At 35.7% G+C, this 287,774-nt stretch overlaps 11 protein-coding genes, 1 long non-coding RNA gene and 7 pseudogenes across 22 annotated transcripts; 15 read left to right on the forward strand and 4 right to left on the reverse strand.

Moving 5' to 3' along the window:
• Positions 1–1,681: 1,681 nt before the first annotated feature.
• LOC126689835 (probable disease resistance protein At5g66900) lies at positions 1,682–6,929 on the reverse strand (annotated as a pseudogene).
• A 5,115-nt stretch (positions 6,930–12,044) lies between these two features.
• LOC126689836 (uncharacterized mitochondrial protein AtMg00810-like) lies at positions 12,045–13,362 on the reverse strand. The gene is made up of 3 exons (XM_050385010.1): positions 13,332–13,362; positions 13,172–13,248; positions 12,045–13,052 (listed from the first exon to the last, which is right to left on the reverse strand). The coding sequence occupies exons 1-3, from the start codon at positions 13,360–13,362 to the stop codon at positions 12,045–12,047; spliced, it is 1,116 nt and encodes a 371-aa protein (XP_050240967.1).
• Positions 13,363–15,113: 1,751 nt separating this feature from the next.
• Positions 15,114–15,488, forward strand: LOC126689837 (uncharacterized). The gene has a single exon (XM_050385011.1). It carries the CDS (start codon positions 15,114–15,116, stop codon positions 15,486–15,488), a length of 375 nt encoding a protein of 124 aa, XP_050240968.1.
• Positions 15,489–15,503: 15 nt separating this feature from the next.
• On the reverse strand, positions 15,504–17,253 carry LOC126689838 (pentatricopeptide repeat-containing protein At4g37170-like; annotated as a pseudogene).
• An 11,731-nt stretch (positions 17,254–28,984) lies between these two features.
• On the forward strand, positions 28,985–38,848 carry LOC126689839 (probable disease resistance protein At5g66890; the record flags this gene model as incomplete). Its single annotated transcript, XM_050385013.1, has 7 exons — positions 28,985–29,315; positions 33,964–34,367; positions 34,674–35,035; positions 35,396–35,607; positions 36,333–38,232; positions 38,334–38,446; positions 38,550–38,848. Coding segments are annotated over 5 exons (2,145 nt in total), but the record flags the coding sequence as incomplete, so codon positions are not given.
• Positions 38,849–43,237: 4,389 nt separating this feature from the next.
• On the forward strand, positions 43,238–68,188 carry LOC126689840 (probable disease resistance protein At5g66900; annotated as a pseudogene).
• On the forward strand, positions 44,949–46,070 carry LOC126733304 (mitogen-activated protein kinase kinase 6-like; annotated as a pseudogene).
• Positions 68,189–73,186: 4,998 nt separating the features above from the next.
• On the forward strand, positions 73,187–74,128 carry LOC126689841 (uncharacterized). The gene is made up of 2 exons (XM_050385015.1): positions 73,187–73,529; positions 73,773–74,128. Exons 1-2 carry the CDS (start codon positions 73,187–73,189, stop codon positions 74,126–74,128), a joined length of 699 nt encoding a protein of 232 aa, XP_050240972.1.
• A 9,988-nt stretch (positions 74,129–84,116) lies between these two features.
• Positions 84,117–85,857, reverse strand: LOC126689842 (pentatricopeptide repeat-containing protein At4g37170-like; annotated as a pseudogene).
• Positions 85,858–86,561: 704 nt separating this feature from the next.
• On the forward strand, positions 86,562–182,044 carry LOC126732684 (probable disease resistance protein At5g66900; annotated as a pseudogene).
• On the forward strand, positions 96,823–106,036 carry LOC126732687 (probable disease resistance protein At5g66900). Of its 2 annotated transcripts, XM_050435673.1 has the most exons (7): positions 96,823–97,927; positions 101,689–102,092; positions 102,398–102,759; positions 103,105–103,316; positions 104,041–104,962; positions 105,049–105,379; positions 105,667–106,036. In XM_050435673.1, exons 1-5 carry the CDS (start codon positions 97,327–97,329, stop codon positions 104,874–104,876), a joined length of 2,415 nt encoding a protein of 804 aa, XP_050291630.1. In that variant the 5' UTR covers positions 96,823–97,326; the 3' UTR covers positions 104,877–104,962; positions 105,049–105,379; positions 105,667–106,036. The 2 variants fall into 2 exon arrangements, with proteins under 2 accessions (XP_050291630.1, XP_050291629.1); XM_050435672.1 differs by having other exon boundaries at positions 104,041–105,379.
• LOC126732691 (probable disease resistance protein At5g66900) lies at positions 107,766–109,702 on the forward strand. The gene is made up of 3 exons (XM_050435681.1): positions 107,766–107,993; positions 108,773–109,176; positions 109,346–109,702. Exons 2-3 carry the CDS (start codon positions 109,030–109,032, stop codon positions 109,619–109,621), a joined length of 423 nt encoding a protein of 140 aa, XP_050291638.1. The 5' UTR covers positions 107,766–107,993; positions 108,773–109,029; the 3' UTR covers positions 109,622–109,702.
• Positions 158,294–164,214, forward strand: LOC126732676 (probable disease resistance protein At5g66900). 6 transcript variants are annotated; one of them, XM_050435656.1, is made up of 8 exons: positions 158,315–158,431; positions 159,034–159,093; positions 159,604–159,670; positions 159,778–160,596; positions 161,387–161,793; positions 162,063–162,424; positions 162,941–163,167; positions 163,265–164,214. In XM_050435656.1, the coding sequence occupies exons 4-8, from the start codon at positions 159,966–159,968 to the stop codon at positions 164,098–164,100; spliced, it is 2,463 nt and encodes an 820-aa protein (XP_050291613.1). In that variant the 5' UTR covers positions 158,315–158,431; positions 159,034–159,093; positions 159,604–159,670; positions 159,778–159,965; the 3' UTR covers positions 164,101–164,214. The 6 variants fall into 6 exon arrangements, with proteins under 6 accessions (XP_050291612.1, XP_050291615.1, XP_050291613.1 ...); XM_050435655.1 differs by lacking the exon at positions 159,034–159,093 and having other exon boundaries at positions 158,294–158,431; positions 159,585–159,670; XM_050435658.1 differs by lacking the exon at positions 159,034–159,093 and having other exon boundaries at positions 158,308–158,431.
• Positions 182,045–190,280: 8,236 nt separating the features above from the next.
• On the forward strand, positions 190,281–195,944 carry LOC126732678 (probable disease resistance protein At5g66900; annotated as a pseudogene).
• Positions 195,945–208,042: 12,098 nt separating this feature from the next.
• LOC126732688 (probable disease resistance protein At5g66890) lies at positions 208,043–219,861 on the forward strand. 5 transcript variants are annotated; one of them, XM_050435674.1, is made up of 6 exons: positions 208,043–208,193; positions 208,382–209,159; positions 216,354–216,757; positions 217,077–217,438; positions 217,791–218,002; positions 218,584–219,861. In XM_050435674.1, the coding sequence occupies exons 2-6, from the start codon at positions 208,595–208,597 to the stop codon at positions 219,417–219,419; spliced, it is 2,379 nt and encodes a 792-aa protein (XP_050291631.1). In that variant the 5' UTR covers positions 208,043–208,193; positions 208,382–208,594; the 3' UTR covers positions 219,420–219,861. The 5 variants fall into 5 exon arrangements, with proteins under 5 accessions (XP_050291631.1, XP_050291633.1, XP_050291632.1 ...); XM_050435676.1 differs by having other exon boundaries at positions 208,417–209,159; XM_050435675.1 differs by lacking the exon at positions 208,043–208,193 and adding an exon at positions 208,227–208,318 and having other exon boundaries at positions 208,417–209,159.
• A 17,420-nt stretch (positions 219,862–237,281) lies between these two features.
• LOC126732681 (probable disease resistance protein At5g66900) lies at positions 237,282–241,769 on the forward strand. The gene is made up of 5 exons (XM_050435668.1): positions 237,282–238,488; positions 238,920–239,326; positions 239,486–239,847; positions 240,343–240,554; positions 240,657–241,769. The coding sequence occupies exons 1-5, from the start codon at positions 237,861–237,863 to the stop codon at positions 241,490–241,492; spliced, it is 2,445 nt and encodes an 814-aa protein (XP_050291625.1). The 5' UTR covers positions 237,282–237,860; the 3' UTR covers positions 241,493–241,769.
• A 6,260-nt stretch (positions 241,770–248,029) lies between these two features.
• Positions 248,030–249,091, forward strand: LOC126689843 (uncharacterized). Its single transcript, XM_050385016.1, has one exon. The coding sequence runs from the start codon at positions 248,030–248,032 to the stop codon at positions 249,089–249,091; it is 1,062 nt and encodes a 353-aa protein (XP_050240973.1).
• A 12,853-nt stretch (positions 249,092–261,944) lies between these two features.
• On the forward strand, positions 261,945–269,327 carry LOC126732694 (uncharacterized). The gene is made up of 3 exons (XR_007659521.1): positions 261,945–262,229; positions 263,358–263,420; positions 266,254–269,327. It is a non-coding gene; the product is annotated as an uncharacterized LOC126732694 (long non-coding RNA).
• Positions 269,328–271,334: 2,007 nt separating this feature from the next.
• On the forward strand, positions 271,335–275,259 carry LOC126689844 (probable disease resistance protein At5g66890). Its single transcript, XM_050385017.1, has 6 exons — positions 271,335–271,678; positions 271,776–271,957; positions 272,669–273,075; positions 273,237–273,598; positions 274,109–274,320; positions 274,424–275,259. The coding sequence occupies exons 1-6, from the start codon at positions 271,335–271,337 to the stop codon at positions 275,257–275,259; spliced, it is 2,343 nt and encodes a 780-aa protein (XP_050240974.1).
• Positions 275,260–287,774: the final 12,515 nt, after the last annotated feature.

Consider the following 287,774-nt stretch of genomic DNA (forward strand, 5'->3'; position numbering starts at 1 on the left):
TAAGTTTTAAACCACAGGTATGCAAAGTGAAACGAATCAAACCACAGGTGGGTTTACAATAATTTTCCCATATTTTTATTAATCTAAACAATGAATGCCTTAGAGCATTCACATCAATGTAACTATTTTGATATTTCAAAAAATTTATAGATAAAGACTAAAAAAAAATTCACGCATCAGTTTCACTAAACTAGTGCAAAAAACTTAGTGAGGATTAGTGCCATGCAAGATGTGGCAAGACACTTTCCTCGCCAAAAGCCAACAAATTATTTTTCTGTTTTCAACTCTCTCTCTCTCTCTCTCTCTCTCTCTCTCTCTTACTTCAAATCAAACCATCATGGCTGAGCTCCTCCTTTATGGGTTTGGATTTTTTGGCTAGGCTTGGCGTATGAGTCAGGTGGTTGGGTTGTGTTCGTTGCTATTACACTGCCATCGTCCACTGCCTGTGATGGTACCGTTGGTGGTGATTAACAAAAAATAACTCTACTCGGGAGATTTTGAAGTTCGGGTTTATACTTTGGGAGATTTTGAAATTTGGGATGTGGGTGTGATGGTGGAGGTTGTGGCTATTCTTGGAGCTAGTCATTGACGAGAAAATTCCCGTTTCTGAACCAAATTCCATGATGTAGATGATCTTCGCAAGGGGGGATATGAACTTAGAAAGTGCATTGGAAATGCAGGTGGCTGAGTAGCTTAGGTTTTTTTTTTGTTTTGTTTTTTTTATTTTTTTATTTTAGTGATTGAAAAGAGAGATAGTGATCTGAGGGAGAAAATAGATTTTTTTGGATCAATTTGGATAATGAATTGAGGAGATTAATGTGAATGCTCTTAGAGGCTACGATATGTTTAAATAGTAAAAAAAAACCTAAGGTTGCTAGTAAAAGGCCCACAAAACCCTAATTCACACTAATTGTGTGTTTGGAAAAAATTAAAAAGCCAACTTATTTTACTATTCAGATTATTTTTGCTACTATTGAGCTTATTTTTGTTACTATTCATGGGCCCCACTGCACTTTAAGGTACTATTCATGAGTCCTATTGTACTATTTCAACTAACTTTTACCTTTATCTACAGTATTTTTAGCAAAAAGTTTTCAGTTTCAACAAAATAAGTGGATCTTAAACAGACCCTAAGTATGTGTTTGGTTTCAAATTAAAAAGCCAATTTATTTTACTATTTAGCTTATTTTTGCTACTATTCATGAGCCCCACTGCATTTTTTGGTACTATTAATGAGTTCCACTGTACTACTTCAGCTAACTTTTACATTTATCTCCAGTACTTTTAGCGAAATGTTTTCAGTTTTAACAAAATAAACGAATCTCAAACAAACCTTAATCACGAAATTAGGTAGCAAAAAAGTAAATTTGACCAAAATTGACAAAATTTAGATAATTGCGAAATTAAAAATCTACCATCTCTAAGAGACGTCCTAGCACAAACAAAATCTTATTCTGACTTTTAAATTAAATTAAAAAAAAAAAACTTTTTCTTAAAATGGCAAAAACACAGATTTCAAGGGCTAAACAAAAGAAATTGCTCGAAAAGCAGCTTTGCTCCTAGTGTAGTTTCCCTTTATGTCACTAATTTTCATGCAATTTTGTCGCTGTCACTGATGATTTATACTCTTGCTTTTCTATTTCTTGGATTTTTTGTGTGTTTACTTATGGCAATCTCTCTATTAAAGGGAAGTATGTGCTGTCTCATCTACATCAAGAAGCCAATTTAAGTTGATATCTTTTTCCGCCACCTTTACTTCAAGCTTGGTGAGGAATTCCTTAATAGGCTCCCATAACTTGGCCCTCTCATCGTCACATACCACAAGCTTTAACTGTTGAAGATTCATTATTGATTCTGAAAATGGATTATGCAATCTCAAGCACCCTTTTATGTTGAGCACTTCTAATTTACACAACTCACCAATGTGTTTTGGCAACTTGCTAATGCTTAGACAATTAGATATGTCAAGAATGGTTAACTTATGGAGGCTTTTGATTGACTCTGGCAACTCTGACAAATCAGTACAAGACCTAAACCTTAGCACTTCTAAATTTATCAGCTTTCCAAATTCTTTAGGTAATGCAAACAACTTATGACAATTGGTGATGCTAAGTTTTTCTAGGTGGACAATATCACACAACCCAACAAGCAATTCCACTAGATCATTGCAATAGTCAATGCGTATCAATATTAGACTTGGCAACACATCTGAAACTTGGATAGTACAATTCTCAAAAGCCTTGCTAATATTACACATAAACAAGGATATTTTCTTCAAACTCTTCAATGGAACAAGGGTCTTGCAAAGGGAAGAAATTGAAACTTTCTCTAATTTGATTCTCTTTAAATTGTGTAGAGACCCCAAAAGTTGAAAATTACTTAGTTCAGCATGAAAGAAACCATAATTAGTGACTATCAAAAACTTGAGTTCATCCATTTTATCCACAAACTCAAGTAAGGTGTAATTCTTTGTCTGAAAACTCAGAACTAAAACCTCAACTTTGGGAGCTTGAATGTTGCACCAACTCCAAGAGAACGATTCATTTGCAAAAAGAATTGTATAAAGTGTGACAGGCAATCAATAATTTGTAGTTTACATAGTCTATGTGTGTACGTGTCTTTGTTAGAGAGAAAATGTGCCTACTAGTTGAAATAGATATTAAGTGAGCATTAATGAGTTGATGTTTTTGTTCTCTCCACCACTTTGGTAGATCGTTTTCACTTATGTTCATAATTAGTCTTTGTCTCTGTCCTATAAGCTCCTAGCTGCTCTGATGCAAAGCAAGCTCTCTAAGAACATCATGTTGTGTGACAAAGTCATCATTGTAATATTTGTGCACCTCACTTGCATCTTTTCTGGTGAATGGGAAAAATTAGAAGCTTAGGACGTATTCAAAATTTTCAGAGTTCACTTATGAAAAATATATGTTGTATTATCATCCAGTAAAATTAAGAATAAAATGACACAACCAATGGTAATAAACACTATTTTTTGTTTACAATTATTGAAATCAAATGTCTTCCAGACAAGCAGCGAAAAGATATAGACTAAGAAAAGTTGAAATCTCCCTCTTCTCATGGGTAGAGTGGTTGGAATCTCTAGGTTGGTATAAGTTTCTTTCTTTATAGCTCTTTGTAGTAATCACCTTTTCAATTGTAAGAAAAATCCTAAGTTAGCCAAACTTGTCGAATAAACCATAATAAATAATATTAATTTCCATTAGAAGTTAATCATAAGAGCTAGAACATATTACAACTAGCAAATAGTAGTAATCACATGAAAAAATCATAGTGCAAGACAATCATATTATAGAAATGAAAATCCAGCATACCTTGCCAACACAAGACTAGCTAGATTCAGAGTGGTGAGTTCTTGCAGATTGGCAATGGCATGGATACCATCTTCATCTAGTTCATATAATTATGCCCACATATCGATGAGGGCAACAACATAGATCCTTTGGTCTTCAGGAAATAAACCTAGGTCCATGAAACAATCTTTGATGAAGAACTTGTCATTTGGAAATTCTAGGCCTTTTTATAGTTGATCAACTAGCCCAATCTCAGAATTGCGAACAAATTGACTATTAGGCCATTTCAATAGTCTACTGTGCCATTCCTCTGCACACCGCCCACGCAGTGAGCTACCAATCACTTTAAGGGCCAGTGGGAACCCCCCACAGCCTTTTACTATCTGCAATTCAAAGAACCAACTAAACATAATTATTATTTGGAGGTCATGAGGGTTTTATTGGCCAAGGTTTTAATTATCTAAACAACACTCATTGTCCGGAAGTATGAAAGCATGGTTTTAATGACAAATTTTTTTTCCCTTCTTTTCAGTAAGTATTGGAGATAGTTGGGATGTTAGAAACAAAATAAGCAAAAGTAAATGCATGTGTGAGTGTAAGTATGGAAACATCATTTTGACAAGTATGTTTGGTATTATGCACCCATCCCCAAAAAAAAAAAAGAATATATATCTTTAGTCATGTATACATACCTTACCAAAAGGTAAAAGTACAAATAAAATTAGCATATTTCATGCACGTGCGCACACACATGTATATCATAGATTGAGAAATTACCTTTTTGATATCTTTTTCTGGAATGTTAGAGCTCTCATCTTGCAGGTCTACTGAGTGACAAAACAGAGTCATTGCATCTTTCTTATTTAGCGGTTTTAAGTTATATCTAAAATTTTAAATCTTGGAAAAGCAGTTCTTGAAGTAACGATAATCTTGTTGATAGGCCAAAAACGTATTGATCCCTTGTGATGAATTAATTGATTAATTAGTCAAGTTTGTTAATTAATCAAATTAACATGCAAAGCACGTGGTAGCACAAACAAATCACCAATAACTAAAGTATGCAGCGGAAAATAAATTGACACGGTGATTTTTTTACGAATGGGAAAAACCTACACGGCAAAAACCCCACCGAATGATTTTAAGGTCATCACTTCCGAGAATCCACTATTATCAAAACAAGCGGTTACAAGTAAAGGAATCCGAGCACCTTATACTAACCTACAGTTGAACCCTTATCACAATACCCAATTGGACTTGTTCTGTAGTGACAATCTCTCCTTGTAATGCATGGCTCCTAGTACGTGACTAACCAATTACGTGGATTCCAGTACGCAACTTAATCATCAACTTGAGAAGGATGTTGGCTGCAAAGTTCTTCTGTTTATCACTCAATGAAGATCATGAACTTGCTTGGTCACAAAACCCTATGATGTACAAAACACAATAGCTTCTTGAAGAGAATGAAGAACTAGGGCAAACTAGATTTCCGGTTACACTTTTCTTCACACTTGTGCAAATTGCTCTTGTGCAACTATGCATAACCTTTTATGGCTCTTAAAATAATCCTTATATATGTTTAGGGTTGTGAGAAAAGAAAGCCCAAACATATACTCAAAGATTGGATGAAAACAGAATTGAGAAATCTATTTTTCATAAACCTCGACAGATACCTATCTGTCGAGCAGCTATCAAGCCTTGGGCTGAAACAGCTTTCTTTAAATCTCGATAAATGCTAGTTGTTGAGCTTTAATGAGTAGCACTTTCACACTTGATTCTTGGACAGACTTGCATGGCTTTAATACTTGAACTTGAAACCTTGTTTCTTGAAGCATTAAACACATCCTAGATCTACCCAATTACAAGTAAAGTGCGTTTTGTCAAAATATTAGCCAATTACATAAAATAGTGACATATGTTCCTAACAAGTGAAACACATATGTCCTAACACTTGTAATTTGGAATATTGCACACAAACTTTTTAGGAAGGGATTCCTGCCAGACATCATCCAGGATCAACAATATAGGATTAGGTCCAATGTTTTCCAGCAACTGTGGCAATTGGTCGATTGCATTTTCTTCGCTTTGAATTTCAAACTTCAGCTGCAAACCCTTATGACTAAATAGGTTTTGTACAATGACCTTCACGTTGGGAGTTTTTGAAACTTTGACAAAGAGAATATTTTCCTTAAATGTGCCTATCCAAACACAATGTAGTTAGAAAGTTGCTATGGAAGCACATTTCATATCTCATAACATTACACAAAAACACAAAATGTCCAAGTCATATTAACATAATTCCCAATCTCAATCCGAGCAAAAAGTAATTTTCTGAGAGAAACCACCAATTGTGAAGATATGAGGATTGTTTTTCTTTTTTAAGCATCTTCTAATATGATATATTAATTAAAAAGGTAACAAAAATGATGACTTTAGATATATATTAATAGGATGGTGGAAAGGAATAAATGCGGATGACCCTAAGTACTTTGTTGAAATCTATAGTCAACCCCAAAATTTTGTGTTTTAGGTTGGGTTGTTGTTGTATCTCTTTTCTTTTACTGCTTTTCTAAGATAAAATATCCAAAAGTATGAAATATGCCAAAAACACAGCTATGATGATTGAAATTGCCAAAACAAAAGAATGAACATTATTAGCCACGACGTACCACATCTTACCTAATGAGACATAGAACTATTATTATTTTTTTCCAAACAGAAGTTCAATTTCACTTGGCAGAAACTCAAATTTTCATGTGTGAATGCAATACCATTATTCCAATTCCAAATATAACCAAACATATAACATTCAATCAATCAATAGATTCATATCAGGATTCAAAAAAATGAAAAAATTCTATATGTATTTTGTTGTTGGTACTCCCTAGCGGTTTAATATGAAGAGGATTTACATACTAGCACCATAAATAACTTCAACAATATGGAGAAAATACTTGGAAGTACCTTTAATTTTCTCATCCTGACAAAGCGTTTCCACCAACTTGGTTTTTCACATCCTCTAGGAGCAGTCAATAGAAGCAGCCGCAACTTCTCCTTCAATAGCAGCCGCACCTTCTCCTTCAATAGCAGCGTCTTCAACTCCCTTATTGGCATATCCAACCCAACTGTAAACTCCGTGCATTCACGAACCGCGCACGACACGAGCCTTGGTATCTCCCTATTCAGCAATATCTCCAGCATACGAATCATATTTTGACTATTTTCCAAAGTCATTAACCCATTCCTTGTGCACTGTGCTATCAAATCAAGCCAACAGAACCTGACGATTTCGTCGTCCAACTCTTTAAGTTTGGAAGAGTATTTGAATTTGGAAACGTAGTTCCAGCATCGGACTGTCAAGTGCTTGCGAACCAACTTCACTCCATCTTCCATATGGTCCTTGAATCTCTTTGTTTCCCTTTCTGGGAGATCAAGCTTTTCGCTTAATTCTACTATTTGGTCAACCATTGGAGCCAAACGATCTAACGTGGATTCAAGGCGTTCAAGAATGGGTTTGAACTGATGGACTTTGCTTACCGCATCCTTAACTGTTTCGCGTAGTGACGTAAACACCTGTCCAAATGATGCCCCAAGAAGAGGCCCTGCAACAAACGGAGCCATAACTTTGCTTCTTCTTCTTCTTCTTTTTTCTTTAGGATGATGATGAATGAGAATTTTATCCAAACAAATGAAAAGAGGGCCAAAATGGCCGAATACCACCTTTTTTGGAAATTTTTAGCAAAAAAACATTGTTTCAGAAATAAATGGCAAACTACCACTTTTTCCAAAACTCGAGTTTCAAAAACTCGAGTTCCTCATCAATTCTGCCATCGTGGCACTGTTGAGTTGGATTTATGTGATTAAAAAAAATTATGTGGTACTCGAGCTTGGTAAACTCAAGTACCATGCAACACAATACTCGAGTATACCAAGCTCGAGTACCTTTTATAAATAAAATGCAAAAAAAAAAATTACACAGTACTCGAGTTTGGTAACTCGAGTACTGTGTAATTTTTTTTTTTTTTTTTTTTTTTTTTTTTTTTTTTTTTTTTTTTTTCATTTGGGGATAAACAACAAATAAGCATAAAATAATAATAACTCTAAGTACAGCTGCTCTAGGTTGTTTAGTGCACCTAACTCTAAAAATAATAATAAAATTTTTAGACATGGAAATTGTAAAATATATATATATATATATATATATATATATATATATATATTTATATTAATATTGTATACTATGAAATAGTTATGAAAAGATATGTGGCATGCTATATGTAAAGTTTAAATAAAAGCAATATATACAGATTTTGGTTTAACAGCTACAAATCCAAGAAAGAATTAGAAATGTCCACTTTGTTTTTATCATCAACATCATCAGTTAGACGAGTGAAAACTAAATAATTTGTCCATAGTAAAATACATTTTTCCTATTTAGGTGGAATTTTATAACAAGAATGTCAACCAATTTAAAAGTAAATGCTTCTATTACAACTTTTTACTTGTTCCTTTTTTTTTTTCTAAAATCCAAAATCTGTACAATATGGTTTTCAAAAGCATGAAACAAACTTTCAATGTCTGAAACTTCTGCTTTTGTTACTTTCATGAGAAAGTGGTAAAGTAAACATGACAGCCATTTTTCGAGTTCCATTGGTCTTCAAATATGTGCATAAACTGATTGAGTTACAAAAGATCTCTATGTTCTTTTGAAGGCTATGGAATTTTAACAAGTGATTCCAAATCATTATAACTAGAATTGCAAGAGATGCAAAATTATTAAAGAGAATAATAAAGGATTGGAAAATGTAATACGAAATTTATTTTAAATTACAAAAGAATCACGTGTTGGAATGGTTCAAATGTTAAGGAACACAAGTTTAGTTTCATTTTTTTAAAAAGAAATCTCATGAAAAATATTTATAAAAAGTTTATAATAGGTTATGGTTTTCTAAAATTATGTTGGTAATGATTATCTTACTGTGTATATAAGAGTCTGAGCATTGTATAACTTACCTTTAGTAGTATACGATCCTTCCAAATTGTTTTCTCCAGTATTTGACCAAAATGGCCAAATACCACCTTTTTTTGGAAATTTTTAGCAAAAAAACACAGTTTCGGAAATAAATGGAAAACTACCACTTGGATTTGTGTGATTAAAAAAAATTATGTGGTACTCGAGTACCATGCAACACAATACTCGAGTATACCAAGCTCGAGTACCTTTTTATAAATAAAATGTAAAAAAAAAAAAAAAAAAAAAAAAAATTCTACAGTACTAAAGTTTACCAAACTCGAGTACCGTGTAAACTTTTTTTTTTTTTTGGGGGATAATCAACAAATAAACATAAAGATAAAAATAAGAAGTTTTTTTTTTTTTTTATGTTTTTATTTATGTAAATAGAAGCATTGTAAAATATAGAGATTTTAATTTTGAAATATGAATTTAATTTCTACATTAATTAAAATTGTTCATTGTTTTCTCATAAAAATTGTTCACTGTTTTCTGTATAAACAATTTATACGATTTTGCATAAAATTATTTTTTGTTCAGCATTATTTAAGAAATTGTTCGCTCTCTTTTTTGCATAAATTATTTTCTATTCACTATTTAAAAAATTATTCATTGTTTTCTCATAAAACACCTAGTAAAATCGTGTTTTCTTTTCAAGGCATTTACCATTAGGTGATTTATACGAATCATTCATTTTTCTTTAATGGAGTTTGTCCATTATTCATATGGTTACATATTTAAAAAAAAAAACACAAAAACCAAATAAGTGCAATAACTGCGCCAATGCTAAAAACAATTTATGCAGAAAAGAGTGAACAATTTTTATGAGAAAACAGTGAATAGTTTTAATTAATGCAAAAAACAGATTTTATGAATGCGGTAAGCAGCTTCGAAAATACAGTAAACATGATGTGTAGAGAGCAAATTTTATTAACGTAGAAACATATTTTATCAATGCGAAAAAACAAATTCGATTATTGTGAAATTTAAACATGAAAAAACATTCAGATTTGGCTTTTAAATTTAGAAAACATGATTTCACTAGGTGTTTTATGAGAAAACAGCGAATAATTTTTTAAATAGTGAACAGAAAATAATATACGCATAAAAGAGTGTGAACAATTTTTTAAATAATGCTGAACATGAAATAATTTTATGCAGAATGCTAGAAATAGTTTATGCAGAAAACAGTGAACAATTTTTATGAGAAAACAGTGAACAGTTTTAATTAATGCAAAAAACAAATTTTATGAATGCAGTAAGCAGCTTTGAATATACAGTAAATATGATGTGCAGAGAGAAAATTTTATTAATGTAGAAACAGATTTTATCAATGCAGAAAAATATATTCGATTATTGTGAAATTCAAACATGAAAAGAAAACACGATTTCACTAGGTGTTTTATGAGAAAACAACGAATAATTTTTTAAATAGTGAACAGAAAATAATTTATGCAAAAAAGAGAGTGAACAATTTCTTAAATAATGCTGAACAGAAAATAATTTTATGCAAAATCATAGAAATTGTTTATACAGAAAACAGTGAACAATTTTTATGAGTAAACAATGAACAATTTTAATTTATGTAGAAATTAAATTCATATTTCGAAATTAAAATCTCTATATTTTACAATGCTTCTATTTAAATAAATAAAAACATAAAAAAAGCTACTTATTTTTATCTTTATGTTTATTTGTTGATTATCCACAAACAAAAAAAAATAAAAAATAAAAAATTTACACAATACTCGAGTTTGGTAAACAATTTGGAAGGATCGTATATTACTAAAGGTAAGTTATGCAATGCTCAGACTCTTATATACATAGTAAGATAATCATTACCAACATAATTTTAGAAAACCATAACCTATTATAAACTTTTTATAAATATTTTTCATGAGATTTCTTTTTAAAAAAATGAAACTAAACTTGTGTTCCTTAACATTTGAACCATTCTAACACATGATTCTTTTGTAATTTAAAATAAATTCCGTATTACATTTTCCAATCCTTTATTATTCTCTTTAATAATTTTGCATCTCTTGCAATTCTAGTTATAATGATTTGGAATCACTTGTTAAAATTCCATAGCCTTCAAAAGAACATAGAGATCTTTTGTAACTCAATCAGTTTATGCACATATTTGAAGACCAATGGAACTCGAAAAATGGCTGTCATGTTTACTTTACCACTTTCTCATGAAAGTAACAAAAGCAGAAGTTTCAGACATTGAAAGTTTGTTTCATGCTTTTGAAAACCATATTGTACAAATTTTGGATTTTAGAAAAATAAATTAAAAAAAAAAAAAAAAAAAGGAACAAGTAAAAAGTCGTAATAGAAGCATTTACTTTTAAATTGGTTGACATTCTTGTTATAAAATTCCACCTAAATAGGAAAAATTATTTAGTTTTCACTCGTCTAACTGATGATGTTGATGATAAAAACAAAGTGGACATTTCTAATTCTTTCTTGGATTTGTAACTGTTAAACCAAAATCTGTATATATTGCTTTTATTTAAACTTTACATATAGCATGCCACATATCTTTCCGTAACTATTTCATAGTATACAATATTAATATATATATATATATATATATATATATATATATATATATTTTTTTTTTTTTACAATTTCCATGTCTAAAAATTTTATTATTATTTTTAGAGTTAGGTGCACTAAACAACCTAGAGCAGCTGTACTTGGAGTTATTATTATTTTATGTTTATTTGTTGTTTATCCCCAAACAAAAAAAAAAAATTTAAAAATTTACACAGTACTCGAGTTTACCAAACTCGAGTACTATGTAATTTTTTTTTTTTTTTTTTGCATTTTATTTATAAAAGGTACTCGAGCTTGGTATACTCGAGTATTGTGTTGCATGGTACTCGAGTTTACCAAGCTCGAGTACCACATAATTTTTTTTAATTGCATAAGTCCAACTCAGCAGTGCCACGGTGGCAGAATTGATAAGGAACTCGAGTTTCTGAAACTCGAGTTCTGGAAAAAGTGGTAGTTTGCCATTTATTTCCGAAACAGTGTTTTTTTGCTAAAAATTTCCAAAAAAGGTGGTATTTGGCCATTTTGGCCTGAAAAGAGGGCAAAAACAGTACAAAGATGGAAACCAGCTGAGATCTCAAACTCTTCAATTTCTTCTCAGTTTCTTTGCGCTGGTAAAAGTAAACGGAGCAAAAAATACAAAATATATAAAGTAAACTACTCATCGCAGATTGACTGACTGACACCGTTGAGTTGATTGTACATGGAAGCTCCTTATTTGCATTGCATACAAAACATACCCACAGCCCACAGAGGCACAGACCTGAGCTCACAGAGGCACAGACCTAAGCCCACACTTTTTATTGGTCACAGAAGTATCTAAAAGCTCTTAAATGATTTACCAACCCTACTTCTTTATATACACGCAGTAGAGAGAGAGAGAGGGAAGAAAAACTAACAAACTAGCAAAGCTAACAAAACACAAATCAACACCTATTAGCTTTACATCAAAGCAAACCTAAAACTTGATAGCTGTACATTTAATCTAACGGCTCTGTTTCTTCAATCTAGTTCTTTTCCTTTTGATCAAAACAGTGTCGTTTTCATCTCCCTATAATTCTTGACATGTTCTGTTTCTGCTACCCGAGACTTCATCATCACCTAGTTCATTGGATGCTTCAACACTCCCCTTCAAGTCTTGAATTGTAAGTTCACAGACTTGGCTTTCAATAGGCTTGAGACAACAACCCCAAGCAATTCACCGACCTGGAAAAAGCTAGAAGCCCCAATGCCTTTGTGAAAATGTCTGCAATTTGAAATTGACTTGTAACATGGAAAGTTTTGATCACACCCTCTGTTATCTTATCTCTGACCAGATGACAATTGACTTTAATATGCTTCGTTCTCTCATGGAAAACCGGGTTAGCTGCAATATGTAGTGCAGCTTGATTATCATAGAATAACTGAGCACTCTTAGGATGATCAACCTTCAAATCCCTTAGCAACTGAAGAACCCAAACAATTTCACATGTTGTGGTAGCCATTGCTCTATATTCTGCCTCTGCTGAAGATCTAGAGACAGTGCATTGTTTTTTTGATCTCCAAGAGATTAGAGAATCACCTAGAAAGACACTATAACTTGTTAAAGATTTCCTTATATCAGGGCAGCCTGCCCAATCTGCATCACAAAATGCTTTTACCTGCAAATTTAAGTTTCTAGCAAAAAATAAACCTCTGCTAGGTGTGCCTTTTATGTACTGAAGAATTCTGTTGACTGCTTGCATGTGAGGTTCTCTTGGTTCAGCCAAAAATTGACTCAATCTATGTACAGCGTATGTGATGTCTGGTCTAGTTAAGGTCAGATATAACAATCTCCCTATTAACCTCTTGTACTGGTTTGCATCTGGCAGCAACTTTCCTTGATCCTTTGAAAGATGCAAGTTTTGCTCCATAGGTGTTTTAACTGGTCTAGATCCCAAATGACCAGTATCTTGAAGAATTTCCAAAGCATACTTTCTCTGGTTTAGACTGATTCCCTTGTCACTTCTTGCTACCTCAAGCCCCAAGAAACACTTTAGAGAACCTAAGTCTTTTAGACCAAACTTAGCATCAAGAAAAATCTTCAATTCATGAATACACTTAGGATCATTCCCTGTGAGCAAAATGTCGTCCACATAAACTAGCAAAACAGTGAATGATGAGCCTTTAGTGAGAGTGAAGAAAGAGTAATCTGCCTTTGATTGGACAAAGCCAAAATTCAGAATTGTATAACAAGTAATATAGGAGTATCCATTTCAGAAGTCCTAGCAACAACTAAAGGAGCAGTGTCCATTTCAGAAATAACAGGTAATACAGGAGTATCATGTGCATGAGAAGGTTGTGGAGCAGATGACTTCTCTACAGAAGGAGTATTTGCAGTGTGTGTGAGATCTGCAAAACCATGAGTATTTGTAGAATCACAAACACCTCTAGAAACAAGCAAAAGTTCAATATGATCTTGCAAAGGAACAGACAGTGATGGAATAGAATCTGGGAAAGTATCATGTACACAATGAGGTACAACTGTAATGACCCAAAAAGGGGGGTCTTGCATTCCATGGAATCCCACATCGCCTAGGGAAGCACATGGGAATGTGTTTATAAGGAATGACCTCCCTTCAATGTGTAGAGGCCTTTTCCCTAGCGCAACCTGGGGAAAAACAAAACCGTGAGGGGTATGGGCCCCAAAGCGAACAATATCTACACAGTTGGGACGGGGTCGTTACAGATGGTATCAGAGCCATGCCCTAGCCGGAAGTGTGGGCCCCACACGCGAGGATGCGTGTGCCCGTAAGGGGGGTGGATTGTAATGACCCAAAAAGGGGGGTCTTGCATTCCATGGAATCCCACATCGCCTAGGGAAGCACATGGGAATGTGTTTATAAGGAATGACCTCCCTTCAATGTGTAGAGGCCTTTTCCCCAGCGTAACCTGGGGAAAAACAAAACCGTGAGGGGTATGGGCCCCAAAGCGGACAATATCTACACAGTTGGGGCGGGGTCGTTACAGATGGTATCAGAATCATGCCCTAGTCGGAAGTGTGGGTCCCACACGCGAGGACGCGTGTGCCCGTAAAGGGGGTTGATTGTAGTGACCCAAAAAGGGGGGTCTTGCATTCTATGAAATCCCACATCGCCTAGGGAAGCACATGAGAATGTGTTTATAAGGAATGACCTCCCTTCAATGTGTAGAGGCCTTTTCCCTAGCGCAACCTGGGGAAAAACAAAACCGTGAGGGGTATGGGCCCCAAAGCGGACAATATCTACACAGTTGGGGCGGGGTCGTTACAAAATTATAGCGACCCAAAAAGGGGGGTCTTGCATTCTATGGAATCCCACATCGCCTAGGGAAGCACATGAGGATGTGTTTATAAGGAATGACCTTCCTTCAATGTGTAGAGGCCTTTTCCCCAGCGCAACCTGGGGAAGAACAAAACCATGAGGGGTATGGGCCCCAAAGTGGACAATATCTACACAGTTGGGGCGGGGTCGTTACAGATTGTAATGACCCAAAAAGGGGGGTCTTGCATTCCATGGAATCCCACATCGCCTAGGGAAGCACATGGGAATGTGTTTGTAAGGAATGACCTCCCTTCAATGTGTAGAGGCCTTTTCCCTAGCGTAACCTGGGGAAAAACAAAACCGTGAGGGGTATGGGCCCCAAAGCGGACAATATCTACACAGTTGAGGCGAGGTCGTTACAGATGGTATCAGAGCCAGGTTCTAGCCGGAAGTGTGGGCCCCACACGCGAGGACGCGTGTGCCCGTAAGGGGGGTGGATTGTAATGACCCAAAAAGGGGGGTCTTGCATTCCATGGAATCCCATATCGCCAAGGGAAGCACATGTGAATATGTTTATAAGGAATGACCTTCCTTCAATGTGTAGAGGCCTTTTTCCTAGCGCAACCTGGGGAAAAACAAAACCGTGAGGGGTATGGGCCCCAAAGCGGACAATATCTACACAGTTGGGGCGGGGTCGTTACATGAGATTTGGCATATTAGAAATTGTGTTTTATACCAAGAAGACCACATAGACATCCATAAGTCAGCAAAATCTATGCAATGCAGGTTCTTAGAAAGCTCCAAGCTGTTCGCTAATGTTCCTCCTAAGCCTTCTTCTGAAGCTGTCACTACCTGGACCCCACCTCCCACAAGATGGATCAAGATTAATGTTGACGCTGCTGTCTCCGGCTCTACCTTAGCTCTAGGTGTTATTGCTTGAAATCATAAAGGAGAAGTGATCAGTATTTGGGGGAGATGCCGATCCTCATGTCCCCCCTCCAAGCCGAAGCAGCAGCCTTGCTATGGGCAGTTGAGATTACCAACCAGGAAAAATGGACCCATGTGATTTTTGAGGGTGATGCTAAAGCATGTTTTGACTGCTTATCAACTGAAGACACCATACCAGACTGGTTGATTAGCACCTATATCAGCAATATCCGTAGTCTTTCTTTTAGTTTTATCTCTGTTAAGTTTAGTTGGGTTAGGAGATTAGGCAACGCAGCAGCACATGAAGCTGCCAAATTTGCTCTAACCTCATGTCAGTCCTTTTTCAATAATGGTAATCTCCCTGCTGTTTTAGAGTCTGTTTGTAGGGCAGATTACCTTCCTTGTTCTCCTTATCTGGTTTAATGTTATTGCAGATTATCAACAAAAAAAAAAAAGGGAAGTCCATGAAACTAAATCCAGTCAAGTCATTCCTTTAAATATCCTATTTGCATTCTGAATAGTTGCACACTTTGAATACATATGAACAAGAGCACTTGCTGCAAATGAAAGGGGACCAAACCTTATCCGTGTCATGTAGCCATGAACTTGCTTGCCCAGGTCCTCTTCAACATGATCAGCTCAAGTATTTAAAAACCCAGCCAACGTGAAATCATTAGGCCTAATCACTGACCTCATAAAAAACGAGAACAAAGCAAATCCCTCTTCCATGGTCCAATCCTCCAAGTATCCATCTATTACTGTTGTCCAAGAAACAACATCCCTATCCACCATCTTGTCAAAAATTTGCCTAGCCTCCTCTATACTCCCCACATTTCCCATACATGTCTGATAAACACTCCAAACTGCCTCATCTAAATCCAATCCATTCCACATTATATATCCACGAATCTGAAGTAGGAAAAGCACTAGATATAGTGAACTTACTCAATTTTGAATTCCAATGTCCTACCCTCATTCTGTAAAATTCCAAAGCCTCTTTAGGCCAGTCATGGTGAACACACCATGATATCATTGCCGTCCACGAAAAATTCTCTTTGTAGCATTTCATCAACCAACTTTCTAGCCTCTTTAAGCTTCCCCATATTTGCATATATAGCCAAATATCATTGTGTTCCAAGAACAAATCCTGGATCACCCATTTCATCAAACATTTTCTAGGCATCCGCAATACTGTCACAATTGACATAGATATTAGGTAAACGATTATAAATGAAAACCCGGGCACGAACCCGGACACTTTTGGCGTGAGCATGAACTTTCTTACCATCTTAAAGAGCTCCATTCTGGGGACGTAAAGTTGTATTGAAGCAGATGAGAGTCGGTGAATTTGGTTAAGCGAGCGAATTGGCTGTCGAAAATTGAAACTGGGTTTTGAGAAAAGACTAGCCCAACCGAACACTAACCCACTTTCTCGTCAAGGACTCAAGGGGATAGTTTGTTTGTTTGTTATCTTTTTTTGGGCCTAGCCCATTTTTGGCAACTCGCTAATCCTATTCCATGACAAAGAAAAATGAACAGACAGTGTGGTCTGTGAGTACGTTTTGTATGCATTATGCAATGCAAAGGAGCTTCCACAGCAACGGTTTCAGTCAATCTGCGATAACCTAGCCCATGCGCTAAGACTCGCAAAGTCCATGCGCTAAAGACTCGGAAACTTCCTTCGTGGTTCGTGGCAGGTTGCTTTATTTATTTTTTTATTTTTTGTTGTGTTTAATTCTTTCTTTTCCACGAAAGAAGCATAAAGAAACTGAGAAGAAATTGAGGGGTTTATTATTTTACTTTGTATTTCCTGTTCCGTTAATTTCCTTATGAGCACAAAGAAACTGGGAAGAAATTGAAGGGCTTACTTTTACGTACTCTGTATTTTCTGTTTCGTTTCCTCATGATCAGAGTAGCATGTTTATAGTTTTTGTATATAAGTGTTTATTTTCGCTTTGTAATTTTCAGGCTGAACTGCTAGTTTAGTTTACTTGTGCAGTGTTGCGCTCTTTCATTTGTTTGAATAAAATTCTAATTTATACTGAAAAAAATAAGCAAAAAAAGAAAGCGAAGTTATGCCTGTGGACGTTGCAGGGGCTGCTCTTGGGACAGCATTTGGAGAGGGCTTTGCAGTGTTACATGACACAGTTAAGAATGCGGTAAGCAAAGCCCGTATGTTCAAACCCATTCTTAAACGCCTCGAATCCACGTTAGATCGTTTGGTGCCTACGGTCAATGAAATAAGATGATTAAGCGAACAACTTGAACTCCCAGAAAGGGAAACAAAGAGATTGATGGAACAAATGGAAGAGGGAGAGAAGCTGGTTAGCATCACCAATTGTAATAACTTTGTCCACCTTAAAAAACTCAGCATCACCAATTGTCATAAATTGTCTGCATTGCCAGAAGAAATTGGAAAGTTGGTGAATTTAGAAGTGCTAAGGCTTAGGTCATATACTAATTTGTCAGAGCTACCAGATTCAATCAAAAGCCTCCATAAGTTAAGCGTTCTAGACATATCTGACCGCCTAAGCATTATGAAGTTGCCTAAACACATTGGTGAGATGTGTAATTTAAAAGAGCTCAACATGAAAGGGTGCTTGAGATTGTGTACTCAGTTTCCAAAATCAATAATGGATCTTGAGCAATTAAAGCTTGTGGTATGTGATGAAGAGAGGGCCAAGTTACGGGATCCTATCAAGGAATTCCTCTCCAATCTTGAAGTATTGGTGGCTTGAAAAAGATATCAAATTAAATTGGCTTCCCAAATGATGAATTCTGTGAATTGTTTCCTTTTGGAATATGTAGTAGGTTTGAGTAGGTTATGTCAAATGGAAATATGGAAAATCACTGTCAATGCCATTGCCAATAGTAGCTGCTAGTGAAGATAGTTCTCATCCGAAGCAATGATTATTTTTCAATAGATAACTAAGTGTGCACAAATTGTCAGGGTGTTGGAGGATGTATACAAGTCACCATTGAATAATTATTCTCAATGGCATTGAAAGGATACCGGAGTATGTTGCCATTGGCCTTTGTTTTATGCCTTAGCTTGTACTTGATCATTGTTTTGGCATATTCCTTGGGTCATTTAAATTTTTATTATTGTAATATATGTCTCTCATGAACTCTGCCTTTACCTATATATATGTGTGTAAATATGTTATTGTCTTTGGTTTTTCTTTTTTTACCCTATAAAGAGTGTAAAAGTGGCAAGTTCCCCCTCAAAAAAAAAAAAAGAAGCAAAGTTGTGGATTTGCATTTAAATATCATGTACCATGAAAAAGGATAAGTTAATGTCATAAAAGAATAGAAGCAGATTAATCGAGAAGATCCCTGAGAGTTGAGATGTTATGTGGTAAACTTCACAAGCATCGTATCACTTACTATGGAGCTCGAGTTTCAATTATGTTTTAATTTCTAAGCACAAGTTGAATCTCATTCCCTAAAATGGCAAAGTCACTCTTATTGGGTTTATATATATATATATATATATATATATATATATATATATATATATATATATATATATATAAATTCAAAAGAAAAAAAAAATGATAGCCTCTTCCAGTGTTGGATTCAACTCATCGAAAATAATATACTGGCAGTTGATCAATGATTATGCTTTATGAACATTGATTAAATTTCCACTATATACACTAAAGATCCAATAGTCATGCTACCATAAGAGATTGGATTCAATTCATCGAAAATAATATACTGGCAGTTGGTTAATGATTATGCTTCATGAACAATGATTAGATTTCCACTATATATGCCAATGATCCAATAGTCACGCTATCATAAGAGATCAAGTGATCAACTACTAAGACAATCTCTTGCATGATTTCTATTATAATTTTATCTAGACTTCACAATTACAATCCAATGTTAAGACCCCAATTCAGCTTAGTCACCAATGGGGTTGTGTCTATTGCAAGTTAGTTACTACGTTTGTCAATTTCTAGAATAGTTAGCTGGTTAAGAAGTTGTTAAGGTACTAACTGTAATTACCAGTAGAGTACCTGAGCAGACTATTAAAGAAAAATTTTAACATGTACAAAATTATGGAAGTAATAAAATGTTCTTAGCTCTATCTTTTCCCTCATCTCTGTCTCTGTCTCTGTCTCTGTCTCTGTCTCTGTCTCTCTCTCTCTCTGAGAATGGATCCCTCGAAGTCGCCAATTACCTCCCAATTCAGCCTATAACTAGAAATCCGTTAACATCCAATGTATTTAGTATCCATTAAATCTGTTTAAATTCCTTACTTTGTCTCATTGTGACTGTCTAAAGACTCTAAACGTAGCCTACATTTTTTTTTTTTTTTTGCTTCCATGTGTTTCGATGTGAGTTCTATTATCAGCTTTATAACTGGCATGTGAGTCTTTTAATTGTTGAAAGACATAGGGAAAGGAAAGTCTTTTGGAATTTCTTCATACATTTTTATGTGTAAAAAAAAGGGAAAGCTTTTCTCACATTTGCTCTAAATGAGGATCATTCCACTTGTCGTTTTGGTTTCTATTTGATGATTGCACTGTCAATCATTGGCATTATTCCAACAGATAGATAAGCATAAAGTAATATTGATTATATGCAGAGGAAAAACGGGGCAGCCACTAAGGAAGGTGGCAAAATAAATGAACAGAAGCTTCCTGATGGGGATGTGAAGAAAAGCAAGAAGAAGCACCGAGAAAATATCACTTAGAACAGTAAGGAGAATGTGTCTGGCAGTTGCCAGGGTGTTAATAATGAGTTTTTTATTGCAGAGATGGATCAAAACAGAGTGAGAAAGCGACTGTTGTTGTGGACAAACTGTCAAGCTAGAAAGGATGATGGGAACAAAGTGATGTTCTCACAACTGTTGTTGTGGTTGGAGCAATGGGAAACAGTTGCTATGGCCTATAGTTTTTATAGGAGGTCTAGGTTGAAGTATGCTCTGTATACCCTGTTCTTTTTGTAGAAATATTGGAGCAGTGGCAATAGCTGTTCAAGTTTGTTAGTGGCTCTATATACCCTGGTTTATAGAAGGAAGTGATAACATGTATAATATACTCTTCTGAACCGTGCATGTGTATATAACAAAAATTATAGGTATATGTTCTGCATAGCAGATGGGATGAATTACTAAATTTTTGCAATTCGTATCTTTCCTTTCTTATGGTTGATTCTTCTCAACTTAATTTGATGTTTCAATACAATTGTGACTGGTTATCTTAATTTGCTTAGTTGCTTCCTTATTGTACCAATGGAATTTTGAAGTAGGTGCTTGTTAGATGTATCTACTATAAACTTGTTGAATCTTTAATTTGATTGGATAATCCCTATATTAATTCAGTCACAGTTTTGAATTGGGTGTAGTGGAGTACAAATGTTCAGATGCAGCAGGTAAGAATACTCTATCTATTTACCAGTATACATACTTTTCCATGGTAAAAGTTTAGCAACGACTCCCTGTTAAGTATTACCAGTATACATGCTTTTTCCATGGAAAAAGTTTAGCAACAACTCCTCCAAATCACTAGAAGGTACATGGATGTTTCTGGCATGTGGAGAAATTTTACAATTCTCATTATGAACTACATCACTTATCCATCATTTTATTAAAAGACTTCTACTTCTTTAAAATTGTTGAGTCAACTTATGATATAAAAAAATTAGTTAACTGATATGTCTACCATAATTACCTTATAATTTTCCATGTTATGAGTGTCTAGCTTTCTTAATAGTTAGTTAACATTATAAATTGACACTTCATTTAAGATTACTTAAAACTCAAATTGACCAAGTTTAACACCGCCATTTACGTTATCTCCCTCCTCTTTCCAATTTCCTCTCGCTATCACCCACTAACCCCCATCCTATTGGCCGTTCTGTCTCTCCCATAAATAATTACATACATTTTTAATAGTAGAATGAATATGCAATGGCAGCGGACTCTTCAAAATACTTTTTGTTTTCTCAAATGGAAGAGTACAATAATCAAGAAAATGACAATTTCATATGCGCTTTTAATATTATTTATTTTTTTATATAAAAGTTTTGTTTTTAATTCATATTTTCTCTTTTAGTGTATTTGAAAGATTTAAAAAAGAAGAAGATAAAATTAGAATACAAATTTTATGTTCTACTTTAATTGTTCCATTTCATGCTTTACCAATAACAATATTCCATACTTTAATAATGAGTTTTTTGTTGCAAAGATGGATCAAAACAGAGTGAGAAAGAAATCAAAGAACATGAAAAGAAAGGGTTGGGCAAACTGTCAAGCTGGATAGGATGATGGGAACAAAGTGATGTTCTCCCAACTGTTGCTGTGGTTGGAGCAATGGCAAACAATTGCTATGGCCTATAGTTTTTATAGGAGGTCTAGGCCGAAATATGCTTTGTATACCCTGGTCTTTTTTGTAGAAATATTGGAGCAATAGCAATAGTTGTTCAAGTTTGTTAGTGGCTCTATATACCCTGGTTTATAGAAGGATGTGATAACATGTATAATATAATCTTCTGAACCGTGTATGTTTATGTAACAAAAATTATATGTATATGTTCTGCATAGCAGATTGGATGAATTACTAATTATGCCTAATTTTTGGCTAATTCTACTATACTCTCCCTCTCTCCCCCCTCAATTCAAACAAGGCATTAAGTTTTTGCAATTTGTATCTTTCCTTTCTTGTGGTTGATTCTTCTCAATTGAATTTGATGTTTTGATATAATTGTGACTGGTTATCTTAATTTGTTTAGTTGCTTCCTTAATGTTGCAATGGAATTTCAAAGTAGGTGATTGTTAGATGTATCTACTATAAAGTTTTTGATTTTTTAATTTGATTGGGTAATCCCTATACTAATTTAGTCACAGTTTTGAATTGGGTGTAGTGGAGTACAAATGTTCAGAAGCAACAAGTAAGAATATTATGTCTATTACCAATACTTTTCCATGGAAAAGGTTTGGCAACAACTCCTCCAAATCACGAGAAGATATACTGATGTTTTTGGCAAGTTATGAAGAAATTATACAATTCTCATGGTGACGTGATGCACCATTTCAATAAAATACTCCTATTTATTAATTAAGTCACAGTTTTGAATTGGGTGTAATGGAGTACAAATGTTCAGATGTAGCAGGTAAGAATACTTTGTCTATTACCAATATACATACTTTTCCATGGAATAAGTTTAGCAACAACTCCTCCAAATCACTTGAAGATATATAGATGTTTCTGGCATGTTGTGGAGAAATTATACAATTCTCATGGTGATGTGGTACACTATTTCATTAAAAAACTCCTATTTATGAATTCAGTCACAGTTTTGAATTGGGTGTAGTGGAGTACAAATGTTCAGATGTAGTAGGTAAGAATACTTTGTCTATTACCAATATACATACTTTTCCATGGAAAAAGTTTGGCAAGTTGTGGAGAAATTATACAATTCTTATGGTGATGTGGTCCACCATTTCAATAAAAGCCTCCTATCTATTAATTCAATCATAATTTTGAATTGGGTGTAATGGAGTACAAATGTTTAGATGCAGTAGGTAAGAATACACTGTCTATTACCAATATTCATACTTTTCTATGGAAAAAGTTTAGCAACAACTCCAAATTGCGAGAAGGTATACCGATGTTTTTGGCAAGTTGCGAAGAAATTATACAATTCTCATGGTGACGTGGTCCACTATTTTATTAAAAGACTTCTCTCTATTAATTCAGTCATAGTTTTGAATTGGGTCTAGTGGAGTACAAATGTTCAAATGCAGCAGGTAAGAATACTCTGACTATTACTAATATATATACTTTTCCATGGAAAAATTTTAGCAACAACTCCTCCAAACCGTGAGAAGGTATATCGATGTTTCTGGCAAGTTGCGAAGAAATTATATAATTCTCATGGTGATGTGGTCCACCATTTCATTAAAAGACTCCTATCTATTAATTCAGTCACAGTGTTGAATTGGATGTAGTGGAGTACAAATGTTCAGATGCAATAGGTAAGAATACTTTGACTATTACCAATATACATACTTTTTCATGGAAAAAGTTTAGCAACTACTCCTCCAAATCGCAAGAAGGTATACTGATATTATTGGCAAGTTGCAAAGAAATTATACAATTCTAATGGTGACGTGGTCTACCATTTTATTAAAAGATTACTATCTATTTAAAATTGCAAAAAATAAAAAATAAAAAATAAAATAACTAACAGTGGTCCACCATAAGGACTGTATAATTTCTCCATGTTGTGAGTGTCTAGTTTCATACAACCGAATAGTTAGGTGACAGCATTATAAATTGACACGTCATTTAAGATTACTTAAAACTCAAATAGACCAAGTTTAACACCACCATTTACATTAACTCCCCATCCCATAACTCGTTCTGTCTGTCTCATAAATAGTTAAATACACTTTTTTATTGTAGAATGAATACGCAATGACAACGGACTCTTCAAAATATATATTTTTCTCAAATGGAAGAGTGCAGTAATCAAGAAAAAGACAGTTTCATGTGCGCTTTTAATATTATTTATTTTTTATATAAAAGTTTTTTTTTTAATAATTTTTTTTCTCTTTTTGTGTTTTTAAAAGATTTTAAAAAGAAGAAGATAGAATTAGAATAAAAATTTTATGTTCCACTTTAATTGTTCCATTTCCTGTTTTATCAATAACAATATTCCATACAATTTTTTTTTCAAGTAACCAAAATTACTTTCTCAAAAAAAAAGTAACCAAAATTAGAAAAAAAATCAGACATAATTGATACGTTGATTGATTGATGAGTATAAAGTGAGTGGTATTTATTACACACCACTTAATGCACATAAAGTACACACAAATTATCTTTTGCACTAAAATCGTGATTTCAAATAATTTCAGTTCAAAATTTTTTGATTTCAAATTTTGGTTTAAAGTCATGATTTCAATACAAAAGTTGATTTGTGTGTACATTGTGTGCATTAAGTGAGTGTATAATAGTTATTTCCTAAAGCATAATTATAAGGGTCATATTTTTATGTATTGGCATATACGAGATCAAAATACACTTTATATGTAATTAAGTCTTAGTTTCAAGTGTTTTTAAGAAGAACATATTGTTCATTAACAAGTGGTATTATTTAAAAAACAAGACTGCTAAAAAATAGATGTTGTGCAGGTCTTGATACCTATTGACTTATCGATAATAAATGAATCTTGATACTTGCTTATCATATCGAGATACGGGAAAACTGAACTACGAATTTTGCTTTCAACCTATGATGACTTGCCTTTCTAGGAATTCCTGCACCAAGGTTTCAAAGCATATAAAATACATAATTTATAGTCGTCATCATAGAGATAGAGAGATATGCACATAATAGAGAGTTTTTGCAACGTTGAGTGTCTAGGGTTTTGTATCAAGTTGCTACTGGTTCATCCAAGCATGGATTAAAGAACTCTGCAAAGCTACATCAATTAAAATAGTTGTTGTGGAATTAGTCATGGATAGGAGATTCATGCGAATGAGAAGTCTTCTACAAGATCTAGTCCAATTAGGGATTGGAGTTGAGCTTTCTAATAGATCAATAGATTCTACTGTAGGTAGTGAAACGACCTAAGGAAAAGCACTAGCCACATCTGCGCTATACTTCAAAAGGACTAGTCACAATTGAGGCTCCTTGCAGTTGTTAATAAAGCCCAGTTCAACCCAGTAAATACCCGATATGGGACTCATCACACACCCACACACATTACATAATCAATCAAATTGGGATATCACAATCTCCCCCACTTAAATTCCTAACGTCCTCGTTAGGGCCCACTTTGTGTGGTAGTGTCTCCGAGCCCACATGGGGTTACCAACCTGGCTCTGATACCATATGAAACGACTCAAGGAAAAACGCTAGCCACATCTGCGCTATATCTCAAAAGGACTAGTCACCATTGAGGCTTCTTGCAGTTGTTAATAAAGCCCAGTTCAACCCAGTAAATACCCGTGTGGGACTCATGACACACCCACACACATCACACAATCAATCAAATTGGGGTAGTGACCCAAAAAGGGGGGTCTTGCATTCCATGGAATCCCACATCGCTTAGGGAAACACATGGGAATGTGTTTATAAGGAATGACCTCCCTTCAATGTGTAGAGGCCTTTCCCCCACTGCTGTGTGCTTTGGGGGAGAACAAAACCGTGAGGGGTATAAGGCCCCAAAGCGGACAATATCTACACAGGTAGGGTGGGGTCGTTACAGGTAGGTAGTTTGGAATTGGGTAAAATCCATTGTATTTGTAACCTCTATTTCTTGTTAATGGATTATTCAAAATTTGTGACCTAAAATTTACTTGGTGAGGTTTTGCCTGTGAGGTTTTCCTTATTATGATCAAATCGTTATGTCAAACTTATTTTCCATTGCGCTCTATTTAGTTTGGTAATTTGACCATGCCATAATTAAATTTGCACGTAATTCGGACTAATTAATAAATTTGCACGTAATTCTCACATGGCCTTACAACCCCATTGGAGAGTACACAGTCAAGTTGGGGAACCAGTTTTGGCAACTAGAGTTTCAAAATAGCCAACCGGGTTAATCCAATTCTACACAGCTGAAACCTTTGTGGCAAGCAATTTGGAGTTTAACTGTTCTATGTAAGGTAAAAAAATCTGGTTTGGAGAGCAACCAAAAATTCTTTACCTACGAAGAAGAATCTAGTTAAGCAACAGATTATCAATAGAGACAGTTGTGAACTCTGCCATGATCATCAAGAAGACGTGAGGCATGCACTATATATACCTCTATCCGAAACTAGATGAGCTTTGGAATAAAATCCCCATATGGAATCATAGCAATTTAAAGCAAGTTTCAACGTTCGTCGATTTGTTGAGGTGTATTTTTGTAGAAAATAGAGACCCGACTTTGTTCTCAATGGTGATTTAGGTGCTATGGAACTGTCGAAATAATCTTAGGCTTGGAAAATTTACTGGTACATTGGATCAATTATTAAGTTAGGCTAGAGACAGATTGCGTGAGTTTGCTCTCCATAACACCTCCACGATTGCACCAGTTGGGTGACAACCTATAAGCTGGCAACCTCTAGAAAGCTCTCAATACAAAATTACCTTAAAAATGCTTTTTATTTTTAGTCAGAAAATTGTGCTGGTATTGGGGTGATAATTAGGAATGAGTTTGGTCAGGTTATGGTCTCTCTATCCCAACGCATCCCCCTACCTTTTACAGCTATCAAAGTCAAAACTTTGGCGGCACAACGGGCTCTTGAATTGGCTATGGAAACAAGTTGTGACAGGGTTATCTTGGAAGGTGACTCACAGATCCTTATCACAGCACTCAAGGATGACTCTCACTCATTATCACACTTCGGCCATTGCAAAAGATATACAGTACCTTGCCTCTTATTTTTCAATGTTAAATTATTCCCATGTACATAAGCATTGTAATACTGTAGCTCACTCGCTTGCAAAATGAGCAATTTCCACCCCAATTCCAAGTTTAGATGGAAAACGTACCACTAGACGTCACTACTGTTTTCATTGGTTGATTTAACGGCCTCCCTTAATGAGATTTAGAGTCTATTTAGGATCCGTTTATTTTGCTGAAACTGAAAACTTTTTGCTGAAAGTACTGTAGATAAAGGTAAAAGTTAGTTAAAATAGTACAGTGAGACCCATAAATAATACCAAAAAGTGCAGTAAGGCCCATAAATAATAGCAAAAATAAGCTGAATAGTAAAATAAGCTGACTTTTTAATCTGTAGCCAAACGCACATTTAATGTTTTTCTTCTAGAAAACCTATTGTTGATCTATAACTCAACAATAATAATTTTTTATTTGTAATTGGCTAAGGTTTGTAATGACATATTTGGTAGACTGTAATAGACGTTGTAATGTAATAGTTATTCCTATGGTTTAGTTATTCTTTAGTTTTGTTATGTTTTTATTACAAGGAATAGTCATTCCTTATGAATAGCCATTCTTCAAAATGAGGAATAACTATTCCTCTTTAAAATGTGATATTAGATATTCCTTAGTAAGTGCAATAATTTCAAAACTTAATATATTTCCAAATAAATAAACTTTCCATATACATCTAACAATTATAAAAATAAAAAATCATAAAAAATAACACATATCTCTCTTAAATTTAAAAGTAACAATTTTTAAAGAGATATAATTGTATGAGTAAAATATTTCCTAAAATAAATGTTAAGTTTTATTCTAATGTTATATCTCACAACCAATTAATGAATATGTTTAGTTATTACATTATAACACACTTTATTACTAATAAAGATTACAATTCCAATCATAATTCTCATTTAATGTACCAAATGTACCTTAAGTCTTTTTTTTAATCCAACTTGCGTTTTGGGCTATAAAAAGTTTGAAACCCGGATGTGAAAGCCATGCCATGGATCTTGTTTCTTTTCCAGTTGTAATAAAGGCTAAGTTCATGCCATGTGTAATTATTATAATAATAATAACTAGCCTCATTAAATGCTCTTTGTCCATACAATAAGGCTCTTTTTTATGTAGGTTTTATTTTTATTTTTAATAGGAACTTATGGCAGTTTTTTTTTTAAGAACATGGGATAGTTTTGGTTGTATAAATGGGGTAGTGGGAAGTTTTATAAAACATGGAGTAGTTTTATAAACATTAGTAGGTTTTTTTTTTATCAATTTACGGTTTTAACTTCATTTTTATGTTTTAAGAATAAGGATAAGTTAATTAAATTATAGGTATTTTTGAAAAATAAAAGATAATAATTAACTTTTTAAATTTTCTTCTTATTAATAATAATAATAATAAAAAGAGTCTGTGCCGTGCTCTAAAAGGTAAAAGGTCTAAAAACTTGTGCAAAACTTCAAGTCACAAGATGCACAATTGCGAAAAATGACGATAACTAACTTTTGAATTTTCTTAATATAATAATAAAAAAAAGTCCGTGCCATGCTCTAAAATGTAAAAGGTCTAAAAACTTATCTGAAACTTCAGGTCACAATATGCACAATAGCAGAGAAAAAGGTATATTGATTGATTCCTGTATTAACGTGTTTTGTCGTGTCAGAGTATTTAATAATTTTTCGTCTCCTGACAATTCTATTTTGTTTACGCTCTTATCTTTGTCAGAAATTAAGCAGAAATTGAAGGCTTTACGCGTTAGCAAGTTTCGCAGTTGTATATAAACAACTGCCAAGTCCTTGCCGGGCGTAATAATAATAATAATAATAATAAAAGTCCGCCTCTGCCGTGCTCTGAAAAGTAAAGTCTACTGATTAAAAAAAAGAAGGGTAAAGTCTAAATTAGGGTCCGAAACTTCCAGTCATAAAGATGCGCAATTGCGGAGAATCGTATTTTGGTTACCTTCTTTTCTTTATCAGAAGAAACTAAGCAGAAATTGAAGGGTGCCGTGTTTACACGTTTCGCAGTTGTATATAATAAGTGTTACCTTCAGCTTCGTAATTTTCAGGTATCGCTGCTAATTTAAGTCGTACTGTGTTGCATTTTTTCATTCATTTGAAAGCAGATCTAAAACATCCTTAAACAAAATTATAATAAAGTTTCGATTTTTTGGGCGTTGTTGGGTAGAGGGAAGTCTTTTTTAGTTTGTTTCTAAATTGGGTTTCGAAATCCCTTATTGGATTTATTTGGGTTATTTGGCGATCGAAGCAAAGTTTAAGATTTATGGCAGCATCAATAGTTATTGAAGTTAAAGCATTTGGAGGCGCAGTTAAGAGAGTGTTCAATCTTAAACGCCTCGAATCCAGACTGGATACTTTATTGCGTTTGTTCAACGATGATACAAAGCGATTAGATCTCCCAAAAAAGAATACAAAGCGCTCGACAGAAGACGTGAAAAAGGGTGAGAAGCAAGTTCGCAAGTGCTCGAAAAGCCGGTGGTGGAGCTGCTGTTTTAGAGTCTGTTGCCCCATCGAACTTTGCGAGTCGGACAGGGACATCGCAAGGTCCTGTGAGGATGATCCGGAAGCAAATAGCTCAAGGAATCATGGGACCGAGATTTCGGTAAACTTGAATATTAATATTCAAGAACAAAAGGATTCGAACTGGGATAGACCAAGGGCATTTTGTGCGGTCCGTAGACCCCCGATTTTTACCGTGGGGTTTGATATGCCAATGAAGGAGTTGAAGACACTGCTGTTGAAGGATGAGGTGCATCAGCTTCTATTGACTGCTCCTGCTGGAAGTGGGAAGACCACATTGGTCCAAATGCTCTGTCAGGATGAGAAAATTAAAGGTACTACTGCTTCCATCTCTTTAATTTGTTTGGGGTCCAAGACCATAAATGAGTTATTTATTTAAAATCAAGTATAAATATAAAATATGTTCTTCCTGCTATTTGATATGTAGGATGTAGCATTATTATTAGTAAAGTTTCTATATTTAGGTCTTGCTAGCATTTACTTTTTGATTGATAATATCATTAATTCAAGATTTTCTTCTAATATAATGTATTTTAAGTAGAATATTATCAATATTAATTTTAAACATTTTCTTTTTTGTAGAAACAATTGTAACATGTTTTGTTAATAAAATTTTATAAGAGATAAAAAAAATTTAGAAATTATTTAGCCTCTTTATATAATCAAAGGACAAAACTTAGGTAAGGTACTTAGGTGTTGTTGCTTAGATTCTCCTCTAAAAATTCAGTCATGTGGCTTTTTCTTATAGGATAGAAGTGTATTTTTAGTTAAGTACAGTCACATGGCTGAATGTTAAGAGGGTGAACCTAAGGAATAACATCTAAGTATTGTACCTAAGTTTTGCCATAATCAGAATAGTTATAGTATTACATATTATAACTTCATTACGATTTTTTTCATTGTTATCTTTTCGTTATAGTATTTCATTATCTTCGAAGAATTTTTTATGAATTTCTTTATTAATATATCCTATTTGAGATTTAAGTAATTTTTTCTATTCTATTGTCCTTTTTTGTTAAGCTTTATATATATATATATATATATATATATATATATATATATATATTTCAACTAGGGTTTTTATTTAGCAATAAAAGAGGGGGATACTATGGGACTAAATCAACAACTCTGTTATTAAATTACTAGTCGCTAACTCGTGCGATGCACGGAAAAGTTATTGACTTTGAAAAAAAAAATCCAACAATGAGTAAATAGACATTTTGCTAGTTAGTATTTTGAAAAAAATGAAGAAATATTTAACTTTTATACTTTTTTATAGTTTAGAAGTGTTGTCTAACATTGAACATTATTGAATTGCAAATGCATAGTTACCAAGACCTACAAAATAATTTACAATTCTTAAATTAATAAAGTAAAACTCTCCATAGTTATATATACACACACACTCAAAACTAATATAAATTACAAATATATAAACAAAGACCATGGTATGAGGAAAACACACCAAGTTTCAAATTTGAGTAGCAATATGACTTTCTCGTAGTAATAACAATATAAACAATTCAAAACATGGAACAATATCAAAATTATAATACCTAATTCCATTAGCTTTTATGTTGAATCCAAACAAATAATTAATTGAAATTAATCCAAACAAATAATTAATCAACCAAAAATCATAGCTTTTAATAAGAAAACAAAAAATCACATGAACCTAAATAAAAAAACATTTAAGGTGAAGAATTAAGATCAACCTACTGAGATGCAAATACCAAAAACCCCAAGACTTAAAATTTCAAAATTTATAGAATCCCCAAATTCTACTTCAACCAAACAAAATTCAACAAATTTTTTATGTAACATACCAAATAAAAATTTATCGTTTCTTAGGCTGGAAGATATAGGTTGCAACTTTGATTTTTCTCCAAAAAGATAGAGATGTTTTATATAAAAAAAAATAATTAGTAGAAATTTTAACCCAAAAACCAAACCCACAATTATCAACGTGAGTCTCTTTTTTTTTTTTTTTTTTTTTTTTTTTTTTTTTTTTTTTTTTGAGTCCTATCATAATTTTTGTTTTTATATAGATTATCAATGTTTGAGTTTGAGTTTAAGTTAGATTTATTAGAGAGATAAAGTTTCACTCCTTGTTAAGTTTTGATTAAACAAAAATATTTTTATTTTAAAAAATGATAATGATGAGTTTGAGTTTAAGTTGGACTTGTTAGAGAAATGGAGTTTCACTCCTGGTTAAGTTTGAACTAAACAAAAATAATTTTATTTAAATAAAATGATAAGGATTTGTATGGGCCCATTGAGGGTGATAAAACTAAGCCAAAATATATGGATGATAAAACTTAAAAAGTTGCATCAAAAGTCCATTTGGAAACATTAGGCACTGGTTGGATGATAGTGTAATCCATCATTTTTCTAATGAAACCGATGCTCATGAGTTATGGAAGAAGTAGGGAACGTGGCTTTCTTGATTAGGAAGCTTGCTAATATGAATTTTATAGAGGATTACCACAACCCGATCACTTGAATGAATTTTAAAGTGATTGTGAATTAGTTGTCTACAATGAAGATGGTCCTTGCAGTTGCAATCTTTATTGCCTTTAAGTTCATTGCCAAATAGTTGGGACACCTTAGTTGATACGTTGAGTAACTCTGCTCCTAAAGGTGTATTGTCCATGAGTGAAGTTACTGGTAGTTTGGTCAATGAAGAAACAAGAAGGAAGTCAACTAGTACAGAAAATGCACAAGCTCTTGTTACATAGAACATGGGTTAAAGCAAGAGTAGTGAACATAAGGATAATGGAAAATCCATGGGAAGATCTCAGACTGAAGGGAAATCTGAGAAATGCAAATGATTTCGTTGCGGTAAAGAGTGCCATTTGAAAATGAATTATTGAGCATGGAAAAGATAACAAAAGGAGGTAAATAATCAAAAGAAAGATTATGACAATAATATAACGGCTACTTGCTCAGGTGTACAAGTAATGGTTCTCTCTTGGGGGAAGGATATGTGCTTGCATGTTGGGGAGGAAATTGAGTGGTTTGTTCTGCTTCTGTCCATTGTACTCCAAACAAGGAGTTCTACACTTTGTACATGGCTAGAGACTTTGGTTTTGTGAAAATGGGCAACAAAAGTTATTCGAAAATTGTGAGAAGTGGTGATGTTTGCATCTAAACTAGTGTCGGGTATACATTGACTTTGAAGGATGTGCGACATGTTCGAATTGTGTCTTCATCTATTTCCATAACCACATTGGGATTATGACAATTACTTCGGTAATGGAAGATGTAAACTGAACTAGGGGTCACTTATGGTGGCTAAAGGCAAGCTTTGTTGCACTTTTTACAAGACACATGTGAAGGTGTGTAGAGATGTATTATATGTTGTGAAAGAACAAATCAAAATTGAGGTACAAAAGGTTGACTCACATCAACGATAAAGGGTTTCAAATTTTAGCAAAGAAGTCTCTTATTCCCCTTTTCAAAGGTAAAATGCTAAACCCTTGTAATCATTGTTTTTTCGATAAACAACATAATATTTCTTTTGCCATATCCTCACAAAAGAAATCTAATTTTTTCAGATTAGTCACTCTGATGTTTGTGGTCATATTGAGGTGGAGTCTTTGGGTGGCAATAGATATTTTGTCACATTTATTGACGGTGCATCAAGGAAGATGTGGGGAATTTCTTGAACACAAAAGATCAAGTGTTTCAACCATTTCAACAATTTTATGCTATGGTTAATTAGAGAGGCAGAGAAGCAATTGAAGTGTCTCTGTACTAACGGGTGAGAGTACACATCAAAAGCATTCAAAGGCTGTTGTTTAGGACATGGCATAAGGGATGCTAAGTCAATTTATGGCATGGTTTCAAACCTGAACCGTTCAAAGCACTGAAAAAGGTGAAAGTTCAAGGTTTTTAAGCTTGGACTAAGGTTTAACCGAGGTTGAAACTTGAAGTTGTCATAATTAATTTAGTAATTAATTAAAATACAAATAAAGGTATATCAAATTTGTAAATATTAGCAAAATTGACTAAAAATATCTATAAAAAAATTGAAACAAATTTTCAAATAAATTTTCATAATATTGTAAGGTTAATAAAAAATAGTACAACATAAATAAGCATGAAAAAGAATTGTATAATTAAATCACAAGTAAATTTATAAAAAAAGAAAAAAAATTGGTAATATTTGATAAATTGAGAGGGGTGATATGATAAGTTGAAAAACTATAAATTATGTAAACCCTAGAGTGGATTGTTGGAGCTCGTTTGGATGTAGGCTTCATTTCAAACTGTGTATGCCTTTTATGTGTTTGATAATTTGTCTCTTAGAATCGATATTGCATATCTTTTTAGTTTATCATTGTTATTTGCTGTGGCTAACAGCTATTACCTTTATGTTGGTAAATACACACTTGGTTGACACCAATGAGGGAGACTTTGGTCCCACCAAGAATTGGTTAGTTTTTCCTAACAATATGTGGCCATGGCAAATCATGTTCATTCAATTATTTTGGCCCTTTCAACACTTGAAGCAGTGTTTTTGGCATATTTCATATTTTGGAATTATTTCCTTAGAAAAGTAGTAAAAGGAAAGAGGTACAACAACAATAATCAAGCCTCATTCCCAAATTTTGGTGGTTTGGCTATGAATTGTCAAGAAACTATCTATGATCGACCACTTGTATTCTTTTCGATCATTCTATTATGTCCAAAGTCATATTCTCTATCACCTCCTTAATTAATATGTCATTTTAGGAGATGATTGAAAAAAAGAAAAGCAATTCTCATGACTCTATAATTGTGGCATTTCTCAGATCTTTTTTTTTTTGTTGGCTCACTTCTCACCCTTTCCCTTGATTGGGCTTGGGAATTTTGTTCATGACTTAGCCATTATGTGAGTTTTTTTTTTAATGTAATTTTACGAGACATGAAATGTGCCTCCAAGGCTGTTTTCTAACTACATTGTTTTTGGATATACAGGCATGTTTGCGAACAATATTCTCTTTGTCAATGTTTCTAAAACTCCCGATGTGAAGGTCATTGTACAAAACCTATTTAGTTATAAGGGTTATCAGCCTAAGTATCAAATTCAAAGTGAAGAAGATGCAATCTGCCAGCTACCACAAATGTTGAGTCATATTGGACCTAATCCTATATTGTTGATCCTGGATGATGTCTGGCTTGGATCAGAATTCCTTTTTGAAAAGTTTAAGTTTAATATTCCAAACTACAAGATTTTGGTTACTTCAAGAACTGCATTTCCAAGATTTAAACATACATATAACTTGAGACAACTAAATGATGTGGATGCAATGACTCTTTTTTGTCACTCAGCATTCCTACAAGATGAGAGCTCTTATATTCCAGAAGAAGATATCAAAAAGGTACTTGGTGAATCTGTGATATATATATCAGAAGATATACGTTTTTTCATGGGTACATACATAATACCAAATGTACTTTGCCAAAATCATTATTCCTACTTATACATACTTTTAAGCTTGGTTGTTTTGTTTCCAATAACCTAACTTTCCAAAATGAGACTGCAAAAAAGGGGGAAAATTTTGTCACACACTCTGTTTTCATATTTCTGAATAATTAATGTCGTTTAGATAATTTAAATCTTGGAAAAAATTACCCTTGTTGAATTTTGAATAGTAATTGAGTTTATTTGGTTCCTTGCATTGCAGATAGTAAGAGGTTGTGGGGGGTTTCCATTGGTCCTTAAAATGATTGGTGGCTCACTGTGTGGGCAACATGCAGTTGTATGGCACAGTAGACTTTTGAAATGGTCTGATGGTCATTTTTTTTTCAATTCTGATACTGAGTTGCTTCCTCATCTTCAAAAAAGCCTAGAATTTCCAGATGACAAGATCATTATCAAAGAGTGCTTCATGGACCTTGGTTCATTTTATGCAGAGCAAAGGATCTCTGCTGCTATACTTATTGATATGTGGGAAGAATTATATGAACTAGATGAAGATGGCATCCACGCAATTGCCAATTTGCAAGAACTCACCGTTCGAAATCTGGCTAACCTTGAGATGACAAGGTACGCTAGCTATTTATGACCCTTTATGGCTTAATTAACTTTTGATGGCAATTAATAATTTGTTATTATAGTTTATTTGACCTGTCCGCGCTAAATTTGGACTTTTTATTTCATTGATGTGAAATGTGATTACAACAAAGAGCTGGAAAGAAAGAAAGAAACTTATACCAAACTAGAAACAATAAGAGATGTCAATTACTCTACCCAGGAAAAGAGAGAGATTTTAACTTTTGTTAGTCTATAACTTCCTGTAATTATATTCTTAATTTTGTTGGATATATGTGTGTGTGTGTGTGTGTGTGAAAAATGAATTTTTTTTTAAAAATATTTTTCTAAGCTTCTAATTTGCCCATTCACCAGGAAAGATGCAAGTGAGGTCAGGAGCTATTACAATGAAGACTTTGTCACACAACATAATATTCTTAGAGAGCTTGCTCTGCATCAAAGTAGCCAGGAGCCTATAGGACAAAGGAAAAGACTGATTATGAACATAAGTGGAACCAATCTACCAAAGTGGTGGATGGAGCAGAAACAACAACCCATCAATGCACGCTTATTATCCATCTCAACTGGTAGGCACATTTTCTCTCTCCCAAATACACACACATACACATTATGTAACCTACATAATATTGAGTGCTGATCACATCATATTTAATCAGAGGTAGAGGGGGGGGGGGGGGGGCATAAGCCCCTTGACTTTTGAAAAATCCATCCTCCCTCTTATATTTTTGGTAAAAAAATCCATCTTTAGATATAAATTAAATAATGCCTCCCCCCCCCCCCCCCCCCCCGGGGGATTTTTACTAAAGACATGTAACACATTTATTTAGATGACAAATACATCATTTTTGTTTCCTCTAATTACTCTTATACCATGAATAACTCATTAATTTAAAGTGTATTTAATGTATTTCATAAAAATAGAAAAAGTTCATATATTATTAATGCTCTATACTCTTATACCATAATAGTATATCCTAGAAATATATAAGTAAATCTTTTTAATAAAAACATTCTTTATTTTTATAATTTTTCATTCAGAAAATTAGAGATATGATTTTTTATTATTTTTTTTTTTCCTTTTAGAAGAAACAATAAATGTTGATTTCATGGTTAGGAGTTAAAAATCTTTTAGTTTTTATTAATGTTATACTTTGTTATATGTAAGAAAATAGCATTTGTTAAATAATATTACAAACATATTTTGTGTGTGTAGGTTTTTCTTTGGATTTATTTTATATTTAGCTTAGCCTCCCTGAAGAATTTTTTGGTGTATACAATTTATTTTTTGCAGATGAATCATTCTTGGGGAGTTGGTGCAACATTCAAGCACCTAAAGTTGAGGTTTTAGTTCTAAATTTTCAAACAAAGAATTACACCTTACCTGAATTTGTGGAGAAAGCAAATGAACTCAAGGTTTTGATAGTCAGTAATTGTGGTTTCTTTCATGCTAAAATAAAAAATTTTCAACTGCTTTGGTCTCTACCCAATTTAAAGAGAATTAGGTTGGAGAAGATTTCAATTTCTTCCCTTTGTAAGACCCTTGTACCATTGAAGAGTTTAAGAAAAATATCATTATTTATGTGCAATATTGGTGATGCTTTTGAGAATTGTACTATCCAAGGTTCATATGCATTGCCAAATCTAAAAGAGATAAACATTGACTATTGCAATGATCTAATAGAACTACCTGTTGGGTTGTGTGACATTGTCCACCTAAAAAGACTCTGCATCACCAACTGTCATAAGTTGTCTATATTGCCTAAAGGTATTGGAAAGCTGGTGAATTTAGAAGTGCTAAGGATTAGGTCTTGTACTGATTTGTCAGAGTTGCCAGAGTCAATTAGAAGCCTCCATAAGTTAAGCATTCTTGACATATCCGATTGCCTAAGTATTAGCAAGTTGCCAAAATACATTGGTGAGTTGTGTAATTTAAAAGTGCTTAACATGAAAGGGTGCTTGAGATTATGTAATCCATTGCCGGAATCAACAATAGATCTTAAGCAATTAATGATTGTGGTATGTGACGAAGAAAGGGCCAAGCTATGGGAGCCTATCAAGGACGTCCTCACCAAGCTTAACATTGAGGTGGCTAAGAAAGATATCAACTTGAATTGGCTTCTCAAGTAGCACTTTGAGAACCTTCTGTCGCGGCTGTGGAGGTTAGCAACAAGATGAGCAGTGCAGTTTACCATTGAAACGAGCTTTCACTTGTCCTCTTTCAAAGGTAATTCAGAGATTGTTATCAACTCTCTTAGGCGTGGAGACGTGTTTCACTCTTCTGTTGGTCATATTTTTAAAGACACGCTGTCTTATGTTAGCTCTTTACAAAGTTATACCCTGAAAATTTTGAATACGTCCTAAGCTTCTAATTTTTCCCATTCACCAGAAAAGATGCAAGTAAGGTGCACAAATATTGCAATGATGACTTTGTCACACAACATGATGTTCTTAGAGAGCTTGCTTTGCATCAGAGCAGCCAGGAGCTTATAGGACAGAGACAAAGACTGATTATGAACATAAGTGAAAACGATCTACCAAGGTGGTGGAGAGAAGTTTTGTTGCTGTTGTTCTTGATCCAAGGTATAGATTGAAGTATGTAAAGTTTTGGTTTAGAGAGTGGTATGGAAAGGACAAGGGGGATGCGATAAGCTCTAAGGTTCGGGATGCATTGAAGAGATTGTATGTGGAGAGAGTGGGTCAAAATGGAGTTTTGAGTTCTAGTGGTAGTGGTGCTTCATTGTCTAGGGACTCCAGGCCAAGTGTTGGTAATGCTTCATTGTCTGATCGCATTAAAAGTTATGATAATAGGTTTAAGTAATACTTGGCGGACGAGGACAGTGTGGAAAACAAATCTGAGTTGGATAGGTATTTGTTGGAATCTTTTAAGGACCTTGATGTGGAAGATTTTGACATCTTGATGTGGTGGAAAATGAATTATTCTAGATATCGAGTCATTTCCTAAATTGCCCGTGATATGTTAGTTATTCCTGTCTCTACAGTTGCATCTGAGTCTGCTTTTAGTATGGGGGGACGTATTTTGGATTCATTCCGTAGTTCACTATCTCTTAATACAGTTGAAGCCCTTATTTGTACCCAAAATTGGTTGAAGGATGCAAAGAGAAAAAGACCACTAAAGCTTCGAGAGTGCATGGATAATGTGGAGGATATGGATGGTTTTGAGATTGACAATGGTAAAAATATATATATAGGTTCATTGTGTTTGTTGTATATATCAATTGTTTATTTATTTGCTCAATGCTTATGAGTTATTTTATTTTGAATGGGATAGTAGAAATTGCATTGGTTTGCCCAATGCTTATGGAGGAGGATCCAAGCACCGTTGTGTTGGATGATGATGAGTGATGTGCTACTCTTTGTTTGAAGTTAGTTAGTAGTTAGTATTATGTAAGTATACTTGCTATTATCATTCATTTGTGTTAATTATAAATATTTTATTGTTTATAAACGTTTTATTGTTATTAACACGTGTTTATTTTGTGTTGTTTAGTATTTTGTAGGAGTTCTAGAATGATGCATAGTGCAGACTTACTGGACAAAGGACTTACAAGAATTATCATTCTTTTGCCTATATGCTAATTATATTTGTACATGTTATTGGTAGTGGACTTTTCACTAATGGTAGTTATTTAGGTATTCATGGGTGAGATTATCATTGAGGATACAAGCAATTAGCATTTTTTTGCCTAAATGCTAATTTAATTTGTATATCTTTCTTTTGGCATTTGTGGATAGTGACAAATGGTTCTGTAATATGTTATTAAGTGGATACATTAACGCTTATTATTATTGATACTGACACACACAGTGACACTAATGATATTATTATATGCTACATGATAGTATTTTGGGAGTTGAACTCTTATCGAGGCAATTTCAAAATATTTTTGCATGGTGAATGAAATGAAAAAATTTGGATAGTTTGGATCATTACTATTTGGGTGAACAAATTTTTTTTATGTGAACAGATTTTTTTATGTTGAACAAATTTTTTTTATGTGAACAGATTTTTTTTATGGGAACAGATTTGTTGAACAGTTTTTTTTATGTGAACAAATTTGTTGAACAGTTTTCTTTTTATGTTGAATAGATTTTATGTGAACAGATTTTTTGCTCAAGTTTTGCACAGATGGCTTGCTAAATAAAAAAATTGTTTGTATTTACTTGAAATCTTGAATAAGTTGATATATTGATATTGGGCTTGAAAGCCCAATTTTTTTATTATTAAAAAAAAATAGTTTTTTTTTTTAATATTTCAAACTGACCAAATCGACATCAAAAAACGGCACCACTATTGATTGGAAAACCGACCTTAGGTGGTGTGCATCGGTTCCAATTATGAAAAAATCGATCTCTATCGGTTCGGTAATAAATTTGGAAAAAAACCACCCCTACCGAATCGCACACATCCCTAGAGAGAACAGAAACATCAACTCATTAATGCTCGCCTATTATCTACTTCAATTGGTATGCACATTTTCTCTCTAACAAAGACACATACACATACACTATGTAAACAACAAAAAATTGATTGCTTGTCACATTGTATACAATTCTTTTTGCAGATGAATCATTCTCTTGGAGTTGGTGCAACATTCAAGCTCCCAAAGTTGAGGTTTTTGTTCTGAATTTTTAGACAAAGAATTACACCTTACTTGAGTTTGTGGATAAAGTGGATGAGCTCAAGGTTCTGATAGTCACTAATTATGGTTTCTTTCATGCTGAGCTAAGCAATTTTAGTTTTGTCATTTTTGGTCAAATTTACTATTTTGCTACCTGATTTCATGATTAGTGTAAATTAGGGTTATGTGGGTGTTTTACTAGCAACCTTAGGTTTTTTATTTTATTTTATTTATTTATTTATTTTTACTATTTAAACATATTATAGCCTCTAAGAGCATTTACATCAATATCCTCAATCTATTATCCAAATTTATCCAAAAAAAATCTATTTTCTCCCTCAAATCACTATCTCTCTTTTCCAGAACTAAAAGAAAGAAAGGAAAAAGAGAGGGAAAAAAAAACCCTAAGCTAAACAGCCACCTACATTTCCAGTGCACTTTCTAAGTTCATATCCCCCTTGCCAAGATCATCTGGATCATGGAATTTGGTCTAGAAAAGGGGAATTTGCTTGTCAATGACTACAATATGCTCATTGTACAATAAAAAATACACATCAAGGATTAGTATAAGATTGGAGAATTGATATTAGCTAGACAAATCTAACATGACATGTATTTGCAAATATTATTTCAGCAAACGATTTCATATTTACAAAAACAAATTGACCTTTGGTGCTTGGCTGCTTGCTGATGCCAATTTAAGGGAGAATATGGTATTGGCTGTTGGTGGTGACCCAACACATGTAAGTAATGGGACCCCATTTGGCCTTGCGTCAATTTAGATCTCGTTCAAAGATACAATATTGAGTCACCTGGCCTTAAATATGTACAACTTTATTTAAATGGAATTATGGTGAACCATATGGATTTAGAAATTCATATGATTTCTTTTTATTTTTTATTTACAAATTATTTGGAATTTGTAACAATTCACTCTTCGTCCTATGTATATCAAATGTGCAATATAAATTAATTCATTTTGTTATCTTCTATAAAGTTCCATATCACCGTATTTGGTCATTTAGTGTTCTTCCATTGTTAAACTATTTGTAATAATGATTCTGTTACAAAGGAAATGTGCAGCCATAAAAATAACTTCATATATATTATTTTGAAACATGAAGTCATGTTATGTGACACTTTATTGAAGCAATTTTGCATTTAACCTTCAATCTCATCTTTGCATGTAACTTTGAATAATTGGCCTTCAGCACCTAAAGCACGTAACTTTGAGGTATTCGATTGAGAAAGAGCTTGAAAATTATTACAACCAAAATCGAATTTTGTGCTGTTTTGTTTTCTTATGAAAATGCACCTCGTAGTCATTGAAGTGTATTTCCAAATTAAGAGGCTTCATATCAATTTAGCACCCAAAAAAAGAAAAAAAAGAAAAAGGATATGTGCATGCAACTTAAAATTCTTGCTTTGACAAACTATTTGCTTCAACTAATTTCTAATTTTTATAACAATTATGCTATAGTCTAAATTCTTTATCACCTGAATTTGTACTATTTTAATTCAACCAAAACCTTTATGTTATTGCAACAATAATTTGTTTTATTACTCTATTATATGGTCAACATTTTCCAAAAGCTTCTTGCATAGAAGCTTACAGCATTATCCACGCATCGCGCGGGTAGTCTGCTAGTTATTCTTAATGGCATTGAAAGGTTACTGAAGTGTGCTGCCATTGGGCCCTATTTTTCAAATATGATTCTCTTTGAAGCTAGTGATCCCACCCAAGCGTTGTACCCCGAAGCAAAAGAAAAAAACATCTAATTATAGGGTCAACAAGTGAACTGGGCTTCTCAGATTCAGTTGGTTTTTGTGATGCTTTCTCTGTCACTCACCATGATGCGAGGAAGGTGTTAGAATAGTTGAATGCTTTGCTAATGAAGACATCATGCAGCTGCAGAGGCCCGGAATGATGTACAATTATACTTGGTCATTCTTTTGGCATATTCCATGGGTTATTTCAATTTTTATATTTGTAACTAGTTTCCATGAATTCTACAACCACCAAGTAGGGAAGCCCAAAAGATCTTATCAGGTTTCATGGGCATTTGGTTAATAATATTCTCAGTGGTACAAGCAGAATGATCTGTTATATATACGTGTTAATCCACCCTTTTCCTTTATCAAAGTACTTTATCAAATTAATCAATCATGGGAAGTCCATGAAACTAAATCTGGTCGAGGCATTCCTTTAAATGCCCTTTTAGCATTCTGAATATTCACACACTTTGAATACATATGAGCAAGAACACTTGCTGCAAATGATAGGAAATCAAACCCTATCCTTGTCATGTAGCCATGAACTTGCTTGCCCAGGTCCTATGCAACATGATCAGCACAAGCATTTAAAAACTCAGCAAACATGAAACCATCAGTCCTAATCACCAATCTCGTCAACACCGAGAACAAAGAAAATCCCTCTTCCATAGTCCAATCCTCCAAGATCTATCAATCACCGCTGTCCAAGATACATCATCCCTATCCACCATCTTGTCAAAATTTTGCCTAGCCTCCTCTATACTCCCGCATTTCCCATACGGGTCTGATAAACACTCCAAATCGCCTCATCTAAATCCAATCCATTCCACATTATATATCCATGAATCTGAAGCAGGAAGAGCACTGGATATAGTGAACTTACTCGATTTTGAATTCCAATGTATTAACCTCATTCTATGAAATTCCAACGCCTCTTTAGGCCAGTCATGGTGAACGTAACGCGACATCATTGCCGCCCGTGAAATGTTATCTCTTTGCAGCATTCCTTCAACCAACCTTGTAGCCTCTTAAAGCTTCCCCCCACATTTGCATAGCCCAATATCATGGTGTTCCAAGAACAAATCCTTGTTCACCCATTTCATCAAACATGTTCTAGGCATCCACAATACCGTCACAATTAACATAGATATCAGGGAAACGATTATCATGTATGAGGTCCGACTTCCGAGTATATTGAAGCAGAGGGTGGTCGGTGAATTTACTTAGGCTACCGATTGTACCCAAAAAAAAAAAAAAAAAAAAGAAAGAAGGAAAACGAGCAAAAATTGAAACTGGGTTTTGAGAAAAAGAGTGGCCCAACCAAACACTATACCCACTTTCACGTCCACGGGGATAGCCAAATCTTTTTTCTTCTTCTTCTTTATTTTGGGCCCAGCCCATTTTTGGCAATTCGCTATTCACTGATGAAGAAAAAAGAAACAATGTGGTCTGTGGGTATGTTTTGTATGCAATGCAAATAATGAGCTTCCACGTGCAGTCAACTCAACGGTGTCAGTCAGTCAATCTGCGATGAGTAGTTTACTTTATATATTTTGTATTTTTTGTTCCGTTTACTTATTATCAGCACAAAGAAACTGGGAAGAAATTGAAGGGTTTGAGATCTCAACTGGTTTCCATCTTTGTAGTTATTCTTGTATCAGATTTGCTGCTAGTTTAGTTTACTTGTACTGTTTTTCACTGTTTCATTTGTTTGGATAAAATTCTCATTCATCATCCTAAAGAAAAAAGAAGAAGAAGAAGAAGAAGCAGCAGCAGCAAAGTTATGCCTCTGAGCATTGCAGGGCCTCTTCTTGGAGTAGGATTTGGACAGGTCTTAACGTCGTTACGTGAAACAGTTAAGGATGTGGTAAGAAATGCCCGTCAATTCAAACGCATTCTTAAATGCCTCGATTCCATGTTAGATCTTTTGGCACAAGCGGTCGAAGATATAGAACTATCAAACCAACAACGTGGTCGCGCAGTAGAGAATACACAGAGCTTGATTGAAGAAATGACGAAAGGTAGGGAGCTGGTTCGCAAGTGCTTGCAAATCCCGTGGTGGAACTTGGTTCTAATAGTCAAGTACTCAAGCAAGCTTTCTAAGTTGGAATAAGACATTTTGAGGTTCTGTCAGGTTGATTTGCAATTACATGGTGCAAGGACTTTGTTGGAGACTAGAGAAATTGTGAGTGGTATTCGGGAGAGTATGGATTCGACCAGGTCCATGGAGACACCAAAGGTGTCATGTGCGGTTTCTGAACCCCCGGTTTTTACAGTTGGGTTTGATATGCCAATGAAGGATTTGAAGACGCTGCTGTCGAAGGAGGAGGTGCAGTTGCTTCTATTGACTGCTCTTGGACGACGTGGGAAGACCACATTGGTCCAAATGCTTTGTCAGGATGACCAAATTAGAGGCGCTTCCATCTCTTTTGTTTGTCACTGTGTAATTTTACTTTATAATTGGCAAATGCATGTTTTAGGAACACTGCAAAAAAACTGGACAATTGCGGCGGGCCAAAACCACCGCTTAAGGACCATTTGGCCTATTGCAGCAATTCCTCTCGCCAGCCTTGCACTGCCGCAATAGTTCTATTGCGGCGGTAAACAAAAAACGCTGCAATAGATCGACCATTTAGCGGCGCTTTTGGCCTATTGTGGCAGGTAGTAAAACACCGCCGTATGAGGATACCATTCGGGTCAATTGACCTTTTAGTAGCGGGCTAAACCCGCCGCTATATGTGACAACCTTTAGTGGCGGGCAGTAAGCGCCGCTATAGGGTTTGCTATATGTGTGAGGCTTTAGCAGCGGGCCAAAAACGCCGCTATAGGCCTCCAATTATTTCATAATTTTAGTCCATTAGCGGCGGTTTTTGCTCACCACTATAGATAAAAAAAAAATTTTCCCTCCTGGGTTCTAAAACCACATTTCTATTATAAATAACCTGTAACAAATTTAGCTCCACTAAGACAATACCATAAATGTAACTAGATAACACCACAAATGTCTCCAAACTAACATTATATTAACATAGAAATATATTATCAAATACATAACTTTGTCTATAACCATCATCATAAAATTAACAAAAGAAAGATGTGGTCCTTTGTACACTTGCAAAATATTTTTCAACACTTGCAAAAAATGAGTTTAGAGTTCAAATGTGATTCTTTGTACACAAAATGCCCTCAACATAAAATTTATGAACTACCTGGTTGATGGGATGCGGCTGATGATTTTTAGAGGATAGGGATTGTCGGAGAGCTGGGGATTGTAGGATCGGAGGAACGACCTACATACAAAAAAAAAAAAAAGGAATAATTAGGACACAACATTGAAACCAATGCAATCAAAGTGATTACATAAAAAATAAAATAAAAACCAAGACAAAGAACTAGACCTGCACAAACAGTACTACAAAAGTATCAAATACAAGTGTCATGACAATGAAATGTGATAGAGCAAGTCCTTCAAATAAAAGTGAAAGAACCCAGACATGTGCAAGTGCAGTGCAGTGCAGTGTAGCCAAGAACTTGATGCCATCAACAGTTACAACCCTCTCAGTTACAATAATAAAAGAATAGTAAATGGTTTTCAAGTCAAATGACATTTTCCATTGCTTCCAACTGATGAGCAAGTGCAGTGCTTCCTTTTTAAGTTATGAAATTTTTTGAGGTCTTCTATGTATTGTGGATATACGTAAGCAGATTGTGCAGGAGCTGAAAATAAATCAAGCATCTCAATGTTCAAATGTTGTAGTTTGCTATCATTCTTTCTATCATAATGGAGCTATTCCCTTGTGTTAGATTACATGGATCGTGGATCCCTAGCAGATGTGATCAAACAAGTTAAAACGGTTCTTGAACCATATCTTGCTGTTGTCTGCAAGCAGGTCTATGAGCTAATTTCCTCTTGCTTTAAGACTAAGTTAAGATTGATAAGTCTGCAACATTTGAAGAAAGTCTTGTCATATGACTAAAGATCTACATTTATAATCCAGGTTTTACTAGGTCTTGTGTACCTGCACCATGAAAGACATGTAATACATAGGGACATCAAACCATCCAATTTGCTAGTAAACCACAAAGGGGAGGTGAAGATTACTGATTTTGGTGTGAGTGCAGTGCTAGCTAGCTCTATGGGTCAAAGGGATACATTTGTGGGAACCTATAACTACATGTCGGTAGGTGGAGTTTCTTACCTTCTATAACACCTTAATTCATTGCTCCAATTTTATTTTATTTATTATGATGCAAGCTCTTTTTTTACTGTTTAAAGCATATTGCTTTCTCATTTAAATCCCACATAAAGCATATTCTGGTGGGATGATTATCCCAAAAAAAAAAAAAAATTTTGAAGTTTTTTCTAATGCTTTTAATTTGTGTTTTAGCCAGAGAGAATCAGTGGGAGCACTTATGATTATAGCAGTGATATTTGGAGTTTGGGCATGGTAGTACTTGAGTGTGCAATAGGAAGGTTTCCTTACATGCAATCTGAAGATTAGCAAAGTAGGCCAAGCTTTTATGAGCTTTTGGAGGCAATTGTGGAAAGCCCACCACCTTCAGCTCCATCAGATCAGTTCTCCCTAGAATTCTGTTCATTTGTGTCAGCCTGGTAATGAACTATATGTGTTCATGTGATATTCTATTTTGTTACTTTGGTGTGTTGCAATTTTGACTTTGTCAGCCTTTAGGTGTAAATGTTTTCTCTTTCTGTCATGTAAACTTTTGATTTTTGGACTACCAGCCATTTCAATGTTTTTATTGTTTTAAAGCCTTTATAGGTATATTTTTTTTACCCCAAGTTGTGTACCTAGTAAGTTAAAGTTGCTGTTTGGTTCTTGAGTAGCCTAATCCCACCTTCATTCTACTTATTCAAATGTTAGAGAGGCCCTGTTGAAGCTGCATTAATTCTATTGTGGGATGACTATTCAAGAAATTGATTTTGCTTGAGAAGTATGAGGAGCTGTGTTATCATTATAGCTATAATGTTATTGTGAGAGAGAACTTATGATAGCATGAATGAAGATATCTAATGTCTTCATGGCTACCTGATAACAGCCTTCTCCTATCTAAAAATTATGTATATGTTAAGCCACAACTTTTTAATATTTTAAGCCAATTTGTATTGCATTGAATACCCTATATTGAGTTATTGAGCTTTTTAACTTTTCAAATGAAACAGCCCATACCTGCTTCTATAGGGTATCATTTCAAAAGATTAGCTTGAAGTTATTTAACTAAATAACTTTTATTCCACCAAATCACAACCCCAACAATCAAAAAAAGCCAAACCATCAACAGGATTGTACTGAAGAGTACACATTATTGTAACTGAGAGGGCTGTAAGTATTTTATTGGAAGCAAGCCAGCATCACACACTAACAAAAAGCCATCCAAAATTTTACTAAAGCATGCATCAAAGTATCAAACTATATATATATATATATATATATATATATATATATATATATATATATATATATATATATATATATATATATATTTTAAGTATAACTTATCAAATCCATCATTGTGCTATCAATTATGTTTTCAACCATGACAACCAAACTCTACAACTCATCTTCAAACACATCATGCTACAAAATTGGCTCATTATCAAGCTTGTTATTTCCTACCAAATCAAAATCAAAACAAACAACAACAATTAAAGTATGCATCAAAGTATCAAACTAGTATATTTGTTTTTAAAAGTATAACTTATCAAATCCATCATTGTGCTATCAAGCTTGTATTGGGAGTGACAGGATGTGCTGCTACTGCCTTGGGGTTCCTAATATTGATTGTTACGTTCATCCAAGGGTTGTACAATGGAGAATGAAAATTATAAAAGTAACCAATCAAAGGAATTAAACAAACATTAATGCCAACCAGACTGCATTGTGAAGTTATTTGTTGCATTTGTTGAAGCATGCGAGCCATTCTTTGCTCCATCTCTTCAAATTGGCTAAGTCTTTCCTTCATTTCGTCAAAAGCGGACAATTTCTCCTGCATCTCAGCAATGGAAGCCTTCAGTTGTGCAACTTCGTCGTCCCTTGATTGACTTGATCGTATTTGAAGGTCCGTGAGAGCACTCTTGCTACTTCGGCCACTTGGGCTTGGACCAAATCCTACCCCACGAATACGACCTTTGCGCTCCTTACCCATCACTTTGGCAAACACATCGTTTGGTGCCTATGCAATACTACCACTTGTGTCAGATGATTGCAATTGATTCAAAGGTTCAGCCAACAACTCCTTCATTTTATCCTGATATATGAATTCAATGAGCAATTTTTAAATAGCATTTAATGAGCAATCATTTATGAATAGTACAAATAAGATTTGAAATTATGGCATAGCAGTACCAACAAGATTTGAGCAATATTTGGCAAGAACCAAATGTCTAATAGATTGCTTGTTCAGAAAAAAGCCTCATAGTTCAGGTCCAAACAACCTTTGAAAAGATACAAATATGTTTAATAAATCTTGATCCTTATCATTTATTTAGTGCAGCCTTTTTCTCACATTCAAACACATCCTATAATATTATGCATCTTGAACTCAATTTGTAACAACAATAAACAATGAAATGCTTTCTAAAGAGGCCTGCTCATCCTATAATAGGTTCAATGTTCATTTTTTGTGGTGGTCAGAAGTCATATTGATCCCAACCCCCAACACCATTTCACCCTCTAACCAAAATGTAGAGAAGACAAAAAGATATAAACAAGAATAAGTATTTTATGATTGGCATAAAGTGAATGCAAAGCAAAATATATACTAGAAGATCAGAATCTAAATAATAATAAGTTCAAAGATACCACCAAAGGAAACAAAGCAACAAAAAAGAACAAAAGAATCACTTAACAAATAAAATTCATATGAATCAAATAATGGAGGCCACTGCCTCCATATTATTGTTTTGTTAACCTTCATTTCATTAAGCTCTCATTTACAAACTCAAAAGCAGGCAGTAATAAAATTTAATGTAATAAAATGGATTACTCACCATTTTTGCTTGCACTACAAGATTAACTACAGTTCCATCTTTACGAGTATGCAGTGAAACATATAATGCTGCACTCTCTACAGGACGTCCATCCTCTTTTGCCTGCAATATGAACAGCATATTTATGTAGTGATTCATATTGGTTCCACATAAACTTAAGATAAGTCAAATCAATTACATATTAGTCATAATACTTATTACCTTCTTTGCAGCACGGCAAAGCTGCATGAACCAGCAGTATATAAGTCCTCCTGTTTAGAACGACGGTCCCTATTCTTCTCTAACTCTATCTACAAAATTATGGAGTCAGAGAATACAAAACAAGCAAACAGACTTACATTTTTACACACAAACACAAGTGTTCTACTAATTTAACTATTGTGTTATATATATATATAAAAAAAAAAAAAAAAAAAAAAAAAAAAAAAAAAAAAACTTATTCGTACAGAAAAATCATAGAAAATTAACATTGTTTAGTAAAGGTGCTATTTAGAAATCGTTTCAATTGAGAAATAAGTAAACAAATAATGTACTTTTGAATTTCAGTTGTTCATTATATAGGACCTAAAATGACAAGCACTTCCAATTCACCCAGCTCCAAATATTTGGTCTGGTTGAGTTGATTTTCACAATTCACATTAACTAAAACAATAAAATTATAAAAAAGTTAATTTAAAAGTTCCTTCCTTTGTTTTTTTCTTCACAGTAATTCCCCTCGAAGCCAAATAAAATAAGTCTGATTAGAAATGCCACCTTTGGATAACCTGTTGGTTACATCTCATGCAAGGCAAGACTCTTAAACACTCATGAATCATGATAGAAGTAAAGATTAAGTCACAATTTAAATGTACATTATAGGCGAAAACCACATTTTCATCCCTACATTTTCACGCGATTTCACTTTGGTTCCTAACTTTTATTTCCACCACTTTTAATCCCTATCCTGAAAAACGTGTCTTGTTTTTGTCTCTACCGTTACAACAGAGACGAAAAATGCACACGTGGCAAATGGAATGCACTGTTGTCACACTAAAAGCTGACATGGCCATTAAAATAATAATAAAAAATGTTATTTGGCATTAAAAAATGCCACGTCAACATTTAAATTAAAAAAAATTATTAATTTTAACTAAATAAAAAAATTAAAAACCAAAAATCACATGAATTGAGATTTAAGTGTGTCTTGAACAAGAACAACAAGAACACAAACCCAGATTTAAGAACATAAACCTAGAAATTATAATTAAAAAAAAAAAAAAAAACCAAACCTTGAGATTCGGATCTCAAAAAAAAAAAACCAAACCCCTGAGCTTGAAATCGACCTCACCAACCTCTCTCCGAAGCAAGTGTGATTGCTTATTCATGTTGAAGAACATGAATAAATAAGAACTTAAACCCAGATTACAAGAACAAAGAACATAGTACTCAAAAATTTTCTTTTCCAACATTCTAACACAAATTCAACTAAATACATAGAATTTCATCCCAAACATATCTCCAAAACCAGTAAATCAAAACCCAACCAAATCAACAACAAAACATCTAAATCATCCAACATCAAAAACAAAACAAAACCCAATCATCAAACCAAAATCCATAAATTCCAGACCACAAATCCTCAACAAACCCTAGAGAAAACCCAATCATCAACACCGATTCATGCAGTGCCAGAGCCTCTGCCAGGCCGCGCAGTTCCTCCGCTAAGCCAGCAGCCGCTGTGTGATGTGCGAGTCGTCGATGATGGTTCAGGAGACCGCAGCGGAGCAGCTCGAGGAGTGCTAGAGCGACTAGGCCTACTCGAAGCCCGTGGTGATCCTCGACGTGCTTTGGAATCTCACCTTTGAGCTTTCTTTTAAAAAAAATTTGGTGGGGTTGTTTGGTGGCTGAGAAAATGGGGGAAAATTTTTGGTGATGGGGATTTGGAGCTTGGGTTCTTGGTTATTTGTGATGTGGGTAATGGAAAAGGTTAAGTTTTTGTGAGGTTGATGTGGTTATAGAGCTTAAATGACACTTTTTTCCTTTTTTTTTTCTTTTTTGTATGTGTTTTTGTTTGGTAGCTGAGAAAATGAGGTACAATTTTGAGGATTGGAATGTTAGAGCTCGGGTTTTTGGTTATTGTGATGTAGGTGCTTTTGATTTTGTTTTCTCTTCTTACTTGTGTGTTCTTCATTTAGATTTAGAAATAATTAATTAAGATCAAAGGATTCCAAAGTCCACCCAAATGTGAATTTTTCTGGTTTTGAACTTTTCTGGGCTTGAGGATGTAAGTTCTTACGGAAAAAAAAAATGAAAAGTAAGAAAAAAAATTAATTAGATTAATGTTTATTTTAAATTTTATATTTATTTTCTGGCCTAGCTTTTTATTTTCTGGGCTTTTAAATTTTTTATTAATTAAAATGCTAATGTGGTATTTAAAAATGCCAAATAATTATTTTTAATAATATTTTAATGGCCACGTCAGCTTTTAGTGTGCCAACATTGCACTTTGTTTGCCACATGTGCATTTTCCATCTCTGATGTAACAGTAGGGACAAAAACGAGACGTGTGTTTCAGGATAGGGACTAAAGGCGGTGGAAATAAAAGTTAGGGACCAAAGTAGGAATTGCGTGAAAATGTAGGGACAAAAATGTGGTTTTTGCCTATATTATATTTTGATAGTGATTATCAAAAATATAATTTGATAGCATTTGACAAAAAAACACCATAACAAGGGGAAAAAAACACTTTACCTATTGGATCAATCTACATTTGTTTTGAAGTAATCACATGAAACATTGACAAAGGAAAAATGAAAAATGAAAATCACACGGTACATTGTAAATAAAATGATAATGAATGATAGATTACAAACAAAACAAGCGCAAAGGGGGAGAATTGGCCCCAATGTGAGTCAAAAAACACAAATTCAAAAACCACATCAGAAAGCACACATACACATTTGAACTACGTAGACAGCATTAGTTCAATTCAAACCCTCCTCAATGAAATGCAGCAATTAACATTCAAAAGAACACCCTTTAATAACCAGCTAAGCACATTCTATCAAAAATTTAAAACAATTAACCTCTTCATATTGATTTCACAAAAACCCACCAAATTCTAAGACTTTACTAATACCGATCAGCCAAAAATGCATAATAGAAGACCTATACAAAACAGAAAATTGTAGTTAAAATTCTTTGTGTGGTTGCTAGTTAACCATCTTTCATTCCTATTATAGTATTATTAAAATGTCACTTTTATATGCAGCTGAAAAGGATGAAACAAAGGGCATAGGCTCAGGTTAGGAATGGTTTGAATTCAACAAAGATGCTCCACTTGATGATGAGGAGATTAAAGGTCAACAATCTATACCCATAACAATGACTTTTGAATTTGTACTATAGAATATAGATAATGTTGGCCATACATGTCTCTTGGTTTATTATTTGCATATCATTGCCATTAAACTTTGATTATACAATATTGCTTTTATCCCATCTATGGAGTCATTAAGCTGCCACCTGTTACTGGTTGCTAGTTTTCTCTTGCATTCCTATACTTTTTTGTTTGATCCAATATTGAAAGATGTTAGCTTGGGTGTCTCCTTGCAACATAATCTACGGATCTCCAAATGTCAACAGAGATTCCATTTTATATTGTGCATCACATGCAGTTCAGTGTTAGTTCTGCTTGTGTGATTGAGTGCAATTCACATGCAGCTTAATTGTAATTACTGTAAATTTTACTCTCTAGAAATACTGAGACATTTTTAAGGACTTTTCTGGTGTAAAAGATATCATTGAAAATGCACAAAGTTCTAACAAGTATGACTAATTTTTTTCCAAATTTAGTAAGAAATCTAAGCTCAGAGCCTAGTGGCACTGGCAGCTACTGTTTTTGTGATTAGGGGACTCTGTTCTCCTTATTTAAATTCATTCATTGCAGGAAAATAGGGCTCACTCTTAAGGAATTTGCTATTTCGGCTATCTTATTGCCATCTTTTGAGAAGCAAGTTAAATGATCATTTCGTTTAGCTCTACTATTCACTTAGAGATAGGGCTAGCTCCACAGGTTTGGAAGTGACACTTTCATTCTATAAATGGACTTTATTGCAGAATAGAATTATAGGTCTTCTACAAACCATAGGTCTTTGCCCCTTTACCTTCTCTCCCTGTGTCCTACCTACCCCCAAGAAATACCTCCTTTTTGCCCAACAAAAGTGCTATCAGGATATTAGCACTTGCAAGTGTAAAGTTATGATTTACAACCATTTTGTGTTGGCTTTAATTCCGTACCAAATTTGATTGTAATTTTGTTCAATCTTATGTACCCTGTATTTTATGTGGGATTTCTATTGAGGGTTGTGTGTGTGAGAGAGTGTGAAGACTTAAGGCAAGTACAAAGCAAAGAAGTTTTCGCGGGTAGCTCGCGAGAAGCCTTCCCCTGAAGTGAAGCATTTGCTCAGCACATGATTGGAATGCAAAGAGTCATGACAGATAGTGACAACTGGTTTTCGCGAGTGTCTCGCGGGTAAGGCCTTCTCGCAAGATACCCACGAAACATTCTGTTTTGCCAATTTGTCATATTTGATACACCAAGTCCTACACACACTATATATACCCACATTACCCACATATTCAAAGGAGTACTTTTCTGAGAGAAAACCCTAGCCATAACCCTTGAGAGTTAGAGATTGTTATACCCACAATCCTCTATACAATCCATTGTGGTTTTCCTCAACTCCTACTTCTCCATTTCCAAATCCTTGAGAGGTTGATAGCCCAAACACTTACCACACTCATTCTGAGTGTAAAGTGAGGTTTTGGTGCTACTGGGAAGCATTGGAAGAAGCCATATGTTTGGTGGATGCAATCAGGCTGAATTGCGTGATCCGGAGAGCTAGAAAAGACAAGGCTTGACGAAGTCAGTTGATAGTAGGAGCTTGGAGGGCTCGAGTACATGGGGTAGACTAGGCTTAGAGGGTCTTTTGTTATTCGTGTACTCCAACTTATTCTCCAGTGGATCGATATACCGCTTGGAGGGCGGCGGAGAGGTTTTACGTCGAGGTCTTCAGTTTCCTCTTCGATAACACATCGGCATGTTATCTTGTGTTTGCATTCTTCTTCCCTACTCTTTTAGCTTTCATTTTACTGCTGGGAATTGATGAATGTGGCTTAGAGTAGTCTATTGTTTATACGCTCACATTTACTCTATTCCGCACTTAGTTAAGTTAGAGTAAAATCAACCGAGCTGTAATTTTAATTTGGAGATCTAAACAACTCTTGTGCTTTCACACAATTTCGAGCTTTCAGCAAGGAATAAGCTACAGTTCAATTTGAATTTGAGGATCTTGAATCAAAAAGCACCATCAAGAAAAAATTTTGCAAATTCAATCCACATTCTTAGTGCAAGAGAAAACTTCAAAGCATCAGACTGAAAAACAAAAACTCATAAGATCAATCAAACAACAACAACTCCATACTTACTATTGTGTTATAAAAAAATATAAAAAAAAAAAAAAAAAAAAAAAAAAAAAAAAAAAAACTTATTCATATAGAAACAAAGCACAGTACCAACATGGTAGTAATGAAAACCAAAAAACACAGATTAAGCACATCTTAAAAAAAAAAATTTAAAATTAAAAAGAACATACCACCGCATCCTCAGTATACCAATGGTCAACAAGAATATCCCAATCTTTTGGTATGCATCCCTTGGGTCCGTTGCTCTTCACACGTGCTTTGTTTCTTAGATGCGGTATGTAATGAGCCATTTTCAGCCTACACTTGTGATCCCCCCAAGCTTTCCCAATTTTTTGTAAGGTAAATGTCTTCAAACCCGCATATGCAATAGGATTAGTAGGGACGGCATATTTTTGCTACAGTCAAATAGTTGAGTTAGCAAATTACAATCAAATAATTGAGTTAGAATTAGAACTGCAACAAGCATGCTAAAATGTCATAATTACAAGTATTATAAGTTCTTGGTTTACCTCTACAAGATGCCAACACTCTTCTTTAAGTTCTTCTGGCATGTCCTTCCAACTCAAATATCTAATCAGGCACATGTGGGGTTTCTGCACAATCATCCCCAAGAAACTAGTGAAAGCCCTCGCCCCCTCATTAACCAGCTGATGCATACTATTTAGCGGCAAGTCAATTACTTGGTCCTTGGGAAGATCCCAAACTTCCAAGTACTTGCTTGGCCCACAAATGGCACATACAGGTGGCTGCACATCTAAAATTTAAATCATGCATTACTAGAAAAAATTGGCACAGATTTTAACACAGGCACTCATCAAATGTTAAAATTTTAACTGTTATCACTTCCTAAACAACAAAAACAAGAAAAATGTTTACTCTTCTTTTTCCAGTTCAATCAATTCCTCATAATCACTTTATGGATAAGATAAGACCACAAACAAAGAAAAAAGTAACCATTTTCTTAATTTATAATGAGTATTTCACACACAATAAGCTAATTCCACTAACTGCAGAAAAATACCTATCTAAAAAATCAGGAACCAACAAAGATCAAAATAAAAACTAAAAATAAAAGGCACACAAATATAAAGATAAAAAGTGAAAACCCAACAAAGATTAAGTAAAAACAAACCAACCCAGAAAGACCCTCATATTTGCTATATACAGAGGATTTCTCATTAGAGATGGCTAATTTATCTAAAAACACACAAATACAAAGATAAACAATGAGAACCCAACAAAAATAAAAAACAAATTGTAAACAAAGGTCTTTTCTTTCTCTGTCTTCTTGTTTACTAGTTAGTAGATGGTGGGGCATAATATTAGAAAATTCAACTTAAGAAATTAGCATCAATTTAAATAAAGTGGAATCAAATTTTCAGTTTAAATTCAACTTAAGAATTTTTAAATAAAATTCAACTATCTAGGTGGATTAGAGAGAAGGCATGGATACGTGTTTTGCTTATTAAATTTGCAACCATGATTGATACTATTGTTGTTTGAATAACATACTTGAGCATGATTGTATTGATTAGCAATTAAACGATTAACATGAACCTAACTATAGAACTTGAGAGTTTCAACATGCATACAGGCATAACAAATAAAACTGTCACATTTTAAAAAATTTAAAAATAGACAACAACCATCGTGAGACATATAGGGCAGGGGTTGAGACATAGAGGCTGCTTCTTTATTTATTTATTTTTAATAGAATTTTTAAGCAAACTAATAGCAAATTTGATATCAAGTTGTAAGCCTATACCTTGTGTAGAAGCTTCGTGCATTTCTTGGTTCGTTTCTTCATCCACATGTTCTGTAGAAGCTCCTTCCACGGTTACGCTCTCGGAACACGTGCGCAAATTTGATTTTCTCCTTGCAATTTCAACTGTCAAAGTGTAAAATAAAAACAAGTATATAAGCACAATGACAAGTAAAAAAAAAGTTGATATGAATGAAATATAATGCTGGACACATTACATAACATAACAAAAAAGAAACAAAAACAAAAACAAAAGCAGAAAAATGTAATATGAATGAAATATAATGCTGCATGTAACTAATTATTATTAACAACAACAATACTTGAATCCAAAATGCATTTCCTCCCTTTTCTGGTAAGCCATCGATGATAAATAGAGTATAAACCCTTAAATCACACAATCCAACAGATCAAATAGAAACATAATTGGATATTTGGGCTTCACCAAGGTGGCATTTACACAACTGTCTTATTCTCTTATTTCATTATTTTTTTTCCCTTTTCTGGCAGAATCCATGAGACAATTTCAGACCAAAGGTACATTGTATCTAAATACCAATAACTAGCAAGAACTACATTCTAAAAACTTTCTATTTAATTAGTAAGCATATCAACCACACTAAATTAAAACACAGTTCAGCTTTAAAGAAACCCAGATACAATCTTGCATTTGGCAACCAAAAAAAAAAAAAAAATCAAAACACACAGACAAACAGCAACATAATAGTTATTGTTAAACTCCAAACTCCCAAATCAGCCCAACCAAACCTTAATCCAACAACATTATCTTACATGCCTAAAACCCATCATTCAAATTAATTAAAAAAATACAATAAAGCCCGATTTGTGAAAATTAACCAAGAAGGAACTGACTTTTACAGAGCAATCTAGAACCTTAAAAACTCCAAAACTGAGACATAGAGAAAAAAATCAACCCCACAAGATGAGAGTGTAGACAAATTATCTTAAACAGTGCATGCATGCAAAGAAATTTGAACCGAGCTAATTTCCCTCTAATTTTCCTTTCCTTTCTACCATTTTCTCAGCAACCAAACACAAACCAAGACCAAAAACAATGCACATTTGAAAATCACAAACCAATGCATAGATAAAAAAAAATAAAAAATAAAAAACAGAAAGAGTGTTCGAGACAACTTACAAAGAGAGCGTTTGGTTTTTGGTAGTGAAATGAGGTGGCGGCGACGAGGTGGACTAGGGTTGCTAGGTGGTGCCGACAAGGTGGATTGGGGTTCCTAGGTGGCGGCCACAGAGCGTTTGGTGGTGGTGGTGGGGTTGTTGTGAAGGCGGCGGCGGTGGTGGGATTTTGGGTTTGTTATTTAGAGATCGAGAGGGAGAGTGAAAGAAACATAGAGAGAGAGAGAGAGAGAGAGAGAGAGAGAGAGAGAGTTAAAAAGATAAATAGTGTTTGAGCTAGGTGTTTGGGTGGGATTTTGGGTCTACGAAGAGTTAGAGAGAGATACAATGAATAGTGTGTTTTGGGTCTTTGAAGAGTTAGAGAGATAGAGTGAAACGAGATAAAGAGATATAGTGTTTTTGTCAAAAATGAAAAGGCGCTAAAAATGAAAAGCCAAAAAAAACAAAGGGAAGATTTGGGGAGAAGCAAGGAGTTAGAAGGTCTATAGCGGCGGTCTTACCCGCCACTATAACTAAGGCAAAGCACCGTAAAAAGGAGTCCCTATTGCAATGGTCATACAAAACGCATCTACATCTCGCATATTGCGGTGTTTTTCTCAACCGCCACTATAGCATTTGTGCAAAATGATGTATTTATTGCGGCAGATTACAGAAGCGCCACTAGATCTACATTACCGCCGCTAAAACATATATATATGGTGGTAGTTTTATGTCCCGCCACTGTAGGACACCGCAAAAGACTATACCTATAGCAATAGTCCAAAAAAACGCCACAATAGGCGACATATAGCGGCGTTTTTTGCACCTGCTGCAATAGTCCAATTTTTTTGTAATGGAAGTATTGTTTGCATATTGTTGAAGTTATTTATGGACTATGGTGCCTTTATGCAAATCCTTATGATTTGGGAGTACCAACAACAAAACACATATAGAATTTTAGGCGGCGTTTTTTTTAGCGACGTTTTTAAATTCGCCACTATAAATAGTAAATTGTGACGTTTTTAAAAAACGCCGCTAAAGAGTGATCCTTTCGCGACGTTTTTCTTAAAATGTCGTTGTAACCCAAAACAATAGCAGCGTTTCTTAAAACGCCGCAAAAAGTACTGTTTTAGCGGCGTATTTTTTTTATAGCGACGTTTTTAGAAAACGTCGCTATAGTTTTTAAAGAACTCCCACCATGTTTTCAAAAAAATTTTGGGGAAAGAAATAGCGACGTTTTGTATAAACATATAGCGACGTTTTCAAAAACGTCACTATATGTTTCTCCAAAATTTTTATCCTCTTCCCGTTCAAAATTTCACTGAGTGGGAAAGTTCCCACTGTTTCTTCTTTTTGTTTTGGATAAACATATAGCGACGCTATATGTTTCCCTTTCAAAATTTCACTAAGTGGGAATGTTCCCCCCATTTTGTCCTTTTTTTTTTTTTTGGTCTCCTTTCCTTACACGTTTTTTCAGTCCTTTTTCTTTCTTATCACTCTTTTTCTTTCTCAAACAAACTTCCCTTCCCACTTCCATATTCTCCCCCCTCCCACCCTTATGACTTCTTCACACTTAGCTATTGCCAACCATTGCCGCCGCTGCCGTTGCCACCGCCAACCCATTCATGTACGAGTTCTTCCCTCTCTAGCCACCACCTACTGCCACTACCATTCTTTTTTCCCTCTTTTTTGGTTTTCAAGTTTCTTTAAAGTGTAAGTCTTTGTGTTTTGGCTTATGGGTTTGCTTTGATTTGATTTTTCTTTAATGGGTCATGGAGTCTTTGTATTTTGGCTTATGAATTTGCTTTGATTTAGTTTTTCTTTAATAGGTCATGGAACTTTTGTGCTAATTTTTTTTGTTTGCTTGTTTTGGTTGGAGTTTGGTACAGAAAGCTTTTATTCAAATTTGGATTTTTGAGCAAAAAGTCCTAAGCATCAAAGGCTAAATCATTGTAAGTTTATGTACAAGTTTGTAAATCTTGGTTTTTTTTTTTTTTTTTCCTACAATTTTTCTGTAGTATGTAGATTTTGAATTTTTTTTGTTATTAGTTTTGTGGTTTAGCTAGCTTAAAATTAATTTTTTTTAAAAAGCTCACTACCCACTAATGTGTAAATAATCTCAACTAAATGCTCTTTATATGTGTATATATATATATATATATATTTATATATTTATTGTTACTAAATTTTCAAGCACCTTGATTCATTAACATTGGACATTTGATGTTGTGGAATAATGATGATAGGTCTATTTGATCTATTAAAAGCTTATTGCAAGCATATGTTAGTTATTGTTGAATTTTTAGCAGTTTTATATAGCATTTTTAATATTAAAAAAAAAATAATGAGTAGGTTTTGCGACGTTTTAAAAACGTCACTAAAAAGCAAAAGGAAAATGCTTTTGTGACGTTTTTGAAACGTCGCTATTGGTGTGATTATTTGCGGCGTTTTATAAACGTCGCTAAATGTATTTTCTTATATTATGTACGAAAATGTTATATTATTTAGTGACGTTTTATAAAACGTCACTAAAAGTTTCTGAACGCCAATAAAAGTACCATATAGTGTCGTTTTTCAAAACGTCGCAATAGACCTATAGCGACTGCTCTATTGTGACGTTTTGGAACGTCACAAAAAAAAATGTCACTGTAGGCCATTTGTGTCTATAGCGACGTTTTTTGGGTTTTTAGTGACGTTTTACAAACGTCGCCTAAACCCAGATTTCTTGTAGTTTAATATGAATCTTTTAGTTGAATATTATATGTTTGGTTATAGTTGGAATTGGGATAATGGGATTGCATTCACACATGAACTTGAATTTCTACTGATGAAATTGAATTATTGTTTGAAAAAAAAAAAAAAAAAAAAACCTATCTCATTAAGTAAGATGTGGTAAGCCATGGCTAATTACGTTCATTCTTTTGCTTTGGCCCTTTCAATTGTCATTGCAGTGTTTTTGGCATATTTCATACTATAAAATTCTATCTTAGAAAAGTAACTGGCTATGGATTGTTGTATGTATAGGTATATACAAGTATAGGTTATAATAATGATATTTGAGTTTGGAGAATATTGTTTCATAAAGTTGTTAAAGTGAAAATTCAAGTTCTGGAATTTTCTAAGTGAAAATTCGAAATTCAGTATTTTCGATCGGTTGAAACTTTGGCTCAATCGATCGAAATAGTAAGAAAATAATCCTAGAGTTTCTAGATGGTTTGATCGCTATTCGATTCCTGTTTGATCGATCAAAAAGAGCATTTGATCTATTAGGACATATGTGGTTCACATGTTAAGAACATATGTCATGATTTTATGTAATTGGCTAATCTTTTGACAAAACGCACTTTACTTGTAATTGGGTAGTTCTAGGATGTGTTCAAATACTTCAAGAAACAAAGTTTCAAGATCAAGTGTTGAAGTCATCAAGTCTGTCCAAGAAACAAGCTGAGAAGTGAAAATTCATTAAAGCTCGACAGCTGCATCTATCGAGGTTTAAGGAAGCTGTTCAGCCCGTAGCTCAACACCTGCTCGATAGCTGCTCGATAGCTTATCTGTTGAGATTTAAGAAATTCAGAATTCTGATCTGATTTCTTGGAATCTGTGATTATGTGTTTAGGTCTTCTTTTCTTCTAACCCTAAACATATAAAAGGATTATTTTAAGGGCCGTCAAGTAGTTCACAAGTTGCACAAGCATTGAGCAAACTCTGTTCAAGCAAATTGTGACCGGAGACGAAGTTCTTGCCTGTAGTTCATCTCTTTCTCTTGAAGAAGTTGCTGTGTATGTGTCCCGTAGGGTTTTGTTACCAAGCATCTTCTTGATCTTCATCGTGTGGATGAACTGAAGAACTTTGCAGCCAACAACCTTCTTAGTTGGTGATTGAAGTTGCGTACTTGGATCCGCGCAATTGGTTAGTCACGTACTTGGGAGCCGTGCATCAAAAGGGGAACTGTCACTACAGAACAACTCCAATTGGGTATTAGGGTAAGGGTTCAACTGTAGGTTGGTAAGGTACTTAGGATTCCTTTACTTGTAACCGTTTGTTGTGATAATAGTGGAGTTTTGGGAGTGGTGACCTGAAAATCACCCGGTGGGATTTTTGCCGTTAAGTTTTCCCCATTTGTAAACAAATCACCGTGTCATTTATTTTCCGCTGCATATTTAGTTTATTGGTGATTTGTTTGTGCTACCACGCATTTTGCATATTAATTTGATTAATTAATAACTTGGCTAATTAATCAATTAATTCGTTTTTGGCCTATCATGATCGATTGAAAGGACCTCTCGACCGATCGAAACTCGAAAAACTGAATTTTCTAAATAATCCTGGAGTTTCTGGATGGTCCGATCGCTATTCGATTCCTGTTTGATCGATTGAAAAGAGCATTTGATCGATCGAAAGGACCTTTCGACTGATCAAAACTCGAAAAACTGAATTTTCTGCAGAATTTTTTGGTGACTGTTCAGAAAGGTTGAAGAGGTTTCAAGCCTTGTGAACGGTTTTATGAAACATTTTAACTCTCCATATGTACCTTTTTGAAGGGTTATAACCCTATGGGTATAAATAGAGGTTAATCTCCCCAAAATAGTAAGTTACAAAGAATCACAAGAAATCCTGTGGGTATTCTCCAAAATTGCTATCTGTAAAACCCAATAAATTTGGTTGTATCTTGGGGATAAGTCTGTAGAAACCCTTTAGCAACTTACGTATGGGAACAAATATTTTCTAAGGATAACATTCAATTGTGCCTCCAAGTCAATCACTAATTTCTATTTACTTGATGTGTTAGGACATATGTGATTCAATATTAGGAACATATGTCACTATTTTATTTAATTGGCTAATCCTTTGACAAAACGCACTTTACTTGTAATTAGGTAGATCTAGGATGTGTTTAATACTTCAAGAAACAAGGTTTCAAGTTCAAGTGTTAAAGCTATGCAAGTCTGTCTAAGAATCAAGTGTGAAAGTGCTGCATTTTAAAGATCGACAGCTAACATCTATCGAGGTTTAAAAAGCTGCTGAAGCTCGTGGCTCGACAACTAGGGTATTTGTCGAGGTTTATGAAGTTTACTTTTTCAGGGCTAATTTTCATCCAATCCGTGAATGTATGTTTGGGATTTCTTTTCTCACAACCCTAAACATATATAAGGATTATTTTGAGGGCCGTCAAAGGTGACACAAGTTGCACAAGTATGGAGGAAAGTTTTGTTCATGCAAATTGTGATTGGAGACAGAATTTGCCCTAGTTCATCTTTCTCTTGAAGAAGCTGCCGTGTTTGTACATCGTAAGGTTTTGTGACCAAGGAGCTTCTTAATCTTCATCATGTGATGAATTGAAGAACTTTGCAGCCAACATCCTTCTCAAGTTGGTGGTTAAGTCGCGTACTGGGATCCGCGCAATTGGTTAATCACGTACTAGGAGCCGTGCATTGAAAAGGAGAGATTGTCACTACAGAACAAGTCCAATTAGGTATTGGGGTAAGGGTTCAACTGTAGGTTGGTATAAGGTACTGAGATTCCTTTACTTGTAACCGCTTGTTTTGATAATAGTGGATTCTCGGGAGTGGTGACCTTAAAATCACCCGGTGGGGTTTTTGCCGTATTGGTTTTCCCCATTCGAAAACAAATCACCCGTGTCAAATTTAATTTCTACTGCATTTAGTTTAATTGGTGATTTGTTTGTATTGCCACGCATATTGTATGTTAATCTGATTAATTAATCAACTTGGCTAATTAATTGGTTAATCTATCACAAGGGGTCAATACATTTTTGGCCTATCATGATGTGTTCATTTATTCTCTCATTGTCACTCCTAGATTTGGTAAAATCCCCAATAATCTTAGACAATATTTGCTACAAGTCAAGGAGTAAATGATAGTACAACTTTAAACATGTTGAATCATAGTTTGGTGAAATTGGATCGCTTTGATTGAACCAATTTTACACGGTAGAAAGAGCAATTGGTAGCGTTTTCACTTCTTTCCCTTTGCTAGGATTGGGATTGGGAATTCTATTCATATGACTTGGCCATTATGCGTGTTTCTGTGTGTAATGTTATGGATATGAAATGTGCTTCCACAGCAGCTTTCTAACAACACTGTCTTTGGATAGGCATATATAAGGAAAATATTCTCTTTGTCAACATTCCAAAAACTCCCAACGTGAAGGTCATTGTACAAAACCTATTTGATTATAAGCGTTGTCGGCCTGAGTTTCTAATTCAAAGTGATGAAGAAGCAATTGAACCGCTATCGCAACTGCTGAATCATATTGGACCTAATCCTATATTGTTGATCCTGGATGACGTTTGGCTTGGATCAGAATCCCTTCCTAAAAAGTTAGTTTAATATTCCAAAATACAAGATTTTGGTTACTTCAAGAACTGCATTTCCAAGATTTGAATTTACACATCACTTAGACGTGCTAAATGATGTAGATGCAATGAATCTTTTTTGCCACTCAGCATCCCTGCAAGATGGGAGCTCTTACATTCCAGCAGAAGAAGACATCAAAAAGGTACCTTGTCAATCTGATATATGCATGAAATATGCTTAATTTTATTTGTACTTTTGCTTTTTGGTAAGGAATGTAGATGATTGCAAAAGTATGTATTTACTTTTGCCTCCTGGTGTTATGTACATATAGGTGCATAATACCATAGCTACCTGCCAAAATTATGTTTCCATACTTGCACATACATTTAAGCTTTGCTTTGCTTGTTTTGTCACTCAAAACCATGTTTTCATACTTCCGAACAATTGGTGTGTTTTAGATAATTAAACTCTTGGAAGCAAATTACCCCTATAATCCCCAAACAATAACCAACTTTATTTGGTTCCTTGAATTATAGATAGTAAGAGGCTGTGGGGGGTTCCCTTTGGTCTTTAAAGTGATTGGCGGCTCACTGCATAGGCAGAAGGAGGAGGTATGGCGCAGTATGTAAGGTTGAATTCAATCAACCATCTTGTTGGCTTTATTCCATGCCAAATTTGCTTATATTTCAGCATTTAGTAACCCTGTATTTAGGTGGGTTGTGTTGTAAGGGTAGTGAGTGAGATAGAGTGTTGATTGCTCAAGAGTGTGCAAGAAAACAGAGACTCGCGGCTTGATCTCGCGGGTGACTCGCGGTTGCAAGCCGCCAGATGCAGCACACGTGCCAAGCATGCCAGAAGGTGAACAGTCATGCTAGCTGGAGCACTACAGGACAAAACAGGACAACTGGCCATACGGTTATTTCGCGACTGGATCTCGCGACTCAGTCAAGTCGCGAGGCCAAGCCGCGAGCCACCCCTGTTTTGAAAAACCTGACGTTTCACATTCTCCTCTCACCTCAGTATAAATACCCCTTATACCCACAAATGAAAGAGAGCTTCCAGAGAGAATTTTGAGAGAGAAACCCTAGAGTAAAACAAGATTGATTCACCTACAATCTACACATTAGAGTCTCTTCAAATTCCTCAACTCTCTTCCTCTCCATTGTCAAACCCTTGAGAGGCATTTTACCAAAACCTTGTTCTCACCATATTCATTACTGTGAGAGGGCTGTTTGGTGTTCTGGGAAGCAGTTAGGAAGGAACCAATCTACATTGGTTGATGCTATGGTCAAGTAGCGGAATCCGGGAAGCTAGAAAAGAAAAAGGTTCAGCGCAACCTCGTTGGAGCAAGAAGCTTGGAGGGCTTAGGTGCACTGGGTAGACTAGGCTTGGAGGGTCTATTGCTGTCCATGTATCCCAACTACATTTTCTAGTGGATTGTTTACCGCTTGGAGGGCGGCAGAGAGGTTTTACGCCGAGGGCTTCGATTTCCTCTTCGATAACACATCGCGTGTTGTCTTTGTGTTTGCATCTTCCTTCCCTTTTATCTTTGCCTTTTATTATCTGCTGTGGGTTGTGATTTTAATTTGGTTTAGATAGTTTTTCCAATTCTACATTATAGCTTTTGTTCATTTTCCGCACACTAGTTGTTTGACATAAAGCTTGAATTGGTTAATTTGTAAATTGGGGGTCTAAACGTTCAAGGGTGTTTTTACACTATTTGAACTTTCACAGTAGACTAATGAAATGGTCTGATGGTCGATCTTTTCTCAGTTCTGATGCTGAGCTGCTTGCTTGTCTTCAAAAAAGCCTAGAATTTCAATATGACAAGGACAAAATTGAAGACTGTTTCATGGACCTAGGTTCATTTCCTAAAGACCAAAGGATCCCTGTTGTTGCCCTCATTGATATGTGGGTAGAATTATATGGGCTAGATGAAGATGGCATCCATACCATTGCCAATTTGCAAGAACACACCACTCGGAATTTGGCTAGTCTTGTGATGGCAAGGTATGCTAGCTGTTTTATTTCTATAATATAATCTTTTTTAGTGTGATTTCTTAATGTGATTCCTGCTAGTTTCTAGTTGTAATATGTTATTGTTAGGTTCTAAAGATTTAGGATTTTATGTATTTAGAACTCTAATTTGTATTGTTGGCAAACCATGATCAAAACAATGTGTTTAGAAGTGTTTTAGTCTTGCTCAAAGTTGTGCGTTTATGTAAAGTTGGAATCGAGCTTAATGCAGAAAAGATTAATGCATTTCGGCCTGGCTCGATCGATCGAAGCTTAGGCATGATCGATCGAAGCTCGGGCAGAATGTTTTTCTGCAGAATTTTCCAATTCAACCCTAGTTGTTTTAAAACGTTTTTAGGGTTTCTTATTTGTCCTAAGTATAAAAGGCAAACCCTTGCCACGTTTTAGTGTTGCTCATATTGCGGTTTGTGTAAATCTCTTGTGAGATCTAGAGGAGCTTTCCTTTACACAAACTTAGGGATTTCAAGGAGAAGATTTATCTACACCTTGATGATTAACTCAGTTGCTGCCATTGAAGCTTAAAGAAAACACAAGCGGGTGTGCTTGTATCTGGTGGTGAATCCAAGAAAGAAGGAGTCCGTGGATTCGGAGCTTGCACGTGGTCATGTCAGTAAGTTCTACTGGTTGGTAGCAATAAGAAGTCGAGCGTGGGGGCTTGTAAGTCTTATTGTATGAACTTTGATTCTTTCAAGATAGTGGATTCAAGTTTACCTTGAGAATAGCTAGGTCAAATCCTCCCCAGGTTTTTACCGGTTTGGTTTCCTGGGTGATCATATCTTGTGTTATTTATTTTCCGCTACTTTGCATGATATGATTGTTTTGATTGTGATAACCTAGTTTTTGTTAAATTGACTAAGTAACAACTTGGCTAATTACCTAGGTTAAATCAATTAGTTTTAAGGGGTCTAAAAACTATCAGTTATAACTCTACACCCGGCCATAGGCCTAGATATTTTATCATGTCTTATGGCTTAATTAACTTCTGATGGAAATTACTAAATTACTAATATGTTATTATGGTACATACCTGGCACAAGCCCAAATATCTTCTTACCATTGAAAAGTTGATTACTACAAAGATCTAGAAAGAAGGAAACTTATACCAACCCAGAGATTCCACCTACTTTGTCCATGAAAAGAGGGAGATTTCAACTTTTCTTAGTCTCTATCTTTTCGCTACTTTTCTGGCATACCCTTGATTTAAATTATTGTTTACAGAAACTGATATTGTTGATTTCCCTTAGTTGTGTCATTATATTCTCTTTTTTCTTTTTTGGGTTGATAATGGAATATATATGTTTTTCAAATGCAAAGTCTAAAAATTTTAAATATGTTCTAAGCTTCTACTTTTGCCAATTCACCAAGAAAGATGCAAGTGAGGTCAACAGCTATTACAATAATGACTTTGTAACACAGCATGACATTCTTGGAGAGCTTGCTATGCATCAGAGTAGCCAGGAATCGAAAGAACAAAGGCCGAGACTGATTATGAACATAAGTGGGAACAATCTACCAAAGTGGTGGATGGAATAGAAACAACTCCTCATCAATGCATGCTTATTATCTATCTCAACTGGTTAGTACATTTTCTCTCTCCCAAATACACACTCATACACATTATGTAACCTACATAATATTAAGTGTTGGTCACACCATATACAATTCCTTTTGTAGATGAATCATTCTTGTGCAGCTGGTGCAACATTCAAGCACCCAATATTGAGGTTTTAGTTCTAAATTTTCAAACAAAGAAATACACCTTACCTAAGTTTGTGGAGAAAATGGATGAACTCAAGGTTTTGATAGTCACTGATGGTTTCTTTCATACCGAAATAAGCAATTTTCAACTATACGGGTCTCTACCCAAATTAAAGAGAATTAGATCAGGGAGGTTTCAATTTCTTCCCTTTGTAAGACCCTTGTACCATTGAAGAGTTTGAAGAAAATATCCTTGTTTATGTGTGATGAAGCGTGACTTCGTCAGTTTAATTGAACGTGTCCAGATGGATCCAAACTCTCGCTTGGAATGACTGCTCCTTTCAAGGTGGTCACCGGTGTGGTGCCTGCCACAACGTCTCCAATGCCCAAGTCAGAACAAGAAAATGCTTTGTAAAATGAAACAGAATAGCAGGATAACAATGAGTATTTCTCAGAGTGTCTATGTACCTTGTGTTGGCAATGTGAGGGCTTTATATATGTTGCCTTGGATTCTAGCCGTTGTGGTTGATATTGTCGTGTTAATGCCTTTCTTGGTAACGTCACCTGCTTAGTAATTGGGCTTCAATATGCTCTCAACGGTCTGTACAGCTGGTTTTGTAACCGTTCGAGGCATTATTGGCGGTATTGAACGATCCTGATATCCTCGTCGGTGACGTGGGCATTGGTTTGAGCTCGTCTTAGAGAATGACCTCGTTTGTCTTATTGGGTTTGTCTGCAGTTGATTTTGTCAGTCCCATCAATGTGTAATATTGGTATGGCTTTTGAGAACTGTACTATTCAACTTTCAAATGCTTTGCCAAATCTAATAGAGATACGCATTGACTATTGCAATGATTTAGTGGAATTGCTTATGGGGCTGTGTGATATTGTCCTCCTAAAAAAACTCAGCATCACCAATTGTCATAAGTTGTTTGCATTACCTAAAGGAATTGGAAAGCTGGTGAATTTAGAAGTACTAAGGTTTAGGTCTTGTACTGATTTGTCTGAGTTGCCAGAGTCAATTAGAAGCCTTCATAAGTTAAGCATTCTTGACATATCTGACTACCTAAGCATTAGCAAGTTGCCAAAAAAACATTGGTGAGTTGTGTAATTTAAAAGTGCTCAACGTGAAATGGTGCTTAAGATTGCGTAATCCATTGCCAAAATCAACAATAAATCTTCGGCAGTTAAAGCTTGTGGTATGTGACAAAGAGAGGGCCAAGTCATGGGAGCCTATTAAGGAATTCCTCACTTAGCTTAAAGTAGAGGTGACTGAAAAAGATATCAAGTTGAATTGGCTTCCCAAGTAATGAGTTGTGAGAATTATTTCTTCTCGGAAAATGTTATAGGTTTGAGTATGTTATGTCAAATGAAAATATGTAAAATCACTATCAATGACATTATGAAATTGCCAACAGTAGTTGCTAGTCAAGATTGTCTCCGCAGAAGCGATGCACCTGTGTACACATTGTCAAGGCATTTGAGGATGCATACATGTCACCACTGAGAATTACTATTCTTAATGTCATGGATTTTGGAATGCTTTCTCTGTCACTCACCATGATGTGAAGAAGGTGCTAGAATAGCTGAATGTTTTTGCTAATGAAGACATCAAAGCAGCTGCAAAGGCCCTGGATGATGTAAGCTTATGCTTGATTATTCTTTTGGCATAATCCTTGGGTCATTTCAATTTCTACTTTTTTGTAATGTTTATGAACCTCTCATGAACTCTGCCTTTATATGTAAAAGTTCCATAGGTTTGATCCTATAAATAAGAATTATTTTTTGATCACAAGTACTATGTAAAATCTTAAGTGTTTTCCTCTTTCTTTATCCTTATCCTGTAGGTAGTGTATGAATTGATAGAGAACCCATGCTTAGAGGCTAATCCATACTACTATTTAAGGGGCTTCCCTTGTTTGGGATGGACATATATATGGACCATGAACAAAGGCCTAGCCCGAAATCACAGCCTACTCCCTAAAATCGGCCTGGCCCATCCAAAAACCGAACCAAACAATATTGAGAATAGTACCAAACAGTGAGCCATGGAATCCGCCTGTTGAACATTACCTAGCATCTGGTGCAAGTTCCAAGGGGGTCATTTTCAGGATTGTGCAGTGGGTCCTATCTAGTCAGGAATATTGTGCAGAGGGGGACCCACCTGCTTGGGCAAGACCACCTTTCATCATGACAAACCCACTAAAGGAAGGTTATAAAAGGGGGAAGGAGGGTATGAATAAAGGGTGGGAAAATTTAGGGCAGGGGGAGACACGAGGGAAATAAGGAAAAACATAGCTTCAGGGTCAAGGAGTCTTGCTAGGATGAGCTTGAACCCTCCCGGGGGTCAGGGAAAGTAGAGCGTGGGACTTAACACAAGAGGTCTCATCCATAGCAATTAGGGCCATCTTTTGGGCCTCCCACTATGGGATAATCCCTACCCAGCACACAAATAAATTGGGGGCCCAGACCCAAGAGTCAAGCGTTATTGAGCCAGGCCACCACAATATATATATACCCTGAAATAGGATTAGTTAAAAGGCTAAAAAGGATAGCAGTTTAATAGAGAAGGTCTATGAGATATAATGTGGAAAACTTCATGAGCATTGTATCATTTCCTAGTGAGCCTGAGTCACAATTATGTTTTAACATCTGAGCTCCATTTGAATCTCATTTCCTAAAATGGGACTTGATTTTACCCTGATAATAAGTTGGCCCAAGCGTAGGGTGAAGTTGCTCCTACCTCATCTACATTAAATGCTCGAAGGTTGCTTGGTGGAACTACAAGAAGTACAAGTACTCCAAGAAGCTACTCGAATTGGATGGTTCTCTTTGTAGCCTACAGATTCAAATGGATTCGCTGATTAAGAATTTTAAAATTTTTAAGTGGATTTTTATGACATAGGAGCACTGAATAGAAGATTGGATCAAATGGTACCACAACAAAGAAATTAAAGTAATGTTTTGCACGCGCTTTGCCCATGGTGTGTGTGTGAATCTTTACATATACCTTTAAGTAAACTTTATATATTCCACTTCTTTAGATGCGCATAAACTACTACTTCATAATGATAGTTGCTAATTAATTTTATCATTTTTTTAATGATCTCATTTGTAACGCTTCTTACCATTATCATATATTTATTAACCAATAATTTGTATAACAGAGACGTTAAATGAGAAGTAGCATCGTTCATTAGATTTTAAAAAATAACAGTGTATGAAAATTATATATATATATATATATATATATATATATATATATATATATACACATAAAAGGTTAAATGAAATGTCAAAAAAAGGATTTTAATATTTTATTTCTTATGCAATTTTTATTATTACTAAAGAACATTACTTTTTTAGTTATGATAGGAAATATGGTTTCCATGATTAAATTTTGGTTAGTTTTAAGTTTAAATTTGGTACATGATTGTATTTAATTGTTGACTATTGATTTAATTTTTATAGTGAATGTAACGGTTTATTTTACTATACTATAAAGTTTTTAATATTCTCTGTATGGACGTAACTATTTTATTTTTTACTTCTCCTTATAGTCTCTTTGTTTTCCAATTAACACTTACTAATGACACTTGATTATTTTTTCTTTATCTACTCTTTATTACTTTGTATTGTTTTTTTTCTTTACCATCTCTCTCTCTCTCTCTCTCTCTCTCTTCATTGGCAACCTATCATTTTCCAAAATTTGATGATGATTCTATGACATTAAATATGCATTATTAGTTTCTTTATGTTATATTTGGTTTGATATCCTCATTTATTTTATTTTTAATTAAGTATTTCTAAATTGACATTTGTTTTATATTCCATTTTTCCTTTAACATATTGGGTGTGAGAATGTGTGTTTCCCTAGTATTACTCCTGTGGGGCCAAAGAACTTAGCGACCCCGGCCCACCTCGTACTGGGCCCAAGGCCCGCGCCGAGGAGAGGAAAATGTCCGAGGACGTACAATGAAAGTCCAAACGGCCTAGAGATGTTGCCGAGGACGATTCTGTCATCGGCATTCCGAAATCCGGAGGGAAAGAACGGCACGCCCTCAAAGGCAGCCTCCCAGAGCGCTCCCCGAAGAAAGGACGAGTACAGTAGGACGCACACGGGGGTATGGTGTAGGAGCAGTTCTAGGAAAAGTTGTCACCTCCAAATTGAATGCGCCCAACTAACGTTCTGGCCGCATTAATGGGGAAAGGACCCCTGAACAGTGCGGCCTTGGTTGCCGCAACTCACAGAGGGCTTGGGAAGGTGGTTGATGGGACGAGCACTCGAGTAATGACCTGCACAATTAACAGGTGGAGGGTCAAGATCGACTGGAAAGAAGTATATAATGTGAGAGACCCTCCAAGAATGAGGGATCGCGCAAAAAAGAGGAAGAAGAGAGAAAAAGGAGAAAGCAGCGTCAATCTGCATGGTCTTGAAAACCACTGTAACCTAGTAGAAGAAGAAGAACACTAAGTTCCTTGGACGAAACGCCCGAGGACAGAAATTTCATACTTTAATCCATTTCCTTATTGCCCGGCCCGAATCTAACCGTGCCCGGTGATTGAGGTTCAGACTAGGACCTAGTTCTTAAACCCACTCTCTAAAAATTTATTGTATTGGGTCAGTTGGGCTTGAGACCTTTCGTCCAGCAGTAGGAGCACTTAAACCCGCCCCCTACAATTGGCGCCGTCTGTGGGAAGAACTTGTGTGTTAGTAAGGACCACAACCAGGCATGGTAGGATCAGGCCCTCATCAAGCAAGCGCCCATCAGCCCGAACCAGCCAAATCCCAACAACAGGGTAACTTCCCTAACCCCGAACGTGATCGAAATGAAGAGAATGGAAGGTTTCGAGAGGGAAGCGTAAACACCGCTCAAACCAGTAGGAGCCACTTTCGCGCGGGCAGCCACGTGCTTCAGAGACAAAACAACAACCGGGCCCCGCAACCAAAAGAAGTCAGGAGCCATATGTCTCAGAAGCAGAACGATAAGAGGTCCATGCAGCGAGAAATAGACAATTTGAAGAGAAAGCTGCACCATGCACAACAAAGGCAATCTTGTTCTAGGCTTGACGCGCCCTCCGACGATGAAAGTGATGACGACTATAGACAAAGATCGAGGACTCCCCCAAGTGAGACCTTCTCCCATGAAGAAGAACACTACCGGAGGCGTAGACACAGAAGCCCATCTCTTAGGGGCTTGGGAAACGATGCCATGAGCAAGGCGTTGGATCAGCTCTCCAGGTCGCCTTTTACGCATCACATAGAAGGGGCCATACTTCCTCGGCGGTTCCAGCAGCCCACATTTGCCCTTTACAACGGTAAAATAGACCCCGTAGAGCATGTGAGCCAGTTCAACCAAAGGATGGTTGTCCATTCCAGGAATGAGGCGCTGATGTGCAGGGTTTTCCCGTCCAGCTTGGAACCGGTGGCGATGAGGTGGTTTAATGGTCTTAAGACGAACTCCATAGATTCGTACAGGCAACTGACCCAAGCTTTCAGCTCCCGCTTCGTTACGAACTGTAGAGCTCCTCGACCCTTGAGCGCTTTGTTGTCGTTATCCATGCATGACGGAGAAACCTTAAAGGCCTACTTGGACAGATACTGGGAGACATACAACGAGATGGAGGATAATTTCGACGATGTCGCCACCATCACCTTTAAAAATAGTCTTCCAGCCGATCACGGCCTGAGGAAGTCTCTGACTGGCAAACCCGCCACCAGTATGCGCCAACTGATGGACCGGATCGACAAATACAAACAAGTGGAGGAAGACCAGTTGCAGGGAAAATGAAAAGAGAAGGTTATCTCTCAAGAGAGGAGGGATTTCAGGTCGGACCAGTATAGCAGCAACCGCCCGAGGAGGGACCTCGTAGGGCAACCCGGAACAAACAATGCAAAGGCTATCAACGCCGTATTCCGAGAGCCAGTACATCGGGTTTTGGAGAAGATCAAGAACGAGCCATACTTTAGGTGGCCGAATAAGATGGCAGGGGAACCCTCGAGGCGCGATCAGAATTTTTGTTGCCAGTATCACCAAGACCATGGCCATACCACAGAGAACTGAAAGAATCTCTAGAAGCACCTGGACCAGCTAGTCCGGGAAGGAAAGCTGAAGCACCTTCTGCATCATTCCAGTGGTCATCAAGGCCATCAAGAAGCCAAGAGGGATGCTGCCCTGAGGCCACCGGCAGGAACGATCAACATAATCGTGGCCGCGCCAGGGAGAACATGCACGCGCCCTGCACGAGTGTTATCGGTGGCTCAACTGCCTGCCGAGGAGTCCCAACTAGGGCCAAAGAGGGCCAGAATGAACTTTCGTCCCGTTTTGAGTTTTTCGGAGGAAAACAAGATTGGGACCATTCAGCCCCACAACAATGCGTTGCTAATCACCCTTAGGATCGGGGACTACGATGTGAAGAGAGTGATGGTAGATGGCGGCAGCGCGGCCGAGGTTATGTACCCCGACCTCTACAAAGGGCTGGGGTTAAAACTAGAGGATTTGATGCCCTACAACTCCCCTCTAATGAGCTTCGACGGGAAGCTTGTCATCCCAATGGGCATGATTAGGCTACCTATTCAGACCGGCCCAGAGATAGTGGAGGTGAACTTCATCGTGGTGGACATCTACTCCCCCTATACGGCCATCGTCGGTAGGCCCTGGCTCCACACCTTAGGAGCTATTGCTTCCTCGCTGCACTAGAAGGTGAAATTCCCGTCGAGGAACCAAGTTTTTGAAATCCGCAGTTGCCAACCCACGGCGAGGCAGTGCGTAGTAGCGGCTGTCTCACATTGGCTCGATGTAGAGTCCTCGGCCTCTGCTGAGAAGAACTTATAGCAACTATAGAGCCCGGTTTCGCCCCCTGACAATCCTGCTGAGGAGACGAAATGTGAAGATCTGGAAAAGGTGGTTATCGGCGGCGACCCAGAGAAATTCTTCCGAGTAGGGGCTCAGCTGCCCCTTCAGAAGAAGGAGGAGCTGATTGAGTTCCTTAAAAGAAATATTGATGTGTTTGCATGGGATGCCTGTGATGCCCCCGGAATCGACCCAACCTTCATCTGCCATTACCTCAATGTCAACCCAGCCATCACTCCCAAGAAGCAACCACCCCGTCGCCCGTCGAAAGAGCATGCCAATGCGATTAGGGACGAAGTGGCGAAGCTTAAGCACGCTGGGGCTATTAAAGAAGTCTTCTACCCCGAATGGTTGGCCAGCACTGTGGTGGTCAAGAAGAAAAGTGGGAAATGGTAAGTTTGCATGGACTTCACAGACCTAAATAAGGCGTGCCCTAAGGACCCGTTCCCAATGCCTCGGATAGATCAGCTGGTGGATGCGATAGCAGGCCATCCTCGGATGAGCTTTTTAGATGCCTTTCAAGGCTATCATCAAATACCACTAGCGTTGGAGGATCAGGAGAAAACGGCCTTCGTAACACCAACTGAGAATTACCACTATAAGGTAATGTTGTTCGGTTTGAAGAATGCGGGATCCACTTATCAAAGGATGATGACAAGAATGTTCGAATCACAGTTGGGCAAGATCATCGAAATCTATGTCGATGACATGGTGGTGAAGAGTAAAGTGGTGTCCGAGCATTTAAGAGACCTCGGCAGCATCTTCGGCGTCTTGAGGGAGCATAAGCTGCGCCTGAATGCTTCCAAATGCTCATTTGGCGTAGGGTCAGGCAAGTTTTTAGGCTACATGGTTACTCATAGGGGAATCGAGGTTAACCCCGACCAGATCAAGGCCATAAACGACCTGAAACCGTCACAAAACGCAAAAGAGGTCCAAAAGCTTACTGGGATGATCGCAGCTCTCAATCGATTCATTTCCAGGTTGGCGGATAGATGTAGGTCATTCTATCTCTTAATCAACAAGTGGAAGGTGTTTGAGTGGTCCAAGGACTGTGTTGTGGCCTTCCAGCAACTCAAGGAGTACCTATCCCGGCCGCCTATCATGTCCAGTCCCGAGGCCGATGAAGTTCTGTACGCATACATCTCTGTGGCCCCCCATGCCGTGAGCTTGCTAATTCGGGATGACAATGGCATCCAAAAGCCGGTCTATTACGTGAGTAAGTCACTGCATGAAGCTAAGGTCAGATACCTACCCTTGGAGAAAGCCATACTGGCTGTGGTCCATGCTACGCGAAAGCTTCCCCATTATTTCCAAGCCCACACAATGGTTGTTCTAACCCAACTACCCTTAAAGTCTGTACTTCAAACCGCCGATTACACTGGAAGGATTGCCATATGGAGCACAATTCTGGGAGCTTTTGACATCAAATACATGCCTCGGACCTCTATAAAGGGCCAGGTCCTAGCTGACTTAATAGCCGAATTTGCTGAGCTCCCAGTAAAAATAGAGGCAGAGGAGCAGAACATGGATGGAAAATCGGTTGGAGTGATCTCTACACCAGGACCCCCTTGTTGGAAGGTGTACGTTGATGACGCAGCAAATCAAAGGGGATCCGGGGTGGGGCTAGTCCTAATATCTCCCTAGCAAGCCATCATAGAGAAGTCTCTGAGACTCGGGTTCTCGGCCACGAACAACGAGGCCGAGTATGAGGCCCTGCTACAAGGAATTGCCATGGTACAAAAAATGGGAGGAAAGGCAGTGGAGATGTTCTCGGACTCGAGACTGGTAGTAGGCCAGGTAAGGGAGAACTAGAGGCCAGAGATGCAAGGATGCAAGAGTACTTAAGCCGGGTCAAACGCTTACGGCCAGGTTTCGACCTTTTCAGCTTGTTGTACGTCCCCAGAAGTGGAAACACTCATGCAGATTCGCTGGCCACGCTTACCACCTCCTCGACAGGGGATCTGCCTCGAATTATTCTTGTCGAGCACCTAGACAAAGCGAATGAAGTAATCAAAGGCATGGTCCATGTTCATGAGGTCAGAGTGGGCCCTAGCTGGATGGACCCTATCGTGAGGTTCCTTAAAGATGACATCTTGCCCGAGGAAAAGTCGGAGGCGGAGAAAATACGAAGAAAAGCTCCTCGGTTCTGGTTTTCCGAGGACCACAAATTGTACAAACGCTCATATTTCGGGCCATATTTACTGTGTGTCCACCTTGAGGCATCAGAACTACTGCTTGAAGAGCTGCACGAAGGGATCTGCGGGAGTCACACAGGAGGAAGATCTCTATCGCACCGAGCCATTACCTAGGGTTATTGGTGGTCGGAGATGCAGAAGGAAGCCTTGGAGTATGTTAAAAAGTGTGACCAGTGCCAAAGGTTCGCCCCGAATATTCATCAGCCAGGCGGGGTCCTCAACCCTCTGTCCAGTTCGTGGCTGTTCGCCCAGTGGGGTCTGGATATTGTAGGACCTTTCCCAAAGGCAGCAGGAAATAAGAGATACCTACTGGTCGGCACAGATTACTTCACCAAATGGGTCGAAGCTGAGCCTCTGGCCAACATCAGGGACGTGGATGCTAAGAAATTCATCTGGAGAAACATTGTCACACGATTCGGAGTCCCTCGCACCCTCATTTCAGACAATGGATTCCAGTTTGACAGCAAGGCCTTCAGAAGATACTGCTGCGAGTTGAGGATCACTGACAAGTACTCAACTCCAGCCTATCCTCAAGGAAACGGGCAAGCCGAGGCTGTCAACAAGGTCATAGTTAACGGACTTAAGAAGAGACTGGATGACGCCAAAGGAAGATGGGTGGAAGAGCTGCCGCACGTCCTATGGACCTATTGGACTACACCACGGCGGTCAACAGGGGAAACACCTTTTGCCATGACCTATGGGGCCGAGGCTGTTATCCCTCTATAGGCAAACTTCCCAACACTGAGGACGAGCTCGTTCACCTCGGACAATAACGATGAACTACTGGGGAAGAACCTAGATCTGATCAACGAACGAAGAGAAAAGGCAATGGTCCAGTTGGCCTATTACCATCAGAAGCTCAAACAATGATATGATGCCAACGTGAAGCTTAGACCGCTAGCACCAGGGGACTTAGTGCTGAGAAAAGTTGTGGGTGCTGCCAAAAATCCATCATGGGGAAAGCTTGGACCCAACTAGGAAGGACCATACCGAATTACTTCAGTGGCAGGAATAGGAGCATACTACTTAGAAGACTTAGACGAAAAGGCTGTACCTCGTCCATGGAATGTAAATAACCTAAGAAGGTATTATTATTAATAAAAGTGTTTATCTAGTTCAAATTTTAAGGTCCATCTTGATTACACGTCTCGCATTTTGGCAACCATCTAAGTACTAGACAGAACCAAGGTCTTGCACGGTCCTCGAACTCAAACCTATGGGGAAACTAGTCACTCCAAAAGCCTAAGTGCTAGACAGAACCAAGGTCTTGCATGGTCCTCGGACTCAAACCTATGGGGAAACTAGTCACTCCAACAGCCTAAGTGCTAGACAGAACCAAGGTCTTACATGGTCCTCGGACTTAAACCTATGGGGAAACTAGTCACTCCGAAAGCCTAAGTGCTACATAAAACCAAGGTTTTGCATGGTCCTCGAACTCAAACCTATGGGGAAACTAGTCACTCCTAACGCCTAAGTACTAGACAGAACCAAGGTCTTGCATGGTCCTCGGACTCAAACCTATGGGGAAACTAGTCACTCCAAAAGCCTAAGTACTAGACAGAACCAAGGTCTTGCATGGTCCTCGGACTCAAACTTATGGGGAAACTAGTCACTCCAACAGCCTAAGTGCTAGACAGAACCAAGGTCTTGCATAGTCCTCAGACTCAAACCTATGGGGAAACTAGTCACTTCGAAAGCCTAAGTGCTAGACAGAACCAAGGTCTTGCATGGTCCTCGGACTCAAACCTATGGGGAAACTAGTCACTTCTAAAGCCTAAGTGCTAGACAGAACCAAGGTCTTGTATGGTCCTCGGACTCAAACCTGTGGGGAAAACTAGTCACTCCTAAAGCCTATGTGCTAGACAGAACCAAGGTCTTGCATGGTCCTCGGACTCAAACCTATGGGGAAACTAGTCACTCCAAAAGCCTAAGTGCTAGACAGAACCAAGGTCTTGCATGGTCCTCAGACTCAAACCTGTGGGGAAATTAGTCACTCCAAAAACCTAAGTACTAGACAAAACCAAGGTCTTGCATGGTCCTCGGACTCAAACCTGTGGGGAAACTAGTCACTCCAAAAACCTAAGTGCTAGACAGAACCAAGGTCTTGCATGGTCCTCAGACTTAAACCTTTGGGGAAACTAGTCACTCCTAAAGCCTAAGTGCTAGACAGAACCAAGGTCTTGCATGGTCCTCGGACTCAAACCTTTGGGGAAACTAGTCACTCCAAAAGCCTAAGTGCTAGATAGAACCAAGGTCTTGCATGGTCCTCGGACTCAAACCTGTGGAGAAATTAGTCACTCCAAAAACCTAAGTGCTAAACAGAACCAAGGTCTTGCATGGTCCTCGGACTCAAACCTGTGGGGAAACTAGTCACTCCAAAAGCCTAAGTGCTAGATAGAACCAAGGTCTTGCATGGTCCTCGGACTCAAACCTTTGGGGAAACTAGTCACTCCAAAGGCCTAAGTGTTAGACAGAACCAAGGTCTTGCATGGTCCTCGGACTCAAACCTATGGGGAAACTAGTCACTCCAAAAGCCTAAGTGCTAGACAGAACCAAGGTCTTGCATGGTCCTCGGACTCAAACTTATGGGGAAACTAGTCACTCCAACAGCCTAAGTGCTAGACAGAACCAAGGTCTTGCGTGGTCCTCAGACTCAGGCCTATGGGGAAACTAGTCACTCCAAGAAAATCTAAGTGCTAGACAGAACCAAGGTCTTGCATAGTCCTCAGACTCAAGCCTATGGGGAAACTAGTCACTCCAAGAAAATCTAAGTGCTAGACAGAACCAAGGTTTTGCATAGTCCTCAGACTCAAGCCTTTGGGGAAACTAGTCACTCTAGGAAAACCTAAGTGCTAGACAAAACCAAGGTCTTGCATGGTCCTCGGACTCAAACCTATGGGGAAACTAGCTACCTCAAGATTTGTAAAAGCTGTGGATGTGACTTAAGTGCACGCTCGGCACCTCGGATTATACACTTAGCCCCCTAGAAATATGGGTGGACGCAAACCAAGCGTCCCTTTGGTGCCGATAAGTTAGCATTTAGGGATTTAACTTCAAATATATTATGTGTACAACCATTCACACCCCTTAGGATAATTGATTCACAAGCCACGAGATTTGCAGTAATAGTAATATCGGTAATGGCAATAAACGCAAGATTGGAGAGACGAGAAAACTTACAGAAATGAGGAAAAGCTCCTCAGACAGGCTTTTTATGCTGGAAAGAGACTTGAGTTTGGTTGGAAGTTTGACTGAACTCAGGATATGTGCGCAAGAACTCTTAAGTGCAAAGGTAAGGAGATGAGTCCGTTCAAATGGGTATTTATACCTCCCATTAAAAATAACTGTGCGGGTTTTTCCGCCCATAAAGGTAAGGAAGTCTCCACCGTTAGATCACCATCGCACCATTGAACGTGGGGAGCCCAGAGCCGCCAGCATTTAATGAAGACACGCTTCATATACCAAGGCGCCAGGAACATGTCTCGGGCAAACGAAAAGACTCTAGCATTGATGAAGGACAGGACTTGACAAGCCGCGACAGAGGCCTGATGTCACCAAAACCCTCCTCTCCGTCTGAGGAGCCGGACAGCAGGATTTTGAGGGGCTATTATGGGGCCAAAGAACTTAGCGACCCCAGCCCACCTCGTACTGGGCCCAAGGCCCGCGCCAAGGAGAGGAAAATGTCCGAGGATGTATAATGAAAGTCCAAACGGCCTAGAGATGTTGCCGAGGACGATTCTGTCCTTGGCATTCCGAAATCTAGAGGGAAAGAACGGCACGCCCTCAAAGGCAGCGTCCCAGAGCACTCCTCGAAGAAAGGACGAGTACAGTAGGATGCACATGGGGGTATGGTGTAGGAGGAGTTCCAGGAAAAAGCTATCACCTCCACATTGAATGCGCCTAACTAACGTTCTGACCGCATTAATGGGGAAAGGACCCCTGAACAATGCGGCCATGGTTGCCGCAACTCACAGAGGGCTTGGGAAGGTGGCTGATGGGACAAGCACTCGAGTAATGACCTGCACAATCAACAGGTGGAGGGTCAAGATCGACTGGAAAGAAGTATATAATGTGAGAGACCCTCCAAGAATGAGGGATCGCCCAAAAAAGAGGAAGAAGAGAGAAAAAGGAGAAAGCAGCATCAATCTGCATGGTCTTGAAAACCACTGTAACCTAGTAGAAGAAGAGAAACACTAAGTTCCTCGGACGAAACGCCCGAGGACAGAAATTTCATACTTTAATCCATTTCCTTATTGCCCGGCCCGAATCTAACCTTGCCTGGTGATTGAGGTTCAGACTAGGACCTAGTTCTTAAACCCACTCTCTAAAAATTTATTGTATTGGGTCAGTTGGGCTTGAGACCTTTCGTCCAGCAGTAGGAGCGCTCAAACCCGCCCCTTACAACTCCACTTTATGAGGACAAATTTATTTATTGACTTTAAGTAAAATATTATATGTTTAATTTTTTTAATATAAAAAAGGAGAGGAAATAATGAAATGGAGGATGTAGCTAAATTTAAATGCCGGATAAAATAATATGAAAAGGAAAAAATTAAAAATAAAATATATAACAATAAACACCAAATTATCAAAAGCATGTTATGCAATATAATAATATTTTTTATATACTATCTTTAACTAATTCTTTATAATGTAATATGATAACATTTAACAATTCAAGTATAAAAAATAATAATAAAAAAAATAAAAAAAATAAAAAAACTTAAAACACAAAACTAAATTCCATCAACTTAAAATAAAGTTCTAAAGAACACAAAAATTTATCAACCTAAAACAAATATGCAAGAAAAATTAAAAAAATCCACCAAAAGATTTTGAGAGAAAAATAACCTTTTTTGTGAGGAAAAATTATGCATAGAATGGAAGAGTTGATGACAAATTTATGCTAAGAGTATGATAATAAGAAGATACAAAATAAAGGAAAATAAAGGGAAAGATGAAGAGTGATATTAAGCTAAAGGGTTTGGGGAGATGAAAAGGTAAAGGAAATGTGAAAGGTTGGAGAAAGTGTAAAATATTATATTTTTAATTTTTTTTAAATAAAACAAGATGAGAAAATATAAATAATTTAATGATATAGAGGATCTCATCTTATTTCAATCTTGAATAAAATAAGATGATAAGAAAAAAAAAAGTAAAAATAAAAATATAACAATAAACACTAAATTATCCAAATCATGTTATGTAATACAATAATATTATTTTTTTATATACTATCTTTAATTCTTTATAATGCAATAGAATAATGTAGGGGATGAGGACCCAAAACAATTGACAAAGTAATTAAGGACATTTTCAAGGAGGCAAACCTAGGGAAACATCAGCAGGATGTCCTCGGAAAGATCTCAGCTACCCTATGCAAAGGCCAAATGAGCGTAGTTGATAAAGGTTTCCGAGGACACCAACTCACCCTGGGAAAGTCGAGAATCAAAGCTGAGGGGAGCACGATGCAAACCGAGGGTGAAAGAGGGTTACTTGGCACTAAGCAAAGAGGAAAGGAAAGGGGAGGGACAAAACAACCATCCCCTCCGCATTAAATACACTGCAACCACTTAGCTAGCTGCATTAATGGAAAAATTACTTATGAATAGTGTGCATATAGCTCATAGTTTAGTATGAAAACCTTCTAGTAAGGCCTTGATGGGACAAATATCAGGGAAATCCGATCCTAACCTTCCACATGTAGAGTTCAGATGCATTTTGGCTGACTATATAAAGCCAAGAAGCACTTGGATTAAGGGAGGATTTTTCTTTTGAAAAAGGAGAGACTAGTCATTTGTAACCTCATCCTCAGTCTAAACCTAAGGACATCAACTAAGCCATTTCAAGGCTTTCCCTAATTGAATATACTCATATTTCCCTTGAAATTAGTTTCACTGTCATTATCTTTCTTATAACAGGTATTTAGGGTCTGTTTGGATACCGCTTATTTACTGAAAACTGAAAACTTATTGCTGAAAACACTGTAGCAAAATATTTTTTAAAAGGCAAAACACTATTCACTTGCTATTGTTCATGCGTTTTTGTGCTTTGGCTGGTCCATGAACAGTGTCATAAGACTAGCCAAAAAACGCAAACGCAGCTTCAACGCAGACACAGTGCTAAACAAACGCACACTTAAGGTTGACCTTGCATTCCATCTTTAAAAATTAATTGTGTGAGCAAAAGTATCAAGTCAAAACCTGTCAACTTCATTGTCTACACTTTTTGCCCACCACAAATAATATCTAACAATTAAAGAAAAAAAAAAAAAACCTTAAAACACAAAAATAAATCTCATTAACCCAAATTAGAGTTCTAAAAAATACAAAAAATTATCAACCTAAAGTAGAGATGCAAGAAAAATAAATAACAAAATCCACCAAAAAATTGAGAGAGAGAGAGAGAGAGATAAGTTTATTATGAGGGAAAACTATGCAAAGAATGGAAGAGATGATGATAAATTTATAGTAAGAAAGTGTGAATAAGAAGAAACAAAAAATAAAGGAAGATAAAGAGAAAGATGAATAGTGATATTAAAGTAGAGGGTAGTGAGGAAATGAAAAGGTAAGGGAGGGATAAAGGTTAAAGAAAGTGTAAATATTAAAAAAATAAGTGAATGTTAATAAAAATTATAGGAAAATTAGAAAGAAAAAAGGATAATAACGTAGATGTTAATGTGGCTTAACTGGAGTGTAGCAACAATAAATGCTCAATTTCAGCTTTTAGATATATATAGATATAAATGGCAAAGCAAAGTAGTAATTGGAAATGATGAATGAAAATCCATGTAGAGAAGGATTATATATCATAGTAATAGAAACTATAACAGTGGGGTGTGGCAGCTGCATTTAATAGATCATGTAATATCTATGTTTTGCACGGATATTTAGATTAATGTCTTCTTATCATGTATGACAACAATGCAAAATCCAAAAGCCAAAGGATTGATGCTGTAACTTGTAATCGTATTTGATAGAAGTTAATAAAGTGCTAAGCTTGTAAACAAGCGCCTATTAAATTAATGAAGCAACATTCTGAAAGCTCATGATTCATGAGGCCGTTCATCTTTCATGATATTGCAATTTCTTAACAACAAGCCTAGCAAATGCACATACAAAATAGAAAGCTAAATCAATCTGGAATTCTGATAGAGTCACTTCTGATTGCCAGGTGCTTCCACTTTCCAGCTACATTTTAATAAGAAAATAAAAAAATTTCGCATTTAAGAAATAAATCAGGATTACTACAGGCTTCTTGTAAAGACAGGAGAACTATCTTTTAGAGGCTATAGATCAGTAGAATGTGAACTTGCTAAAATTCAAGCAATTAGTTACAGATTTGTTAAACTATGATAGAATTTAGGGCAGAAAATTATATTTGTACAAGAGAAATCATGCTAGCATGTTGCATAATGCAGTTACGATGATTCAAGGGGCTCACAAACCAGAAAATATAGAGAAGAGATAATCAAAGAGTTTAAAGAGGCTCAACTGGTTCTTATATCAACTGGCCTCACCCAAGGCCTTGATGAACATAAGGTTAGTTATCAATTATTATTACCTTCTGGAAACTGGAAAATGGAAGTCCATCAAAGCTTGACGATAGAGCGTACTTGCATAAGATGGTGTGGAGGTGCGTTTTATCCATAAAAGGAGCTGTGTTTGATTTGTAGTGTGGTCATATAGAGATGAAACGTTCATGGAAAATTTGATAAGCATTTTGACACCCAAGTTCTCGAAGTGGGTATCTTGGGATAGCGACCAAGATTTTGAAGGCACTCTTAAAATTTAGTGTAAAATCCAAGGCGGTATACATGCCAGGCTTCCATAGCTAAATAGTATGGAAGCTAAATAGTATTCAATAGAAACATGACACAACAGTTTTAACAAAAACTGTAATAATACTAAAGAAAGTGAAAACAGAAGCTACCTAATGCAAACAGGGACAATGGTGAAGAAAGTATGCTATCATATTTGCTTTAGTTCTTCAAGTACACCTCTAGCTAACTGTTGAAGCAAAAGGAAAACAACATTAGAAAAATTTGTGCTCTCCAGTAATTTGTGCAACCAAATCAATTATCAACATGAACACAAGAACAGGTAAGGTAAAGTGCAATTACTCTTCCCCCCCACCCCCCTTCTCTCTCTCTCTCTCTCTCTCTCTCTCTCTATCTCTCTCTCTCTCTCTCTCTAAGGACTTGTGGATCCACCATTGGACAACTCCCAACAGTCTCAGGAAGCACCACCAAGTCTTATAAGGGAAAAAATGAATAGTCATATATCACAAACACCCCAAGAAATGAATCCAGAAAGATTTGTAGGAAATGCACGTATCAGAGGAACATTATTCCACTCATGTTTCTGACATCATGTAGAGACGTGCCTTGGATCTTCAAGTGGCTTGAATTACCAATGGTCTCCACATGAACAACTCCCATCCTTAAAAGAATGGAACCAATTTGAATCCCTTTCTATTATGTTTCTTTGAACAGTGTATGAAATAAATTTAATGTCACTGTGGCAATGAACACAAGTTCTTAAATTGTTAAAATTAAAGCTTGATTGTTGTTCCTGGTGGAGTTGAAATGATTCCAAATGCAACTGCAAGCTTCTCACTGTGGTAGGAGAGAGAAGCCTGTATATATGAGCAGTAGCATAATTTTCGACCACAGGTATACATGCACCTCTCTCTAAATCTCAATCCAACTTAAACCTGGTTTCTTTACCACCCCTATGTCATCAATAGCCTTTCTAACCTTTGCCACTTGACCCCACATACAATCAGTAGACAGGGCATATAAGAAGCTGAATTTTCAGGTTCTATCTCAAATAATGCTTCTGCTGCATGCTTTACAAATTCAAAGTTTCCAAGAATTCTACAACCACCGAGTAGGGAAGCCCATAAGATCTTATCATGTTTCATGGGCATTTGGTTGATAATACTCTCAGCAGTACAAGCATAATGATCTGTTATGTGTGTTAATCCACCCTTTTCCTTTCATAAGTGGAAATATCCAAGTACTTTATCAAACTAATCAAGCATGAATACAAGCAGAAGGAAGAACTTAAGAGCCTCATTCGGTTGACCATTTTGAGCATTTCCAACAATCAGGGAAATCCATGAAACTAAATCTGGTCAAGGTATCCCTTTAAATACCCTTTTGCATTCTGAATAGTCGTACACTTTGAATACATATGAACAAGAGCATTTAAAAACCCTATCCGTGTCATGTGGCCATGAACTTGCTCGCCCAGGTCCTCTGCAACATGATCAGTACAAGCATTTAAAACCCAGCAAACATGAAATCATTAGGCCTAATTACCAATCTCATCAACACCGAGAACAAAGAAAATCCATCTTCCATAGTCCCATCCTTCAAGTATCTATCTGTCACTGCTGTCCAAGATACATCATCCCTTATCCACCATCTTGTCAAAATTTTGCCTAGTATCCTCTACACTCCTGCATTTCCCATACATGTCTGATAAACACTCCAAAACCGCCACATCCAAATCCAATGTCTTAATCTCATTCTGTAGAATTCCAAAGCCTCCTTAGGCCAGTCATGGTGAACGCGCCACGATATCATTGCCAACCACGAAAAATTATCTCCTTGCAGCATTTCATCAACCAACTTACTACCCTCTTTAAGCTTCCCAACATTTGCATAGCCAAATATCATTGAGTTCCAAGAACAAATCCTTGTTCACCCATATCATCAAACATGTTCTAGGCATCCACAATACTCTCACAATTGACATAGATATTAAGGAAACGATTATAAATGAAAACCCGGGCACGAACCCCGACGCTTTTGGCGTGAGCATGAACTTTCTCACCCTCTTGAAGTGCTGCTTGCCGGGACGTAAAGTTGTATGGAAGCAGAGGAGAGGATTGGTGAATTTGGTTAAGCGAGCGAATTGGCGGTCAAAAATTGAAACTGGGTTTTGAGAAAAGAGTGGCCCAACCAAATACTTAACCCACTTTCTCGTGCACGGTCTTTATTTGGGCCTAGCCCATTTTTTTGTCAACTCGTTAATTCTATTCTATGCAAAGAAATAAAGAACATACTGTGTAATGCGAAGGAGTTTCCAGTTTCCACAGTCAACGGTGTCAGTTAACGCGCTGAGACTCGGAAACTTCCTACATGGTTCGCCGGAGATTTTGATTGCTTTATTTTTATATTTTTTTTTTTTGTCTTTTACTGCCTCTTAATTCTCTTTCTTTTCCGCGAAAGAAGCATAAAGAAAATGTGAGAAGAAATTGAGGGGTTAATTTTTTTATTTTCGGTTCCGTTTCCTTATAAGCACAAAGAAACTGAGAAGAAATTGAGGGGTTTACATTTACTTTGTATTTCCTGTTCCGTTTCCTTACGAGCACAAAGAAACTGAGAAGAAATTGAAGGGCTTACTTTTACTTTTACGTACTTTTTATTTTCTGTTTCGTTTCCTCATCAGAGTTACAATGTTTTATAGTTTTTGTAGTATATAAGTGTTTATTTTGGCTTTGTAATTTTCAGGCTGCACTGCAAGTTTAGTTTACTTGTGCCGTGCTGCGCTATTTCATTTGTTTGAATAAAATTCTAATTCTTCCTAAAAAAAAAAAAAAAACAAAAAAACAAAAACAGAAAACAAAAAAAGAAAGCGAAGTTATGCCTTTGGACGTTGCAGGGGCTGCTCTTGGGGCAGCATTTGGAGAGGGCTTTGCAGTGTTACATGACACAGTTAAGGATGTGATAAGCAAAGCCCGTATGTTCAAACCCATTCTTAAACGCCTCGAATCCACGTTAGATCGTTTGGTGCCTACGGTCAATGAAATAAGACGATTAAGCGAACAACTTGAACTCCCAGAAAGGGAAACAAAGAGATTGTTGGAACAAATGGAAGAGGGAGAGAAGCTGGTTAGCAAGTGCTTGAAAATCCGGTGGTGGAACTACGTTTTCAAAGTCCAATACTCTTTCAAACTTGAAGAGTTGGACAAAGAAATCATCAGGTTCTGTCAGCTTGATTTGCAAGCACTGTGCACAAGGAATGGGTTGAGGACTTTAGAAACGGTGATCAGTATAAACAAGAAAGTGGATTCGTTCAGGGGCGTGGAGACACCAAGGGGGTTGGGCGGGGTCTCTGGACCCCAAGATTTAACAGTTGGGTTGGACATGCCAATAAAGGAGTTGAAGGCGCTGCTGTTGAAGGAGGAGGTGAAGCTGCTTCTATTGACTGCTCCTGGAGGATGTGGGAAAACCACATTGGTGAAAATGCTCTGTCAGGATGAAGAAATTAAGGGTACTTTCATTTCTTTTTTTTTTAGAAGACTTTCATTTCTTTTCTTTCGTCTTTATATGTGTGTAATTTTACTTTATTAAAAGGGAGAGTTTAAGATTTGTTTGTTTTGCTAAAATTAAAAATTTTTTTGCTACAAGTACGGAATAAATGTAAAATTTAGCTGAAATAGTATAATACAACTTATGAAAAACACTAAAAAGTGTATGTGGGATTTATGAATAGTAGTAAAAATAAGCTGAATAGTAAAATAAGTTAGAAAAAATAACCTTTGTTGAATACTAAGTATGCTTTGGGTACAGATTTTTTTTCTACGCATTTGCATTTGGCATTTCCAAACAGTGAGACCCATGCTATAGTAGCAACGCAATCAGTGGAATGGCATCAACTTTTTCACTAGAATGGCGTTATTCAGTGGGTCTCGTGCACTGTTCACTGGACCCACAAATCTCTTTATTCAGCAACTTTTTCATTAAAAATGACTCTTACGGTACTATTCACATATTTAAAAATTATTTTGCTACAATATTTTCAATTTTCAGTTTTCAGCAAAATAAACAGATCCAAACAAACCCTAAGCGTGCCTTTGCCTAGCACTAAAATTATATTTAAGTTGTGTTTTGCGTTTTTTTGGTCTCATGGCACTGTTCATGGACCACCAAACTCAACAAAACACAAATTTCTAGGTGAATTTAGGTCCCACAGTACTATTCACATATTTAAAAATTATTTTACTATAGTGTTTTCAATAATAAGTTTTCAGTTTTCAGCAAGTAAGCAGTATCCAAATAGACTCTAAGTGTTATAAAAAGTGTTATTAATTTGCATATTGTTGAAGTTATTTATAGAGCTAGCATGTGTATTTTTGTTAGGGCTGTATATGAGTTAGGCTTTGTTGAGTATTAATTGTTCAAGTTCAGTTTGACAACAATTATAAAATGTTTAAGCTTGGCTGGATCTTGAATCAAGCTTACAAACTATGTCTGAGCTTGAGCTTGAACTTGTTAAATAATCCGATAGCTTGAGCTTGAGCTTGGCTTAGCTTGATTTGTTAGTTAAGCCGAACTTGAGCCCAATATCAAGGCCAAAACCAAATTCCATAGCAAATTTTCTCAAGCTTGAGATCCAATACAAAGTACATTATCAAGCCAATATTAAGTATATTATCAAACCCATTTGGTTTAGACATGTGGTCCCAACTCTAATTAATTAAAGGCTTAGTAAAATATGAGTTTTTTTTTTTCCAAGTCCATATCATGCTTATTACCAAATCCCATAGACCAAGCTTAGGTTGGCTTGTTTTTTTATCAAGCCTTATTGATCACAAGCTTGTTCATGAAAGTTTTTTTACTTGGGCTCAGCTCGTTTATTAAACAAGCCTAAAATTACAGCTCAAACTTGGCTCATTTATAAACAAACAAACATAAACCAATTTTTATTGAGCCAAGCCCAAACTGTTTATGCTTAGCTTGGTTTAGTTACAGCCCTAATTTATGTGTGTAATGTTGTGATTGTGAACCTTGAAATGTGCCTCCGCAGTTGTTTTCTAACTACGTTGTATTTGGACAGACATGTTTGAGAACAATATTCTCTTTGTGAACGTTTCAAAAACTCCCAACGTGAAGGTCATTGTGCAGAACCTATTTAATTATAAGGATATGCAGCCTAAGTTTCAAATTCAAAGTGATGAAGATGCAATCGACCAGCTGTCACAGCTGCTGAATCATATTAGACCTAATCCTATATTGTTGATCCTAGATGATGTCTGGCTCGGATCAGAATCCATTCCTGAAAAGTTTAAGTTTGATATTCCAGATTACAAGATTTTAGTTACATCAAGAACTGCATTTCCAAGATTTGAATTTACATATCACTTAGAACCACTAAATGATGAAGATGCGATTACTCTTTTTCGTCACTCAGCATCCCTAAAAGAGGGGAGCACTTATATTCCACCAGAAGAAGATATCAAAAAGGTACTTTTGATATATATGCTTAATTTTATTTGTCTTATTTCCTTTTGCGTAAGGTATGTAGAGATGACTGAAGATATATACATTCTCTCCCTTCTTCTTCTTCTTTTACATAATACTTCGTTTAATTACATAATACCTTATGTACCAATCAAAATTATGTTGCCATACATACAAGACTACACGTACATTTAAGCTTTCCTTCATTGCTTGTTTGTTTTCCAATAACCCAACTATCTCCAGAACTAGACTAACAAGAAAGGGGAAAAAATTTGTCACCAAACAGTGTTTTCAAATTTCCAAACAATTAGCCCTAGAAATGGAATGAAATAGAAAGGAAATGAATGAAAAAAAATAATTTTAGAATATTCTTCTCTTCTCTTGTTTGGAAGTATTCTTTATGGGAGTTTAAGACTACATTTGGGAGTTCATGAGGGAATAGAATAGAATGGAATGGAATGATAATAAAGGAATGGAAAGAAATGAAATGGAATTAAGTAATATTGTTTAGATGTTTTAAAATAAAGGAATGGAAAAGAATGCAAATGAATAAAATGTAAGTAATTTTGTTTGGGAGTAACATAGAGAGAAATTAATGGAATCATTTTATAATAATATTATTATTAAACCCCTATTTTAAAATAAAATGTTGAATATATATGGTTATTTTGGGAGTTTTAGTAGAAAATTCATTAAATCTAATTTCATTCCCTCCTATTCCTCCTAATTTCAGGAGAATGAAAATTTAAGGTTTTAAGGGAATTATGAAGAATAAGTGTTCCCTCCTCCTTATTTAATTCATTCCTACTTATTTCATTCCCTCCTACTTAAACCCTCAAACAAGGGAATGGACTTTCCATTCCTTCCATTAAAACTCCCAAACAAGAGAAGGGAATGATATTATAAAATTATTTTCTTTATTCATCTTTATTACATTCCATTCCTTCCTCCCAAACGAGGGCTAAGTGGGAGAGAATTGAATGGGTAAGAAGGAACGCTTATTCCTTTCTATTCCCTTAAAACCTCAAATTTTCATTCCCTCCCCTAAATTGGGAGGAATGAGAGGGAATGAAATTAGATTTAATGATTTTTTTAATGAAACTCCCAAAAATACCTCTATATATTCAACCATTTATTTTAAAATAGCGGTCTAATAGTAATATTGTCATAAAAATAATTTTATTTCATTCCCTCTATATTATGCGCAAACAAGATTACTTAAATTCCATTAATTTTCATTCATTTTCCATTCTTTTATTTAAAAACATCCAATCAAGATTACTTAATTCCATTCCATTACTTTCTTTTTCATTCATTTCCCTTATTTAAATACATTCTATTCCATTTCATTCCCTTATGATCATGCCATTCTTTGCAAAAACTTACGCTGTAACCTCCAAACAATAACTGAGTTTATTTAGTTCCTTTAATTGCAGATAGTAAGAGGTTGTGCGGGGTTCCCACTGGTCCTTAAAGTGATTGGTGGCTCACTGTGTAGGCAGAAGGCAGAAGTATGGCATAGTAGACTAATGAATTGGTCTGATGGTCAATTTTTTTTCAATTCTGATACTGAGCTGCTTGATAAACTTCAAAATAGTTTAGAATTTCCAGATGACAAGGTCAACATCAAAAATTGTTTCATGGACCTTGGTTCATTTCTTGAAGACCAAAGGATCCCTGCTGCTGCCCTCATTGATATGTGGGTAGAATTATGTGAACTAGATGAAGATGGCATCCATGCCATTGCCATTTTGGAAGAACTCACCAATCGAAATTTGGCTAGACTTGTGATGGCAAGGTATGCGCGCTTATTATTTCAATAATATGATTTTCTTGTAGTGTGATCTCTTCATATGATTACTGTAGTTGCTAGTAGTAATATGTTATAACTTTATACCCAGCCATAGGCTGATAGGTCCAAATATTTTATCATGTCCTATGGTTTAATTAACTAATGATGGCAACTAATAATATGTAATTATGGTTTTTTTTTTTTTTTTTTTTTTTTTTTTTTTTTTTTACCATTGAAGATGTGATTGCTACAAAGAGCTAGAAATAAGGAAAGTGATGCCAAACTAGAGATTCCAACTACTTGAAAAGAGGGGGGTTTCAACTTTTATTAGTCTATACCCTTTTGTTGCTTGTTAGGCAGACACTTGAATTCATTTGTCGTAGATAGAAACTGATAGTGTAGAATTTTCTTGGTTGTCATTATTTTCTTAGTTTTGATAATGAAATATATATTTTTTATGTGTGAAGATTGAAGAATTTTAATGTGTTCTAAGCTTTTAATTTTGCCCATTAATCAGGAAAGATGCAAGTGAAGTAAGCTATTATAATGAAGACTTTGTCACACAACATGATATTCTTAGAGAGCTTGCTATGCATCAGAGCAGCCGGGAGTCTATAGGACAAAGGTCAAGACTGATTATTAACATAAGTGGAAACAATCTACCAAAGTGGTGGACGGAACAAAAACAGCAACTCCTTAGTGCTCGCCTATTATCTATCTCAACAGGTTAGCACATTTTCTCTCTATCAATGACACACACAAACACAATATGTAATTTACATATATTGATGGCTTGTCACACTGTATAACATTCTTTTCGCAGATGAATTATTCTCATCGAGTTGGTGCAACATTCAAGGATCCGAAGTTGAGGTTCTAGTTTTGAATTTTCATACAAAGAATTACACCTTACCTGATTTTGTGGAGAAAATGGATAAACTCAAGGTTTTGATAGTCAGTAATTATGGTTTCTTTCATTCCAAAATAAGCAATTTTCAATTGCTCAAGTCTCTACCCAATTTAAAGAGAATCAGATTAGAGAAGGTTTCAATTTCTTTGTTTTGCAATACCCTTGTATCGTTGAAGAGTTTGAAGAAAATATCCTTGTTTATGTGTAATATTGGTAAGGCTTTTGAGAATTGTACAATTCAAGTTTCAAATGCATTGCCAAATTTGACGGAGATAAACATTGATTATTGCAATGATCTGGAGGAATTGCCTGTTGGGCTATGTGATATTGTCCACCTCAAAAAACTCAGCATCACCAATTGTCATAAGTTGTTTGCATTGCCAAAAGAAATTGGAAAGTTGGTGAATTTAGAAGTGCTAAGGCTTAGGTCATGTACGGATTTGTCAGAGCTCCCAGATTCAATCAGAACCCTCCATAAGTTAAGCATTCTAGACATATCTAATTGCCTAAGCATTATGAAGTTGCCAAAACACATTGGTGAGATGTGCAATTTAAAAGAACTCAACATGAAAGGATGCTTGAGATTGCGTACTCAGTTTCCAGAATCAATAATGGATCTTGAGCAATTAAAGCTTGTGGTATGTGATGAAGAGAGGGCCAAGTTATGGGATCCTATCAAGGAATTCCTCTCCAATCTTGAAGTATTGGTGGCTGAAAAAGATATCAACTTGAATTGGCTTCCCAAATAATGAGTTCTGTGAATTGTTTCCTTTTGGAAAATGTAGTAGGTTTGAGTACGTTATGTCAAATGGAAACATGGAAAATCACTATCAATGCCATTGCCAATAGTAGCTACTAGTCAAGATAGTTCTCAACAAAAGCAATGATTATTTTTCAACAAAGAACTCAGTGTGCATAGTTTGTCATGGTGTTGGAGGATGTATACAAGTCACCACTGAATAATTATTCTCAATGGCATTGAAAGGATACCGGAGTATGTTGCCATTGGCCTTTGTTTTTCAAATATAATCTCTTAGAAGCTATTGATCCTGCTTAACCTCCTTCCTCCTAAGTGTAAAAAAAACTTTTGGTTATAGGGACAAGTAAAGTGGACTTCTACTATTCAATTGGTTTTTGTGATGCTTTCTCTGTCACTCACCATGATGGAAGGAAGGTGCTTGAAAAGCTGTATGTTTTTGCTAATGAAGGCATAATGATGTAAGCTTATACTTGATCATTGTTTTGACATAATCCTTTCATTTCAATTTTTATTATTGTAATATATGTCTCTCATGAACTCTGCCTTTACCTCTCTCTCTCTCTCTCTCTCTCTCTCTCTCTCTCTATATATATATATATATATAATATGTGTGTTATTGTCTTTGGTTTTTCTTTTTTTCCCCTATAAAGAGTATAAAAGTGGCAAGTCCCACCCCCCCTCCTCTCAAAAAAAGAAAAGCAAAGTTGGGGATTTGCTTTATAAATATCATGTACCCCAAGAAAAGATAAGTTAATGGCGTGAAAGAATAGAAGCAGATTAATTGAGAAGATCCTTGAGATTTGAGACATTATGTGGTAAACTTCACAAGCATCGTATCACTTACTACGGAGCTCAAGTTTCAATTATGTTTTAATTTCTGAGCACCAATTGAATCTCATTCCCTTAGTGCGATAGTCACTCCACAAGTATAAGTGCTTGTGGGGTGTGAGGGGTTAGAGTCAGGGTTCATGTCTCTAGAAGGGAGCTACACACACACACACACACACACACATATATATATATATATATATATATATATATATATATATATAAAGGTCATCAAAGCATATGAAAAGAAAACGCTTTATAAGGAAATGTATTTGACAAGGAATATTGCTATATACATTAATCCATTAAAATTCATTTAGTTAGTAGTATTTATATCAGCCAACTCATCATATGAAGGTTATGAAATTACATTAAAAACATATAAAAATTAAATCAGCAATTAATCAATATTTTTAAAAAATTATTTTATATAAATTAAAATATTCCAACAATAGCCTCACAATTGACATATATAGACATTAGGGAAACAATTATAATTGAAAATGCCAGACACTTTTGCGTGAGTGTAGACTCCCAAATAAGGGAATGAAATTTCCATTTCCTTCATTAAAACTTTCAAACAATTCATTAAAGAGCTCCACACATATACACTTTTTTTTTAAAAAAAAATAAATAAATAAATAAAACACTCATATATACTTAGATTAGGTTAGAGTGAAATTTTCATCTTGTATTAAAAAAAAAAAAAAAAAAACAATAGGGACCCGACTTTGTTCTCAACGGTGATTTGGATGCTGTGGAACTGTCAAAATAATCTCAGGCTTGGAAAAGGAAAGAGACAGATTGCGTGAGTTTGCTCTCCACAACACCTCCACGATTGCACCAATTTGGTGACAACCTACAAGCTGGCAACCTCCAGAAAACTCTCAATGCAAAATTAACTTTGACAGCACTCTTTTTCAATTAGAAAATTGTGCTGGTATTGGGATGATAATTAGAAATGAGTTTGTTGGGCTATGGTGGCATGACGGGCTCTTGAACTAGCTATGGAAATAGGTTTTGACCGGGTTATCTTGGAAGTTGACTCAAATCCTTATCACAGCACTTAAGGATGACTCTTACTCATTATCACACTTCGGCCACATTGCAAAAGATTTACAGTACCTTGCCTCTTATTTTTCAATTATAGTTATTCCCATGTACATAGGCATTGTAACATTGTAGTTCACTCGCTTGCGAGACTAGCAATTTCCACCCCCAATTCTAAGTCTGGATGGAAGGTGTACCACTAGACGTCGTTACTATTTTACATGCTAATTTTAACGACTTCCCTTAATGAAATTTAATGTCTTTCTTCTTAAAAAAAAAAAAAAAAAAAAAAAAAAAAAAAAAAAAAAAAAAAAAAAAAAAAACCTAGACTCAATCTATAAACTGAACAATAATAATTTTTTATTTTGTAACATTTCATACCTTTTCCCAAGTAACCAAAATTTAAAATAAAAAATCAAATATAAACATACGCTTGATGAGTATGAAGTGTAGTAATTTTTACTGTATTTTGTAGTTGGTTGTAGACTTGCGCAACATGCAGAAAAATTTAACGATTTTTTTTTTTTTTTTTTGTTAAGTGAAAATGAAAATAGTAGATGAAACTTATAAGTATTAGTTTTAAACCCTTCTTAAAATGATGTGATTATTTTCTAACAAATTATAATTGATAAAATATATTTGATTTTCTAAATTAAGCTATCTATACTTGTTAATTGATTTTTTTTTTTTTAATTTTGCAATTTCTTTTTTCAAAAAAACATAATGCATTTTACATTCAATTATTATATAAGACGATATATTGTGTAAATAAAATAATGTGCCGTTGAAATTTGTTTTCAATACTCCTTACAAACGATCTGTACTTTATATGTCTTGAATGACCTAAAAAATGTAGCATGTATAAGTAAATACATCACTTATATTAGAAAAAAAGAGAGTAAGATTTTAATAATATAAGAAAAATGTAATTTTTGTAAGAACCAACTAATGTTATGCTGAGAAGATGACATAATTGTAAATGAAGCATCTTTCTACACATCCTCTCTTCTCTTCCCAAAGTATCACCACAGTGGACCAAATGGATTGAAGTGAACTTAAATGTTATGCTTTAACTTTTAGATATTATACAGATTTGTTAAATGTTTGTAATGTTAGAATTATATCATTAAATGATTAAATTTATCATTTTTCAATAGCCTAATCTTTTGAGAAAATTGATAATTTAACAAGATATGAAAATAAGAGATTCTCAGTTTGCTTAGTGTGCATTTGGGTGTAGATAAAAAATTAAAATTATTTTACTATTCAGCTTATTTTTGTTACTATTCATAGACCCTATTGCACTTTTTGATACTATTCATAAACCCCATTGTATTATTTCAACTAATTTTTATATTTATCTATATTACTTTCAGTAATAATTTTTCAATTTTAGTAAAATAGACAGTATCTAACTACATCCTTAATATCTCCTCCGCCCCAGTTCCCATCTCATTTACAAAAACTTTTTTCATACACCTTCTGTATTGGGCTAAAGTTTGAAAGCCGAATGTGAAAGCTATGATCTGTCCAACTTGTGTATAGGGTTAAAGTTTGAAAACCAAATGTGAAAGCTATGATCTGTCCAACTTGTGTATAGGGCTAAAGTTTGAAAACCAAATGTGAAAGCTATGATCTGTCCAACTTGTGTATAGGGCTAAGGTTTGAAAGCCTGATGCAAAAGCTATGATCTGTCCAACTTGTGTATTGGGCTAAAGTTTGAAAGCCGAATGTGAAAGCTATGATCTGTCCAACTTGTGTATAGGGTTAAAGTTTGAAAGCCTGATGCAAAAGCTATGATCTGTCCAACTTGTGTATTGGGCTAAAGTTTGAAAACCAAATGTGAAAGCTATGATCTGTTTTGAAAGCCTGATGCAAAAGCTATGATCTGTCCAACTTGTGTATTGGGCTAAAGTTTGAAAACCAAATGTGAAAGCTATGATCTGTTTTGAAAGCCTGATGCAAAAGCTATGATCTGTCCAACTTGTGTATTGGGCTAAAGTTTGAAAACTAGATGTGAAAGCTATGATCTGTCCAACTTATGCATAGGGCTAAAGTTTGAAAGCCAGATGCAAAAGCTATATGATCTGTCCAACTTGTCTATTGGGCTAAAGCTTGAAAACCGAATGTGAAAGCTTCTGATCTGTTTATATTCAGGTTCTGAAAGGTCTGGTCTAGTCCATGTTGTGTCTTTTAAAAATAAATAAATAAATGATATAATAAAAGTCTGTGCCGCGTCGCTAGGGTCTATAACTTGGTTGGTTCCTAAAAAAATAAAAAATAAAAAATTATGTAACTTTGTCCTTATCTTGCAGCTCCATGTTCCTGATAAAGATATGCGAAATTGCGCAGAAAAGTCAAAAGCGTGTATTGGTTACTTCATCGTCGTGCTTTACCCGATTCTAAATCTTTCTTTTCCTCGAAAGAATCGTATTTTTTTTTAATGCTCTTCTCTTTTAGTACTCAACTGTCTTATTTAATTTCTTCAGCTCCATTTCCTTTTCTACACAGAGAAACTAAGAAGAAATTGAAGGGTTTGCGTCTTTATAAAGTTCTGTAGCAGTATATAAGGTGATACTTCAGCTTCGTAATTTTAAGATTTCGCAGCTAATTTAAGTTATACTGTGTTGCGGTTTTTTCATTCATTTCAAGGAAAATCTAAAACATCCTTAAACAAAATTTGTTGGGCAGAGGGAAGTCTCTGTCAGTTTGTTTCTAAATTGGGTTTCGAAATACTAGATTGGATTTACAATCTTTTGAATATTTGGGTTTGTTTGTCGATCGAAGCAAAGTTTTTAAGAGTAATGGCAGGAGCAATGAAGATCGTAGTTGAGGAAATATGTGCAGAGGTCATTGCGGCGTTACCTGACACATTTAAGAAAGGGGAAAACAAAGCCCTTCTTAAACGCCTCGGATCCGGACTAAATCGTTTATTGCTTTTGTTCAACGATGATACAAAGCGATTAGATCTCCCAAAAAAGAATACAAAGCGCTCGACAGAAGACGTGAAAAAGGGTGAGAAGCAAGTTCGCAAGCGCTCGAAAAGCCGGTGGTGGAGATTGAGCTGCTGTTTTAGAGTCTGTTGCCCCATCGAACTTTGCGAGTCGGACGAGGACATCGCAAGTTCCTGTGAGGATGATACGGAAGCAAATAGCACAAGGAATCATGGGACCGAGATTTCAGTAAACTTGAATATTAATAATATTCAAGAACAAGAGTATAGACCAAGGGCATTTTGTGCGGTTCGTAGACCCCCGGATTTTACAGTTGGGTTTGATAAGCCGATGATGGAGTTGAAGACACTGCTGTTGAAGGAGGAGGTGCATCAGCTTCTATTGACTGCTCCGCCTGGATGCGGGAAGACCACGTTAGTCCAAATGCTTTGTCAGGATAAACAAATTAAAGGTGCTCCTCTCCTCTCTCTCTCTCTCTAGGTATTAGGGCCCAAAATTTTAAGGGAAATGACTATTAATACACACCTAATCTCACGTAATTGTCTGTAAGTTTGTGTGCGATAAGTAAACACCACGGTCATTTTAATATATAAAATCAATTATAAGTATTTTATTTTAAATTTATTTCTCTTGCATTTTGTTTGTTATGTAGCATTATTAATAGGGTTTTTATATTTAGGTTTTGCTAGTATCTACTTCTCCTCGTTTGATAATATAGCTAATCCAAGATCCTCTTGTAACCTAATCTATTTTAAGTAGGGTTTTATTAATTTGAATTTGAATTTGAACATTTTATTTTTTGTAAAAGTAACTGTAATATGTTTTGTTAGTAAAATTCTATAAGAGATAAACTTATTTAGAAAGAATTTAGCTTTTTATATAATAAAAAATGTTAATAGTACATATCATAACATCCAGGGGTGGAACTATGTTGAAGCTTGTAGGGCCAAACTTCTCAAATATTAGTTTTTTACTCTTACATTTACTTAAACATTTCAAAAAATATATTGTTGACCCCCCAAACTTCATAAATATTAGATTTTTACCCTTAAATTTATTTGAAGTTTTCAAAAGATACGTAGTTAGCCTTCGGAACTCTTCTTATTTCTTGTATATGACACTTCTAAATTGGTTCAATTTACTATTATTTTGGCCCCCAATCTCAAAGTTCTAGTTCCGCCTGTCCATGAGTCAAGTTAATAGTAGTTTGGTCAATGAAGAAACAAGAAGGAAGTCAACTAGTACAAAAAATGCACAAGCTCTTGTTATATAGAACATGGGTTGAAGCAAGAGTAGTGAACATAAGGGTAATGACAAATCCATGGGAAGATCTCAGACTAAAGGGAAATCTGATGAGAAAGGCAAATGATTTCATTGTGGTAATGAATGCCATACAAAATGAACTATTGGTGCATGGAAAAGATAACAAAAGGAGGCAAATAATCAAAAGAAAGATTATGACAAGAATATAATGGCTACTTGCTCAGGTAAACAAGTAGTGGTTCTCTCTTGGGGGAAGGATGAGTGCTTGCATGTTGGGGAGGAAATTGAGTGGGTGGTTCTGCTTCCATCCATTGTACTCCTAACAAGTAGTTCTTTACTTCATACATGGTTGGAGACTTTGGTTTTGTGAAGATGGGCAACAAAAGTTATTCAAAAATTGTGAGAATTGGTGATATTTGCATCTGAAGTAATGTCGGGTGAACAATGACTTTGAAGGTTTTGTGACATGTTCCTGAATTGTGTCTTCATCTTATTTCCATATCCACATTGGATAAGGCTATGACAATTACTTCAGTAATGGAAAATGTAAACTTAACCAGGGGTCATTTATGGTGGCTAAAGGCAAGCTTTGTCACACTTTCTACAAGACACTAGTGAAGGTGTGTAGAGATGTATTATATGTTGTGAAAGATGAATCATCAAACTTGAGGTATAAATGGTTGACTCACATAAGCGATAAAGGGTTTCAAATTTTAGCAAAGAAGTATCTTATTCCTTTTCTAAGGGTAAAACACTAAACCCTTGTAATCTTTGTCTTTTCGGTAAACAACATAAAGTTTCTTTTGCTATATCCTCACAAAAGAAATCTAATCATTTGGAATTAGTCTACTTTGATGTTTGTGGTCCCATTGAGGTGGAGTTTTTGGGTGCCAATAGATATTTTGTCTCATCTACTGATGATGCATCAAGGAAGATGTGGGGAATTTGTTGGAGAGAAAAGACCCAAGTGTTTCAGCCATTTCAACAATTTCAAGCTACGGTTAATTAGAGAGACATAGAAACCATTGAAGTGTCACTGTACTAATAATGAGTGAGAGTACACATCAAAAAGCACTCCAAGGCTGTTGTTTAGGGAATAGTATAAGGCATGCTAAGACAGTTCATGGCATGATTTTCAAACTCAGATCATTCAAAGAATTGGAAAATAGAGAAATTCAAGGTTCTTAAGGTCAATTCAAGATTGAACCGTGATGAAGTCATAATTAATTTTTATATTAAATTTGTAAATATTCCTTCAAGTAGAAATATCTAAAAAAATTGTATAAATTGAAACATACTTTCAAATTTGTAAATTTGTAAAAATATCTAAATTTGTAGAAATATCTAAAACAATTGAAACATACTTTCAAATAAATTTACATGATATTATAAAGTTAATAGAAAATAGTACAACATGAATAAGCATGAAAAAAAAAATGTATAATAATCCTTCAAGTAGAAATAATTTTGATTAAATAAAAAAAATCACTTTTAATTATTGTAGTAATCACAAGTAAATTTAGCAAAGAAAACAAATTTGGTAATATTTAATTAATAGAGATAGAGGTTTTTTTTTTTTTTTTGGAGAAGGAATTGAGATAGAGGTAATATAATAAGTTGAAAAACTATAAATTATGTAAATCTAAAATAAATGTAATGATAGTCTAAATTATGTAAATCTAAGTTTTTCGTTGGTTATATTACCGGCCTTAGTTTTTAAATGGGAGGTGAGATTGGGTGAAGACAATGGCAATGGCGTTGTAATGTTTCCTACGGTTGAACAACCAAGAAACCAAAATCAAGCCCCTCACCAAATCAAACCCCAAAAACTGTATAGTGGATTGTCGGAGCTCAACTGGATGTAGGCTTCATTTAGAACCATGTAAATCTTACGAGCATTGTTTATGCCTTTTATGTGTTTGATAATTTGTCTCTTAGAATCAAATTGCGTATTTTCTAGTTTAGCGTCGGTATCTGCTGTGGCTAACATCTAGTTCCGTTTTGTTGGTAACTACACACCTGGTTGACACTACTGAGGGAGACTTTGGTCCCACTAAGAAGTGGTTAGTTTTCCCAACAAGTTGTGGCCATGGCAAATCATGTTCATTCTTTTATTTTGGCCCTTTCAACACTTGAAGCAATGTTTTTGGCATATTTTATCTTTTGGAATTATTTCCAATGTTTTAAATTCCATTCTATTCCGGCCGAAATATTCCATTTTGGTGTTCCAAACAAATTCCTGTTATTCCGGTCTCTAAATTCTTGCCTATTCTGGGATATTCCGGATTGTGTTAAGATTTTTTTAAACATTGACATCATTTGACTTATTTTATTCCCATATCATATTTTAAAATTTGTTTTGGCCAATTGAATATAATGAAATATAAAGTTATAAATATATAAATTATGTATATATGTGCGTGTATATATCCGGCGCGTAGTCCTGAAACGGCGCACCGAAACACATTGATACCGAAATATTCCGTTCCAATTGTCAATCAGTAATAGTCTTCGGAATGGAATTCAAAACTTTAATTATTTCCTTAGATAAAGAGTAAATGAAAAGAAGTATGACAACAATAACTAAGCCTTATTCCCAAATTTTGGTGGTTGTCTATGAATTGTCAAAAAACTAAGTATGATTGACCACTTGTACTCTTTTCCATCTTTCTATTCTGTCCAACGTCATATTCTCTATCACCTCCTTAATTAACATGTCATTTTAAGAGATGATAAAAAAAAAAAGAAGCAATTCTCATTATCTCATATCTTTATAATTGTGTTGATTCTCACAAAAAATTTTGGGCTCACTTCTCACCCTTTCCCGTGATTGGGATTGGGAATTTTGTTCATGATTTGGTCATTATGTGAGTTTTTTTGTGTAATGTTATGAGACATGAAATGTGCCTCCAAGGCTGTTTTCTAACTACATTGTTTTTGGATATACAGGCATGTTTGCGAACAATATTCTCTTTGTCAATGTTTCTAAAACTCCCAATGTGAAGGTCATTGTACAAAACCTATTTAGTTATAAGGGTTATCAGCCTAAGTATCAAATTCAAAGTGAAGAAGATGCAATCTGCCAGCTACCACAAATGTTGAGTCATATTGGACCTAATCCTATATTGTTGATCCTGGATGATGTCTGGCTTGGATCAGAACTCCTTTTTGAAAAGTTTAAGTTTAATATTCCAAACTACAAGATTTTGGTTACTTCAAGAACTGCATTTCCAAGATTTAAACATACGTATAACTTGAAACAACTAAATGATGTGGATGCAATGACTCTTTTTTGTCACTCAGCATTCCTACAAGATGAGAGCTCTTATATTCCAGAAGAAGATATCAAAAAGGTACTTGGTGAATCTGTGATATATATGTCAGAAGATATACATTTTTTCATGGGACATACATAATACCAAATGTACTTTGCCAAAGTCATTATTCCTACTTATACATACTTTTAAGCTTGCTTGTTTTGTTTCCAATAACCCAACTTTCCAAAATGAGACTACAAAAAAGGGGGAAAATTTTGTCACACACACTGTTTTCATATTTCTTAATAATTAATGTTGTTTAGATAATTTAAATCTTGGAAAAAATTACCCTTGTTGAATTTTGAACAGTAATTGAGTTTATTTTGTTCCTTGCATTGCAGATAGTAAGAGGTTGTGGGGGGTTTCCATTGGTCCTTAAAATGATTGGTGGCTCACTGTGTGGGCAACATGCAGTTGTATGGCACAGTAGACTTTTGAAATGGTCTGATGGTCATTTTTTTTTCAATTCTGATACTGAGTTGCTTCCTCATCTTCAAAAAAGCCTAGAATTTCCAGATGACAAGATCATTCTCAAAGAGTGCTTCATGGACCTTGGTTCATTTTATGCAGAACAAAGGATCTCTGCTGCTATCCTTATTGATATGTGGGCAGAATTATATGAACTAGATGAAGATGGCATCCACGCGATTGCCAATTTGCAAGAACTCACCATTCGAAATCTGGCTAACCTTGAGATGACAAGGTACGCTAGCTATTTATGACCCTTTATGGCTTAATTAACTTTTGATGGCAATTGATAATTTGTTATTATAGTTTATTTGACCTGTCCGTGCTGAATTTGGACTTTTTATTTCATTGATGTGAAATATGATTACAACAAAGAGCTAGAAAGAAAGAAACTTAAACCAAACTAGAAACAAGAAGAGATGTCAATTACTCTGCCCAGGAAAAGAGAGGGATTTTAACTTTTGTTAGTCTATAACTTCCTGTAATTATATTCTTAATTTTGTTGGATATATGTGTGTGTTTGTGAAAAATGAATTTTTTTTAAATATTTTTCTAAGCTTCTAATTTGCCCATTCACCAGGAAAGATGCAAGTGAGGTCAAGAGCTATTACAATGAAGACTTTGTCACACAACATAATATTCTTAGAGAGCTTGCTCTGCATCAAAGTAGCCAGGAGCCTATAGGACAAAGGAAAAGACTAATTATGAACATAAGTGGAACCAATCTACCAAAGTGGTGGATGGAACAGAAGCAACAACCCATCAATGCACGCTTATTATCCATCTCAACTGGTTGGCACATTTTCTCTCTCCCAAATACACACACATACACATTATGTAACCTACATAATATTGAGTGCTGATCACATCATATTCAATCAGGGGCAGAGAGAGGGGGGGTTAGGGGGCATAAGCCCCTTGACTTTTGAAAAATCCATCCTCCCTCTTATACGTTTGGTAAAAAAATCCATCTTTAGATATAAATTAAATAAATCCTCCCCCCCCCCCCCACCACCCCCCCCGGCGCGCGCGCTGTGCACGCAGGGATTTTTACTAAAGACATGTAACACATTTATTTAGATGACAAAAACATCATTTTTGTTTCCTCTAATTACTCTTATACCATGAATAACTCATTAATTTAAAGTGTATTTCATAAAAATAGAAGAAGTTTTATATATTATTAATGCTCTATACTCTTATACCATAATAGTATATCCTAGAAATATATAAGTAAATCTTTTTAATAAAAACATTCTTTATTTTTATTATTTTTCATTTAGAAAATTAGAGTTATGATTTTTTTTTTTTTTTTTCCTTTAGAAGCAACAATAGTATTAAAAATCTTTTAGTTTTTATTAATGTTAGATATACTTTGTTATATGTAAGAAAATAGCATTTGTTAAATAATATTAAAAACATATTTTGTGTGTGTAGGTTTTTCTTTGGGTTTATTTTATATTTAGCTTGGCCTCCTTGAAGAATTTTTTTGATGTATACAATGTATTTTTTGCAGATGAATCATTCTTGGGGAGCTGGTGCAACATTCAAGCACCTAAAGTTGAGGTTTTAGTTCTAAATTTTCAAACAAAGAATTACACCTTACCTGAATTTGTGGAGAAAGCAAATGAACTCAAGGTTTTGATAGTCAGTAATCATGGTTTCTTTCATGCTGACATAAAAAATTTTCAACTGCTCTGGTCTCTACCCAATTTAAAGAGAATTAGGCTGGAGAAGATTTCAATTTCTTCCCTTTGCAAGACCCTTGTTCCATTGAAGAGATTAAGAAAAATATCATTATTTATGTGCAATATTGGTACCGCTTTTGAGAATTGTACTATCCAGGGTTCATATGCATTGCCAAATCTAAAAGAGATAAACATTGACTATTGCAATGATCTAGTAGAACTACCTGTTGGGTTGTGTGACATTGTCCACCTAAAAAAACTCTGCATCACCAACTGTCATAAGTTGTCTATACTACCTAAAGGTATTGGAAAGCTGGTGAATTTAGAAGTGCTAAGGATTAGGTCTTGTACTGATTTGTTAGAGTTGCCAGAGTCAATTAGAAGCCTCCATAAGTTAAGTGTTCTTGACATATCTGATTGCCTAAGCATTAGCAAGTTGCCAAAATACATTGGTGAGTTGTGTAATTTAAAAGTGCTTAACATGAAAGGGTGCTTGAGATTATGTAATCCATTACCGGAATCAACAATAGATCTTAAGAAATTAATGATTGTGGTATGTGACGAAGAGAGGGCCAAGTTATGGGAGCCTATCAAGGACATCCTCACCAAGCTTAACATTGAGGTGGCTAAGAAAGATATCAACTTGAATTGGCTTCTCAAGTAGCACTTTGAGAACCTTCTATCGTGTAGCAGCAAGAAGAGCAGTGCAGTTTACCATTGAAACGAGCTTTCACCTATCCTCTTTCAAAGGTAATTCAGAGATTGTTATAAGGACATTAAGGATACGAAACAAAAATTTTTGGTGAGGGATCAACATAACGTGGACTCAATGGCAGGTGTGAATGCTTATCATTTTGATCAAGATGAATCAAGAAAAAAACTCGCACGTATGATCATCTTGCATGAGTATCCCCTTTCTATAGTTGATCACATTGGCTTTAGAAGATATTCAACTTCTCTTCAACCATTTTTCAAGGGAACACAATCAAGAAGGACATTATGAGCATCTATGATCATGAAAGGGAAAAACCAATGCATGAAATAGAAAAGAATTAAGAGTAGAATTGCTATTACCATTGATATGTGGACTTCACAAAACCAAGGGTTTATGGTTGTAACGGCACACTTCATTGATGATTTCTGGAGATTACAAAGCCGAGTTATGAGGTACATTTTTTTAAAGTATATATTCATTTTTTTTATTTAAATTTTTTTCAAATATTGTATGAACTTATTTCACTGTTAGTTATAATAATTTAAATTTCTTATTTTAGGTTTATTTGTAAACAAACACCTTTTAAATTAATGAAGCAACATTCTGAAAGCTTCATCATAATTCATGAGGCGTTCATCTTCATAATATTACAGTTTCTTACCAACAAGCCTAGCAAATAGACACAAAATAGAAAGCTAAATCAATCTGGAATTCTGATAGAGTCACTTCTGATTGCCAGGTGCTTCTATTTTCCTCTACATTTTAAGGAGAAAGTCAAAAAATTTCGCATCCAAGAGATAAATCAAGATTACAGCAAGCTTCTTGTAAAGACAGGAGAACTATCTTTTAGAGGCTATAGAGCAGTTCAATGTGAACTAGCTAAAATTCAAGCGATTTGTTACAGACCTGTTAAATTATGATAGAACTTGGGGCAGAACATTATATTTGTACAAATGAGAAATCATGTTAGCAAGTTGCATAATGCAGTCCATTCTGGGGCTCAAAAGCCAGAATACAGAGAAGAGATAATAATCAAAGAGTTTAAAGATGGTTCTATCAACTGGCCTCACCCAAGGCCTTGATGAATAAAAGATTAATTTCGTTATCAATTATTATCTCCTTGCGGAAACTGGAAAATGGAAGTCCATCAAAGCCGGATTATAGGGTGTACTTGCATACGATGGTGTGGCAGTGCGTTTTAGCCATAAAGGAGCTGTGTTATATTTGCAGTGCAGTCATAGAGATGAATGTTCATGGAAAAATTAATAAGCATTTTGACACCCAAGTTCTCGAAGTGGAAATCTTGGGATAACAACCAAGATTTTGAAGGCACCCTTAAAGTCTAGTGTAAAATCCCAGGTGGAATACATGCCAAGCTTCCATGGCTAAAAAGTATTCAATAGAAGCAAGACACAACAGTTTTAACAAAAACTGTAATAATACTAAATAAAGTGAAAACAGAAGCTACTTAATGCAAGCAAGGACAATTGTCAAGAAAGAATGCTGATGCTTGCTTGAGTTCTTCAAGCACACCTCTAGTAATTTGTGCAACCAATCAATTATCAACAGGAACACAAGAAAAGGTAGCAGCACCAAGTCTTATAAGGGAAAAAAGGAATAGTCATATATCACAAACAACCCAAGAAATTAATCCAGAAAGATTTGGAGAAACTGCACATATCATATGAACATTATTCCACTTATGTTTGAACTGGGACGCTTTGGGCGTGAGCATGAACTTTCTTACCCTCTAAAAGTGCTGCTTGCCGGGGACGTGAAGCAGTATTGAAGCAGAGAGAGGATCGGTGAATTTGGCTAAGCGAGCAAATTGGCGGTCGAAAATTGAAACTGGATTTTGAGAAAAGAGTGGCCCAACCAAACACTTAACCCACTTTCTCGTCCACGGCCTTTATTTGGGCCTAGCCCATTTTTGTCAACTCGCTAATCCTATTCCATGACAAAGAAAAAAATGAACATACTGTGTAATGCAAAGGAGTTTCCACAGTCAACGGTGTCAGTCAATGCGCTGAGACTCGGAAACTTCCAACCTGGTTCGCGGGAGATATTGGTAGCTTTATTTTTATTTTTGTCTTTTAAATTTTAATGCTTTTTAATTCTCTTTCTTTTCCGCGAAAGAAGCATAAAGAAAATGTGAGAAGAAATTGAGGGGTTAATTTTTTTTATTTCCGGTTCCGTTTCCTTATGAGCACAAAGAAACTGAGAAGAAATTGAAGGGCTTACTTATATACGTACTTTGTATTTTCTGTTTCGCTTCCTCATCAGAGTTACAATGTTTTATAGTTTTTTGTAGTATATTATTGTTTATTTTGGCTTTGTAATTTTCAGGCTGCACTGCAAGTTTAGTTTGCTTGTGCCGTGTTGCGCTCTTTCATTTGTTTGGAAAAAAAAAATAAACAAAAAAAGAAAGCGAAGTTATGCCTTTGGACGTTGCAGGGGCTGCTCTTGGGGCAGCATTTGGAGAGGGCTTTACAGTGTTACATAACACAGTTACGGATGTGGTAAGCAAAGGCCGTATGTTCAAACCCATTCTTGAACGCCTCGCATCCACGTTAGATCGTTTGGTGCCTACGGTCGATGAAATAAAAGGATTAAGCGAACAACTTGAACTCCCAGAAAGGGAAACAAAGAGATTGATGGAACAAATGGAAGAGGGAGCGAAGCTGGTTAGCAAGTGCTTGAAAATCCGGTGGTGGAACTACGTTTTCAAAGTCCAATACTCTTCCAAACTTGAAGAGTTAGACAAAGAAATCCTCAGGTTCTGTCAGGTTGATTTGAATGCACTGTGCACAAGGAATGGGTTGAGGACTTTAGAAACGGTGAACAGTATAAACAAGAAAATGGATTCGTTCAGGGGCGTGGAGACACCAAGGGGGTTGGGCGGGGTTTCTGGACCCCAAGATTTAACAGTTGGGTTGGATATGCCAATAAAGGAGTTGAAGGCGCTGCTGTTGAAGGAGGAGGTGAAGCTGCTTCTATTGACAGCTCCAGGAGGATGTGGGAAAACAACATTGGTGAAAATGCTCTGTCAGGATAAAGAAATTAAGGGTATTCCCATCTCTCTGACTCCCACTCTATTTTTGTGTTTGTGTAATTTTACTTTATAATTGTCAGTGTTTAAGGGAGAAGTATGTTTCACTTTTTGTTGAAGTTATTATGGTGCAAGTCCTTTTCATGGTAAACCGCTAGGGAGTACCAACAACAAAATACATATAGAATTTCATTTTTGAATTCTGATATGAATCTACTATATGTTTGGCTATAATTGGAATTGGAGTAATGGGCAACTGAACTTCTGTTTGATAAAAAAACAAAAAAAAAAAAAATGTCTCATTAGGTAAGATGTGGTACGCCGTGGCTAATTTTGTTCATTCTTTTGTTTTGACCCTTTCAATTGCCGTAGCAGTATTTTTGGCATATTTCATACTTCGGAGAAAAATAGTATAAGAAAAGAAATTTTACAAAAACAACCAAGCCTTAATCTCAAAATCTTAGAGTTGGCAATGGATGACAATAAAGTAACTGGGGTCAAGTCCGTGTATTCTTTTCCACTATTCTAATATATATGAAGTAATTGACATGTCATGTTAGAAGATGTTTAAAATACCAAAAAAAATAAAATAAATAATTCTCATATCTTCATAATTGGTGGCTTTTCTCACAAATTGCTTTTGTCCACTTCTTACCCTTTGCTGGGATTGGGATTGGGATTGGAATTGGAAATTCTGTTCATATGACTTGACCATTATCTGTGTTTCTGTGTGTAATGTTATGAGATATGGAATGTGTCTCCATAGCAGTTTTCTAACTTCATTGTGTTTTTATAGGCACATTTAAGGATAATATTCTCTTTGTCAACGTTTCAAAAACTCCCAACGTGAAGGTCATTGTACAAATCCTACTTAGTCATAAGGGTTTGTAGCCAAAGTTTGAAATTCAAAGTGATGAAGATGCAATCGAACAACTGCAACAACTGCGGGAACATATTGGATCTGATCCTATGTTGTTAATCCTGGATGATGTCTAGCTTGGATCAGAATCCCTTCCTGAAAAGTTTGGGTTTAAGATTCCAAATTACAAGATTATGGTTACTTCAAGAACTGCATTTCCAAGATTTAAATTTAGATACAACTTAAACCCACTAAATGACAAAGATGCAATGACTCTTTTTCCTCCCTCAGCATCCCTGCAAGATGGGTGCTCTAAAATTCCTGAAGAAGATATCAAAAAGGTACATCGTCAATATATATATATATATGAAAGGGGAAAAATTTTCTCACACAAAACATGCTTTCAAATTTCTAGATAATTAGTGCGGTTTAGATAATTAAAACCTTGGCCAATATTACCCCTATAACCTCCAAATAATAACTGAGTTTATTTGGTTCCTTGAATTGCAGATAGTAAAAGGCTGTGGGGGGCTCCCACTGGCTCTTAAAGTGATTGGAAGCTCACTGTGTGGGCGGTCTGAAGAGGAATGGCACTGTAGACTAACGAAATGGTCTGGTGGTCAATTTTTTTGCAGTTCTGATACTGAGCTGCTTGGTCAACTTCAAAAAAGCCTAGAATTTCAAGATGACAAGGTCATCAAAGACTGTTTCATGGACCTAGGTTCATTTCCTGAAGACCAAAGGATCCATGCTGCTGCCCTCATAGACGTGGGCAGAATTATATGAATTAGACGAAGATGGCATCCTTGCCATTGCCAATTTGCAAGAACTCACTACTCGGAATTTGGCTAATCTTGTCATGGCAAGGTATGCTGGCTTTTTATTTCAATAATATGATTTACTTATTGTGTGATTACTTCAGATAATTACTGCTAGTTGCTGGTTGTATTATGCCACAACTCTATACCTGGCCTAAGGCACAAAATATTTTATCATGTTTTATGACTTAATTAACTTTTGATGGCAATTGATAATATGTTATTATAGGTTCTTTGACATGTCGATGGCATATTTATGATTTTTCATACCATAGATATGACAGGTGATTACTAAAGAAGCTATAAAGAAGGAAACTTATACCAATCTAGAAACAATCAGGTGTTCCAACTACTTTACCTCAGACAAGAGGGGAATTTCAACTTTTAAAAGTCTATACCTTTTTGTTGCTTGGCTAGCAAACATTTGAATTCAATTATGGTAGATAAAAACTAATGGTGTTGTTTCCCTTGGTTGTGTCATTATATTCTTAATTTTGTTGGAAAATAATGGAAAATATATTTTTCATATGTGAAGACTGAAAAACTTGACTATATTCTAAACTTTAAATTTTGCCCATTCACCAGAAAAGATGCAAGTGAGGTCAAAAGCTATTACAATGAAGACTTCGTCACACAGCATGATATTCTTAGAGAGCTTGCTATGCATGAGAGCAGTCAGGAACCTATAGAACAAAGGGCAAGGCTGATTATGAACATAAGTGAAAACAAACTACCAAAGTGGTGGAAGGAACAGAAACAACAACTCATTAATGCTCGCTTATTATCTATATCAACTGGTTGGCACATTTTCTCTCTATCAAAGATACAAACATATAAAATATGTAACCTACATAATATTGATGGTCTGTCACACCGTATACCATTCTTTTTGCAGATGAATTGTTCTCGTCGAGTTGGTGCAACATTCAAGCATCCAAAGTCGAGGTTTTAGTTTTGAATTTTCAAACAAAGAATTACACCTTACCTAAATTTGTGGAGAAAATGGATGAACTCAAGGTTTTGATAGTTGCTAATTATGGTTTCTTTCATGCTGAAATAAGCAATTTTCAACTGCTCGGGTCTCTTCTCAATTTAAAGAGATTAAGATTAGAGAAGGTTTCAATTTCTTCCCTTTGCAAGACCCATGTACCATTGAAAAGTTTGAAGAAAATATCCTTGTTTATGTGTAATATTGGTAAGGCTTTTGAGAACTGTACTATCCAGGTTTCAAATGCATTACCAAATCTAATAGAGATTAGCATTGACTATTGCATTGATTTGGTGGAATTGCCTATTGGGCTGTGTGATATTTTCCACCTAAGAAAACTCAGCATCACTAATTGTCATAAGTTGGCAGCACTACCTAAAGGAATTGGAAAGCTAGTGAATTTAGAAGTGCTAAGGTTTAGGTCTTGTACTGATTCGTTAGAGTTGCCAGAGTCGATCAAAGGCCTCGATAAATTACGCATTCTTGACATATCTGACTGCCTAAGCATTAGCAAGTTGGCAAAACACATTGGTGAGTTGTGTAATTTAAAAGTTCTCAATATGAAAGGTTGCTTGAGTTTGCGTAATCCATTGCCAGAATCAACAATAGATCTTGAGTAGTTAATGCTTGTGGTATGTGACAAAGAGAGGGCCAAGTTATGGGAGCCGATCAAGGAATTCCTCACCGAGCTTAAAGTGGAGGTGACTGAAATAGATATAAACTTGAATTGGCTTCCCATATAGTGGTTTCTAAGAATTGTTAAAAACAGTAGCTGCTAGTCAAGATAGTCTCAACAGAAGCAATGATTGTTCCTCATGGAGAAAATATCACTTAGAACAGTAGGAGAATGTGGCCGGTTGTTGCCAGGGTGTTAATAATGAGTTTTTTGTTGCAGATGGATCAAAACAGAGTAAGAAAGAAACCATAGCACATGAAAAGAAAGGGCTGGACAAACTTTCAAGCTGGATAGGATGATGGGAATTTCTCACAACTGTTGTTGTGGTTGGAGCAATGGCAAACAGTTGCTATGACCTATAGTTTTTTATAGGACTAGGCTAAAATATGCTCTGTATACCCTCGTCTTTTTGTATAAATATTGTAGTAGTGACAATAGCTGTCCATGTTTATTAGTGGGTCTATATAACCTGGTTTATAGAAGGATGTTTCTATACGCTTGTGATTGGTTATCTTAATTTGTTTAGTTGCTTGCTTAATGTAGCAATGGAATTTCGAAGTAGGTGCTTGTTAGAACTTAGATGTATCTACCATAAACTTGTGTTGAATCTTTAATTTGATTGGGTGTAAGTGGAGTACAAATGTTCAGATGCAGCATCTTTAATTTGATTGGGTGTAAGTGGAGTACAAATGTTCAGATGCAGCAGGTAAGAATACTCTGTTCAATCACAGTTTTAGTGGGAGTTGATTGGCAACTTTGTCTTTAATAGTGTACACACTTTTCCATGGAAAAAGTTTAAAGTACCAAGTCCTCCTAACTACTAGGTGGCAACATTATAAATTGACACAACCTACTAGTCATTTGAGATGACTCAAAACTGAAATTGAGTATAACACCACCATTTACGTTATCTCTATAGTCCATACTTTTCCTCTCTCTTCAAAATATATTCTCTCAAATGGAAGGGTAGAGTAATCAACAAAAAGAAAGTTTCATCAGTTTTTTAATATTATTTACTTTTTTATAAAAGTTTTTTTTTTCAATTTTTTTCTTTTGGCTTATTTGAAAGATTGAAAGAATAAATAAAGAAAGATCAAATTAGAATAAAAAAACCTCTATCTCTCTGTAATATTTTATTTTATGTTTCACCAATAACAACATTTTATATTTTTTTTTTTCAAGTAACCAAAATTTAAAATAAAAAAATAAGACATAAAATACAGTAATTGATGAGTATAATAAAGTGTAATGATTTTTATTATCATTTTTTTTTTATACAAGATAGAAATTCTATTCTAACTTTATCGAAGTGTACATATGTGTGAAGCTTCGTTTTGGAGACTTGAACCCTGGTCTTTTCCCTTATACCCTGCAAACATTCATACTTATGGAGTAACCATCACACCAAAGGTGTGCGGTGGATTTTTATTTGTAAATTGGCTAATGTATGTAAAATTTTTTTTTTTTTTAATCCAACCTGTGTATTTGGCTTATAGTTTGACAATCGGAAGTGAAAACCACAAAAATGATAGGATCACAAATAAAGCTACAACTTGATGGTTGCTTTTATCTAAATAGAAAGTGAACTAATAATAAGAAATGATGAATGAAAATCCATGTAGAGAAGGTTTATATATCATGGTAACAGTAACTAGGTGGATCAAATAGGACTGAATGGACAGAATAGGACCGATATAGATTGAATAGGACCGAAGTGGACATACTGGACCGAAGTAGACCAAATAAGACTGAAGTGGACAGGTTGGACCAATTAGGAGCAATATGAACTGAATAGAACCGAAGTAGACAGAATGGACCGAATAGATCCAAAGTAAACAAAATGGACCGAATAGGACCAATGTGGACCAAATGGGTCAAATAGAACTAAAGTACATCAAAGTGGATAGAATGCACCGAATAGGTCCAATGCAAACTGAATAAGACTGAGTGGACTGAATTGGACCGAATAAAACTTTGGTGGACCGAATGGACTAAATAGGACTGAATAGGACCAAATTAGACTGAAGAGACAAATGGACCAAATAGAACCAATCTGGACTGAATAATACTTTTGAATATTTACCATTTTTATTGCATTTTTAGGGCTCATATTTCTAATTTTTAATGTCTATTTCAGTATTTTCTTTGCATTTTTTAACTCAAAACTAAATATTTTAGCCCAAATATAATAAAATTTCATATTTGTGGATCCAACATTGGACAACTCCCAACAGTCTCAAGGAAGCAGCACCAAGTCTTAATGTAGCACAATATTTTGTAGTTTGAGGACACAAAAATAGCATTATAGCGATATGCCTCCACCAATAACGATGCTTTTAATTATAAGGGAAAAAAGGAATAGACATATAAACAACTCCCTTTCTATTATTTTTCTTTGAACAGTGAATGAAATAAATTTAAAGTCACTGTGACAATCTACACAATTTCTTAAATTGTTAAAAGCTTGATTATTGTTTCTGGTGGAGTTGAAATGATTCCAAATGCAACTGCAAGCTTCTCACTGTGGTAGCCTAGGAGAGAGAAGCCTGCACATACGAGCATTAGCATAATTTTCAACCACAGGTCACCTCTCTCTAAATCTCAATCCAACTTAAACCTGGTTTCTTTACCATCCCTATGTCATCAATAGCCTTTCTAACCTTTGCCACCTGACCCCACATACAAGCAGTAGCCAAGGCATATAAGAAGCTGCATTTTCAGGTTCTATCTCAAATAATGCTTCTGCCGCATGCTTTACCAATTCAAAGCTTTCAAGAAGTCTACAACCACCAAGTAGAAGCCCATAAGATCTTATCAGGTTTCATGGGCATTTGGTTAATAATATTCTCAGTAGTACAAGCATAACGATCTGTTATATGTTTTAATCCACCCTTTTCCTTTATTAAGTGGAAATCTTCAATTACTTTATCAAACTAATCAAGCATGGATAAAAGCAGAAAAAACCTCAACAAAAGTAATGTGGTCGTGCTGGGAACCTGATTTGAGAGGTAACTCAAAGAAATTAAGAGCCTCATTCGGTTGACCATTTTGAGCATTTCCAACAATCAGGGAAGTCCATGAAACTATATCCAGTCAAGGCATCCCTTTAAATACCCTTTTTGCATTCTGAATAGTCGCACAATTTGAACACATATGAACAAGATCACTTGCTACAAATGAAAGGGGATCAAACCCTATCCGTGTCATGTAGCCATGAACTTGCGTGCCCCAGGTCCTCTGCAACATGATCAGCAAGCATTTAAAAACCCAGAAAACCAGAAATCATTAGGCCTAATCATTGATCTCATCAACATCGAGAACAAAGAAAATCCCTCTTACATAGTCCCATCCTCTTCCATAGTCCCATCCTCCAAGTATCTATCACTGCTATCCAAGATACATCATCCCTATCCACCATCTTGTCAAAATTTTGCCTAGTCTCCTCTACACTCCCCGCAATTCCCATACATGGCTGATAAACACTCCAAAACTGCCACATCTAAATCCAATCCATTCCACATTATATATCCACGAATCTGAAGCAGGACTCAATTTTGAATTTCAATGTCTTAATCTCATTCTATAAAATTCCGAAGCCTCTATAGGCCAAGAACGCACCATGATATCATTTCCTTCCACGAAAATAAAAATTATCTCTTTGCAGCATTTCATCAACCAACTTTCTAGCCTCTTTAAGCTTTCCCACATGCATAGCCAAATATCATTGTGTTCCAAGAACAAATCCTGGTTCAGGTTCAACCATTTTATCAAATATGTTCTAGGCATCCGCAATACCTGTTGATCCTAAGAACAATAATTGATAAATATTGAATTTCATTACATTTAACATATCATATAAATGATTAAAATTCACATAAATTCGATTTACCATAAAATTAGAGAATAGTAGAGAGATGCTACCTTGATGATACTTTAAAATAATCTCATAACAAGAAGCAATTTACCGTCAATTCATATATGTTTTCAGATGGCGGGATTGAGACGTGGACCATGTCATTGTTCTAAGACGATACACTCATCTATAGGGTTTCCGATGTAATAGACTAAAACATTGTGCGCAATGACAACTCTAGGAATTTTTTCCAGAATGTTTCTCAAAAAGCATAAATTACACAATTTAATAAAAAGAAAATTTTATATATTGATAACAACAACAAGAAGAAAAACAATAAAAAAAAAACACACACACACACACACACACAAATACATAAAATTTTACAACATAAAGCTTGTGGAGTTAAGTTGTGGTTGTTGTTAGTGTTGCTGAATAGGGATGGACGGCGATGGCTGGGGAGAGAAAATGAGTTTCTTATTTCCTTTTAGCCTTTAGTTTTGATTTAGTTTTAGTTTAAATTGTTTAATGACTTGTGAATCCGTGAGACATTGAGGATTTTTTTTTATATAATATTTGTTGAATTAAAGACATAATTATGTTGGTGTTGGAGTAGTAATAGTCTTAGTTTGAAATGAGATTGATCTTGTACTAGGCTTTTCTATTGGCATTGGGTTTGGGTCTTGTTAGTGGTTTTATTATAAATTTTTTTTTTCTTCAGATTTTTGTTCAAGGTTTTTTTTTTTTTTTGTGGGGTTTTTTTCCATGGTTTTATAAACCAATACAGTGAAAGAATCGGAAAAGGGATTGGTTACTGGTTTTTTGGTCAGATTGAGATCCAACCGATGGTCGAACCAGTGACGTCATAAATAATATAATTAATAAAATTTTAAATTATATAAATAAAAATATAATAAGTTTATTACTAATAATATGATAGAAAAATGTAAAAACATAATATTTAGTGACATTTTTCGTGTAAATTTAATCAAATTTCCTTAGAATAGACAATCACATGTTTAATTATAATCATTAAAAAAAGTTTATTTTATATAAATATATATATATATATATATATATATATATATATATATATATATAATGAATTAATTGATGTTATATAAAAATTAAGTAACTTTTTATTCACTTAATTAACTAAAAGTACTATTTTTTTCTAATCAAAATTATCAGAAAAAGAAAAAAGAAAAGTAGTTGTACAATGAAAAAAGCTAAATTTATGTGACTTTGACCAATTAGTTGTATAATATATATTATAATGTTTTTGAAAAAAAGTAGTTGTACAATGACAGTGTGCCAGGTAAAGCAAAAACTAAAAGTATAGGCTTAAAAGAATATAAAAGCATATGATTCTTTTTGCTTGAAAGACCCTAATATATTGTTAAGTTGCTCAAATTATGGACCAAAATTTAATTTTATTGTCATAAAAAAAATATAGGGTGTTCCCAAATTTTTTTTTAAAGGTAGATAAATATAAAATTTTAAATTATTATGTATAAAAAATTTTCTTTTTTTTAGGTTAGGGTGGTCCTAGGACCACCCTGACCATAAGGTGGCACCGCCCCTAATTGTGCGTGTCACCCCCAGAATACAATAATCCAATCACCTTCGTTAATAATCCTTACAAACCTAAACCACTTGTAGGATAAGAAACTTTCAATAATACTTTTCTTTTATCCAGAAATATAGTATATACGAAGGAAGTTTTCTTTTTACATGAAAATGGTGTCCATAAGAAAATTGATTTTCTTATATCAAATTCGGACATGTTGGCTGCAAATATATATGAATATATATATATATATATATATAGACTAAATAAGTCATACCCATTGAAATTGTCTTTAATGACATTTTAACGTTGGTTTGACTTCCTTGCAAAATCAAATAGTAAATAGTTATTTATACCAACAACTCCCATATTCATTCTCTTAAAAAAAAAAAAAAAAAAAAAAAAAAAAAAAAAAAAAAAAACTCCCATATTAAAACGGAGCATATGAAAAGAAAACGTTTTATAAGGAAATGTATTTGACAGGAATATTGCTATATACATTAAACCATTAACATTCATTTAGTTAATGTGCATTTGGCATGGATTATTTTTGTTAACTTATTTACTATTTAGCTTATTTTTGCTACTATTCATGGGTTCCATTGTATTTTTTAGTACTTTTCATGGGTCTCACTGTACTATTTCAATTAACTTTTACCTCTATCTATAGTACTTTCAACAAAAAGTTTTCAGTTTCAGCAAAATAAGCGAATTTCAAACGGACCTTTAGTAGTATTTATATCAACCAACTCATCATAGGCAGGTTATGAAATTATATTAAAAACGTATAAAAATTAAATCAACAATTAATCAATATTTAAAAAAAAAATTATTTTATATAAAAATATTCCAACAATACCCTCACAATTGACATAGACATTAGAGAAACGATTATAAATGAAAACCCCGGATGCTTTTACGTGAGCGTAAACTCCTAAACGAATAAATGAACTTTCCATTCCTTTCATTAAAGAGCACCATGCTAGCTAGGGACATAAAGTAGTATCGAAGCAGAGGAGAGGGTCGGTGAATTTGGTTAAGCGAGCGAATTGGCAGTCAAAAATTGAAACTGGGTTTTGAGAAAAGAGTGGCCTAACCAAAAACACTAACCCACTTTCTCATTAGGGGGATAGTTTATTTAATTAACGTTTTTTCTAAAATTACCCTACAACGACTGTAAAAGTGGCAAGTCCCCCCCCCCCCCCTAAAAAAAATAATAATAATAATAGAAGAGGAAGCGAAGTTGGGGATTTGCATTATAAATATCATGTACCATGAAAAAGGATAAGTTAATGGCATAAAAGAATAGAAGCAAATTAATTGAGAAGATCCTTGAGAGTTGAGACATTACGTGGTAAACTTCACAAGCATTGTATCTTTTACTATGGAGCTCGAGTTTCAATTACTCCTATGTTGAATCTCATTCCCAAAAATGGCAAAGTCACTTTTATTGGGTTTTTATTTATTTATTTATTTATAGAACAAGACTTAAGTACAGCACTTAGGTGCTGTTCTTTAGGTTTCCCTTTTAAGATTTTGCCATGTAAATTTTTTCTCATGAGATGGAAGTGTTTTTTTTTTTAGTTAAGTAATCACGTGACTGAATTTTAAAAGGGGAACCTAAGGAACAGCACCTAAAGTACTGTACCTAAGTTTTGTCTTTTATATATATAAATTCAAAGAAAAAAAAAATGATAGCCTCTTATAGCATTGGATTCAACTCATCGAAAATAATATACTGGCAGTTGATCAATGATTATGCTTCATGAACATTGATTTATTTTCCACTATATACGCTAAAGATCCAATAGTCATGCTACCATAAGAGATTGGATTCAATTCATCGGAAATAATATACCGGCAGTTGGTTAATGATCATGCTTCATGAACAATGATTAGATTTCCACTATATATGCCAAAGATCCAATAGTCACGCTATCATAAGAGATCAAGTGATCAACTAGTAAGACAATCTCTTGCATGATTTCTATTATAATGTTATCTAGACTTCACAATTACAATCTATCAATCATTGTTGCCTAAGAAACAACATTCCTGTCGCGTCCACCATCTTGTCAAAAATGTGCCTGGCCTCCTCTATACTCTGCATTTCCCATACATATTTGGTAAACACTCCAAACCAACTCATCAGAATCCAATCCAATCCGCGTTATAGTTGAGACAGCAAGAACACTAGATTATGTGACCTTATTCAATTTTGAATTTGAATAATATATTATACTTTATACCTAAGGTATTTTACCAATATTTTTCCCTTCCACGGGAACCCACAAAGGCACAGTACTACACTGCTATTGCAGCGATGAAAAATACAATAGTACCTACCTTTTTTTATTGTACAATATTTATTTAATTTTAACCTTTGATATAAAATAATAAGGATAAAAGAGATTGGTCAAGTAAGATAAGGCGACGGTGTATGGGTGACGGTATCTACTGGGCCGTCAGCGTTTGTTTGGTAACTGACGGCGGGATAAAGTTGAAAGCACCACAGGCCAATGGGATAATAAAGCTGAAGGTCATCCTGAAGCTAACGGTATGAAGACCGAAGGCATAATATAAACTGACGGCACTAGTCAAAGAATGCTTGCTAACCACGTTTGCGTGTATAAGTAAATGACTTGCCCTCCACGTTTTGTGAAACCTAAGAGGGATTCCTATATGGAAAGGATCCCGCAAAATACGCCCAAGGAGACTCCTATAAGGAAAAGACTCCTACTCCAAGGAAAAGGGGTAGCCCTACTACTATAAAAACCAAGTACCCTCACGAACCAAGGTACGCATAATTTACCTTCTCTAGCACTCTAAAGCAGTGAGAATAGTTCTGACTTGACTTTCGGAGGGTATTTGGCCGGTACCACACCGGTGCTCTCTACTAGGTCCTTTCTTTTTGCTGTGAAGGTGCTATTTGGAGCGCGCGAGGACCGTGTGATTTACTGGCGGTATTTTCAACATCATCAGTTGGCGCCGTCTGTGGGAAACGTGTAGTGTAAAGTCATATTACCGCTTCCCGGACAAAAGTTGCATGGTGCTCACCCGCTCAATGGCAACCACTAACGACATTCAAGAAGACGAACCACCCACGACCGCCCTCAAGAAGCAAGTTAAGACTCTCGCCGCGGCTGTGGAACGCCTCACCAGACAAAATCGCGACCTAGAAGAGCAGCTGCGCCAAAAAAACGTAGCACCGGACAACCAAGGAGCTGATCAAGAAGGAACCAGCGCTGACAGAAGAAACCAAAAGGGACCCCAAGCCAGTAACTCCCCGAGCAAACCAAAGCGATAGAATGTGAGCCTCCCTTCCCTCGCAGATACGGCTCCGCCACCTATTATCGCGGAGATGCAGGCGATGAAGGAACAAATGGAGGTTATGATGAACGCTCTCAAGGGGTGAGTGTCCAGTGATCTTGACGACCTTGTCAACCGAACTGACTCGCCATTCACCGCTTCCGTTAACTCCTTCCCCCTACCAAGTAAGTTCCGCATACCACAAATAGACAGTTATGACGGGGTCAGGGACCTTCTGGACCACCTGGAGACATTCAAGACCCTGATGCACCTTCAAGGAGTAGCAGACGTGATCATGTGTAGGGCCTTCCCTACAACGCTGAAAGGCGCGGCGAGAATTTGGTTCAGTCGACTGACACCGAACTCCATTAGCACATTCAAAGAACTTAGCGCTCAATTTACCGCGCACTTCATCGGAGGCCATCGATACAAGAAGTCTATGGCTTGTTTGATGAGTATCAAGCAGCGAAAGGATGAAACTTTAAGAGCCTACATATCCCGCTTCAATAAGGAGTCACTCTCGATCGACGAAGCCGACGATAAGATACTTGTCGCAGCGTTCACAAATGGGCTGAAGAAGGGTAAGTTTTTGTTCTCAATGTATAAAAACGACCCAAAGACCATGTCGGAAGTACTTTACCGGGCCACAAAGTATATGAACGCCGAAGACGCGCTGTTGGCGCGAGATGAGAGGCCAAAGAAAAGAGAGAGGCAGGAAGACACTCGGCAGGACCAAGGCCGAAAGAAAGCAAGGACGGGAGACTGAAGGGATGAGAGGCGCCCTAAGCCAATGGGGGGAAGATTCACGAGCTTCACTCCGTTAACAGCCCCGATAGATCAAGTCCTTATGCAAATCAAGGACGAGGAGGCCCTGACGTTCCCGGGAAAGCTGAAGAGCGATCCCAACAAATGTTCTAGGGATAAGTATTGCCGTTTCCACCGTGACCATGGTTACAATACGGCTAATTGCTATGACCTAAAGTAATAGATTGAGGCCCTTATCAGAAAAGGAGAAAATGGATCCACCCCTACAAGACCAACACCCCCGGCGAGATAATGAGTGACCGAGGCCCCCGATAGGGGACATAAGGATGATCGTAGAAGGAACGGCTATCGTTGGGTCATCCAAAAAGGCCCGCAAAACCTTCGGATGGTACAAAACGTTCAGCTGACGGGAGTTATGCCGAAGATAGCACAAAGAGAAGGCCCCATAATCAGGTCCTCAGAAGAGGATGCACGACGCCTTCACCATCCACATGACGATGCGCTCGTCGTCAACTTACGGGTAGAAGACTCCAACATGCACCGGGTGTTGGTCGACAACGGCAGTTCAGCAGATATTTTATACTACCCGGCGTTCCAGCAGATGAGGATCGACAGGAAGCGATTGATTCCAACAAATGCCCCGCTCGTAGGCTTCTGAGGGAGCTGGGTATTCCCCTTGGGCGCGGTCACATTGTCCGTAATAGTAGGCGATTACCCTTAGCAAATAACCAAGGACGTAACATTCTTGGTGGTTGATTGCTCATCTGCCTACAACGCCATCCTCGGACGACCCACGCTCAATTCATGAAAGGCGGTAACTTCAACCTACCACCTAATGATTAAGTTCCCCACTAACTACAAAGTAGGGGAGCTGCGCGGAAGTCAAATGGTCGCGCACGAATGCTACGTAGCCATGATGGAAATGGAAGATCAGGTTCAAGCTTTGAGTATAAAGGAGCACCGGACAGTAACGGAGCCGATAGAGAAGCTAGAAGAGATACCCCTTGACAGTTCCGATCCTGGCCGAACGACCAAAATTGGAACACTCGCTAACCTCGCAATCCGTCAAGAGCTCAGAACCTTCCTCAGAAGCAATCGAGACGCATTCGCCTAGAGTCATGAAGATATGCCAGGAATAGACCCTTCAGTCATGGTGCACAGGTTGAATGTATCGCCCGCCTTTCCACTTGTCCAATAGAAGAAGAGAGTGTTCGCCCCCGAATGAGATCGGGCCATAGCAGAAGAAGTCTGAAAGCTACAGGAAGCAAGCTTCATTAGGGAAGTATACTATCCCGATTGGCTAGCGAACGTAGCAATGGTCAAAAAAGCTAGCGGGAAATGGCGAATGTGTGTGGACTTCACCGACCTTAACAAAGCCCGCCCCAAAGATAGCTATCCCCTCTCAAGGGTCGACGTCCTAGTAGACTCAACGGCCCGACACCAGTTGCTGAGTTTCATGGACGCTTTCTCGGGGTACAACCAAATCCAAATGCACGAAACTGATCAGGAAAAAACTTCCTTCGTGACCAGCCAAGGCCTCTTCTGTTACAAAGTGATGCCCTTTGGCCTGAAGAATGCAGGTGCAACGTACCAAAGACTTATGAACAAAATGTTTGCGCAACAGATTGGGAGGAATGTCCAGGTCTACGTTGACGACATGCTAGTAAAAAGCTGAAGGGAGGAAGATCATCTGGAAGATCTCAAAGAAACATTCAACACCCTTCACTCCTACAACATGAAGCTCAATCTAGGAAAATGTGCCTTTGGAGTGACGGCGGGAAAATTCCTAGGATTTATGGTGTCCCAAAGGGGAATCGAGGCAAACCCGGACAAGATCCGGGCCATTATGGAGATGGTGCCACCAAGAAATGTGAAGGAGGTGCAAAGCCTCAACTGAAAAATAGCGGCACTGAATAGGTTCGTGTCAAGGGCGATGGACAAGTGTTTGCCCTTCTTTCGCACGCTGAAAAGATCATTCGAGTGGACCGCCGAATGCCAGCAAGCATTCGAGGAATTGAAGGCTTACCTCTCCTCCCTACCACTACTGAGCTCGTCACAGCCAGGAGAAGAGCTTTTTCTCTATCTAGCCGTCTCCCCCGCAGCCATCAGTGCTGCCTTAGTCAGAGAAGAAGAAAAAGTACAAAAGCCTGTATACTACGCGAGCCGAGCGCTTCGCGGTGCCGAAGAAAGATACCCGCCTATGGAAAAACTTGCCTTTGCATTAGTTACGGCAGCCCGCAAGCTCAAACCGTACTTTCAAGCCCATACGGTGAACGTCCTGACTGATAAATCCTTACGACGGGCGATGAGCAATCCTGAGGCTGCAGGTCGATTGGCGTTATGGGCTATAGAATTGAGCAAATTTGATATCCAGTACCGCCCACGGACCACCATCAAGGGACAGATCGTCACAGATTTCATAGCCGAATTCACTCATGACGAAGACAAGGGGGCAGAAGAGTCCCCTCATTGGAGCATATATACGGACGGGTCGTCCAACAGACAAGCCGGAGGGGCCGGCATCGTGCTACTATCGCCCAAAGGAGATACAATTGAATGTATGGTCCGTCTTGACTTCCCTGCTACCAATAATGAATCAGAATATGAAGCATTGATAGCAGGACTTGACCTCGCCAAAACTACAGGAGCCGCGAGGGTAGTCATCTACTGCGACTCTCAGGTCATTACTAACCAAATAAATGGAGACTACGAGTGCAAGGGCGAAAGGATGAAAAGGTACCTTGATCAAGTAAGGGCGAGAGTGGATGACCTAGAAGCCAAAATCGTCCAAATTCCCAAAGGAGAAAACGAGCGAGTCGATCACCTCACAAAGGCCGCTTCAACAGAACATATGGTCATCCCTGGTAATGTACTCTCTTTTGTTTAGCTTTCTCCACTAATAGACCCCAGCAACGTGCAGGAAATAGGCTCTGATAGTAGCTGGATCGCGCCGTTAGTTTCATACTTAAAAGACGGGGTCTTACCAGACGAAAAGGAGGCCGCAAGGAAACTGAAGGTCCAGGCGGCGAAATTCGTCCTAATAAAAGATGTCCTGTACAAAAGAGGCTTCTCCCAACCATATTTAAGATGCTTAGGTTCGGAAGAGACAGACTATGTCATGAGAGAGGTACACGAAAGAATCTGCGAAAACCATTCAGGGTCTAGATCATTGGTACACAAGCTTGTGCGAGCGGGGTACTATTGGCCCACCATGCAGAAGGACACCGAAGCTTATGTCAGGGCCTGTGACAAATGCCAAAGGTTCAGCAATATTATTAGACAACCAACCGAAGAGCTGACCCCGATGACGGCCCCATGGCCATTCACACAATGGGGGTTAGATATTATGGGACCATTCCCTACAGCAGTACAACAGCTGAAGTTCCTGGTGGTGGGCATTGACTACTTTACAAAATGGGTAGAAGCTGAAGCTTTGGCCACAATTACAGAGAAGAACGTGCGAAGCTTTGTCTGGAGATGCATCATATGCAGGTTTGGCATTCCTAGAGTCTTTGTCTTGGACAATGGGAGACAATTCGACAACGACTCCTTCCGGGATTTTTGCTCAAAGTTAGGAATAAAGAACCACTACTCCTCCCCCGCCCACCCTCAGGCTAATGGCCAGGTCGAAGTCACAAACTGATGCTTGCTCAAGATTATCAAGACTCGGCTCGATGGGGCAAAAGGTATATGGCCTAAAGAGTTGCCGAGCATACTATGGGCGTACAGGACGACGGCAAGGACACCCACAAGAGAGACACCGTTCCGACTAACGTACGGAAGCGAAGCAGTCATCCCGGCCGAAGTTGGGCTCACGAGCTACAGGGTGCACAACCATGATGAGAATAAAAACGACGAGGCAATGCGACTACAGCTCGACCTAGTGGACGAGATCAGGGCAGCGGCAGAACAAAGGCTTACTAGGTACCAGGACCGCATGGCCAAACACTACAACTCTCGGGTCCGACACAGAGACTTCTAAGTTGGAGACCTTGTTCTTAGAAAGGTCATGGGCGTCGCTAGGGACCCTACCCAAGGGAAACTCGGCCCCAATTGGGAAGGACCTTACCGAGTTACGTCGTGACAGAGGAAAGGCACTTACCACCTGGAGACGTTGGAAGGACAGAAACTGCCACATCCATGGAACACAGAGCACCTACGAAAGTATTACCAGTAGGAGCGACAGCATGAAGACCAACCTTTTTTTTTACATTTCAGCAAATTTTTGTCTTACTCCTCAGCTTTATCATTTACTTTAGTTTTTTGCAACAATACCTCTTTTTTGTTTTAAGCCCAAAAGACAGAATTTGGTTTTTGAATTACTTTTATTTACAAATGCATGGCAATAAGAGGAGTTCATTCAAAATTGCTGAAGTATTTATTTTGGAAATCTACGGTTTAAAGTCCACAGAAGTGGACAACTAAGTTCACAAAAGTGAACAACAAAAATGACTAAGTCCATAACACACGGACTAAAAAACTGACGGTCCTAATAGATGAGACTATCATCATATGGACGAGGTCCTAAAACCAACGGGCCTACAAAAGATGACAAGCTCATCAAGCCTATGACAGACCGAAACTAAAAAGCTGACGGTCCTAATAGATGAGACTATCATCATATGGACGAGGTCCTAAAACCAACGGGCCTACAAAAGATGACAAGTTCATAACAAACTAAAAGTTAAAAAGCTGACGGTCCTAATGGATGAGGCTATCATCATATGGACAAGGTTCAAAAAACCAATGGGCTTACGAAGGTGACAAGTTCATCAAGCCCATAACAAACTAAAACTGAAAAACTGACAATCTCACCAAACAGATTGGGCCATTATAGAACCAACGGACTTACATTAAGTCCATAAAGATGACTAGAAATTAGGAAATTGACGGCCATAAAAACGGTGCAACTAACGGGCGAAGCCGCAAAAGCCGACGGGCTTCAGGCGACGGAACTAGTACTTGGATAATGCAACCAAGCTGACGGACCTTGAAAAATGATGAACAAGGCCAAAAATCCAAGAGGAAACCCGTGAAACTGACGAGATAAGAAGGATATACACATTAGTCGCCAAAAAGCTATACCGACGGAGTCTTCCAACCAGTTCAAAAAACTGACGGATTTGCAAAACAGACGGGAATGTTTATCAGGACTTCGTATGGCTCAATCACTGATTAAAAGATATGAAAGCGATGGAAATAACATAAATACAGCTGTATACAAACAAAAGCCCGAGAAAACCAAACGAGCACTTAAACAATTGTTTGCAAAATAATTAAAATACAACGATTGTTTGCAAAATAATTGAAATACAAGGTTGTAGTACAAATAAAGAAAACTAAAGAGCAGGAGCGTCAGCAGGGTTCCCATCAGCTTGCTGATCTTCAACGTTTACAATCGCAGCTGGAGTATTGGAAGCAGGAGGAGAAGGGTTTGCAGCAAGTTGGGCCAGGACAACAACACCGTCAAACTCCGGAGTAGAAGTAGGCTGAGAGGAGCCGTCATCTCCATCATCCATTGTGATTCCGGATAGGTCCAGCTCTGGGAATGCTGACGCGACTTACTTAAGGCAATCGTCAAAACCAGTGCCATAATACTCAGCACAAGAATCAATAAACAATTGCGTCACTTTAAAGTCTTGAACTGCGTTCAGCCCCAGCCGTCTGTAGCCTTTGGCCTAGATCCGTCACCTCCTCCTTGAGCTTGTCATTCTGACAGCCAGCCTCCACCAGCTTCTCCCTGACTTCCTTCAGCTCTTGATTCAGCATACGGACAGCATCCTTGTACTGCCCTTGTTCATTCATCAGAGTTGCGTTATGCTTCCGGGCCCTAGTGACGACTCCCTCCTTCGCAACGCAACGGTCTTGAAGGGCCGTAACATGCACCAAGGCCTAAGAAAAGAACACAACCGTCAGTCAAAGTTCATCAAAGCAAAATGAAACCAGTTTGACCAAAAGGTAGCAAGCATACCCTACTGAGATCAAAAAAGGCTAACGCCCCTAAATCCTCCGTCCCCAACAGGTCACAAGGCTCTATGTCTGTCGGCTTTATGAAGGACTTAACCTCCCCGACAACATAGTCCTTATGGGTCAGGAGGCGACAGGAGCCCTCGCTGATGGGACCCAAGGAGGTCATTGCCCCTTTGCCCACACCATGGCTCGGCTTTGGAGGTGATTTCTCCTTTGCAGCACCGTCCCCAGGAGTGACAACGGCCTTTTTGGACGAACGGCCGTCACTCCCGTCGGGCTTCCTCTTTGCCTGCTTAGTGACGACCTTAGGGGTTGACGAGGTCTCGCCCCTCGCCTCCTTGGCCCTTTTCTCCTCCTTTTGACGGGCTGCGGCAGCTCTTATCCTCTGTTTAGCAGATTCCATCTCTACAATACAAAAAAACAGTTAGAACAAGAGACGAAGGAGTAAACTGACGAAGCCAATAAGAAATCTACTCACGTCGACGTGAAAATTCGTCCAACCTTCAAGCTTCAGCTGACGGCTCTGGACCCCCACAGTATAAATGAATAGTGTCAAGGGTGATCAAATCCCTACACTTACGTTCCTCCAAAGGGATTTCCAGAACCCGACGGATGAACTCCTCCTGTTCGTCGGTTATGTGGGGATGGGTATGGGCTGAAAAGGAAAAAGAGGTGTTAGTAGCGTCACTTCAAAAACAAAAAGAACATAGTTGACAGGATTAACCTAAATCCTTGACAAAAGCCCAAGTGTTGTCAAAATAACCACGGGGCATCGTCGTCCATTCCTCCTGACGGCAAACCCAATCCGTCCCTTCAACAAAAAAATACCTACTTTTCCAGTTCCTATTGGAATCTGGCATATCTGATACCAGCCTCAAACTTTTCTCCCGAGCATTAAAATGGTATGTCCCTTTAGACGAGGCAACGTGATGGGGCCTGTAGCAATAAAAAAATTCGTCTAAGGTAAGCTGACGGTGTCCTCCACTTAGACGGCCCCACAAGATTTCAGCTCTAATGAAAGTCCTCCAGGCGTTTAGGGCAATTTGAGTGACGGACAGGCCCAGGAAGTCAGCGAGCTGACGGTGTAGGGCCGTCAACGGTAATCTCAGGCCCGCAGCGAACATGGCATCATACATACCAACGTCAGCGGTTCTCCCTGAGTAACAACTCTCATTCTCTCTAGGGAGACGGATCGGGATATGGTCTGGGATTTGGTAACGAGTGCGCAATTCCCTAAAAACCTTATCACTCATCCTAGGCAAAAATTTGTTGACGACCCAATCCTCAGGGAGTATGAAAGGACGGTTATTTATGGAACCCTCTGAGGTCCCTCCACTGGATCCCTCATCTCCGTCACTATTATCTCCGTCAACATTTATGTCATCCCCGTCATTTCCGCCCTCTCCTCTTTTCTCTTCTACTTCATCCTTATCTCCCTCAGTGTAACTCTCATCACCGTTAGGAGATCGGGCCGACGTCTCTCTCTCTGACGATGGCGAGAAGCCCTCTGACTCATCACCAAAACCAAAGGCCTCGTCGTATCCAGCTCCTTCGCGGACTGATGACTCCTCACATGATGCGTCACTTGACATCTGACTACTTATAAGTAACGGATCCAATCTAAGTACCTAGGCTGACGTCCTCACTAATGAAATAGGCAAAAATGAAAAAGAAGAGGAGATGGAACTTACTGATAAGATGACCTTCTGGAGAAGAATTGCTTCAAGGATAGCGACGGATAAGCTGACGGAAGTAAAGGTTGCATTGACGAAAATAAGGGCAACGGTCTCTCTCTTAAAGATCAGCAAGAATGAAATAGAGAAAAATGAGGAGGAGGTGCTACTTATATATGGGATAGAAGGGCACGGAAGGCGAAGCGACGCCCTCGTCAGAAGCAAAGCCAATAAGAACATGCCACCTATCCAAAGCATTAAGTGCGCGGCGGCTCGAGGAGACCCATGTAAATAATTTTCCCGCCTTTTTAAAAATAACACAATTGACAAAAACATGAACTCCATAACCCGTCAGTATAAAAAGTGACAGAGATATGGAGTAGGGGGCAACTGATAAGGATAAAAAAGATTGGTCAAGTAAGATAAGGCGACGGTGTATGGGTGACGGTATCTACTGGGCCGTCAGCCTTTGTTTGGTAACTGATGGCGGGATAAAGTTGAAAGCACCACAGGCCGACGGGATAATAAAGCTGAATGTCATCCTGAAACTGACGGTATGAAGACCAAAGGCATAATATAGATTGACGGCACTAGTCAAAGAATGCTTGCTAACCATGTTTGGGTATATAAGTAAATGACTTGCCCTCCACGTTTTGTGAAACCTAAGAGGGATTCTATATGGAAAGGATCCCGCAAAATACGCCCAAGGAGACTCCTATAAGGAAAAAGACTTCTACTCCAAGAAAAAGGGGTCAAGCCCTACTACTATAAAAACCAAGCACCCTCATGAACCAAGGTACGCATAATTTACCCTCTCTAACACTCTAGAGCAGTGAGAATAGTTCTGACTTGACTTTCGAAGGGTATTTGGCCGGTACCACACCGGTACTCTCTGCTAGGTCCTTTCTTTTTGTTGTGCAGGTGCTATTTGGAGCACGCGAGGACCGTGTGATTTACTGGTGGTATTTTCGGCATCATCATAAAACATTCTCTTATTTAATATTTTTTTTATGTCATAAGCTTAAGATTCGGTGACCCCAACCATTTTTTTTCATTTTAAGTAGACACAATTCAAATCTCATATTTTTTTATTTGATCACAAAAAATATCATTTTTTTAAAACAAAATTTTATCCGTTGAACTAATTAAAACTCACTATCCACACCACAAGAAATGAAACTAAGTACATATTTAACATAGGTCATATCTATTACTTAATTGGCATTTCTTGTATATATAAGTAAATTGCAAACCACAAAACTAGGTAATAATAATAACAAATGATTAATTAATTATGAAATTAGAAAATTAAATAAAAATTAAATCAAAGTTACAATGAGAGAAGAGAATTTGAACCATGAATGTCAAGTCATATGCACACCAAGAGGTAAATTGTTATTGGTTCAAATTTGAACTTAACACTTTGATTATTTTTTTACCTCAACAATAATAACCAGTAATTACTTAAAATTTGTTATAAAAATATTATAAACATTTCATTTTTCTTGTAAAAAACAAACCATCTTGGCCTCGACCATCACGTCAAAGACATTATAATATAGTCAAACTGTTATAAGCACTAAAGTAGAGTGGGGCGGGTGAACAAGGACTCAGATCAGAGCAATATTACCCTTCTCTCCCTCACACACAAATTGTTAACTTCTATATTCATTAATTTTTACTTTAAAAAAAATTGATTACCAAACCAATAATAGTAATTTAGTAAAAATATCACTTATTTGTTGCTTCGCTCGTAGTTCCGAAAGGAAGCTTCCAGGTTGAACGTAAAAGAGGCAATAGCGCAGAAACAGAAAAGCGTGTATGATGATTTATTTGTGTATTTTAAAGTTTTATTTCCCTTTCAATCTTTCTTTCCTACGAAAGAAGAAGCCGTTGAGATGAGACCCTTCTGCTACTCGGCACATCTCTTTTTTCATATTTATATATTTATAATGAATTGCTACTCGGCTGGTACTAAGCGATCAATTGATATGCCTTCCACTCCGTTTCCAGAGCACCACTAAACAAAAGACAATAACAGGCTGATTTTAACGACTTCCCTTAATGAAATTTAATGTCTTTCTTCTCCAAAAAAAAAAAAAAAAAACCCTAGACTCAATCTATAAACTCAACAATAATAATTTTTTATTTGTAACATTTCGAGAGAGTTTGGATTCGGATTATAAGTGCTGCGTCTACGTCTAACGCATTTTCTCTTTTTCTTTTTGTCTTTTCAGCCGCAACTATTGACCGGTCTTCTGTGAACAGTGCACAAGTCTTGTGCACTATTTACGGACCCACAAATTCCATTTTTTAGCAATTTTTTCATTAAAAATGGGTCCCACGACACTATTCACACATTTAAAAATTATTTTGCTACAGTGTTTTCAGTTTTCAGTTTCAGTAAAATAAGTTCAATCCAAACAGACCCTTCATACTTTTTTTTCCCAAGTAACCAAAATTTAAAATAAAAAATCAAATATAAACATACGCTTGATGAGTATGAAGTGTAATAAATTTTACTGTATTTTGTAGTTGGTTGTAGAACTTGCACAACATGCAGAAAAATTTAACGATTTTTTTTTTTTGTTAAGTGAAAATGAAAATAGTAGATGAAACTTATAAGTGTTAGTTTCAAACCCTTCTTAAAATGATGTAATAATTTTCTAACAAATTATAATTGATAAAATATATTTGATTTTCTAAATTAAACTATCTATATTTGTTATTTGAAAGTGTAGGGCCCTTAGGCCCAGAAGTTCATTATTTATCCATATATTGGGCCTGTGGCCCAAGCCGAGAACAAGGATCTGCTCGAGGAGGAGAAGTTTTCGTTAGAGGAGATTACGCTGATAAATAAAAGGTGGGGTTTGGTCATAATAGCTCCAGAGAGTGTGCCGAGGATGAAAACTTCCTCGGCTGGACTTGGCCGAGGTCTTGGAAGATGGTTTGATAGCAAGGATGACAACCCTTGAAATTCAGTTGGGGTGGACAAGCATTGCAGAGATATAAGATAAGGATGAGTCCCAAAATATCTGGGGAGAAAGCTGCTACCTCTGCATTAAATGCACTGCAGTTAATCTTCTGGCCGCATTAATGTAGAAGTGATACCTGAACAGTGTATTTCAGCCTTACAGCTACTACATGAGGACTTATGGGAAGTACTGATGGGATAAGTATCAGCCCTACCATCTAGCATACAAGTGAAAGGTGGAAATGAAAATGAGAGAGAGTATAAAAGAAGAAGGAGAAAATAAGATGAGGACATCGAAAAATTGAGAAAAGAAATACTATAGCAATCCACAATCAAACTTGTAACGTTATCTAAGAGCATTATATAAGAACCATTGTCCTCGGATTTAGTCAAGGACGTTCTTTCTTCATTTTACAGTTGTCCATTTTTATCTTTTTGTCATCAAGCCTATCTAACTCGTTGTTTGACCAACTAAAGCCCAGTTTTCCAACCCATTCCTCTACAAATTCATTGTTTTGGGCTTCTTGGGCCTAAGTCCATCCACGTGTTGGGCTAGGAACTCAAATCGGGTCCTTACAATTGGTGTCGTCTGTGGGAAGGACTAGTGCGATTAGTGAGTTAGACGCTGAACAATGGTAGGATTAGGTCCAAATCCAGCAGAATCTATGGGCTCTCAACATCAAGATCATTTCCGTGAACTTGAGCGAAGGAGAGACTAGGAGGGAAGTGTACGCACTACCCATACCAGTAAGAGTCAGTCTCGAGGTAAAAATCATATCTTTCATGAGGAAAATGCCAGAAACAGGCAGAAGGAAATTGATCACCTAAAGAGAAGCTTATGCCATGAGCGCAGAAGGCGGGCTCCCTCCAATTCTGACTACTCTTCCGATGATGAGGAGGATCAAGACTATAGGCAAAGATCAAGAACTCCCCCCAACGAATTTTTCTTGTGTGACGAAGATTACCGCTATAGACGCAAAAACAATAATTCATCTTTGAGAGGCCTGGTAAATGACGCTATGAGTAAAACACTCAACCAAATTTCTAAATCATCCTTCACTCGCTGGATTGAGAAAGAAAGACTTCCTTGATGGTTCACTCAACCCACTTTCACCTTGTATAACGGCAAAACGGGCCCTGTTGAACATGTTAGCCACTTTAATCAAAAGATGGCTATACATTCCAAGAACGAAGCCTTGATGTGCAAGGTTTTTCCGTCCCGTTTAGGGCTTGTGGTGATGAGATGGTTTGATGGTCTAAGGACAGGATCCATCAGTTCCTTTAAGGAACTCACCCAAATGTTTAGGTCCCATTTTATGATGTGCAGCAGAGCTCCTCATCCTTTGGCTTCTTTGCTATCTCTGTCCATGAAAGAGGGAGAAACTCTGAAAACATACTCTGACCGATATTGGGAGATGTTCAACGAGATAGAGGGTGATTTTAAGGACGTGGCTATCAGTACTTTCAAGCTCGGCTTGCCTGCAAAGCACGGCTTAAGGAAGTCTTTGACGGGGAAACTTGTCACCAATATACGTCAACTCATGGATCGAATTGACAAGTATAAGAGGGTTGAGGAAGACCAGCTGCAAGATAAGGGGAAGAACAAGGTTATCCCTCAGGAGATGAGGGATTTTAGGTTGGAACGTTACAATAATAACAAACCCTGACGTGGTTTTGCCAGAAAATCTGGACTTGCAACTCCATAAGTGGTAAACACCGTGTTTCGAGAACTGGTGCATCAAGTTTTAGAGAAGATCAAGAACAAGCCATATTTTAAATGGCCGAACAAGATGAGTGGAGATCCTTCAAGGCGCAATCAAAGCCTCCATTGTCAATATCATCAAGATCGAGGACATACTGGTGTGCTGTCGTAGACAACCAAAAATAAAACCTATACTCCTAAAAATATATGTAGTACTGCGAGTAAAGATCGTTCCCACGGAGAGTATCTAGCCCAGTTTTATGCTACGTGAACAAGGAGAGGGGGGTGAGTATAATGAAAACAATTTTAAGAAAAAAAAAACAACTAAGGAACAATTCAAATTAAAGTATAGAAATTAATTAAAAGAACAAACCTTGGTCTAAGTCAACATCCACCATTGAAATTTTACAATTGATCATTGATGTAAGTATATATCAATTCACACATTGAATATTCACCATCGGAACAATTTTCCTATCTCTCCTTAGTCATAGTTAATTAGAAAACAAGCGATCTAATAAACCCTAACTACTAAACAACCCAAGACAAGCGCTAAAGGTTTAATCTAGTAGTAGCCTTAAGAATTAGAGAGATCGATGAAACTAAACAACACAAACACAAACGGTTGCATTTAATTTAGTCAAGCATTCTTCCTAAAATCTAATAATTTCTGATGCAGCAAATCATTAAATCTTGGTTGCTTCACAAGTTAGAGAGATCAAACAATTACGGATTTGATATCTAACCTAGCAATAGATTGCAACGAACAATAAACTAGTAAGCCTTCTAGTAATTAAACGAGAAAATCATGAAAATAGGCACAGAAGAACATCCAATATTCAAAGCATAAACTGAACAATAAAAACAAATTAGATCTCATAGTTTTATTGATTCCCAGGCTTCAGTTTCCTCCGACCAAGTATAAAAGTTTAGCCAAGTAAGGCCATGATGAAAACTCAAAGGAAAAAAATCAGAGAAGAGGGGAGAGAGAGGTGTGTGTCCAATTTTGATTTCTCCTCCCCCTTTTACACGTTAATTCCCCCTTTCCCAAGCCTACAAAATCTCCTAAAAATATTCTCAATAATAATATCCAAATATAACTAATTAAGGAAAATATTAAAAATAAAACAAAGTCCTAATATAACTAGGAAAGTGGTGTTTTTCAGCTAGAAATTTCATGCACCAGATCTGGAAGCTTCTGAAAATAAACCCCATCAGATCTGCCTATTAGAATTGCAGGCAAAGGAACATTCTAGAACGTCAGCAATGCAGGTACAACAACTTCAAGCCCGATTTCGACCTTGATGCAGCCCGTATCTCTCAAAACTCAAAACATGAAAGTTGTAGAGTTTTGTCTTGGCGTTCCATAACATTTGAATCATCTCAATCAGAGCTTGTATGAGAGAGTTATGTCCAGATTACGAAACAATGTCAAAGCTTTCCAAAATCGCCCAATTAGCTACGTTTTGCACTTAACGCCTCCATTTGCATCCTAAATCAAAATATAAGAATAATGAGTACATTTAGGCACCAAATAAATATAAAAGACTAAACATTAAAGGAGAAAAATATGACAATTTGCATTCTCATCACATACCACTGAGGATTGTCAAACATTGTGAAACCATCTGGAACAACTGGTTAAGGAGGGGAAGTTGCAACAATTTCTGTACCGACCCAACGGATAGGGAGACTAGTCAGGGTCAGAGGGTCAGGGGAATGCTTCTTCAAGGCCCCCGTTGGGCACAATCAATGTCATATTTGCTACGCCTGGAAGGACTAGCTCTCAACCTGCCAGGGTGATGTCTGTGGCCAGGTCACCAGCCGGGGACCCAAACTCCGAGCCAAAGAGAGCTAGATTAGAGATCCGATCTTCATTGAGTTTCTTGGATGAAGACAATATCAGAACTATCCAACCACATGGTGACGGTTTAGTGGTCACCCTTCGAATAGGGGGGTATGTGTGAAGAGGGTAATGGTGGATTAAGGCAATTGTGTAGAAGTCATGTATCCTGACTTGTACAAAGGACTGAACTTGAAACCTGAAGACCTAATAGCTTACGATTCACCTTTGGCTAGTTTTGATGGAAAGCTTGTTGCCTTGAAGGGTCAAATTAGGTTGCCCGTGCAGGCCGGTTCAGAAGTGGTGGAAGTGGACTTCATAGTGGTGGATGCATACTCCCCCTACACGGCCATTGTCGCCAAACCTTGGCTTCATACCTTGGGTGCCGTTTCTTTAACTCTACATCAGAAGGTTAAGTATCTTTTCAGAGACCGGGTTGAGGAACTAGTAAGGAACCAATCTATGGCTAGGCAATGCCTCATGTCTACAATTTTGCATCAACCAGCAGCTGAGTCCTTGGCCATAGTCAAAGAAGGTTTATAGCAGTCAATGTCTCTGGAATTACCATTGAGGGGGCCTGCTGAGGATGCCAAATGTGAGGATTTGGAGAAATTCCCCATTGGTGACGATCCAGAAAATTTTTTTCAGGTTGGGGCTCAGCTTCCACCTCGGGAGAAGGAGGAGTTGGTAGTCTTTCTTAAGAACAACATTGATGTATTTGCTTGGAATGCTTACGAGGCTCCAGGAGTGGATCCGAGCTTTATTTGCCATCATTTGAATGTCAATCCATCTGTCACCCCCAGGAAATAACCACCTCAATGTTCATCCAAGGAGCACTCAGATGCTCTAAAGGACGAGGTGATAAAACTTAAGCGGGCTGGGGCTATTAAAGAGGTTTTTCCCTAACTGGATGGACCCTATTGCGCTATTCCTTAAAGAAGATGTTTTGCCTAAGAATAAATCTAAGGTTGACGTGTTGCAAAGAAAACCACCTCGGTTTTGGCTGTCCAAGGACCAGAAACTGTATAAGAGATCTTTTTCTGGCCCGTATTTGTTATGCGTACACCCTGAAGCAGTGGAACTACACCTAGAAGAATTGCATGAAGGAATTTGTGGAAGCCATACGGGAGGCAGATCTCTGTCTCACAGGGCCCTCACATAAGGCTACTGGTGGCCAAACATGCAAAGGGAAGCACAAGACTATGTAAAGAAGTGTGACCAACGCCAAAAATTTGCACCAAACATCCACCAACCTAGAGGAGTCCTTAATCCCTTGACTAGTCCATGGCCTTTCACTCAGTGGGGCTTGGATATTGTGGGGCCTTTCCCTAAGGCAGCAGGGAATAAGAGGTATTCGTTAGTCGACAGAGATTACTTCACTAAATGGGTCGAAGCTGAACCCCTGTCAAACATCAGGGACGTGGACGCCAAAAAATTTATTTGGAAGAATATTGTCATTCGGTTTGGAATTCCTCATACCCTCATCTCGAACAATGGGCTTCAGTTTAATAGTAAAACCTTTAGGAAGTACTGCTGTGATTTGGGAATAAAGAATAGGTATTCCACTCCGGCCTATCCACAAGAAAATGGGCAGGCCGAGGCTGTCAACAAGGTTATAGTGAGTGGACTCAAAAGAAGACTAGACGACGCAAAAGGGAAATGGGTAGAAGAATTGCCACACGTCCTTTGGACTTACCGGACTACATCTCATAGATCTACTAGAGAGACGCCTTTCTCAATGACCTATGGTGCCGAAGCTGTCATTCCTTTAGAAACTGGGTTCCCCACACTTAGAACAAGTTCTTTCGTTCCAGGCGGCAACGATGGGATGTTGGAAAAGAGCCTAGATTTAATTGAAGAACGGAAAGAAAATGCCAGGGTCCAATTAGCTTATTATCAACACAAGCTCAAAAAAAAAATACGATGCTAACATGAAGTTAAGGCCATTGGCATCTAGAGATTTGGTTCTAAGAAAAGTTATGGGGACTACCAAGAACCCAACATAGGGGAAGTTGGGACCTAACTGGGAGGGGCCCTATCATATTACATCAGTGGCCGGGATTGGTGCATATTATTTAGAAGATCTAGAGGAAAGGGCCGTACCACGCCCCTGGAATGTATATAACCTAAGGAGGTATTATTATTAATGGAGATTCTCTTAACCCTATTTTGGGTTTGTTATATTGCTTGTCATGTGTTCTAGACATCTATCTAAGTATCAAACTGAACCTTGGCCATGCCTAGCTCCCCGAACCATATGCCTTGGGAAAATTGATAAATTTATTCGTTATTCTAAGTATTAAATAGAACCTTAGCTATGCCTGGTTCCTCGGACTATCTGCTTTGGGAAAATTAATACTCCTTGGCATCTATCTAAGTATCAAACTAAACCTTGGTCATGCCTGGCTCCTCGAACCACATGCCTTGAGAAAATTGATTACTTTATTCATTATTCTAAGTATTAAACAGAACCTTAGCTATGCTTGGTTCCTCAGACCATCTGCTTTGCGAAAAATAATACTCCTTAGCATCTATCTAAATATCAAACTAAACCTTGACCATGCCTGGCTCCTCGGACCACATGCCTTGGGAAAATTGATAACTTTATTCATTATTCTAAGTATTAAACAAAACCTTAGCTATGTCTCTTTCCTCACACCATCTGCTTTGGGAAAATTAATACTCCTTGGCATCTATCTAAGTATCAAACTGAACATTGGCCATGCCTGGCTCCTCGGACCACATGTCTTAGGAAAATTGATAATTTTATTTGTTATTCTAAGTATTAAACAGAATCTTAGCTATGTCTAGTTCCTTAGACCATCTGCTTTGGGAAAATTAATACTCCTTGGCATCTATCTAAGTATCAAACTGAATCTTGGCCATGCCTGGCTCCTCAGACCACATGCCTTGGGAAAATTGATAACTTTATTAATTATTCTATGTATTAAACAGAACATTAGCTAAGTCTGGTTCCTCGAACCATCTACTTTGGGTAAATTAATACTTAGAAATATTTTCCTGAGCACCAAACAAAACCTTAGCTAAGCTTGGTTCCTCAGACCATCTGCCTTAGGAAAGTTAACACGTCTTGACCATTACCTAAGTGTCTAAGCATGACATACTCTAGGTACAGTTACAATGGGCGGCAGTAAGTGTCATTGCAACAATGATCTCAATTAGATGTTCATGAGCATCACTTAAAGTATTTGCAGGCATGCCCATGTCTGTATGAAAGTGGTCTGCCACTCAGGTCTTATAAAGTTGTTTTTAAGTAAGGCAAATTGTAACTTTAAAACCTATACTCACGTCACAATGTTGGGTAAGTTTTTCAAAAAAGAATTAGGCATGGCCGAGGTGATTAACTGTAGATTCAATTTGTTTTAATATTGATCATATTTTTGCGTAAGGTACGTGTTGTTACTTAGACGGATTGGTCACTCAAGATATATCCCATCACAACAAGCAAAGTTTAAAGTAGGGGCAACATAAAAACCAAAATCATAAGAAGAAAATCTGCAACTTCCATTAAGTTTAGGCCTCTAACAAAGGCAGCTAGATAACAAGAAAAAGATACAACTATTTTTTCATCTTTATTACAAGTTTTTCCTTTGCATCTTTGGGAAGCTGGGTATCCGCTATTGTGGGGGATACTTGAGCCTTATCCTTTGGGTCCACTTTTGGGGGTATGGCAAGAGTTTCCAACACTAGCTCCATGCTCTGGGAAGGTTCTTTTTCTTTGAGGAGATCCCCTGGAACAGTTGGAGCTAAGTCAGCACCTTGGACTATGCTTTTGTTGGCATCCCCAGCTCTTGTAGTGTCCTTGGCTTGCTCCCCACCCTCAGAAGAAGTATTAGCTGCAGGAGGGGCTCTGGGTGGACTTCCTTGGGCTTTAGCTACTTCCGAAGGTGCTAGGTCGGCCTTAGAATCCGAAGAACTCGCAAGGCGTATGGCTGGTAGGTAGTAGACATTTTCTGTCCTCCTAAGCATGGAAGAGGCCTCAACCCCAGCTTGGTTAAGTGCTTCGTCCCATGTCAAGGCACAGTAAGTTCTGCAAACAGTAGGGACCTCGGCCCTAAGGGCGTCCTCAGTCTCGGCCACGCCTATGTCATAGCCATGCTACTCTGCTTCATCTTTGGCTTTCTCTGCCTCCTCTCGGGCCTTCTCGGTGAGAACACTGGCCTTTTCGACCTCTTCCAATTTCTTTTTTAGTGTAGCAATCTGAGTTCTGGAGGAGGCCAGGTTGTCCTCAATAGTACGCAACAGCAGCCTTTGGCTTTCAACTTGCTTTTCAACATTCTCCAGGGCTGTCGCCGCATACTTCCTTTCTTTCTCCTCCTCCTACAACTTCTTCTTAAGCTCCTGGATGCTCTTCTCAGCCACGTGAAAGACGTCCACAGTAGCGTTACGCCTCCCTTCCTTCTCTTTCATTTATCAATGGCAAGAGTTGGCCATCTCCTTAACCTGGAAAGATGCTTAAACAGCCTGCCAAGGAAAGAAAAAAAATTAGAAGAGGAAAGTAAAGAGAATAAGTTAGAAAGAAAGGAGGGGGGCGTGCCATAGCCAGATATCTTTTGAGACTGAGGAAAACCTCATGTCTCCTCATATCACATAGCTTGGCCATGTCCTCGGGGAGTAGCAAGGCTTGCACTACTGCGTCGGCCACGTAACCGACTATTCCTCCTTGAAAGTCGCGAATTGAGGCATTAGCAAGGAGAGGTTCCCCATTCAGCATTGGGGCAGGGAGCCAAGTTGGAGGCCTAACCCAGGGATCGCTCCTCTTCTCGGTACCCCTCTGCCCCGTTTTGGCTTGTTTGGATGCCCTTTGAACCTCATCCTTGCGGGGGGGGAAGGGTTTTTCCAGCCCTCATCACCTCATTCCCTTTTGACTCTCTCTTCCTCTTTAGTTCAGCTGCTTAAGAGGGCAAGACAGGTGGAGGAGTGGGAAGCTTAGTCTGGGTAGCCTTCCCAAGTGCATCCCTCCCAGGTTGAGACTTTATTAAATCACGCAAACTAGATTTTGATCTGCGCTATATCCCCATCTCGTCGATTATTGGTGAGAATGGAGGGCTGAGATCAGGATTTGAAATTTTCAAGGACAAGGCTCGATTGAAAACTTCAAACTTGTCCTCGGAATTAGCTACTTCTACCACTTCTTCTTCTTGTATGTTGGGGGGGTGAGACGAAGTGGCCGCACTGGTTGTTCGTTGTAGCGACGAGGCCTCTACTTTTGGTATACCTTCAGGAATGGGGGTTGTGATTTCTACGCTCTCTACTTTTGGACCAGGAAGAAGGAAACCTGGCACAGCTACGCTTATTCGATGTAGGCGGGAGTTTCTGGCCCTTATGACACACTTAGGAGCTTGGAAGCTTGACAAGATCGGCATGTATCCTAGGATCAAGTGAGCTGCTCGTAACTGACCGTCCGAATTTACAAACACCTCGGCCTTAAGGATTTTGTCTAGGCTATCCTTGTTTACCAGGTTGAAATTCGGTTCAGTAGCGCGTCTATCTGCAAATCCATCAGTGAAATAAAATTTTATCAGATATAAAATACAGCAAGTCAAAGAAAGGACTTATAAATGAGTACCCTAAACCTAGTACACCACCTGGTTCTCCCTCTCTTGTCGGGCAAGGGAGACCATCACTCCACTCCCCTAACAAGATTAAGAAGTCTTTGTTCAGCCCCTTGTTGGATTTGGGGTGGCATTGAATGAGTCTAACCTCGGGATACCTTGATTTCAAGTAGTATCCCTACCCCTTTAGACGGTGAAGGTTGTAAACCCAATTAACATCGTGGTGGGTTAGACCTTAACCCATTTTTTCGTTGAGGGCATCCACGGAACCTAAGATCCTAAACATATTAGGGGCACACTGAGTGGGAGCCAACCTATGAGCTCTAAGGTAGTCTCTAGTGACTCCATCCATGGGGATTTTCATCCCTCCTTCTATGAAGGCAATCATCAGGATTACTACCTCCCGGACTTGCCTATCCTCGTGCCATTGACTCTCATCACAGTACCTAATTCCTACTCCTGGAGGGATGCTATAACGAGCCTTAAAGCTTTCTATCCCCTCCTTGGAATCTACTAAACTCTTAAATCTACCCATTTCTAGAAAAGGCTGGGAAAACTAAAGAGATTGAAAAAGGAAATTAGAACCGAGGAGAAAAAGAAAGAACGTGAAGAAAAGAGGAAGGTGTAGAAAATTAAAGAGTAAAAGTTCAAGAAGACTTATGAAAAGAATAAAGGTATCCTCGGACAGGTCTTTAGTATTTGTAAGGGCTCAAGAAAGTTGAAAAAGTGTGCAGGTTCAAGGTATGAGTGCTAGAACGAAATGAATGCTAAAGTAAGGAAAAAAGTTGATTTAATAGATATTTATACCAAGGAGAGAGCAAAGAGCAGGAAAGTTCCCGCTCAATTCCCAACGAAGCCCTCAACCTTATGCTTTGCATCATGCTGTAGAACGTGGGGGACAAAGAGCCGCCATAATTTAATAAAGACGTGCCTCGAATGCTGCAATGCCAGGAGCACGTCTTGGGCAGACAAAAGGGCTTCTTCATAAGCAGAGGAAGGGCGAAATAGGCACAGAGCTAATTTAGAGACATCAAAATCCTCATTTCTTCCCAAGGAGCCAGAAAAAGGAATCTCGATGGGCTATTGTAGGGCCCTTGGGCCCAGAAGTTCATTATTTATCCATATATTGGGCTTGTGTCCCAAGTCGAGAGGGAGGATTTGCCCGAGGAGGAGAAGTCTTCGTTAGAGGAGATTACGCTAATAAATAAAAGGTGGGGTTTGGTCATAATAGCTCCAGAGAGTATGCTGAGGATGAAAACTTCCTCAGCCAGACTTGGCCAAGGTCCTAGAAGATGGTTTGACAGCAAGGATGATAACCCCTGAAATTCAGTTAGGGCGGACAAGCATTGCAGAGATATAAGATAAGGATAAGCCTCAAAATATATGGGGAGAAAGCTGCTACCTCCACATTAAATGCACTGCAGCTAATCCCCTGGCCGCATTAATGTAGAAGTGATACCTGAACAGTGTATTTCAGCCTTACAGCTACTACATGAGGACTTATGGAAAGTGTTGATAGGACAAGAATCAGCCCATCTAGCATACAAGTGGAAGGTGGAGATGAAAAGGAGAGAGAGTATAAAAGAAGAAAGAGGAAACAAGATGAGGAGATCAAAAAATTGAGAAAAGAAATACTGTAGTAATCAACAATCAAACTTGTAATGTTGTCTAAGAGCATTATATAAGAACCATTGTCCTCAGATTTCGCCAAGGACGTTCTTTCTTCATTTTACAGTTGTCCATTTTTATCTTTTTGTCATCAAGCCTATCTAACTCATTGTTTAACTAACTAAAGCTCAGTTTTCCAACTCATTTCTCTACAAATTCATTATTTTGGGCTTCTTGGGCCTAAGTCCATCCACGTGTTGGGCTAGGAACTCAAATCGGGTCCTTACATAAAGTTTTTTTTTTTATTTTACAATTTTTTTCAAGGAAACATAATACATTTTACATTCAATTATTATATAAGACGATATATTTTGTAAATAAAATAATGTGCTGTTGAAATTTGTTTTCAATACTCCTTACAAATGTTTGTCCTTTATATGTCTTGAATGACCTAAAAAATGTAGTATATATAAGTAAATCCATCACTTATATTAGAAAGAAAAAAAAAATGTAAGACTTTAATAATATAAGAAAAATGTAATTTTAGTAAAAACCTACTAATGTTATGCTGAGAAGATGACATAATTGTAAATGAAGCCTCTTTCTACACATCCTCTCTTCTCTTCCCAAAGCATCACCAAAGTGGACCAAATGGATTGAAGTAAACTAAAATGTTATGCTTTAACTTTTAGATATTATATAGATTTGCTAAATGTTTGTAATGTTAGAAGGGAAATGCTAACGAATGCCCTTAGGGTATTGGTTAATAATTCATTTAAAGAAAGTTTTTATGAAAAAAGGAAAAAAAAAATGTTATGACAACTTTTTTCATTTCCTATAAAAGCAGTGTCAAAATTTTCCTAAAATGGATTCTTAACCAATGCCCTCAGGGCACTCATTAGCATGACCCATGTTAGAATTATGTCATTAAACAATTAAAATTATCATTTTTCAATAGTTTAATCTTTTGAGAGAATTGATAATTTAACAAGATATGAAAATGAGAGATTCTCAGTTCGCTTAGTGTGCATTTGGGTGTGGATGAAAATTAAAATTATTTCCCTATTCAACTTATTTTTGTTACTATTCATAGGTCCCACTACACTTTTTAGCATTATACATGAACTCCACTAGACTATTTCAACTAACTTTTACCTTTAATAATTTTTTAATTTCAGTAAAATAAGTAATATCCAAACCCATCCTTAATGTCTCCTCTGCCCTAGTTCCCATTTCATTTACAAAAACTTTTTTCATCCAACTTGTGTATCGGGCTAAAGTTTGAAAACCAGATGTGAAAGCTATGATCTGTCCTAGGGCTAAAGTTTGAAAGCCTGATGCAAAAGCTATGATAGGGCTAAAGTTTGAAAACCTGATGCAAAAGCTATGATCTTGTCCAACTGGTCTATTGGGCTAAAGTTTGAAAACCGAATGTGAAAGCTTTTGATCTGTTTTTATTCAGGTTCTGAAAGATCTGGTCTAGTCCATGTTATGTGTCTTTTAAAAATAAATAAGTAAATGATACTAGTTGTCATCATCATGAGCAGCCATAAAGCTTTAAAGTTAACTTGAAAGCAATATCAAATTATGGAGCTTATTATAAAATTATTTTTAAATTTTATTACTTAAACATTATTTTTTATAAAAAATAAAAGTTGTAATATAAACAATATACGTAATTTGAGCTCTTAACACTTTAATTTGAAAGACAAAAATAACTTTTTATTATATGTTTTTCATCCAACTTGTGTATCGGGCTAAAGTTTGAAAACCAGATGTGAAAGCTATGATCTGTCCTAGGGCTAAAGTTTGAAAGCCTGATGCAAAAGCTATGATAGGGCTAAAGTTTGAAAACCTGATGCAAAAGCTATGATCTGTCCAACTGGTCTATTGGGCTAAAGTTTGAAAACCGAATGTGAAAGCTTTTGATCTGTTTTTATTCAGGTTCTGAAAGATCTGGTCTAGTCCATGTTATGTGTCTTTTAAAAATAAATAAGTAAATGATACTAGTTGTCATCATCATAAGCAACCATAAAGCTTTAAAGTTAACTTGAAAGCAATATCAAATTATGGAGCTTATTATAAAATTATTTTTAAATTTTATTACTTAAACATTATTTTTTATAAAAAATAAAAGTTGTAATATAAACAATATACGTAATTTGAGCTCTTAACACTTTAATTTGAAAGACAAAAATAACTTTTTATTATATGTTTTCCTTTCAATTTAAACTTTTGCTTATTTACTTTCAGTTTTTTATTATCCTATCTTTGTTTTGCTTTTATAACTTTTGAACCTTAAAAGATATTGATAAAATAGGTAAGATTATTTATTTATTTATTTCACTTAAATTTGACATATAAAAGAAATTTACTATAAGAAAATAAAAAAATGTTAAAAAAATGAAAAAGAAAAAGAAAAGTATAGAAAGAGAATGTACCTTCCCGGTGGCTTTGACCGTGATGGTCCCATCCACCATTTATTAATTTTCCGTATGTTCCACTCTGGTGGGAGTAGGTATTCACTTGGATTTTAGTGGACAGTCCAAATGGTAATATTGTTTGTTAGTGGTGGGTGAACTTTGTAAGTAGGGGCGTAGAGGGTTCGATTCGGTCGGTTTTGGAAAGACTTTTGCACCACACTTATAGGGTGTGGTTTCACCCAATGCTTAACCGCACCTCACTTTTGGAAGGTAAAAACCGGTTTGCACAAGGGGCGGTTAATCTTAGCGGTTCGGTGTGGTTCGTTCGATTATATGAGCTAGATTTTTAAAGATTCCTATTATAAGCTTTGGGCTTTTAAGCCTTTAAAAAATAGCATTTTTAGCCCATTATAACTTCTTTTTAACTAAACCTTTCTTTATCAAGTTTCAACCACAAGAAGACAACTCCAAACTTGTCACCAGACTCATAACATTCCAAATCAAATACACAATTATAGAGTATCAAGTCTTAACTATAATACAACTTAAATTCAACCTGTCAAATTAAACATGTATTTATTAAAAACATTATAACATTAATAAATCTAAACCTATCACAACATTCCAAATCAAACACAATTATAAAATATCAAGTCTCAACATTCCAACATGGCAGCAACATTAACATTAATATTTCTATTATAGTAATCACATCAAATATAAGCAGTTCTTATCAATATATATATATATATATATATAAGCAGTAACACAGCCCCAAGGAGGAGTAGTAGTGCAGCACTACAAAATAGTCAAGTAGTGCTTGAGAAGCATTATACAAATATACATAATAGATGTTGGACCAGAATATACAATTGGTACACTACACAACTACATATTTTTCACAAAAAAATGGAGGCAGTCTAGTCTACTAAGACTAATAGTGTGTTCATTTAATGCTTGTGTTGTCATGTGTGCATCTAGTAAACAAAAATAAAGCAGAAAGCAGCAAAGAAGCATCAAGCCAGCAACCAACAGCAGCCCAAGCACCCAAACACTCCTAATTTGGTCCTCTCCATGATTAAGTCAGCAATTCAACCACAAAAAATTTCTGCAATCAGCCAGCCAACAACTCCAACTCCAAGTCATCAGATACAAAAAACTTCATCCCTACAATATCAATCCCCAAAAAATAATGATAAGTAGAAACTAGAAAGCAATACAAGACAATTAACACCATTACAAATAACAACCAACGAACATAAGCAAATTACATAAAAATTTTAAGTTACCTTAGGTAGCTAAGTCCAAAAAACAACCCCACCTTCCAAATCAGTCTAAAACAGAATGTATACCCACAATGGGTTTTGGTGCAAGCTCTAAAAGGGGGGAAAAAACAAAACAAATTGTTTATAAATAATAACTCACAAATAAATAAATAACTAAAAAAAATACAAGAGAATTTATAAATAATAAAAGCAGAAAAAGATTAGAAAAGAACATAAACACATTACCTGATTCAAGTTCATAGTTTTCCACTTCATCTATCGCCTCTCTTAGGTTAATTGGTTCAGTTGAATCCTTAGACCTCAACCAATTTTGTGTACAAATCAAAGGTTCAACAGTATTGGGAGACAATGAGCTACGGGAAGGATCCAAGACACAACCCCCTGTGCTAAATGCAGATTCTGATGCAATAGTAGAGATGGAAATTGCCAAAACATCACGGGCAACTTGAGAAAGGATCTTATATCTTGAAGAATTCACCCTCCTCCAATCAAGAATATCAAAGCCTTCCATCTCCGGATCTACACTAGCTTCTAACAAGTATCAGTCCAATTCAAATTTGCATTCTACACTATCCTCATCTGCTAAGTGCTATTTGTAAATGTTATTGTACCTCTTCATCCTCTCTTCTACACTACCAAAGCCATTTAGCATGGAGGACATGGTAGCAAAATCACTACTACCAAACTCACTAGTCCCACTAGCATTGGCACTAGCACCACATGGGGTCCCCATTGCTCCACTATAGTGCTTGAACAATCTATTCAAAGCTTCCCTAACTCATCAGCCTTCTCCTTGTCATGCCATTGTTTAAACCAAAACCTCACATATTTCAATTTATATCTAGGATCAACCACAACAGCCACAAACAACATCAGATTTATCCCATCAACACTTCCCCAATACTTATCATACTTCAATTTCATTCTTTGTGCCATACCCTTTAACAAATGATCACCCCTACCATTACACAATTGATTTAACTGGTCTTAAAAACTAACAAGCTCATGGAAATACACATTAGTAGTCACAAACAAGGAACCAGAAAATCTTAAAGTTGCCTCATAGAACATACCAAGAAACTTTGTAAAAAGTCTTACATTTTCCCAATCTAAAAACCGAGAGGGACCGCTAGATGGATCCTCAAAATAACGAAGGAAATGCCCATCATTTTCCTCCATCCTTTCAAATGCAGCCACAAACTTTAGTGCACTTTATAACATCAAGTAAGTTGAATTCCACCTAGTAGACACATCAAGGCACAACAAACTTTTGCTTTGAATTTTTTCTTTTTCAATACATGCTTTAAACTTCTCAAATCTATTAGGAGAGGATTTCACATATTTCACTACATTACGAACCTTAACAATTGACTCATTAAGGTCCTTTAGCATATCTTGCACAATTAAATTCAAAATATGGGCACAACAACACATATGAAGGAACTCACAACCCAAGAGGCTACCTACCTTATCCTTTGTTTTCCTCCTAAGATATTCTATGGCCATATCATTTGAATTTGCATTATCAACAGTAATTGTAAAAATATGATCAATCCCCCATTGAAGCAAACAAGACTCAACCACCCTACCAATGGTCTCACCCTTATGATCAGGTACTAGGCAGAAATTCAAAATCTTTTTATGATAAACCCAATCAACATCAATATAATGTGCAGTCAAACAAAGGTAATTAAGGTTTTGGATTGAAGTCCAAGTACCAGTTGTCAAACACACCCTTTGACCAGCCATTAAAACCTTTCTCAAACTCTCCTTCTCCCTAATGTAAAGTCTAAGACAATCCCTTACAACAGTAACCCGAGAGGGAACTTCAAACCTAGGCTCTACCTCTGCCATAAAATCAATGAACCCGCCATGCTCAACAAACCTAAAAGGTAGTTCATCAATAATTATTATCCTAGCCAAGGCCATCCTTAATCTTTCCACACTAAACTTCCTCAACACTAGCTCATTACCCCCCTCTCCCTCCCCCCCATTTTTTTTTTTACTTTGGTAACTCAAAGTGGTTTGGCCTTTATCACGCCTATAGGGGTACTTCTTACAACCAGATTTTATATGAGACCACATGGCAGATGTTCCATTTCTTTTTGGGTGACAATTATAACTCTTTTTACAATAGTTGCACTGGGACTTAGGGTAAAGGGGGTCACATCCCTCTATTCTAAAGAAATGGTCCCATATCTTAGAAGGCTTTTTACCACCATTAATAGTAGCTTGTTGAGTTTCTGTTTGTGTTTGAGGGGGTGCAACACCTGATGGTGGAATAGGAGATTGTGTATTCGGTTGATTAGCCTCAGCACATGAACTAGGAGTAGGCTCAGTAGAAGGGGTGGAAGAAGAAGCATAAGCAGCCATGATCTAATTACATCAATATAAATAACAATCACATATACATAGTAATTAAGGAATCAACAACAAATAAATTATGCAAGCAACCTTTAACTTAAACACACAATCATACTCATACACTAATTTCAATAAAATATTAGTAAACAAAAACTATACAAGCAGCTTTCTCAGTGCTAAAATCACAACAAGATAATCAACTAAAATCACAACAAGATAATCAACTAAAATCACAACATATTAACATGAAATAATAAACTAAAATCACAACAGAATAACCAATCAATAGGATGATCAACAAATAAATTTACTATCTTTGAACCCTAGAAACAAAATCAAACAACAAACAACATGAGTGAACCTTAAAAAGAAATATTATATATAACTAAAATCAGAACAGTATGATTAATTAATAGGATGATCAAAAAATAAATTTACAGTCTTTGAACCCTAGAAACAACACCAAACAGTAAACAACATGAGTGAACCTTTAAAAAAAAAACACTAAAACTAAAAGCAAAATCAAACACAAACATGAAAGTTTGACACAACATGGTGAAATGAAAACAAAATAAAAAATAATCCTTAAAAGAAAATCAAACAAAAAAGAAAAAAAAATTGTGAACTCAAAACAAAATATAAATAGTATGAGAAAATACCCAGGAACTATCTAAGCCTTTGAGATTTATTCATTTACTAGGCTAAAGATGAATCATTTAAATTACCCTTGAAATTACAAGAAAATAACCCCCAAAAAAAAAAATTTAGAATCAACAAGAAACATTTAGTGACCATAAAATAAAACTAAAACAAAGTAGGGGTTAGGGTTACCAAAGACAGAACTACATAGTGGCAGAGCTACGATGGAGAACGGAGATGAAAAAGAGATTGATTGTCTCAGGTATTAGGAATTTCATGAGACCTTGAAAGGAAAGTCTTTCTTTGTGAGAGAGTGAGACTAAGATTCAGAGATGAGTCTTGACAGTGAGACTGAGAGCTTGTGTTCTTAAATAGGGGAAGGTTAGGTCGGAACTTAACACTAAGAATTTGAGAGGGAAAACCTACTGTTTGTTCGGCGGGATTAGGGTATGGAAAAAAAAAAACTATGTGCCTGAGTGCAAAAGAGAAGAGAAAAATGGTTGGTAGGAGCCTGAAAATCTGAGATTGAGAAGGAAACATTACTAATTTTTCGCGGGATTAGGGTTTGGAAGAAACATTATGTGGCTGACTGAGAGCAAAGAAAGAATAGAAAAATGGTTAGGTGAGAGTGAGAGCTTGAGATTGAGAGGGAAAAACTATTCTTTGTTTGGCGGGATCAGGGTTTGGAAGAGAAATGAAGGTAGCTGTCTAGCACTCTAGCTAATGAGTGATGACTGAGTTATGAGTTCTGTCTAAGAGGCAAGAGTGTGGGACTTGAGAAGTGCAAAAGTCTAAGGAGTAAATAGGAGAAATGAGAGTAGCTGAGTAGGAAAGGAGGAGAAAAGACATGTGTGGTTGAGATAAAAAAAAAAAAAAAAAAAAAAAATACAGTGACTGACTCTATCAATCACTCAAACAGTGACAGGCATTTATTTATTTATTTTAATATTTTTTTTTTCAAAAAACTGACAGTAACACATTAACCCATACGACCATAGCATTTTTTTTTTAATATTTTTTTTTTCAAAAAACTGATAGTAACACACTAACCCATACTGCCACAACATTTCTTTTTAATATATATTTTTTCAAAAAAATGCAAGTGGGAGACAGAGTTACTTAGACAAGACAAGACCACTCAAAGTCTCAGACTATTCCTCGTTCCTGGCGTTCCTTTTTTTTTTTTTTTTTTTTTTTTTTTTTTTTAAATTCTGACACTAAAACAATGCCGTTTTGGATCAAATTAAAAAAAATAAATAAATGAAACGGTGTCGTTCTAACTAACTTAACCTAAACCCTATTTTTCCTTCGTCTTCCTTTGTTTCTCTCAATTTCATGCCAAATTGGCACTCTCTCTCTCTCTCTCTCTCTCTGTCTCTCTCAATTTCTTTTATTTTAAAACTGATGAATGATTATACATATTATATATATAGATATATATATATATATATATATATATATCTTTTCAGTTCGGTTTCTCTTCAATTTCAAATCTTGTTGCTGACCACCGCACCGGCCGACTTCGATAACAGAAAAAGCCTACTGATCATCGCACCGGGAACCTTCGGTGGAGCTTTCAGGGTTTGGATCGACGCGGTTTCGGGCAGTTTTGTCGGCGCCGGTGAAGTCTTGAACAAGCCTATTTCTAAGTTCAACACATGTACTACACATAAATACCCAAAGGCATACTTTTCAAGAGCAATAATTAAAACCTGCCAATGAATACATTGTTTGTAGCATCAACAAGGACATGTCATATGAGCATCTATCAATCAGTCTATATATATATATATATATATAGACACACACTAGCCTCATCGCATGTGCTTTGCATGTGATGAGGCCTTTTTTTTACTGGTCTTATTTTGTTAAAAAAAAAAAAAACTGTGTTTTATATATATATATATATATATATATATATATATATATTTATATAATTTTTATTTTGAGAATTTAATTTAAAAGTGGATAAAGCAATTTGAAAATTAACAGGAGAATGACCCTATTTTTTAGGCCATGTTTCAGTGGGAGTTAAAGTTGTATTTTTACTGAATTTTCCTTTAGTTTTGTCTCTACTTAAACATAAGGGTGTAGGGGGGTATTTTTGAACCAAAAAAAAAAAAAAAAGAGGATCCCAGACATGTTGATGTGAACCCCGTCAAGAATAACGAGACCCAACAACGAAAGGGAACCCAAGATCGTTCTTTGGACAGATTCAAATGGGAGACCTCGACCCGTTGTTTATGACAAAAAAGAACCTCAGTATAAGGAAGATACCACAAACGGTGGTGGAAACTCCGTTTGATAAGTCGAGATGAACACCACGGGAATTCCCGATAAGTTCAAGTAGTTCTTCAAAGAACCAAAGAGAATAAACCTCACAAGTTTTATCAATCATCGAATGTCTCTGTTTTCCATTGCTTATGCACCTATTTAAAGGGCTAAACATTACTAGGAAAAAAAAAAAAAAAAAAAACCCTAACATAGAAAACCTAATTAAAGCCGAAAATGGGTAAGGAAAGAAATCCTTACCTTCCTAAAACACACAAGACATATAAGGCAATAAAGGCTGGACGCCTAGAGTCATATAGAAGGAAAAAAAAAAAAAAAAAAAAACAACAACAACATAAAAGGAAAGAAAGTGGCGCCTAGAATAGCCATGCAACTCGATCCTTCTAGAATAAACCCAAAATATTTCTTGCCAATTCTTAGCCTTGACCGGATCCTTCTAGAACTTGAATCAAGGTGACGATTTTTTGTTGCCCACGTGGATCATGCTCAATGGGCCTCCACGAATTTGCTTGAGCCCATAACTCTTGGATGAGTCCGTTGAGTACATCCTTGAACTTCTTTGCTCGTGCTCTCATAACCGGTCCAATTGGTACTTGAACGAGATCCTTCGAAGCGGTGCCTTGATCTCCATCATTCCCTTCCTCTTGAAAAGGATTTACCCTCAAATCATCACCTACATCAAAAGGACTCAAATCAGTAACATTAAAAGTGGCACTTACATCGTACTCACCAGGTAAATCTAGCTTGTAAGCGTTGTCATTGATACGCTCGAGGACTTGGAAGGGACCATCTCCTCTTGGGAGCAATTTGGAATATCTTTTCGCCGGGAATCTTTCTTTTCTCATATGCAACCAAACCCAATCTCCGGGTTCAAAAACCAGTTTGCGACGTCCCTTGTTGGCTTGTGTGGCATATTGCTCTGTTCTTCGCTCAATGTTGAGTCTTGCTTTCTCATGAATCTGCTTCATAAAGGAGATAAATCCAATGGAGTTAAAGAATTAAACCCATACACAATTTCAAATGGCGAAAATTTGGTAGCAAAATGAATAGCTCTATTATATGCAAACTCAACATGTGGTAAACATTCTTTCCATGTTTTGATGTTCTTTCTAATGATTGCCCTCAATAGAGTAGACAAAGTCCTATTTACTATTTCAGTTTGACCATCAGTTTGTGGATGACAAGTAGTGGAAAACAATAACTTAGTACCTAGCTTACACCACAAAGTCTTCCAAAAATAGCTTAAGAACTTAGCATCTCTATCCGAAAAAATTGTCCTAGGCATGCCATGTAATCTCACAATCTCTCTAAAGAACAAATCAACAACATGCGAAGCGTCATCCGTTTTGTGACATGGAATAAAATGTGCCATTTTAGAAAATCTATCCACGACCACAAAAATTGAATCTCTTCCACTTTTAGTCCTAGGCAATCCTAACACAAAATCCATTGAAATATCAATCCAAGGCTCACTAGGAATTGGTAAAGGAGTATACAAACCGTTGGGCTGCACCTTGGATTTAGCTTGCCTACATGTGACACATCTACCACAAATCCGTTCGACATCTCGTTTCATGTGAGGCCAATAGAAGTGTTCCTGTAAAATAGCTAAAGTCTTTGTAACTCCAAAATGTCCCATTAATCCCCCATCATGTGATTCCTGCACTAATAACTCCCTCATAGAACAATTAGACACGCATAGCTTATTTTCTCGAAATAGGAATCCATCAAGCTTAAAGAACTTACCAGAGGCGATTTTCTCACAAGCTCGATATTCCTCACAAAATTCGTGGTCTTCAACATATAATTCTTTAATGTGTTCAAAACCAAGAAATTTTGCATCAAGTGTGGAGAGTAAGGCATACCTGCGAGAAAGTGCATCGGCGACTACATTCTCCTTACCTTGCTTGTACCGAATGACGTATGGAAACGTCTCTATGAACTCCACCCATCGCGAATGCCTTTTGTTTAGCTTGTGTTGGCCCTTCAAGTGTTTCAAGGACTCATGATCGGTGTGAATCAAGAACTCCTTAGGCCATAGGTAGTGCTGTCATGTCTCTAAAGCCCGAACCAATGCATACAACTCCTTGTCATAAGTTGGGTAGTTTAAGGCTGCCCCGCTGAGTTTCTCGCTGAAGTAAGCAATTGGTCGTCCTTCTTGCATAAGAACGGCGCCTATGCCAATACCTAAAGCATCACATTCAATTTCAACCGTTTTAGAAAAGTTGGGTAAAGACAACAAAGGTGCACTAGTCAGCTTCTCTTTGATTAATTGAAATGCCTTCTCTTGTTCTTCTCCCCACCGAAATTCAACGTTCTTCTTGATCACTTCGGTAAGCGGTGCGGCTAAGCTATTGAAGTCCTTCACGAACCGCCGGTAGAAACTAGCAAGTCCATGAAAACTACGAACATTACCTACACTTGTGGGGCTCGGCCAATCTTGGATTGCATGTACCTTCTCTTCATCAACCTGTATACCTTGTGCACTAACAACAAATCCCAAAAATACAAGCTTATTGGTGAAAAAAGTGCACTCCTTTAAATTAGCAAACAACCTTTTTTTCCTTAGCACATCTAAAACGGATTTCAAATGTACTACATGATCGTCTATGTTTTTGCTATAAATGAGTATATCATCAAAATAGACAACAACAAATCTGCCTATAAATGCACGCAAAACATGGTTCATAAGTCTCATAAAGGTGCTCGGAGCATTAGTCAAACCAAAAAGCATAACTAACCATTCATACAAACCATATTTTGTTTTAAAGGCGGTTTTCCATTCATCTCCTTCTTTTATCCTAATTTGATGATAACCACTTTTTAAATCAATCTTGGAAAATATGCAAGAACCATGCAGCTCATCTAACATATCATCTAAGCATGGGATAGGATGACGATACTTTACCGTTATGTTGTTGATGGCTTGGCAATCAACCCACATTCTCCACGTCCCATCCTTCTTAGGTACAAGTAAGACCGGAACCGCACATGGGCTCATGCTCTCCCTCACGTGCCCTTTCTCCAACAATTCACTTACTTGCCATTGAAGCTCCTTTGTCTTCTCGGGATTGCTCCTATAAGTTGGTTGGTTTGGAATGGTTACACCGGGAACAAAATCAATTTGATGTTCAATCCCTCGGGTTGGAGGTAACCCATGTGGTGTTTCCTTGGGGAAGACATCCCCATACTCCTGCAAAAGAGAAACAATAGAACTAGGCAAAGCAAGGTCAAGTTCGTTAATGCTTAAAAATGCCTCTTTGTATAAAAGTACAATCATCGGCTGATTTGAAAACATTGCTCACTTGATCTCACTCACTTTTGCATAGAAATTCTTTTGTTTTCTCTCTGATTTTCTCTCAAGGGCCGAACTTTGATTTTCTTTTTCTCCCTCATTTTTCTCGGCCTCTCTCTGATTTTCACTCTTTTTCTTTTGCTCACTCTCTTTCTTTTGATCACTCTCATTTTGTAATCTTACTTGATCCTCGTATACTTGCTACGATGTCAATGATACAAGAGTGATTGATCGTTGATTAAGTACAAAAGAGTACTTGTTCGTAAAGCCATCATGCTTCACTTGCCTATCGAACTGCCATGGACGCCCTAGCAATAAGTGTCCCACTTACATCGGTACTACATCACACAACACTTCATCTTCGTATTTACTGATTCGAAATGCAACTAACACTTGCTTGTTCACCCTGATCTCACCACTATCATTTAGCCATTGCAACTTGTGCGGTCTAGGGTGTTTTACCATCGGCAATCCCAATTTCTCCACCATAATTGTGCTTGCAACATTAGTACAACTACCACCATCAATAATCACACTACATACCTTGTCCTTAACATAGCACCTAGTGTGAAAGATGTTCTCCCGCTTTATTTCATCAACTCCTTTTGCTTGCAAGCTCAATGCTCTCCTCGCCACCAATGTCAATGCGCCAGGGGCTAAATACTCCTCCTCGGAAACATCCTCTAATGGCGGCATGTCGTCGGTGTCGGAATCTTCATCATCGGTCACAATTTCACCATTGGCTTGCAACACCATGACTTGCTTGTTTGGACATTGACTTGCTATGTGGCCCCTGCCTTGACGTCTAAAACATTTAATATCATGATTCCTAGAGGTAAAGGCTTCGGTTTTACCTTGAGCAACGTGGCTGGTGGTCGCGGACTTGGGCTTGGGTTTGGGCGTTTGTGACTTGTCTAGTGGCTTAGCATGACTCGATTTCCAAGAGGTAGAACTAGAGTTATGGCCTGCACATGTCCCATTCCCTCTCTTGAGTTGTTGTTCCACTTTGATAGCCATATGCACCATATCTTCCAATTCCACATAATGCTGCATCTCTACCTTATCATGGATCTCCCGGTTTAAGCCAAGCAAAAATCTAGCCATTGTAGCCTCCCGATCCTCCTTTACATTAGTGCAGATCATAGCAATCTCCATCTTCTTGTAGTAATCCTCTACGCTTCGACTTCCTTGTCTAAGACCTTGTAGCTTTTTGTACAACTTTCAGTAGTAGTAATTTGGAACGAATCGCTTTCTCATCACTACTTTCATCTCCTACCATGTGTCTATTGGGCGTTCTCTATTCCGCCTCCTGTTTATCACAAGCTGATCCCACCAAGTAATAGCATATTTAGAAAATTCAATCACGGCTAATTTTACCTTCTTTGTCTCGGAGTAGTTGTGGCAATCAAACATGAACTCCATCTTCTTCTCCCACTCAAGATATGCCTCAAGATCAGACCTACCTTGAAAGGACGAAATCTTCATCTTAATACCACCCAAGTTGTTATCTTCGCGATTCCTAGCTTCTCTAAATCTTCCTCCAGGTCTCCTATTGCTAACAATGGAATTCCGATCTTCTTCTTCATCAAAACCAGACCCATAACGCCCTTCATCCTCCTCCCTCGGTGGAACTCTTTCCCTTCTATGCAAATTACGATCGTTTTGTGGTTGCTCCTCACGTCTATTCTCCATCTGATCTATCCGTTCGTGAACCTGTGCCATCTCTATCTTCATCACACGCCTCATCTCACTCATCATGGCCTCCAAAAACACTTTCGAATCAGCCAATTTTGTATCATCTTCGGCAATGCTCTTACCACTATCGTGAGACATGATTGCTGCAAAACAAAGGTTAGAAGTAAAAAAAAAAGGAACCTCACGAATCACTCCCTTACGTGTTTACACTTAAGAATGTGGATCACTCTCCACTCGTGTTTCACTCAAAATAATATGGCTTTTACCCTTTGATGTTCTCACCACTCTTGCCTTTTTCCACTCGATAATTCTCTTTCAGTTCTTTTGAAACTAAACAAACAACTCAAAATTTCCAGCAACAATTCACCAAGAACTAATCATGGAATCTCAGATTTGAACATAAGGAATATGGAAATTTTCAGATTAGAATTAGAATTAGAAGGAATATGGCAGTTTGGAATTTTGGAAGCACAGAATAGTGAATTTTTTTTTTTTTTTTTTGTTCGGACTCCTTTCTGTCTTCTTCTTCGAGTCTCTCTCTCTTTTTTTTTTTTTTTTTTTTTTTTTTTTTTTTTTAATGATCAGCAACTAGCTTTGAGAATAATGAAATAAGATTTCGAAATAACTAAGAGATGTGAGACCAGACCAATAGTTTAGACATCAACAAGACAAACAAAGATGGAATAGATAGGGTAAAGGAAATTCGGCTAAGAAGAGATAAATATGTTAAAGGATAGGCAAACCTGAACTAGAAACCTGGCTCTGATACCAAATGATGTGAACCCCGTCAAGAATAACGAGACCTAACAACGAAAGGGAACCCAAGATCGTTCTTTGGACAGATTCAAATGGGAGACCTCGACCCATTGTTTATGACAAACAAGAACCTCGGTATAAGGAAGACGCCACAAACGGTGGTGGAAACTCCGTTTGATAAGTCGAGATGAACACCACGGGAATTCCCGATAAGTTCAAGTAGTTCTTCAAAGAACCAAAGAGAATAAACCTCACAAGTTTTATCAATCATCGAATGTCTCTGTTTTCCATTGCTTATGCACCTATTTAAAGGGCTAAACATTACTAGGAAAAAAAAAAAAAAAAAAACCCTAACATAGAAAACCTAATTAAAGCCGAAAATGGGTAAGGAAAGAAATCCTTACCTTCCTAAAACACACAAGACATATAAGGCAATAAAGGTTGGTTGCCTAGAGTCATATAGAAGGAAAAAAGAAAAAAGACAACATAAAAGGAAAGAAAGTGGCGCCTAGAATAGCCATGCAACCCGATCCTTCTAGAATAGACCCAAAATATTTCTTGCCAATTCTTAGCCTTGATTGGATCCTTCTAGAACTTGAATCAAGGTGACGATTTTTTGTTGCCCACGTGGATCATGCTTAATGGGCCTCCACGAATTTGCTTGAGCCCATAACTCTTGGATGAGTCCGTTGAGTACATCCTTGAACTTCTTTGCTCGTACTTTCCTAATCGGCCCAATTGGTACTTGAACGAGATTCTTTGAAGCGGTGCCTTGATCTCCATCACATGTGAAGCCCCTTAAATAGTAGTATAGATAATTAAACTAAGAATTAAACTTTTCAAGAAGTAATATGATCATTTATTAGTTCAACCTTTAGATTAATATTTAATTTACTTTAAATAATAATATGCATAAAGAAATTAAAAGAATTACATTAAAAAATAAAAAATAAAGATAAACAATAAAGAAACGAAACTATATCCCATTTCGCACTTGCGATGAGGCTTTTTTTTTTTTTTTTTTACTTGTCCTATTTTGTAAAAAAAAAAAGAAAAAAACTTGTGTTTTTTTATTTTATAAATATATAATTTTTATTTTGAGAATTTAATTTATAAGTGGATAAAGCAATTTGAAAATCAACCTAAGAGTGGTCCTATTTTTTAGGTTATGAAAGTCAGAATTGTATTTTTATCGGATTATTTTTTAGTTTTGTCTCTACTTAAATATTGAGGCGTAGAGATAGTTTTAAACCAAAAAAAAAAAAAAAAAAAAAAAAAAACAATTCTAAACAGGTGAAATCTCTTAAATAACCGTATATATAATAAAAGTCCGTGCTGTGTCGCTTGGGTCTATAACTTGGTTGGTTCCTAACCAAAAAAAGAAATTATGTAACTATGTCCTTAACTTCAGCTCCATGTTCGTGATAAAGATATGGAGGAGAAAAGTCAAAAGCGTGTATTGGTTGCTTTATTGTCGTGCTCTACCCGATTTTAATTCTTTCTTTTCCTCGAAGGAATCAGGTATTTTTTTTTTTAATGCTCTTCTTTTTTAGCACTCAACTGCCTTATTTAGGGTATGTTTGGATAGAACTTACTTTGCTGAAATTGAAAATTGAAAACTGAAAACACTGTAGTAAAATAATTTTTAAATGTGTAAATAGTACCGTGGGACCCATTTTTAATGAAAAAGTTGATAAAAAGTGGAGTTTGTGGGATCCATGAACAGTATATAAGTCACTGTTCATGACTGAAAAGTCAACAATATGCGACTGAAAAAAAAAAAAAAAAAAAAAAAAAAAAAAGGCGAACGCAGACGTGAGACGTTGAGGGTCTGTTTGGATAGAACTTATTTTGCTGAAACTGAAAACTTAAAACTGAAAACACTGTAGCAAAATAATTTTTAAATGTGTGAATAGTGCTGTGGGACCCATTTTTAATGAAAAAATTGATAAAAGGTGGAGTTTGTGGGACCCGTAAACCGTGCATAAGTGCACTGTTCACAGAGGATCGGGTCAACAATTGCTGCTGGGGAGAATAAAAAAAAAAATAAAAAAAAAAAAAACGCAGAAAACGTGAAACGTAGACGCGCAACGCTCTTCAGCTCCGTTTCCTTTTCTACGCAGAGAAACTAAGAAAAAATTGAAGGGTTTGCGTCTTTATAAAGTTCTGTAGCAGTATATAAGGTGTTACCCCAGCTTCGTAATTAAAAGATTTCGCAGCTAATTTAAGTTATACTGTGTTGCGGTTTTTTCATTCATTTGAAGGAAAATCTAAAACATCCTTAAACAAAATTTGTTGGGCAGAGGGAGGTCTCTGTCAGTTTGTTTCTAAATTGGGTTTCGAAATACTAGATTGGATTTACAATCTTTTGAAGATTTGGGTTTGTTTGTCTATCGAAGCAAAGTTTTTAAGAGTTATTGCAGTAGCAATAATGATTTGAGTTGAGGAAATATTTGCTAGTTTGCCACTGTATTGCAATTTTCAGGTCTCACTGCTAATTTACCACTGTATTACAATTTTTATTTATTAAAAAAAAAATCTAAGTCATCCCAAAAAAAAAAAAAATTTTGCATTTTGCATAGTTGGGTAGAGTGAGTGAAGTGTTAGGTCCGTTTGGAAGTCCATTTTGAACACATTTTTCTATACACTTTTTTATACGCCACCAATAATATAGATTCCTCCTCTCCACTTAGCACCGGAGCTCCACCCCGCCGCTGCACACGTCGCCTCTGGAGCTGGCGCCGCCACACCAAACTCAAGGTTTGTTCTTTTATGATTTTCTATTTTTCCAATTTTTGGATTTCGTGATTTTGATGGGTAGTTTACTTTATATATTTTGTATTTTCTGTTCCGTTTACTTTTATCAGCACAAAGTAACTGAGAAGAAATTGAAGGGTTTGAGATCTCAACTGGTTTCCATCTTTGTGATTATTCTTGTATCAGATTCGCTGCTAGTTTAGTTTACTTGTACTGTTTTGCACGTTTTCATTTGTTTGGATAAAATTCTCATTCATCATCCTAAAGAAGAAGAAGAAGAAGAAGAAGAAGCAAAGTTATGCCTCTGAGCGTTGCAGGGCCTCTTCTTGGGGCAGGATTTGGACAGGTCTTAACGTCGTTACGCGAAACAGTTAAGGATGTGGTAAGAAACGCCCGTCAGTTCAAACGCATTCTTAAACGCCTCGATTCCACGTTAGATCTTTTGGCGCAGGCGGTCGAAGATATAGAACGATCAAACCAACAACGTGGTCGTGCAGTAGAGAATACACAGAGCTTGATCGAAGAAATGACGAAGGGTAGGGAGCTAGTTTGCAATAGCTTGCAAATCCCATGGTGGAACTTGGTTCTAATAGTCAAGTACTCAAGCAAACTTTCTAAGTTGGAAGAAGACATTTTGAGGTTCTGTCAGGTTGATTTGCAATTATATGGTGCAAGGACTGTGTTGGAGACTAGAGAAATTGTGAGTGGTATTCGGGAGAGTATGGATTCGACCAGGTCCATGGAGACAACAAGGGTGTCATGTGCGGTTCGTGAACCCCCAGATTTTACAGTTGGGTTTGATATGCCAATGAAGGAGTTAAAGACGCTGCTGTTGAAGGAGGAGGTGCAGCTGCTTCTATTGACTGCTCCTGGAGGACGTGGGAAGACCACATTGGTCCAAATGCTTTGTCAGGATGACCAAATTAGAGGTACTTCCATCTCTTTTGTTTGTCACTCTGTAATTTTACTTTATAATTGGCAACTGTTTTAGGAAGTATTGTTTGCATATTGTTGAAGTTATTTATGGACTATGGTGCCTTTATGCAAATTCTTATGATTTGGGAGTACCAACAACAAAATACATATAGAATTTCAGTTCTGAATCCTGATATGAATCTACTGATTGAATATTATATGTTTGGTTATAATTGGAATTTTAATAATGGGATTGCATTCACACATGAACTTGAATTTCTGCATATGAAACTGAAATACTGTTTGGAAAAAAAAAAACTGTCTCATTAAGTAAGATGTGGTACGCCATGGCTAATTATGTTCATTCTTTTCTTTTGGCCCTTTCAACTGTCATAGCAGCGTTTTTTGCATATTTCATACTATGAAATTCTATCTTTGAAAAGTAGTAGAAGAAAAGAAATAAACAATAACAACAACTGAGCCTTAGTCCCAATATTTTGGGGTTGGCTATGGATGTCAATAGAGTAATCATTGTCAATTGTATGTATTTTTTTCCACCAATCTATCATATCAAAAGTTATACTTTTTGTTAGCACCTTAATTAACATGTCAAATTCGGAGATGCTTTAAAAAAAATTTTCTCATATCTTCATAATTGGTAGCGTTTTCACTTCTTGCCCTTTGCTGGGATTGGGATTGGGAGTTATATTCATATGACTTCGCCATTATGTGTGTTTCTGTGTGATGTTATGGATATGAAATGAGCCTCTACTGCAGCTTTCTAACTACACTGTTTTTGGTTAGGCACATATAAGGAAAATATTCTCTTTGTCAACGTTTCACAAACTCCCAACGTGAAGGTCATTGTACAAAACCTATTTGATTATAAGTACTTTCGGCCTGAGTTTCTAATTCAAAGTGATGAAGATGCAATTGAACAGCTACCGCAACTGCTGAATCATATTGGACCTAATCCTATATTGTTGATCCTGGATGACGTCTGGCTTGGATCAGAATCCCTTCCCGAAAAGTTTAAGTTTAATATTCCAAAATACAAGATTTTGGTTACTTCAAGAACTGCATTTCCAAGATTTGAATTTACATATCGCTTAGACGTGCTAAATGATGTAGATGCAATTACGCTTTTTTGCCACTCAGCATCCCTGCAAGATGGGAGCTCTTACATTCCGACAGAAGAAGATATGAAAAAGGTACCTTTTCAATATGATATATGCATGAAATATGCTTAATTTTATTTGTACTTTTGCTTTTGGGTAAGCTATGTAGATGATTGCAAAAATTATGTAGGTACTTTTGCCTCTTGGTGTTACTTACATATAGGTACATAATACCATAGGTACCTGCCAAAATTATGTTTCCATACTCACACATACATTTAAGCTTTGCTTGTTTTGTAACTCAAACCATGTTTTCATATTTCCGAACAATAACCGAGTTTATTCGGTTCCTTGAATTACAGATAGCAAGAGGCTGTGGGGGGTTTCCTCTGGTCCTTAAAGTGATTGGCGGCTCACTGCGTAGGCAGAAGGAGGAGGTATGGCGTAGTAGACTAATGAAATGGTCTGATGGTCGATCTTTCCTCAGTTCTGATGCTGAGCTGCTTGCTTGTCTTCAAAAAAGCCTAGAATTTCAATATGACAAGGACAACATCGAAGACTGTTTCATGGACCTAGGTTCATTTCCTGAAGACCAAAGGATCCCTGTTGCTGCCCTCATTGATATGTGGGTAGAATTATATGAACTAGATGAAGATGGCATCCATGCCATTGCCAATTTGGAAGAACTCACCATTCGGAATCTGGCTAGTCTCGTGATGGCAAAGTATGTTGGCTGTGTTATTTCTATAATATAATCTTTTTAAGTGTGATTTCTTCATGTGATTACTGCTAGTTTCTAGTTGTAATATGCTATAACTCTACACCCGGCCGTAGGCCTAGATATTTTATCATGTCTTATGGCCTAATAAACTTCTGATAGCAATTAATAATATGTTATTATGCTATATTTTATTTGTCTGGCCAATTTAGGAATTTTTTTTACCATTGAAAATGTGATTGCTAGAAAGAGCTAGGAAGAAGGAAAGTGATGCCAAACTAGAGATTCCAACTACTTGAAAAGAGGGGGGTTTCTACTTTTATTAGTCTATACCCTTTTGCTGCTTGTCAGGCAGACACTTGAATTCATTTGTCGTAGATAGAAACTGATAGTGTTGATTTTCCTTGGTTGTGTCATTATATTCTTAGTTTTGTTGAATGATAATGAAATATATATATTTTTATATGTGAAGATTGAAGAATTTTATTGTGTTCTAAGCTTTTAATTTTGTCTATTAATTAGGAAAGATGCAAGTGAGGTCAAAAGCTATTATAATGAAAGCAATTATAATGACGACTTTGTCACACAACATGATATTCTTAGAGAGCTTGCTATGCATCAGAGCAGCCGGGAGCCAATAGGACAAAGGTCAAGACTGATTATCAACATAAGTAAAAACAGTCCACCAAAGTGGTGGACGGAACAAAAACAACAACTCATTAATGCTCACCTATTATCTATCTCAACAGGTTCGCATATTTTCTCTCTATCAAAGACACATACATACACAATATGTAATTTACATATATTGATGGCTTGTCACATTGTATAACATTCTTTTTGCAGATGAATTATTCTCATCAAGTTGGTGCAACATTCAAGGATCCGAAGTTGAGGTTCTAGTTCTGAATTTTCATACAAAGAATTACACCTTACCTGAGTTTGTGGAGAAAATGGATAAACTCAAGGTTTTGATAGTCAATAATTATGGTTTCTTTCATTCCAAAATAAGCAATTTTCAATTGCTCGAGTCTCTATCCAATTTAAAGAGAATCAGATTAGAGAAGGTTTCAATTTCTTCATTTTGCAAGACCCTTGTACCGTTGAAGAGTTTGAAGAAAATATCGTTGTGTATGTGTAATATTGGTAAGGCTTTTGAGAATTGTACAATTCAGGTTTCAGATGCATTGCCAAATTTGACGGAGATAAACATTAATTATTGCAATGATCTAGAGGAATTGCCTATTGGGCTATGTGATATAGTCCACCTCAAAAAACTCAGTATCGCCAATTGTCATAAATTGTTTGCATTGCCAGAAGAAATTGGAAAGCTAGTGAATTTAGAAGTGCTAAGGCTTAGGTCATGTACTGATTTGTCAGAGTTACCAGATTCAATCAGAAGCCTCCATAAGTTAAGAATTCTAGACATATCTGACTGCCTAAGCATTATGAAGTTGCCAAAACACATTGGTGAGATGTGTAGTTTAAAAGAGCTCAACATGAAAGGGTGCTTGAGTTTGCGTACTCAGTTTCCAGAATCAATAATGGATCTTGAGCAATTAAAGCTTGTGGTATGTGATGAGGAGAGGGCCAAGTTATGGGATCCTATCAAGGAATTCCTCCCCGATCTTGAAGTATTGGTGGCTGAAAAAGATATCAACTTGAATTGGCTTCCCAAATAATGAATTCTGTAAATTGTTTACTTTTGGAAAATGTAGTAGGTTTGAGTATGTTATATCAAATGGAAATATGGAAAATCACTGTTAATGCCATTGCCAACAGCAGTTGCTAGTCAAGATAGTTCTCAACAGAAACAATGATTACTTTTCAATAAAGAACTAAGTGTGCACAGATTGTCATGGTGTTGGAGGATGTATACAAGTCACCACTGAATATTTATTCTCAATGGCATTGAAAGGATACCGTAGTATGTTGCCATTGGCCTTTGTTTACTTGATCATTGTTTTGGCATATATGTCTCTCATGAACTCTGCCTTTGCCTATATATATATGTGTGTGTGTGTTATTGTCTTTGGTTTTTCTTTTTTTCCCTATAAAGATTGTAAAAGTTGCAAGTCCCTTCGCCCCCCCCCCCCCCCCCCCTCCCCCTTCTCTCCAAAAAAAAAAAAAAAAAAAGCAAAATTGGGAATTTGCATTATAAATATCATGTACCACAAAAAGGGATAAGTTAATGGCATAAAAGAATAGAAGAAGATTAATCAAGAAGATCCTTGAGAGTTGAGACATTATGTGGTAACCTTCACGAGCACTGTATCATTTACTATGGAGCTTGAGTTTCAATTATGTTTTAATTTCTGAGCATCAGTTGAATCTCAACCATATATATATTAATAACTAAAACTCAGAGAAAATCCAATTAGATTTTAATTGGATTCTCAATTTTGCGCAATGTGTCCTATTTAATTTTTAATTTTGTGCCAGGTGAATTATTGAATGTAAAAATCAAAGAGTCCAAATCCAATTAGATTCTAAATTATATTTCAATTGGTGTTCAATTTTCCGCCATGTGTTTATTTATTTATTTTTAATTTTTGTGACATGTGAATTATTTGATGAAAAAATTAAAGAGTCTAAATCCAATTAAATTCTAAATCATATATATATATATATATAATGAGAAACCATTACATATTTTTGAAATATATGGTTTAAAAAAAGTGTAAGCTAATGTTATGTATGACTAGCATGTAACCCATGCAAACACATGGATGCATTTAAAATTAAACACAATTTTTATTATAAAAATATAAATAATTAGTCAAATTATAAAAAAAAAAAAAAGCATGTAATACATGCATACGTATGAATATATTTAAAATTAAACACAATTTTTACCATAAAAATATAAATAATTAGTCAAATTATTTTTTTGAAAAAGTAAACATAATTAGTCACATGTTAATTCTTACCTAAATTTAATACTACTTATGATAATTTTTTTTTCTAATTTTTAATAATATAGAACGTGTGGTGATCTTTGTTATGTGGTGATTTTTATTGAGCATATATGATTGGTTTTTTTAAAAAATAAATTTTATAGTTCATTACTATTAGATTCTTAGTATTTGCACTCATTAATTCACTTCAAAATTTTTTTTAGAAATAGGCTACTTTTTGTCAACCCTCAAACCCTTTCCTTTACTTGACACATGGAATTGGCTATGATTTTGGTTTTGTGATTGACCTTTTATGTTTTGAACATATTGCTTTTCATATGAATATACGGGTTTATAATCAATACTTATATAATCTAGTATATCATAATAGTCATTAGGGAACCATAAATCAATTAATACATTTTTCATTCTTTGCCAAGAGCGAATTGGAAGCTTACCTCGTCTCTTTCTATCAATTTGAATATCTTCCCACCATTCCTCTGCTTCACCGTTCAATTTATTAGATGCAAGCCGCATTTTTTCTTCATCACAAATCTTCCAAAAATTAGGACACTCTTCCAAATCAAGAAGCTAGTCAATAAAATCCAATTTACACATATCTCCATCAAAGAATGGAATTTTCTTGTAATTAGGAGTGCGTCTTTGAATATATTGATCATCATTGTTGTGAGATGATTTCCTAGCTAGAAGAGTAGCAATCTTTTGCTCAATTTTGCCTATAATTTGTTGACTCTTTTAAGGAAATTGTTGATTGTCATCACGTCTCTTTATGAAACTTGAGGAACTTAGCCCTAGTGAGGACTATGTTATTGACGTTGTTGTTGTCGTTGTCATTGTGATGGTCACCATCTCGCCGATTAGCCATCAGACTAGGGTAAGTCAAGGCTCTAATACCAACTAATGTCCTGGAAGCTTGAAAAAAACATACACGATTCTCTCTTTGATGGACAAAAACTAAAATGTTAGTTTATGGGTAGTGGACCTCAAATCCACAAGGGGTTCCTTGAATCCACAAGATGATAAATTGAAATTCACTAGAGAAAGAATTTTGACAAAAGTCTGTATTTTATTAATAATAATCTATGAAAAAAACTTTTACAAACTTAGGCTTTGTTTGGGAGTTCATAAGGGAATGAAATGGAATGGAATTGAATGATCATAAGGGAATGGAAAGGAATGGAATGTATTTAAGTAAGGGAAAGGAATGGAAAAAATGGAATGAAATTAAGTAACCTTGATTGAATGTTTTAAAATAAAGGAATAGAAAGGAATGAAAATGAATGAAATGTAAGTAATCTTGTTTGGGAGTAACATGGAGGGAATGAAATGGAATCATTTTATGACAATATTACAATTAGACCTCTATTTTAAAATAAATAGTTAAATATATAGGGGTATTTTTGGAGTTTTAGTAAAAAAATCATAATGAGTGTTCTCTCCTACCCATTCCATTCCCTCCCACTTAAACTCCCAAACAAGGGAATGAACTTTCCATTCTCTCCATTAAAACTCCCAAACAAGGGAAGGGAAGAATATTATAAAATTATTCTTTTCATTTCTTTCCATTCCATTCCATTCCCTCCTCCCAAACGAGGCTTTAGAGACATATTTAAGGGCGCCTTAAAACTTGACAGACAAGAAAAATATATTTTAAAATAAGTTCTAATTACTGCTTAACTATAATAGGAACCAAATTTCACCTAAAAAGCATTAAAAGCACTTAAAAACAAGGAAATAAATAACCTAAACCTAGAATAAATAATTTTACATAAAAATACCAAAATTAATAAATTACAAAAATTAAATAGTAAATTTTGTTCTACATTAGAAGTTGAAGAGTGTGTGTAGTTTGAAGGGAAGCTTGTACGGAGGAAGAGAGCTTTTAAGTGAGTTAGGGTCTTGGCTTTCAAGTTTCATCTACTTGTGGGAGAGGAGAAAGATAGTTTGTAAGTGGGTTAGGGTCTTGGCTTTCATCTACACATGAGAAAGGATCATACTTGGTTCATAATATGTAAGAGAATAAGTGGGCTTGGGTTTTTTATAAAGTTTGGTCTAATTTTCAATAGCAATCCATCTTTTAGATAACATTAAAAAGGAGTTAATGTAATCTTTTGGGTAACAGTAAAAAAAAGTTAATGAGAAAATATTAAAGAAGCTAAATGCAAAATTAGAGCGCTATATGGTAAGACCTCATACTCTTCTACATAAGGTCTATGCTTTTATATATATATACTGATTGATTGTAACATGTACAGAATTATGGAAGTAATAAAATGTTCTTAGCTCTTTCTGTCTCTCTCTCTATCTCTGTTTCTCTAAGGAGAATGGCTCCCTCGAAGTAGCCATTTACCATAACTACCCCAATTTAGACTATAACCAGAAAACCTTTAACATTCAATGTATTCAGCAGTCTGTTAAATCTGTTTAAATTCCTTTCTTGGACTCTCATTGTGACTATCTAAACTTAGCCTACATTAGGTTCCTTGCTTCCATGTGTTTCGATTTGAGTTCTATTATCAAATTTATAACTGGCACGTGAGTCTTTTAATTGTTGAAAGACATAGGGAAATGAAAAGTCTTTTGGTTGTTTTTCATACATTTTTATGTGCTTTTAAAAAAAAACTTTGAAAGAAAAGGGTGATACAAGTTACTTTCAAAATCAAATAAAACACTCAAAAATCTTTTAGATTTGATCCACATAGGGTTGAGCACACACACACATTCAAACTCGAACAATCACACAAATGAAATAGATATTCATTGAACATTAGACTTGTGTGTTGTGTGCGAGTATCAAGTATGAATTAGTCCATAGTCTAGCATGAAACTTCAATGATCAATTCAATCAAGTCATACGCAAATAGCACAAAGTCAAGAGACCTATCTCATGAATAGAAATAAACATATATGACTTCTCACAAAAGAGTTTACATTGATTGAAAGTTTTTCATTTGGTTTCCATTTTTCATACTTTGATCTTTACAACTCAGGTTTTTGAGTAATGATGCCTTGAGATTTTTTATATTTCTTTGAAGAATAAGCCTTTGGCTTGGACATCTTGATTTTTTAATACATTTTGCTCAACCTTTTCCTAGTTTAACTAGTTTTCAAAGCAAGATTTTTGAGCTATTTTTCTTTTTAGAGACTAGGGATGGCAAAATCTACCCGACCTGCGGGTACTCGGCCCGACCCAACTTGTTTAACATTAAGGTCAGGTCTGGGTTTTCATTAAAAGACCCGAAGTAGGTTCGGGTTGGGTCTGGGTATTAGACATACCCGGCCTGTATATATAATATTTAAAAAAAAAAAAAAAAACCCAAGTATAAATCCCTAAATCCCTCAGACCAATTCTCTCACCCTCTCATTCTATCCCAAGCCACCTCCCATTCTCTCCCTCACCCTCACTCTCACTTGAGCAAGACTGCTGCTACTCACTTTGCTAGCACCGCTCCATTCCTCCACCTCACTAGTCTTTCCTCCCTGCCTCCTTTACCTTGCCGCAGCCTGCAGACGCCGCTGCTCCTCCCTCACCTCGCCAGGCCCTCCTCCACCTCACAAGGCCGTAACTCTCTCATCTCCCTCACCTTGTTGTGAACTCAAGCTTTTGCAATGAAAATTGTTCTTTTTGTTCAAAGAATCAAATTTGTAATTTCTAGTTTTAGTGCTATTTTGGTTGAATAGGATTGGCTTGGTTGATTTGATTTGATTTTGTAGGGTCTTATTGTTCAGACCTAGGGTTTGTATGTTAATTCTTGTTTTTACTTTTGATGTGGGAAAATATTGTAATGAAAAAAAAAGCGTTTCCGATCTGTTGGTTACTGAGAAAATAATGGGTTTTGTTGGTTTCCGATTGTTCAGATATGTTGGTTGTTGAGAAAATAATGGGTTTTCTTGAGTGTTCTTTTCCCCCTCCTGTTTGGTTGCTAAGAAAATCAATATTAGGCAAACATTTTTTTTAATTGGGCCACAGAATGGGCCCTGAAGTACCACGGCCCAACGGGGCCTGCGGGGCTCGGCGGGGGCGGGTTCAGGCCTTGGGAAAAAAATCTGTTTCATAAACAGGCCGGGTCCGGGCTGCAGGTCTTGGCTCACGGGTCGGGTCTGGGTATGGAAAAACCCAGTTTGAACTCGACCCGTTACCATTCCTATTAGAGACTGACATTTGAAAAGTTTTTATTTTATTTATTTAATTTTTTTTACAGAAAATTAAATGTGAGGAGATATATAAGATCAAGTCTATGAATGTGTCAAGATCAATCAAGAATATTGGCTAGACATACATGACAAGCTTAAAGATTTATTTACAACAATCAAACATAGATTTCTAGATTTCACTCATCTTCAATATATGTGCATATATAATAAGACTAAGCTCGTAAATACACTACATCATTAGTACAAAGGTACTAGGCCAAACTCTACATGTGAAATGTACTCAAACATATGCGATCAAACTTTTTGGATTTTATACTTTTTATGTGGTTTTGGATTTTTACTCACACAAAACAAATGCAATAAAGTAAGATCAAAACATACAAACTTTAAAATAAAAGCAAGTAAAAGAAACATTCTAGAGGGAAGCATGATGATCAAAATACATTTCAAGATAGAAATGCTTATAAGAGTATGCATGAAACTATGTCCCTAAACATTGAAAGAATTGATGCATGGACATATTATGGTGATCATGTATGAGTACCCTTCTTCACCCATACCGCACAGGTGTTGTGAGTGAGATCCTAGCAGAAGGGATATGAGAAGCAAAACGCTCAAACCTTAGGGCAAAGCTAGCCAAGCATGATGATATGCTAAAGAGGATCTCCACAACATGATCAATAAGAAGACTACCATCTTCTCCTTCAGCTTGCTTCCCTTTTGGTTTCACTTTACCATTCCCAAGAGTATTTTGTTGATTAGTTCTCTTGAGTGCATGAAGTTTGAAGCAATTTGGTCTAGTGTGACCATGGATACCATAATGGTGACAAAAGTGCTTCACTTGAGGTCCTCTTTTATTCTTAGGCAATGATTTTCCATTTGCCTTGGATTTTGCCACAAAAGTATTCTTCTCAACAACCAGATCCTCAAGATTAGGCTTCTCCACAACCTTAGCAACGTTAAACTAAAAGGATTGGGGCCAGAAAAGGTCTCAATCAAATAAAAATGACTTGAGGGTATTTTGTGAAAAAACTCCTTTTTGATTCACTGTTTTCTAGTGAATCTTAGGTTTTTCCCGTGGGATTTTTGTGTGTTTTGAAAATGTATCATATAAGGCTTTTTATAGTTGAAAAAATGGGGTTTGGAATGGTTCCCAGGCAATGTGAGATTTGTTCCAAATCTCAGTCATTATTGCAGAAAACTTGCATTTCTTATGCTTCTAAAACCCTAGTTGCGTACAGAGGAATGTGCCTGTATACGCATGCTTTGGCTCACGTACACAAGTTATGGCCCATGTACGCAAGCCGAAAGCCACTTTGGTCATTTTATTTCCAAAAATAGATTTTTGCTCATTTAAAAGGTTATATTTTCCATTTTAACACTCCTCAAGTCAATTTGATATCTGATTGGGATCTAAACTGGCATTGGGCCATAGAGTTCGAGCATTATTGGGGGACGAGGGCCTAAGTCGTAAGGGTACAAAATGCGGTGTCTACAATATAATGTGGGCTTATACACTCGTGAGATGCCATCACACTTAAACTCTTCAGCTTCTAGAATGTGTTCCTCATGTGACCTTTTGCGGGATGCTCCAATCGCGAGATGTTCTATTCTTCACAATTCTTCACTACTTTTTCACACTAAACCCATTAAATTGAATCCCACAAACATACAAGGAAATAATTGATGAAATACAATCAAATTTGACACGAAATTAAAACCAACAAAACATAATTGAAAATCACAACTTTACACAATCATTGGCATTATTCCAACAAATAGATGAGCATAAAGTAATATTGATTAAATGCAGAGGGCAAATGGGGCAGCCGTTGAGGAAGGTGGCAAAACAGATGAATAAATTTTTTTTTTTTCCAAATAACCTTAAATATCAAAAAATTTCGTTAGTTGTCACCTTTCAAAACAATGTGAAAAACTAGCATCTCGAGGGTCTAAAACTCGAGTTCCAAGATAAAACTCGAGTTTCTAAGTCTCGATTTGTAAGTGGTGGCATCTGATGTGGAAAAATATCTACGTGGAACTCAAGTTTTTAAGACTCAAGTTTCACCATTTTATTTTTTCCTTCTTCTTCTACGCATTCTTCTTCCTCGCGTTTTATTTTTTCCTTCTCCTTCTTCGTTCTTCGATGTTGCAGATTTGAAGACCAGATTGTCCAATCGCCCACCCAACATTCCATCGTCCAATCGACCAGATTGGTTTACCCAGCATTCAATTGTCCAATCAACCAAATCATCTCTTCGTTCTTCCTCTGTTCTTTGGAGCTCCATATCGTGCCTTTTCAAATCTGTTCTTCCTCTATTCTTCTTCAAATCGTTCTTCCTCTATTCTTCTTTAGATCTGATCTTTTTCAAGTACAAAAATTGAGTCTTAAAGACTCGGTTTTGCTTTTTAGAGCCCGAGTTTATAAGACTCGAGATCTATGTAGCATCATACTTCCAACTCACCAAGTGAGAATCGATTCTTTAACCCTCGAGTTTTAGACTGAAATTGAGTCTATGAAACTTAAGATGCTAGTTGGCAACATTCTTTCAAAAGTATGTTAACTTATGATATTCTTTCTTCTCACTATGCTAAACTTCAAATTACCTCGCTTCCTAATGGGGATGTGAAGAAAAGCAAGAAGCACAGAGAAAAGTGATGTTCTTACAATTGAAGTGATGTTCTCACAACTTTTGCTGTGGTTGGAGCAATGGTAAATAGTTGCTATGGCCTATAGTTTTTGTATGGGCCAGGGCCTTAGGCCCATTGGGCCTTGGGACCTGGCCAAGAGGCTTAACACGTCACCCTGCCCTCATTTGGACCTACAACCTCGATCCGAACACCTCAGAGGCCAATCTAGGCCCGAAAGCTAGAATGGAACAACACTACCTTGGATATCGATAGTAAGCCCCGTCCAGTCATCTTTAACCCAGTCGGGGGTAATATTGCTCAGACGCATCCCGTACTCGCCTGCCCGATAGTGTCCTCGGGAATATCTCTGCTGGTCAAGCCTTTGAAGGTGAGAATCAGTTCCAATGCCATTACCACCTTTCCCAACAGAACATCCACTTAGAGATGACGAAATTGGACCCCCATTCACACTAGTAAGAGGGAGTAATCATAACACTTACACTAATCTTAGGTTATAAATAGGAGAAGAAAATGAGGAATGGGGGTTGGCAATTCTAGAGAGAATAGTGAGGGAAAAGAACAACCACTCTGAGAAAGAGAGGGAGCAACTCTGTGAGGTAAATAGGAGTTTGAGGAAACAAGAGTGTACTTAGGTTGCCGAGCATAGGACCACCTATAGTAGGAAACTCAAAGCCCACAATACAAATAGAATGTGAGCCCAAGTAGAGGTTGAGCCCAACAGCCATATTTTGGGCACGCATAGTTTTTATAGGAGGTCTAGGCTGAAATATGCTTTGTATTCCCTGGCCTTTTTGTAGAAATATTGGAGTAGTGGCAATAGTTGTTCAAGTTTGTTAGTGGGTCTATATACCCTAGTTTATAAAAGGATGTGCTAACATGTATAGTATGACCTTCAGAACTGCGTATGTGTTTGGAAAAAAAAAATTATAGATACATTATGTTTTGCATAACAGATGGGATGAATTACTAAAATTTTTTGCAATTTGTTTCTTTCCTTTCTTATGGTTGATTCTTCTCAATTGAATTTGATCTTTTGATACAATTGTGACTGGTTGTCTTAATTTGTTTAGTTGCTTGCTTAATGTAGCAATGGAATTTCGAAGTAGGTGCTTGTTAGGTGTATCTACTTTAAACTTGTGTTGAATCTTTAATTTGATTGGATAATCCCTATATTAATTCAGTCACAGTTCTGAATCAGGTGTAAGTCAAGTATAAATGTTCAGATGTAGCAGGTAAGAATTCTCTATTCAATCACAGTTTGGTGGGAGTTTGTAGGAAAACTTTATCTTTACCGATGTACATACTTTTCCATTGAAAAAGTTTGACTACAACTCCTCCAAACCACTAAGTGGCAACAATATAAATTGACACAATCTACTAGTCATTTGATATGACTCGAAACTCAAATTGAGTTTAAGAGCATCTCCAACAGCTTCTCTATATTTTTGTATGTTTGGACAGTGAACAGTGACATTTACCTTTTACCTATTTACTTTTTCAAATACATCTTCCAACAGATTCTTTATCCTTTCTCTATCTCATTTAAATATTATTTCTTCATTCATTATTTATTCTTTTTTTAACAACTATATTTTTTAATGGGAAATGTTACTTCCACAACATTTTTAGCAATACTTTCACAACAAAATTTATGTGAAAAGTTATTACTAGTTCTAATTTGAACCCACCATTGAAATTATTTTTTTACTCACCGATATTAACTAATAACAATCTTTTACTTATTGTGAAATATTGTGAAAATATTGTGGTAACATTTATCAATTGTGATTTTTTATTCTTTTTATTATTTTTCCTTTCTTTCCTTGCATCCATACGTTTTTTTTTTCTTTCCCTCCACACACGTATCCCCATCCCATCCCCACTCATCTCATCTTGTTTTTATTTTTCTAGAACTCTTCCTCCACACAACGTGCCACTCTGCTTTTATTTTTCTTTCTTCATCTCTAGCTCTCTCTTTCTCATTCTCTTTCTCTCATACTCTCACCCTGTTACACACACATTTCTGGCGGAGAACAAAACCAGAATTTAAAGCTATGATGTTGGAAATGGAAGTGGCAGAATTTAAAGCTTGCTTCGGCCAAGAGAAGAGTTTTTGAAGAGAGGGAGCTGAGTGATGTACTCTGAAGAGAGAAAGAATTTAAAGCTAGCTTTGCCCAAAATTTAAAGCTTGCTTCCTGTTGTTTTCTGATGAGAAGCAAGGAGAGTTTTTGCTAAAAAGAAAACAAGAGAAAGAGAGAGAGTGAGCAAGGAAGAAAGTGAAATGGAGGAAAGAGAGAAAAACATTTTTTTATTCAATAGATGATTATTATAATAGCTAAAAACATTTGAAGTGTGAATAGGAAATGTTACAGTGTTCTCTACTTGTAGAGAAGCACTGTAGCAATTTAAAAAAAAAAAAGAAAAAAAAAAAGGGAGATGGAGAAGCTGTTGGAGTGGGGTTTTGGGGTGTTTTCTCTCTATGATTGGTTTTAAAGAAGCCATTGGAGATGCTCACCCTCATTTACGTTATCTCCATAGTCCGTACTCTTTCCTCTCTCTTCAAAATATATTCTCTCTCAAATGAAAGGGTACAGTAACCAAGAAAAAGAAAGTTTCATCAGCGCTTTTTAATATTATCTAATTTTTTGTAATTTTTTTTTTAACTTCAAATTTTCTTTTCTTTTGGTTTATTTGAAAGATTATAAGGGGAAAAAAAAAGATAAAATTAGAATAAAAAATTTTTGTCCCATCTTAAGTATTCTATTTTATATTTCACCAATAACAACATTTCATACTTTTCTTTTCCAAGAAACCAAAATTTAAAATAAAAAATCAGACATAACATACATTAATTGATGAGTATAATAAAGTGTAATGATTTTTATTTGTAAATTGGCTAAAGTATGTAAAACTTTTTTTTATCCAACATGTGTATTGGGCTAGAATTTGATAACTGGACGTGAAAACCATAAAAATGATAGGACCACAACTAAAGCTACAACTTGATGGTCACTTTTATCCAAATGTAAAAGTGAACTAGTAATCGGAAATGATGAATGAAAATCCATGTAGGGAAGGTTTATATATCATAGTAACAGAAACAATAGCAGTGGGGTGTGGTTTATATATCCATGTTTTGTCAAATCTTTTGATTCATGTCTTTTTATCATGTATGACAACAAAGCAAAATCCAAAAGCTAAAGGATTGATGTTGTAATCGTATTTGATACAAATTAATAAAGTCCTTGTAAACAAGCACCTTTTAAATTAATGAAGCAACATTCTGAAAGCTTCATCATAATTCATGAGGCGTTCATCTTCATAATATTACAGTTTCTTACCAACAAGCCTAGCAAATAGACACAAAATAGAAAGCTAAATCAATCTGGAATTCTGATAGAGTCACTTCTGATTTCCAGGTGCTTCTATTTTCCTCTACATTTTAACGAGAAAGTCAAAAAATTTCGCATCCAAGAGATAAATCAAGATTACAACAAGCTTCTTGTAAAGACAGGAGAACTATCTTTTAGAGGCTATAGAGCAGTTCAATGTGAACTAGCTAAAATTCAAGCGATTTGTTACAGACCTGTTAAATTATGATAACTCTTGGGGCAGAACATTATATTTGTACAAACGAGAAATCATGTTAGCATGTTGCATAATGCAGTCCAATCAGGGGCTCAAAAGCCAGAATACAGAGAAGAGATAATCAAAGAGTTTAAAGATGGTTCTATCAAGTATCAACTGGCCTCACCCAAGGCCTTGATGAATAAAAGATTAATTTCATTATCAATTATTATCTCCTTGCGGAAACTGGAAAATGGAAGTCCATCAAAGCCGGATTATAGGGTGTACTTGCATACAATGGTGTGGCAGTGCGTTTTAGCCATAAAGGAGCTGTGATACATTTGCAGTGCAGTCATAGAGATGAAATGTTCATGGAAAAATTAATAAGCATTTTGACACCCAAGTTCTCGAAGTGGAAATCTTGGGATAGCAACCAAGATTTTGAAGGCACTCTTAAAGTTTAGTGTAAAATCCCAGGCGGAATACATGCCAGGCTTCCATAGCTAAAAAGTATTCAATAGAAGCAAGACACAACAGTTTTAACAAAAACTGTAATAATACTAAATAAAGTGAAAACAGAAGCTACTTAATGCAAGCAAGGACAATTGTCAAGAAAGAATGCTGATGCTTGCTTGAGTTCTTTAAGCACACCTCTAGATAACTGTTGAGAAAACAAGAACAACATTAAAAAAATTTATACTCTCCAGTAATTTGTGCAACCAATCAATTATCAACAGGAACACAAGAAAAGGTAGCAGCACCAAGTCTTATAAGGGAAAAAACGAATAGTCATATATCACAAACAACCCAAGAAATTAATCCAGAAAGAGTTGGAGAAACTGCACACATCATAAGAACATTATTCCACTTATGTTTCTGACATCATGTAAATAAGTGCCTTGGATCTTTAGGTGGCTTGAATTACCAATGGTCTCCACATGAACAACTCCCATCCTTAAAAGAATGGAACCAATTTGAATCTCCTTCTATTATTTTTCTTTGGACAGTGTATGAAATAAATTTAATGTCACTGTGGCAATCTACACAAGTTTTTTTTAACTTATTAAAAAGCTTGATTGTTGTTCCTGGTGGAGTTGATATGACTCCAAATGCAACTGCTAGCTTCTCACAGTGGTAGGAGAGAAAAGCCTGCACATAGGAGCAGTAGCATAATTTTCGACCATAGGTATGCATGCACCTCTCTCTAAATCTCAATACAACTTAACCTAGTTTCTTCACCACCCCTATGTCATCAATAGCCTTTCTAAACTTTGCCACCTAACCCCACATATGAGCAGTAGCCAGGGCATATAAGAGGCTGGATTCTCCGGTTCTATCTCAAATAATGCTTCTGCTGCATGCTTTACCAATTCAAAGTTTCCAAGAATTTTACAACCACCAAGTAGGGAAGCCCATAAGATCTTATGAGGTTTCATGGGCATTTGGTAAATAATATTCTCTGCAGTACAAGCATAATGATCTGTTATATGTGTTAATCCACCCTTTTCCTTTATTAAGTGGAAATATTCAAGTACTTTATCAAACTAATCAAGCATGGATACAAGCAGAAAGAACCCCAACAAAAGTAATGTGGTCATGCTGGGTACCTGATTTGAGAAGTAACTCAAAGAACAGATCCTCATACGGTTGATCATTTTGAGCATTCCAACAATCAGGGAAGTCGAAAATTGAAACCGGGTTTTGAGATAAGAGTGGCCCAACCAAACACTTAACCCACTTTCTCGCCCACGGCCTTTATTTGGGCCTAGCCCATTTTTGCAGGGGCTGCTCTTGGGGCAGCATTTGGAGAGGGCTTTACAGTGTTACATAACACAGTTACGGATGTGGTAAGCAAAGGCCGTATGTTCAAACCCATTCTTGAACGCCTCGCATCCACGTTAGATCGTTTGGTGCCTACGGTCGATGAAATAAAAGGATTAAGCGAACAACTTGAACTCCCAGAAAGGGAAACAAAGAGATTGATGGAACAAATGGAAGAGGGAGCGAAGCTGGTTAGCAAGTGCTTGAAAATCCGGTGGTGGAACTACGTTTTCAAAGTCCAATACTCTTCCAAACTTGAAGAGTTAGACAAAGAAATCCTCAGGTTCTGTCAGGTTGATTTGAATGCACTGTGCACAAGGAATGGGTTGAGGACTTTAGAAACGGTGAACAGTATAAACAAGAAAATGGATTCGTTCAGGGGCGTGGAGACACCAAGGGGGTTGGGCGGGGTTTCTGGACCCCAAGATTTAACAGTTGGGTTGGATATGCCAATAAAGGAGTTGAAGGCGCTGCTGTTGAAGGAGGAGGTGAAGCTGCTTCTATTGACAGCTCCAGGAGGATGTGGGAAAACAACATTGGTGAAAATGCTCTGTCAGGATAAAGAAATTAAGGGTATTCCCATCTCTCTGACTCCCACTCTATTTTTGTGTTTGTGTAATTTTACTTTATAATTGTCAGTGTTTAAGGGAGAAGTATGTTTCACGTTTTGTTGAAGTTATTATGGTGCTAGTATGTAAGTCCTTTTCATGGCAAACCGCTAGGGAGTACCAACAACAAAATACATATAGAATTTCATTTTCGAATTCTGATATGAATCTACTATATGTTTGGCTATAATTGGAATTGGAGTAATGGGCAACTGAACTTCTGTTTGATAAAAAAACAAAAAAATATGTCTCATTAGGTAAGATGTGGTACGCCGTGGCTAATTATGTTCATTCTTTTGTTTTGACCCTTTCAATTGCCGTAGCAGTATTTTTGGCATATTTCATACTTCGGAGAAAAATAGTATAAGAAAAGAAATTTTACAAAAACAACCAAGCCTTAATCTCAAAATCTTAGGTGGCAATGGATGACAATAAAGTAACTAGGGTCAAGTCCATGTATTCTTTTCCACTATTCTAATATATATATGAAGTAATTGACATGTCATGTTAGAAGATGCTTAAAATACCAAAAAATAAAATAAAATAAATGATTCTCATATCTTCATAATTGGTGGCTTTTCTCACAAATTGCTTTTGTCCACTTCTTACCCTTTGCTGGGAATGTGATTGGGATTGGGATTGGAAATTCTGTTCATATGACTTGACCATTATCTGTGTTTCTGTGTGTAATGTTATGAGATATGGAATGTGTCTCCATAGCAGTTTTCTAACTTCATTGTGTTTGTATAGGCACATTTAAGGAAAATATTCTCTTTGTCAACGTTTCAAAAACTCCCAACGTGAAGGTCATTGTACAAATCCTACTTAGTCATAAGGGTTTGCAGCCAAAGTTTGAAATTCAAAGTGATGAAGATGCAATCGAACAACTGCAACAACTGCGGGAACATATTGGATCTGATCCTATGTTGTTAATCCTGGATGATGTCTGGCTTGGATCAGAATCCCTTCCTGAAAAGTTTGGGTTTAAGATTCCAAATTACAAGATTATGGTTACTTCAAGAACTGCATTTCCAAGATTTAAATTTAGATAAAACTTAAACCCACTAAATAACAAAGATGCAATGACTCTTTTTCGTCACTCAGCATCCCTGCAAGATGGGTGCTCTAACATTCCTGAAGAAGATATCAAAAAGGTACATCTTTAATATATATATATATGAAAGGGGAAAAAATTTCTCACGCAAAAAATGCTTTCAAATTTCTGGATAATTAGTGCGGTTTAGATAATTAAAGCCTTGGCCAATATTACCCCTATAACCTCCAAATAATAACTGAGTTTATTTGGTTCCTTGAATTGCAGATAGTAAAAGGCTGTGGGGGGCTCCCACTGGCTCTTAAAGTGATTGGAAGCTCACTGTGTGGGCGGTCTGAAGAGGAATGGCACTGTAGACTAACGAAATGGTCTGGTGGTCAATTTTTTTGCAGTTCTGATACTGAGCTGCTTGGTCAACTTCAAAAAAGCCTAGAATTTCAAGATGACAAGGTCATCAAAGACTGTTTCATGGACCTAGGTTCATTTCCTGAAGACCAAAGGATCCATGCTGCTGCCCTCATAGATATGTGGGCAGAATTATATGAATTAGACGAAGATGGCATCCTTGCCATTGCCAATTTGCAAGAACTCACTACTCGGAATTTGGCTAATCTTGTCATGGCAAGGTATGCTGGCTTTTTATTTCAATAATATGATTTACTTCTTGTGTGATTACTTCAGATAATTACTGCTAGTTGCTGGTTGTATTATGCCACAACTCTATACCTGGCCTAAGGCACAAAATATTTTATCATGTCTTATGACTTAATTAACTTTTGATGGCAACTGATAATATGTTATAATAGGTTGTTTGACATGTCGATGGCATATTTATGATTTTTCATACCATAGATATGACAGGTGATTACTAAAGAAGCTATAAAGAAGGAAACTTATACCAATCTAGAAACAATCAGGTGTTCCAACTACTCTACCTCAGACAAGAGGGGAATTTCAACTTTTATTAGTCTATACCTTTTGCTGCTTGGCTAGCAAACATTTGAATTCAATTATAGTAGATAAAAACTAATGGTGTTGTTTCCCTTGGTTGTGTCATTATATTCTTAATTTTGTTGGAAAATAATGGAACATATATTTTTCATATGTGAAGACTGAAAAGCTTGACTATATTCTAAACTTTAAATTTTGCCCATTCACCAGAAAAGATTCGAGTGAGGTCAAAAGCTATTACAATGAAGACTTCGTCACACAGCATGATATTCTTAGAGAGCTTGCTATGCATGAGAGCAGTCAGGAACCTATAGAACAAAGGGCAAGGCTGATTATGAACATAAGTGAAAACAAACTACCAAAGTGGTGGACGGAACAAAAACAACAACTCATTAATGCTCGCTTATTATCTATATCAACTGGTTGGCACATTTTCTCTCTATCAAAGATACAAACATATAAAATATGTAACCTACATAATTTTGATGGTTTGTCACACCGTATACCATTCTTTTTGCAGATGAATTGTTCTCATCGAGATGGTGCAACATTCAAGCATCCAAAGTCAAGGTTCTAGTTCTGAATTTTCAAACAAAGAATTACACCTTACCTAAATTTGTGGAGAAAATGGATGAACTCAAGGTTTTGATTGTTGCTAATTATGGTTTCTTTCATGCCGAAATAAGCAATTTTCAACTACTCGGGTCTCTTCTCAATTTAAAGAGAATAAGATTAGAGAAGGTTTCAATTTCTTCCCTTTGCAAGACCCATGTACCATTGAAGAGTTTGAAGAAAATATCCTTGTTTATGTGTAATATTGGTAAGGCTTTTGAGAACTGTACTATCCAGGTTTCAAATGCATTACCAAATCTAATAGAGATTAGCATTGACTATTGCATTGATTTGGTGGAATTGCCTGTTGGGCTGTGTGATATTTTCCACCTAAGAAAACTCAGCATCACCAATTGTCATAAGTTGGCAGCACTACCTGAAGGAATTGGAAAGCTAGTGAATTTAGAAGTGCTAAGGTTTAGGTCTTGTACTGATTTGTCAGAGTTGCCAGAGTCTATCAGAGGCCTCAGTAAATTACGCATTCTTGACATATCTGACTGCCTAAGTATTAGCAAGTTGCCAAAACACATTGGTGAGTTGTGTAATTTAAACGTTCTCAATATGAAAGGTTGCTTGAGTTTGCGTAATCCATTGCCAGAATCAACAATAGATCTTGGGCAGTTAATGCTTGTGGTATGTGACAAAGAGAGGGCCAAGTTATGGGAGCCAATCAAGGAATTCCTCACCGAGCTTAAAGTGGAGGTGGCTGAAATAGATATCAACTTGAACTGGCTTCCCATATAATGGTTTCTCAGAATTGTTAAAAACAGCAGCTGCTAGTCAAGATAGTCTCAGCAGAAGCAATGATTATTCCTCATGGAGAATATATCACTTACAATAGTAAGGAGAATGTGGCTGGCTGTTGCCAGGGTGTTAATAATGAGTTTTTTGTTGCAGATGGATCAAAACAGAGTAAGAAAGAAACCATAGCACATGAAAAGAAAGGGCTGGACAAACTTTCAAGCTGGATAGGATGATGGGAACAAAGTGATGTTCTCACAACTGTTGTTGTGGTTGGAGCAATGGCAAACAGTTGCTATGGCCTTTAGTTTTTATAGGACTAGGCTAAAATATGCTCTGTATTCCCTGGTCTTTTTGTATAAATATTGTAGCAGTGGCAATAGTTGTCCAAGTTTGTTAGTGGGTCTGTATAACCTGGTTTATAAAAGGATGTGATAACATGTATAATATAATCTTCTGAACCGCGTATGTGTATGGAACAAAATTATAGGTATATGTTCTGCATAGCAGATGGGATGAACTACTAAAAGTTTTTTCGATTTGTTTCTTTCCTTTCTTGTGGTTGATTCTTTCAACGAATTTGATGTTTCGATACGCTTGTGACTGGTTATCTTAATTTGTTTAGTTGCTTGCTTAATGTAGCAATGGAATTTCGAATTAGGTGCTCGTTAGATGTACCTACCATAAACTTGTGTTGAATCTTTAATTTGATTGGGTGTAAGTGGAGTACAAATGTTCAGATGCAGCAGGTGAGAATACTCTGTTCAATCACAGTTTTGGTGCGAGTTTGTAGGCAACTTTGTCTTTACCAGAGTACACACTTTTCCATGGAAAAAGTTTAAACTACGACTCCTGCAAACCACTAGGTTGCAACATAATAAATTGACACAAACTGCTAGTCATTTGAGATGACTCAAAACTCAAAGTGAGTTTAACACCACCATTTACGTTATCTCCATAGTCCGTGCTTTTCCTCTCTTCAAATTATACTCTCTCAAATGGGAATAAAGTTTCTCTCTAAACTACACTAGTTTAGAGTGAAACTCTACAAACTCTTTATATATCTCTATATTGAGTATGAATTTTGAAAATTTAACAGTTAGATTACATATTCTTATTATATTTATCATGTATGTAAAATTTCAATAAGAGCAAAAATTAATTACTATCTCATCAAGCAAATATTAAAATTTCAAATTTTTATGATCTAAAATTGTGTATAAAAAATAAGTTTATTGATTAAATAGTAAATAATATCCAATTTGAACGAAATTTGATATGCATATTAAGAACATAAAGAACATGAAATTTAACGGTTAGATTTTCAAAATTCACACAAAAAAAAGAGATATATGAGAAGTTTGAAAAGTTTCTCTCCAAACTAGTTTGGAGAGAAACTTTGTTCCTCAAATGGAAGGGGAGTAATAAAGAAAAAGAAAGTTTCATAAGTTTTTTAATATTATTTTAATTTTTGTAAAAGCTTTTTTTTTTTTTGTTTTTTCTTTTTCAATTTTTTTCTTTTGGTTTATTTGAAAGATTGAAAGAAGAAAAAAAAAGGAAAGAAAAAATTAGAATAAAAATCTTTTCTCCCTTTAAATTCCATTTCACGTTTCACCAATAACAACATTTCATACTTCTTTTTTTCCAAGAAACCGAAATTTAAAATAAAAATTAGACATAACATACGAGTTAATTGATGAGTATAATAAAGTGTAATGATTTTTTTTTTTTTTTTTTTTTAAATATATATACAAGATAGAAGGGAGAGGCTTCTGTCTAGTGGTTAGTTTCACTGAATACGTTAGAATACAAACACGTGTCCAAAATTGGACACACGTCCGCATTGCAACGTCTCCCGTAGAACTGGCCATTGGACACAAGCCCAACCCAAGATAGAAATTTTTCTTTGATTTAATCTAAGTGTACATGTGTGTGAAACTCCCTCTTGAAAACTTGAATCCCGGTCCTTGCTCCCACACCTTACAAACATTTATACTTGTAGAATGACCATCACATCAAAGGTGTGCAATTGATTTTTATTTGTAAATTGGCTAAAGTATGTAAAACTTTTTTTTTTTTTATCCAACTTGTATATTTGGCTTATAGTTTGACAACCAGACGTGAAAACCATAAAATAGGAACACAAATAAAGCTACAACTTGATGGTCGCTTTTATCCAAATAGAAAGTGAATTAATAATCGGATGAATGAAAATCCATGTAGAGAAGGTTTATATATCATATTAACAGTAACAAGGTGGACCGAATAGGACTGAATGGATCGAATAAGAATGAATGGACCGATGTGGACATATTGGACTGAAGTAGAACAAATAAGACCGAAGTGGACAGACTGGACTGATTAGGAGCAATGTGAACTGAATGAGACCAAAATCGATAGAATGGACCGAATAGAACAAAAGTGAGCAAAATGAACCAAATAGGACCAATGTGGACCAAATGGCTCAAATAGGACTGAAGTAAATCAAAGTGGACAGAATGCACTGAATAGGACCAATGTGGACTAAATAAGACTAAGTGGGGACCAAATTGGACCGAATAAAACTTTAGTGGACCAAATGGACTAAATAGGACCAAATTGTACCAAAGAGGACAAATGGACCGAATAGAACCAATCTGGGCAGAATAAGAACAAAAGGACCGACATGGACCAAATAGGACTGAAGTGAACATACTGGACCGAAGTGGACAGATTGGACCAATTAGGAGTAATATGGACTGAATAGGACAGAAGTGGACAGAATGGACCGAATAGAACCAAAGTGAACAAAATGGACCGAATAAGACCAATGTGGACCGAATGGCTCAAATAGGACTGAAGTAAAGCAAAGTGAACAGAATGCACCGAATAGGACCAATGTAGACTGAATAGGTCCAATGTGGACTGAATAAGTCTGAGTGGACCAAATTGGACTAAATAAAACTTTAGTGGACCGAATGAACTAAATAGGACCACATTGGACAGAAGAGGACAAATGGACTGAATAGAACCAATCTGGATTGAATAAGATTTTTGAATATTTATCACTTTTATTGCATTTTTAGGGCTCATATTTCTAATTTCTAATGACTATTTCAGTGTTTTCTTTGTATTTTTAAACTCAAAACTAAAGAATTTAGCCCAAACTTGTGGATCCACCATTGGACAACTCCCAACCCAAGTCTCAAGGAAGCAGCACCAAGTCTTAAAAGGGAAAAAAGGAATAGTCATATAAACAACTCCTTTTCTATTATTTTTCTTTGAACAGTGTATGAAATAAATTTAAAGTCACTGTGGCAATCTACACAATTTCTTAAATTGTTAAAAGCTTGATTGTTGTTTGTGGTGGAGTTGAAATGATTCCAAAAGCAACTGCAAGCTTCTCACTGTGGTAGCCTAGGAGAGAGAAGCCTGCTCATACGAGCATTAGCATAATTTTCAACCACAGGTCACCTCTTTCTAAATCTCAATCCAACTTAAACCTGGTTTCTTTACCATCCCTATGTCATCAATAGTGTTTCTAACCTTTGCCACCTGATCCCACATATAAGCAGTAGCCAAGGCATATAAGAAGCTGCATTTTCAGGTTCTATCTCAAATAATGCTTCTGCTGCATGCTTTACCAATTCAAAGCTTTCAAGAATTCTACAACCACCAAGTAGAAGCCCATAAGATCTTATCAGGTTTCATGGGCATTTGGTTAATAATATTCTCAGTAGTACAAGCATAACGATCTGTTATATGTTTTAATCCACCCTTTTCCTTTATTAAGTGGAAATCTTCAATTACTTTATCAAACTAATCAAGCATGGATACAAGCAGAAAGAACCTCAACAAATGTAATGTGGTCGTGCTGGGAACCTGATTTGAGAGGTAACTCAAAGAAATTAAGAGCTTCATTCGGTTGACCATTTTGAGCATTTCCAACAATCAGGGAAGTCCATGAAACTAAATCCAGTCAAGGCATCCCTTTAAATACCGTTTTTGCATTCTGAATAGTCGCACACTTTGAATACATGTGAACAAGATCACTTGCTGCAAATGAAAGGGGATCAAACCCTATCCGTGTCATGTAGCCATGAACTTGCTTGCCTCAGGTCCTCTGCAACATGATCAGCAAGCATTTAAAAACCCAGCAAACCTGAAATCATTAGGCCTAATCACTGATCTCTTCAACATCGAGAACAAAGAAAATCCTTCTTACATAGTCCCATCCTCTTCCATAGTCCCCATCCTCCAAGTATCTATCTATCACTGCTGTCCAAGATACATCATCCCTATCCACCATCTTGTCAAAATTTTGCCTAGTCTCCTCTACACTCCCTGCAATTCCCATACATGGCAGATAAACACTCCAAAACCACTACATCTAAACCGCCACGTTATATATCCACGAATCTGAAGCAGGACTCAATTTTGAATTCCAATGTCTTAATCTCATTCTATAAAATTCCGAAGCCTCTATAGGCCAAGATCGCACCATGATATCATTTCCGTCCACGAAAATAAAAATCATCTCTTTGCAGCATTTCATCAACCAACTTTCTAGCCTCTTTAAGCTTTCCCACATTTGCATAGCCAAATATCATTGTGTTCCAAGAACAAATCCTAGTTCAGGTTCAACCATTTTATCAAACATGTTCTAGGCATCCGCAATACCTGTTGTTCCTAAGAACAATAATTGATAAATATTGAATTTCATTACATTTAACATATCATATAAATGATTAAAATTCACATAAATTCGATTTACCATAAAATTAGAGAATAGTGAAGAGATGTTACCTTGATGATACTTTAAAGTAATCTCATAACAAGAAGCAATTTACTGTTAATTCATATATGTTTTTAGATGGCGGGATTGAGATGTGGACCATGTCATTGTTTTGAGACGATACACTTGTCTATAGGTTTCCGATGTAGTAGACTAAAACATTGTGCGCAATGACGGTTCCAAGAATTTTTCCAAGATGTTTCTCAAGAAGCATAAATTACACAATCTAATTAAAAAAAAAAAAATTATATATTGATAACAACAACAGCAACAATAAAAAAAATAAAAATAAAAAAAACAAAAAAAAACACAAATACATAAAGTTTTACAACATAAAGCTTGTGGAGTTCAGTTGTGGTTGTTGTTAGTGTTGCTGAATAGGGATGGACGGCGATGGCTGGGGAGAGTAAATGAGTTTCTTATTTCCTTTTAGCCTTTAGGTTTGATTTAGTTTTAATTTAAATTGTTTAATGACTTGTGAATCCGTGAGACATTGAGGATTTTTTTTATAATATTTGTTGAATTAAAGACATAATCATGTTGGTGTTGGAGTAGTGATAGTCTTAGTCTGGGATGAGATTGATCTTGTACTAGGATTTTCTATTGGCATTGGGTTTGGGCCTTGTTAGTGGTTTTATTATAAATTTTTTTCCCAGATTTTTGTTCAAGGTTTTTTTTTTTTTTTTTTTTTTTTTTTTTGTGTGGGGGGGGGGGGGGGTTTCCATGGTTTTATAAACTAGTACGGTGAAAGAATCGGAAAAGAGACTGGTTACTGGTTTTTTGGTCAAACCGAGATCCAACCAATTGTCGAACAAGTGATGTCATAAATAATATAATTAATAAAATTTTAAATTATATAAATAAAAATATAATAAGTTTATTACTAATAATATGATAGAAAAATGTAAAAACGTAATATTTAGTGACATTTTTCGTGTAAATTTAATCAAATTTCCTTAGAATGGACAATCACATACTTAATTATAATCATAAAAAAAAAAAAAAAATTATTTTATATATATATATATATATAATGAATTAATTGATGTTATATAAAAATTATGTAACTTTTTAAGTTTATTAACTTAATTAACTAAAACTACTATTTTTTTTCTAATCAAAATTATCTAAAAAAGAAAAAAGAAAAGTAGTTGTGGGGGTAACAGACCGGGGAGCCCATATCAATATACACGTTGGGCCAGGGGCCCAGTCCAAGGAAGAACCCCTCCTCGGCCATGGGAAGAATCCCTCCTCGACCAGGTATGGCTGAGGACAAAAGGAACGGCCTATCACTGAGAGTGGCACTCTAGGTCACTCCATGGAACAGGAAAAATATTAAAACAGAAAAGGACAACAGAGAAAATAGAAATATCTAAGGGAAAAGCTGCCATTATTGCATTCAGTGCCTTGTATTTGACATAGCCATGCTTTTCTACCCTTGCAATCACTCCCAACAACTTGGGTAAGGTCTGATAGGACAAGTATCAGCATTAGGAACACAATTCAGGAGGAAGAAAACTACTATAAAAGAGGGTGAAGGAAGGCAGTAAAGGGGGGTTGAAAACCCCTATCACTCAAGAGGCACTAGAAAAAGCTCATCGGACCGTGCCGAGGACCAACCCTCTTTGATAAACTCAGTTCATCCTTACTTGACTGTGATAAACACCATGTTAACTGTTGTCCATGCACTAAATCCTAACTCTTCGACCCACTCTCTACAAATTTATTGTACTGGGCTCACTGGTCCAAGATCTCATACATCTTGAGCTTGAGCTGCAAAACGTGACCTTACAGTAGTTGTACAATAAAAAAAGCTAAATTTATGTGACTTTGACCAATTAGTTGTATAATATATATAATAATGTTTTTGAGAAAAAGTAGTTGTACAATGACAGTGTGTCAGGTAAATCAAAAACTAAAAATATAGGCTTAAAAGAATATAAAAGCATATGATTCTTTTTGCTTGAAAGATCCTAATATATTGTTAAGTTGCTCAAATTATGGACCAAAATTTAATTTTATTGTCATAAAAAAAAATTTAGGGTGTTCCCAAAATTTTTTTTAAAGGTAGATAAATATAAAATTTTAAATTATTATGTATAAAAAATTTTCTTTTTTTAGGTCAGGGTGGTCTTGAGACCACCTTGACCATAAGGTGGCACCGTCCCTAATTATGCGTGTCACCCCCAGAATACAACAATTCAGCCACCTTCGTTGATAATCCTTACAAACCTAAACCACTTGTAGAATAAGAAACTTTCAATAGTACTTTCCTTTTATCCAGAAATATAGTATATACGAAGGAAGTTTTCCTTTTTCATGAAAATGGTGTCCATAAGAAAATTGATTTTCTTATATCAAATTCGGACATGTTGGCTGCAAATATATATATATATATATATAGACTAAATAAGTCATACCTATTGAAATTGTCTTTAATGACATTTTAACGTTGGTTTGACTTCCTTGCAAAATCAAATAAATAGTTATTTATACCAACAACTCCCATATTAAAACGGAGCATATGAAAAGAAAACGTTTTATAAGGAAATGTATTTGACAGGAATATTGCTATATACATTAAACCATTAACATTCATTTAGTTAGTGTGCGTTTGGTATGGATTATTTTTGTCAGCTTATTTTACTATTCAGCTTATTTTTGCTACTATTCATGGATCCCATTGCACTTTTTAGTATTCTTCATAGGTCTCACTATACCATTTCAGCTAACTTTTACCTCTATCTATAGTACTTTCAACAAAAAGTTTTCAGTTTCAGCAAAATAAGCGAATTCCAAACGAATCTTTAGTAGTATTTATATCAACCAACTCATCATAGGTAGGTTATGAAATTATATTAAAAACGTATAAAAATTAAATCAACAATTAATCAATATTTTAAAAAAATTATTTTATATAAAAATATTCCAACAATACCCTCACAATTGACATAGACATTAGAGAAACGATTATAAATGAAAACCCCGGACTTCTTTACGTGAGCGTAAACTCCTAAACAAAGAAATGAACTTTCCATTCCTTTCATTAAAGAGCACCATGCTAACTGGGGGCGTAAAGTAGTATTGAAGCAGAGGAGAAGGTCGGTGAATTTGGTTAAGTGAGCGAATTGGCAATCAAAAATTGAAACTGGGTTTTGAGAAAAGAGTGGCCTAACCAAAAACACTAACCCACTTTCTCGTTAGGGGGGATAGTTTATTTAATTAACGTTTTTTCTAAAATTAGAAAATAAATATAAAAAAATAAATCTAATATTGATCCATAATGAAACAGCAACAAGTTTGGTACTATGGCAAAGCTTTAATTATCCAACTGATAGAGCTCTTCCAAACATGAAACTTGGGCTAGACAGAACGCTGGTCTAAATCAAATCCTAACATCTGACGTCGAGGGTGGATTAATTTTTTTTTAATTAATGTTTTTTCTAAAATTTAAAAATAAATTAAATTTTAAATAGTAATAAAAATTAGTTAACGGTAGAAACTAATAACACATTGATAAATGACTTAATTATGCCTATAAAAAAAATGACTTAATTATAAAGAAATGAAATATAAACTACTGAAATAAAAAAGAGTGGAAGTTACCGGGTTAATTTTACATTCCGTAACACGCTATTAAGAAAAAAGAACACACTGGTCTGTGGGGATGTTTCCTTTGTATGCAATGCAAAGGCTTCCACAGTCAACGGTGTCAGTCAATCTGCGATAAGATTTGGAAACTTCCTTCCAGGTTCGCGAGAGACATTGATCGCTAAAAAAAAAAAAAAAAAAAAAAAAAAAAAAAAAAAAAAAGAGACATTGATCGCTTTATTTTAATTTATTTTTGTCTTTTACTGCCTTAGTGCAAAGAAGCATAAAAAAAAGTACTGATTAAAAAATAAAAAATAAAAAATAAAAAACATAAAGAAAGTACTGAGAAGAAATTGCAGGGTTTACTTTAACTTTGTATTTTCTGTTTCGTTTCCGTATCAGCACGGGGAAACTGAGATTCACTTTGTATATTCTGTCGGATTTCCTTATGAGCGCAAATAAACTGAGAGGAAATTGAAGGGTTTCGTTTAAGATTCACTTTGTATTTTCTATTTCGTTTCTTTACGAGTACAAAGAAACTGAGTAGAAATTTAAGGGTTCACTTTCACTTTGTATTCTGTTCCTTTTCCTTATAAGTACCTTGTTTATAATTTTTGTAGTATATAAGTGTTGATTATAGCTTTGTAATTTTCAGGTTGCACTGCTAGTTTGGTTTACTTGTACTTTGTTGCATTCTTTCATTTGTTTGAATAAAATTCTCATTCATCCTGAAACAAAAAAACAAAACAAAAAAAACAAAGCAAAGCTATGCCTTTGGACAATGCAGGGGCTGCTCTTGGGGCAGCATTTGGAGAGGGCTTTGCGGATTTCCGTGTCGTAGTTAAGTATGTGGTAGACAGAGCCCGTATGTTCAAACCCATTCTTAAACACCTCGAATCCACGTTAGATCGTCTGGCGCCAACGGTCATCGAAATAGGACGATTAAGCGAACAACTTACACTCCCAGAAGTGGAAACAAAGAGCTTGATTGAACATATGAAAAAGGGAGAGAAACTGGTTCGCAAGTGCTCGAAAATCCCTTGGTGGAACTACCTTTTCAAAGTATATTACTCCCCAAAGCTTAAAGAGTTGGAAGACGAAATCATCAGGTTCTGTCAGGTTGATTTGCAAGTACATAACACAAGGAATGGGTTGAGGACTTTAGAAACGGTGATCAGTATTAGCAAGAGAATTGGTTCGTTCAGGGTCGTGGAGACACCAACGGGGTCGAGCCATGGGGTTGCTGGACCCCGAGATTTAATAGTTGGGTTGGATATGCCAATAAAGGAGTTGAAGACGCTGCTGTTGAAGAAGGAGGTGCAGCTGCTTCTATTGACTGCTCCTGGAGGATGTGGGAAAACCACAATGGTGAAAATGCTTTGTCAGGATGAAGAAATTAAGGGTACTTCCATTTCTTTTCTTTTCTTTTCTTTTGTGTGTGTTTAATTTTACTTGGCAAGTGTTATAAAAAGTGTTGCTAATTTGCATGTTGTTGAAGTTATTTATAGTGCTAGCACGTATATTTTGAGAAATTATTAAGTAATAATGTCATTTATGCATAAGTGTGATTCAGATATCAGCACAAGAATTAAAAAAAATAACCCACTAGGTGATGTCATATTTGCATAAATGATAACATTTTATTAGTTAGAGGGACCAAGATGATCATTTCAGCAATTCTACTAGTGGACTTTATAATTTTTCTGTGTAATCAGGGGCGGCCCAACAAATTTGGAGGCCTAAGGCAATATAATTAAATGGGGTCTTTTTGTTATCACTTAAATAATATTTAACTAGTATTTAATATTATAATTTTTTTTATAACAAAAATCTATTCCTTTCATTTTGTAATATTCTTTTTTTTGGGGGGGGGGGGGAATGCTAAAACTATAACAAATTTTACTAAAAAAAACTTTCAAACGATTTAAAAATGAATGCGATTAATGACACCATAAGAAGATAATAAACAAGCATTTGAATGAATAATGTTAGGGATATTATAAATTTTATAACATGAGGCTTAAAAAAATATATCACTAATCACAAAAAATAATTCAAAAATGCATTTAATAGGTTATTGATGTCCACATGTCATATTAATTGTCACATCAATTTGTAAAGTTTTCAAGTAAAATTAATAATATTTCTAACATTTTCCTATCTGAATTATTTCTTGTGATTAGTGAAACATATATTTATAAGGGAAAATGCTAGAGATACAAATTCTTTTACAAAAACTTTTACAAACTGATGATGTGGTAAATGATTATATATAACTAAAGAAGTGATATTATCGATGGGTCTAGATAAGAACCGGTAAGAAGTTGGCTATAACAACAGTTTGTAAAAATGTTGCAAAATAGTTTGTAACTGTAGCATTACTCTATTTGTAAGACCCATGTATTTAAAGTTGTATTATTTTTAGCATTACTCAATTCTTTGGAACTTCTTAAGACTAGAGGAAAAATATAAAACTATTTTTTTGTTCTATATCTCCATTTTTTTTTTTTTTTTTAAATATATCAATTTTTCCCCCAAAATTTGGGTCTTCCTCTAGTATGGGGCCTAGGCGTTGGCCTAAGTGGCCTAGGCCTAAGGCCGACCCTGTGTGTAATGTTGTGAGCCTTGAAATGTGTCTCCATGGTAGCTTTCTAACTACGTAGTGTTTGGTTGGCTAGGCACATTTAAGGAAAATATTCTCTTCGTCACAGTTTCAAAAACTCCCAACGTGAAGCTCATTGTACAAAGCCTATTTAATTATAAGAATTTGTGGCCTGAGTTTCAATTTCAAAGTGATGAAGATGCAATTGACAATCTGCTGCAATTGCTGAATCATATTGGACCTGATCCTATATTATTGATCTTGGATGATGTCTGGCTTGGATCAGAATCCCTTCCTGAGAAGTTTAAGTTCGATATTCCAGATTACAAGATTTTGGTTACATCAAGAACTGCATTTCCAAGATTTGAATTTACATATCACTTAAAACCGCTAAATGATGGAGATGCGATGACTCTTTTTCGTCACTCAGCATCCCTGAATGAGGGGAGCTCTTATATTCCACCAGAAGAAGATATCAAAAAGGTACTTTGTCTTACATAATACCTTATGTACCAGCCAAAATTATGTTGCCATACCTACACGGCTACACGTACATTTATGCCTTGCTTGTTTGTTTTCCAATAACCTCAACTGTCTCCAAAACTAGACTAATAAGAAGGGGAAAAAATTTGTCACCAAACAATGTTTTCAAATTTCCAAACAATTAGGGTGGTTTAGATTATTAAAATCTTTGCAAAAATTACTCTGTAACCTGCAAACAATAACTAAGTTTGTTTAGTTCCTTTAATTGCAGATAGTGAAAGGTTGTGCGGGGTTCCCACTAGTCCTCAAAGTGATTGGTGGTTCACTGTGTAGGCAGAAGGTAGAAGTATGGCATAGTAGACTAATGAATTGGTCTGATGGTCAATTTTTTTTCAATTCTGATACTGAGCTGCTTGATAATCTTCAAAATAGTTTAGAATTTCCAGATGACAAGGTCATCTTCAAAAACTATTTCATGGACCTTGGTTTATTTCCTGAAGACCAAAGGATCCCTGCCGCTGCCTTCATTGATATGTGGGCAGAATTATATGAACTAGATGAAGATGGCAACCAAGCCATTGCCAATTTGCAAGAACTCAGCAATCGGAATTTGGCTAGCCTTGTGATGTCAAGGTATGCTAGCTTATTATTTCGATAATATGATTGTCTTGTAGCGTGATCTCTTCATACGATTACTGCTAGTTGCTAGTAGTAATATGTTATAACTCTATACCCAACCATAGGCCCAAATATTTTATCATGTCTTATGGTTTAATTAACTAATGATGGAAATTAATATTGAGTCGGTTTGGATTGAGGTTATTTTTGCTGAAACTGAAAAAACTATAACAAAATAATTTTTAAATGTGTGAATAGTGCCGTGGGACCCATTTTTAATGAAAAAGTTACTGAAAAGTGGAATTTGTGGGTATGTGAATAGTGCACGGGTGCACTGTTCACCGTGGAAAAGTCAACCTTTGTTACTACTGTTCATGAACAGTGCATGAATAGTAGCTGCATTACTCCCTGAAACGCGTGAAAAAAAAAAAAAAAAAAAAAAACCCAGAAAACGCAAACTTGTAAACGCAGACGCCCAATCCAAACGAATACATTATGTTATTATGGTTTTAGTTTATTTTACAAGTTTGACCAATTTAGGAATTTTTTTTTTTTTTTTTTTTTTTACCATTGAAACTGGATTGCTACAAAGAGTTAGAAAGGAGGAAAGTGATGCCAAACTAGAGATTCCAACTACTCTACCCAAGAAAAGAGGGGGGGGGGGGGTTCAACTTTTATTAGTCTATACCCTTTTGCTGCTTGTCAGGCACACTTGAATTCATTTGTCGTAGATTGAAATTGATAGTGTAGATTTCCCTTGGTTGTGGCAATATATTCTTGGTTTTGTTGGATGATAATGGAATATATATTATTTATATGTGAAGATTGAAGAATTTTAATATGTTCTAAGCTTTTAATTTTGCCCATTAATCAGGAAAGATGCAAGTGAGGTCAATAACTATTACAATGAAGACTTTGTCACACAACATGATATTCTTAAAGAGCTTGCTATGTATCAGAGCAGCCAGGGGCTTAGAGAACAAAGGCAAAGATTGATTATCAACATAAGTAAAAACAATCCACCAAAGTGGTGGATGGAACAAAAACAGCAACTCTTTAATGCTCGCTTATTATCTATCTCAACTGGTAGGCACATTTTCTCTCTATCAAAGGCACACACATACACAATAGGTAACCTACATAATATTGATAGCTTGTCACACTATATACCATTCTTTTTGCAGATGAATTATTCTTGTCAAATTGGTGCAACATTCGAGCACCCAAAGTTGAGGTTCTAGTTCTAAATTTTCAGACACAGAATTATACCTTACCTGAGTTTATGGAGAAAATGGATGAACTCAAGGTTTTGATAATCAATAATTATGGTTTCTTTCATTCTGAAATAAGCAATTTTTAACTGCTTGGGTCTTTACCCAATTTAAAGAGAATTAGATTAGAGAAGGTTTCAATTTCCTCCCTTTGCAAGGCCTGTGTACCTTTGAAGACTTTGAAAAAAATATCCTTGTTTATGTGTAATATTGGTAAGGCTTTTGAGAATTGTACTATCCAAGTTTCAGATGCATTGCCAAATTTGATAGAGATAAACATTGATTATTGCAATGATCTGGAGGAATTGCCTGTTGGGCTATGTGATATTGTCCACCTCAAAAAACTCAGCATCACCAATTGTCATAAGTTGTTTGCATTGCCAGAAGAAATTGGAAAGCTAGTGAATTTAGAAGTGCTAAGGCTTAGGTCATGTATTGATTTGTCAGAGCTACCAGATTCAATCAGAAGCCTCCATAAGTTAAGCATTCTAGACATATCTGATTGCCTAAGCATTATGAAGTTGCCTAAACACATTGGTGAGATGTGTAATTTAAAAGAGCTCAACATGAAATGGTGCTTGAGATTGCGTACTCAGTTTCCAGAATCAATAATGGATCTTAAGCAATTAAAGCTTGTGGTATGTGATGAAGAGAGGGCCAAGTTATGGGATCCTATCAAGGAATTCCTCTCTGATCTTAAAGTATTGGTGGCTGAAAAAGATATCAACTTGAATTGGCTTCCCAAATGATGAATTTTGTGAATTGTTTCCTTTTGGAAAATGTAGTAGGTTTGAGTATGTTATGTCAAATGGAAAATCACTGTCAATGCCATTGCCAACAGTAGCTGCTAGTGAAGATAGTTCTCAACCGAAGCAATGATTATTTTTCAATAGATAACTAAGTGTGCACAGATTGTCAGGGTGTTGGAGGATGTATACAAGTCACCACTGAATAATTATTCTCAATAGCATTGAAAGGATACCGGAGTATGTTGCCACTGACCTTTGTTTTATGCCTTAGCTTATACTTGATCATTGTTTTGGCATATTCCTTGGGTCATTTCAATTTTTATTATTGTAATATATGTCTCTCATGAACTTTGCCTTTACCTATATGTGTGTGTGTATATATATGTTATTGTCTTTGGTTTTTCATTTTTTTACCCTATAAAGAGTGTAAAAGTGGCAAGTCCTCCCTCAAAAAAAAAAAAAAAAAAAAAAAAGCAAAGTTGGGGATTTGCATTTAAATATCATGTACCACGAAAAAAGATAAGTTAATGTCATAAAAGAATAGAAGTAGATTAATCGAGAAGATCCTTGAGAGTTGAGACATTATGTGGTAAACTTCACAAGCATCGTATCACTTACTACAGAGCTCGAGTTTCAATTATGTTTTAATTTCTAAGCACCAGTTGAATCTCATTCCCTAAAATGGCAAAGTCACTCTTTTTGGGTTTATATATATAAATTCAAAGGAAAAAAAAAATGATAGCATGTTATAGCATTGGATTCAACTCATCGAAAATAATATACTAGCAGTTGATCAATGATTATGCTTTATGAACATTGATTAAATTTCCACTATATACGCTAAAGATCCAATAGTCATGCTACCATAAGAGATTGGATTCAATTCATCAGAAATAATAAACTGGCAATTGGTTAATGATTATGCTTCATGAACAATGATTAGATTTCCACTATATATGCCAAAGATCCAATAGTCACGCTATCATAAGAGATCAAGTGATCAACTACTAAGACAATCTCTTGCATGATTTCTATTATAATGTTATCTAGACTTCACAATTACAATCCAATGTTAAGACCCCAATTCAGCTTAGTCACCAATGGGGTTGTGTCTATTGCAAGTTAGTTACTATGTCTGTCAATTTCTAGAATAGTTAGCTGGTTAGGAAGTTGTTAAGGTACTAACTAACTGTAATTACCAGTTGAGTACCTGAGCAGACTATTAAAGAGAAATTGTAACATGGAAAGAATTATGGAAGTAATAAAATGTTCTTAGCTCTATCTTTTCCCTCATCTCTGTCTTTATCTCTCTCTATTTCTCTGAGAATGGATCCCTCGAAGTAGCCAATTACCTCCCAATTCAACCTATAACTAGAAATCCGTTAACATCCAATGTATTCAGTAGTCAGTTAAATCTGTTTAAATTCCTTACTTTGTCTCATTGTGACTGTCTAAAGACTCTAAACGTAGCCTACATTTTTTTTTTTTGCTTCCACGTGTTTCGATGTGAGTTCTATTATGAGCTTTATAACTGGCACGAGTCTTTTAATTGTTGAAAGACATAGGGAAAGGAAAGTCTTTTGGAAGTTCTTCATACATTTTTATGTGTTAAAAATAAGGGAAAGCTTTTCTCACATTTGCTCTGAATGAGGATCATTCCATTTGTCATTTTGGTTCCTACTTGATGATTTGCACTGTCAATCATTGGCATTATTACAACCGATAGATGAGCATAAAGTAATATTGATTATATGCAGAGGAAAAATGGGGCAGCCACTGAGGAAGGTGGCAAAATAAATGAACAGAAGCTTCCTAATGGGGATGTGAAGAAAAGCAAGAAGAAGCACCGAGAAAATATCACTTAGAATAGTAAGGAGAAGTTTCTCAAAAAAGAACAGTAAGGAGAATGTGTCTGGTTGTTGCCAGAGTGTTAATAATGAGTTTTTTGTTGTAGAGATGGATCAAAACAAAGTGAGAAAGAGACCATAGCACATGAAAAGAAAGGGCTGGACAAACTGTCAAGCTAGATAGGATGATTGGAACAAAGTGATGTTCTCACAACTGTTGCTGTGGTTGGAGCAATGGCAAACAATTGCTATGGCCTATAGTTTTTATAGGAGGTCTAGGCTGAAGTATGCTCTGTATACCCTTGTCTTTTTGTAGAAATATTGGAGCAATGGCAATAGCTGTTCAAGTTTGTTAGTGGCTCTATATACCTTGGTTTATAGAAGGATGTGATAACATGTATAATATACTCTTCTGAACCGTGTATGTGTATATAACAAAAATGATAGGTATATGTTCTACATAACAGATGGGATGAATTACTAAGTTTTTGCAATTTGTATCTTTCCTTTCTTATGGTTGATTCTTCTCAACTGAATTTGATGTTTCAATACAACTGTGACTGGTTATCTTAATTTGCTTAGTTTCTTTCTTATTGTTGCAATGGAATTTCGAAGTAGGTGCTTCTTAGATGTATCTACTATAAACTTGTTGAATCTTTAATTTGATTGGATAATCCCTATATTAATTCAATCACAGTTTTGAATTGGGTGTAGTGGAGTACAAATGTTCAGATGCAGTAGGTAAGAATACTCTATCTATTACCAGTATACATACTTTTCCATGGAAAAAGTATAGCAACGACTCCCTATTACGTATTACCAGTATACATGCTTTTTCCATGGAAAAAGTTTAGCAACAACTCCTCCAAATCACTAGAAGGTACATGGATGTTTTTGGTATGTGGAGAAATTTTACAATTTTTATTATGAACTACGTCACTTATCCATCATTTTATTAAACAACTTCTATTTCTTTAAAATTGCTGAGTCACTTATGATATAAAAAAATTAGTTAAACTAATGTGTCTACCATAATTACCTTATAATTTTCCATGTTATGAGTGTCTAGCTTGCTTAATAGTTAGTTAACATTATAAATTGACACCTCATTTAAGATTACTTAAAACTCAAATTGACCAAGTTTAACACCGCCATTTACATTATCTCTCTCCTTTTTCCGAGAAAGTATACCATGTTTTGGTAATACCAACTCAGCATCTGTTTTGGTATTTCCTACCTAATAAATGAGTGACATCTGTTTCAAAAAACCACATCAGACTACTCTAATAAATTAATCACAATCTTCTATACTATCGGTAAAATAAATTAATCATTTATTGGAGTAGTCTGATGTGGTTTTTTGAGACAGGTGTCACTCATTTATTGGGTTAGAAATATCAAAACAGATGTTGAGTTGGTATTACTGAAACATGGTATACTTTCTCCCTCTTTCCAGTTTCCTCTTGCTGTCACCCACTAACCCCCATCCTATCGTCCATTCTGTCTCTCTCATAAATAATTAAATACACTTTTTAATGGTAGAATGAATACGCAATGGCGGCGGACTCTTTAAAATACTTTTTTTTTTCTCAAATAGAAGAGTACAGTAATCAAGAAAATGACAGTTTCATATGCGCTTTTAATATTATTTATTTATTTATATAAAAGTTTTGTTTTTAATTCAAATTTTCTCTTTTGGTGTATTTGAAAGATTTAAAAAAGAAGAAGTTAAAATTAGAATAAAAATTTTATAATTTTATGTTCTCCTCTAATTGTTCCATTTCATGCTTTACCAATAACAATATTCCATACTTTAATAATGAGTTTTTTGTTGCAGAGATGGATAAAAAAAGAGTGACAAAGAAACCAAAGCACATGAAAAGAAAGGGTTGGACAAACTGTCAACCTGGATAGGATGATGGGAACAAAGTGATGTTCTCACAACTGTTGCTGTGGTTAGAGAAATGGAAAACAGTTGCTATGGCCTATAGTTTTAATAGGCTCCGTATACCCTGGTCTTTTTGTAGAAATATTGGAGCAGTGGCAATGGCTGTTCAAGTTTGTTAGTGGCTCTATATACCCTGGTCTATAGAAGGATGTGATAACATGTATAATATAATCTTCTGAACCATGTATGTGTATGTAACAAAAATTATAGGTACTAGTCGCACACCTACGCATTGCGTGTGATAATATTATTGTTTTAGTTATTATTTATTTACAGTTGGTTTTTCATTATCTTTTAAGATAATAAAAACCATACATATAGTTTTTCTTAAACCTTTATATGTGTGTGTGTGTGTGTGAATCTTTACATATATAAACTCTATATATTTCATTTTTTTTTATATACATAAAACCATAGATGTATATATATATATAATAAATACTACGCTTTAGTTTTTAGATGTGTGTGTGTGTGTGTGTGTGTATGTGTATTATTTACTTAATGTGAATGTTTACATATATAAACTATATGTTTTCTCAAAAAAAAAAAAAAAAAACATATATAAACTATATATATATATATATATATATATTTTTTTTTTTTATAAATGTAAAACCATAGACTACTACTAATTAGTTTTATCATTTTTTATAATGCAATATGTTGAATAAAATAATATGAGAATAAAAAAAGTAAAAATAAAATATAATAACAATAAACACCAAATTAATGATCTCTATTAATTATATCACAATTTTATTATTTATTTTAACTAAAATATTATATGTTTAATTTTTTTTTAAATAACAAAATAAGAAAACATAAATAGTTTAATTATATGAAGAATGTGGCTGAGTTTAAATATTGAATAAAAAAATGTAAAGAAAATATATAATAATAAACACCAAATTACCCAAATCATGTTATGTAATAGAATAATATATATACTATATTCATATATATTATTTTTAATTTTTTATAACGTAATGGGATAACATTTAACAATCAAAGAGAACAAAAAAAAAAAAACTTAAAATACAAAACTAAATCGCATCAACCCAAAGTAAAGTTATTACGAACACAAAAATTTATTGACTTAAAGTAGAGATGCATGAAAAATAAAAATAAAAAATACTCCAAAAAATATTGAGAGAGAGAGATATAACTTTTTTGTAAGGGAAAACTATGGAAGATGAATAGTAATATTAAGGTGGAGGGTAGTGAGGAGATGAAAAGGTAAGGGAGGGAAAGATGAAGAGATAAAATAAAGGAAGATGAATAGTGATATTAAGGTTGAGGATAGTGGGGACAGAGGAGATGCAAAGGTAAAAGAAGGAGAAAGGTTGGAGAAAGTGTAATTATTAAAAAAGAAAAAGTAAACATTAAAAAAATTATAGGAAAATTAGGAAGAAAAATGATAATGACGTGGCATATGACTCAACTGGAGCGCAGGAATAATAAATACTATACTTTAACTTTTAGATATATATAGATTTTTATAACGCAATAAGATAACATTCAACAATTAAAGAGAACAAAAAACAACTTAAAACACAAAACTAAATCGCATCAACCCAAAAAAATTTATCAACTTAAAGTAGAGATGCAGGAAAAAAAAATACTCCAAAAAATATTGAGAGAGAGAAAGAGAGAGAGATAACATTTTTGTGAGGGAAAACTATGCAAATAATGGAAAAGAGAATGAAAAATTTATAGTAAGATGATGTGAATATGAAGAGACAAAATAAAGGAAGATAAAGGGAAAGATGAATAGTGATATTAAGGTTGAAGGTAATAAGGAGATAAAAAGGTAAGGGAGGGAAAGATGAAGAGGCAAAATAAAGGAAGATGAAAGGAAATATGAATAGTGATATTAAGGTTGAGGGTAGTGGAGACTGGAGAGATGAAAAGGTAAAAGAATGAGAAAGGTAGGAGAAAGTGTAATTATTAAAAAAAAATAAGTAAACGTTAAAAAAATTATAGGAAAATTAGAAAGAAAAATGATAATGACATGGATGCTGATGTGGTTTAACTGGAGCGCAGCAATAATAAATATTATGCTTCAGCTTTTAGATATATATATATAGATATAGATGTGTTTTGCGTAGCAAATGGGATGAATTACTAATTGTGCCTAATTTTTGGCCAACTCTACTCTACTCTCCCTCATTCCACCCTCAATTCAAACAAGGCAGTAAGTTTTTGCAATTTGTATCTTTCCTTTCTTGTGGTTGATTCTTCTCAACTGAATTTGATGTTTAGATATAGTTGTGATTGGTTATCTTAATTTATTTAGTAGCTTCCTTAGTGTAACAATGGAATTTCGAAATAGGTGCTTGTTAGATGTATCTACTATAAAGTTTTTGGTTTTTTAATTTGATTGGGTAATCCTTATATTGATTTAGTCACAGTTTTGAATTGGGTGTAGTGGAGTACAAATGTTTAAATGCAACAGGTAAGAATATTTTGTCTATTACCAATACTTTTCCATGGAAAAAAGTTTAGCAACAATTCCTCCAAATCACGAGAAGGTATAGCGATGTTTTTGGCAAGTTGTGGAGAAATTATAAAATTCTCATGGTGACGTGGGGCATCATTTCAATAAAATACTCCTATTTGTTAATTTAGTCACAATTTTGAATTGGGTGTAATGGAGTACAAATGTTTAGATGTAGCAGGTAAGAATACTTTGTCTATTACCAATATACATACTTTTCCATGGAAAAGTTTAGCAACAACTCCTCCAAATCGCTAGAAGGTATACAGATGTTTCTGGCAAGTTGTGGAGAAATTATACAATTCTCATTGTAATGTGATACACCATTTCATTAAAAGGCTCCTATCTATTAATTCAGTAACAGTTTTGAATTGGGTGTAGTGGAGTACAAATGTTCAAATGCAGCAAGTAAGAATACTTTGACTATTACCATTATACATACTTTTCCATGGAAAAAGTTTGGCAAGTTGTAGAGAAATTATACAATTCTCATGGTGATGTCGCCCACTATTTCAATAAAAGACTCCTATCTATTAATTCAGTCACAGTTATGAATTGGGTGTAATGGAGTACAAATGTTTAGATGCAGTAGGTAAGAATACTCTGTCTATTACCAAAATAAGAATACTTTGTCTATTACCAATATACATACTTTTCCATGGAAAAAGTTTAGTAACAACTCCAAATTGCAAGAAGGTATACCGATGTTTTTGGCAAGTTGCAAAGAAATTATACAATTCTCATGGTAATGTGATCCACCATTTCATTAAAAGACTTCTATCTATTAATTTAGTCACAATTTTGAATTGAGTGTAATAGAGTACAAATGCTCAAATGCAACAGGTAAGAATACTCTGACTATTACCACTATACATACTTTTCCATTGAAAAAAGTTTAACAACAACTCCTCCAAACCTCGAGAAGGTATATCGATGTTTCTAGCAAGTTGTGGAGAAATTATATAATTCTTTTGGTAATGTGGTCCACCATTTCATTAATAGACTCATGTCTATTAATTTAGTCACAGTTTTGAATTGGGTGTAGTGAAGTACAAATGTTCAGATGCAACAGGGAAGAATACTTTGACTATTACCAATATACATACCTTTTCATGGAAAAAGTTTAGCAACAACTCCTCCAAATTGTGAGAAGGTATACTGATATTATTGGCAAGTTGCAGAGAAATTATACAATTCTAATGGTGACGTGGTCCATCATTTTATTATAAGACTCCTATCTATTTAAAATTGCAAAAAAAAAAAAAAAAAAATTGTTAAACTAACAATGGTCCACCATAAGGACTCTATAATTTCTCCATATTGTGAGTGTCTAGTTTCAAACGACCAAATAGTTAGGTGACAGCATTATAAATTGACACATCATTTAAGATTACTTAAAACTCAAGTAGACCAAGTTTAACACCACCATTTATGTTATCTCCCCATCCTATAACCCGTTCTATCTGTCTCATAAATAGTTAGATACAATTTTTAACTGTAGAATGAATACGCAATGGCAGTGGGCTCTTCAAAAAAAAAATTATATATATATATATATATATATATATATGTGTGTGTGTGTGTGTGTGTGTGTGTCTCAAATGGAAGAGTACAGTTTAAAAAAGATAGCTTTCTCAAAAAAAAGAAAAAGACAGTTTCATGTGCACTTTTAATATTATTTATTTTTTATATAAAAGTTTTGTTCAAAATAATTTTTTTTTCTCTTTTTAGTGTATTTAAAAGATTTTAAAAAGAAGAAGATAAAATTAGAAATAATTGTTCCATTTCATGTTTTACCAATAACAATATTCCATACATTTTTCTTTCAAGTAACCAAAATTACTTTCTCAAAAAACATAACCAAAATTAGGAGAAAAAAAAAATCAAACATAATTGATACGTTGATTGATTGATGAGTATAAAGTGAGTAGTGCTTATTACACACCACTTAGTGCACACAAAGTATACACAAATTGTATTTTGCACTAAAATCGTGACTTCAAATAATTTCAGTTCAAAATTTTTGATTTCGAATTGTGATTTGAAGTCATGATTTCAGTGCAAAAGGTGATCTGTGTGTACATTATGTGCATTAGGTGAGTATATAATAGTTATTTCCTAAAGTATAATTGTAAGGGTCATATTTTTATGTATTGGCATATACAAGATCAAAATACACTTTATATGTAACTGAGCCTTTAGTTTCAAGTGTTTTTAAGAAGAACATATAATTCATTAACAAGTGGTATTATTGAAAATACAAAACTTCTCAAGAAAAGATGTTGTGTAGGTCTTGATACCTATCGACTTATCGACAATAAATGAATCTCGATACTTGCTTGATAGATCGAGATACAAGAAAAATAAACTACAAATTTTTTTTTCCAGCCTATGATGACTTGCCTTTCTAAGGATTCTTGCACTAGGGTTCCAAAGCATATAAAATACGTATTTTATGGCCATCATCATAGAGGTAGAGAGATACACACATAATAGAGAGTTTATGCAACGTTTGAGTGTCTAAGGTTTTGTATCAAGCTACTACCGGTTCATCCAAGCATGGATTGAAGAACTCTGCAAAGCTACAACAATTAATATGGTTGCTGTGAAATTAGTCACAGATAGGAGATTCAAGCGAAGGAGAAGTCTTGTACAAGATCTAGTCCAATTAGAGATTGAAGCTCAGCTTTCTAATGGATCCGTAAATTCATTGTATTTATAACCTGTATTTCTTGTTAATGGATTATTAGGAATTGGTGACCTAAAATTTACTCGTTGAGGTTTTATTTGTGAGGTTTTCCACTTTTCCTCATTGTGATCAAATCGTTGTGAGAAACTTATTTTCCGCTACAATCTATTTTGCTTGGTGATTTGATTGTGTCATAATTAAATTTGCACGTAATTTGGACTAATTAATTAACTTAGGTAAATAGTTAATTAAATTTGCACGTAATTTGGAGTAATTAATCAATTTGCATGTAATTCTCAGATGGCCTTACAGCCCCATTGGAGAGTACATAGTCAAGTCAGGGTGCCAGTTTTTGTAGCTGGAGTTTCACAATAGCCAACTAGGTCAATTTGATATTGCACAGTTGAAACCTTTGTGGCAAGCAATTTGGAGTTTAACCGTTCCGTGTAAGGTAAAAAAAAAATGGTTTGGAGAGCAACTAAAAATTCTTTACCTATGAATAAGAATTTGGTTAAGTGACAGATTATCACTAGAGACAGTTGTGAACTCTGCCAGGATCATCAAGAAGACATGAGGCATGCACTATACCTCTGTCCAAAAATGGATGAGCTTTCGTATAAAGTCCCCATATGGAATCATAGTAGTTTAAAGCAAGTTTCAAACTTCGTTGATCTATTAGGGTTTATTTTTGCAGAAAATAGAGACCCAATTTTGCTCAATGGTGATTTGGGCGCTATGAAACCATCAAAATAATCTCAGGCTTGGAAAAGTTACCAATACACTAGATCAGTTATTAAGTCAGGCAAGAGACAAATTGCGTGAGTTTGCTCTCCACAACACCTCCATGATTACACCAATTGGACAACCGACAAGCTGGCAACTTCCATAAAACTCTTAGTACAAAATTAACTTTGACGGCACTCTTTTTCAATCATAAAATTGTGCTGGTATTGGAGTGATAATTAGGAATGAGTTTGTTAGGTTATGGTCTCTCTATCCCAACGCATCCCCCTACCTTTTACAGCTATCGAAGTTGAAGCTTTGGCAGCACGATGGGCTTTTTCTATGGAAACAAGTTTTGACTAGGTTATCTTGGAAGGTGACTCAGATCCTTATCGAGTCGAAATCTTCTATTCCATTCTTCTTGCTCCACTATATACTCCACAAATAAAAACATGCCACATGTCCATCTATTTTATCAAATGCTAAATTTATGCCTTCTATTATTTCAATTTCCTAAAATAAATAAATAACTCATCATATTTAGGTAATTGAAATAATAGAATGCATAAATTTAGCATTTGATAAAATAGATAGACATGTGACATGTTCTTATTTGTAGAGCATAGAGTGGAACAGGAAGAGTGAGATAGAAAATTTATACTCATCCTTATCATAGCACTCAAGGATGACTCTTACTCATTATTGCACTTCGGCCACATTGCAAAAGATATTCAGTACCTTGCCTCTTATTTTTCAATGTTAAATTATTCTCATGTACGTAGACATTATAACACTGTACATGAGCAATTTTCACACTCAATTTCAAGTTTGAATGAAAGATGTACCATTAGACATCACCAAAATAGGCAAATTTAGCTTGGCTCAATCTATAACTTAACAATAATAATTTTTTATTTGTAATTGGCTAAGGTTTGTAAGTGGGCTATCGCATACTACTTTTTTGGTCTGCGTTTGTGTATCCTTGGGTCCGTGAACTATTTATGGGACCTGCAAGTATAAAATCTAACAAATTTTACTTTAAAATAGGATCTCATGGTATTATTTACGCATTTAAAATTTATTTTACAATAATATTTTTAATAATAAATTTTTAATTTTTAATAATAAACAATATCCAAACAGATTTTAAATATTTTCTTTTTTAATCCAACTTACGTATTGGGCTATAAAGTTTGAAAACCGGATGTGAAAGCAATGCCATGAATTCTGATTCCTGTTTCTTTTCCGGCTCTAATAAAGAGGTCAAGTCCATGCCGTGCGTAATAATAATAATAATAATAAAAGTCTGTCCCTGCCGTGTTCTAAAGAGTAAAGTCTACTGATAAAAAAAAAAAAAAAAAAAGGAAAAAAAGAGTAAAGTCTAAATTAGGAGCTAGTATATGGTATACCCGGCAGATATATGCCGGGTCACTCACACACTCGCGGATCCGAAACTTCCAGTCATAAATATGCGCAATTGCGGAGAAAAGGTGTATGTTGATTCTTTTATTATCGTGTTTTACCCTCCCCCGAGAGAATTGTATTTTGGTTACCGTCTTTTCTTTATCAGAAGAAACTAAGCAGAAATTCAAGGGTTCCATGTTTACACGTTTCTTTCGATTCCGTGTTACTTCAGCTTCGTAATTTTCAGGTATCGCTGCTAATAAAGTTTCGATTTTTTGGGCGTTGTTGGGTAGAGGGAAGTCTTTTTTAGTTTGTTTCTAAATTGGGTCCTATATTTGATTTATTTGGGTTATTTGGCAATCGAAATAGTAGATGTAATTAATTAAGTGAATAAACTTAAGAAGCTACTTAATTTTTATATAACATAAATTAATTCATTATATATATAAAATAAACTTTTTCTTTTCATGATTATAATTAAATATATGATTATCCATTCTAAGAAAATTTGATTAAATTTACATGAAAAATGTCATTAAATATTATGTTTTTACTTTTTGCTATCATATTATTAGTAATAAACATATTATATTTTTATTTATATAATTTAAAATTTTATTTATTATATTATTTATAACGTTACCGATTTGACCATCGGTCGGATCTCGACCGACCAAAAAATCAATAATTAATTTCTTCTCCGGTTTTTTTACCGTATTGGTTTATAAAACCATGAAAAAAACTCAAAAAAAAAAAAAAAAAAAACGAAAAACTAAAAAAAAAATTATAATGAAACCACTAACAAGGTCTAAACCAAATGCTAATAGAAAAGCCTAGTACAAGATCAATTTCATCTCAAACTAAGACTATCACTATTCTAACACCAACACGATTACATTTTTAATTCAACAAATATTAAAAAAAAAAAATCCTCATTGCCTTAGTGTCTTGCAGATTCACAAGTAATTAAATAATTTAAACTAAAACTAAATTAAACTTAAAGGCTAAAAGGAAATAAGAAACTCACTTACTCTCCACAGTCATCGCCGTCCATCCTTGTTCAGCAACACTAACAATAACCACAATTAAACTCCACAAACTTTATCCTGTAAAACTTTATATATTTGCGTATTTTTTGATTGTTATTGTTATTGTTGTAGTCAATATATAAAATTTTCTTTTTATTAAATTGTATAATTTATGCTTCTTGAGAAATAATGTAGAAAAAATTTCCTAGAAATACCACTGGCCGAAACCTTTGTGGCAAAGCAATTTGGAGTTTTTTATTTTATTTTATTTTTTTTTGAGAAAGAAGCAATTTGGAGTTTAATTGTTCTGTGTAAGGCAAAAAAATCTGGTTTGGAGAGCAGCCAAAAATTCTTTACCTAGAAGAATCTAATAATAAAAATAATAAAAGTCCGTGCGATGCTCTAAAAAGTAAAAGGTCTAAAAACTTGTCCGAAACTTCAAGTCACAAGATGCGCAATTGCGGAGAAAAAGGTATATTGATTGATTTCTGTATCAACGTGTTTTACCCTCTCTGACTATTCAATAATTTCCCCTCCCCAGAAAATTCTATTTTGTTTACGCTCTTATCTTTATCAGAAATTAAGCAGAAATTGAAGGTTTGACGTGTTTGCAAGTTTCGCAGTTGTATATAAGTGTTAATTCAGCTTCGTAATTTTCAGGTATCGCTGCTAATTTAAGTCGTATTGTGTTGCAGTCATTCATTTGAAAGCAGATCCACAACATATCCTTAAACAAAATTATAATAAAGTTTCGATTTTTTGGGCGTTGTTGGGTAGAGGGAAGTCTTTTTTAGTTTGTTTCTAAATTGGGTTTCGAAATCCTATATTGGATTTATTTGGGTTATTCGGCGATCGAAGCAAAGTTTAAGATTTATGGCAGTAGAAATAATTTTTGAAGTTGAAGCATTTGGAGGCGCAGTTAAGAAAGTGGTCAATCTTAAACGCCTCGGATCCAGATTAAATCATATATTGCTTTTGTTCAACGATGATACAAAGCGATTAGATCTCCCAAAAAAGAATACAAAGCGCTCGAAAGAAGACGTGAAAAAGCGTGAGAAGCAAGTTCGCAAGTGCTCGAAAAGCCGGTGGTGCCGCTGTTTTAGAGCCTGTTGCCCCCCCGAACTTTGCGAGTCGGACGAGGACATCGCAAGGTCCTGTGAGGATGATACGGAAGCAAATAGCTCAAGGAATCATGGGACCGAGATTTCGGTAAACTTGAATATTATTGAAGAAGAAAAGGATTCGAACTGGGATAGACCAAGGGCATTTTGTGCGGTTCGTAGACCCCCGATTTTTACGGTGGGGTTTGATATGCCAATGAAGGAGTTGAAGGCACTGCTGTTGAAGGAGGAGGTGCATCAGCTTCTATTGACTGCTCCTGCTGGATGTGGGAAGACCACATTGGTCCAAATGCTCTGTCAGGATGAGAAAATTAAAGGTACTACTTCCATCTCTTTAATTTGTTTGGGGTCCAAGACCATAAATGAGTTATTTATTTATTTATTTAAATCAATTATAAATATAAAATAGGTTCTTCCTGCTATTTGATATGTAGGATGTCGCATTATTATTAGTAAAGTTTCTATATTTAGGTCTTGCTAACATTTACTTTTTGATTGATAATATCACTAATTCAAGATTTTCTTCTAATATAATGTATTTTAAGTAGGATATTATCAATTTAATTTTAAACAATTTTTTTTTTTTTTGTAGAAACAATTGTAACATGTTTTGTTAATAAAATTTTATAACAGATAAATGTATTTAGAAATTATTTAGCCTTTTTATATAATTAGAAGGACAAAACTTAAGTACAGTATTGAGGTATTGTTACTTAGGTTTTCTTCTAAAGATTCAGCCATATAACTTTTTTCTTTTGGGATAGAAGTGTATTTTTAGTTAATTATAGTCGTATGGCTAAATCTTAAGAGGGGAACCTAAGGAATAATCAGTGGCGGCTCCAGGATATATTTTTAGGGGGGTCAATAAGAAGATGCATTTTGGGTAAAAAATGAATTTTGCAATCTATGTGATTTCTTTATTACAAAGTGCTATATTTACAAAGTTTTCATAACACTTTTCTAACAATTTTAGGTTATAATTTGTTATTAGTTTTAATTTAAACTCACTACTGAAATTACTTTTTTTCTATCAGTAACAACCAGTAACATCTGTTACTTCAAATTTGTTGTGAAAGTATTATGAACATAGCGTTTCTCATATAAGATAAACTATAAGTTTAATGTATATTGTTTATTGTTTATTAATACGATTTTTTATAATAGTTTATTAATATAATAAAGATACTAATTATTGTTGCTAAGATTAAATCTTGAAAATCATTTATTGTTTTTAAATACTATAAACATATGAATTATTGTTGTTAAGTAAACTTCAAGCGAGATCTAAATACAATAAACTTTTATGTATTAGTTTATTTCAAATTTTTAAGATCTAAATGATTTTAAAAAAAAATTAAGAAGAATAAATTTATACTTTTGTTGTTAGACTTACTGTTTCTCCCATATTTTAGGAAAAATTGGTTTGATAGAGTTTTTTTTTTTTTAGACCAAAATATTGTCAAAATAATTGTAATCAAGTTCATTTCAACTAGGCTTTAAAAAAATTTAGGTCTAGGGGGTTCAAAATTTTATTTTAAGAGGGTTAAAAAATAAATTAAAAAATTATATATAAAATTTTTTCTTTTTTTGGCCAGCTCAGGGGGTTCATTTGAACCCCCTGAACTGTTCCTAGAGCCGCCCATGGGAATAACCCTAATCAGAATAATTATAGTATTACATATTATAACATCATTATGATTGTTTTCATTGTTATCTTTTTGATATGGTATTTCATTATCTTCTAAGAAATTTTTATGAATTTCTTTATTAATATATCCTACTTGAGATTTAAGTATATTTTTTTTTCTATTCTATTGTCCTTTTTTGTTAAGTTTTATATATATATATATATATATATATATGTAAGCACACGATTTGCGTGGAATCGCAGTTGGGTTGGGTTCGCACGTAAATGGGCCCATACAATATCATTTGTAGAGAGTGGGATCGAAAGGCTAATTCATGTTTGCCCGGCTGTGGATTTGTTAAGATATTTATGCATGGTTCCAATATCTTTGCCTCTGAAGCCTTTTCTCCTTTCAGTGGGACTGGAGCTGCCCCCCTTTAGGTTACATATTTTTTCTTTTATACTCGCATGTGTTCAATTTCCTTCGTCCACGTGTAGGGTCGACCCTTTCAAGACTGATACTTGTCCCATCAGTTTTAGACCCGAGTTGTTGGGGAGTGGTTGAGTAGGCTAAAGTAACACGACTCTGTGAGAGGCAAAACTCTGTCTAGGGCAGGTAGTATGGGCAGCCTTTCCTAGATATTTCAGATTTCTTACAAGATTATCCCTATGCCACTTTTGCCCCTTTCCTTAGTGTAGTTCTGGGCCAGCCGAGGGCTGTACCCTCCTCGGCAGCTTCTCTGGCACGTTGATGCTTTGCGTTATTGGGCTTGGACTACTATCTTCTTCGGCTTGGGCCTTAAGTCTTCCTGTGAACAGGTGGATCTGGTCCATCTGTTGTCGGGCCCCACAATATATATTTCAATTTTTAAATTATTTACAAATAAAAAAAATATTACCTATGATAAAAAAAATTATAATATAGCAAGAATAAAATAAATTTTAAATCATTAAAAAATAAAATCTAATTTTTTAATGTTACTATTGGCTTCACTTATTAATAAGATCACCCAATATTGTCTCCCTTGAGATAAGGGGATGCATAATATAAATTTCAATTTGGATTTTAGAGGAGAAAGAGGGATTATTTGGTGTGTGACATTATGGAAGGCTAGTGTGTAGTCCCGAGCATATGCACGAATATAATTAAAAACAATTATAATTATACAAATCAAATTATAATTTTTTATAAGAAGTTCAAATTATACATGGTATCAGATTACACTTTTTTTAAACCACACATTTCTAAAGTATATAATGATTTCTCATTATATACACTAGCTTGTAACCCCATGCATATATACATAAATACACTTAAAGATATACAATAAGATGCATAATATAATTTTTATATATATAATCTAAATACTATTGATAGTCATTTTTATATTTTATTATCTCTTTAAAAAAATTTGTAAGGATATTATTAAGTATAAAATATAAATTGTCCATATATTTTTTTAAATTATTGTAAAGCACTTTTTTTTTTTTACAATTCATTTATTCTAGACTCATTGGTTTTTGTACTTAATAACTCATTTGGATGAATATTTATGATGTGGTCCTACATTTGATTTTAAAATTAAGAAATAAAACTCTTTAAGAATAAATAATTTAGGACACATTGCGCAAAATTGGAATTCTAATTTGAATTTCTCTCAACTTCACTTATTATTATTACTAACTTGTAACCTCTTGCATATGCATAGATATACTTAAAAGATATACATTAAAATGCATAGTATAAATCTTACATATATAATTTAAATATTATTGATAGTCATTCTTATATTTTCTTTTTTAACTCTTTAAAAAGTCTTATAAGAATGTTATTAGGTAGAAAATGTAAATTGTCCATTTTTTAAATATTTTTATGTTCATTAATTCTAAACTCTTTAATTTTTGTATGCAATAACTCACTTAAATGGAGATTTATGATATGGTTTTACATTTGATTCCAAAATTAAGAAATAAAACCCTCTAAAAATAAATAATTTAGGACACATGACACAAAATTGAACTTAAATTGTAAAATCTAATTAGATTTTCTCTAAACTTTACCTATTAATATATATATATATATATATATATATATATAGATGACTTATAAATTTAAATTGTTTTTAGATATACAAAAAAAAAAAAAGGCTCATAAATATAAAATCATTCAAAATCTCTCTTTCTCTAATTTTATATATAGTGTTAGATATATGATTATGTTTTTATTTATTTATATTGGATTCCTTGATTTCTACACTAAATTAATTCATTTGGCACAAAAATTAATTTTTTTTGATTAGATGGGACATATATATATATATATATATAAATGACTTATAAACTTGAATTTTTTTTAGTTTTATAAAAAATAGGCTCATAAATGTAAAATCATTAAAATTACGTTCTTTTTATGGTTTACTTATATTGGACTCTTCTTTTTTTTACATTAAATTAATTCATTTGGCACAAAAATTTAAAAAAAAAACTTAGATTAAATGGGACACATGTCGCGAAATTAAACTCTAAACTAAATTCAATTTTTACATTAAATTAACTCACTTGGCACAAAAATTTAAAAACTTAGATTAGATGGGACACATGGCACAAAATTAGACTCTAATTGAATTTCAATTTGAATTTTCTCTTTGCTTTACTTATATATAGATTATTATTATTATTATTATAAAAATTTTGTGCCAAATGAATTGTTTTTAGTTATTAAAAAAAGGTTCATAAATATAAAATCATTCAAATTCTCTCTTCCTCTAATTTTATATATAGTGTTAGATATATGATTATGTTTTTTATGATTTATTTATATTGGACTTGTCGTTTTCTACTCTAAATTAACTCATTTGGCATAAAAATTTAAAACCTTCTATTAGATGGCACATGTGACGTAAAATTAAACTTTAATTGAAATCCAATTTAAAATCTAATTAGATTTCCTCTCACCTTTACTTATTAATATATATATATATATATATATACACATATAGATGACTTATAAACTTGAATTGTTTTTAGTTCTACAAAAATAAAAGACTCATAAATATAAAATCTTTAAAAAATTATGTTTCTTATGGTTTATATTGGACTCCTCTTTTTACTAAATTAACTCATTTGATATAAAAATTAAAAAAACTTAGATTAAATGGGACACATATCGTAAAGTTAAACTCTAATTGAAGTCTAATATTTACATTGAATTAACTCACTTGGCACACAAATTTAAAAACTTAGATTAGATGAGACACGTGGCGCAAAATTGGATTATAATTGAATTCCAATTTGAAATCTAATTGGATTTTCTCTCAGCTTTACCTATTATTATATATATAGATATGATTTAGAATTTAATTGGTTTTAAACTGTTATGTTTTTGTACCCAATAATTCACTTGTTACAAAAATTAAAAACTTAAAAAAACACGTGGTGTAAAATTGAGAATTCAATTAAAATCTAATTGAATTTTCTCTGAGATCTTCTATGGGAAGATCTCAAACTAAAGGGAAATCTGAGAAATGCAAATGATTTCATTGTGGGAAGATCTCAAACTAAAGGGAAATCTTAGAAATGCAAATGATTTCATTGTGGTAAAGAATGCCATTTGAAAATGAATTATTGAGCATGGAAAAGATAACAAAAGGAGGTAAATAATCAAAAGAAAGATTATGACAATAATATAATGGCTACTTGCTCAGGTGAACAAGTAATGGCTCTCTCTTGGGGGAAGGATGAGTGCTTGCATGTTGGGGAGGAAATTGAGTGGTTTGTTCTGCTTCTGTCCATTGTACTCCTAATTCTTCACTTCGTACATGGATAGAGACTTTGGTTTTGTGAAGATGGGCAACAAAAGGTATTCGAAGATTGTGAGAAGTGGTGATGTTTGCATCTAAACTAGTGTCAGGTATACATTGACTTTGAAAGATGTGTGACATGTTCCTGAATTGTGTCTTCATCTATGTCCATAACTTCATTGGGATTATGACAAGTACTTCGGTAATGGAAGATGTAAACTGAACTAGGACTTATGGTGGCTAAAGGCAAGCCTTGTTGCACTTTCTACAAGACATGTGTGAAGGTGTTTAGAGATGTATTTTATGTTGCGAAAGAACAAATCAAAATTGAGGTACAAAAGGTTGACTCACATCAACGACAAGGGGTTTCAAATTTTAGCAAAGAAGTCTCTTATTCCCTTTTCCAAAGGTAGAATGCTAAACCTTTGTAATCATTGTTTTTTCAATAAACAACATAATATTTCTTTTGCCATATCCTCACAAAAGAAATCTAATCCTTTTGGATTAGTCACTCTGATGTTTGTGGTCCTTTTGAGGTGGAGTCTTTGGGTGGCAATAGATATTGTCACATTTATTGATGATGCATCATGGAAGATGTGGGGAATGCGTTGAACACAAAAGATCAAGTGTTTCAACCATTTCAACAATTTCATGCTATGGTTAATTAGAGAGGCAGAGAAGCAATTGAAGTGTCTCTGTACTAACGGATGAGAGTACACATCAAAAGCATTCAAAGGTTGTTGTTTAGGACATGGCATAAGGGATGCTAAGACAATTTATGGCATGGTTTCAAACCTGAACCATTCAAAGAACTGAAAAAGGGGAAAGTTCAAAGTTTTTAAGTTTGGACTAAGATTTAACCGAGGTCGAAACTTGAAGTTGTCATAATTAATTTAGTAATTAATTAAAATACAAATAAAGGTATATTAAATTTGTATATATTAGCAAAATTGACTAAAAATATCTATAAAAAAAATGAAACAAACTTTCAAATAAATTTTCATAATATTGTAAGGTTAATAGAAAATAGCACAACATAAATAAGCATGAAAAAGAATTGTATAATTAAATCACAAGTAAATTTATAAAAATAAATAAATAAAAAACAAACAAATTTGGTAATATTTAATAAATTGAGAGAGGGGTGATATAATAAGTCGAAAAACTGTAAATTATTTAAATCTAAAATAAATATAATAATATTTTATAGTTGATCACTAGATGCCTTAGTCCACTGTTTATACCTTGGTTCCTAAATGGGAGGTGGGGTTGGGCTAAGACAATAACAGTGGCGCTGTAATGTTTCCTACGGTTGAACAACCTAGAAATAAAATCAAACCCCAAAAACCCTATAGTGGATTGTTGGAGCTCGTCTGGATGTAGGCTTCATTTCAAACCATGTATGCCTTTTATGCATTTGATAATTTGTCTCTTAGAATCGATATTGCATATCTTTCTAGTTTAGCGTTGTTATTTGCTATGGCTAATAGCTATTACCTTTATATTGGTAAATACACACTTGGTTGACACCATTGAGGGAGACTTTGGTCCCATCAAGAGGTGGTTAGTTTTTCCTAACAATATGTGGCCATGGCAAATCATGTTCATTCATTTATTTTGGCCCTTTCAACACTTGAAGCGGTGCTTTTGGCATATTTCATATTTTGGAATTATTTCCTTATAAAAGTAGAAAAAGAAAAGAGGTACAACAACAATAATCAAGCCTTATTCCCAAATTTTGGTGGTTTGGCTATGAATTGTCAACAAACTATCTATGATCAACCACTTGTATTCTTTTCCATCATTCTATTGTTTTCAAAGTCATATTCTCTATCACATCCTTAATTAACATGTCATTTTAGGAGATGATTGAAAAAAAGAAAAGCAATTCTCATGACTCTAATTGTGGCGTTTCTCACATCTTTTTTTTTTTGTTGGCTCACTTCTTACCCTTTCCCTTGATTGGGCTTGGGAAATTTTTTCATGACCTAGCCATTATGTGAGTTTTTTTTTTATATAATTTTATGAGACATGAAATGTGCCTCCAAGGCTGTTTTCTAACTACATTGTTTTTGGATATACAGGCATGTTTGCAAACAATATTCTCTTTGTCAGCGTTTCTAAAACTCCCAATGTGAAGGTCATTGTACAAAACCTATTTAGTTATAAGGGTATTAAGCCTACGTATCAAATTCAAAGTGATGAAGATGCAATCTACCAGCTACCACAAATGTTGAGTCATATTGGACCTAGTCCTATATTGTTGATCCTGGATGATGTCTGGCTTGGATCAGAATTCCTTCTTGAAAAGTTTAATTTTAATATTCCAAACTACAAGATTTTGGTTACTTCAAGAATTGCATTTCCAAGATTTAAACATACATATAACTTGAAACAACTAAATGATGTGGATGCAATGACTCTTTTTTGTCACTCAGCATTCCTACAAGATGAGAGCTCTTATATTCCAGAAGAAGATGTCAAAAAGGTACTTGGTGAATCTGTGATATATATATATATATATATATCAGAAGATATACATTTTTTTTATGGGTACATACATAATACCAAATGTACTTTGCCAAAATCATTATTCCTACTTATACATACTTTTAAGCTTGCTTGTTTTGTTTCCAATAATCCAACTTTCCAAAACGAGACTACAGAAAAGGGGGAAAATTTTGTCACACACTCTGTTTTCATATTTCTGAATAATTAATGTCATTTAGATAATTTAAATCTTGGAAAAAATTGACCTTGTTGAATTTTGAACAGTAATTGAGTTTATTTGGTTCCTTGCATTGCAGATAGTAAGAGGTTGTGGGGGGTTTCCATTGGTCCTTAAAATGATTGGTGGTTCACTGTGTGGGCAACATGCAGTGGTATGGCACAGTAGACTTTTGAAATGGTCTGATGGTCATTTTTTTTTCAATTCTGATACTGAGTTGCTTCCTCATCTTCTAAAAAGCCTAGAATTTCCAGATGACAAGATCATTATCAAAGAGTGCTTCATGGACCTAGGTTCATTTTATGCAGAACAAAGGATCTCTGCTGTTATCCTTATTGATATGTGGGTAGAATTATATGAACTAGATGAAGATGGCATCCACGCAATTGCCAATTTGCAAGAACTCTCCATTCGAAATCTGGCTAACCTTGAGATGACAAGGTAGGCTAGCTATTTATGACCCTTTACGGCTTAATTAACTTTCAATGGCAATTGATAATTTGTGATTATAGTTGATTTGACCTGTCAGCGCTAAATTTGGACTTTTTATTTCATTGATGTGGAATGTGATTGCAACAAAGAGCTGGAAAGAAAGAAAAAAACTTATACCAAACTAGAAACAATAAGACATGTCAATTACTCTGCCTAGGAAAAAATAGGGATTTTAACTTTTATTAGTCTATAACTTCCTGTAATTATATTCTTAATTTTGTTGGATATATTATATATATGTTTGTGTGAAATGAAATTTTTAAAAATATTTTTCTAAGCTTCTAATTTGCCCATTCACCAGGAAAGATGCAAGTGAGGTCAAGAGCTATTACAATGAAGACTTTGTCACACAACATCATATTCTTAGAGAGCTTGCTTTGCATCAAAGTAGCCGGGAGCCTATAGGGCAAAGGAAAAGACTTATTATGAACATAAGTGGAACCAATCTACCAAAGTGGTGGATGGAACAGAAACAACAACCCATCAATGCACGCTTATTATCCATCTCAACTGGTCGGTGCATTTTCTCTCTCCCAAATACACACATGTACACATTATGTAACCTACATAATATTGAGTGCTGATCACAGCATATACAATTAGGGGCAGAGGGAGGGGGGGTTGGGGGGGCCATAAGCCCCTTGACTTTTGAAAAATCCATCCTCCTCTTATATTTTTGGTAAAAATGACAAAACTTAGGTACAGTACCTTAAGTTTCCCTTTTAAGATTCAGCCATGTGTTTACTTTATTAAAAAATACACTTCCATCTCATGAGAAAAAATCCACATGACAGAATCTTAAAAGGGGAACCTAAGGAACAGCACTTAAGTAATGTACCTAAATCTTACTCTAAAGATATGAATTTTTTTTTCCCCTTTTAAAAGAAACAATAAATGTTGATTTCATGGTTAGGAGTTAAAAATCTTTTAGTTTTTATTAATGTTAGATATACTTTGTTATATGTAAGAAAATAGCATTTGTTAAATAATATTACAAACATATTTTGTGTGTGTAGGTTTTTCTTTGGATTTGTTTTATATTTAGTTTGGCCTACTTAAAGAATTTTTTGGTGTATACAATATATTTTTTGCAGATGAATCATTCTTGGGGACTTGGTGCAACATTCAAGCACCTAAAGTTGAGGTTTTAGTTCTAAATTTTCAAACAAAGAATTACACCTTACCTGAATTTGTGGAGAAAGCAAATGAACTCAAGGTTTTGATAGTCAGTAATTGTGGTTTCTTTCATGCTGAAATAAAAAACTTTCAACTACTTTGTTCTCTACCCAATTTAAAGAGAATTAGGTTGGAGAAGATTTCAATTTCTTCCCTTTGCAAGACCCTTGTACCATTGAAGAGTTTAAGAAAAATATCATTATTTATGTGCAATATTGGTACTGCTTTTGAGAATTGTACCATTCAGGGTTCATATGCATTGCCAAATCTAAAAGAGATAAACATTGACTATTGCAATGATCTGGTAGAACTACCTGTTGGGTTGTGTGACATTGTCCACCTAAAAAAACTCTGCATCACCAACTGTCATAAGTTGTCTATACTGCCTAAAGGTATTGGAAAGCTGGTGAATTTAGAAGTGCTAAGGATTAGGTCTTGTACTGATTTGTCAGAGTTGCCAGATTCAATTAGAAGCCTCCATAAGTTAAGCATTTTTGACATATCTGATTGCCTATGCATTAGCAAGTTGCCAATATACATTGGTGAGTTGTGTAATTTAAAAGTGCTTAACATGAAAGGGTGCTTGAGATTGTGTAATCCATTGCCAGAATCAACAATAGATCTTAAGCAATTAATGATTGTGGTATGTGACGAAGAGAGGGCCAAGTTATGGGAGCCTATCAAGGACGTCCTCACCAAGCTTAAGATTGAGGTGGCTAGGAAAGATATCAACTTGAATTGGCTTCTCAAGTAGCATTTTGAGAACCGTCTGTTGTGGTTGTGGAGGCTTTAGCAACAAAAAGAGCAGTGCAGTTTACCATTGAAACGGGCTTTCACTAGTCCTCTTTCGAAGGTGATTCAGAGATTGTTATCAACTCTCTTAGGCGTGGAGATGTGTTTCACTCTTTTGTTGGTCATATTTTAAAAGACACGTTGTCTTATGTAATCTCTTTACAAAGTTATACTCTTCATGTTGTTTGACAGGGTAATGTTGTTGCATATGCCTTAGCTCAGAGAGCAAGACTTTCTCTCTTGCAATCTGGATAGAGTCTGTTCCTCCAGATTTAGATTCATTTGTATTGTTTGATTTACCGACTCTTGATTAATAAACAATATTGTCTTTTTTCACAAAAAAAGAAAAGAATAATTGACCGTTGTAAGCACAACTTAATTAAGGGAAGCTCTTTGATTAGAAATTTATGTTATTTTGTCAGTTTTATGTGTATAGAGTTTGGACTTTGGAGGTCGATCTCCTCCAAGAAACTCATAAAACATCATTTTCACTCTCTGTTTTTTCTTAAGAAATCCAAAATAGGGAATTAAAGTGTATATACCAAAGCACCCCAAAGAAATGAATCCACAAATACATGGAAAACGCATAGTTCATAGGAGCACTATTCCGCTATATGCCTAACATCATGTAGTAATGAGCAAAGGATCTCAATCTTGAGGTGCTAATAGTCTCTGTATGAACAATTCCCATGCTCAAAAGAATGGAACTCAATAAAATCCCCTTCTATTACTCTTTTTTAACAGTCTTTGAAATAAATTTAATGGCAATGTGGCAATCTATACAATTTCTTAAATTGTTAAAAAGCCTGTTGTCATTCTTGGTGGAGTTTAAATGATTCCAAATGCAGCTGCAAGCTTCTCATTGGGTAGGAAAGATTTTTCTGTTTATGCTCCTTAAGCTTCATAGGCGTTTTGTTAATCCCCATATGATACAAGCATAATGATTTGTTATATGCGTTAAGCCATCTTTTCCTTATCAAGTAGAAATATTCAAGTCCTTTATCAACTAATCCAACATGAATACAAGTAGAAAGAACCCCAAAAAGTAACGTGGTCACTGGTTAGGCTACATACTTGCTTGAGAAGCAACTCAGAGAACTTAAGAGCCTCATTCGGTTGACCATTTTAAGCATTTCTAACAACTGGGGAAGTCCATGAAACTAAATCTGATCGAAGAATCCGTTTAAATCCTTTTTGCATTCTCAATAATCCCATACTTTGAATCCATATGAACAATATTACTTGCTGTAAATGATAAGGGATCAAGCCTTATCCGTGTTATGTAGCCATGAACTGGCTTGCCCAGGGCCTCTACAACATGATCAGCACAAGCATTTAAAATCCCCGCAAACTTGGATTATTATGTCTGATCAATCCCTAATCTCAAAATCCCATCAATGCTAAGAACATAGAAAATCATTGTTGTCCAAGAAACATCCTGGTCCACCATCTTGTCAGGAATGCGCCTAGCCTCCTCTGTACTTGTGCATTTCCCATGCATATTTGATAAGACATTCCAAACCAACTCATCAGAATCCAATCCAATCCGCGTTATATATCCGTAGGTAATTTTGGAATTGTAGTTGAGGCAGCAAGAGCACTAGATTATGTGACCTTACTCAATTTTGAATCTGAATAATATATTATACCTAAGGTAGTTCTTCCCTTCCACGTGAACCCACAAAGACGCTACTAATCTAGTACTACTCCCAGTGATGAAAAATTCTCTCTCTCTCTCTCTCTCTCTCTCTCTCCCTATACACACACAAACACACACACACACACACACACACACACACATATATATATATATATATATATATATATATTATGTAAATAATTTTGACCATTGATATAAACTATTCTCTTATTTAATAGTATATTTTATTATACCGTAAGCTTAAGATTTGGTGACCCCAACTATTTTTTTAAGTAACACAATTCAATTTCATATTTTTTATTTGATTTGATCACAGTTCACAAGAAATATCATTTTTTTTTCCATAAACAAATATTTTAGCTATTGAACTAACTAAAATTCACCATCCCGACCATCACAGGAAATGACACCAAGTACGTATGTAACGTAGGTCATATCTATTACTAATGGAAAAAGTTAATGGATGTTCTAAAAGAATTAGTTTAGTCAATAAATTAAAATAATTTATATAGGAAAATAAAAAAGTAATTAATTTTTTTTATAGCTTTTTATATTTCTCATAAAATTGATATCAAAACTTTTTTAAAATAGTCTATTTACAAATGTCCTAAGGGCACCTATTAATTAGACCCTTACTTAAAAGAATTTCCATTAGCTCGTGCAAAAATTTTCGACTATTTTAGTATAAAAACCTACTTTTTCTATTTTACATACTCACTTTTTAAAACACCTTACATTAAATTATCTATTTTACATTACATTTCATTAGAATATCATTTTATCATTTTTTTATTATTTTTCTTTCTTCACACACAACAACCATTATCTACTCTCTTCTTTCTTCATCTAAATATGTAAAGAAAGAATAAAAAAACTAATGCAAAATGAATAGTGTTAATGTAAATTTACATGGTTACTTTAACAACCATGCATTTTTACACAACTTTGCATGGCCTAATGTGAGTAAATTTTGGGTTTAATTGGCTAAAATGTGGTACTTTTTCTATTGTACAAGCATTGACGTGAGTGCTGTCATTTCTTGTATAATAGGTTATGGACTTTTTTTTTTTTTTTTTTTAATTTGGCTCACTTCATATAAATAAATTGCAAACCATAAAGGATTTATAACTAAGTATTTATTAATATTTAACATGGTCTTTTAATAGGACCCTAATAATAATAATAATAATAATAACAATAATAATAATAATAATTTATGAAATTATTAAAAAAAAATCAAATTAAAGTTACAGTGAGAGGAGAATTTGAACCATGAATGTTATACATACTAAGTAGTGCCAACCACTTGAGTTGGCATATTTTTGATCTATAACTTTATGATTTAATTTATTAGATAGGATTCCATTCAAATGACATGGTCCAAGGATTCAGTAGTTAGGATCAAAACCTTATAAAACATCATGGCCATGACCTTCCACTATCAACAACGTTAGTCAAACAATAATATTATATATATATATATATATATATATTTATATGTAGGGCTTTTTTTGCGTATTGTGCGTTGGGCTGGGCTACCTCCTGCGGTAATGGGCCCGAATATTTCTGAGTAAGGGAGTTGGGGCCGGTCCAATTGTAACTCAACTTTGGCCGATTTGTGCACAAACTATACCTTGCCTGCCAGGAGTAGGCTTATGGCAAGCAGAACTGTTTCAGGTGAGTTACGGCAGGCAGATATAATAATAATAACCAAAACAGAGTACTCTGACTATTTAAATAAAATGGCCAAGTAATCTCTACTTATAAAACATGATTACAGTCGTGATAATGTCATTTACAGAGAAAGTAAAGGAGAAAGAAAACAATATGAACTAATCAAAAATGGGCATAAATCAAGTTTTAAGTTTGGTCTGCCGAAGCAAAGCCAAAGAGGGGAGAACACCTCCTCTCAATGCAAATAATCTCCTAGGAAAAGATCCTGCCGTGGGGATTAATGGCTTTGAGGGAGTCAGATGTGAATGGTTATTGCCCAAATGGAATCCTTGTTACATTTTGGAAGAGAGCAAGATTTGAAGGAGGAGAGAGGGAAACCGACCTACTGGTGCATGCCCATTGTATTATCTCTCTTTTTTCCTCAATTTCCTCTCTTTTTTTCTCTGTTTTCTTTCTTATCTTTTTTCTTTTCTTTTACTCTGTTTTCTTTTTACTCCGTGAATACTCTCTTTTTCGATCTATTTTCAGGGCACGGCAATGGTCCTTTTATAGTGCCTGTCGTGGCCAGTTTTTACCACTTTGCCCCTTAACCGCCTTTGTCCAGTCTGAGCGTACTTGCTGACCACCAAAGGTGTGTGACACTCACCCTTGCCAGACAAAGGCAGGTTTGTTTCATTCCTCAGTCCACCGTAGCACTCTTTCCTACCACGGCATAAATGCTTTCTCTCTCTTTCCCTCAAGGCATGCACCTAACGGTTCCCCCCTCAACCTTGCCTCGTTTGGGTGGTCTGTCATCCCAGCAAGATGTACCTCCCAAAAGGGCTTGGGCAAGAGCCGCAAAATAGGTCTTTTCCCCTCTCCCCACCACCAAACCATACCCCCTTTACCTCTTACCTCTGGCCCATGGCCCCACCACGTCCTATATTGCCTGGGTACAAGCTGGTGGTGCCTGGGCCTTGCGCGTGCTTTCCTTTTAGATATATCCAAAAGTCTGTCTGCTACTCATGCGTTTGTCGTGATCTGGAGACTCTCCGTCTGTGTTTTCTAACCTTTTATATGGGTTTTTCTTTGGTTTCCCGCTCCATTCAAGAGCTGGACTTTGTCTAATGATGGGCCTTACTTTTCTTTGGCCCACTCTCGATTTTCTTTATTTCTTGCAACGTTGTACTGTTATTCCTGCCGTAATAACTTAATCCTGTTGGACCTCTTTTGGGCCAGCCGTTTATTCCTTCTCTCAGTGGCTTGTCATGACCACTGTTTTGCTTTTACTTATGGGCTCTTATGTCCCTTTGGGCTTTCCTTTGGGCACCCATGGCCCGTTTGCTTTCTTTGAGTTTCCTCAGCCCATTTGCTAATTCTACACTCCCATGGGCTTTTTACTAATTTCATTGGGCTTTCCTGGCCTAATAACCTTATTCTTATCCTTGGGATTCATGGGTCTGCCATAAACCCCTTACTCTCTTAGTTTGCATTGCCTTGGGCCTGCGGTGGCCCTTTCTCACCTTTTTACCTCATACGCTGCCCATGGGATGCTATTTCTTTCCTTCCGGGCTTCTTTGAGCCCACTTGCCTCTTCAAGACCTATTTGTTTATTTGTTGGGCCTGTGATCCATTATTCCTGCCGCTTGGGTTTAATGGTTTTTTGCTATCTATTTTGTCAATTCCTTGTTGCCCTTATTATTGGGCTTTCTTTCTGTCTGCCTGGACTTTCACAAATGGCCCTCAACAATATATATATATATATATATATATATATATATATATATATATATATATATATATATATATATATATATATATATATATAAGTTGAAGTGCAACATTTAATGTAGTTACACTCATGTTGATCCATATCATCGATCATGTCACCATTTTTTTTTTTTTAAGATTTTGGTCTAGTTAGGTCTACTTTGATCTTTTTTAGTCCACTTCAATCTATTTCATTCACTTTGGTCCAATTAGTCAATTTCAATCAATTCAATCCACTTCCGTCCAATTAGATCTATTTCGGTGAACCTACTTAAAAATGGGAAAATACAGAACTGAGTTGAAAATACCTATTATAATCCGAATTTATTAAAAAATATAGATGACAAAAAGAAATATTATTATTATTTTAATTATTTAATTTAATGATTTGTGGTTTATTATCTGTTTACATTCTTTTTTCCCCTTAGCTGATATTAGTATTTTATTTTTTGAGTGAATTACACAATTTTAGAGTTTTGATAGGATATAATTTGAATTTGAAGACCAATTGAGTTTTAATATATATATATATATATATATATATATATATATATATATATATATATATAATGAATATGAAAATATGGAATAGATAATCTAATTCTCATTTATAGAAGAGATTATTTTCTCTCCTTAAACATTTTTGGTAAAAAAAATTAATAATGAATATGGAAAGTCTCAAAATTTCCATAAACCTATATTGTAGCCCAAAACTCCTCTATTAAGGTTTCGTTTGGGAATTCATAAAGGGAATGGAATGATCATAAAGGAATGAAAAAGAATGAAATGTGTTTAAGTAAGGGAAAAAAATGGAAATAAAAGAAATGAAATGAAATGGAACAAGTAACTTTATTTGGGAGTAACATAGAGGGAAAAGAATGAAATTATTTTATGACAATATTACTATTAGACGTCTATTTTAAAATAAATGGCTAAATATATAGGGGTATTTTGGAAACTTTTATAAAAAATTCATTAAATAGAATTTCATTCCCTCAAATTCCTCCCAAATTTTGGAGAATGAAAATTTTAGATTTTGAGAAAATAGAGATGTCACAACCCAAATCCATGGAACATGAATTTAGATGCATGACTAACTTGCTGAACTTATATAACATAACTAATCCGAAATAAATTAAAACTCCAAAGAAACAATATTCTTAAATAAAACCTCTTACAAAAATCTAAACTCCATAAATAGGAAATAATCTCCACTATAGAAGACATAAATTACAAAATAAAGGTAACTAAAATTTCAATAAGCCTTCAAGTAATACTGAAATTTCCTACAACTTCCATGCTCTACCTTGCACCTTATAAAGCGATCCAGATATTTTATATTCCCAACAACACTTTAATCTGAAAAATAGTAATTGATGGGGTGAGCCACACATCCAGTAAGTAATTTTACAGAATATACAACGGAATAGAGTCAAGCAAAGCACAAGTATTTTGATTTTTTTCACAAACTCATTCAATGGTATCAAAAATAATTATTCCAAAACATATAATGAATCACTTAATACATATATAATCACATTTCAAAATCATTAGAAAACACATAAATATAATTGATCAGAGTACAATGTCACATATACACATCACATATTCTCACATACAATCCTATGAGTGGATACTAACATCTAACCCTTGCTGGTGAGGGATCAACACATATTCTCACATACAATCCTGTGAGCGGATTTACACATTTATCTGATCAATTCTAAAAACATTCATTTTGAGTCACATATCACAAAACAAAATATATACAAAATTGAATAATTTTCTTAATATTATCAATTATTCCAAATATAAAGGCATAGCGAATATCACAATATTGAATTGAACATAAATCAAAGGATGCTTAACTTTCTTAGGGAATGAATAAGAACTGAAGAGTTTATATAAATATTTTTACAATTCTTGAGTAAGTTTGAAAGCCCAATTTGCTAAAGGAAATGTCTTAAATACCCTTTGAAAAATAAGAATATGACTTTGAAATCACCTGGTTTTAAACAAACTTAAAGAACAAGAACCTTTTTAGAAAACTTATTTTGAAACTCAATTATTTTCGGAAAATAGTTTAGTGTAGAAATCATCTTTTAAATGAGATTTGGAAATTCAAAACATTATTTCAAATTCGAAGTCTCTCTTTAAAACATTGCCTAAATGTCAAAGTTTCTCTTTCAATGATGTAAAAATAACGCTTTCGATAAACTTTAGAAAACATAAGCTTTAAAAACATAACTTTTGAAAACCTTTAACTTCTAAGAACCTAAAGAATAAAACTTGTGCATATTATGCATAATTACTTACAGCACTTGAACCCTTTGAAAGTCCAGCCGAAACAACCTCCAAAAAGCCTCAAAACACTCTTAAATAAGACCTATATTCAATCATAGAAATTACTTACTATCCACCACAAAATATAAAACTTATTGAATTATATAAACTGACTCACTAGGAAAAAATACTTTGCTGAACTGATAACACTTTAACACTAAATTAAAGTTTCTCTAACCAATAATATTCCCTTGCATTAATCGAAACTCATATTTCCATGAGGAAGGCAATAGCCAAAATATCATTGACCTAGGATTTAATATAAAACCCTAATGAAAATGTAAGAGTCATATACCTGAATAGATATTTGTAATCCATGGCTTGTTCACACAGTGGGCAACCTAAAATTTTATTATATAACTTTGATTAACACGTAAAGGCCATCTCCATGAATAATATTTTGATCCATGACTAGTTCATGGATTACACACGGTGGCCCAAAACTAGAATTATTTATATATATATATATATATATATATATATATATATATATATATATATATATATATATATATATATATATATATCCCAATGAAACAACGTTAAAGCCATCCTCTTTTTTTCTTTTTCTTTTTCTCTTTTTTTATTTTTTATTTTTTTATTTTTTCCAAATTGGAACTATCTCTAAAGATTCAGCAGCTTTTGGATTAACCTTATCGAGGTCTTTAAAGCCATCCTCTAATATATATATATATATATATATATATATATATATATATAACCCAAGAAAAACGATAAAGCTACCTAATATATATAACCCCAAACGTTAAAACCATATTCATAATTAAGATTTGAAATTCCATGATCAAAATTCTAACTCCTTAATTCTTTGTTTCTAACGGTGAGAAATCATACCTTGAACAATCTAATTGCCTCTTCAAGAAGCACATAAAACATCTTCATCTTTTATTTATTTATTTATTATTTTAATTGCTGCACCAAATTGTATGCATTAAAACTTTAATTTTCTGACCTATTTGTAGCACCACAAAATTGTCTACTCTCATCTTACTGTGCACACACATATAGTACATCAACTCTATATTAAAATGATAAGGTACAGTGATAATCATAAAAACAAAATTAGGGTATTACAAGAGAGGAATGAGTAGTCCCTTCTACCCATTCAATTTCTTTCCACTTAAATTTCTAAGCAAAAGAATGGACTTTCCATTCCCTCTATTAAAAGTCTCAAATAAGAGATGGAAGAATACTCTAAAACTATTCTTTCCGTTCATTTCCATTCCATTCCGTTCATTTCTTACCTCCCAAACGAGGGCTAAGACTCCACTATTATGCTACCACATTGGATTCAATGATTTTTTTTTTCAAAAAAAAATATATATAATAATCTCATCACATTAACTATGCAACTTGCTAGTTACAAATACATTTTTCAGTTACCAAAGCATACAAGACCTATTTCTCTTCCCCATCCTTTCCCCTCCCTCAACACCTCTATATCATAAATACATTTTTTTCTTCCTCTATATATTTTCATATTTATATATGTTCTCTTTTTATCTCTCTTATAATGAACAAGTTTAGTATCTCTCTCTCTCTCTCTCTCTCTATACTTCGTTATAATCTTGTTCTTCAACTTGTTTTAATACTTTGTGTTTCATAGATCGCTTTCTTTGTATATGGAGACTGAGGCTTTTTACTATTCACAATGATTGCTATTATTTCAAGTTTAATGTCAATGTTTTTAAACTTTGGTGTTTTGATTATTATTATACTTTAGATTAATCCTTTTGGGGAAGGTGCAAGTGTGCAACCACCTTGATCTGCATGTTACAGGGAGCAAGAACCATAATTTTCTTGATCTTCATGCTTAATGATTGACCCACGACTAAGCATAATGATAATGGCTTGAAGTTCACACTTGAGAAATATGAAAGGATTTTGAAACTGAGAAACTTTTCTCTTTCCTCTTTAAATTTATTTGTTTTAAGATTCATCAATTTGCATTTGGATTAATATAAAGTATGCGATGATAATGTGGGAGGTTCTGGTACTTGTAGGTACACTAATTGATCTGAGGAATACTATGTCTTTGGCCTAGCTCCTTCTTTTCCTCAATGATTCTAATCTTATGTTGACATAAATTGTTTTTAATTAAGGTGTTGCTATTATCATGGAGGTACCAGAAAATGAGAGGAAAACAAAAGTCTTTCATGATTGAATTATTAATATATGTTTTACACCATCCAATAAGAGATTGCCACATCAACATTTTACTTAAAATTCAATACATCCTACCACATCTAATAATATCTCAATAAAATCCTAATTTGGTTGGATTTATATATGGGTGTTAGAATTGATTGGGTGTGGTTGTACTTATTCTTAAATATGTAATAAGATGACATGGCATATTAAGATTGGAGGGGTAAAACATGAGTTTTACACCACATCCTTAATTACAGAATTTAATCTCTTTCCTTAAACAATATTTGGTCATCATTTTTTGTCCCAAACTTTTCCTTTTAGAATTTGTTTGTGATAGGTTATTATCATTATTGTTCTCCATTAAATATATCCAAGATAGTAAACTTTTCAAATGATAAGTACCATATAACTTAGATTTAAGTTGAGAATCCAAAACCTTACTTTTAATAAAGGGTTTGGTTTAGTTCTAGTATTTTTTTAATTGGAAATATCCTGTTGTTTTAAATATATAATGGCAAGTGGTAGTTGGTTTTTAATCTCTACTTTTTATTTAGTTAGTAGTTAATGTGACAGTTTTTCATTAAAACAAAAAAAAGATTCCAATTAAAAAAGTATTAAAGTTAAGCCAAACCCTTTAATAAGTATTATTTTTCTTTAATTTTTATATAATTATATCTCATAATTAGACAACAATTAATGAAGATAATTAGTTTATTACAATATACGTTATTGGTAGTGCAAGTATATGTGTGTGTATGGAAATGTTTTAAAAAAAATACAATGAATATGTTTCTTAAGAAAACAATTATTATGGAAATATAAAATATAACTATATATTCCAATGCTAAAGGAAATTATTTTCTCATGTCAAATTTCTTTTTGATAGTCTAAGTAGGAAAATAAAAGAAAGTAACAAATTAATGGATATAGAAATATATGTTCTTTCATAAAATGAAATATTTTCTTTTGTCAATTTTTTCTTAGACAATTTTGGTAGTCCAAGTTAAAGAAAAAAAAATCAAAATCAACATAAAAATATGTAGCATAAAATATAACTATATATCCCATATATTTAAATGCAAAAATGTCTTCCCAAATCCTCTTAATTTGCTAAATGGAAGAGAGTGGGCATATACTAATATACTTCTTTTTAGTTTTTATTTTATCTTGGTTCATATTTATGTGAAAATTCAAATGAAATATAAATATAGACTACTATTAAACAAGACATAATAGATTTATTTATATAATTGTTATAAATAATAATAATAATAAATTCCTTTTAAAAATTACGTAAATAATATAGTCATTAATTATCTAAGTACTCATAATTACAAATTTAGAAATAAAATAAAAACTCTTGCGAACTGACCAGCAATTAATTTTTCTAATATTAATATCTCTGACTTGGCTTCTAGTTCCAGAAGGACAAAAGTTCCAGGTTCGTGGTAAAGATGCGCACCTGCCGAGAAAAATGTAGTCTGAATGTTTTATTTTTGTCTTTTGCTCTCATTTCACCCTCTGTTTTCCTTCTTTTTTTTTAATTATTTTTTAAATTTTTTTGGAGAATCTTGTTTTCCACGAAATTAAAGAAGCATTTGACTGACACTCGATATACTTTTCTCTTTTGCGACTCGGTACTCAATCGCTTTATTACTTTCCGATCTGTTTCCTTATCAGCACAATGAAACCGAGAAGAATTCGATGTTTATAAGTATTGTAGTATATAAGTGTGGATTTAGCTTTGCCAGTTTCGGGTTTCACTGCTTGTTTAGTTTACCACAGTATTGCAGTTTTTCATTTATTCGAATAAAAATCTAATTCGTCTTTAGAAAGGAAAAAAAAAAAAAAAGTTTCCATTTTGTATAGTTGGGTAGATTAAAGTATGTTTCTTGAATCCACGTTGAATAATTTGGCGCCAATGGTCGACGAAATAAGACAATTAAGCTGAAAGTTCAATAAGTGTATAAAACACTTTGAACGTTTAGACCCCCAATTTACAAATTATCAATTCAAGCTTAATATTAAACAATTAATGTGCGGAAAATGAACATAAGCTTAATACAGAATTGATAAACAATCTAAACTAAATAAAATCACATCCACAGCAGAAATTAAATGGAAAAGATTAAGGGAAGAGAAATGCAAACACAAGGACAACACTCGATGTGTTATCGAAGAGGAAACCAAAACCCTTGGCGTAAAACCTTTCCACCACCCTCCAAGCTGTAGACAATCCACTAAAGAATGTAGTTGGGATACATGAACATCAGAAGATCCTCCAAGCCTAATCTACCTAATGTACCTAAGCCCTCCAAGCTCCTACTCCATCGAGATTAAACCAAACCTATTTCTTCTTTAACTTACCGGATTCCGCTACTTGACCATAGCATCAACCAATATGAAATTGGTCTCTTCTTAATTGCTTCCCAAACACCAAATGGCCTTCTCACAGATATAGGTATGGTGAGAAAAAGTTTTGGTAATGTACCTCTCAAAGATTTGACAATGGAGAGGAAGAGAGTAGAGGAATTTGAAGAGTCTCTATGTGAAGATTGTAGATGAATCAATCTTGTTTTTCTCTAGGGTTTCTCTCTCAAAATTCTCTCTGAAAGCTCTCTGAATATTGTGGGTATAGGGGTATATATATAGTAGGGTGAGAAGGAATGTGAAAAGTTAGTTTTCCCAAACAGGGTGTTTTGGCGACTTGGCCTCGCGACTGGGTTTAGTTGTGACTTCAAGCCGCGAGCTAACGGCCTGGCTAGCCTAGGACTTTTGTCCTATAGTGCAACAGATGGCGTGGCTCTTCAGCTTCTGGCATACTTGGCACATGTGCAACTTCCCATGAGATCCAATCGCGAGTCCCTGCTTCTTTGCAGAATCTTGAGTATTTCTTCACACTCTCTCACACACTACCCTTACATGATTCCCACCTAAATACAAGGTTACTAATTACTAAAATATAAGCAAATTTGATACAGAATAAAACCAACAAGATAGTTGATAAAATTCAACCTTACATAAGCGAACAACTTGATCTTCCAGAATTGCAAACAAAGAGATTGATGTAGCATATGGAAGAAGGAGAGAAGCTGGTTCGCAAGTGCTTGAAAATTCGGTGGTGAAATAGCTGTTTCAAAGTAGGTTACTCCACCTAACTTAAAGAGTTGGGCGACGAAATCCTCAGGTTCTGTCAAGTTGATTTGCAAGTACATAACACGAGGAATGTTTTGAAGACTTTGGAACAGGTATACCATATTGTTAAGAGAGTTGATTCATTAAGGGCGAGGGATGAGCCACTAGGGACAAAGACCAAGGCCCTAGTGAACGGCGGCTGTAACTATAAGGGTCCCAAGCCCCTTGCCCCACACAAAACTCCCCCTGCTTCTTCTAGTAGGTCGATATTTGCTGCACTATTCTCCTATTTCGGTTGCACTACTTACTAATAGAAGCGAACCAAGCACTCCATAATCTTGTTCATCACGCCGGGATGGTTGATGACGAGGTGGTATAAATGGAGGAGGCTCCACCGTGTATTGCTGCTATCATCCTACGTGAATGTGAAATTTCAAGTAAAGCCCAGACTTAGTCATCTGGGGCTTTAGTTCAGAATCACTTAGATACTCCTTCATGGTTAGAAGAAGGTTGTTTTATTTATTTTTTATTTTTGGGTAATAGGTAAGACTTAGGTAAATGTATTTTTCAAATAAATATTTCCATGGTTAAATCTTAAAAGATGAATTTAATAAAGAACAGTACCTAAGATATTATACCTAAACTTTATCCTTCTCTATTACACATTTACTTTTTTGCACGGAACTTGTAATTTGAAGTGGCAATTTTCAAGTACAAAAAAGTGAGTATGTGTACTTTGTGTGCAATAGTGTGTGTGAAATAAAAACTATTCTTTATATTTTACTCTTTGGTTTGGTGATGCGCGTTGTTCCTAGTTGGAAGACTTCTATATTTAAATAAAGTTGATGATATTTCCACTAAAAAAAATTCTCATTGAAAAATATATAGAAACTATTCACATTGAAAAAAAAAAAAAAAAAAAAAAAAAAAAAAGTCAGGCTGCGTACTTGGTTTGAGAAGCAACTCAAAGAACTTAAGAGCCTCATTCTATTGACCATTTTAAGCATTTCTAACAATTAGGAAAGTCCATGAAACTAAATCTGATCGAGGCATCCCTTTAAATACCTATTTTGCATTCTCAATACTACCACACTTCGAATGCATTTGAACAAGAGCAGTTGCTGTAAATGAAAAGGCATTAAACCTTGTGTGTGTCATGTAGCCATGAACTTGCTGCCCAAGTCCTCTACATCATGATCAGCACAAAGCACTTGCCAAGATCATTAAGTCTCATCCCTGATCTCATCAATGCCAAGAACATAGAAAATCATGCTTCCCATCTTCCCTATACATTACTGATCTATCAATCATTGTTGTCTAAGAAACAACATCCCTGTCCACCATCTTGTCAAAAATGCACCTAGCCTCCTCTGTACTCTGCATTTCCCATACATATTTAGTAAACACTTCAAACCAACTCTTCAGAATCCAATCCAATCCGCGTTATATATCCTTGAATCTCCCTGCCCGTATGTAAATTTGGAATTATAGTTGAGACAGCAAGAACACTAGATTATGTGACCTTATTATTTATTTTTATTTTTTTGGATGGGATTATGTGACCTTATTCAATTTTGAATTTGAATAATATATTATACTTTATACCTAAGTTATTTTACCAATATGTTTCCCTTCCACGGGAACCCACAAAGGCACTAGTACTACACTGCTACTTCTGATGAAAAATACAATAGTACCTACCTTTTTTTTTTTTTATTGTACGATATTTATTTAGTTTTAACCATTGATATAAAACATTCTCTTATTTAATATTTTTTTTATGTCGTAAGCTTAAGATTTGGTGACCCCAACCATTTTTTTCTTTTAAGTAGACACAATTCAAATCTCATATTTTTTATTTGATCACAAAAAATATCATTTTTTTAAAACAAAATTTTATCCGCTGAACTAATTAAAACTCACTATCCCCACCACAAGAAATGACACTAAGTACATATTTAACATAGGTCATATCTATTACTTAATTGGCATTTCTTGTATATATAAGTAAATTGCAGACCACAAAACTGGGTAATAATAATATCAAATGATTAATTAAATTATGAAATTATAAAAATAAAATAAAAATTATATTAAAGTTACAATGAGAGAAGAGAATTTGAACCATAAATGTCAAGTCATATGCACACCAAGAGGTGCCAACCACTTTTTTTTTTTTTAGGAACAAACTGGTCATGCTTTTTATTGAATGTGCTAGTAAATCAACTTGAAGGATAGAAGCAATATCTGGTAGAACAAATTCCATCCAAACAAAAAAGGAAAAAACAAACATGCTCTCCTGGCTAAGGTATATGCAATTGCATTACCTTGCCTATAAGTGTGAGAGAAAGAAAAACTCTAAAAAGAGTTAACTAGAGATAATGTATCTCGTGCAAGGTGACCAAACACTGAACAAAGCATATCACCCTTACGAAGAGAATTAACAACAACTGAGAATCACCCTAAAAAATAGAATGATTAATCCCAATTTCCTTTGCAAACAAAACAGCTCTTCTAGCTACTAGCATCTCTGGGACAATATTTTAATTTTCTAAATTTTAGATAGGATTACATTTAAATGACATGGTCCAACAATTAAGTAGTTAGGATCAAAACTTTATAAAACATATTGGCCTCAACCTTCTGCAGTTAATGACATTAGTCAAATTGTAATTTATATTTATATAATATCTAAAAGTTGAAACATTGCATTTATTATTGATACGCTTCTGTTGAGCCACATCGGAATAGCATTTCAATCCACTTTGGTTCATTACGATTCATTTGTCTACTTCGGTCCATTTGGTCCACTTCAGTCCACTTTAGTCTATTTCGATCTAATTCGACCACTTTGGTCTGGTTCGGTCTACTTCAACCACTTTGGTCTAGTTTGGTTCATTCAGTCCACGTTAGTGATGCTTTGGATTGAGAGGTTTATTATGTTATTAAAGTCTTGTATTTTTATTTTCCTCCATTTGTAAGTAATATTAGAGACAAATTTCAACCATACATTACATTATTTACAATATATTTTGTTTTATATAATAATTGAACTTAAAATGGAAAAAAATTTAAAATTTAAAATACTTTCAAATAACGAAATATAGCTTAATTTAGAAAATCTAATATATTGTATCAACTATACTTTATTAGAAAATAATCATATAATTTTAAGAAGAGTTCGAGACTAACACTTGTCTCTTTTTTTTCTTTTTTTTTTCACATATATCACAGGTCTGCCACTAATAAGTACTAATAACTAGATGGATAGGTGAGCAAAACCAAACCATTAATATAAGGTTCCTAATAATGGGTGTCCTTAATTAGGACAATCGTTAACATACTATTTTAGGAAAATTTGAAACCACTTTTATGAAAAATATAAAAAATAGTAAAAAAATTAGTTATTTTTTTCTTTTTCATAAAATTTTTTAAAAATATTTCTTAAACTAATATTGATGATGTTCTAAGAATTAGTAGACTGGATGCTCCGAATCTTGATGGTTTTGAAGACCTGAAAGATAAAAACAAGGAATCAAAGGAGACCGGGGTTAACCGATCACGAACCCTCTGATGATAAAGTCAGTTTCTCTCTTTTAGAATATAGAATTCCAAAATTCTGGGAGTTGTGTAAAGGAAAAACTTGCCTTTATTTTGTCGGGGATGAGTGTATATATAGTGTTGTGGAGGCAGTTACTTGTCTGGAACTATGGAGGCAGTTACTTGTCTGGTAACTTCCCTCACATTTGTGGAGATCAGAGGATAACTGCCATTGGAAGTTAAATATTCAATAAGAAGTTACAATGATACATCAAGATCTCGTCACGTGGTTCGATTATCTGTTCATGTAGACAGAACCTATATTGAGGGTCGTCCATGTCTGGACGACCTCAAAAGGTCTAGACGACCTCACCAAGTTTGGACGAGGCTCTCTCAAGGATTCACGTCTAAGGGTGAGGGAGCGACATGATTATCATGGTATTCCACGTCCCATGAACCACTATTCCAGGACGAGTTCACATTCTATGGACGACTATTCAAGGACGAGCTATACTTAAAAAGTCTTACCCATCAAATACTTTTAAGGTTTATTTGGTTTGATAGATTTTAAGGAGGATGAAAAAAAAAGGGAGAGAAAACAAATTTTGTGAATGTTTGATTGGAGGGAGGAGAGAAAAAAAAAAATTAGTGGGACCTAAATATTTTCTCCCTGAACCCACCAAAATGCCATCTTCCCAACTTAAAGAGAAAGTATGAAGAAGAAGAGTCGTTACAATCAAATTACTAAACTACCCCTCTTTGATGTTTTGGTTGTTTCTTTCTTTTTTGTTTCTTTTTTTATTTTTCCTTTCCAGCGTGTGATAGTGATACACATACAGCTTCCTTTTCTTGTTTTTAGCTTCTTTCGGTTTGGTTTTTATTTTTTTCCTTTTTTGGGTTTTACTGGAACGTGACTTTTTTTTTTTTTTTTTTTTTTTTTTTTTTTTTTTTTTTTTTTTTTTTAAGAACCGGGCACTCTTTCATTTTGTAACAAACTTAGGCGATTGTCTTTTTTTTTGGTTTTTTTTAATAATTGGGCATCAATTTTTAATAATAGTACTTGAGTAAATTAATACAAATTCTCCTACTCTTTTCCATCCTCCTGCCCTTTCATCCTCGAATAAACTCTCTCCAAACTAATTTGAAGAGAATCCCTACAAACTTATCATATATATTTATATTGAGTGTGAATTTTGAAAATTTAACCGTTAGATTACATGTTCTTATTACATCCTTAATGCTTACAAAATTTCAAGAAAATCAAAAATCAATTGCTATATCATCAAATAAATGCTATGATTTCAAGTTTTTGTAATCTAAAGTTGTATATAAAAAATAAGTTAATTGATCAAATAGTAAATAATATCCAATTTGAACGAAATTTGATATGTATGTTAAGAACATAAGAAACATAAAATCCAACGGTTAGATTTTCAAAATTCACATCAAAAAAGAAATATATAGAAAGTTAGAAGAATTTCTCTCCAAACCCTCTAACTTTCTTTGTATCCACAAGTCGGAACCAAACAAACCTTAGTACATAGTTAACTTTTGCCACAAAGTCAATGTATCCCTTCCTTCAGACGAAACTCCGTCAACTAAAGTCTAAAACTCCGATCTTGGACATTTCTGAATACGCGCTAGCGCGTAGATGCTGAACTAAAGTCTAAAACTCCGATCTCCGACATTTTTGAATACGCGCTAGCGCGCAGATACTGAATGGTAAATATCTTTATTTTTGTCTTTTCTTTTCCACGAAAGAAGCCTCTCTACTTCCGATCCGTTTCCTTGTGCTGAGATGAACTCGTTTGTAAATTTTCTACTATATAAGGGAACGTTTAGCTTTTAATTTTCAGGTTTCACTGATAGTTTATTTTACTTGTACTGTGCTGCAACTTTTCATTTATTAGAATAAAAATCTAATTCGCCCTAAAATTTTAAATTTGAAAAAAAAAAAAAAAAAAAAAGAGTTTGTCCTTTGCATAGTCGGGTATATCGAAGTCTTATTATAGTTTCTTGTTTCAAAAAAAAAAAAAAAATCTTACTGTTCAAAGGAAAAAAAAAAGTCTTAGTTTCTCAATTGGGCTTCCCAATACTATATTGGACATAAAATCTTTGAAATAAAAAGTTATGGCAGCAGCAATTGTGGGTGGGGCTGCTCTTGGGGCAGCATTTGGAGAGGGCTTTGCAGTGTTACATGTCACAGTTAAGGATGTGGTAAGCAAAGCCCGTATGTTCAAGCCCATTCTTAAACACCTCGAATCCACGTTAGATCGTTTGGCGCCAACAGTCAACGAAATAACACAATCAAGCGAACAGCTTGATCTCCCAGAAATGGAAACAAAGAGCTTGATCGAACATATGGAGGAGGGAGAGAAGCTGGTTCTCAACTGCTTGAAAATCCGGTGGTGGAACTATTGTTTCAAACTATACTACTCCCCTAAACTTAAAGAGTTGGTCGAAGAAATCGTCAGGTTCTGTCAGCTTGATATGCAAGTGCATAGCACTAGGAATGGGTTGAGGACTTTGGTAAATGTGAATATTAATATGCAGAAAGTGGATTCGGTTGTGGATAGACAAAGGGTGCTGTGCACGGTTCGTGATCCCCCGGATTTTACAGTCGGGTTGGATATGCCAATGAAGGAGTTGAAGACGCTGCTGTTGAAGGAGGAGGTGCAGCTGCTTCTACTGACTGCTCCCGGAGGATGTGGGAAGACCACATTGGTGCAAATGCTTTGTCAGGATGACGAAATTAGAGGTACTTCCAGCTCTTTTGTGTGTCAGTGTGTAATTTTTTACTTCCTAATTTGTTAGTGTTTTAGGAAATATAGTTTGCATATTCTTGAAGTTATTTATAGTGCTAGTATGTGGATCCTTAATAGTAAAGTATACCGTTAAGCAGTAGCAAAAACAAAATACATTGAACTTCCTTGTTGAATTACTTGAATCCTAAAATGATATAATGCAGTAAAAGAAAGAAGATGATTAAAAAAGAAAAAATTTAAAAGGCAATTCTCATATTTTCATAATTTGTGGTGTTTCTCATAATTTTTTTTTTCTCACATCTCACTGTTTGCTACGATTGGGATTGGGTAATCTGTTCATATGACTGGGCCATTATGTGTGTAATATTATGCGGTATGAAATGTGCGTCTGTAGCAGTTTTCTAACTGCATTGTGTTTGGACAGGAATGTTTGAGGGCAATATTCTCTTTGTGAACGTTTCAAAAACTCCCAATGTGAAGGTCATTGTGCAGAACCTACTAAATTATAAGAATATGCAGCCTAATTTTCAAATCCAAAGTGATGAAGATGCAATCAACCAGCTGTCACAACTGCTGAATCATCTTACACCTAATCCTATATTGTTGATCCTAGATGATGTCTGGCTCGGGTCAGAATCCCTTCCTGAAAAATTTAAGTTTGATCTTCCCAATTACAAGATTTTGGTTACTTCAAGAACTGCATTTCCAAGATTGAAATTTACATATCACTTAAAACCACTAGATGATGTTGATGCAATGACTCTTTTTCATCGCTCAGCATCCCTACATGATGAGAACTCTTATATTCCAGCAGAAGAAGATGCCAAAAAGGTACTTTGTCAATCTGTGAGAGATATATATAGCTTATCAATATATATACACACACACACCTGCGAAAATTATGTTTTCATACATAGCTTTGCTTGGGCCAAAAATTACCCCTGTAACCTCCAAACAATAACTGAGTTTATTTGTTTCCTTGAATTCCAGATAGTAAGAGGCTGTGGGGGATTCCCACTAGTCATTAAAGTGATTGGTGGCTCACTGCGTAGGCAGCATGAAGTAGTATGGCACAGTAGACTAATGAAATGGTCTGATGGTCAATTTTATTTTAGTTCTGATACGGAGCTGCTTGCTCATCTTCAAAAAAGCCTAGAATTTTCTGATGACAACGTCATCATCAAAGAGTGTTTCATGGACCTAGGTTCATTTCCCGAGGACCAAAGGATCCCTGCTGCTGCCCTCATTGATATGTGGGCGGAATTGTATAAACTGGATGATGATGGCATCCATGCCATTGCCAATTTACAAGAACTCGACATTCGAAATCTGGCTAGTCTTGTGATGGCAAGGTATGCTGGCTTTTTATCTCTATACTACAGTTTTCTTGTTATGTGATTTCTTCACGTGATTACTGCTAGTTGTATTATGCCGTAAAGGCCCAAAATATTTTTTTATGGCTTAATTAACTTCTGATGGCATTTGATAATATGTTATTATAGTTTATTTGACATGTCAATGGCCAATTTAGGATTTTTCATACCATTGATTTGAAAGGTGATTACTAACAAGAGCTATAAAAAAGGAAACTTATGCCAATCAAGAAACAAGATATTCCAAGTTTCCAACTACCGTGCCCTGGCAAAGAGGGGTGTTTCAAATTTTAATAGTTAACACCTGTTTGCATCTTGTCTGGCATACACATGAATATAATTATTGTAGATAGAAACTGATAGTAGTATCTATTTCCCTTTGTTGTGTCATTATATTCTTAATTTTATATATTTTTCATATGTGAAGCTGAAAATTTTGAATATGTTCTAAGCTTAAATTTTTCCCATTCACAGGAAAGATGCAAGTGAGGTCAAAAGCTATTACAATGAAGACTTTGTCACACAACATGATATTCTTAGAGAGCTTGCTATGCATCAGAGCAGCCAGGAGTCTATAGGACAAAGGTCAAGACTGATTATTAACATAAGTGGAAACAATCTACCAAAGTGGTGGACAGAACAAACACAGCAACTCATTAATGCTCGCCTATTATCCATCTCAACAGGTTGGCACATTTTCTTTCTATCAAAGACACACACAAACATACACAATATGTAATTTACATAATATTGATAGCTTATCACATTGTATAAAATTATTTTTGCAGATGAATTATTCTCGTCCAGTTGGTGCAACATTCAAGGATCCAAAGTTGAGGTTTTAGTTTTGAATTTTCATACAAAGAATTATACATTACCTGAGTTTGTGGAGAAAATGGATAAACTCAAGGTTTTGATAATCAATAATTATGGTTTCTTTCATTCCAAAATAAGCAATTTTCAATTGCTTGGGTCTCTACCCAATTTAAAAAGATTCAGATTAGAGAAGGTTTCAATTCCTTCGCTTTGCAAGGTCCTTGTACCATTGAAGAGTTTGAATAAAATATCCTTGTTTATGTGTAATATTGGTAAGGCTTTTGAGAATTGTACAATTCAGGTTTCAGATGCATTTCCAAATTTGACAGAGATAAACATTGACTATTGCAATGATCTGGAGGAATTGCCTGCTGGGCTGTGTGATATCATCCACCTCAAAAAAATTAGCATAACCAACTGTCATAAGTTGTTTGCATTGCCAGAAGAAATTGGAAAGCTGGTGAATTTAGAAGTGCTAAGGCTTAGATCATGTACTGATTTGTTAGAGCTACCAGATTCAATCAGAAGCCTCCATAAGTTAAGCATTCTAGACATATCTGACTGCCTAAGCATTATGAAGTTGCCAAAACACATTGGTGAGTTGTGTAATTTAAAAGAGCTCAACATGAAAGGGTGCTTGAGATTGCGTACTCAGTTTCCAGAATCAATAATGGATCTTGAGCAGTTAAAGGTTGTGGTATGTGATGAAGAGAGGGCCAGGTTATGGGAGCCTATCAAGGAATTCCTCACCGAGCTTAAGGTAGAGGTGGCTGAAAAAGATATCAACCTGAATTGGCTTCCCAAATGATTTCTGAGAACTGTTCTCCTTCAAAAATACTATGGGTTCAATATGTTATGTCAAATGGAAATATGCTAAATCACAATCAATGCCAACAGTAGCTAATAAGAAAATAATTGGGGGGAGCTTACAAAATAAAGGATTTTTTCAATAATCATTCAATTAATTGGTGGATAGGAATATAATCCAATGTTGTATTGATTAGCTTAGTCTATTCTTTGCTCTTTACTGTCTGAAGATTTTGATTCTGTTATTACCCATGTAATGGATAAATTATTTGAATTTAGTTTTGTGATAGAATAAGATAGATTAATATTGTGATTTATTTGTATTCAATTTAATTCTTATGTCTTAGGATAGGATTAGTTCAAATGTTTTAGGATTTGTTGATAAGGCTATCTCATCCTTGGCTATTTATGTACGTTGAAGGTATTAATGAGAATTAAGCAGAAAACTAATCAAAAATGTCTGTTTCTTCTCTCAAGTTCAAAAGGCTAGTCACCTCAAATTGATTAATCTATCTTTCAATTATCCTAGTTCACAACATTTGGTATCAAAGCCAAAAAACAACACTACTACACACTATCCTCCCATCTGCAACCTACTTCAATCCACATTCACCATATACTTCCAAGCATCTACTGCAATACCTAACCAAAAAAAAGAAAAAAATTCAAGCAACAACCGGATCTACGAGCACTGGAGCACCCATTCATCAAAGTCTAGATTACCAAACCTCCATCATATATAGCCCAACCTGTGACCTTCCAAAAAATATTTGAAGACCCATTTGTTAGCAAGCCTTTTTTCCCCAATCCAGACCAATTCGATTTTGATATTAAAAAAAAAAAAAAAAAAAAAAGTACATCTACATATCAAGACTCAAGAGCGTCAATCCCAACAAATAAAGAATAGAGAGCATGTCGGAGAATGTCAACCAAATGTTAAATATTACCAAGGACATGTCCAAAAGCATAGCAAGGATGCAAGATTCGTGGGATCAAATGACAGAGGTCTTAGATAAACAATCCAATATAATTTTGGAAATCAAAGAACAATCAAAAGTTCAAGGATCCCATGAAATTTCGGAGAATCAAAATGATGTAGTCCAAGCATCACCAATAATTCTAGAGAGTAATATGTTGGAGGATGTAAGGAATAATGAAGTGGAAAAAATTGATCAAAGGGATCTTCTTGTGATTTCAAAGAAGTCTAGTCTAATTTCACACATTGAATTTGTCATTCCTGATGAGTTCAAGGATGAGAAAATCAAGGTTTTTCTTTCCACAAAAATGATTAAAGAATCAATGCAAGTATCCATGATTCGAATTCTTATCCTTCAACTCTTTAAGATTCGAGGTCAAGTTTTCTCTAATTGGGGGAGAGGATATGGTGTGAGCAAGCATCTATTTCCATGTTTCGGAATCTTGCATCTTGAAGGGGAAGGGACTGTTATGACCCTTGTGATGGATAAATTATTTGAATTTAGTTTTGTAATAGAATAAGATATATTAGTATTGTGATTTATTTGTATTAAATTTAATTACTATGTCTTAGGATACGATTAGTTCAAATGTTTTAGGATTTGTTGATGAGGCTATCTCATCCTTGACTATTTATGTACGTTGAAGGTATAAATGAGAATTAAGCAAAAATTTCTATTTCTTCTCTCAAGTTTAGGAGGCTAGCCATCTCAAATTGACTAATCTATCTTTCAATTATCCTAGTTCACAACAGATTCATTCTGAGATTTAGGTTCAATTTAGTCTATTCACTGAAAATTTCAAAAATATATTTGGTCTATATTTTGACATTGTTTTCAATTTGGTTCTTTAAGTTTTTACAACTTTCAATTTGGTCATTATATTTTTAAATTTGTTGTCTTTTTAGTCCTTGCCAACTTGCTTATGAAAAACGCACTACTAACAGCAAGTTTAAAATCATCTGAATCTGCAATAATTGTTTTGTCATGAGATTTAGAACTCTCCCAAGATAGCTATTCAATAATTCACCTTAACTAAGTGATCCCCCCACCCCCTTTCTGTCTCCCCTAAACTGACAGCAGATAGAATAAGAAAGAGAAACACAACTAGTACCTTTGAATATCCAAAGTCACATATCTTCAAATGAGGAGCCGGGCTTCCATTCAACATAGTGTTTTCTAGCTTCTAGTCACGATGGCATATTTGCTTCACCAAGAAACAAAATAACAAGGAAGCGGATATATAAAGTTTCCCTAGCAGGGGTAGGAAAGAACAAATTTTCATTATTATAAAATAATAAAAAAGGAAAAATGCTTCGATACCATAGCATGGCAGTAGCTGACTCCAGATATAAGTAGTTGAAAAGCTTGTTGTCATTCCTGGTGGAGTTTAAATGATTCCAAATGCAACTGCAAGCTTCACATTTTGGTAGGAAAGATTTTGCTGTTTATGCTCCTTAAATCATGTAGCACAAGTATAAAGGGTGAATTCTATTGGCTACAGCCACCAAGTATAGAAGCCCAAATTACTTTATCAAGCTTCTTAGGCATTTTGTTAATCCCCATATGATACTAACATAATGATTTGTTATACTTGTTAAGCTATCTTTTCTTTTATCAAATAGAAACATTCAAGTCCTTTATCAACTAATCCAGCATGAATAAAAGCGGAAAGAACCCCAACAGAAGTAACATGGTGAGGCTGCGTACTTGGTTTCAGAAGAAACTCAAAGAACTTTAGATAGCCTTATTCGGTTGACCATTTTGAGCATTTCTAACAATTAGGAAAGTCCATGAAACTAAATCTGATAGGCATCCCTTTAAATACCTTTGTTGCATTCTTAATAGTCCCATACTTTGAATCCATATGAACAATAGTACTTGCTGTAAATGAAAAGGGGTGAAACCTTTATCCGTGTTATGTAGCCATGAACTTGCTTGCCTAGGTCCTTTACAACATAGACACAAACGTTGATTTATGTCTTATTAATCCCTGATGTCTTCAATGCCAAGAACAAAGAAGATCAGTCTTCCCGTCTTCCCTATCCATTACTAAGAGAAGAGGCATCAATTGCACTAAACACGTTAGGATGCACATACGTGTGCAATTTTGAACATGTGTCCATATCCCAATGTGTTCAGTGCACTAATGCATAGAACACAAGTCAAGTCCCATTACTAATTCATCAATCAATATTGTCCAAGAAACAACATCCCTATCCATCATCTTTTCAAAAATGTGCCTAGATTGTATATCCCTGCCCGTATGTAAGTTTGGACTTGTAGATAGCAAGAGCACTAGATTTGGTGACCTTATTCGATATTCAATTTTCATGTCTTTAGGCCAGTCATGATTTAGGCACCACAATATTGTTGCCATCCACGAAAAATTATTCTTTCGTGTATTTCATCAAACAAATTTCTAGTCTCTTTAAGCTTCTTTGTTGGCATAGCCAAATATCATTGTGTTCCAAGACCAGCAATTCCTTTCACCCATTTCATCCAACATTTTCTAGGAATCCAATACATCCTCATTTCACATTCATATCAAGGAAATGATTGCAAATGAAAACCCTGGGCACAAGGGTGTTCTTCACCTGAGCCTGCAAAATTTTCTCTCCCAAAATCGAGAAAAATAATGGGAAGCAAAACTGGCATCAAATAGAAAATGACATTTTACGTCATTATATAATGTTGCACAAGTAGCCACCTTTCTTTCTAAAATTGCAATATTAGCTTTTACTAATTAAAAATTTTATTTTATTTATTTTAACATTATACTTTTTAATACACCTAACATCAAATGTTCTATTCTTTTACCCGTTCATTTAAATATTCTTTCTTTTACCTCTCAAGTCTCCCTCAATTTCTCAAAATTAAGAAGAAGAAAAAAAAAAGTCTCCCTCTCTAACTTTCATTTAAATAATATTTTTTTGTTTGTTTTTACAATAGTTTGTTGTAGCTTAGTGTTAAAAAATTATAAGTTTAGCATCTTTGATGTAGTGGGTTTTTTTTTAGTGTTTTGAGTTTTTAAAATATTTTGGCACATTTTAATGTGAATGCTCTTTCAACTTTATCCTATTCAAAGTTATAATAATAATAATAATAATAAATTCATCCTATCTAAAGCTGCCAGGTAACCACCCATCAACAAGTCTTTTTTTTTTTTTTTTTCCTTCTTTTTTTAATATTTCATTTTAACTAATTTAGTTAATGGCATTATTTTTTTATGTATAAAGGATTTTTTAATATTTCATTTTAAATAATTTAGTTAATGGATTTATTTTTAATGTATAAAGGAATTGATAGATAAAAAATAAAAAATAAAAAAAGACATATTAACATAATAAGTGATGTGTCACTTTTATAATGTGTCAAATTATTTATTATATACGATGTAGTACTAGTAGGGGTATATGTATATGAGTAAATTTATATAAATTACAATTTTTATCCTCTCACTTTTTTTCTCAATCAAACAAATGAAATTTATATTAGTTTTCCATCATTCCAACCAAACAAACATGATGGAAAACTAAATTATTTTCTTTCTTCCCACCATTTTCCATCATTCCCACCAAACAAAGCCAAAGTGACCTATTAATTTTTATTATATCAAAAGCTTAGAAATAAGTTGGAAGAATAAGTGTAGTTTGGTAAGGTAGGTAAAAATGTGTTATTAATGCATGAATTGCTGACTAGGTTTTTACAAGTTAGGGGCATGCCTAATTTCCTAAGGATCAGAGCTTTTGGTTGCTAGATTTTTAGATGAATGGCAATATTGAGTTTTGCTATTGTTTGGACATTAGGACTGTAGGGGTGAAATTTACAAGTCAACAGTGGGCTTTGGGCCCCGCGCGGAGTCTAGCCATGACAAGAAGGGAAAACGGGGCCAGAAGATTTCCAGCCCAATCCTGTTGGGCCGGACTTATTTAAGGGGCGTCCGAGGAGGAGTGCCTCCTCGGACACACCAAATGGGAGTCCAACGTACACCCTGCACATAGTGAGGAACCATCCCAAGTAAGAGGAAAATGTTAGACATCTAGGAGGCAACCACAGCTACCGCATTAAATGCAAGGAAGCTACTTTTCCAGCCGCATTAATGTAGAGAAGACAGGTGAATAGTGTTATCTTGGCCAGTGCAACTCACAGAAAGATAAGGTAGATGTCCGATGGGACAGGCACTCAAGTGAAAGTTCAGATGGTTAACAAGTGTAAGGCCCTTATCAATTTGAGGGTGCTATATAAGAGAAGGAAATCCCCATGAAGAGGGGATGGCAGGATTGAGAAAAAAAGAGGGAGAGAGGTGAAAGAATTTTGTAGTCTGTAACCAGAGCATGAGGTACACTTATACGCCTCCTCGGATCGATATCCTGTGAACTCAAATGGAATATTCCCACGTTCAGTCTGTTGCATGGCATACATCTAACTGACGTTCACTTCGTCCAGCCCTAGTTCTATAACCCGCTCTCTACAAATTCATTGTCTAGGGACTTTTGGGCCAGATCCACTTACTTGCTGGGCCTGGGCCCCAAAAACCGCCCCTACAATTGGCGCCGTCTGTGGGAAGAACTTGCATCTCGACAAGTGAAACAGTAAGAAATGGAAGGATCAGGTCCGCGCCAAATCGGACGTGCAGATTCCCAACGGCAGGACAATTTTTTGAATCTCGAATGAGAGAAGGACCAAGATAATCAACGAGAGGGCAGTGTGAACACCTCTCACATGAGTAGAAGCTGCTCAAAGGGGAAAGATCATGTATCCCATAAGCAAAACAAACGAAAGGCTCTACAGCAAGAGATTGATGATTTGAAGAAGAAGTTGCGCCGAGCGCAGCGAAAACGTCCTTCACCCGGCTCCGACACTAGCAGTGATGAGGACAACGAATATAGGCGAAGATCAAGAACCCCTCCGAACAATACTTTTTCCTATGAGGAAGAGCGGCCTCGCAAACACAGCCACAAGAGCCCATCCTACCAAGGCCTGGCCAACGATGCCATGAGCAAGGCCCTGGATCACATCTCCCAGTCGCCGTTCACGCGTCGAATAGAGAGGGCAGTGCTTCCTCGACGGTTCCATCAACCAACGTTTGCCATATACAATGGTCGAACCGACCCAGTGGAGCATGTAAGCCAATTCAATCAGAGGATGGCCGTCCACTCCAAGGATGAGGCGTTAATGTGTAAGGTGTTTCCGTCTAGCTTGGGACCCATGGCGATGAGATGGTTTGATGCCCTTCTGCCGAATTCTATAGATTCCATTAAACAGCTGACACAGGCTTTTGGTTCCCGCTTCATCACCAGCACTAGGGTCCCTCGGCCCCTCAATTCCCTCCTATCCTTGTCCATGCGGAAGGAGAGACGCTAAAGGCTTACTCGGACAGGTACTGGGAAATGTATAATGAGATAGAGGGAAATTACGACAACGTCGCCATTAGTACGTTCAAAAGGGGCTTGCCGACAGAACATGGCTTAAGAAAGTCCCTCACTGGGAAGCCAGTCACCAGCGTGCGCCAACTCATGGACAGAATTGACAAGTACAAAAGGGTCGAGGAGGAGCAGCAGATGGGGAAGGGTAAAGCGAAGGTTGTCCCTCAGGAGAGGAGGGAATTTAGGTCAGACCGCTTTGACAGCAGTAACAGGCCGAGAAGAGACTACGCGGAACAGTCCGGACCTACTAGGGCTCAGGCAGTCCATGTTGTGTTCCGAGAACCATTGCACAAGATCCTAGAGAAGGTGAAGTGCGAACCTTTCTTTCAGTGGCCGAACAGGATGGCGGGTGACCCCTCAAAACGTAATCAGAATCTGTACTGCGCGTACCACCAGGAATCAGGTCACACCATCGACGATTGCAGGAATCTGAAAAACCACTTGGATCGGCTTGTCCGAGACGGAAAGTTGAGGCATCTGTTGCACCGCCCTGAAGGATGGCAGGAACAATCAAATATCGAAACCAGACAAGGCACATTGAGGCCAACCATTAGCACGATAAATGTCATTCTTGCTGCACCTAGGAGGACTGGTTCTAGCCCTTTCAGAGTAATGTCAGTGGGCAGGTTCCCGACTGAGCCGGATGAAAGGGAATCCAAGAGAGCCAGAGTGAGTGTCACGCCATTAATCGAGTTCTCGGAGGAGGACAAGCAAGGAACCCTTCAACCCCACGATGATGCCCTAGTCGTCACACTCAGAATTGGAGGTTATGACGTGAAAAGGGTGTTAGTTGATCAAGGCAGTGTCGTGGAGGTAGTGTACCCTGATTTGTACAAGGGGTTGAACTTGAAGCCAGAAGACCTGACGCCATACGACTCCCCTCTGGTCAGCTTTGAAGGAAAACTCGTCACCCCGAAAGGCATGATAAGGCTGCCTGTGCAAACAGATTCAGACGTGGTAGAGGTGAACTTCATTGTCGTAGATGTGTACTCCCCCTACACAGCTATTGTGGCCCGGCCGTGGCTTCATGCACTGGGGGCTGTGCCATCAACCTTGCACCAAAAAGTGAAGTATCCGTCAGGAGGTCAAGTCAAAGAAATAAGGGGGAACCAAGGAATAGCTAGGCAATGCATGGTGTCGGCAATCTCACGAAGACCAAATAGTGAACCTTCCACTTCGGCCGAGAACGGCTTATAGCAATCAATGACCTCGGTCCCAACTGCGGGTGGTGGAGGACCAGCCACGGAGGTGAGCTGTGAGGAGCTGGAGAAATTATTCGACGGATCAGACCCTGAGAGGTTTTTTCAAATCGGCTCGGAATTACCACCACAAGAGAAGTCAACACTAATTGATTTTCTTCAACGGAATGCGAACGTATTCGCCTGGGATCCTATGAGGCCCCTGGGGTTGACTCAGATCTTATATGCCATCACCTTAATGTTAACCCGGCTATAACGCCTAAGAAGCAACCTCCTCAACGGCCTTCAAAAGAACATGCAAACGCTGTGAGAAAAGAGGTCGCAAAATTGAAGAAAGCTGGGGCTATCAAGGAAGTATTCTACCCCGAATGGTTAGCCAACACCGTCGTGGTAAAAAAGAAGAGCGGGAAATGGCGGGTCTACGCAGACTTCACGGACCTAAACAAGGCCTGCCCGAAGGATCCTTTCCCAATGCCGCGAATAGACCGATTGGTAGATGCGACTGTCGAGCACCCCCGAATGAGTTTTTTGGATGCCTTCCAGGGCTACCATCAGATATCCCTAGCTGCCAAAGACCAAGAAAAAACCGCTTTTGTCACCCCAATTGGAAATTATCATTATAAGGTGATGCCCTTCGGCTTGAAGAATTCCGGGTCGACCTATCAAAGGATGATGACTAGGATGTTCGAATAGCAGATGGGTAAGAACGTTGAAGTGTATATAAATGACATGGTGGTAAAGAGAAAATTGGTGGCCGACCACATCAGAGACCTCGGCGAAGTCTTTCAAATTATGAGGAAGTACAAGCTACGACTGAACGCATCTAAATGTTCATTTGGGGTGGGATCAAGAAAATTCTTGGGCTATATAGTGACCCACAGAGGAATTGAAGTTAACCCCAACCAAATAAGAGCAATTCATAGCTTGCAGCCTCCTCGGAATCCCAAGGAGGTCCAAAAGCTTACCGACATGATAGCTGCTTTAAACCGTTTCATCTCCCGCTTAGCGGACAGATGCAGACCTTTCTTCCTCCTATTGCACAAGTGGAAGGGCTTTGAGTGGACTGAGGAGTGTGCTTTAGCTTTCCAACAGCTCAAGGAATACCTCGCCCGACCATCGATTATGTCCAGTCCCGATGCCAACGAGGTGCTGTTCGCATACATCGCAGTAGCCTCTCATGCGGTGAGCATAGTGCTAATCCGAGAAGACAACAGCACGCAGCAACCTGTATATTACGTGAGTAAATCGCTGCAGCAGGCAGAGACCCGGTATCTCCCCCTCGAAAAAGCTATCTTGGCCGTCGTACAAGCCACGCGGAAGCTCCCCCACTATTTTCAGGCACATACAGTAGTTGTGCTAACTCAACTTCTGTTGAAATCCGTCTTCCGCAGCGCTAACTACACAGGCAAAATTACTAAGTGGGGAACGATCCTGGGCGCCTTCGACATTAGATACATGCCTCGCACCGCCATAAAAGGTCAGGTCCTCGCCGATCTAGTAGCTAAATTTGCGGAGCCCACCCTAGAAGGAATGGAAGTGTCGGGATCACCAAGTGTTGGTGAGAAACTGATCAGCATAGTCTCTCAGCATGAACACAATTGGTGGAAAGCACACATCGACGATGCAGCGAACCAGAGGGGCTCAGAAGTGGGGCTCGTTCTAGTCTCTCCCGAATGGATAACTATAGAAAAGTCGTTGAGGCTCGGATTCTCAACCACGAATAACGAAGCTGAGTATGAGGCGCTATTGGAGGGGATGTTAATGATCCAGAAATTGGGTGGAAAATACGTAAATATATTCTCGGATTCGAGACTCATCGTGGGACAAGTAAACGGGGAATTGGAGGCGAAAGATGAGAGAATGCAAGAGTACCTAGCCCGAGCTAAGCACCTGAAGACCCATTTCTACCTTTTCCATTTAACGCATGTACCCAGGAGTGGGAACACCCATGCCGACTCTCTCCCAACGCTGGCCACCTCCTCGGCTCAGCCCCTTCCGCGGGTCATTTTAGTTGAAGATCTCTGCCACCCAACAACAGAGAAGGCCAACAGAATTCGGGTTCACAGCGTCGGGGCAGGACCTAGTTGGATGGACCCTCTGGTGCTGTTCTTGAAGCACGACACCTTGCCAGACGATAAGGTTGAAGCCGACAAAGTCAGGAGGAAAGCTTCCCGATTCTGGTTGTCCGAGGATTCCAAACTTTACCGACGCTCATTCTCGGGGCCGTACCTGCGGTGTGTGCACCCAGAGGCTACTGAACTCATCCTAGAGGAGTTACATGAAGGGATTTGTGGAAGCCATATGGGGGGTAGGTCCCTGTCCCACAGGGCCATGACGTTGGGGTACTGGTGGCCGAGCATGCATAAAGAGGCTCTAGAATATGTGAAGAAGTGCGACCAGTGCCAAAGGTTCACCCCGAACATACATTAGCCAGGCGGGGAACTTAACCCGCTGTCCAGCCCTTGGCCATTCGCATAATGGGGCCTAGACATACTAGGACCATTCCCCAAAGCGGCTGGGAATAAGAAATTTCTTCTCGTCAGTACCGATTACTTCACAAAGTGGGTCGAAGCTGAGGCGCTGGCAAACATTAGGGACGTCGATGTCAAGAAGTTTGTTTGGAAAAATATTATCACTAGGTTCAAGACCCCGCACACCCTGATCTTGGACAACGGCCTCCAGTTTGACAGCAAAGCCTTCAGAGAATACTGTAATGAGTTGGGAATTATCAATCGATACTCTACACCGGCCTACCCACAGGGTAATGGACAGGCGGAAGCCATCAATAAAACCATTGTGAATGGACTGAAAAAGAGGTTGGACGATGCGAAAGGGAGGTGGGTTGAAGAGTTAGCCCACGTCTTGTGGACATACCGCACCACGCCTCGCAGGTCCACGGGACAGACCCCCTTTTCATTGACCTACGGAGCCAAGGCTGTCATCCCCCTGGAGATAAACTTCCCAACACAGAGGACTACTGCCTTCGACCCCATTGCTAATGACAGCCTCCTGGAAAAAAGCTTGGACCTCCTCGAAGAAAAAAGGGAAAATGCAATGGTCCACCTAGCATACTATCAGCAAAAGCTCAAACAGGGCTACGACGCCAAGGTGAAGTCAAGGCCATTGGCGCCCAGGGATCTAGTGCTGAGGAAGGTCCTGGGCACCGCGAGAAACCCTGCATGGGGAAAGCTTGGACCAAACTGGGAAGGCCCATACCGTATCAGTTCCGTAGCCGGCATAGGCGCATACTTTTTGGAAGATTTGGATGAACATGTAGTGCCACGCCCATGGAATGTAAATAACCTGAAAAGGTACTGTTATTAATGAAAGATATCATTCTTGACGCCGTATTACTATACAGCTACTTGGGGTAAGTGTTAAACAGAACCCAAATCCTGCCTAGCTCCTCGAACCATAGACTTGGGGGAAATTAACCTCGAAGCAATTTTCACTAAGTGTTAAACAGAACTCAAGTCCTGTCTGGCTCCTCGGGCCACAGACTTGGGGGAAATTAACCTCGCAGCAATTTTTACGAAGTGTTAAATAGAACCCAAGTCCTGCCTAGACTTGGGGGAAATTAACCTCGCAGCAATTTTTACGAAGTGTTAAACAGAACCCAAGTCCTGCTTGGCTCCTCGGACCACAGACTTGGGGGAAATTAATCTCGCAGCAATTTTTACGAAGTGTGTGAGAGTGTCTTTTTCGGGATACTTTGGCCTAAGGATCCCGAGCCTGAATGAAAAAGAAAGAGGGGATTTGATGGACTGGGCCTTGACTCACCGCAGCTAAATGGCTGTTTAAGAATCAAGTGAATACAGAGAAATGCTCCTGACAAAAAAGATGACAAACAGGGATATCGAGGAGTGCCAGAAATTAACAACGTAAACTCAAAAAAAAAAAAAAAAAGCAGGATTAACAAGACGATAAAAGAGAAGTACTGTGGGGATCCCGGGAACAATATTTAATTAAAGCATTATCTATTCGATCACAACAAGCTTACTAGGATGTGATACAAGGTCCAATCAAGCTCAAAAATTGCAGCCTTGAATGGCTATTTCAGCCTTCAAAACTTGCGAAGTTTGATTCTCGTTGGATCCGAGTATGTGCCATAGTTGCTTTTACAGGATATCGGGAAGCAGTATTTGTTTTCCCTTGATATTTTCTTTCTGCCTAAACTTTCTGATAATTTTCTAGAGAATCTTTTCTTTCTATTGTGTTTCTTTTCCCTTTTTTTCTTGCTGCCTTCTTCACAACCCATCCTCTCCTTTTATAGTGGAGTTTTCTGGGCGTCTTGGGGAACCGTTGGTTCCCCTGTTTTGGTCTTTTGCAAACAGAGTTCGTTCTGTCTTCATCATCTCGGTAAGTCCCCTTTTCTGTTTTCACTCATTCTTTCCTTCTCTTGGTTCTGGTTCCTTTGAAAGCTTCTGGTTGGCCATCCTCTTTGGGGCGTGCTGAGGTATGCCCTTCTCGGCATCCTCACTTCTGGTGTCTTTTACTTTTCCGTTTCTTTCCTATTTGGGCGGAATCCTGTTCTGCTCTTTTGAAATCGCTTTTGTTAGCATTCTTCTTCCTTGTTTTGGTTCCCCGACGCCTTTTCTGTCTGTGCCATGAAGGGTCGCTTGCGTCCTTTTGTTTTTTTCTTTGTTTTTCTTTCTATCGATCTGTCCTGGTCTTCTTTTTTCTTCGCGCTTGTTGATGGTGCCCGAGGATCCTTGCGCCTTGTATTTTGCTGTGATGTTCTCTCTTTTTCTTCTTTGGTTGCTTTTCCTTTTCTGGGCTTCGGGATCCTCAGGGCCTTTTGTATAATCCTTTTGGACTTGGTCTCTTCTTTTTTTTTTTTTCTTCTGGGCTTAACTTACTCGTTCTTGGGCTTAGCTTATTCTTTCTTGGGCTTATTTTACTATGAATTTTTTAGACCTCAACAAAGTGTTAAACAGAACTCAAGTCCTACCTGGCTCCTCGGACCACAGACTTGGGGGAAATTAACCTCGCAGCAATTTTTACGAAGTGTTAAACAGAACTCAAGTCCTGCCTGACTCCTCGGACCACAGACTTGGGGGAAATTAACCTCGCAGCAATTTTTACGAAGTGTTAAACAAAACTCAAGTCCTGCCTGGCTCCTCAGACCATAGACTTGGGGGAAATTAACCTCACAGCAATTTTTACGAAGTGTTAAACAGAACTCAAGTCCTGCCTGGCTCCTCGGACCACAGACTTGGGGGAAATTAACCTCGCAGCAATTTTCACTGAGTGTTAAACAGAACCCAAGTCCTGTCTGGCTCCTCGGGCCACAGACTTGGGGGAAATTTACCTCGCAGCAATTTTTACGAAGTGTTAAACAGAACTGAAGTCCTGCCTGGCTCCTTGGATCATAGACTTGGGGGAAATTAACCTCACAACAATTTTCCCTAAGTGTTAAACAGAACCTAAGTCCTGCCTGGCTCCTCAGACCACAGACTTGGGGGAAATTAACCTCGTAGCACTTTTCGCTAAGTGTTAAACAGAACCTAAGTCCTGCTTGACTCCTCGGACCACAGACTTGGGTGAAATTAACCTCGCAGCACTTTTCGCTAAGTGTTAAACAGAACCCAAGACCTGCCTGGCTCCTCGGACCACAGACTTGGAGGAAATTAACCTCGCAGCACTTTTCGCTAAGTGTTAAACAGAACCCAAGGCCTGCCTAGCTCCTCGGACCACAGACTTGGGGGAAATTAGCATCGCTGCCATTTTGTCTAATTATCAACTATCATTTTTTACACATTCATTCACTCATGCTTGGTTTTCAACAGTTAATGGCAGAATAAACATCCATTCATGATGAAAACAAAAGAGAAAGTAAAACAACAAGAATAAAAGGAAACGACACCTTTCATTAAAATCCCCAAAAGTGATTCTTTTACAACCATTAAACAGAACAAAATATGAAGGGTCTAACAAGTGAAATCCTACACTATTTTCCTAAATTTGATCCTTGAGCAAGCCCGGGTTGGTCGTCTGCTGGTTGGGGCCCCGGAACAGTCTCCTTAGCCTGTGCAACAACCTCCCTGATTGAAAGACTGTCCTTGGGCAACTTGTCTTTTATGGCCGGCTGCGCATCCTCAGCTTCAGGCATAGCAGAGTCCGAGGTTAAAGCCTTCGTTGGGAGAGGCTCTTCAGGCGCAACCACGTCAGGGATCTCGCGAATGTCCTCAGGAAAAAAGACATTCTCAGCTTTCCTGAGATTGAAATCTGCTGGGACTGCCGCCCGGTCCAAGGCTACACCCCAAGACAGGGTAATGTATTTCCTACATACAGCAGCCACCTCCTCGACCAGCCTGACCTCAGTGTCCTTGACCCCGCGATCATAAGAGGCTGCTACTACTTTCTCGGCCACCTCCCTAACCAGACGGGCCTCCCCTTAACCTTCGCAAGCTTGGCCTTGAGATCTGAAACCGCCTGCTTCTCTGTCACGAGATTTTCCTCGGACTGATGGAGCTGTAGGCGTAGATCCTCAGCCTGCTTAGTAGCGTTTTTAAGGCCGGCCTCCGCGCTCGCCCGGCCCTTCTTTGCCTCATTTACTTCATGGCTCAGGCTATCGTTTTCCTTCTTGAGGTTGCCAGCAGTCCTCTCAGCAGCGTAGCGAGACTGAGCCTCATTATGAAGGTCCTCACGTGCCTTTTTGGCCCATTCCTCAGCAACGAAGATTTGCTGAGTGACCTGCGCCAGAAAAGTAAAGGCTTAATTAAAGAGAATGATGAATAAATGGATGTGTAACAAGAGAACGAGATAGTAAAAGTTTTCACTTACCATTGCCATGTCCCTCTTCAGCAACATGAAGAGTTCTGGTTGCCGAGTATCCCGGAGCCCCTTCATGTCGCGAGGCAAAAGAAGAGGCTGCTGCAGGGCCTCAGCCAAGAATGACGCCTCCCGTCGTTGAGATTCCCACAGGGTTGCATCCCAAGAAATTGGAGCGCCATCCAGTTCGAGCCACGGCGACCATATTCATTGTTCCCTCCGAATAGCCGCCTCGTCTCGGCTATCAATGGACTTGGTCCTCTTCTCTTTGGGCTCCTTGGTCTCTTTGCCTTTCTTCTGAGGTTTGGCTTTTTCTTGGCCAACCTCACCCTCCTCCAACTCCCCCACAGGCCTTTTTCGCCTTAAATTGGGCATAGGCTACAGTGCCGCATCCGATGTGGGAGGAGGAGGAGGAGCCTTGGAGGTCGGCTGCTCATTCGGGACATCCTTGGAGGACTGCCCTTTGTTCCTATTGGAGAGGAGACTCCTGAGACCAGACCTTTGTTTCAGGTCCATTCCTTCTTCTACAAGCTCTTGGCTGGTATCAATTTGTGCGATTACTAAGCCGAGATCAGGAGCTGCCGAGGTGCGGTCTAAATCTGAGTCAGAGTCCGAGAGCTCTACTGGCCTGGCCGACACCTCTCCCTCCTCGGCGAAATGGAATTGGTCTATCTGCTCTTCCAAAGACGAGTGCGAGGAGCCGGCTTCTTCCGCTGGGACAACTACTGCGGGAAAGGCACGCTGAGCAGGCAGCTGGACGGGAGGTAAATCTCTCGAAGCAAGAAAACCTGGTACGGAGACGTCAATCCATGCCAATCGCGGACTACCAGCCCTAATTGCTTGGCCAGGCTCCACTAGAGCACGAGTAAGGGGCACGTAGTCCACAATCAGAGGTGCAGCCCACAATTGCCCGTCTACACTCACGTAAATCTCAGATCTTAGAAGGAAATTGAGTGCCTGGACGTTGACCAAACTTAGCCGAGGAGTCGTATGCGCCTTGTCTGCCAGGTCCAAAGAGAGGGTTATGTTAATCCGAGGAGGCAAACAAGCAAAGTCAGAATCGAAACAATAAAAAAAAAAGGGGGAAAGATCAAAACTAAGATTCTTTCCAAGGGATTTAACTCTATGGTGCCCCACCTGGTTTTCCTGCCTTGACTAGGCAGTGAATACCGTCGTGCCACTGTCCGGAGACGATCAAAAGGTCGTCCTTCAAGCCTTTGTTGGACTTGGGAAGGCAGGATATCAACCTCACCTCATCGGACCTGGACTTCAAGTAATATGAGTCGCCGAGGCTGTGCAGTTCATATAGATGAACCACCTCATGCCATGTAAGGCCGAGGTTCATCTGATTGTTCAGGACTTCTATGCACCCTAGGATCCGGAACATATTCGCGACGCATTGGTGAGGGGCCAACCTATGATCACGCAAATAATCCCTAGTTATCCTCCCCATAGGGATGGTCATTCCTCCTTCCACAAAGGCTATCACTGGAATGGCAACCTGCCCCGTTCTTCTCTTGATTAAGACCTCCTCCAGAGAACAATACTTTAGACCTACCTCCGGCGGAATACGGTATTTGGCCTTGAAGCCTTCCATACCGGCCGGGGAATCTACCAATTTGTCAAGCTTACCCATCCCCCTAATCCTAGGTGATACGAAGACGATTTACTTAAGGAATAATGCCGGAAAAGGCAATGGAAAAAGGAGTGCGCACTTACGGGTGAGGATCTTGCAGGAAATCTTCAAGGGGACGACTACGAAGGCTTGAACGCTTTGAAAGGGAAAGTGCGGGAGTGCTCTGAGTGCTTGGATGCTTGTCCAAAAATGAGAAAGAAATGCCTTTAAAAATCTTATGTATCCAGGAGAAGCTGGACAGACATACTCCCGCCTAGGGAAACGGAAATGATCCCAACCGTTGATCTAACATCCAGCCGTCAGATTAAAAAGATATAAAACAGCTAAAAACAATAATTAGCGCCTCCTGGGTCATTAAACACCTCCGTCATTAATGAGTCACGTGAGAAGCATACCGCCGCACGGGTGAAGCAGGAATCCACTGTAAATAGTCCTATGAATGTCAAAATCCCGCCTTTCCTCCTCGGACAAGAAAGAAGGAGCCGGAATTTTGAAGGGCTATTGTAGGGGTGAAATTTACAAGTCAACAATGGGCTTTGGGCCCCGCGCGGAGTCTAGCCATGACAAGAAGGGAAAACGGGGCCAGAAGATTTCCAACCCAATCTTGTTGAGCCGGACTTATTTAAGGGGTGTCTGAGGAGGAGTGCCTCAATCCCGCCTTTCCTCCCCGGACAAGAAAGAAGGAGCCGGAATTTTGAAGGGCTATTGTAGGGGTGAAATTTACAAGTCAACAGTGGGCTTTGGGCCCCGCGCGGAGTCTAGCCATGACAAGAAGGGAAAACGGGGCCAGAAGATTTCCAACCTAATCTTGTTGAGCCGGACTTATTTAAGGGGTGTCCGAGGAGGAGTGCCTCCTCGGACACACCAAATGGGAGTCCAACGTACACCTTGCACACAGTGAGGAACCATCCCAAGCAAGAGGAAAATGTTAGACGTCTAGGAGGCAACCACAGCTGCTGCATTAAATGCAAGGAAGCTACTTTTCTAGCCGCATTAATGTAGAGAAGACAGGTGAATAGTGTTATCTTGGCCAGTGCAACTCACAAAAAGATAAGGTGGATGTCCGATGGGACAGGCACTCAAGTGAAAGTCCAGATGGTTAACAAGTGTAAGGCCCTTATCAATTTGAGGGTGCTATATAAGAGAAGGAAATCCCCATGAAGAGGGGATGGGAGGATTGAGAAAAAAAGAGGGAGAGAGGTGAAAGAATTCTGTAGTGTGTAACCAGAGCATGAGGTGCACTTATACGCCTCCTCAGATCGATGTCCTGTGAACTCAAATGGAATATTCCCACTTTCAGTCTGTTGCATGGCATACATCTAACTGACGTTCACTTCGTCCAGCCCTAGTTCTGTAACTCGCTCTCTACAAATTCATTGTCTAGGGACTTTTGGGCCAGATCCACTTACTTGCTGGGCCTGGGCCCCAAAAACTGCCCCTACAAGGACAATTTGGTTTTGTAACAATTTTGGGGATGTTTTTACTAAAACATCATTGTTGTGTCCTCTTGGTGGAAAATAGCCCTAAAGAATTTGCTAAATTTGTGGGAATCTGTTAGTGGGTATTTAATGAAGCCAACATGGTTCTTATGGCTTAAAGCAAATATGCAATTTTGGGTAAATACTGCAAATCAGTCAAGTGCACATGGGCCCATAGACTTTGCAAGTATTCCCATCTCATTCAGTAAAATCCATCACTTGGGTCCATGGGTATGCTTAATATAGGCCCATTCTTTTACCCTTCATACCATATTCCTTCAATTTATCTATTAAAATTTCTTGGGCTTGGGCCAATTCCAAAAATAAAAAGAATGAAAATAACATAATGGGCCTACAACGACTGTACCTTACGTTATGGGTTTTTAACTTTTTATGGCCCTCTAATAAAATGGGCATAACAGTGGCTACGTAGAATCATATGTTATACACGGCAAAAAGGTGAAAAGAGTGAACCAAAGTATTTTAGGGCCTGTTTGTTAATGTAGTTTGAACAACAGTTTTCGTTGTTTAAACAACCAACACATATTTTCACAACACTTTTTCACTCACACGTATTTTCAAAATACTTAAACAACGTTACTAGAAATCTTTTATTAAACGGGTCCTTATTATTCTTATTATCATTATATCTAAGAGCATTGGTACTTTTTGATATTTTCAACGTAAACATTTAAGGTTCAAATTCTTTATTCCTCAATTATTAATTTGATACTTTTTGAATTCTTGAAATATGATTATAAACAAAATTTCTTAAAATTCAATTTGTTACATTTAAAAAGCAATGCATTTTTTTAAAAATCAATACAATTTAATTTGTTAAATTTTAGGTCGAAATTTGTGCAGGGAAAACAAACTACTTATTAAACATGTCCTTAGATCATGGGCCAAGGGAATTCAGTCCACTAGGTCTAATTGAAGAAGTCAACCATGTAGTTATCCCAGCAAGCCAATAAACACTATGCCCTGTCCAATCTTAAGTCTCCTCAATTAGGCTACAAAGAGAATCTCATAGCTCCGGCGAAGCGATGACCAAACCAAGCGAAATGAGGATAGGGGAAAGATGTCTATTAAAAAAAACAAAAGAAAAAAAAAAGCATATGTCACCTCCACACTAAATGATTGTACCCATCAGACATCAACCATATTAAATGTTAAATGATGTTGAGGCCCATTTTGGCCAAAAAAAAAAAAAAAAAAAAAAAAAAAAGGCCAATGGCAAGAAGAAGCTCAATAATATAACAAAGGGTGAAGAAAAAAGAATTAGCAAAGTAAGAAAGACCATTAGGCCTGAATGGTAGGAACAATGGTACAAGGGCCCACAAAATAGTAAAAAGACCCCAAAGAAATCAAATGGGCTCAAAGGAGCCCCAAAGAAGGAAGTAGTAAGCCCACGAGAATCATAAGAAGTAAAAAGCAAGCAAAGATGGCCCGAAGGAGCCCAAAGAAAGGAATTAGTAAAGGGGGGTTGATACAAAGGCCAACAAATCCCAAAAATAAAGGATATTGGTAATTGGGCCGGGAAAACTCGAAAGACTTAGCAAAAGCTCATGGGAATGTAAGAGTGGAATGGGCCAAGGACGCTTAAAGGAATGAAGCGGGCCAAGGATGCCCGGAGAAATAAAATGGGCCAAGGAAGCCTGAGATGATATAAGAACTAACCCAACAGAAATATTGGGCAACGCCAACTAAGTAAAGAAAAATACATGGCAGGCCCAAAGGAGGTCCAGCAAGTACAGTTAAGCAATACATGGCAAAAATAATATAGTGGCATGGTAGAAGAATTAGTTGACCCAAAAACCGAAAGTAAAGAGAGATAGGGGCTGAATTGAAGAAGAAAAAGCCTATACCCAACCAAAACTGTAACACCCCGACCCAATTTTATAATTAAACTATGTGTTTGAGTGGTTAATTATTATTTTTAAGCCACTTACTTTCAAAAATTAATATAAGAGTATTTAATAAACATATTATTTTATAATGCCATTAAATAAGAATTGTAAAGATTACAAATAATTGAATGGCTATTTGTATTATGTATATATACTAAATATGTATAAAACTATATTAAGTGGGTTAAGTTATTACATACATAGTTGGTGTTTTAATTAAGCATGATGCATAAGATAGTAAAGTAGAAATTTCCCCCACATGCGACCAATGGGAATTCAACACAAAATGCCAAAGTTTCATGCATGTTGACAAACCCAAAGACCAAGACTTGGCTGGCTATGCAATCACCAAGCTCCACCTCACTTCTTCTTTGACTTTTCTCAAGACAAACATCCAAGAAGCCTCTCCATTTCCCACGGGTCCATGCAAAATCAGAATTCTCACCTCTAACTTTACTCTCTTTTCTCTTAAGAAAAGAACTAAGAAGCTCTCTTAAGTCCCCTTTGTCAAACCCAAGGGTCCACACATTAAAAGAAAGACAAGACTCATCTCATTTCTTATTCACATTTTCTCAAAGAAACTAGAGCAATCAAGAAACTCCCTCCCTCTCATGCCTACAAGTCCAACACCAAAAAGAAAGAAAACTCTCTCAAGCTCTCTACCTCTCATACTTTTGGGTCGAGCCATTAGGAAAGGGAAATCCTTTCATGCAAGAGTGATTTATTTCATTTCCCCTCAAGAACCATAAATTTGGTAAGGATTCTAGCTACTCTCACCTTAGAATCCATGATTTTCTGCAAGGAATTTTTAGTAATGGTATTTGTGGTTTGTGAAATTAGGAAATCATGAACTTGTAAAACTATATATTTATAGTGTTTTAAAAAGGTTTGATATTGTGATATTATAGAACATATATGCTCTTTTAATGTGATGGATATAACTTTATAAAGGTAAGGATATGTGTGTGTGTGTGTGTGTAAAGTGATATTATTCTTTGTAGAAAAGTATAAGTGTGAATGCCAAAAAGTTAAAAAAAAAAAAAAAAAAAAAAAAGGATGGGTAGTGATTTTTCTTCCTTAGCATCACACATATCCACCCCAAGTCCACTCTCTTTATCTCCTTTTACTGCCCCAAAAGTCTTCTCCCTTATCTTATTTTCTTGGCTGCACCAGATCAGAAAGTCCAGCCCCTCTTTTTCTAATCTTTTTCTTGTTCTTGTTCCTTCTTCTTCCTTTGCTCTTACACGGCAACCCTCCCTCTCTCACCAAAATAATATATCCCTCTCTAAAGAAGAAATTAAAAAGTTAACACTAAAATTTCAGCTTCAAAGTTTGTGGGTAAGTAATCAAAATTTCATTTGTTTATTTTTACTTCTTTATCCTCTATCCTGATTTTAAAGGTTGAACTATGATTTTTTTTTAGTGATTTGAAAGTTTGATGATATTGTGATCAATTGAATGCTTATTAACATATTTTAATATGTATAATATGGGTATAAAAATATCCAAATGAAATTAAGGCCTATTGCTATTTGTTGATAATTTTGTAAGAATATGTACTAAAACTGTCTCTGTGACAGATTTGATGTTTACAACAAGAAAAATATGTATTAAATCATATTTTGTGAATTAGGATGCTAGGAGTAGTTTTTATGAATTCCAAGACACACATGGTTGTTATGGAAGTGGTCTCACAACATTTGGATGAACATAAAAAAATAATAATTTAATTTGTAAGTTGCAAGAAATTCTGTCAGGACAGATTTGAGTATACTGTCTTCTGTGATTTTTTGTAAACCATGGGTTTATGCTTTGACTCCGAAATTTTTATGGTATATACTGGATATACAGGGGAGTATTTTTGTACAATTTCATGACATTTGGATGTGTATGGACAGCCTATTTGTATTTTACAAATGAGGCATATGCTACTAAAATGAGCAGTAAACAGTAAATGATAACTCTGATTTTGAGGATTTAATTGTAAAGTTAGGGTGAATGTTTTTAGCTATAATTTAATATGCTTATCTTTTGGTATGTCTAGATCATAGATTAATTTTGTGTAACTTGGTTTGAGGTTTTGTACTCAAAGAAGGGGTTCTAAACCATGCGACGGTTGTATTCATGAAGCTGTTTTGTTCAACATGTTGTATGTTGCCTTAAGAGTGTATATGGTTATATGACCATTCTTAAAAGAGTTTATGTTTATGCATGCATCATTGCCCTAATCTCAAAGCACCTTCTGAAATAAAGTTGGCTCTTCTAGAGATGTGAGATTAGTGTGAGAATGTTGGTTTCTCTATGATTTAGTACATTATGTTGTCTGATGAATGTATTTTGTATTTGTCGGAACCTCGTTAAGGTGGGATTAGGACTTCCTTGATTTTAAGAGATAGGCTTTGAGATGAATGTATAAGTTTATGATAAGGAGTAATGGATAGTGATAAGCTTTGATATTTGGTTTAGGTGTTACTAGTTCCTCAGGTCTAAACTCCTTCAACTGTAGGCTCTCGGTTCCTTTGCTTTCAGGTGAGGGATAAGTTATATGGGTATTTGGTAAGTCATGAAGTTATTTTAAAGTATATTATGCATTAAAAGGTTTTTTATTAGAAATATGACATATAATCATTATTCTGACAAAGATATGTTCGTAAGCTTTCGAACCCTTATGTATACAATTTAAGCATATTGATACCATTACTAATTTCCACAAACATGATGTTTAAAGAAAAGAATGGAAATGCTATTATTATGAAATGTTATGCAAAATAAGAAATTTTAGTATGATGTATAAGTATGAAAGGTTTTCGGGTTATGTCCTTTGATGATCTGAACTCTGTCAGTAGAGGTTAATTACTTGCTTTCCATGGAAAATGTTATAAAATTGGCCATTAAGTAGGACTGGCTTTGCTATACCTGCACTTATTGATTACGGCCAATTTGTGGAGGAAGTCAACCTATCCCCATGGTTGAAAGATATGTATTATGATGTGATCCTAGGAATACCTGACATTGTGGGAAATGCTGGATACCTAGCACTGTGGTGCTAGAAGCCTCCCAAATAAGTACAGACTTATCAGATATGGACTAACCAATAAGTCATTTATGAACAACTATATTATGTTATTAATCATGAGAGAATAATTTTGTTTAAATGCATTATGAAAAGAAGTTTATGATGAAAAGAAATTTATGATGAAAAGAAAAGTTATTCTTTAAAGATAAGAGTTTCTGAAGTTTTGTTACAATTTAAAGATAAAGCTTCTAATGAAAGTACAAATTTATGTTAAAAGGTTATAAGATAGATATTCTTTATGAAACTTTAAGTTTTATGACTATGAAAATTATAATATTTTACGAGAAGAAGTTTAGGAAGAAAGGTTTTGTTATTCTTTAAGATGCTTCTAGTTTAAGACAAAGTTACTAATTATCTGATTTAAGTTAAAATGATTATTTTGTAATGAGAATGCATATATTGATTTTAAACAATCAATATTACATTTGGTGACTTTGTAAGAAATGAAAGAAATTAAATCCGAAAGGTTTTGGTAATATTATTCTGATAAGAAAATGGAGAACAATTATTTTCCTATGAAAAGCGTATAAGTTATTATTATAAATAGTATAAAATACTATGCATGAAAAGTTGTTCTCCGATTCGAATATTCATAGAATGAAATGATCTGATTTACATGCATCCTTATTAAATTCTTATATATCTTACCTTTACTGAGCTGTATAGCTCACCCCTTCCACTCTTTCAATTAGCAAGTTTTATTTTGGAGTAGAGGGAGCCTTAGTCGAGTTTGAAAGGAGCTGGTTTTAGTTTTATATGTATAGATCCAAAATTAGCAATTTGATATTTAGATTTGTAGTATGGTGTATTTTAGGATATAATGAAAGTATGTACCTTAAAGTATTAAGAGATGTATTATGTAAAATTTAGAATTTGCATAATCGGTGGATTGTGTTATCCTTTGAGGTACAATGTAGATACTCTGAATATCAAGTGGAAAGTTATATCATTTAAGTAAAGAAACAAGAATGAAAAGAAAGAGGGAGGCTTTTGTAAAAGTTTTGGAAAAATTTAAGTTGGTTCTTGTTAATATCAAGTTTAACCTTGATATTAGCATGCCGGTCATAATCACAAATCCGGGTATTGGGTTTGGGGCGTGACAAAAATCCAGCCCAAAGAAGAAACGAGATGCAAAGAATGAAGACCCAATGATTCATCCATGCCACAAAGGGTTAAAAAATAAGCAGCAGGATGCGCAGTAAGACCAGACAAACCTGCAAGCAATGGTAAACGCATGAATGGCAGACAAGCCATGGGCTCACATGAGAGTGGAGCACACACAAGGCTTAGCCAACACCTACTTATACCCAACCAATACAGGCGCGATGGGTCATAGGTTAGAGGTAAAAGAGGGTATGGTCTGGTAGTGGGGAGAAGGGGGAAGTCTATTCTGGGATTCCTGTTCAAGCTCTTTTGGGAGAAATGTCCTGCGGGGATAACATATCACTCAAAAGAGGGAAAAATGAGTTGAAATCACTAAGAGCATGCCATAGGAGTTAGTGAGAGAGAACACCCAACCCTTATCCAAATGGAGATGCTACAGAAAGCAAGAAAATAAAACAAAATTTGCTTTGTCTAGGAATAAAGCATGGCACAGTTAGCACAAAGTAGTGGTGGTGGCTACGCAGCCAGCAGACTAGTGGGTGGCTAAGGAAGGACACCTATAACAGGCCAAAAATAGTTAAGGGGTAAAATAGTAAATCTTATCACAACAGGCAGTATAAAAAGGCCTTAACTGTGCACAGTAAACAACAACAAAAAAACAAGGAAGAACAGAAACATAGAAAGAAATAGAAAGCAAAGAGAAAACAGAGAGGATTAGCAAAAAAGAAAGAAAAACGCAAAGTAAGAAAACAAAAGTGTGATAAGGCATGCACCAATAGGCTGCTCCCTTCTTTCTCTCTTAACAGCCTACTCTCTAGCCAGTCAAGAGATTTAAGAATAAGCCACTTAGGTCCGTTCTTCCAAAGTTGGCAATTTCTATGGCAAGATTACCTTGTGAGGTTGCCCACATTGGAGACTGATTCCTTTCTTGGACTTAAATCTGCCAAGAAGTGAAGTCTAGTAGACTAATCCCCTGTCCCTCTTTTATCATGATTGTTTAAGCATTAACATTGTTCTTTTCATTGTTGCTAATTTATTTCTGCCATACTCATATTATCACGTTTCCTTCTTGTTGCAAAGTTGTTTAAATATTATCTTTGGTTGACAACAAGCGTTTTAGTTAGAATATCTTTTTTATCCTATTATATTACGTGTCTCTTGCTATAACGTTTTTTGTGATAGCATCTCCTGCTATGGGCATGTGACCAAGATATTTGCAAAGGGGTCCTAGCTTGTGCACAAGCTGGCTTGAGGTGAGTTTCGATTAAGCCAATTTCGACTCTCTTACCCCAAAACTATTAGGCCATAGTATGGCAAGAAACAGCCAAGTCCAGAATGCAAAAGGCCCGCCACAAATGACATATCTAGGGGCAGGGAAGTAGTGCTAGACCTACCCTCCACCCCTAGAACTAAAGATAATAGCGAATGATTTGATAATGACCCATTACCACATTTGTTCGTACTTAAAAATTTGCCCCTCACCCCCCTTGTAAACATCAAGGTTAGGAAGGAAATGGATGGGTTTATTATAGGAGCGAAGAAAACGATAGAAGAGAAGAAATTGAGAATGGGAAGAGATATACTTTTTCTTTTTTTAGAATACTTAGTATTTTTTAACACACACACGGGGAGAGGGGAGAAGGTTTTTTAAAGAAACTTACAGTAATGTATATCCAAAAAGGCCTGGGAAGAGATATACTTGAGTGTGGGAAAAGAGAGCTCTTCTCGAGGTTGTAAATTGTAGGTACTTATGTAATTGTGACCTCTACATTAATAATACTAAATCAATAATCTCATTGTTTTGAGTCAAATAACACTTCATCCCAAACTTGGAGGAAAAAAAAAAATACTCCTCTCCCTTGACAATTGAAGAAAATAACACTTCCCTCTATAACATTAATATCAATAATAAAATATTCTAAACTTTAAAAAGATTCTTTATATCAAACTTTGACTATAGTTAGTGAAAATATAACTAATACAATTTAGTATAAAAAGAAAAGTTTTTCCAGCACCAAAAAACTTGCAATGGTTCTTGTATGAGTAGAGATGGAGGTATGAATCTTACATATTTTGCTTCTTTTTTTTTTTTTTTTTTTTTCCTTCACAAAATATTTTCATGATTATTCTTCAGTTTTTAATAATTGTGAATTTTAACTTTTTAAGTGTTGAGGGAATAGACAGTTATTGCTTCTCCAAATTTCAGTTTTTACTTTTTAGTATTTATTTTACAATTTCAAAGCATTAATGGGAAAGTTAGTTAAGTTGCTGGAATAAATAAATAAATAAATAAAAACAGTTCTTTTTTTTCTTTTTTCTTGACAAAAACAAAAATAGTTCTTGAAAGATGTAGGAAATATTTTTTTAAAAATAAAATAAAATAAAAGAAGAAGAAGAAGAAGAAGAAGATATAAGCATTGCTTAGAAACTATGATTTTTTATGGTTAACTGTATTTACACTATGTTTGGTTGTAGCTATGGAAAGAGAAAAGAAAGGAAAGGAGGAAGGGAAGGGAAAGAAAAAGAAAAAAGAAGAGAAAATATTTCTCTTTGATATGTTTGAACGAAGGAAAGAAAAGAAAGAAGAAAATATGTGTTTTTACTTTGTACCTTTATTAATAGGCGTAAATGCTCTTTTCGTCCCTATATTTTGGGGTCATTTCTATTTTGGTCCTTACATTTCTATTTTACCACTTTTAGTCCTTAATCCAATTAACGCTTGTTATTTTAGTCATTTTCGTCACTCAACTAATAGAAAAAGCTGACGTGGCAAACAGAGTGCATTGTTGACACAGTAAATGCTGACGCGGCGAATAAAATAATAATAATAAAATTTATTTATTATTTAAAAAATGCCAAGTCAACATAAAATAATAATAAATGCCACCTCAGATCCATATCAATTTAGAATTTTAAATTTTAATTGATCAATTTATAAAAAAAAAAAACAGAATTAAAAATAAAAAACACATGAATTTAGATCTAACATCCTCTTCATCAAGAACACAGAAGAGCACAGCCTAGAAAAGATCATACAAACCTAGAAAATCAAACACAAAGAACACAAGAAAATCAAACTCAAAAAAATCATAAATGAATATTGTACAAAACAAAATCAATCCACATATATACATAAACCAAATTAAAAAAAATAAATAAATAAATAAAACTTGAATTTAGATCTGTTAATTCGTTGGTTTCTCCATCTTCATCTCTCTCTCTCAAACACAGAAAAGAAACAAAACAAATCTAAAGTTGGGCTTTGAATCTAACAGCAACCCATGAATACAACAATTACAACTAAATCTGAACAAGGTGGAAACCCAGATCAGCAAAATCATAACCCACAATTACATAGACAAAATTTCAAAACCCAAACCCAAAACTTAACCCAGTTTTTTTTCACTACTCCATTTCCTCAATGCCCTATTCTCTCTCTCTCTTCATTCACCATGAACCATAGAATCAAAGCATCTACCAAACCCTTCTCCTCTTCCTCACCAACCAGATCCGAGCCTTTCCACTTCCACAAGTACCTTAAACCCGGCGCCCTAGCCCAAATCTGCGACTCCCAAATCACCGCCCACCAACTCAACTCACTCTACCTCCTCTCCTCCTCCATCTCTCTCCATCGCACGTCATCTCCACCATCCTCCAACACTACCGCTCAACAAACTTCGATCAACGCCTTCACCGACAGTATCCCCTGCTTCTCCGGCAGGATCTACAACCCGCGCTGTCCCCAGAGGAAGAAGCTCGTGGCGGCCAAGTCTGTGCTTTTCCTCAACCCGATCCCTAACTCAGTCCAGGACTCGCCCGATTCGCTCAGTAATGACGTTCTCCTTGCTCACTGAAATGGATTACTTCGATTCTTAGTCAAAGATTTTTCATGTTGTAGAGAGGGTTCTATATGTAGTTGTTTCTACTTTGTTCAATTATGTGAAAAAAAATTTGGGTTTGGGTTTTGAAATTTTGTCTATGTAATTGTGGGTTATGATTTTGCTGATCTAGGTTTCCACCTTGTTCAGATTTGGTTGTAATTGTTGTATTCATGGGTTGCTGTTAGATTCAAAGCCCAACTTTAGATTTGTTTTGTTTCTTTTTTGTGTTTGAGAGAGAGATGAAGATGGAGAAACCAACGAATTACCAAATCTGAATTCAAGTTGTATTTATTTATTTGGTTTATGTATATATGTGGATTGATTTTGTTTTGTACAATATTCATTTATGATTTTTCTAAGTTTGATTTTCTTGTATTCTTTGTGTTTGATATTCTAGGTTTGTATGATTTTTTCTGGGTTGTGCTCTTCTGTGTTCTTGATGAAGAGGATGTTAGATCTAAATTCATGTGTTTTTTTTTTTGTTTAATTCTGTTTTTTTTTTTTTTTAAATTGATCAATTAAAATTTAAAATTCTAAACTGACATGGACCTGAGGTGGCATTTATTATTATTTTTATTATTATTTTATGCTGACTTGGCATTTATTAAATAATAAATAATTTTTTTATTATTATTTTATTCACCACGTCAACATTTACTGTGTCAACAATGCACTCTGTTTGCCATGTCAGCTTTTTCTGTTAGTTGAGTGACAGAAAGGATTAAAATAACAAGCGTTAATTGGATTAAGGACTAAAAGTGGTAAAATAGAAATGTAGGGAACAAAATAGAAATGACCCCAAAATGTAGGGACGAAAAGAGCATTTACGCCTTATTAATAATGAGAAAATTCATATATTAGAACATTTGTAATTTCTAAAAAATGTTAAGAACATATTCGTCATTTTATAATGGAAAAGTTTAGGACCGCATAATTTTTCACAATTTCTTGCCATAACTATGACATGATAGAGTATGATTGATAAAGAAAAAATTGTGGATTTATGTGTAAGTGATAGTTAACCACTTACAATTTTTCATGTCAGAGTTGTGACAAAAAAATTGTGGAATAATTTGTGGTCCTAGAATAACTCTTTTATAATATAAAGTGGTGGATCCCATGTGATCAATGCTCTCCCTGCATTGTGTTTGGAAATGTGGGGAGGAAAGAGAAAAGAAGGAAAAAGTAAGGAAGAGATACCATCTCCTCCGTTTGATTGTACAAGAGAAAAGAAAGTGAATGACTTTGAATGATAATATTTCCGTGGGCCCAATTGTTTTAGCATCAACTCAATTTGGGCGAAAATGGAAGTAACACTATGTTTGGTTGCAGCTATGGAAAGGATAAAGAAAGGAAAGGAGGAAGAGAAAAGGAAAGAGAAAGGAAGGTAATGCTTCCCTAAGCTTCAAAGAATAATAGTATAATTATTATTATTTTCCTTTCTGAATCAATTTTTCATTAAAAAAAATTGAAAATTTGAAACCCATAAATAATCCATTAAAAGGATCGACGTTTAAAAAAAAAAAAAAAAAAAATCATCGTGGCCTCGACCTTCACGTCAAAGACATTATAATATAGTGAAACTGTAATAAGCACTAAAGTAGAGTGGGGTAGGTGAACAAAGGCCTGAGATCAGAGCAATATTACCCCTCTCTCTCTCTCTCTCACACACAAATTTTCAACTTCTATATTTATTAATTTTTACTTAAAAAAAAAAAACCAATAATAGTAATTTAGTAAAAATATCACTTGTTTATGTTGCTTCGTTTCTAGTTCCAAAAGGACTCTTCCAGGTTGAAGGTAAAGATGCGCAATAGGCAATAGCGGAGAAACGGAAAGGCGTTTGTGATGATTTATTTGTGTATTTTACAGTTTTATTTCCCTTTCAATCTTTCTTGCCTACGAAAGAAGAAGCCGTTGACATGAGATCTTTTCTGCTACTCGGCACATCTCTCTTTTCATATTTATATATTTATAATGAATTGAAACTCGCCCGGTACTGAGCGATCAATTGATGTACTTCCGCTCCGTTTCCTGATCACCACTAAGAAATTTAACCAGAGATGTTTATAATTTTTTTTGTAGTATATAAAGTGTTGATTTAGCTTTGCAAATTTCGGGTCTCACTGCCTAGTTTTCACCATTGTATTGCAATTTTCAGGTCTCACTGCTAGTTTTACACTGTATTGCATATTTTCAGGGTCTTACTGCTAATTTACCACTGTATTGCAATTTTTATTTATTTAAATAAAAATCTAAGTCATCCCCAAAAAAAAAAAAAAGGGTTTGCATTTTGCATAGTTGGGTAGAGTGAGTGAAGTCTTAGTTTCTCAATTAGGTTTCCAAACACTATATTGGATATAGAATCTTTGAAGCAAAGCTATGGCAGTAGCATTTGTTGGAGGGGCTGCTCCTGGGGCAGCATTTGGTGAGGGCTTTGCAGTGTTACATGACACGGTTAAGGATGTGGTAAGCAAAGCCCGTATGTTCAAACCCATTCTTAAACGCCTAGAATCCACGTTAGATCGTTTGGCACCAACGGTCAACGAAATAACACAATTAAGCGAACAACTTGATCTCCCAAAGGTGGAAACAGAGAACTTGATCGAAAATATGGAAAAGGGAGAGAAGCTGGTTCGCAAGTGCTTGAAAATCCGGTGGTGGAACTACTGTTTCAAAATATATTACTCTCACAAACTTGAAGCGTTGGACAAAGAAATCGTCAGGTTCTATCACGTTGATTTGCAAATACATAGCACATGGGTTGAGGACTTTGGTAAATGTGAATATTAATCTGCAAAAAGTGGATTCAGTTGTGGACAGACAAAGGGTGCTGTGCGCGGTTCGTGATCCCCCGGATTTTACGGTCGGGTTGGATATGCCAATGAAGGAGTTGAAGACGCTGCTGTTGAAGGAGGAGGTGCAGCTGCTTCTACTGACTGCTCCTGGAGGATGTGGGAAAACCACATTGGTGCAAATGCTTTGTCAGGATGACGAAATTAGAGGTACTTCCATCTCTTTTGTGTGTCAGTTTATAATTTTTTACTTTCTAACTTGTTAGGCTGTTTGATAATGTTGTTCTAATTACGTTGTTTATATTTTTTAGAATTAAGAGTGAATAAAAAAATATGTAAAAATATATGTAATGTTATTTAAAAACTGAAAACATGTGTTTAAACACATGTATCAAACGGACCCAAGTGTTTTAAGAAATATAGGGTCCGTTTGGTATATGTGTTTAAAAACTGAAAATTGTTGTTTGAAAACATTTGTGAAAATACGTGTGACTAAAAAAGTGTATAGAAATACGTGAAATGTTATTTAAAAACTGTAAATAGTTGTTTGAAAATACAAACCAAACACTCCCATAGTTTGCATATTCTTGAAGTTATTTATAGTGCTAGTATGTGGATCCTTAATAGTAAAGTATACCATTAGGCAGTAGCAAAAACAAAATACATTGAACTTCCTTGTTGAATCCTAAAATGAAATAATGCAGTAAAAGAAACAAGATGATTAAAAAAATGTTTAAAAATGCAATTCTTATATTTTCATAGTTGGTGGTGTTTCTCATAAATTTTTTTTTTCCTCACATCTCACCGTTTGCTGCGATTGGGATTGGGTATTCTGTTCATATGACTGGGCCATTATGTGTAATATATGCGATATGAAATGTGCCTCTGTGGCAGTTTTCTAACTACATTGTGTTTGGACAGGAATGTTTGAGGACAATATTCTCTTTGTGAACGTTTCAAAAACTCCCAATGTGAAGGTCATTGTGCAGAACCTATTAAATTATAAGGATATGCAGCCTAATTTTCAAATTCAAAGTGATGAAGATGCAATCAACCAGCTGTCACAACTGCTGAATCATCTTACACCTAATCCTATATTGTTGATCCTAGATGATGTCTGGCTCGGGTCAGAATCCCTTCCTGAAAGGTTTAAGTTTGATCTTCCCAATTACAAGATTTTGGTTACTTCAAGAACTGCATTTCCAAGATTGAAATTTACATATCACTTAAAACCACTAGATGATGTTGATGCAATGACTCTTTTTCATCGCTCAGCATCCCTACATGACGAGAACTCTTACATTCCAGCAGAAGAAGATGCCAAAAAGGTACTTTGCCAATCTGTGAGAGATATATATAGCTTATCAATATATATATATACACACACACCTGCGAAAATTATGTTTTCATACATAGCTTTGCTTGGGCCAAAAATTACCCCTGTAAACTCCAAACAATAACTGAGTTTATTTGTTTCCTTGAATTCCAGATAGTAAGAGGCTGTGGGGGATTCCCACTAGTCATTAAAGTGATTGGTGGCTCACTGCGTAGGCAGCATGAAGTAGTATGGCACAGTAGACTAATGAAATGGTCTGATGGTCAATTTTATTTTAGTTCTGATACGGAGCTGCTTGCTCATCTTCAAAAAAGCCAAGAATTTTCTGATGACAACGTCATCATCAAAGAGTGTTTCATGGACCTAGGTTCATTTCCCGAAGACCAAAGGATCCCTGCTGCTGCCCTCATTGATATGTGGGCAGAATTGTATAAACTGGATGAAGATGGCATCCATGCCATTGCCAATTTACGAGAACTCAACATTCGAAATCTAGCTAGTCTTGTGATGGCAAGGTATGCTGGCTTTTTATCTCTATACTACAGTTTTCTTGTTGTGTGATTTCTTCACGTGATTAATGCTAGTTGCATTTAGCCATAACTCTATACCTGGCCTAAGGCCCAAAATATTTTTCTTATGGCTTAATTAACTTCTGATGGCATTTGATAATATGTTATTATAGTTTATTTGACATGTCAATGGCCAATTTAGGATTTTTCATACCATTGATTTGAAAGGTGATTACTTACAAGAGCAAGGAAAAAGAACTTATGCCAATCTAGAAACAAGATATTCCAAGTTTCCAACAACCGTGCCCTGGCAAAGAGGGGTGTTTCAAATTTTAATAATTAACACCTGTTTGCTTCTTGTCTGGCATACACTTGAATATAATTATTGTAGATAAAAACTGATAGTAGTAGCTATTTCCCTTTGTTGTGTCATTACATTCTTAATTTTATATATTTTTCATATGTGAAGCTGAAAATTTTGAATATGTTCTAAACTTAAAATTTTCCCATTCACAGGAAAGATGCAAGTGAGGTCAAAAGCTATTATAATGAAGACTTTGTCACACAACATGATATTCTTAGAGAGCTTGCTATGCATCAGAGCAGCCAGGAGTCTATAGGACAACGGTCAAGACTGATTATTAACATAAGGGGAAACAATCTACCAAAGTGGTGGACAGAACAAAAACAGCAACTCATTAATGCTCACCTACTATCTATCTCAACAGGTTGGCACATTTTTCTCTCTATCAAAGACACCCACAGACATACACAATATGTAATTTACATAATATTGATGGCTTGTCACATTGTATAAAATTATTTTTGCAGATGAATTATTCTCGTCCAGTTGGTGCAACATTCAAGGATCCAAAGTTGAGGTTTTAGTTTTGAATTTTCATACAAAGAATTACACATTACCTGAGTTTGTGGAGAAAATGGATAAACTCAAGGTTTTGATAATCAATAATTATGGTTTCTTTCATTCCAAGATAAGCAATTTTCAATTGCTTGGGTCTCTACCCAATTTAAAAAGAATCAGATTAGAGAAGGTTTCAATTTCTTCGCTTTGCAAGACCCCTGTACCATTGAAGAGTTTGAAGAAAATATCCTTGTTTATGTGTAATATTTGTAAGGCTTTTGAGAATTGTACAATTCAAGTTTCAGATGCATTTCCAAATTTGACGGAGATAAACATTGACTATTGTAATGATCTGGAGGAATTGCCTATTGGGCTGTGTGATATCGTCCACCTCAAAAAAATCAGCATCACCAACTGTCATAAGTTGTTTGCACTGCCAGAAGAAAGTGGAAAGCTGGTGAATTTAGAAGTTCTAAGGCTTAGATCATGTACTGATTTGTCAAAGCTACCAGATTCAATCAGAAGTCTTCATAAGTTAAGCATTCTAGACATATCTGACTACCTAAGCATTATGAAGTTGCCAAAACACATTGGTGAGTTGTGTAATTTAAAAGAGCTTAACATGAAAGGGTGCTTAAGATTGCGTACTCAGTTTCCAGAATCAATAATTGATCTTGAGCAGTTAAAGCTTGTGGTATGTGATGAAGAGAGGGCCAGGTTATGGGAGCCTTACAAGGAATTCCTCACCAAGCTTAAGGTAGAGGTGGGTGAAAAAGTTATCAACCTGAATTGGCTTCCCAAATGATTTCTAAGAACTGTTCTCCTTCAAAAATGTTGTGGGTTCAATATGTTATGTCAAATGGAATTATGCTAAATCACACTCAATACCAACAGTAGCTACTAAGAAAATAATAGGGGGGAGCTTACAAAATAAAGGATTTTTCCAATAATCATTCATTTAATTGGAGGATAGGAATATAATCCAATATTGTATTGATGAGCTACATATAAATTTAGAAAAAAACCTTTTTGGATGCAAATTAGACAGTACACATTTTTTTTTTTTTGAGAGATAATTACAACATGCTGCTAACCCCGCAGTTCAAACCCTTTTCCCCCTAAACCCCCAAGCACTTTGTACATGGGGAGGTGCCAATTCCGCTACAAGGCCTTTGGCAGACAGTACACAACTTGGTTTTGGAAGATATGGCACTAAAAGCAGTGTATACTAATTCATCTATATTTAACTTCTGCACCGTCTTAACCTTTGCCTCGGAGCTTTGGAGTTTGGACACTTCATGAGCAGGGATTTTGAGCCTCAAACCATTTAGTCTATTCTTTGCTCTTTACTGTCTAAAGATTCTGATTCTGTTATGGCCCATGTAATGGATAAATTATTTGAATTTAGTTTTGTTATAGAATAAGATAGATTAATATTGTGATTTATTTGTATTCAATGTAACTCTTATGTCTTAGGATAGGATTAGTTCAAATATTTTAGGATTTGTTGATGAGGCCATCTCATCCTTGACTATTTATGTACGTTGAAGGTATTAATGAGAATTAAGTAGAAAATTAACTAAAAATGTCTATTTCTTCTCTCAAGCTCAGGAGGCTAGTCACCTCAAATTGTCTAATCTATCTTTCAATTATCCTAGTTCACAACATTTGGTATCCGAGCCAAAAAAACGACACTATCACACACTATCCTCCCATCTACAACCTAAGCCAATCCACATCCACCATATACTTCCAAGCATCTACTGCAACACCTAACCAAAAAAAAGACAAAAATTCAAGCAACAACCAGATCTACGAGCACTAGACCACCCATTCTTCAAAGTCTAGATTACCAAACCTCCATCATATATAGCCCAACCTATGACCTTCCAAAAAATATTTAAAGACCCATTTGTCAGCAAAGCCTTCTTTCCCCAACCCAGACCAGTTTGATTTTGATATTAATTTTTTTTTTTTTTTTTTAAAGTACATCTGCCTATCAAGACTCGAACGTCAATCCCAAAAAATAAAGAATGGAGAGCATGCTGGAGAATGTCAACCAAATGTTAACTATTACCAAGGACATGTCCAAAAGCATAGCTAGGTTGCAAGATTCATGGGATCAAATGATAGAAGTCTTAGATAAACAATCCAATATAATTTTGGAAATCAAAGAACAATCAAAAGTTCAAGGATCCCATGAAATTTTTGGAGAATCAAAATGATGTAGTCCAAGCATCACCAATAATTCTAGAGAGTAATATGTTGGAGGATGTAAGGAATAATGAAGTGGAAAAAATTGATCAAAGGGATCTTCTTGTGATTTCAAAGAAGTCTAGTCTAATTTCACACATTGAATTTGTCATTCCTGATAAGTTCAAGGATGAGAAAATCAAGGTTTTTCTTTTCACTAAAATGATTAAAGAATCAATGCAAGTATCCATTATTCGAGTTCTTATCCTTTAACTCTTTAAGATTCGAGGTCGAGTTTTCTCTAATTGGGGGAGGAGGATATGGTGTGAGCAAGCATCTATTACCATGTTTCAGAATCTTGAGGACAAGATTCATCTTGAACGGGAAGGGACTGTTATGACCCTTGTGATGGATAAATTATTTGAATTTAGTTTTGTAATAGAATAAGATAGATTAGTATTGTGATTTATTTGTATTAAATTTAATTACTATGTCTTAGGATACAATTAGTTCAAATGTTTTAGGATTTGTTGATGAGGCTATCTCATCCTTGACTATTTATGTACGTTGAAGGTATAAATGAGAATTAAGCAAAAAATTAACCAAAAATTTCTATTTCTTCTCTCAAGTTCAGGAAGCTAGCCACCTCAAATTGACTAATCTATCTTTCAATTATCCTAATTCACAACTGATTCATTCTGAGATTTAGGTTCAATTTAGTCTATTCACTGAAAATTTCAAAAATATATTTGGTCTATATTTTGACCTTGTTTTCAATTTAGTTCTTTAAGTTTTTACAACTTTCAATTTGGTCATTATATTTTTAAATTTGTTGTCTTTTTAGTCCTTGCTAACTCACTTATGAAAAACGCACTACTAACGGCAAGTTTAAAATCATCTGAAGCTGCAATAATTGTTTTGTCATGAGATTTGGAACTCTCCCAAGATAGCTAGTCAATAATTCATCTTAACTAAGTGATCCCCCCACCCCCTTTCTGTCTCCCCTAAACTGACAGCTAAGAGAATAAGAAAGAGAAACACAACTAGTACCTTTGAATATCCAAAGACACATATCTTCAACTGAGGAGCCGGGCTTCCATCCAACAAAGTGTTTTCTAGCTTCTAGTCACGATGGCATATTTGCTTCACCAAGAAACAAAATAACAAGGAAGCGGATATATAAAGTTTCCATAGCAGGGGTAGGGAAGAACAAATTTTCATTATTATAAAATAATAAAAAAGGAAAAATGCTTCGATGCCATAGCATGGCAGCAGCTGACTCCAGATTAAGTTGTTGAAAAGCTTGTTGTCATTCCTGGTGGAGTTTAAATGATTCCAAATGCAACTGCAAGCTTCTCATTTTGGTAGGAAAGATTTTGCTTTTTATGCTCTTTAAATCATGTAGCACAAGTATAAAGGGTGAATTCTATTGGCTACAGCCACCAAGTATAGAAGCCCAGATTACTTTATCAAGCTTCTTAGGCATTTTGTTAATCCCCATATGATACTAACATAATGATTTGTTATACTTGTTAAGCTATCTTTTCTTTTATCAAATAGAAACATTCAAGTCCTTTATCAACTAATCCAGCATGAATAAAAGCGGAAAGAACCCCAACAGAAGTAACATGGTGAGGCTGCGTACTTGGTTTCAGAAGAAACTCAAAGAACTTTAGATAGCCTCATTCGGTTGACCATTTTGAGCATTTCTAACAATTAGGAAAGTCCATGAAACTAAATCTGATAGGCATCCCTTTAAATGCCTTTGTTCCATTCTTAATAGCCCCATACTTTGAATCCATATGAACAATAGTACTTGCTGTAAATGAAAAGGGCTGAAACCTTTATCCGTGTTATGTAGCCATGAACTTGCTTGCCTAGGTCCTTTACAACACGATCAGCACAAGCATTTAAAATAGACACAAACGTTGATTTAGGTCTTATTAATCCCTGATGTCTTCTATGCCAAGAACAAAGAAGATTAGTCTTCCCGTCTTCTCTATCCATTACTAAGAGAAGTGGCATCAGTTGCATTGAACACGTTAGGATGCAGACATGTGTCCAATTTTGGACATGCATGTGTCCATAGCCCAATGTGTTCAATGCACTAATGCATAGAACATAAGTCATGTCCTATTACTATTTCATCAATCAATATTGTCCAAGAAACAACATCCCTATCCACCATCTTGTCAAAAATGTGCCTAGATTGTATATCCTAGATTGGATAAACACTCGAAACCAGCTCATCAAAACAAAATCCAATCCACATTGTATATCCATGAATCTCCCTGTCCGTATGTAAGTTTGGAGTTGTAGACAGCAAGAGCACTAGATTTGGTGACCTTATTCGATTTTGAATTTTCACGTCTTTAGGCTAGTCATGATGAAGGCACCACAATATCATTGCCATCCAAGAAAAATTATTCTTTCGGGTATTTCATTGAACAAATTTTTAGTCTCTTTAAGCTTCCTGCCGACATAGCCAAATATCACCGTGTTCCAAGACCAACAATTCCTTTCACCCATTTCATCGAACACTTTTCAGGAATCCGGTAAGGAGATGATTACAAATGAAACCTTGGGCAAAATAGCAATTTTAGCTATTACGATTGAAAAAGTTATTTTATTTATTTTAACTCTTCACTTTATAATATACTTAACATCAAATTCTCTATTCTTTTACCATTTTACCTGTTTATTTAAATATTATTCCTTATTTTTATTTTATTCTTTCTTTTACCACTCAAGCCATTATTTCCTTATTTTTATTTTATTCTTTCTTTTACCACTCAAGCCACTCAGGTCTCTCTCTATCTCTCATAAAAAAAAAAAAAAAAAAAAAAAAAAAAAAAAAAAAAAAAGTCTCTCCAACTTTTTATTTAAATAATGTTTTTTTGTATTTACTATATTTTACTTTAACTAGATGTTAAATTTCATAAATAAATAAATAAAAACCTAGATGTTAAAAAATTATAAGTTTGGCACCTTTAATACTGTGGGTTTTTTAGTATTTTGGATACTAAAATATTTTAGCACATTTAATATGAATGCTCTTTCAATTTTATCCTATTCAAACTTTGTTTTTGTTTTTTGTTTTACTTCCTATATATCTAAAGCTTGCTAGGTAACCACCTATCAACACGTTTTTTTTCCCATCTTTTTTTTGATATTTCATTTTAACTAATTTAGTTAATCACATTATTTTTTATGTATAAAGGAATTGATAGATAATAAAATAAAATGAAATAAGTCATATTAACATAATAATTGTGATGTGTCACTTTTATAATGTGTCAAATTATTTCTTACATACTATATAATAGGGGTATAAGAGTAAATTTATATAAATTACATTTTTCTTCCTCTTACTTTTTTCCTCAATCAGACAAATGAAATTTATATTAGTTTTCCATTATTCCAACCAAACAAACATGATGGAAAACTAAAATATTTTCAATCTTTCCCACACTTTTTCAACATTCCAACCAAATAAAGCCAAAGCAAAGAATTAAGTTTTTTTTTTTTTTTTTTGAGAAAGATCAAAGAATTAAGTTGGAAGAATAAGTGTAGATTGGTAAGGTAGGTAAAAATGTGTTATTAATGCATGAATTGGTGACTAGGTTTTATTACAAGTTAGGGGCATGCCTAATTTCCTAAGGATCAAAGCTTTTAGTTGCTAGATTTTCAGATGAATGGCAACGTTGAGTTTTGTTATTGTCTGGATATTAGGATTATTTGGTTTTGTGACAATTTTGGGGATGTTTTTTACTAAAACATCTTTGATGTGTCCTCGATTTTGGTGGAAAATGGCACTAAAGAACTTGCTAAATTTGTGGGAATATGTTAGTGGGCATTTAATGAAGCCAATTTTTTTTTTTTTTTTTGGGGGAGACAGTAATGAAGCCAACGTGGTTCTTACGGCTTAAAGCAATTATGCCTAGATTTTGGATAAATATAGCAAATCAATCAAGTGCACATAGGTTCATAGACATTGCAAGCATTCGCATCTCATTAGGTAAAATGATAAAATCAATCTCTTAGGTCAATGGGTATGCTTAAAATAGGCCCATCATTTTACCCTACATACCATATTCCTTCAATTTCTCTATTAAAATCTCTTGGGCTGAACCAATTCCAAAAATAAAAAGAATAAGGTCAAAATACAAAACTCATTCTCTAAATTTCACTACATTTCATTTTAGTCCTATAAATTTGTATACTATCATTTCAGTCCTCTAAGTTTTAAACATTTTCAATTTAGTCATCTGTTAACTCACCATCCATATTTGCCGTGAAGCTACTCAATACGATGCCATTTTGACCTAAATTTATATTTAATTGTTTATTTCTTTTTTCTTTTTTCTTTTTTTTTAAAAAAACGTTAATTTCAAAAAATAAAATAAAAAGCCTTGGCCTATGTTTCTCAGGGAAGACAATAGGGGACAAGTGCTGGCCTCCTGTGGCGATTTGTGAACACAAACCCCAGCGATGTTGTGGTGTGCTCAGTGCTCACTCACAAAGTGTAAGTCGTATTAATAGTTTAAGGACAAAACTTAGATACAATACCTTAGTTTTAGGTGCTATTCCTTAGGTTCCCCTCTTAAGATTTTGCCATGTGGCTACTTAACTGAAAAATATACTTCCATCCCATGAGAAAAAATTCACAGGTAGAATTTTAAGAAAGGAACTTAAGGACCAGCACCTAAGTACTGTACCTAAATCTTGCTCATAGTTTAATACTATTACTAGTATTACTATTTCTGGGAAGGCTCCCACTCTTCTGCATATCCATCTCTATATCTACCTAATTCTCTTATGCTTGTAGCTTTTTATTTTTATTTTTTAATTCGTATTTGTTACAAACAAACAGAGAACAGATAAAATAGTATATAGATATGGAAGGGAAATGATATCTTTCTTACGTGAGCTGGATTTAAGTAAACAATTATCCAATCTCGTAAACGAGACCTAGCAATGGCGTGAAAAGAGAAAAAGAAAAAGATCAAATCGGCCTGCAAATATTTGCATTCGTTTTCTTTAAAATATTTACAATTCCTATATTTCAAATCAACATCGTTATCCATTAGGTAAGTAATGAATTTAATAAAAAATTGAAATGAAGATATAATTGAGAAATGTAAATGGGGTAGGTCAGATCAAGAACCGGTCCATATGAGAAATAAAGAAAAGCACTAAGATGAGGAAGACTAAAAACGAAAGAAATACTTACACAGAAGGTCTGTTTGGAATTTGCTTATTTTGTTGAAATTAAAATTTTTTTGCTGAAAGTACTGTAGATAAAGGTAAAAATTAACTGAAATAGTACAGTAAAATCCATAAATAGTATCAAAAAATACAGTGAGACCTATGAATAATAGTAAAAATAAGTTGGCAAAAATAATTTGTGCCAAACGCAAAGAGAGTTGAACTGAGGAAGAATTCAGCAGATCCTAGTAACCGGAAGCATCTGAAAAAATGGTGTAGTATTGTATTCCTACTTTCTTTGGCTGAAATATTTTAATTAATGTTTTTTTTAATTAAGAAATAAATTTTAAAAAATTAAATTATTAAATTATGGCCAAAACAACGTTATTTTGGGCAGATTAACGGCAAATGTGGATGGTAAGTAAACGGAAGATTAAATTGAAGAGATTTGAAATTTAAAGGACTAAAATGACAAAATGCAAACTTAAAAAACTGAAATAAAAAGTGATGAAACTTAAAAGATGAGTTTTACATTTTGGCCAAAGAATAAAAATAACATGTGACCTTTACATTAATAATTCTAAATCAATAAATCTCATTGTATTGAGTCAGATTTTAAATCTTTATTCAAACCTACCATATTTTCTTTTTCTTTTTTTAGGATAATTACACTTTCCTTCTTTGAAGTTCAAAGGAATGACACTTCACTACAAGTTTAGAGGAAAAAAAATACTCATCTCCCTTAAGAATAGAAGAAAATAACACTTCCCTTTATAATGTTAATATCAATGATGGAATATTCTAAACTTTAAAAAGATTCTTTATATCAAACTTTGAATATAGTTAGTGAAAATATAACTTATACAATTTAATATAAAAAGTAAAGTTTTTCCAGCACCTTTAATATTTAATATTCTAAACTTTAAAAAGATGGAGGTGCACTTCTTCCATATTTTGCTTTCTTTCTTTTCTTCTTCAGGAAATATTTTCATGATCCTTCTTCATTTTTTAATAATTGTGAATTTTAACTTTTTTAAGCGTTGAGGGAATTTCATAAAATAAAAAACAAAAAATAACAAAAGTGTTGAGGGATAGACATTCATTGCTTCTCCGAATTTCAGTTTTTACTTTTTAGTATTTAGTTTATAATTCCAAAGCATTAATTGGAAAGTTTATTTAAGTTGCTGGTAAAAAATTAAAAACAAAGACAGTTCTTGAAAGATGCAGGAAGCATTAAAAAAAGAATGTAGGCATTTCTTAAAAACTGTGATTTCTTTTTTTTTTTTTTTTTAAGCTAAAGTTAACTGTGTTTAGTGTTTGTTTAGAAACAGCTTATTTAGCTAAAACTAAAATTTTTTTACTGAAAGTACTATAGATAAAACTAAAAGTAGCTGAAATAGTACAGTGAGTAGGGGTGTGCAGAAAACCCACCGACCCGCCAAACCAATCCGACCCACCGGGTTGGGTCGGTTTTCAAGGCTTGGTGGGTTGGGTTGGGTTACAAAAAAATTTTTTATAGCAGGTCGGATTGGGTTTGGGTCATAAAATTACAAACCCGCCAAAGCTGACCCGACCCGACCGACCCATATTTAATATATATTTAAAATATATTATATATTTGATTTTTTTTTAAATCAGTTGTAGGGCACTTTTATATATATATATATATATATATATATATATATATATTATATTTAATATTTATAAAATAAAATAAAATAAAACCAGCTGTAGAGCAGCATTTCCTTGGTTCCTCCTACTAATACTAATTTTATATATATATATATATATATTATATAATTAATAAAAATTTTTAAATAACCAGTTCTTCCTATCCTATATAAAAGCCAATTAGTTCACACAAATCCTAATAAATTACTATTGTTGTTTAGTCATTAGTGTTGTTTGCCTTTAAAGAGTTACATTGATACTAATCTTTAGGTTTTTTTAATATATTTATATTTATATTTTTTTTACTCAATTTAATAATAATAATAATAAAAATTTGCCAAACCCATGGGTTCAAACCGACCCATGTGGGTTGGGTTGGACTTATGTGATGGGTTGGGTTGGATTGAATTTTTTTGACCCACCATGGTAGGTTGGGTCAAAAAATCCACTCAACCCGACCCATGCACACCCCTAACAATGAGGCCAAAAATAGTACAAAAAAGTGCAATGGGACTCATAAATAATAGCAAAAATAAGTTGAATGGTAAAAAAAAAAGGCTTTTTGAGCAATCTCAAATGCACACTTAGTTTTAGACTTTTAGTGTCCGTTTGGGTCCTTTGGGAACAAGTTATTTTGCTGAAATTGGAAATTTTTTTGCTGAAAGTATAGAAAAAAGTTTAAAAAATAAGCTGAATAGTACAGTGGGGTCTATAAATAGTATCAAAAATATAGTGAAACTTATAAATAGTAAAAAAAAAAAAACTAAAATCAACAATAAACTACAACTTTAAGCACTTTCCAAAGGCTCTCCTAAACTTCAAAGAATAAAAGTATAATTATCATTTTCCTTTCTGAATCAATTTTAGATAGGAATCCATTAAAATGACATGGACTGAAGATTCAGTTGTTCCTTGATGGATAGGATTGAAAATTTGAAACTCATTTTTGCCAAACAACAACATTATCATTCAACCAACAAATAAGAAAGGTCGATCCTTTTGATGAATTATGGGTTTCAAATTTTCATTTTTGAAAATTTGAAACCCACAATTCATCAAAAGGATCGACCTTAAAAAAAAAAAAAATCATCGTGGCCTCGACCTTGTCATCAAAGACATTATATAGTCAAACTGTAATAAGCCTTTTATAAAAAATAAATAAATAAAAAATCATCGTGGCCTCGAGCCCTCGACCTTCACGTCAAAGACATTATATAGTGAAACTGTAAGAGCACTACCATTAGGTGTGTTTACACCCCCAATTGCTATGTTACAATTTAAGAAAGTAAAAACCCAATCCATCCAGATTTGTATACCTAAAAAAATTTGCAACCTATGAATAGTAAGGTTGCAAGGTTGTAAAGAAAAAAATAATATTTAATCTTGTAGTTGTATGTGAAGTGAAAAAGATAGTGGGAGCAAAGAGACAAATAAGAATACTTTTTATTATTTTACTAGTCACTAACCCGTGCTATGGGATGAAAGTTCAAATATGTGTAAAAACACCCTTGAACGTTTAGACCCCCAAATACAAAATAACCAATTCAAGCTTTATGACAAACAACAAGTGTGCGGAAAATGAACATAAGCTATAAACAGAATTGGAAATCAATCTAAGCCAATTATAAATCACATCCACAGCAGAAAATAAAAGGTAAAGATAAAGGGAAGAGAGATGCAGACACAAGGACAACACACGATGTGTTATCGAAGAGGAAACCGAAGCCCTCGGCGTAAAAGCTCTCCGCCGCCCTCCAAGCGGTCAATAATCCACTAGAAAATGTTGTTGGGATACATGAACAGCAATAGACCCTCCAAGCCTAATCTACCCGATGTACCTAAGCCTTCCAAGCTTCTTGCTCCAACGAGGTTGCGCCGAACCTTTTTCTTTTCTAGCTTACCGGATTCCGCTACTAGACCGTAGCATTCGCCATCCTTGGCATCTTCCAATGCTTCCCAAAGCTCCAAAAACATTCAACACTCTAAATTAGTGTGGGTAGTGTTTGGATAGAAATCTCCTCTCAATAGGTATGACAATAAGAGAGCGAATGAGAAGAGACTACAAAGGTTTCTCTCTAAGAATGAATAGCTCTCTCTAATTGGGTGGGTGTTTTGAAGAAACCTCTCTTAGGGTTTTTCTTTCTGAAAATTGCCACACATATTTTGTGGGAATGAGGGGTATTTATACTGGTGTGAGAATAGAATGCAAAGAGTCAATTTTTCCAAAAACAGGGCTGGCTGGCGACTTGACCTCGCGACTTGACTGAGTCGCGAGTTCAAGCCGCGAGCTAGCTGAATGGCCAGTCTGGATTTTTGTCCTGTAGTGCTCCAGCTGGCATGACTGTTCAGCTCCCCTGCATGCTCTGCACGTGTGCAACTTTTGGCGGCTTGCAAGCCGCGAGCCTCCCGCGAGTCCCAGCCGCGAGTCTCTGCTTCACTGCACTGTCTTGAGCATTTCTTCACACTCTCTCACACACTACCCTTACATGATTCCCACCTAAATACAGGGTTTCTAAGTGCTGTATTACAAGCAAATATGTCACGGAATAAAGCCAACACATGGTTGATTAAATTCAACCTTACATGGTAACTTACTTATTTGTGAGGTAGACTAAAATAATTTTATAAAAAATTTAAGAAACTACACCATTGCATAATTTGCTCTTGTATGACTTCAATTTGTGTTACAATTTGATGAAGAAGTCATTGCACGTGAAGAAGCCATTGGTTGAACGTGCAATGGCTTACAAAAAATTTGTCAGACAGTTTTAGATATTGTAAAAAATTAACTCAAAAATCCAAATATTAAAACTTTTGAAAGACCAAAAAATATTAAAGAATTAGATGATTTATGGCTTAGAAATTATTGAAACAAAACAAAATATATATGACTAAACAATAGAGAAATATAAAAGAAAGATGGGTTACATTCAAAAGAATAATTTCAATTATTACAAACTTTTTTATCTTGTAAAAAACAGCTAAAGAGAGTTTGGTGGTTCATATATGAAAATTACTTTTTAAAAAATTCATTAAAAAAATAAATAAATAACATAAGAAAAGCTCATACCTCTACTTGGTTTTTAGAAAAAAAAAAATTTTGAGGTTTGCTTTGCTTTTATAGTGTTCATAATTAACCTAGCAAATTTGGAGATAAATTATCAATGTTTGAGTTTGAGTTTAAGTTGAACTTGTTAGAGAGATAGAGTTTCACTTATTGTTAAGTTTGGATTAAAAAAAAATAATTTTTTTTTTAAAAAAAATTGATAATTATGAGTTTGAGTTTAAGTTGGACTTGTTAGAGAGATAGAATTTCACTCCTTGTTAAATTTGGACTAAACAAAAACAATATATATAAAGCAATAAGTTTTACTGGTGTAAACTCTAAACAACAAAAACAATCACAGGCGCAAAATCAAACATACGTATTTCAAATATCCAACATGTTCACCAAAACCAAATGAAGTAACAGAAGAATTAAAAGAACGTAGATTAAAAAAACTACATATATAGATGACAAAAAAAAAAAAAAGTACCAAGCTTAAGATGCGAGACTTGAGGCAAAGAGTAATTCAATACCATAGCATCTAAAACAACTAAATTAAACCATGAAAAAAGAATATCATAGGTACTATATGGTTGCATGGAGCCATGCTTGAGCTTTGAGCATGTTAGAAACAGCTAGCCACACCAACTTCATTGTATATCTAATTCTATTAGCAGTGGCAAAAGCAAAAGCCAATAATAAAAATAAAAATCCTAAATATAGCTCTTTCAATTATCAAGGCTCTTTATTCTTTTTCAGCTTGTACATTGTTGTTATATATGTATGTGTATATATATATATATATATATATAGTTATAGGACGGTGGATAATTTGTTGAGTTGTGTCAGGGGCGGTTTTTTGCGCATAGCCACGTGTCTTTCATTGGAAGTGTGACTTTGCTAAGCCCGGATTTATTTTAGGGAGTTCAACCTGGAACCCGACATTGGGCCGCATAGACCAATGGCTTACGGTGTATTTTTAAGCCTACGAAATAAATGAAGCCCAAAGTCTTAGAACCATAATAATGGTTGAAATAAATAAATAATAAGCTTAGTGTGATAGCTTTGATTAAATGGTGAGTTGATGCGTTATTATTATGTATATTAAGTGATGTCCGATATTAGAAAAATAATTAATTAGGTATTAAATGTCCAATAATGGAATGAGTCTAATAGTCCATATCTAGCTGCGTTTCATGGTT

Source organism: Quercus robur, chromosome 6 (assembly GCF_932294415.1).
Source record: "Quercus robur chromosome 6, dhQueRobu3.1, whole genome shotgun sequence".
Taxonomy (NCBI): Eukaryota; Viridiplantae; Streptophyta; class Magnoliopsida; order Fagales; family Fagaceae; genus Quercus; species Quercus robur.

Excerpts from the sequence above, each read along its gene's own strand:
- LOC126689836 (XM_050385010.1), bottom strand. The coding sequence starts at position 13,362 with ATGATACTTTCCCAGATTCTATTCCATCACT. Across the intron at positions 13,249-13,331 it reads CCAGATTCTATTCCATCACT|ATCTCACACACACTGCAAAT; the intron begins GTCTGTTCCTTT and ends ATGGTTTTGCAG. Across the intron at positions 13,053-13,171 it reads CTCATGCACATGATACTCCT|GCAGATTACTCTTTCTTCAC; the intron begins GTATTACCTGTT and ends GTCCAATCAAAG.
- LOC126689844 (XM_050385017.1), top strand. The coding sequence starts at position 271,335 with ATGGCAGTAGCATTTGTTGGAGGGGCTGCTCCTGGGGCAGCATTTGGT. Across the intron at positions 271,679-271,775 it reads TTGGACAAAGAAATCGTCAG|ACAAAGGGTGCTGTGCGCGG; the intron begins GTTCTATCACGT and ends AGTTGTGGACAG. Across the intron at positions 274,321-274,423 it reads CCTACTATCTATCTCAACAG|ATGAATTATTCTCGTCCAGT; the intron begins GTTGGCACATTT and ends TTATTTTTGCAG.
- LOC126732676 (XM_050435655.1), top strand. The coding sequence starts at position 159,966 with ATGCCTCTGAGCGTTGCAGGGCCTCTTCTTGGGGCAGGATTTGGACAG. Across the intron at positions 162,425-162,940 it reads GCTAGTCTCGTGATGGCAAA|GAAAGATGCAAGTGAGGTCA; the intron begins GTATGTTGGCTG and ends TCTATTAATTAG. Across the intron at positions 163,168-163,264 it reads CCTATTATCTATCTCAACAG|ATGAATTATTCTCATCAAGT; the intron begins GTTCGCATATTT and ends TTCTTTTTGCAG.
- LOC126689837 (XM_050385011.1), top strand. The coding sequence starts at position 15,114 with ATGCCGATCCTCATGTCCCCCCTCCAAGCCGAAGCAGCAGCCTTGCTA.
- LOC126689843 (XM_050385016.1), top strand. The coding sequence starts at position 248,030 with ATGGGGAAGGGTAAAGCGAAGGTTGTCCCTCAGGAGAGGAGGGAATTT.
- LOC126732681 (XM_050435668.1), top strand. The coding sequence starts at position 237,861 with ATGGCAGCAGCAATTGTGGGTGGGGCTGCTCTTGGGGCAGCATTTGGA. Across the intron at positions 239,848-240,342 it reads GCTAGTCTTGTGATGGCAAG|GAAAGATGCAAGTGAGGTCA; the intron begins GTATGCTGGCTT and ends TCCCATTCACAG. Across the intron at positions 240,555-240,656 it reads CCTATTATCCATCTCAACAG|ATGAATTATTCTCGTCCAGT; the intron begins GTTGGCACATTT and ends TTATTTTTGCAG.
- LOC126732688 (XM_050435674.1), top strand. The coding sequence starts at position 208,595 with ATGGCAGTAGAAATAATTTTTGAAGTTGAAGCATTTGGAGGCGCAGTT. Across the intron at positions 209,160-216,353 it reads TCAGGATGAGAAAATTAAAG|GCATGTTTGCAAACAATATT; the intron begins GTACTACTTCCA and ends TTGGATATACAG. Across the intron at positions 216,758-217,076 it reads CAGAAGAAGATGTCAAAAAG|ATAGTAAGAGGTTGTGGGGG; the intron begins GTACTTGGTGAA and ends CTTGCATTGCAG.
- LOC126732687 (XM_050435672.1), top strand. The coding sequence starts at position 97,327 with ATGGCAGGAGCAATGAAGATCGTAGTTGAGGAAATATGTGCAGAGGTC. Across the intron at positions 102,093-102,397 it reads CAGAAGAAGATATCAAAAAG|ATAGTAAGAGGTTGTGGGGG; the intron begins GTACTTGGTGAA and ends CTTGCATTGCAG. Across the intron at positions 103,317-104,040 it reads CTTATTATCCATCTCAACTG|ATGAATCATTCTTGGGGAGC; the intron begins GTTGGCACATTT and ends TATTTTTTGCAG.
- LOC126689841 (XM_050385015.1), top strand. The coding sequence starts at position 73,187 with ATGAACTTTCGTCCCGTTTTGAGTTTTTCGGAGGAAAACAAGATTGGG. Across the intron at positions 73,530-73,772 it reads CCCCTATACGGCCATCGTCG|ATCTGGAAAAGGTGGTTATC; the intron begins GTAGGCCCTGGC and ends CGAAATGTGAAG.
- LOC126732691 (XM_050435681.1), top strand. The coding sequence starts at position 109,030 with ATGGTTACTTCAAGAACTGCATTTCCAAGATTTAAATTTAGATACAAC. Across the intron at positions 109,177-109,345 it reads CTGAAGAAGATATCAAAAAG|ATAGTAAAAGGCTGTGGGGG; the intron begins GTACATCGTCAA and ends CTTGAATTGCAG.